A 288,358-nucleotide genomic window follows, 5' to 3' on the forward strand; every position below is an offset into this window, starting at 1 on the left:
TCTTTTTATTTGTGTTTGTGTTTCACTTTTTAAATTTCCTGCCCAGTTCCGCTCCCATGCGCTGCTGCTGCTCACGGAACAAGGAAGTCAGATGCCGGTGATCTCGCCGGCGATCCTGCCAGCAATCACAGCGGAGGACGTTGCTGTATCATCAGGAGAAGGTAAGGGGCTGCACTGGCAGTTCTGCAATGTTACCCCGAGCGTGACTCGGGGGTTACCGCTCCTGGCATAGAAAATCAACCCCGAGTCACGCTCAGGAATACCGCCAAGGAGGTTAATATGTTCAGATCTTCTTGCAAGGTTTCCACATCCTGCCGAGAAGCTATTTCCCTGCTTAGCATAGTGCTAAGCTCCTGTAGCCAGTTTTCAATCCAAGTATTCACCCTTTGTTCAATGCCAACAGACCTTAGCTTGTACAGTAAACGTTTGTGGGGAACTGTATCGAATGGATTTGCAAAGTCCAGATACACTACGTCTACGGACCTTCCTTCATCTAGATGGCAGCTCCCCTCCTCATAGAAGGTTAATAGATTTGTTTGGCAAGAATGATTTTTCATGAATCCATGCTGATTACTGCTAATGATACTGTTTTCATTACTAAAATCTTGCATATAGTCCCTTTTCATTCACTCCAAGAGCTTACATTCTATTGATGTTAGGCTAACTGGTCTGTAGTTCCTGATCTGTAGTTCCTATAGATATATCTTGGTCTTTTTTTAAAGATCGGTGCTGCATTGGCTTTTCTCCAATCAGCTGGTACCATACCAGTCAGTAGACTGTTTGTAAAAATTGTGGTCTGGCAATTACTTGACTGAGTTCCTTAAGAACCCTTGGGTGCAGGCCACCTGGTCCTGTTGACTTATTTATGTTAAGTTTTTCAAGTCTGTTTCTGATTTTATCCTCTGTTAACCATGGGGGTGCTTCCTGTAACGTGTCATGAGGATAAACATTGTGGTTTTGGTTACCGAAGCCCCTCGTTTCCCTTGTGAAGACTGAAGAGAAGAATACATTCAAAACCTTTGTCATCTTACCATCCTTTGTAACCAAAATCCCTTCATCATTCTTTATGGGGCCAATATTATCTGTCCTCCCTCTTTTACTATTTATGTACTTAAATCTTTGGATTTTTATTACTCTTCTCCGCTATGTGCCTTTCATGTTCTCTCTTAGCTGCCCTGATTACACCCATACATTTCTTCGTACAGTTGGATTGCTGATGATGATCCATCAGCCTTAAATTTTTTTAAGGCCTTCTCCTTTGCTTTTATATGATTTTTTTATGTTGGTGTTAAGCCACCCAGGGCTTTTATTAAGTCTTTTAATTTTATTATTATTTTGGGATGCACTGGCTAATACTTTTATTTAACATGCTCCTAAAGCACACCCATTTTTTTGTACAGAAACACAGTTTACTATGCTTCAGTTATGAATGGACACAGGAGTAATTGGTACCAATCACTCACTGTGTCCATTCAAAAAAAGAAAGGGGCTGGCAAATTATATATTTTCTGGCCCCTTCCCCTGCTTTCCATCCTGAAAAAAATCCCCCCGAGAAGCTGGCAGCGCTGCAAGGGCAGACGGGGACCACACAGGGGCCAGGGGCAGCAGGAAACAAATAACTTGGAGGGGAGAGGCGGTGGGCACTGCATGTAGAGGAACCAATGCCCTCTATTTTTCTCCTGCAGCCGCTGAATGCCGGCAGGAGGGAGAGGAGGAGAAGCTGTCTTTTAGCGGCTGCAGGAGGAAAATGGAGGGCATCCATTCCTCTATATGCCACCCCTTCTACCCAGCTGTAGAACCAGATATGACAGGGGAGCTGCACATGCCCTCTGAAGCATGGGGCTGGGTTGCAATTCTGACTTCTGCGACCCCTACGTTACGTCTCTGAAGGGAGGCTACCTGTGTCTCAAAAAATGTCACTTCTCCCTATAACACCTTTATAATAGATACATTTCTTATAACTTTTTGACTTTTTTACATCTCTGTAACTGTTCTACATCAGTCTGTGATTTTTTTTGTATTTACCCTTTAGCCTGGGTTCACAGATACCGCATGTCATTCACACAGGAATCGTACTGCATTCCTGTGCACATCACATGCGATGTCTGTGTGGTGCAGTTTGAACCATACATTTTGTGTGGCTCATATCGCATTGCATACACACCAAAATGGTGCAGGACCCTTTTTCTTACCCGCACCTGAATTGCATCGGTGTTCACACCCATGCAATGCGATTATGGCAGTCGCAGTGCATTTTGCAATCTATTTTGGTGTGTCGTTAATCAAACATTGACTCCTGAAGCAGATAACGAGGATGCTGTGCAATTGGTTTGCAGTGCGATGCAATGTGGGGAATCGCTTCAGGGCTCAATGATAGCTGCTGTCCTTTAAACAGTTTGTACTGGTCATACACTGTTTGAATATCATCTAGGTCTTGATGAACCTGACAAAATTTCCTTAGTGGGTGGCCCTGTCAGCCCCCTCCTGCTCAACATCCTTCGATCCTTTGATACAGTGTGTCTAGCACACTGATTTTCACTGCACATGTTCAGAACCAATGCGGTTTTTAAAGTATATGTAAACTCTAATGCCGCGTACACGCGGTTGGAATTTCGAACAAATGTTCGATGTGGGCTTGTTGTCAGAAATTCCGACCGTGTGTAGTCTCCATCGGACATTTTCCGTCAGAATCAATCAGAAGAGGTGTGTGCCAATATAATGATAGGGAGCATGCTGATAGGAGGAGGGGGGAGATTGGTGCTGGCTATAAAATATTCCCGGATACCTGCAGCAGGATTGCTGTTATCAGCGCACAATAGGTCAGTAGAGATCCGTGTCAGTGTCAGGATGGGGGATGTCGGTGTAATATTCCTGCTGGGTGGAGTATGGGTGTGATATTCCTGTTGGGGGGAGTCCGACGGACTTAAATCGGGAAAAACGATCATCTGTGTGCTGGTCCGACGGACCAAATACGACGCAAGGGAAGCTATTGGCTACTGGCTATTGAACCTCCTTGTTTAGTCCCGTTTACGTCATCACGTTCAAAACTAACGGACTTACGAACGGACTAAGTCCGTGTGTGGCCAAGTCTGTTCATTCTGAAAGTCTGTCGGAATTCCACCAAAAGTCCGTTGGGAAGACCATCGGACCTAGTTTGCCGGAAAGTCCGGTCATGTGTACGCGGTATTAGGCTCTGTTCACACCTAGGTGTTCCGGATTCCCGAATTGCTGCAAAGCGCGGGATGTGCTTGCAATCCTCTTACTTTCAATACCGACAAATTGCAACAAAACCGTGGGAGGGCTTTTGGCGATAGGTGTCCTGCGATTTTGCGCAATTTGTCAAGCAATAATTGCGCAAAATCGTCCCGTGATTGGGCGCCATTAAAAGTAACAGGATCACACGCGCGTTCTGCATTTTGTGGCGTTTCGGGAATTTTAGTAATTCCGCCCGTAATCCAGAACGCTTAGGTGTGAATGCAGCCTAAGTGTCTTCTATCAGTTGGTGCATTCACCTTCTATAGATTCTGGGGGAACATTTTCTTCCACAAGCACACCCCACATTCACATCATTCTTTATCCCACCACTAATATATACTCAGCATTGAACTTGTATAGAGATTTTCTCTCTGAGGACTCCAAGTACTTGAAGATAGCGTTGGCCGGGAATCGAACCCAGGTCAGCTGCTTGAAAGGCAGCTATGCTCACCACTGCACCACCAACGCAACGTAGCATGTCTTTGTAGTGTGGGAGGAAACTGGAGTACCTGGAGGAAACCCACAAAAGCACAGGGAGAACACGTAATTTCCATGCAGATAGTGTCCTGGTCAGGATTTGAACCATGGACCCCAGTGCTGCAAGGCTAACCCCTAAGCCTCTGTGCTGCTCATATGTGGAATCTGTTCTCTAAGGCCCGCCCCCGCTGAGCAGAGTACATCAGTTATGTCCACTCAAAGCGCCTCCAGAAGAAATCCAAACTTAACCTAAACTACAATCTATATATATATTATATATATATATAACACTCCAAAACACACCCAAAGAATAACACACACCTCCAAAACATATACAAACTTATCATAATCTACAATATATATAACACTCCTATAATAAAAGGCACCCATATAACAATAAAGAGTGCAGTGGTCCCCAAATTAGCAACACAATGGAGCTAATTATTCCATTCATACTTAGGTCTTATTCACATGGAGGGTATGAAGCCGTACCCCATGGGAGGGCCAAGTTTACCGGAATGGGGATGCACAGGTGTAGACAGTGACCTCTGTGTGGGTGCAGGTGCACGGCTCCGAACGCACACAGGGTGCGTCTGCACAACTGCACCCGCATGGATCTCCTTTTTGGGGTAAACACAGCCCCCACACAGAGTACAGATTCATACACCCCATGTGAGTGAGGCCTTGGACTTCTCCATAAAGGACCTCACTGGTGGGAATAGTTCTCATTTCTCCAGCAGAGAAAGCCTAATGCCGCGTACACACGATCAAACAAGCGGGTGGAAAAGTCCGGCAAACTCAAGTCCGCCAGACAATCCCCCCGTGTGTAGCCTCCGGCATATTTTTTGACCCGAAAGTACGGCGGACTTAGAAAGAAGTTTTGCACTCCAATCTTCCCGCCGGACTCGCATTTCGGCGGACATTCCGGCCGTGTGTGTGCCAGTCCGCCGTACTTTTGAAATGAGCGGACTTTTCCCGCCCAGAGAAAAGTCCGCTCATTTCGAGCGGGTCTGCAGGTAGGCGGGGCCCACGAAGGAGACGCCGCTGGTCCCGCCGCCTGGTATGGACTTAAAGGGGAACCCCAACGCCGAAAAAAATTCACATAGGGTGGGGGGCCGGTATCCGGGGGCCCCCTTATTAAGGGGGCTCCCAGATTCCGATAAGCCCCCCGCCCACAGACCCCGACAACCAACGGCCAGGGTTGTCGGGAAGAGGCCCTTGTCCTCATCAACATGGGGACAAGGTGCTTTGGGGTGGGGGGGCGTGCGGCCCCCCCTTCCCCAAGGCACCCCCCATGTTGAGGGCACGCGGCCTGGTACGGCTCAGGAGGGGGGGGGGCGTTCGCTCGCCCCTCCTTTCCTGGCCGGCCGGGTAGCGTGCTCGGACAAGGGTCTGTTGTGGACTTTGGGGGGACCCCCACGCCGATTTTTTTCGGCGTTGGGGTTCCCCTTTAAGTCCATACCAGGCGGCGGGGCCAGCGGCGTCTCCTTCGCGGGCCCCGCCTACCTGGAGACGCGCTCGAAATGAGCGGACTTTCCTCCGCGTCTGTGGGCGAGTCCGTTCATTTCAAAAGTAGGGCGGATAGTACGGCGGGCTTAGTACGCCGTATTAGTCCGCTGAAAAAGTGCCGTGTGTGGGCAAGTAGCCCGTTCGGAAAGTCCGACGGACAGTCTGGCGGGAAGTCCGCCAGACTAAGTACGTCGGACAAACGGCTACGTGTGTACGCGGCTTAAAGATAGCTGGAGACTCCTCCCACCTCTGAAGACAAAAAGAGTTCCAACCTCCCCTCATAACTGGTCCAACACACGCCTTAAAAACATACCGGCCTTTAGAATGTGATATTTTTGATTAACCTTAAAGCTTAATGTCTACATTTACACTCTTGGCAACTTTTGGATAGGAGGCAGATTTTGGAAGACTTGGTTCAGGTTCCCCCTGTGCCTAGCAGGCTGTTTTTTTTTTTTTTTTTTTTTCAAAAGATTTTATTAAAACAATTATGGTAACATACATATTCTTATACAAGTCAGTTTGTAAACATAAACCAACATCATGTTCAATGGTACAGAAATTGTACAAAACAGCAAAACTGTTATGATTAGGTACAGTAAGGTTTCACATGTATTAATAAAGGGGATTACCTAGGGCGGTGAAGACCTAATGTATGGATTGATATCAGTATGAATTGGTCTTCTGGCATCGTGATAATAAATCAGAGATGTGTTGGAGATAAACTCATGAACGTAGCAGAGTGGAATATATCCATAACATCCATAGCATGAACAGGGAAGAATAAGGGAATAAAGGAAAAGAACCATGTCTGCTATTTTGAGGTCTCCATTAATTACGAGTTTCGTATGAAATATATATCTAGCTAATCCAACAAGCATCAACCTAGAAACCATTTAACATATCGTCAGTACAGGGCGTTGGTTATAGTAGTAAAGAATATCCTTTTCAATTAAAATTCTAATACTCTTATGCATAGATCAAAGAGGGGAGGGGGGGGGGGAATGAAGGGTGGGATGGGGAACTAAGGCTGGGGTTACAGAAAAGGGAAAAGAGGGTGGGAAGAGGAAAGAAGGAGAAGGGAAGGGGACATGGGTATTTGCAAGTTAAAATCGCTCAATCTTTTCTCCATAGCTTTCTGAAGTGTACCTTTTTTGTTTCTTTGGAAAATCCACAACAGGGGCACCTATCCCGATCAATTATTGATCAGATTCTAGTACTGCAATGTTCAGAGGGGTTGAATCAGATCATTAGCATCAGGAAAGAGCTAAGTGGGGGGCTGTACTAGCAAGGGATGAGTTGTTACCGGAGAGAAGTCTCAAGGGGCTTTCAGGCATGTCCTTGAAGGATATCTCTACAGTCGGAAGTGGATTCGAAGTGCTTCCAACTAGCAGGCTGTTTACCACCAACATCTCAGGTACTTTTTTTTACAGGTGATTATGTTTGGGCGATGTATTGTTGAAACCTTAAAGCTTCTGCGGAAGCTGCAGAGAGGTAAATAGAGGGCTGATGGCAAGACCCTCCGGTTACTGGAGTGGCAGCCGCCACCAGTGTAGGGACCTGTGTTGGTACAGCCGTACCTGGTCCCTGGGAGGGTTCCTAAAACTTTTTGTTGAGTCTTCTTCTAGGAAAAAGCCAATTGTCTTGTTTGTTCAGCTACATTGCTAGTTGGTGATTCAGAAGCTCCAAAAACTAAAATGGAGGGCTGGTGAAAAGACCCTCAAGTTACTGGAGTGGTAGCCACCACCAGTGTAGGGACCTGTGTTGGTACAGCCGTACCTGGTCCCTAGGAGGGTTCCTCAGACTTTTTGTTGAGTCTTCTTCTAGGAAAAAGCCAATTGTCTTCTTTGTCCAACTACTTTGATAGTTGGTGATTCAGAAGCTGCAGAATGGGAAATAGAGGGTTGATGGGAAGACCATCCAGTTACTGGAGTGGCAGCCGCCACCAGTCTAGGAACCTGTGTCTGTACAGATGTACCTGGTCCCTGGGAGGGTTCCTCAGACTTTTTGTAAATGTTGTATAAAAATACATGAATAATATAGTCCAACAAAACTTTGTGAAGATAATACACTGCTGTTCCCCCCTGCCAATGTTGAGGGTCCCTCCACATCTGATGGAAGTGGTGTGGGGGGGGGGGGGGGCAGTGCATTTGATGCAGGGTAAGGGGTGGTGGGAAGCAATGACAATGTATCTGCTGCTGGCTCCCCACTCTTAACCCCCTTTTTAGATGTTTCTGTCCTCCACTCCTCACTTCTTCTTCTTTCTGTGCTCCTCCCTCTCCTTTCTTTTCTCTTCCTTCCACTCTGTGCATTCCTCCATGTACTTTCTTAGCACCTCCTCCTTGTTCTTTCTGCTCTTCTCCACCCTCTTATTTCTGTGCTCCTCCTTCCTCTGCTGGCGCTCCTCCATCTTTTTATTTATCTCCTCCTCCTTCTTTTTCTTTCTGTCCTCTTGCTTCATCTTTTTCTTCTCATCTATCTTCATCTTCTTTCTGTCCTGCTCTATCCTCTTCTGTGTGCACTCCTCTAGCCTCTTCTGTCTGTTCTCTTCAATTTGCTTCTTTGTCTTCCTCTCCTCCTCTGTCATTTGGCCAGGAATTATTTTAGCCTAAAAAGAAAAAAAAGAAGATAAGTGAAAGTACAGAATTTAAAGTGGAACGCCACTTAAAACTTGGCTATTTACTAAATGAATCAATAACGCAATTGTATGTAGTCCTGTATGTAACACCCTTCTAGTGTAGGGTGGTAGGCAATTGTAGCTTTGGCTCCTTCTGTAATCAGGCAGTAATTGATTGGTTTGGCCTGTTCAGGGTCTCACAGGCTGGGAGTTTGTTTCCCCCCATGTCCCTGAATGAAGCTTCCAGATCTTGGGGTGGGAGATTCAACCAGCCTGAATATTTATTGGTTTCCAGCCTAAACCTTAAGGGCTGTTCGATCCGGTCCGTCTGTCAGTTTTTCAGATGGACCCTATAGGACCCTCCATTCAACCCTATGGAGCGGCAGAAGCAAACACATCTCCGCTGACATTCGCCCTTATCCAATCCTGTCCGCAAAGACCAGATGGATGGAGGTCCTATTTTCCATCCGTCTGGCGGATATGATATGATCGGATGAAAACAGAGAATCCCCGATCTTCCTTGCTCCCATAACAAGCCACTTTCTATTACAGGGGTGTCCAAACTACGGCCCTCCAGTTGTTCAGGAACTACAATCCCCATCATGCCTAGTCATGTCTTTGAATGTCAGACTTTTACAATGCCTCATGGGATGTGTAGTTCTGCAACAGCTGGAGGGCCGTAGTTTGGACACCCCTGTTCTATTAGGACACTTGTACAGGCTCGCTCCCAAGCCTCGCTGTCTGCGATTGACGCAGACAGTGGGACTTGGCCCCGCTTCCTTGTCACGGGTTGTGATTGAGCCAATGAGGAGAGAGAGATTGGAGAAAGCCTCTAATCTCGTGCACATCGCTGGATGGAGATCAGGCTCAGGTAGGTATAAGGGGGACTACATGTAAAAGGTTTTTGAATGTTCAGAATGCATTAAGGTAAAAAACCATATAACCACTTTAAAAAGACATCCCCAGACAGATTACTGGAGCCAGTGTGAATGGAGTGTAGCTTGTGTGGACAAGCAGCCTCTGTACTTTTGGGTCGGAACCAGTTAAAATCAGCAGCCCTTGTGGAGGAAGTGCTACACACAATACAAAAGTAAATAAAAGGAGATACTTACCAAGTAATTCCAAACTCTGGTCGCCACTTCTCTTACTAAAACAGTAAGTAAGAGCATCTTTGCAATTCGTGTATGAGGAAATAAGAATTTCCACACAATGTATACAGCGATGAACGCGCTCAGCGATAAGCCTGAAAACTGGAATAGTATTCAGGAGTCACTTGGGATGAAAATCTCAGAAAACTATGAAAGTATTTCAGAAACAATCAACAATCTGCAAAGAGAAGAAAAAAATTATTACTTTATGGTTTTCGTTTCCTTAAAGTGGGAGTTTTGCTATAAACCTGGTGGTGCCTCCCGTGGCAGCCCCCGAGATCACCACTTCACCCCTATGGGCTCACACTGTGGAGTGGGAGAGCTCGGGGAGCTCCCGCTAAAAAGGCCCCCACCCGTTTCCCTCTGCTCCCCCCGGGGGTATTCAGAAGTTGTGGGCCCCGGGAGGGAGACAGAGGGACATACGCTGGAGCTCCCAGGCCCCCTCAGCTAAACCCATCCAGTACCAGTTAATTCCGGTCAGATCAACAAGGAATAACAGAAGGCGAAAGCTCTAGGGTGAAGAACACATCAGACCAGTATCTTATTGCTCTTTGCTAACGTGATCTTGGCTCCCAAGCACATGAAGAAAATTAGTTGTTGAGTGTGCTTCGGTGTGTTGTGTAACCTGCGGTTCAACAGAATATATGAAGGGTCCTGAGGGATTGGAGCCCCCGTGACCTTTCGCACTAGGTGCAGAAATCTGTTCCAGAAATTTCGTATGCGGGGGCATGTCCACCAGATATGGAGCATCGTGCCTAAATGACCACATCCTCTGAAACAGAGGGGTGAAGTCTCTGGGAACATCTTGTAAAGTCGAACAGGGACATAGTACCACTTTGTTAGAATTTTGATGTTAGCTTTGATCAATGAAATGTTCAGAATACCTTTAGATGATTGTCTGAAGACTGAAACCACGTCTCCGGATCCAGCTGGATGTCCAAATCCCTTTCCCAAGAGCGGGCGTAAGCCGGCTTGTCATTCCTATCTGCCAAGGACGAGTAAATGAGGGAAATTCCTCCCTTGCAGAGACCCTGGTTCGTGCACCATTGCTCGTATACCGTTGCCTGGTAGATATTTGGTTTGTCTGGTTCAAGAGAATGAAGGAAATGTCTAATCTGTGAAAGTCTGAATTGTTCTGAAGCAGGCATTTCCAGTTTAGAGCGGCAGTGGCCTACTGAAATGGGGCCGTTGGGCGAAAGGAAATGTCCGATTCTGAAAAGGCCTTTGTTCAGCCACCAGTGAAATGCCTGGATGTTCATGCCTGGAGGAAAAGCGGGATTGTGGAATAGGTGTGTGAGAGGTTTTAGTGGGGATATCAGGCGTTCATTTTTGTATAGTCGATCACATAGTGCTAGGGAGTGAGACAGTGTAGGGGCTAAGATAGCAGGTCTGTGCTTTGCAGGTCTCCATACCAGATAATCTAATGTATAGTTAGGTACGGCCTGTCTCTCGATGGAAACCCAGTCAGGCCTAGAGGTCTTAGTATATATTGCTGAGAATTGTGCCAGTTGTGCTGCTTGATAGTATAAACAAATGTTAGGTAGTCCTAAGCCACCTTGGTTTATCCGGCGGAACAGAATATCTCGTGTCAGTCTATGTCCCCGCTTTCCCCAGACAAATCCAACCACTTTTGATTGGAAGTTGGATAGGATCGATTTTTTTATAGGTATGGGGAGGGATCTAAATTAGAGGTCGACCGATATGGGTTTTTCTCTGGCCGATGCCGATGCCGATATTTAGAAATCATGGCGGCCGATAGCCGATATATGATGCCAATTGTTTTGGGCCGATATGTTAGGCCGATTTTATTTTATTTATTTATTTATTTTTAGTCCCCCTTGATCTAACACACCTTTCCCACTGGGGCGTTTTAAGGCGCTTTTGGGCTAAAAATAGCGCCTGTAAAGTGCCTGCAAAATGGCTCCCCTGCAGTCTGTGTGAAAGACAGAGTGCTTTCACACTGAGGCGATGCGCTGGCAGGATCTTAAAAAAAAGTCCTGCAAGCAGCACGTTTGGAGTGGTGTATACCGCTCCTCCACCACTCCTGCCCATTGATATGAATGGGCACCACTGCCGAAGCGCATGCAATGCGATTTGGCAGCGGTGCTTCATGGGCGCATTTAACCTCTTCCTTGGCCGCTAGCTGGGTTATATGTGCCCCACTAGCAGCCAAATAGCACCGCTAAAATGATGGTAAAGAGCCGCTAAAACTTGCGTTTTACCATCAACGCCTGCCCGCTCCAGTGTGAAAGCGGCCTTCATACGTGATACAGAAAATTTCTTACACTTAAACATTTATTAAACAAAACAAACCTCCAATCAGTTTACTTGTATGTATGATTTAGATAAAAAAAAAAAAATATATATATATATATATATATATATTAAATAAAAACAGGTAGTCAAAACTTTTGGACAAAAAAAAAAAATGGGCTAACTTTACTGTTTTTATTTTATTTTTATTTTTTAAATGGTGTATTTTTTTCCCAAAAAAATGCATTTGAAAGACCTCTGTGCAAATGCCGTGTGACATAAAATATTGCAACAACCGCTATTTTATTCCCCAGGATCTCTGCTAAAAAAATATATATCATTTTTGGGGGGGGTCTAAGTGATTTTCTGGCAGAAAATACAGGATTTTTACTTGTAAGCAACAAGTGTCAGAAAAGATTTAGTCTTTAAATGGTTAAACTGAGAACTTCTACACACTGAGATGACTTAATTCATTCAAGTGTAAACATTGTATCATTTTGTTCTTTTCTTGGCAGCCTGCCCAGAGTGGAGGAAAGTGTTGCTATGACGACTCAGTCAACTTAGACTGACTTCTATACAGAAGTCATTTCAAAGTCCCGCTGTAGTTCTAAATCGGCTTTTTATCAGCACAAATCGGCCGATGCCGATTATTTAAAAAACGGCAAATATCAGCCGATATATCGGCCGGCCGATATATCGGTCGACCTCTAATCTAAATAGGTACAATATGCGTGGTAGTAAGGTCATCTTGACTGCGTTGAGCCTGCCCAGCCAAGATAAGCCCTCCTTAGACCATTTAGCGAGTTCCGCCTCCAAAGATCGGAAAGCGGGGGGGTAATTGGCTTTGTACAGATTGCTGACACACTTGGTCAAAAAGACACCCAGATAGGGAATCTTATCTGTGGCCCAGGAAAAGGGAAAGAAAGGTGCAAGTCGGGAAGCGGTTGATGGGGGAACCGAGATGTTGAGGGCGACTGACTTCGATATGTTAACCTGGAGGCCTGAGATAGTGCCGAAGTCCCGTAGTAGTCGAAGTAGATTGGGGGTGGAGACTAGTGGCGAGGTCAGAAATATTAGCATGTCATCAGCGAATAGAGCGCACTTGTGCTCTTCTGAGCCGCAATGAACACCTTTAATGTTTATGTCCACTCTAATGGCGATGGCCAATGTCTCTATTGCTATGGCAAAAATTTAAAGGCGACAGGGGGCATCCCTGTCTAGTACCTTTACGGATGTCCAATGGCTTCGAAAGATGGCCTAAAAAAACGTACTTGAGCCGACGGGGTTGAGTACAGTGCGTGCAAAATCTTAAGAAAACTAGCCCCAAAGCCCCATTTAGTGAGAACTTCAAAAAGATATGGCCACAAAACAGAATCGAATGCCTTCTGCAGATCTAAAGAAAGCAAAAGGCCTTCTTGGGCCGCGCCCCCGTCCCATCGAGAATTCAACAGGGATATTAGGTCAATCGCCCTCCTCACCTGATCCGGTCCCTGTCTCCCCGGGATGAAGCCCACCTGGTCCTTATGAATGTAATTAGGTATAAAGCTGGACATTCTGTTTGCCAGTATCTTAGTCATAATTTTAAGATCATTGTTGATTAGCGATATGGGCCTGTAGTTTCCCACTTCGCAAGTGTCTTTACCAGGTTTCGGTATTACTGAAATAAATGCTGTGTTAGAGTCATTTGGGAGGGGGGCTCCATCCCTGAGAGAATTGAAAAATTTGGCCATATAGGGAGCTAACTTTGTTCCGAATGTCTTGTAATATCTGACTGGGAAGCCGTCAGGGCCCGGGGCTGAATCTGATTTCAGGGATTTTATAACGTCCAGTATCTCGGCAGAGGAGAAGGGCTCATCCATTAGTTCCTTCTGTGTTTGTTGTATGGAAGGTAGGTCGAGGTTCTCGAAGAACTTGGTCCTAGCTTTAGAGTGTGAATGGGGTGTCTCGGTGTAGAGGTTTTCGTAATAGTCATGAAATGATTTTAAAATCTCCACAGGGTTTTGTGTAAGAGTACCTGAAGACTGTCTGATTTTAGGAAAGACTAAAGTACGAGTCCGGGGACACAGTTTGCTCGCGAGCTTGGCACCTATTTTATCCTTGATAATATTATTTTGATAATAGCGAGCTCCCGTCCAGCGCAGATGTTTTTCTGCGGAGGTGGTGAGCAGCAGATTGAGTGCAATGCGTGCCCTATCGAGTTCAGCCAGGCTCTCTGGGGTGGGGTGTCGTTTGTGGTGTTTACTAAGCATACGGAACTCCTCTGTGAGCCGTATAAGGTCCGCGGAGTGTTCTTTTTTAAGCCGGGCGGAAAGTTGGATTATTTTGCCCCTCATGACCGCTTTGTGCACCGCCCACAGAGAGCCTGGTGAAATCGAATCTGTGCTATTGTCTGTGAAGTAGTCCATCAGGTCCGAGTCCAGTACTGCGCAGTGGGCCTGATTGTTCAATAGTGACTCATTAAGACGCCATTGAAACGGTCGCTTATCTCCGCCCCCCCCCCCCCCCCCCCGGAGAGTTATTGAGACGATGGAGTGATCGGACAAAGAAGAGTCATACATTTTGGAGGTTTCAACCAAAGGGATTGATCGTTGAGAAATAAAGATATGGTCTATCCTGGTTAGTGTATTATGCGGGACAGAGAAGTGTGTATAGTCTCTGGAACGGGGATTCATCTCCCGCCATATGTCTATCAGGCCCGCTGATTGGATGGATTGTGCCACACGAAGGCTGCATTTACTAGGTCGTTTGGGCATTGGTTTTGCAGGGTTGGATCTGTCTGATGAAAGGTCGAAAGGAATGTTCGAATCTCCAGCCAGGATCACAGTCCCCTTCAGATGAGGTTTCAATGCTGTGAGGGTCTTTGCAAAGAAGGAGTCCTGGCGGGAGTTTGGAGCATAGTAGGAAATGAACGTGTATGTTACTGCGTCAAGGGACCCAGAGACCAGAATGTAGCGGCCTTCTGGGTCTCTGATCGTTTTGGAGTGTGTAAAATGAACTTTGTTGGCAAAGCAGATCGCTACCCCTCTAGTTTTATTGGATGCATTAGCTAAGTAAAATTGAGTGAAGTTTTTGTGGATGAAGGTGGGGTTGTAAGAAACAGGGAAGTGCGTCTTCTGCAGCATTACAACATCTACCTTCTGGGTGTGAAATTTTTGCATGATTTTGCGCCGTTTTACTGGGGAGTTAAGGCCTTGGACATTATTGGACATTATGCGCAGATTAGATTTCGACTGCGTGGGGTTAGTCATGGGGAGATCGTGGAATGGTGTGTTCTATGTATAAAAGTAGTACCTGAATTTGAGGCAGTCCCTGGCAGATAGGAGAAGACGTCAGTTCCACCGGAGTATCTCTTGTGGGGTAGAGACTTGGATAACTCAACCAGACCCTGACCCTCTATAAGAGGAAAAGGAAGAGGAGGGAGGTGGGGCTGGGAAGGATGAGGTGAGGAGGAGGGGGGAAGGAAGGTGAAAGAAATAGAGAAAATAGAAATAGAGGAATAAAAAGAAGATACATCAGACCATGCATTGTATCAAATGACAATTCAAAACACAATAGAGTATACAATAAAGAAACTAGTAAAAAAAAAAAAAAACTTGAGGAAAAAATCCCCAAGAAAACCCGCAGCCCCGGGTCCGGGTAGAGATCCGTCTCCGCCTGTACCCTACCCAAGGAAAAAACAAGCGACCCTAAGGAGTCATTGCAATCAAACCCCAGTAGGAGAAGGAATTAGTGTTCTCCTATTGGGGTTAAAGGGAGGCGCAATGTGCCCACCCTGGTCAACCCCGCCGCAGAGGTTGTTGATCTCATAAGCTCTAACAGTAAAAAAAATTCTGAGCCCTGGCTAAGGGAGGCAAAGGGAACCTGTATATTGCGTGTGACTACCCTCCTGCTCCCCCACGGGGCGGATGACTATGACTCAATGGCAAAACCAGCGTAAAAAAGGCAGCAGTGAAAAGGCCACAAAGTCAGAAGACAAAAATTAACCAGTTATAGAGGGAGGGGAGGGTAGTACAGGCACTGTAGCGGTAATAAATGAGAGAAAAAAAATCGTATCGGAGGCAGAGGGAAGGAAATTTCCTCTAAGGATCAAGCCTGGAGACGCCTCCAGGTGAAACAGGACCTGGTATTAACTCAGTCTGAGGAAAGTTCGGCCCTGAGCCCAATCCTTGAGGAAGTCATTTTCAAGTAAAGCATGGACAGTCCAGTTGGAGGTTCATGTTGGTGGGGATTCCCTTGATCTCTTGGGCATCTGCTTCTGCCACATTTGCGTCAGGGGGCTTGTCGGTGAGGGACGTTTGGACGATGAGGTTCCTTTCAGTGTGGAAGTCTGTGGCAGCTCCTGGTTGATCAATCCCAATTGTAGCAGGATGCGTTCTCCATCTTGGAATGGTGAAAAGTGATAAGGTTTATTGTGATATGAGAAGTTCAAGCGTAGAGGAAAGGCCCATCTGTAGGGGATTTCTTTGCTCGCCAGGACTTGAAGTAGTGGTTTCAGTGCCCGACGCTTTTCTACTGTGTATGGTGACAGGTCGGTGAAAATTTGGATTAAATGACCCTGGAAAGTCAGGTTTTCTGAGGTTCTGGACACCCTCATTACTTCTTCTTTCACCGCGTAGTAGTGTGGTTTCACTATGATGTCTCTTGGTCGGCCGTCAGAGCGGGGAGGTTGCAGAGCCCTGTGTGCCCTGTCTAGTTCCAGACGATGCGGTGAGATGGTGGGGATTAAGCTTTTGATGAGGTCCTGGACTGCAAGATGGGTGTCCTTAATGGATTCAGGGATGCCTCTGACACGAAAATTATACCTCCTCGACCTGTTTTCGAGGTCGTCAATTTTGGCGGTGGCGGCCTCTAGATGGTCCTGTAGTTCTTGTATCCTGGCAGTGTTTTGGTTAATGCGCAGGCATGATTGATCAGATTTAAGTTCGATCGCTTCAATTCTGGTCCCTAATTGTTGCAGATCAGCATGAATGGAGGCTGTGATCTGTGTAGCTGTTTGAGACAGGCCTCTAGTCAGCATTTGGGAGAATGCAGCCATCATGGAGGAGAAGTCTGTAAGGGGGGAGGGAGAGTCTCTGGCATCTGTGTCCCATGGTCCAGGGCTGTGTGGGAACCTATGCTGTGGGGAGGGGGTACGTTCCCCCATAGTGCGTCTCAGGAGAGAATCTGTGGAGGCTGGTGAGGGGATTACTCACCGCGCTGTTCGAAGCTGCCAAGGGGTGTGGATCTGTGTGATCTTGGTCCGCTATGGATTCCTCAGGACAAGCTGTGCCTCATGAGGTAACGGCGGCCATCTTGGATCGGCCTGTCAGCACTGCCGCTGTATGGAGAGCGGGTGAGAGGCTTCGGCGGACTTGAGATGCGGACATCAGGGGGTAGCCTGAGGTGTCCCCAGCCAGATGGAGCCGTTCGCGGGGAAAAATTAGAGCTCAGTACGCTGGTGCGGCGGGCGTTAAGCCAGGGTGGCGTGGAGCTCCTGGTCTAAGCGGCCATCTTGGACGCTTCCGTGCATGCGCCCCCCGGCACATATTTCTCTAGTGTTTACTTGGTCCTCTTCAAAACTCTGGGTGTAATTTCTCTCTGGTGCTTTGTTCCTCTGTTATCAGTATGAGTCATATCTGACATGTTTTCCTGACACCGGAGATAAAATGGTGACGGGGGAGGAGAGCTCAGCACACAGCACGGCTCTGCTTGGTTCCTGTGTGCTGTGTGCAGTAAGGGGGGGGGTGTCCCTTTCCTTCAAACAGCTCTCACACAATGTACAATACCTCTACCTGCAGCCCCCCGCCCCCTGCTCTGTGCTACTGACAGATGAAGATGCATTTAATCTAATATTTGCACTTTGAATGGATCTAGAGAAAAGAGGACTGCAGATAAATATATACAACTTATGTTGGTGTTTCCTCTCTGTGTATCACCTGAGACCAGTCACTTCCCCAGGTAAACGAGAGGCTTTACAACCACTTTATATATCACACAAAATAGCTACAACTAATGTCAATGGGAGTATCATCATACTGAACACATCTACTGATTGGAGGGATTCACCAATACTGGAGCCGACAAAATCTGCAACAACTGTACAGATTAGCCAACCAGCATCCAGCTTCAGCTTGTTTGGCTAAGCTTTGAAAATGAAATGATTGGTTGGTGTAAACAACTGCGCCAGTCTTAGTAAATTCCCCTAATTAAGTGTTTTTGCATATTCTTGCATATATTATTATTCTAATTATAGCCAAATTTACCACCCTAACTCCTCCCACAGCTTTTACACTACATAGACAGTAATATACCGAAACATGCGGATTGTTCCCGATTGGTGTGCTATTACTTTGTGGAATGTTTCACCGAATGGTTCACAAAATATCATTGTTTTTGCGGCGAAATTGGTCCCATAGGAATAAATGTTGAAATGTTCAAAACTAGAGTGGGAGGTGACAAAAGCTGACAACCCCATGATCCGCCAAAACATTGTGTCCCCCCCATAATCAGCTAAAACATTTTGACCACTCCATGAAAAAAAAAAAAAAGAATTAAAAAAAAAATTTTTTGAAAAAAAAATGTTTGAAAAATATTTTTTTTTTGAAAAAGAAAAAACATTTTTGAAAAAAAAAATTTTTGGGGAAAAAAAAAACATTTTTTAAATGAATGCAGTTTCGTTTATAGGAGTTTTTCGTTTAAAAAAATAAATATATATATATATATATATATTTTTTTTTCTTTAAACGCTTCTAAACGCAAACACGGCTAAATGCGGCAAATGGAAATTTTAAACATGCGTTACTATCTGTCAAGTTAAATCGTTCAAGAGAGGTTGTAAAAACGTCCTGTGTACATGAAGCCTAAGTATTCATCAATCATCCTTCTATAAATGATTTTATATAAAAAAAAAAAAAAAATCAATAAACTCCATTAATAATAATCTAGGATGATCACAGATATGGATGGACTTTGTTTTTCATCAGATGAGACTAATAGGAGATCATAATAAATAGGAGAATTAGGAGTGATGGGCGGGGCTTACAAGCTTGTTTTTTTTAAAACTGTCACATGACAGGGAGTAAGGCACTGCCTGCTTGATGTTGAAGCTTTGTAAATTAATCCCAATATTGTCTGCAAAGTGCGAACACTTCTCATTTCTTTTAGAAAGCAAAACACAGCCTCTTCTTATTAACCTCCCTGGCGGTATGATTAGTTCTGGTTTTAGGTGCTGAAAGCGGTAGAATTATTTTGCATGGAAATTTGGCATTTTATATTGTAGTCCTGTAATTCTTAGGAATAACTCTCTTAAATCTGTTCAAACCAGAGTCTAGCAGACATCCCGGGTATGACAAAGGTTATAATATAACAAATGATAATAAAAAATGTTCAATAATGTAATCAAATCCAAAAACACTGAAATTTGCTCATTTGCAGAATTGTCGCTGTCATTAGATTTAGTGTTTGATGACGAATTTCCGCACAAATCGCTATCGCTCAATTTTGCAAGTGATTATAATTTATTATCGCTGTTTTCTAGTTGGTCTAAAATCATTTTTGACATAAAGGGACACTTTTTGGATGCTATGGACAATCTCCAAATTCCAGGCAGAAAAAAATGTATTTATAATATAAAAGTGCATGCAGGGCACTGGACAGACCACTAGGGACAAAGGGTGTGTAATTTTTTTATACGGTACTGTAATCTGTAAGATTACAGTACTGTGTGTGTTTTGTGTGGTTTTACTTTTTTGAATTTGGTGCCAATCTCCGCTCCCGTGCGCCGTAACGTCGCAGGGAACGGAGCTTGGCGGCATTCGGGCACTGTGTGAATCGAGCGGAGGACAGCTCGATCACACAGCATGGAGGACATCGCTGGATCCAGGGGACAAGGTAAGTAACTCTCCCTGTGTCCTCCCTGTATCCAGCGATGCGATCCCGAGTCTGACTCGGGATTACCACTAGGGTGGTTAATGACAAAATCTTCACAATAATGTAACAATTCATTTAAATGTAATGAGTTCATTCTCAATTCTGTGTCTGTTTAGAGAGAAATCTGTGTGACTGGCAGTAGACAGGAGATGTGAGCCAGAAATAAACCCATTGATTTAATAGTTTCAAAAAACAGTTACATTCTCGAAATGCCGAAAATGCTAACTGTCACATTGGTTGTGCTCTCAACAAACTGTCAAACCATCCAATGGCTGGTGTCATAACTGATCACATGTGCAGCATCATGGCAGTTGAAGATTAAACAGAGGCCAAGATGGCAGCTTCTTTGGCTGAAAATTATTGGAGGGTTTACTTCCACTGGGCCAGTTCACACCACATTCAGTCCAGTGCCTTTTTTTCTGCATAAAAAACGCACAGATAGTAGGTTATATGGTTTTTAATAGCATAGTTTACACCGGTACCAAAAACACACTGGAACACACTCAAACACACCTAAACGCACTAGAAAATGTACTGGTACACATATGTTCTTATTTAGGGCCAGTTCACAGTATATGCAGTCCAGTGCATTTTTTTTTCTGCATTGAAAATGCATGGAAAGTAGGTTAAATGGTTTTCAATGACAGTTCACACTAGAGCTGCACAATTAATTGTCAAGAATCGTTATCGCGATCTTGACTAAAGTGTTTCACAATTCTTTCTATGCAAAGAATTCTCTCTGCTCTTCTGAAGCCACAGCTGTCAAGAGAAAGGAAGAGAAAAACTGGGCAGTCTGCCAAGAATCACAACATTCTTTATCAGTTGAACTTAAGTATAAACATTGTAACAATTTGTCAATGGAATAGACTGTGTGTAAGGCTCGGGTCACACTGCTGCGCTGTGAATTTGTTCAGTTTTTTTGTCCTGTGCGAGGTGAGGAGTTGGACATGGCTGCCATTGATGTTCTAGCCAAGTGGTCTCCAAACTGTGACCCGAGGGCCAGATGCGGCCCTTAGCTTGCTTTCATCTGGCCCCATCCACTGGTACCAACAATTCCCCCGCACTGACAGCAATGAAGGAACATAATTCCTCTCACTAACACCGATGGGGCAGAGTTTCTCCAATGACACCAATAATGGGACACAATTTTTTCAAATGACACCAATAATGGGGCACGATTTCTCACGATGACACCATCAATGGAGCCCAATGACACAGATGATGGGACACAGTTCCTCCCAATAACACCAACGATGGGGCCCAAGGAAACCAATGGTGGGGCACAATTCCTCCCAATGATGGGGCACAATTTTTTCCAATGAAACAGCAATGGGGCCCAACGACACCAATGATGGTACCCAATTCCTCCCACTGACACCAAAGATGGGGCATTGTTTTTTTTAACACTGATGCTGGGACCTTCTGTACTCCCATTGGCCACAGTCTGGCCCTCCTAAAGTCTGAAGGGCAGTAAACTGGCCCTTTGTTTAGAAAGTTTGGAGACCCCTGTTCTAGCCAATGGAATCATAATGTAAAAAAAAAAGGTGTTACTTTCCTGTGTACTTCCTGTTTTTTGTGGAGATTAGTGTGGCGGAATTCGCACATATCTGAACCAACAATACGATTCCAGAACGGTTTACATTGATGTCTATGGAGACTAAATTCGCAACCTTGTAAACTCGCACAAGACCCTTTTTTTAATCGCATCTCATTCGTAGAGGTATTGCAATGCATGTATGTGAACGACCGTCATTGAAAACAACGACCTTATGGATGACATGCGAATTTAGAATGTGTTTGACGCATCACATTTGTTATGAACTCGCATCAGTGTGAACCGGGCCTAAGTGAAAAAAGTTTAACCACTTAAACACTAAACCTTTTTCTGACATTTGTTGGTTTCAAGTTAAAATAATTTTTTTTGATAGAAAATTACTTAGAACCCCCAAACATTATATATATTTATTTTAGTAGATAAATGGAACGCACGTGTCCTTATTTAAGGTTAAAGCGGAGGTCCACCCTAAAGTGGAGCTTCCGCTCATTGGAACCCTCCTCCCCTCCGGCACCACAATTGGCACCTTTCAGGGGGGAGGGGGGTGCAGGAACCTGTACAGTACAGGTATCTGCACCCACTTCCGGCATATATATCTGCAGAATATACGCCCCTTTCCGCAGATATCTACGCCCCTTTCCGAAGGTCCCCCGCTGTCTGCTGGGAAACACACGGATCCCAGAGACAGCGGGGACCATCCTTATTGCGCAGCGCGACTTGCACATGCGCAGTAGGGAACTGGGAAATGAAGCCGCAAGGCTCCACTTCCTGATTCCCATAGCCAAGATGGCGGCGGCAGCACCCGAGAGACCGGCTTCGGGTGCTGACATCGCGGGCACGCTGGGCGGGTAAGTGTCATTATTTTAAATGCAGTATTTGTAGCTGCTGGCTTTTTAAAAAAAAAAAAAAAAACAGCGGACTCCCGCTTTAAGAAAGAAAAGAGGGAGAAAGTGCACTGGACCACATTAAAAACACGCATGCAGAAAAGCATCTGGAATGCATCCGGACTGCACTTCTATGGTGTGAACTGGCCCTACACAATGCCGGTGTTGTGTCGTTCCCCCCCCCCCCCCCCACCTCCATTTTTAGTGGCAGTCCTATAGAATTCTGCAGCACATCAATGTGATCACAAAGGCTTGTACCCACTTGCAGCAGGCAATGCCACTCTACTGAAAAGTTATCTATTCTCAGGTCACTTTACAGAGTCATTGGACAGGCAATGAGGAGGGGGTAGCACACCTCTTCACTGCATGTTTTAAACCCCCCAAATGCTGATCCCTGCCTGCAATAGTATGGTTCGCTTTAAACTTCAGCTCATTTCCATAGATATTCCATGTGCTCTCATCTTATTTTCTACACATGCAATACATAAAGAGAGTGATGGAAATAAGGTGGAGTTAAAAAGTGAATTTCTTCACTTAAAGTACAGCTAAGGGCAAACCGTTTCGTTTTGGATAGGGTGGAGAGGAATTAGACCCTCTGTCAGGTTTTTTTGCTGTCTGCGCCCCCGTTGAGGAGATTCCCTCTCTTTATTTCTCCTTTTTACTATTAATTTCGACAGTGAAAGTGAAAGAAAATCCCAAATGTTGGGATGTGACCAGAACAGGAATAGAGGGGAAATCTTCCATTCCAAATGGGGATGGTCCAAACCCAGGGACTTCCTCACCTTGGAGAGATTTTCTCTCACTTCCTGTTTTGGATATGGAACAGGAAGTGAAGGGAAGTCTCCTCAATGGAACACAGATGGGGGAAACAAACTAACAAGGATTAATCTATTTAAATGCTGTTTTTCTTTTTTTTCCTTGTATCCTAGAGACTCAGTGGGAGGCGCCAGTGGGATTCCAGGAGAATGAGGACATTGAAGAGGTGAGAGGTGACACCGTTATTTTAAATAACATTAAATGGAGAATGGGCTTTAGTTCTTTAGACCAGTGCTTTAAAACCTTTTTCCAGTCGGGCACCCTTGAAAAGTATTTTTAGCCTCGAGGCACCCCAGTCCAAGGCTTGGTTACCGTTACTCCATGTCGCAGAAAGCACGCAAAATTGCGCTCCTTCCTCACACACAAACAAATGCTCTGCTCTCTAACTGCTTCCGGATCCCCCCACTGAACATTTACTGTGGCAGGGCTGCCCGGCTGCATGAAACAAAGTACCTGTATGCTGCTTCCGCCTCGAGGTATGGGGGTGGGGGGGCGCACATGTGTGCCTCCAGCACAAAAAAGAAACACTGCAGAGGTGATCAAATACCACCAAAAGAATGCTCTATTTGTGGGAAAGAAACAACATACATTTTTTTTGGATACAGCTTTGTACGACCGCACAATTGTCAGTTAAAGCAATGTAGTGCTGTATCGCAAAAAATGGCCTGGTCATTAAGGGGGTGAAACCTTCTGGGGCTGAAGTGGTTAAGGTTGCCATTAATTCTTAATGGGGTGCCATTACACATTGGCAAACACGGGTGGTGTTCTTGGTGCAGCGCAATTGAAAAAAAATGGGTAAGGAGCTTCTTTCCCTGCATTTCTGCAGATAGGGCAACCTATTGAAATGCATGGACTGCCCTACATGTGCTAAGTGCTGCAGGCAGCCACACAGTTGTGAACCAAGGGTTTGTTCACATGTGAGGTTGGAGGCAGTAAAAACATGCAGTTTAGCTGATTTTACTACCCCAACTGCTACCCATTTAGCTGCAAAGGCAGCAGCTGGGGGTGTATAAATGATGTGGGCACGGCTGGAATAGAGTGCTCACGTGTCCCGGATTGCCCGGGACATTCCCGCAATTGGCAGGTTTGTTTCGGTTCCCAGGCACCTTCATTCTGTGACAATACAGTGTCCGGAATGGAATTGACAGAATGAGCAAACCCCGCGATAGCGCTTGCTCTGCTTCCAGCGCCACCTGAGACTCTGGTCACTGGTTGCTATAGCCGCCTAGCGGATAGCAACCAGTGACCTCATAGGTGTGACTCACTCTGCCCAGCATGCAAAGCGGAGGAGAAGTTAACTTTCTCCTCCTCCACACCTAATGCTCTCCACCATGCCGGACAAAGCTGTCAGCGGGGGCAGCCTCAAATACACTCAATCACCAGCACTGCAGTCAGTCAGGGTAACCATCTCCGCAGCTCTGCCCCTGGATGTCTCCCTGCCTCAGACCGAAGCCGCCTCCCCCTCCTTGGCTAGTTACAAGTACACGGGGAGGGAAGAGGGACACCGCTGTGCATTCCTGGTGCTGATCTGATGTCTGTTGTAAGCTTATATTATGTGTATGTAGATGGACAGGGATAGTGATCGGGAAAAGGGTAAAAGTGCCCCCCAAACATTTCTGACACCCACCTCTCCAATAGCACAAGTGGAAGGGAGGTCTGTACTGTGGGGGGTTCTCTACTTAGGGGGGTCTATAATGAGGGAGAGGGGTCAGTACTGAAGGGGATCTATACTGAGGGAGGGCGGTCTGTATTTAGTGGGGGGGGAGTCTGTACTGATGGAGGGGAGTCTATACTTGGTGGAGGGGGGTCTTTACTGAGGGGGGTATATTCTTATATTCTTAGTGGAGAGGGGGTCCGTCCTGAGGGAGGGGGTCTACAGTTAGTGGGGGGGTCTGTACTGAGGGAGGGGGCCTGTAGTTAGTGGAGGGGGGTTCGTACTGAGGGAGGGGGCTTATAGAGGGGGCCGGACTGAGGGAGGGGGTCTATAGTTAGTAGAGGGGGGTCCGTACTGAGGGAGGGGAGTCTATACTGAGGAAAGGGGGTCTGTACTAAGGGAGGGGGTTTTATTATTACAATGTAATAATAGAAATACATTTCAAGCATGGTATTGGGATGATATAAGTGCTAAAACCAGCCATTCACCCAACAAATCACTCGCCGCCGAAATCCCGCCAACCCCGAAACTACATTCAACACAACCCCCCCACCCCCCCCCCCCCCCCCCCGTCCTTGGAAAAATTGTCCTTGAATGGCAGTTTGGAAATGTGGTCACCCTATGCAGAGGTCAGATGTGTAATGTATAGAGTTTGGGGGTCCAGAGAAGGTATTGTACAGAGTGTGGGGGTCCAGAGTGGGTATATACAGCCCAGCACATAGTACCCCCTGTGATTGTCTTCACCACACCACCCTCATACATAACACATACATACTGAATACAACATACACAGAGGCGGCTCTAGACTTTCTGAGGCCTTAGGCAAAACTTAGACATGAGGCCCCACTCACGCCCATAATGGGAAAAATATTATAAAAATGATAAAAATTAACTGTATGAATGCATATATTAACTTAATTCCTATGAACTATGAATTCACCGTTTCTATAAATTTCTCTAGCCAATTATTCTTTAATCAAATATCATTAAACATAGGGTGGGTGGGTATATATGTTACACGCACACAGATATAGATCAAATTGTGCAGCTGCCTACTCATTATCCTTTGTGCTGTCTCATAAATGTGAAATTAATTTGTCAACAAAGTATAAAACAAAAAAAAAAGTAATTTTACAACATATTCTAAAACATAACCTGTTTAATGCAACAAGTCCAATCCAGCTAAGGAGCAGTCCCAGCTGAGGGATATAGTCATAGTCCAACCCAGCTGATAGACATAGTCCGACCCATCCAATCCAGCTAAGGGACAGTCCCAGATAAGAGACAGCCCAGCTAAGAGACAGTCCAATCCAGCTAAAGGACAGTCACCGACCTCACATCCATGATACAAGAGATGGTCAGAGACTGTGTACGGGCAATAATACAGGAGATGGTCAGAGACTGTGTGTGGACAATGATACAGGAGATGGTCAGAGACTGTGTGTGGACAATGATACAGGAGATGGTCAGAGTCTATGCAGACAATTATACAGGAGACGGTCAGAGACTGTGCAGACAATGATACAGGCAAGGGTCAGAGACTGTGGACAATGATACAGGAGATGGTTTTATTATGGTAATGACAAGCAAACTCTTACCTGGCTAACATGGTATCAAACGTTGGAGCCACTGACAGGGTGCTGACAGACAATCATGCAGGAGATGGTCATAGACTGCGGAAAATTATACAGGAGATGGTCAGAGACTGTGTGTGGACAATGAATCAGGAGATGGTCAGAGACTGTGTGTGGACAATGAATAAGGAGATGGCCAGAGACTGTGTGTGGACAATGATACAGGAGACGGTCAGAGACTGTGTGTGGACAATGATACAGGAGACGGTCAGAGACTGTGTGTGGACAATGATACAGGAGACGGTCAGAGACTGTGTGTGGACAATGATACAGGAGACGGTCAGAGACTGTGTGTGGACAAGGATACAGGAGACGGTCAGAGACTGTGTGTGGACAAGGATACAGGAGACGGTCAGAGACTTGCAGAGACAATGATACAGGAGACGGTTTTATTATGGTAATAACAAGCAAACTCTTACCTGGCTAACACGGTATGAAAAGTTGGAGCCACTGACAGGGTGCTGACAGACAATCATGCCACAAAGATGCAGGAGATGGTCAGATACTGTGCGCAGATAATGATACAGGAAATGGTCAGAGACTGTGGGCGGACAATGATACAGGAGCCACTGTGCCATCAAAAGCAGCCACCGTGCCAGTAATCGCAGCCACTGTGTCATCAAACACAGCCACTGTGTCATCAAACGCAGCCACTGTGCCCTCAAACGCAGCCACTGTGCCAAAACGCAGCCACTGTGCCAAAACGCAGCCACTGTGCCCATCAATTGCAGCCACTGTGCCCATCAAACTCAGCCACTGTGCCCATCAAATGCAGCCACTGCGCCATCAAACGCAGCCACTGTGCCATCAAACGCAACCACTGTGCCATCAAACGCAGCCACTGTGCCCTCAAACGCAGCCACTGTGCCCTCAAACGCAGCGACTGTGCCCTCAAACGCAGCCACTGTGCTCATCAATTGCAGCCACTGTGCCCATCAAATGCAGCCACTGCGCCATCAAACACAGCCACTGTGCCATCAAACGCATCCACTGTGCCATCAAACGCAGCCACTGTGCCCATCAAACGCAGCCACTGCGACATCAAACGCAGCCACCGTGCCAACAAAAGCAGCCACCGTGCCATCAAACACAGCCACTGTGCCCATCAATTGCAGCCACTGTGCCATCAAACTCAGCCACTGTGCCCATCAAATGCAGCCACCGTGCCCATCAAATGCAGCCACTGCGCCATCAATTGCAGCCACCGTGCCATCAAACTCAGCCACTGTGCCCATCAAATGCAGTCACTGCGCCATCAAACGTAGCCACTGTGCCCATCAAACGCAGCCACTGTGCCATCAAATGCAGCCACTGTGCCATCAAACGCAGCCACTGTGCCATCAAACACAGCCACCGTGCCCATCAAATGCAGCCACTGTGCCCATCAATTGCAGCCACCGTGCCCATCAATTGCAGCCACCGTGCCATCAAACTCAGCCACTGTGCCCATCAATTGCAGCCACCGTGCCATCAAACTCAGCCACTGTGCCCATCAATTGCAGCCACCGTGCCATCAAACTCAGCCACTGTACCCATCAAATGCAGTCATTGCGCCATCAAACGCAGCCACTGTGCCATCAAACGCCGCCACTGTGCCATCAAACGCAGCCACTGTGCCCATCAATTGCAGCCACTGTGCCATCAAACACAGCCACCGTGCCCATCAAATGCAGCCACCGTGTCATCAAACTCAGCCACTGTGCCCATCAAATGCAGCCACTGTGCCATCAATTGCAGCCACCGTGCCATCAAACTCAGCCACTGTGCCCATCAAATGCAGTCACTGCGCCATCAAATGCAGCCACTGTGCCAGCAAACGCAGCCACTGTGCCCATCAAACGCAGCCACTGTGCCATCAAACGCAGCCACTGTGCCCATCAAACTCAGCCACTGTGCCATCAAACGCAGCCACTGTGCCATCAAACACAGCCACCGTGCCCATCAAATGCAGCCACTGTGCCATCAAACGCAGCCACTGTGCTCAATAATTGCAGCCACTGTGCCATTAAACCCAGCCACTGTGCCATCAATTGCAGCCACCATGCCATCAAACACAGCCACTGTAAAGCATCCTCAGTAAAGCAGATGAAAAGTTATTTTTAGAATGTGTGAAAATAAAACTGTCTTGTCAATGCAGAGTTAATATGGCCTTTGGACTCTTAGATTTGGTGGGGGTGCATTGTTGTTAGGTTTTTCATATATATATATATATATATATATATATATATATATATATATATATATATATATATATATATATATATATATATATATATATATATATATATATATATATATATGAAAAACCTATATATAAACTGTACCTGATGATCCTGCTCCTCGCCTTGGTGACAAATTGGTAAAGGCAGCAGGACTCAGTTGGAGAAGCAACACATGATGTTCTAGCTCTGCCCTGCAGTGCAATCTGGGAGTTGTAGTCTCTGCAGAGCACAGGCACCAGACGGCCATGTTAAAGTCTATGTGCCTGTGCTCTGTGGGAGAACTACAATTCCCGGCATGCAATGGGGCCGCCGTTAGGGGAAGGAAGGGCTAGGACTCGGAGGACAGCGCTGCTGCTATTGGACACACAGGCAGCCTAAGCCATGCATATTAGACAGTCGGACATACTCTTATCACCCCCCTCATCCACCGCCGCGGAGCTCACTCTGTCTGCAGCTGTGTGCAGCGCGCCCGCCGCTCGCTCACCCCGCCGTTTGAGAGACACTCCACACAGCAGCAGACAGTGCAGCACAACACCTCAGAGACAAATTAGGCAATCGCTCGATGGCGAGGCCCTTCCTGTGGGCGAGGCCTAAGGCAATCGCCTAATTTGCCTAATTAAAGAGCCGCCTCTGAACATACATACACATTTACAAACACCTCTTTGGAGATATTTTTGGCATCCTGCCAGTGGAAAAGCCTAGGGGCTGCAGATGGGGCAGCTTGCCCAGTCCACTTTGCTCCCGCACAGCTCCTCTCCCTCTCTCTTCCTCTCCTGGCAGTCGGTAGATACGGGGAGCAGCATAAGTTTTGCTTACATCTTCAGAATAGAAATTACAGAGATGTAATGACCCAGCAACCAGACAAAAATTGCGTTATTGCTGGGTCAAATGCAGTAAGTTCCCAGGTATGAACAGAACTGCTGACGGTTCCTCTGCATTCTGCTCCTATTTGAACATCGCCATCTGGGTCTGTGTTGTGGAGTTTTCCTGTCCTATCCCAGTCAGCATTTTTACAAGAATTAAAGCAGATCTTTCACCACTTCCACTAAAAATCACATCAAGCAAGCTCCACATACTGATTAGAAATCACCTTACATTCAGACAGTGGTGGCTGGTGCTCAAAATTTTTGGGGGGTGCAAACAAACTAAAAAATCCTGCCCCCCCCCCCATCAATTGCAGCCTCACTCTGCCCATCAAATTCAGCCATTGTACCCATTAAATGCAGCCATTGTACCCATCAAATGCAGCCATTGTGCCCATCATATGCAGCCACTTGTGCCAATCATATGAAGCGACTTGTGACCATCAAATGCAGCCACTTGTGCCCATCAAATGCAGCCACTTGTGCCAATCATATGCAGCCACTTGTGCCCATCAAATGCAGCCACTTGTGCCCATCAAATGCAGCCACTTGTGCCAATCATATGCAGCCACTTGTGCCCATCAAATGCAGCCACTTGTGCCCATCAAATGCAGCCACTTGTGCCTATCATATGCAGCCACTTGTGCCCATCATATGCAGCCACTTGTGCCTATCATATGCAGCCACTTGTGCCCCATCATATGCAGCCATTGTGCCCCATCCTATGCAGCCACTTGTGCTCATCATATGCAGCCACTTGTGCTAATCAAATGCAGCCACTTGTGCCCACCATATGCAGGTACTTGTGCCCGTCAAATGCAGCCACTTGTGCCCATCATATGCAGCCACCTGTGCCCATCAAATGCAGCCAGGTGTGTCTCCCGGCTCGGCTGTCACTTCACTACCCCCCCTGGCCGATTTCAAGGAACTGTCCCTGATTTGGAGCAATGTCCCTCTGTCCCTCTTTCCTCCTCATTTGTCCCTCATTTTGGTCTGATCTATATAGTTGTATATAAAATGCACTTCTTATCTTTCAAAAGGTGTTTCCCAGTGCTAAACCTTTCATCCAATTTCTAAATGGCTGCATTTGTACATGTCAAGGCCTATGTGGTAGATAGGTACCCCACCAGTGTTTGGAGAGAGGATTCTCAACCAGGCAGGTTGAGGGGCTCCAGTTTATTTGCTTATTTGGGAGGAAACTGGCTTTTCAGTTTCCTCATTGTTTACTAAAATCCGTTTTGGGATCTGAGAATCAGAGCTTGCTTATTGCTCTGGAGGCACTCTGGGATTCCATGGAACCCTGGTTGAGAAAAAGAAGGGGTCTAGAGCCCTGGTGTCCAACCTACTGCCTGATGGAAGAAAATATTCTGTAGACCAGCTTTTAGTAGTTGTTTTATTTTTCAGGCCCCTTTTTCTTTTTAAATGGAAGCTATTCGAACCAATATCCTCATTTTTTTTTGTTCATTGTTTTGTTATCTTTTAATAGATTTTGGTGGGTTTTCGCTTGACATAGCATTTGCAAATGCACAACAAAGCTGCCACTAGCAAGAACAGTATAGATTCTGATTGTATCTTTGTGTATAGTCCACAATTATCTCTGTAACTGCTTGTTATATCACGCCTTCTCCAGAACGCAAATATCCACACAAATGCCTATTACAAAATTTTCATATATCAAAACACAAGGATTTAAATATTTTCTCTGAGTCACATCTCAGTCACCATCCCAGCCTCTTATGTATACAGCGCAGCTTGCACTGAGCCTGGGCTGATCTCATATACACAGTGATAGTTGCTGATATGCCAAGAGTTCTTTATAGACATAAATAGTGACAGGTGAAGACACCAGTACTCTCAGGATGACAGGAACACACTAGAACACTGGCACAAAACCTGACTGATACCCACACTGACAAACGCCTCTCCCACGCACAAGTTATTTACAGAATAAAGCATCTCCATGGAGCCCAGAGCTTGCTGCATTAATAGATTTATTTCAAGACTCAGGCAAAATGAGTGGGGGTGGACGTGCTGCCATATATGCCCTCAGGGCAGCAGATTTCAGATTTAAAGGGCAGATACCAACATATAAAATATAGATAGATAGATAAAAAGTTGCTATACCAATAGTCTAACACAGGTACCCTCTTTGTGTAGCTTTGCCAGTTAGAACAGCCAAGCATTTGGTCTTGACAGGAGGGTTTGGGAGGGTGCTGCTGGTATGTGCTGGCACCCCATTTTATACTATGAGAGTCTTACATAGACGGATCAACTGTCCAGTGGGTGGCAGCCCTGGACACAAGGCAGCGGACCTGATGGTGGCTGGAGAAGCGGCGCTGCCTATCCTTCAACTGGCAGCACCACTCCTCCTGGCAGGCACTGGAGTTTATAGGTGCAGCTCTTGCAGGGAGCTGGACCTAAAATACCAGTTGATCCCCCTGAGTGCCTTACAAGCAGATGCTATGGAATCTTGCCTCCTGGACAGTTGATCCATCTAGGTAAGACTCTCAAATGAGGTAAAATGGGGTGCCAGCACATACCTGCAGCACTCTCCCAAGCCCTCTTGTCGAGACCAAATGCACGGCCGTTCTAACAGGCAAAGCTAAGGCATATCTCCCAACTTTTTGAGATGGGAACGAGAGACACCAATTAGCAAAAGTGTGTAGGTATATGACACACCCCCTGCCACACCCCCTTAAAGAAACATTATTTAAAAAAATTATTAGTTAAGTCCACAAGTGCTTTTTTACCACTACTATTCCTTATACTGGCCTTTGAAATTTACAAATGCAGCAATTTAGAAATTGGATGAAAGGGTTAGCACTGGGAAACATTTTTTGAAAGATAAAAAGTGCATTTTATATACAACTATATAAATCAGATCAAATTAGGAGGAATGAGGGATTTGTTTCAAACTGGGACAGTCCCTCAAAATCAGGGGCAGTTGGGAGCTATACTAACACGTCAGAAGCTTGCCCACTCATTCCTTTCCCCTGTCAGAGAACAGAGAAACGCACTGCACTTTAGCATATGCATAGGGGTGCAATCAGTTCTTAATGGCACCCTCACACATCGTGAACTGCGCTGCAGCACCATGCGGTTCAGTGAGGAGCAATTTTAAAAAGGGGTCAGGGACTTCTCTCCTTGCATGTCTCGCAGTTAGGGCACCCCATTGAAATGAATCAGCTGCCTTACCCGTGACATGCATGTGCAAACACTTACCCAAAGATGTAACATTCAATTGGACACGAAAGTACAGTGGGAGCGCAAAAAAGGCATGGCGGGCCTGAGCAGGGCTGGTGTTACCATAAGGCAGCTTAAGCAGTCGCTTTAGGGCGCTGGTAGGGGTAAAATGCACCTTCGCCTACCAATATTGTTTTCTTCGAGTTGTCTGCTTTCAAAAAAAAACACAACTTTTTTGGGGGGGTTGGGGGGGGGGTTTGTTAAGTAATCTTCAGGCCTAAAATGATTTTTAAAACATGCAACCTAAAAATTAAAAAACGGCTCCAAGCCTGTCTTTGTGGAGGGGGTGGCAGGAGGATGTTGGGGGGAGGGCGGCAAAATGCACCTTCGCCTTAGTACACAAAAGTCCTTGCACCGGCCCTTGTTAATGATACCCCAAATGGCCCAAGCCACCACCAATGTAAAGAACATTATTCTCACTGGCCACCAATGTAAGAAACATTCTTCCCACTGACCACCAATGTAAGGAACATTCTTTCTGCTGACCACCAATGTAAGGAGCATTCTTCCTGCTGATTACCAATGTAAGAAACATTCTTTCCACTGATCTTTCTTTCTGCCGAAGTGTACAGATATCAGTGTTGTATATAAGGAATAGCTCTCAGTATACAGATATCAGTGTTAGGGAAAAGCACCCAGTGTATAGATGTCAATTTAATACATAGAGAATATCACTAATGCCTCGTACACACAATCAAACTATCCTGTGGACCAGAGTCCGCCGGACAATCCGCCTGTGTGTGGGCTCCGGCGGACTTTTTTCTCCAAAAGTCCGGCGGACTTAGAAAGTAGTTTTGATTCAAAAATTGTCCGCAGGACAGAGGATGCTGGGACTGTGACATCATAATGTGCGGGGACATCACCCGGTGACCCCGCCCATTGTCCCTATATAAGTCGTTGAGTCAAAACTACTTTCTAAGTCCGCCGGAGCCCACACAGGGCGGATTGTCCGACGGACCAAGTCCGCCGGATAGTTTGATCATGTGTACAAGGCATCAGTCAGCCTGGCTGGTGATCATACTAAACTGCAGTGATTATACACTGACCTGCTGCTGCACACAAGGCAGGTCAGGTGGCTATCTCCAACATGACTCCACTCTGTCTTCACTCTGCAGCCTCCAGTGCTCTCACTAGCTTTCCCTTGTGGCATGGATGTATACTGTGGCCTTGCCCCTCTACTGAATTCCCCAGGAGGAGAGGTGGCCGGAGAACCTATCACTGCTATCATCCTCATTGCTCCATGACCGCTAATCCAGGCCAGAACACGAGTCTCATAGCCTCATCAACTACAGGCAGGGATGACATAGCTTACTGCCTCTGCGTGCATAAACTTCCTCTATCCTGCATGATAAGCTGTGGGCACATCCGGGGCAGACTGAGCCGCTCATGGGGCCCCCCTGACCCCGGGCCCTCAGTCAGTGGCTGAGTACCCGAATGGTCAGTCGGCCCCTGATAGTGGTGTGTTATCCTGACATTTGTATTCAGCCCCCTTTACTCTGATACCTCTAACTAAAATCTAAATAGCATCCACCTGTGTGTAATTTATTCTCAGTATGAATACAGCTGTTCTATGAGGCCCTCAGAGGTTTGTTAGAGAAACTTAGTGAACAAACAGCATCATGATGGTCAAGGAACACACCACACAGGTCACTGGTCAGGGATAAAGTTGCGGAGAAGTTTAAAGCCAGATTAGGTTATAAAAAAATATCCTAAGCTTTGAACATCTCATGGAGCACTGTTCAATCTATTATCCAAAAATGGAAAGAGTATGGCACAACTGCAAACCTACCAAGACTTGGCTGTCCACCTAAACTGACAGGCCGGGCAAGGAGAGCATTAATCAGAAAAGCAGCCAAAAGTCCCATGGTAACTCTGGAGGAGCTGCAGAGATCCACAGCTCAGGTGGGAGAATCTGTCTACATTAGTTGTGCACTCCACAAATCTGGCCTTTATGGAAGAGTGGCAAGAAGAAAACCACTGTTGAAAGAAAGACATAGGAAGTCCTGTTTGCAGTTTGCGAGAAGCCATGTGGGGAACACAGCAAACATGTGGAAGAAGGTGCTCTGGTCAGATGAGACCAAAATTGAACTTTTTGGCCTAAAAGCAAAATGCTATGTTTGGCAGAAAACTAACACTGCACATCAGCTGGCCTGAACACACCTTTTCTTCAGCAGGGACAGGGAAGCTGGTCAGAGCTGATGGGAAGATGGATGGAGCCAAATACAGGGCAATCTTAGAAGAAAACCTGTTGAGCCCCATACACACTATCAGATTTTCTGCTGATTTTGTTCCTTCAGATTTACCAAAACCATAGGGCAATCTTAGAAGAAAACCTGTTGAGCCCCACACACGCTATCAGATTTTCTGCTGATTTTTTCCTTCAGATTTACCAAAACCATATATCATGAGGTCAGACCTTAGGAGTTTCAATTCGTATGCAATCAGGCAGGCCCTTGCACTACACAAAAATCAGCAGAAAATCTGATCGTGTGTATGGGGCTTTAGAGTCTGCAAAAGACTTGAGACTGGGGTGGAGGGTCACCTTCCAGCAGGACAATGACCGTAAACATACAGCCAGAGCTACAATGGAATGGTTTAGATGAAAGCATATGCATGAGTTAGAATGTCACAGTCAAAGTCCAGACCTAAATCCAATTGAGAATCTATGGCAAGACTTGAAAATTGCTGTTCACAGATGCTCTCCATACAATCTGACAGAGCTTGAGCTATTTTGCAAAGAAGAATGGGCAAAAATTTCACTCTCTAGATGTGCAAAGCTGGTAGAGACATCCCCAAAAAGACTTGCAGCTGTAATTGTAGTGAAAGGTGGTTCTACAAAGTATTGACTCAGGGGGGCTGAATACAAATACACGGCACATTTTTCACATATTTATTTTTTAAAAATGTTGAAAACCATTTATCATTTTCCTTCCACTTCACAATTATGTGTCACTTTGTGTTGGTCTATCACGGAAAAAAATCCCAATAAAATACATTCATATTTTTGGTTGTAACATGACAAAATGTGGACAATTTGAAGGGGTCTTAATACTTTTTCAAGGTACTGTAGTTAATATGAACTTTTATTAAAAAATCTGCCAAAGTATGGGCAGCTTTAGAAGCTCCCTAAGCAGGGGCAGCATCAGGGGCGTAACTATAGGGGGTGCAGCAGTTGCGACCGCAACTGGGCCCTGTGATGCAGGGGGCCCATGCAGCCCCCCCTACATATGGCCGGCAGCAGCATAGACAGCTAGATGTACCAGTGCATCATGCACACGGGTGGCTGGAGGTGGAGGGTGACTAGCAGAGCTCCATGCTCGACTATCGCACTGGCTGCTCTTTAGTTCCCCGCATTCCCCGCATGACCTGTGTCCTCAGCCAGCTCCTCAGAGTACCCCTCTCTTGCTCCATGCATTGCCACTCAGTCCGATGTCTGTTCTCCCCAGCCAGAGTCCTGCCCCCCTGAGTCCGGCCCACACTGCACTGTATACTTCTCCCGGGTAAACAAACTTTAAGCACACAGATGCAGTGCAGCTCTATGAGAGCCGGCTCTCTGGATGACACTGCAGGCTTGTCTGCCAGCCCCCCTCCTCCCTTGTCATACACAGATGATGAAAGGTCTTTCTGGGAGATATGCTGATCGCCCGTCCAGCACACTGGATGGAGCCCAGGCCAACATGGATGAGTGCGCGGCCTACAGCTTGGTCATGGTGAGTGAGAGGACCCCATCCCCCACACACCATTACATACCCCCTCCATCTCCCCCTGGGGACAGGGACTCCTTTTCACGTGGGGCAGGAACCCACACCTCCCCTGGGGACAGGGACCCCTTCTCACCTGGGGGCAGTAACTTCATCTGCCCTGGAGAAAAGGACCTCATCTCTTCTGGGGACGGGGACCCCATCCCGCCTAGGGAGATTCCCCCAATGGGGCACATAAAAATAAAAATAAAAAATAATAAAAAAAACTACTGATACCAGTGGTGGAACTACAAGTCTCACAAAGGTCATACCTGTGACCACACCCTAGAGTTCCACCACCGGACTCGGAGGGAAGGGCCCTGGCTGGGGTTCAGGGGGGCCCTTCATGGTTTCTTGCATCGGGGCCCTGAAGGTTCTAGTTACGCCACTGGGCAGCATTGCCACCATAGGAATGCACACCCCCACTCTGCACTACAAACTGATGTGCTGGCCCACAGCGGCATTGTGTTCTGTTATCTGTTTATTTGCATTTAAATTTACGTTTGTTTGGTTGTAACATGACAAAATGTGGAAAATTTCAAGGAGTATGAATACTTTTTCAAGGCACTGTGGGGGGTATTTACTAAAGGAAAATCTACTTTGCACTGCAAGTGCACTTGAAAGTAAAGTTGCTGTAGATCCGAGGGGGACATGCAAGGAAAATAAAAAACAGCATTTTTAGCTTGCACACGATTGGATGATAAAATCAGCAGAGCTTCCACTCATTTCAGATCTACCCCTTAGATTTAGAGTGACTGCACTTCCAAGTGCACTTGTAGTGCAAAGTAGATTTTCCTTTAGTAAATTACCCCCACAGTGCCTTGAAAAATGATTCATACATATACTTTTGTAAATAATGTATGTATGTTTGGTAATATAGACAGGAGAGTTGAAAGGAACATAAAGAAATTTCAGGAGAAACACCTTTTAAACAAATTGATCCTTCCAAGGAGACTGAGACTCTGTTCACACTAGTGCAATTTCAGATGCGACTTGAGTCACACAGAATCGAATGGCAATGGAAATCCCACTATCATTGTTGCCCGTTCACATCAATGCAACTCAGCATGGCGTAATTTTGGAAAAGGTTCCTGCATTTGGTGCAATTCCAGCATGATTTTGGCCTTATAGAATAACCCCTTCCCGCTGAGCGTACGCAGATGTGCGTACTCGGCTTCCGGGGGGTATACCGGGATGATGCCCGCACCTGCAGGCATCATCCCGGTACCGTTTTTTTCAGCAGGCGATTGGCTATCCAGGCATAACAACCGATGCGGCTAAAAGCCGCTCGGCAGTTATGCCGGAGGAGCGGGAGGGGACGTCCCCCCCTCCCGCCGCCTCCCGCCGCTGTTACCGGTGCTCCCGCTCGATCGGGAGCACCGATTCAAATTCCGCTGCCTCCGGCTGCTGGGCAGGGACTGAAATGAAGCCGTAATCGGCTTCGTTCCAGTCTCCTCATCGTAAACACGGAAGCGACGTCATGATGTCACTTCCCGTTTACTCGGCTGCCAATGGCGCCGGTTTAAAAAAAATATCCGGTATTCAGAATCGCCGTTTTTGGCGATCTAAATACATTGAAGTGTAAAGGAGGGGTGGGGGGTCTTTTAGACCCCCGATCCCTCCATAAAGAGTACCTGTCACCACCTATTACTGTCACAAGGGATGTTTACATTCCTTGTGACAGCAATAAAAGTGATCAATTTTTTTTTTTTTTTTTAAACTATTTAGTCATTTGAAAATAAATAAAATAAATAAAAAAATAAAACATTTTTTTTAAAGCGCCCGCCGTCCCCGCGAGCTCGCGAAGCAAAGAAAACGCATATGGAAGTCGTGCCCGCGTATGTAAACGGTGTTCAAATCACACATGTGAGGTATCACCGCGATCGTCAGAGCGAGAGCAATAATTCTAGCACTAGACCTCCTCTGTAACCCTAACCTGGTAACCGTAAAAAATGTTTAAAGCGTCGCCTATTGAGATTTTTAAGTACCGTACTTTGTCGTCAATCCACAAGTGCGTGCAATTATAAAGTGTGACATGTGATTCGGTGTGGCCGGAAGCCGAAGACGACGGACGTGTCTGGGGAGAGCTCCGCCGAGGCCTAGCTCCATCTAACCCCATCCTCGTCCACCGCAGCCTTTTTCTGCCCGCCGGCCTCTTTATCCCGCCGGTGGGCCATCAGAGCTCCGGACGGAGCTGATATTTGTGCCGGATCCGCCGCCGTTTTTGCTCCGCGGCGGCGGGCGGCGAGACAGGCCGGACGCCGCCATCTTGCGGCCTACGGCGCTCCACGAAGCCTCCGGACGTCGCATCCTGGATCCAGTCCCGGCCGGGACTGCGGGAAACTCACGGCGCGGACCCCCCAGGACAGCCTCTCCTACACCGGACCCCCGCTGGTCGCCGCTCGGATGCCTGCAGGGAAGCCCAGACTTCAGCTGGAAAGGTGAGCTCCGGCTGCCATCTTGCTCCACCCAAGGCCTCTAGCAGCATATTTGCTCTCCCTCTTCTGTGGCCGGATTGCTGCCCCATCCATCACTGGCATTAATCCCTGCCTCAACTGAGCCTACCAACCCTCCTGAGTGACTACCTGCATACACCAGTCACACCCTCCTACCCTGCATCTACCCTCGGCCTGCTAAGCGGCCATCTTGGTTCACCCATCTCCTTCTCCTGCTCCCTGTGGCCTGCACCTGCTTGCTATTTTCCCTGATTTCTGTCCGAGCCGGTGCCCTCTCCCATTATACAACCCACTGGGGCAGTGGTATCTGGATCTCCCCCCCTGACTGTTTGGGACTGCTGTGGCCTGCTCTCCTGCTCCACCTCCCCCCCCTCACAGTTGGCTTGTGTTCTCTAACCGACAGCGTACTTTCTTGGGGTCTCATCTTGGGTCCCTCCCTGTTTGACAGCCATGTGATCATCCTACATAGGCCTTAGCCGCCTTCCAATGCTCCCGTGCTGCTCACAGTCGCAACACCTCTATGGGAAATACCACATGTAACTGAATATACGCCTAGTCCCAACGCCTCATGGTGAAATACGGGCCGAAACACCTTCCTCAGTCTTTGTCCCCGGATTTGCGGCCCTCACAGACTCTGGATCGATTTTTAAGCAGACCGGCCTCCCCAGCTCCTTCTCCAGGTTCTTTCACTTACGCACAAGTAGCCTCCCAAGTACCGGCTCAAGACAGTCCACATTCCTTGTCACATAGCCTCTCAGACGCGATGTCCGCCCCGGTCACAGTCGATGTACTTGATGATAAACTACGAGCTCTCCTGCGAGACTTGACAAGTAATGTTTCTAAGGAAATGGGTAAACTGGCCCATGAATTACGGGGGGAGCTCGCCCAGATTGGAGAACGGACTGATGTCCTGGAAACCAAATTTGATGACCTGATACAGTATGTCCACGTTTTGGAAGAAGACAACGCCGGTCTGAAACAATCTGTCTCTCAGCTCCAATCCCAACAGGAAGACCTGGAGAATAGGGAACGCCGCCAAAACCTTCGGATTAGAGGCGTCCCTGAGGCCGTTAGTGAGGGGGAGATCAAACCATACCTACTTAGTCTCTTTAATGTTGTTGCCCCTAAAATCCCAGAGAATGGATAGGGCCCACAGATCCCTGGCCCCAAAGCCTCCTGCCGGAGCCAACCCTAGAGACATTATCGTACGTTTTCACTACTACGATAGCAAGGAAGCTTTGACCATGGCCACCCGGAACAAATCCCGTTTGGAATTTAAAGGGGCCAAGATACAAATTTTTAGTGACTTATCCCCTATCACTCTTGCCAAGCGTCGTAGCTTCCGCCCTGTGACTGCCCATCTGCAAAGCCATCAGTTCCCGTATCGTTGGGGGTTCCCCTTCCGCCTCTCTGCTACTAAAGATGGGATTCAATACTCTATGAGAGATCTTCAGGAGAGTGAAGCTTTCATACGAAACCTGGGCCTACCACCACTTCCAGATGAGGATCCCATGCCGCTTCCGACGACGCCCAGACCCTCCTCCATTCCTGCTCGGATCTGGACCCCTGCTCGCCAGAAGTCGCAGAAACCCTTTTCTACCCCTCAGCGTAACTTGCATCCTAGACTCCCTCCCTGATGAAAGATTCCTTGTGTAGTGTTTGGCTGGCCTCGGCCTCGGCCCCTATCTCACCATGTTTCCTCTTTAACAAGGGGTGTTTGCAACTTTAGTTACAGGTTATAATTCTTACTGCCCCTGTTTTTTTCTGGTTGTTGGGACTACAGTGTTCTGCTCTTATTCCCTGTAACTATTGCTGGAAGGTGGCGGGGTCTCTCCAGATGAGCTGGAACCCCTGATGTGCCTCCTTTTGTTCCACGGCTACGGCTGTGGACTCCTGGGTGGTTTTCACCCCCCAGGCCTTTTTTCTAATAGTAATGTTTTTTTTTTTTTTTTTTTAGGCCTTTTTTTCTGCCTTTTTTTCATTTTTTGTTCAATTTGGATGCACTTTTCTACGCTTTGTAATCACAATGTTGTTATTATATGCCTTCATCTGCCTTTCACTTCTAGGACACACCACGGGTCCCAGTATCTTCCTGGTTGGTATGGTTATATCCGTTTTTTGTATGTATACTATGGGTATCTTAAGCTTTCACTGTTTTCTACACGATGACTTTGAGGGTACTTACTTACAATGTTAAGGGCCTGAACTCAATCCATAAGCGCTGGTTAGCTTTGAAGGAGTTCAAGTCCTCAAACGCAGATGTGGTCCTAGTCCAGGAGACCCACTTTCACCCAGGGGGATCTCTTAAATTTGCAGCCAAACATTTTCCGGTCTCTTTTATGGCCTCTGACCCCTCTGGTAAAGCAGGGGTGGCAATACTGATTAAAAAGACCTGCCCGCTACGGGTTAAGTCCTCATTTATTGATCCTCAGGGTAGATACATCCTCCTGGACTGTGATTACTTATCTCGTTCTCTTACTGTTATTAATGTCTATGCCCCCAACTCGGGCCAGATTCACTTCCTTACTGAGGTCTTGGATAACCTGGGCACCTATGCTCAGCCATTCATGATCCTTGGCGGGGACTTCAATATGGCCATGTCTGCTAGGAAAGATAGGCAGACCCTGTTTTCAGACAATCCCTCCTTAAAAACGGAACGCCAATCTACTGCGTTTCGCAAGCTCATTAGATCCCATAACTTCTTAGACATCTGGAGGATTAAACACCCTACACATCGGCAATTCTCCTTCTACTCTCCCCCACACAAGATGTATTCCAGATTGGACTACATCTTTGTTACGGCGCCTCTTCTAACGTCGGCAGTGGCCTCGGAGTTAAATCCCATAACGTGGTCTGATCATGCATCGGTCCAGCTTGACCTCGCCCTCACCCTCTCTACACCTAAGACCTGCCACTGGAGATTCAACGAGTTTCTCCTCCGTGATCCGGTTACCGAAACACATTTATCCCACGGTTTAGCCGAATTTTTTCAACTTAACGAAGGGTCGGTGCGGGACGTGTCCACTCTTTGGGAGGCCCACAAGGCCGTTTTTAGAGGATTGTGTATTTCGGCTGGCTCCCGCCTTAAACGAGACTCGGCTGCGCAGAGACTGGACCTCCTTTCGCAACTGCAAAAAGCTGAAGCTCTGCTTTTGTCCTCCCCATCGGTGCCACGTCTTCGCACAGTGACCTCTCTGCGCGAACGGTTAAAATCTTTAGATATGCATAAGTGCTCTAAAGCTCTGCTTTGGGCTAAACAGAGGTTCTATGAATTTGCCAACAAACCTCATAGGATGTTGGTGAACAAGCTAAAGCCCCGTCCATTTCACTCCTATCCTGACCTCCTGCTGCAGTCAGACGGCACTCCGACTTACTGCCCCTTGACGATGTCTAAAGTATTTGGTGCTTTCTACAAAAAATTATATAACTGCCTAGCTTCAGACCCTAACCATGTGTTCTCCCAAGACAGCTTTGATGATTTCTGCGCTTCCTTGAAATTGCCAGTGTTGTCTTCCCCACAAGTAGACACCCTGAATGCTCCCGTTACGCCGGAAGAATTGGCTGCGGTTGTGAAAGACCTTCCGTCCCATAAGTCCCCGGGCCCCGACGGGGTTCCTTATGTTTATTATAAAACTTTTCTCCCGACGCTGAGCCCTCATCTGCTTAATCTCTTTACCTCCCTACAGAAGGGCATTATACCGCATTCTCAATTTCTCCATGCACACATCACAGTTATCCCGAAACCGGGTAAATCCCCTACCCTACCAGATAATTACAGACCCATAGCCTCACTCAACTCCGACTATAAAATTTTCACCAAAATCTTGGCTAATAGGCTTTCCTTATTGATCCCCGCCCTGGTTCATAATGACCAGGTGGGATTTGTACTGGGCAGACGGGCTGGGGAAAACACCAGGCGTACCATTGACCTCATAGATTTACTCGATAAAACATCTCGCCTGGCCATCGTTTTGAGTTTAGACGCACAAAAAGCCTTTGACAGGCTGGGATGGCCTTACATGTTTGCTACGCTCCAGCGTTTTGGCTTTTCTGGTTCTTTCCTGTCAGCCCTGCAAGCCCTATACTCATGTCCCACATCCCAAGTCCAATTGGCATCTTACAGATCCCCACTCTTCACACATAGTAATGGTACCAGACAGGGATGCCCCCTATCCCCCTTGTTGTTTATACTATGCTTAGAACCCTTGGCCGCAGCTATACGGGAGGATTCGGACATATGTGGAATTTCCCTCAGACTGAAAGAATACAAGCTGTCTCTCTTTGCAGATGACATACTCCTCACCCTGACGAAACCTCTGACCTCCCTTCCCAAACTTCACACTCTTCTAGACTCATTCGGTAGACTCTCGGGTTATAGGGTTAATACGACTAAAACCGAAGCGCTCCCTATTCATATTCCCCCCACGCTTCGAGCTTCCTTGGAATCCACATACCCCTATCGTTGGTGCCCCGTTTCCCTTAAATACCTCGGCATTAACCTGACCGCCAAGTACAGCTCCCTCTATGAAGCTAACTATATATCTTTAATAGCGGAAACACACAGACTGCTCAGAAGTTGGTAGTCGTGTCCCCTATCTCTCCTGGGCAGGGTTAACGTATTGAAAATGGCCATACTCCCTAAGTTTTTATATCTTTTTGAAACATTACCAGTTGCTATCTCTATGCCTCAGCTTAGGAATATTCCGCGAGCCTTTGCTAAATTCATATGGGGGAATAAGTTGCATAGGATAGCCCAAACAGTGGTTTTTGCTCCACGGTCTCATGGAGGACTGGGAGCCCCCGATAGAGTGAAGTACTACTATGCAGCACACCTTCTGGCGGCTGTCTCCTGGTCGTCGTATTTTGCTACCAGTAGATGGTCAGTGCTAGAAATGAGTGTGGTCACTCCTGTCCATCCCTGCTCCATGCTGTGGTCTGATCTGACCTCCTCTATGGCTCAGCTTAGGCGCATATGCCTTGGACCGATGCTTTTTACTCTCTCCATATGGAAACAGTGTCACAAACGGTTCTCTCTCTCTTCTCCATGCTCACCCCTGTTGAATGTCATTTTTAATCCAGATATGCCTGACAGCCTCTCGGTGAAGAATATGTTTCCTTGGTATAGGTCTGGCATCTTCCAACTCCGCCATCTGGTGCATCCGGTATCTCGCAAACTCCTATCCTTTCCTGAGCTTTAGGATTAATATGACATTCCAGATCGACTCTTTTTTTCATACATTCAATTTAAACATTATTTCCACTCCAGATCCCCTGACCTGACTTTGACCAACCCTAACACCTTTGAAACTTTGTGCTCCCAAGGTCCATGCCAGGAAGGACTTATATCCTCTATATATAGTGTCCTCCACAATTCAACCTCGCCCACCACGGAAACACATCTTTACATGAGGAGATGGGCTACAATTTTACCGTCCCCTTTAACCATTTCTCAATGGCAGGACATTTGGACTTCTACTTCTAAAGTCTCCAGATGTGTGGAGCAGAGAGAGACGGCCTATAAGATACTAATGTTTTGGTACAAGACCCCTGAAATGTTACATAAATATGACCATTCCATATCTAAGCTGTGTTGGAGATGCCTAAGAGATGAGGGCACCCATTACCATATTTTCTGGAGCTGCCCTTTGATTATACCTTTTTGGTTTATGGTCCAATCTCTACTACAATCTGTTTTAGAGGTAGATATCCCGTTAGACCCTAAACACTACTTGTTAGGCCTACCTATCGCGGCGTTATCTAAGCACGCCAAGAAGCTGACAGCCTATATTCTCCTAGCTGCCAAGAGAGTGATCCCTGCTCTTTGGTTGTCCCCCTCCCCTCCGTCCCAGCCGCAGCTAATTTCTGCAATTGCATACATACGCAGGATGGAACGTATGACTGCGCTGGTACAAGACTCTCTACCTACGTTTTCAAAAATATGGGACAGGTGGGACAATTCCACGTTTAACCCGGAGACGACACCTTAATTTATGGCTCTTTACTCTCGGGAATGTTTTTCTCAGGTTTGAACTTGAGATTCATACTCCACGACCCCTCCCGCAAATACATATACATCTCTTGGTCTATTTACATATCCTTATTGGCAGATTCGTGGTGTGTCCTTTTCCCCTTACCTTTTGACATGCTGTATTAAACTGTTAACGTTTTATATCCCGCCTGCGGCGGTTTTCTGTGTTGCTGTTACATTGTCAATTTTGATTATTTGTATCGGAATGTACAAATTCATCTGTTGTACAAAAACCTTTTTCTCAATAAATATACATTTACAAAAAAAAAAAGTGTGACATGTTTGGTATCTATTTACTCGGCGTAACATTATCTTTCACATTACGCAAAAAAATTGGGCTAATTTTACTGTTTTTTTTTTTTTTATTCATGAAAGTGTCCCTTTTCCCAAAAAGTTGCGTTTAAAACACCGCTTCGCAAATACCGTGTGACATAAAATATTGCAACATCGCCGTTTTATTCTCTAGAGTCTCTGCTAAAAAAATATATATAATGTTTGGGGGTTCCAAGTAATTTTCTAGCAAAAAATATGGATTTTAACTTGTAAACACCAAATTCCAAAAATAGGCTTAGTCATGAAAGGGATAAAGTAGCAAATCCAAGTTGCACTAAATATAGGCACCAAAAGTTAGATTGAAATCGTATCACAGTAGTGTGAACCTATCCTAAGAAGGGGTCCTGTCCACACAGCTATTTTACCTATAAAGGCTTTAAAAATGGGAAGTATCTTGTTTTGAATATACTTTGATTTACTACCTGTAGATATCTAAACGTATTTGTAAATTTCATTGGAGAATCATTAAACCTTAAAGCGGAGCTCCACACAAAAGGAGAAGGTCCGCTTGTCAGCATACTCCCCCCCCCGCCACATTTGCCACCTGGATGTCTAACTGAGCTGCAAGTTCAGCCCCCCCTTTTCCCCGCAGTCTTCTGCGCAGTAGGGAACCGGCTGTGAAACCGCAAGGCTTAGTCAAGATGGCGGCGCCAGCACCCGATAGCCTACTAAATAATGAGCTTGAGTGAGGACACCACTGAATGCCTGGACAGGTAAGTGTTCTAATATTAAAAGTCAGCAGCTGCAGTACTTGTAGCTGCTTACTTTTAATTTATTCTGAAGGAGCCCGGAGCTCCGCTTTAAATCAGTCAAATTCTCTTTCAAGAAGACAATTGATTTTAACCTATCAACCTATTTCCCTATTAACTTTTAAACCAGAGTAGACCCCGCCGTTCTTGCAGAATCCTGCATATTGTGTTTTGCGGATCAGTTAGGTATATTACCATATCGTCTACATTTGTCTTAATACCTAGATCTAAGTACTTTGCCTTTCTTTTAAGAAATTGAGACAGTATACTACTTTTTCTGCATCATTATACCACAGATAAATAATTGATATGACAAAATTCAATATTGTTGTTTTATTATGAGAGATAATCTTCTAGAATAGATGCTAAAAAATTTTTAACCTTGTGTTCTATGCTTGTTTATTACATCATTGAATATACTTAGTGTACCAAGCATAACATTCAGTTCAGAACAGAGCAATACTGATTACTAATTATGCACAGTCTGCTGAAAATTTCTACTATTTTTGCATTTCAAAGAACATTAGACAAAACTCTGTGCTTATTACTAAGGATGGGCTGAACGGACCCCTGTTTGATTCGCACTAGAACTTTCGAAACACTGAGAAAGTTCGGACCCTAATAACGAACCCCATAAACCACTTCAGCCCTGGAAGATTTTACCCCCTTCCTGACCAGAGCACTTTTTGTGATTCGGCACTGCGTCGCTTTAACTGACAATTGCGTGGTTGTGCGATGTTGTGCCCAAGCAAAATTGATGTCCTTTTTTTCCCCACAAATAGAGCTTTCTTTTGGTGATATTTGATCAGCTCTGCGGTTTTTATTTTTTGCACTATAAAAAAAAAACAGGCAATATTTTTTACCTTTTGCTATAATAAATATCCCCCAAAAATATCGGTTTAGGCCGATATGTATTCTAATATTTTTGGTAAAAAAAATTGCAATAAGCGTATATTGATTGGTTTGCGCAAAAGTTATAGCGTCTACAAAATAGAGGACAGTTTTATGGCATTTTTATTATACATTTTTTTTATTAGTAATGGCAGCGATCTGCGATTTTTATCGTGACTGCGACATTATGGTGGACACATTGGACACAATTTTGGGACCATTGTCATTTATACAGCAATCAGTGTTATAAAAATGCACCGATTACTGTTTAAATGACACTGGCAGGGAAGGGGTTAACCACTAGTGGCGATGAAGGGGTTAAGTGTGTCCTAAGGAGTGCATAGCTCCCAATTGTCCCTAATTTTGAAGGACTGTCCCTGATTTAGAACAATGTCCCTCTGTCCCTCATTCCTCCTCATTTGTCCCTCATTTTGATCTGATCTTTTAAACTGGCAGTAACGCAATCAAATAGACGGTGTTCAACCGTCACTACACTGACGCTATCTGAACTGTCCCTACTCTAGCTTTACATTAATGTCGCACTACACTAGTTACACCACAGTGAAACTATCTGAGCTGTCCCTACTCTAGCTGCACACTATGCAAAGCTGAATGACGGTTCTCCTCACTACACTCACACTATCCCTAGACTGACACTAAACTAATATTCTGCACTGACAATTGAAGCAAAATAGCACAGAATAGCACACTAACTAATAGCCCTGAACAGAGGCCCGTTCTATCTCTCTCCACAACGAAATCACACTGAAAATGGCTGCCAATGAAAGAATACTTTTATACTGCGGAGCGGGGATGAGCCATGATTGGATATAGTCATGATGACAGTGTCCAATCATGACTCTGACAGTGCTCTGTGCCCTGATTGGTTGAAAGCTTTCACTGCTTCAGCCAATCAGGACTTGCAATGCACTGTTCAATGCCGCAATGCATTGTGGTCGGTTCGGGAGGCCGAACAAACGGTCGAACAATCCATTTGTTCGGCTGTTCGCTGAATGTCCAAACAGCGAAAGTTCGGCCATCCCTACTTATTACGACAGTTACACACCTGCAAAATAATTTGTTAAAAGAACTATATCCTATTCATGCTACTGTTGTCTGTAGTGGTTAAGTGTTCCTAGGGGTGTGTTACTAACTGTGGAGGGCTGGGCTTTCTTTTAGTGAATACTGATCTCTGCTGCAATCACATGGAGCAGAGATCAGCATCACTTGTTGCTAGGCAGAATGGGGAGATGCTGTTTACAACGGCATCTCCCAGTTCAGCCGCCCTGTGAGACGATCGCGGGTATGCCTAGTCCGCGGGACCCGCGATCGGACTCACGGGGGTCCCGACCAGCACGTGAGCGCGCCGGCGGCGGCACGCTCACGTACCTGTACGCCAATATGCCTGCCTGTGCATTCTCCCGACGTACATCGGTGTGCGCTGGTTGGGAAGTGATTAAATGTAGTTCCACTTTTGCTGAAAAACCCCCCCCCCCCAACAATCCTCTCTGGATGACCTATGCTAATTACAAGGATTTTAACAAATTTTACTGCAGGCTCCTACCTTTTTCTGTTCTGAAGACATTTATTTGACCATGTCCTTTGCAGACTGATTCTGAATGGGGGGTCTGATTCATTATAATCACCTGGTGAACTCGTAATGCTCTGAGAAAAGCTGCAGGGTCAGCATCTCTTGAGAAGTATTTCATTCTTGGAGTATGTCACCAAAATTCCTATTGCAGAGGATTCCTAAAATATTAATTGTATTAATCTTAGTACACACTTATTTTTTTATTTGCTATATATATATATATATATATATATATATATTTTTTTTTTTAACTAAGGTGGAGTTATCCTTGTTTCCAAGGCTTTGGTTCAGGCACGTAAAATGATTCCCCTCCACTGTTAAAACACTTCACCTCCATCCCTCAAGGAATGGCCAGACCACTTCAGTACTACTTTTAGATATGAATGGGGTCATTTACCAGCACCGTAGATGCCCCACTAAATTTGAGAGAGTTTGGGGAGGTTGGCTTAATGTACCAGGATTGGCTCCAGTAGTCCTGAATATTGAAAGGATATTGGGGTAGAAGGCCTTTGATTACTTAAAGTGTTTGTTACCCAACACATTTTCCTGATATGTGCCTGCTGTACCATGTACTTGTATGATAAAGTATCCTGTTCTCTTTGTATTGCTTCCTTTGTGTGAAACCACTGGTGTTCCTGCCAGTCATTCTGCGTTCCTATTAAAAACTGACCACATTCCTGGGAGGAGCCATGTGACGCCACGACCGGTCGCGGCCACGACTGGAAGTTCTGAATGAATCGCTGCTATTTGTCTCTAGAGTTACTATTTTTTTTTTTTTTAAAAACATTGCTTTTATGAAATACTACACCATGGAAATCTATTTTTTTTTATATGGTCCATGGATTGAGGAGAGGAGGAGTTTGACTACAGCTTGGTGTTTGATGGTTGTACCGCACATTATATTCCTGGTCTTATTGTTATAAGGAGAGGAGAGTGGAAATTGATCTCCCCTAAAAGGATCCATGTTACTAGACCCACTGTGGTCTTTGATTTGGGAGAGGAGAATGGAATATACTTTGCCGGGAAGGATTGTCATATCAAAGCGCTGCTAGACCCACTGGGCACATGAATAATTGATGTCCGTTGAGCACTTGAATCTTCACATTTCATCATACACAGGGCCGGTGCTACCACTAGGCAAACTAGGCAGCCGCCTAGGGCGCACTTCTGCCTAGGGGCGCCTGCCCACTGGTTTCCCTCCATGTCTGCATGCTCTGCAAACTTGTAATGTAACTCAGTCTCAGGCAGCTGCTCTGTCCGACTGGTAGTGTAATTAGAGGTGCACACTAGCGTAAGAAGATCCAATGCTTCCTGTATAGCGGCACCTTCTGTCACATGGACAAGGCAAAGGGGGTGGAGTCAGGAGTGGAGCCAGTGGGGGGAGGCAAAATGAGGTTTCGCCTAGGGTGTAAAAAATCCTTGCACCAGCCCTGATCATACATATGGGATTTAAAGCACATGCACTTTTTGTTTGATATGCTATCTCACCTAATGAACTTTTCATTTTTATAGCATATGGACATTTTATAACATAAGGACTTTATTTTTGTGGGATTGTTTTTTTTTGGGGTAGCATCACATTTTTTCTTTATTTAAATCATTTTTTTATGTGGGGACACATTTGAATGCTGGCTGCTGCAATTTGTCGCACTTTATTTATTGTGGTTTGCACATTTCAATTTCTTTATTACATGTACAGGATGATAACGGTTTATAGTCTTGATTGGCTAATAGGGATTTGTCCCCACATTGAGCAGTGTAGGGAAGAAGGATGGCAGAAAGAACACTATTACCGGTATTATTATTATACACGATTTATATAGCGCCAACAGTTTACGCAACGATTTACAATCTGGAAGGGGGACAGTACAATTACATACAGTACAGTTCAATACAGAAGGGACAGGAGGGCCCTGCTCATAGAGCTTACATTCTAAAGGGAGGGGTGGGGGTACAAAAGCTAATAGATGCGGGAAATGATTTGATGGGGGTGTCTCGGGGACAGTTGTTAGGTGGGTATAGGATAGGCTTCCCTGAATAAGTGAGTTTTCAAGGATCTCCTAAAGGTTAGAGGCTAATCGGATATGCCGGGGCAGGGAGTTCCAGAGGATGGGAGAGGCTCTGGAGAAGTCCTGAGCCTCGAGCATGAGAGGAGGTAACAAGGGAGCTAGAGAGCAGGAGGTCCTGGGAGGAGCGGAGGGGACGATTAGGGTGATATCTGCAGATTATGTTGGTGATGTAGCTGGGGGAGATGTTATGGATACCCTTGTATGTTGTGGTTAGCATTTTGAATTTTATACTGTGAGATAGGGGAAGCCAGTGAAGGGATCGGGAGAGAGGGGCAGCAGTCACGGATTGGTTAGTGAGGTGTATTAGTCTAGCAGCAGCAGCAGCAGCATTCATAATATACTGAAGGGGGGATAGCCTGCGTAAGGGTAGGCCATTAAGGAGAGAGTTGCAGTAGTCAAGGCGGGAAATAATCAAGGAGTGAATAAGTTGCTTTGTGGTGTCATTAGACGGGAAGGGTCGAATTTTGGAGATGTTGTGGAGGTTAAGGTGGCAGGAATTAGCCAGTAATTGGATGTGGGGGCTGAAGGAGAGCTCAGAGTCAAGGATTATACCCAGCACCCTGTGGAGGGACCAATGGTTGTGCTGTTGATCTTAATGGTAAAGTCATGGGGGGGGGGGGGGGGGGAAAGAAGGAAATATAATAAGCTCAGTTTTAGAACGATTGAGTTTTATAAAGTGGTGTGACATCCATACCGATATGTCATTCAGTAAGTTTGAGATCCGTGAGGAGATCGAGGGGGTGAGTTGGAGTGGAGAGATAGATTTGGGTGTCATCCGTGTAGAGGTGGTATTGGAAGCCATGGGAGGTTATCAACTGGCCCAGGGAAGAGTTATAGAGTGAGAATAGGAGGGGCCCAAGGACGGAGCCTTGGGGTACCCCAACAGAGAGAGTAAGAAGAGCGGAGGAGATGGAGTTGTAAGTGACACTAAAAGTGTGCTGAGATAGGTAGGAGGGGAACCAGGATAAAGCAAAATCACAGAGGCCAAAGGAGTGTAGTTTGCTGAGGAGGAGCAGGTGGTCAACTGTGTTCAAGGCAGCAGAGAGGTCTAAGTGTATGAGTATGGAGTAATGGCCATTGGTTTTAGCAGTTAGTAGGTCATTGGTGAGTTTTAGTAGGGCAGTTTCAGTGGAATGTTCTGGACAGAAGCCGGACTTGTAGGGGGTCAAGAAGGTTGTTGTCCGTGAGGTAGCGAATCATTCGGTCATGGACAAGGCGTTTGATGAGCTTGGAGGCAAATGGGAGCAGGGAGATGGGTCTTAAGTTATTCAAACAGGTGGGGTCTTATGAGGATTTTTTAAGTATAGGGGTAATCAGTGCATGTTTGAGTGGGGAAGGAAAGGTGCCGGAGGATAGGGAGAGGTGGACAATGTGGGTTAGGGAGTTTAGGATAGAGTGGGTAGGTGGTTGCAGTAATTGTGAGCGGACAGGGTCCAGGGGACAGGTGGTGAGGTGGGTCATGGAGAGGAGTTTATCAACTTCATTGGTGGTAACTGGACAGAAGGAGGAGAGTATTGAGTATGGTGTTGGACCTGATGTGTTGCGTAGGGGAGAAAGTTGAATGCTGGATATCTCCTTGTGAATTGTGTCCATTTTGCTTTTGAAAAATTTCAGTGTTATTACAATAGTAAGGCAAAGCACACTACTCTGCATTTTCTATGCAATAATTAAATCAAGGGAAAATTGGGGAAATTACTGCGCTAAACCCAAATGTGACAAATAAAGCTGCTGACACTGTGATACCCAGCCATACTCTGTAATACTCTGCGATACCCAGCCATACTCTGCAATACCCAGCCATACTCTGCAATACTCTGCCATATTCTGCCATACCCAGCCATACTCTGTAATACTCTGCGATACCCAGCCATACTCTGCAATACCCAGCCATACTCTGTAATACTCTGCGATACCCAGCCATACTCTGCAATACCCAGCCATACTCTGCAATACTCTGCCATATTCTGCCATACCCAGCCATACTCTGTAATACTCTGCAATACTCTGCAATACCCAGCCATACTCTGCGATACCCAGCCATAATCTGCGATACCCAGCCATACTCTGTAATACTCTACCATAACCAGCCATACTCTGTAATACTTGGTAATACCCAGCCATACTCTGCGATACCCAGCCATGCTCAGCCGTACCCAGCCATACTCAGCCAATATTACAGTGGGGGGAGATATCCATTACAGTGGGGGAGATTGTAGATATTACAGTGGGGACTATATGGTGATTGAATTTTCACAGGTTTTTGCAAATTCAATTATTATTTGCTGATCCGAAAAATTATCCAACCCGTGACTCTAATCCGAGGAACGATCCGATCCGTGAGTTTTTTGATCCGTTTCACCCCTAGTTACTAGACATCCCTATGGAACATGAGCCGCCCCAAAGATGTAATCTGTATTTTGTACCAGGGTGCAGAGGTGTGAAGGTAGACTAATTGCTAAATTCAGTCTTAGACATAGAGCAAAGAATTAGCAAGGTTCTTGTTCATAATATCCAGTCTGATTTTATTGTTCATTTAATAGTTTTCCCTAAAAGAATGCTGCTGGAATCTGATTGGTTAGCATGACACCAACCCCATGCATGACTTTTGCTGCATTATTATTTTTTGGAAAGGTGTTTATTTTAGTTTTCACCACAAAAGAGACATAGAAAACGGACTTGCATTACAGGCATGTAAGGCACTTATGGATATACACATATATAAGTCAGGTATCCATTAATGGACAGGAAGCAGGCAGTCCGTGGAGAAAACAGAGAAAACCGCAACAACATTCACTCACTGTCAGAAACTATGAATCAGACCGAGACAGAAGTACAATTAAATCACACTTGTTTATTAAATAAAAATAAAAAGGTAAATAGAAAAAGCGTAGTTAACCACTTGAGACCCGCGCTATAGCCAAATGACGGCTACAGCGCGGACCTCCTTTGCCGGGACCTCATCTATTGACCTCGTCCCGTGCACGAGCGGCCTGCGCGCCCTGTGTGTTGGCGAGTCTATGAGACTCGCCTGATCACGGATCCGAGCAAGGGGTCGATCCCGACCCCTTACCACGTGATCAGCTGTCAGCCAATGACAGCTGATCATGTGATACAACGGAGCCGGTAATCGGCTATTATTCCTCCTCGCGCTGTCAAAAAAAAGAGCTGATCACTGGCGGCCGTGATCGGGACATCAGTCCCGATCACGGCCAGCTTACCAGTGCCCACCTGCCCCCCTCAGGAATAAATAAGTGCCCCCCTAAGTGGCACCCAGCAGTGCCCACAGTGCCACCCAGCAATGCCCACAGTGCCACACATCAGTGCCACCCATCAGTGCCCACAGTGCCACCCACAATCTGCCTCAACAACGGTGATGCACCCAGTGCCACATATCTGTGCCCATCAGTGTCATCTACCAGTGCCTATCAGTGCTGCCCATCAGTGCCCAGCAGTGCCACCTATCAGAGCCACCTATCAGTGCCACCTATCAGTCCCATCTATCAGTGGTGCCTATCAGTGCCCCTTAGTGCCACCCATCCGTGCCACCCATCCGTGCCATCTTATCTGTGCCCATCTTTGCCCATCCGTGCCGCCTTATCTGTGCCCATCAGTACTGCCTTATCTGTGCCACCTTATCTGTGCCTATTAGTGCCGCCTTAACTATGCCTATCAGTGCCCACCAGTGCAGCCTATCAGTGCCCACCAGTGCAGCCTATCAGTGCCCACCAGTGCAGCCTATCAGTGCGCATCATCCGCGCACTTCAATGAAGGAGAAAAATGACCTGTTTGCAAAATTTTATAACAAACTATTAAACATGATTTTTTTATTTTTTTTATTTTGCATCTTTTTTTGTTTGTTTAGCAAAAAATAAAATTCCCAGCTGTAATTAAATACCATCAAAAGAAAGCTCTATTTGTGGGAAAAAAATGATAAAAATTTCATTTGGGTACAGTGTTGTATGCCCACGCAATTGTCATTCAAAGTGCATCAGCGCTGAAAGCTGAAAATTGGTCTGGGCAGGAGGGGGGTTTAAGTGCCCAGTAAGCAAGTGGTTAAGCATAGCCAGAGTCCAGTAACCGAATCGAGTAGTCAGCCAGGCCAGAGTTCAATAACCAGATCGGGTAATCGGCCAGTCCAGAAGTCAGGGATCCAAGTAGAGCAACAGCAGAGTGTAACCAAGCGTGGACTTAGGTGAGTTGGGAAGCAATAAAATAATTCCATAGGTTTGGACATGCTAGGCCTCCCATGGCCTTAGCCGCCTGCAATGAGGACTTGGCTATACGAGGCTGGGAACCAATACAGAGAAAGAAAGAAAGGTGGAGTCCACTTGTGCAAAAAATTTTGGGGCAGCACGAAAACAATAAAAAATAAAATAAAATTTTGGTAGGAAAATAATTTTGAAGATGTTTATGTGGCCAATTAAATTGAGGGGTAATGACGCCCAGGTATGAAGCCTGTCCATCATCTCTTTGACTATGGGAGTAATATTGAGTTCTTCATATTTAGAGAGATCACCATGTATTTGAATGCCTAGATATTTAAAGCATGACGTTAATTGCAGACATGATCTCTGTAGATATTCAGTAGGAATACAAGGGCCTATGGGAGATTTTTCTCAACCCACCTGAAGCCCTGAAGTCGCTCCAAATTCCTCCATCACATGCACCAGCTTAGTATATGAGCTCTCTCTACCGTCCAAGTATATAAGGGCATCGTCCGCATAGAGAGAGACCTTCTACTCTATTGGACCAGATCCGGTGCCCCCTATCTCTGACTTCTGCCGCACTGCCAGGGCCAAGGGCTCAATGGCCAGTGCAAACAGGATTGAAGAGAGAGGACATTCCTGTCTGGTACCCCCTCTGCAAGGAAAATGACCCAGAAATATCTTTGTTGGTGTGGACTCTCGCCCGTGGATCAGCATATAATAGCCAAACCCACTGGACAAAGTGCGAACCAAAACCCATCCGTGCCATCGTTCCCCAAAAGAAGGAACAACGCACAGTGTCAAAGGCTTTTAACACGTCTAAAGAGAGAACCAACGCACTACGTTTCACAAGTGATGCACTATGGATATGTAGGAATAGCCTACGGATCTTATCAAAGGTGCTTCTGCCAGGCATAAAACTGGATTGGTCCGGCAGTATGAGAGATACAAGTCTGAGAGCGAGAATCTTTGCTAGTATTTTTGCATCATTATTCAGGAGAGATATAGGACGATAAGACCCACATTGCAGCCTATCCTTGTCAGGTTTGGGTATGAGTGCTTCATTCATAGTCAGGAAGTTTCCCTTGCTTAAGAGAGTCCTGGAAGGTCTTAAGAAGTCTAGGAGCCAAATCCTCTATATGTGCCTGATACCATTCGGAGGGGAGGCCATCTAGACCCAGAGTTTTACTAGCTGGTAATAGACATATGGCCGTGGTTACATTCTCTAACGTGATAGGTTTATTTAAGAGGTACTAAGTGCTGGGAAGTCAAGTGATTCAAAGAAACCCATAAAGGCTTGCTCAGGAGGTGCCACCGTATCCTCATATAACCTGTGATAGAATTCTGCAAATATTTGGTTGATAGTCAATGCATCAGAGGTAGTTGACCCATCTGGGAGTTGAATTCCAGAAATCGAACTGTACTGAAAGTCCGTGTGGGTGAAATACGCAAGAAGCCTACCATTTTTTCCCCCCATGCTCATGAATACGAGCAGAGAGGTACAATTTTTGCTCCCTAGTCAAATCCACCAGATGAAGCTGCAGTGCCCAATGAGTGTCTGTCAGCATACCACGAGTCTCAGAAGACGGGTTACCCGTATGATGGGAGCACGCTTCATCCAGTACTTTTTGGAGAGCCTCCTTGTGGCCTGCCCAACGGATCTATAGTGCTTAACACATGATATACATGAACCCCTGACCAATGCCATAAAGGCATCCCAGATAAGGCCTCCAGCTGCAGAGTCAGAATTAAAGGACCAGTAATTTGTCATGTCAGTTGGAATGGACTCAAGTATTTCTGGCGTGGAGATCCAGAGAGGGCTGAGTCTCCAAGCCTGAAACAAGGGTCTATGGCCCAAAGTCAAACCCCCCTGTACTATCGAATGGTCAGACACCCTGTGGGACAGATACGCTATCAACTGAACACAGGACAAAAGATCGCCAGAGGCCAGTGCATAGTCTAATCTGGAGAGAGCAGCGTGAGATCTGGACTGGCATGCGAACACCCTGTCCCTGGGATACTTCCAGCGCCATAGATCCACATATTCATAGCTATCACACCACACCTGGAACAATTTAGTTTCAGATTGCAGAGGTTTCAACCTATCTAAGGCAGGCTGCAACACAGAATTAAAATCCCCAATAATGAGCATAGGGCAGCTAGGCAATGAGGCAAAATGTACACTTAGTTCAGCAAACACTGCAGCTGTGACCGGAGTGGGCAAGTAGACTGTGACCGACAGGAGAGACATTCCATATATCTTTACATGTAGAATAATATACTGCCCTTTAGGGTCCAAGATCAACTGATGACATGAGAATGGTACACCTTACGGATTATAATCGTGACACCGTGGGCATAGTTAGAATAGGTAGAGTGGTAGTTACCCAATGTTTTTGCAGCGCCAAAATCTTGGAACCCATGAGATGAGTTTCCTGCAGACACAGGACAGGTGGTTTATGCTGCTTTAGGGCCTCAACAGAGGCTCTTTTAAATTTGGAATTCAGTTTGCGCACATTTCACAAACAAATATTTACCGTGGACATAGGGTAGACTTTAAAACCCATAGGTGGGAGGGGAAGACACACATAAATCTACCCAACTCCGGTCACAGTTACAGAGGATCTAGAGGGTCACAGTGGCACACAAGCATGCATCCATACATACAACATACACACAAAAGCAAAACTATGCACAGTAACATAAACATTACCCAGTAAGGGTAGCATAACCCCTGCCCAGCTCCAAAAAGGGGGAGTGGGTCTATACCCTGAACTTGTACCATGGGGCGCATGGGCGATAACAGATAATAAAAATATCAGAAAAACAAAATAGTCAGTGTTCGTCAAAAGAATTGGGGATAGAGCAGTTCACCCCTCGGCAGCTTGGGCCGGCTCAGTAGGTGAGGACCAGTTGCTCTCCCACAGGAGAGGTGTATGGTCGATCAAACTTTGGATTAACAGAGCTCATGGAAGGAGTAACAAAAGGTCAAGGGGAAAGGGCAGAAAAAAGACAAAGAAATCACCTTTTCCAGCTTAGTGGGTGAACATCCATCAGGCAGGTGGCTTAGGGGGGGCCGAGGCAGGTAGTGATTACCACCAAGATAGGACATCCCGGGGGGAATGGGAGAAGTGAACCGTCCCTTGATGATTAATCTGGAGGGTAGCGGGGAACAGCATGGAGTATTGGATATCATGCTCCTGAAGTTTCTGCTTGACACGCTGATAACTGGCTCTTTGCAAACTGTTGAATAGTCAGGGAACAGGGACACCACAGCGTTTTTGATCCAGAGGGTTCCCTTCTTCCTGGCTGCCCCCAAAATGGATCCTTCTAATTAAGTAGACAAATCACCATCATACGTGGAGGGTGACCCCCAGGGGGAGGAGGCCCAGGGACTCGGTGGGCCCTCTCAATTGTGAAGCAAGTGGAGAGTTGATTGCTTCCAAATTCTTGTTCAAGTCAGCTTTCCAGGGAGGCTACAGGGTCAGATCCCTCCACCCACTCCGGGAGACCAGCCAGACGCAGGTTATTCCTGCGGAGACGGTTCTCTAGGTCATCCACTTTATCATCCAACGTTGCAGTCTTCCCCCCATAGGTATTTAGTTTGGGCAGGAGGGGATTAATGGTGTCCTCCTTATCACTAATACGTTGCTCAGTCTCAGTAACTCTGTCACGGATCTTTTGCATATCCTGCTGCATGATTGTTAAGTCTAGGTTTAGGCCATCCACCTTCTCCATAAGGTCTGTGTGGTTTACTTTAATGATGGCGAGGACCTCCGACAGTGTAGGCCCCTTGCCATCATCTGTGCCATCTGTGCCCGAGGCCGCAGGATCCGGGATCTCTGAGGAAGCTGGCGGGGAAGCATCCTGGCCATCCTCAAAGAGATTAGGAGTGGAGGCTGGCGATGCACTAGGCCCATGGAGGGTGTTGCGGTGGCCATCTTGGCAGGAGCGGGTGGTAATGCTCATCGTGGCCGGGGGTTGCTTTTTCCCCCCGCTGCTTTCCCATTCACCAAAAAGACTCCCTAGTAGACATGTGCGCCGTCAATAAATTTGTTTTGTTTTGTTCCGTATTAGCCCTTTAATTCATATTTCGTAATTCGTGTCCGAAATTCAATTTTTGTTAGGTTCGTTAACTTTTTGTAACAATTATGAATGTTCGTTATGATGAATTTATCATTATGGGGGCTCCCACCATCCCTGTGCTGTGCTCATTATGAGGTGCTCTCACCATCCCTGTGCTGTGCTGACTTCCTGGGTTTTTAACTTCATCATAACGAATAATCGTAATTAAGGAACAGTCTTATTTTGTCCGATTCTGAATCTCCCATCGACTACCAGTACCAGTCTCCCACTTCCATATTAAAGGTAAGGTAATTTTCCCAACCCTCACTCAGTAGCAGAAGAAAACCTCTGATTGGTTAACAAAACACCAGTCACGTTTCCGTTGTGACGGAATTTGGATCTGAAATTCATAAACAAATTTTGTATTTCGTACAAAATTCGGAAGCATAGCAATTCGTATTTCAGATCCTCCCGAATGTATGAATTTACGGAAATTCCTATGAATTTTCGATTTGTACGAAACTAATCGTACATGTCTACTCCCTAGGGCAGTGATGGCAAACCTTGGCACCCTAGATGTTTTGGAACTACATTTCCCATGATGCTCAATTACACTGCAGAGTGCATGAGCATCATGGGAAATGTAGTTCCAAAACATCTGGGGTGCCAAGGTTCGCCATCACTGCCCTAGGGTGTGGAAATCATTCTTGCCAGAGTAAACATGGTTAGTCAAGTTTCACACATGGACAACCAGGATGGTTCAGGGTGGTAGAAGGAGAGACCGAAGCTGCTCAGGAACACGTTTGATCACATCCCACGCTAGGCCATGCCCCCACTTTTGCTGCATTATTACTTTTTTTTCAGAACAGCGGCATGCTCTAGGAAACACACAGGGATTGGTTTATTAAAGGCAACTGGACAGTGCATTTTGCAATTGCAGTTACAAGGGCATTTGCCCCAGAGCTTAAGAGGTTGTAAACCCTCAAGATTTTTCACCTTAATGCATTAAGGTGAAAAACCTTCTGTAGTTCAGAAGCCCCCCTTTTACTTACCTGAACTCGATCGTTCTAGTGACAGGGACGAGCACAGCAGTTTGATCCGCTGCCTCGGGTCCTCATTGGATCGATTGATAGCAGCAATCTAGTGATGTAGGAGCCGGGGGCCAAGTCCTGCTGTCTGTGTCAGTGTCACTCGAGGAGGAGCCAGGAGCGTCACCGGGGGACCCCAGAAGAGGAGGATCAGGGCCGCTCTGTGCAAAACCCTTGCACAGAGCAGGTAAGTATAACATGTTTGTTTTTTAACCATTACAACCCCTTTAGTAAATAAGGTGAAGCTTCACCTTGCAAAGATTACCCAATCACATGCATTTTTTTCCACATTATTGGATGACGTAAGTCAGCAGAGCGACACTATTGGGTTGGTTTACTAAAACTAGAGAGTGCAAATCTGGTGTAGCTCTTCAAAGAAACCAATCAGCTTCCAGTTTTTTTTTGTCACAGTTCAATTGAACAAGCTGAGGTTAGACGCTGATTGGCTACCATGCACCTCTGCACCACATTTTGCACTTTCCAGTTTAGTTAATCAACCCCATATGTTTTCTAAGCTCTGCAGCAAATGCTCTTGCAAAGGGCACAGTCTGTTTGCCTTTATTAACCACTTCTGGACCACTGCATGCTGATATACGTCCTAACTTTGAAGTGGAATATTGTTGTTATGGCAACAGCTAGCTGCCATAACCCCAGTATCCTCTTCTTCAGCCAGCGGTCCGGTTTCCGATAATAGTTGTCTTTGTGGCAGATTTGGCCCCCACTCGTCTCCATACCATTGCAGGCAGAAGCGAAGTGAAAATGTCACTTCCGCCCATAGCTCTTAAAGGGCCATTCTTTTTTTTTTCTATTGCATTTTAGTGTAAATATGAGACCTGAGGTCTCTTTTTGACCCCAGATCTCATATTTAAGAGGTCCCGTCATGCTTTTTTTCTATTACAAGGGATGTTTACATTCCCTGTAATAGGAATAAAAATTACACAATTTTTTTTTTTAAACGCGCCCTGTCCCATCAAGCTCGCGTGCAAAAGCGAATGCATACGTGAGTAGCGCCTGCATATGAAAACTGTGTTCAAACCACACTTGAGGTTAGAGTGAGAGCAATTATTCTAGCCCTAGACCTCCTGTGAAACTCAAAACATGCAACCCGTAGAATTTTTTAAACATTGCCTATAGAGATTTTTAAGGATAAAAGTTTGTCGCCATTCCACGAGCGTGCGCTGTTGACATGTTGGGTATCAATTTACTCAGCGTAACATTATCTTTCACAATATATATATATACATATTTTAACTTTACTGTTGTCTTATTTTTTAATTTAAAAAAAGTGTATTTTTTCCAAAAAAGTGCGCTTGTAAGATCGCTGTGCAAATACGGGATGACAGAGTATTGCAACGACCACCATTTTATTCTCTAGGGCAGGCATGTCCAAAGTCCGGCCCGCGGGCCAGTTGCGGCCCGCGGTCCGGTTTTGAACGGCCCGCCTGCTCTTTCTCAATTTATTGTGCTGCGGGATCAGGGCTGTCAGATCAGCCGATCCCCGGCACTGTGAGAAGCTCCGTGAGCTTCAAAAGTGAAAGTAAAGTGCAGAGGATTGTGCTGTGCTCTCTGCTTCCCCCTACAGTGCAGTACCCGGCTGAATGAGGAAGCTGCAAAAGGTACTGTACTATAAGCTAGATTCATGTTAAAAAGGCCTTTATTCATGTGTGTGTATGTATGTATGTGTATGCATGTGTCTGTATTTGTGTGCATGTATGTCTGTATGTGTGTGTGTATGTGCACATGTGTCTGTATGTGTGTGTGCACATGTGTCTGTGTGTGTGCACATGTGTCTGTATGTGTGTGTGCACATGTGTCTGTATGTGTGTGTGCACATGTGTCTGTATGTGTGTGTGCACATGTGTCTGTGTGTGTGCACATGTGTCTGTATGTGTGTGTGCACATGTGTCTGTATGTGTGTGTGCACATGTGTCTGTATGTGTGTGTGCACATGTGTCTGTATGTGTGTGTGCACATGTGTCTGTGCACATGTGTCTGTATGTGTGTGTGTGTGCGCACATGTGTCTGTATGTGTGTGTGTGCGCACATGTGTCTGTATGTGTGTGCGCACATGTGTCTGTATGTGTGTGTGTGCGCACATGTCTGTATGTGTGTGCGCACATGTGTCTGTATGTGTGTGTGTGTGCACATGTGTCTGTATGTGTGTGTGTGCACATGTGTCTGTGTGTGTGCACATGTGTCTGTGCATATGTGTCTGTGTGTGTGTGCGCACATGTGTCTGTGTGTGTGTGTGTGTGTGTGCACATGTGTCTGTGTGTGTGTGCGCACATGTGTCTGTATGTGTGTGTGTGCACATGTGTCTGTGTGTGTGCACATGTGTCTGTATGTGTGTGTGCACATGTGTCTGTATGTGTGTGTGCACATGTGTCTGTATGTGTGTGTGTGCACATGTGTCTGTATGTGTGTGTGTGCACATGTGTCTATATTGTATGTGTGTGTGCACATGTGTCTGTATGTGTGTGTGCACATGTGTCTGTATGTGTGTGTGTGCACATGTGTGTGTGTGTGTGTGTGTGTGTACATGTGTCTGTATGTGTGTGTGCGTGTGCGCACATGTGTCTGTGTGTGTTTTTTTTTTTTTTTATTGCACTGCACCAAAAGCACCCTACATTTTCCAATGTGTGGGGTACCATTAAGAATTAACGGTGCCCCCTAAAGTGCAGAGCATTCGCCTGTGTGTTGGGAACGAGTGCGACAAAGGCAAGAGAATTCTTGTTGGGCTGTGTATTAGTGCTCGGATGGACACACTTAGACCGAATTTTCAATGGTTCAAAGAATGTCAGGCAAAATGGTCGGCCCTCACGCATGTTCACTTTATCAAATCCGGCCCACTTTGAAAAAAGTTTGGACATCCCTGCTCTAGGGTGTTAGAAAAAAATTGTATAATGTTTGGTGGTTCTAAGTAATTTTCTAGCAAAAAAAAATTTGTTTTTAACTTGTAAACAACAAATCTCAAAAAGAGGCTCGGTCCTTAAGTGGTTAAATCACACTCCTTGATGTCAGCTCTGTATTCTGGCTTGGAGTCAAGCTTACTACTTGCAGCATAGTCCCGAGGTGAGTAATCCAGTTCTGATATACAAACACTGAATTGGTCCATTTCCTGTGCTACTGGTCTCTCATCTCTTTTTTGTTCATAGGAACATGCCAGAATAATTGCATCCCCTTAAAAATAAAACAGTCACACATACTTATGAAAACGTGTGGTTTTTACTTGAAATTTTGCCATTGTGTAACAGAAAAGCTTTCTCACATACAGAATGCAATGTCTTCCTTCCCTCTGATTTGCTGACAAGTCAGCTTAGCATAAAACCTAAGAAAGTACAACGGCAGATGGGTTGAAATTGTCATATAAATAGCCACATAGTCTGATAAATTCAGATTTTACAAGGGCAAACTGGTCACACAACTTCCAAAGACTTGCAGCTCCCTCTGATGGAAACTGGCCTTTATAAAGCTCTTTCTCAATATTAGTTCCAGAATAGGTGCCGGTCTCAGTAATGATGAATAGGTACTTCATAGCCTCCAAACTGGGGATCAGACCAAGGCTACTTGCAGAGAATATCCGTTGGATGGAAGAAAGGAGATCAGGCGGGGGAGTCTGATACAATAAAGCATATCAGTCGGATATAAAGGGAGCAGGATTCAGAGAAAATTTCTGTTATAATGAAAATGTTTGATGGTTGGAAGCCCTAGTTATCTCTCTGAAGGGAAGCCCTGTTCATTGCACCATGTGCCTGAATGGAGGCAAACTTGTATCATCTGCTGCAACTCTAATGCCGTGCACACACGACCGGACTTTTCGACGGACTAGGTCCGACAGTCTTCCCGACGGACTTTCGGCAGAGTTCTGGCGGACTTTCTGAATGAACGGACTTGGACACACACAATCACACCAAAGTCCGACGGATTCGAATGTGATGACGTAAGACCAAACTAGAATAAGGAAGTTCATAGCCAGTAGCCAATAGTTGCCCTAGCAAAGTTTTTTTTCCTTCGGACTAGCATACACACAAACAGATTTCTCAGTCCGGAGTTCTGGCAGGAAAATCTGGCAGGATCGAATTTGTTGTCAAAAAGTCTGGTCGTGTGTACGTGGCATAAGAGGTCTGAAACGCTGGAAATGACATCTGACTTTTGATTTATGTGAACAGGCATACCCCACTTTTAAGTACGCAATGGGGTTTATTTACTAAAGCTAGAAAGTGCAAAATCAGGCTCACTTTTGCATAGAAACCAATGAGCTTCCAGATTTTTTTACCAAAGCTTAACCTTCCTGGCGGTAATCCCAAGTCTGTCTCGGGCTGCAATTTCAGTACCACGAGCCGTAACCCCGACCCAGACTCGGGATCGCATCGCTGGATACAGGGAGAGGTTACTTACCTTGTCCCCTGGATCCAGCGATGTCCTCCACGCTGTGTGTGAGCGAGCCGTCCTCCGCTCGATTCACACAGTGCCCGAGTGCCGCCGAGCTCTGTTCCCTGCAATGTTACGACGCACGGGAGCGGAGATCGGCACCAAATTCAAAAAAGTAAAAATAAACAAAACACATACAGTACTGTAATCTTACATTATACATTAATTATAAATACTTTTTTTTTCTGCCTGGAATTTGGAGATTGTCCATAGCAACCAAAAAGTGTCCCTTTATGTCAAAAGTGATTTTAGACCAACTAGAAAACAGCGATAATAGAATCACTTGCAGAATTGAGCGATAGCGATTTGTGGGGAAATTCGTCATCAAACACTAAATCTAATGACAGCGACAATTCTGCAAATGAGCAAATTTCAGTGTTTTTGATTACATTATTGAATAATTTTTATTATTATTTATTATCATTATTTATTATATTATAAACGTTATCATACCCGGGATGTCTACTAGACTCTTGTTTGAACATATTTAAGAGAGTTATTCCTAAGAATTGCCAAATTTCCATGCAAAATAATTGTACCGCTTTCAGCACCTAAAATCAGAAATAATCATACCGCCAGGGAGGTTAATTGAAGAAGCTGAGGTTAGAAGCTCATTGGTTTCTATGCAGAAGTGAGCCTGATTTTGCACTTTCTAGCTTTAGTAAATAAACCCCATTGTGTAATTAAAAGCAGGGTATGCCTGCACTGAATCCGGGTGAGCCACATTGTACTGCTTTATAGGCTATAATAGGCAGATCTCCCAATATGTACTGAATTTTGGATGTCTGTTTTTAGTACAGGCAATGGGAGCAATTCCATAAGGCAATGGAGACCCATTACTGGTGGTGTGTATGGTCAGAAGACTTGTGCCAAATCTATGAAAACCATGCAACATTTTTATTCTTAGTACCGACACGTGCAACAAATTTAAGTAGATCTTATTTGAAGACACTTCTTCTGTGTGGCGCTATTGTTGCAACAGATGTACGAAGGAATGCCGCCATATTGGTGACAGGGAGAAAGGAGGTAAATAGGACCTCCTACATGTTGAGGTAAACCATTAACTATTTCACAATGTGTTGCGTCTTTGAGACAATTCTGTGACAAAATGTGTCCTTTGATATTTGATGGGGGAGATTTACGAGAACGGGTGCACACAGAATCTGCTGCTGCTGTGCATAGTACCCAGTCAGCTTCTAACTTCAGCTTGTTCAATAAGGCTTTGACAATAAAAGCTAGAAGCTGATTGGTTAAGCCGGCCAGAGATGGTTCAGCAGGGACCAGCCAAGATTCTAACCATCTATTGGCAGGCCGAATGTACTCAATCGACTTGAGTATAACCAGTATGTCAGCTTTTCATCATGCAATTATAATGATCACTGTGTTCTTGCAGGAATGGCTCCCTGCACATCCCCCCTCTCCTTCTTCACCAGGAGAACACAACAGCTCCCCGGGAGGGATTTACTCATCAACACTGACTATGTTGGGGGGGGGGGGGGGGATTGAGCAACCTCAGGTTGCTGGAAAGAAAATCGCACCATCTATGGCTTGCCTTACTATGCAAAGTTGTACCTGTTTTAGTAAATCTCCCCCTCCTGACCTTGATTAAGTCAACCTATACCTATGGTGACCTTTACCTCTATGCCAATTGAATAACCTCACTCCTGTGAAATGCTGTGCATGATAGCCAATAAGCTTCTAACTTCAGCTTGTTTAATACAGTTTTGACAGTATAACCTAGAAACTGATTGGTTACATCAGATTCTGTGTGCAACAGTTTTAGTAAATCTCCCGCAATATGTTTCTAGTACTCTCCAAATAGCTTCCCTGCTTGTAATACACCTCTAATTTGCAGGAGAGATACTTGTGACAGTTCTGTCAGAGTTACGACAGATTCATATATACCAGTGATGGGGAACCTTGGCGCCCCAGATGTTTTGGAACTCCATTTCCCATGATGCTCAACTTCCAGTGCAGAGTGCATGAGCATCATGGGGAATGTTTTTCCAAACATCTGGGGTGCCAAGGTTCGCCATCACTGATATATACCTTACTGACACGTAATGGAGTTGATTTACTAAAACTGGAGAGTGTAAAAACTGGTGCAGCTCTACATAGAAACCAATAAGTTACCATAATTTTTGTCAAAGCTTAAGTGAACAAGCTGAAGTTAGAAGCTGATTTGCTGCCGTGAACAACTGCATCAGTTTCTGCACTCTCCAGTTTTAGTAAATCAACCCCAGTGTACATAGATTTGTCACCATTCTGCCATTTGTCACACCACCGTGAGACCAATTTCTAAAAAGGATCTACAAAACTCTTTATGGATTATCTTTAGAAGGAATGATTATTCATTTCTGAAAAATTAGATCCCTAAGGTTGCTTTATAGTGTCTGCTTTACATCAGGGCAACCAATCAGTTTCCGTTTAATGTCTTTAGTGGCAAAAATGACAGCAGAAATCTTACTGGTTGCTTGGAGTACTTCAGATCCTTTCTTTTTAGATCTGACCACTAAATCTTGTACGATGTGATTCTCCTAATCATGTATATTAAAAACTGTATTGGCCTTTATTAACTCTGCCACAAAGCTCTTTTGAAGTTTTGTGACCACATTACTCTTCGTATATAAAGATGTATGTTACACAGCTTCTGGTTTGAAATAGTACATACATTTTAGGACAAGCTTGTACATTTTCCATGTACTTATTGGCATATCTGATCGCGAGTGAGTAAAATATTGAAACACATCTGCAGTTTTACTAACTGTCCACAGAGGGGCAGTATAATCAAAGACAGAAAATTTACATTGACAAACACACAAAAAAAAATTCTTACACTAAAGAAATAAATGTACAGTGCCATTCATGAATATCGTCTAGAGGTATCTCCTTACAGTAAAGTACAGTGCTTTCACATACACTCATCCAAGGCTTTTATTACCCACTGATCATACTTTTTAAGGGCTCATTCATACCTGTATGAAAACAAATTAAAAGTCTGCAGCTACAAATAATCTAGATGCTCGCTTTTAATAAAAAGGACACTTACCTGTTCAAGGATCCAGCGCTGGCTTCACCCGGGGCCGGTTCTTCACCAGTCTTCAGGTCGCCGGCGCTGACATGTTTGCTAAGCAAAGCCAGCTGTGACTCTTTGCGGCTTCACACTGCGCATGTGAATGGTCCTGCAGTCTTCGGGGACGTGTGATGTGTCCCACAAGGCTTCAGGGAAAGGGGGTGTGCAAACTTTTGCTCTGAACTCCTAGGCAATGCGAGAGGAAGTGGGAGTGGGTACCTGCCAAAACTATGTACCCGCTCCAACCCACAAAGAAATATATAATATGGTGGTGGTGGGGGGCAGGAAGGGCGGAACTTTTTTCTGCTTCAAGCACTACTGATCTACATACATCAATGCAGGCTTAGCTCAATGGCACATAGTAAACTATTGTTTTCTAGGTGCCCTGTTTACACCATAAGGACTAATTCACACCAGTCTGCTAGCTGAAAAGAGCACATGCAGGCTGCCATCTGTCCTGGAAAATACACTGATATCTCCAACATAACATATACTGTATTTAAGGCACTTTTATTTTTGCTTTGTATAAATAAATGAGGCCACTTATTTTTATGTATGGAAGCAGATCATATGAAGAAGCATGCTTAGGCCCCATACACGCGATCAGATTTTCTGCTGATTTTTGTCTGGCTTTTTTATCGATACAGGGAGAGTAGGGGTGGGTAAACATCATTATCTCCTCTTCTCCAGTCTTGTATTCAATGAAAAGAATACATGTCTTTTTGTGAACAGATGAAGGAAGAGGAAAATAAATAGAACACTAGCCTAAAGAAGAACACCATGATATCCAGTAACAGTAAGCAGCAGCCATCCAGACCTAGCATACACTTGATTAGAGGTATTTTCTTCCAAAGGTACTATTTCCAATAAAAAATCATTATTTGCTGAACTGTACTTTAAAGCCCAACTCCAGTCAAACCTTTTTATTTTGTTTTGAATAGAGCAGGAAGGTTTTTTTTTTATTTTTTTATTGCTGTCTTTGTACCTACTGGAAAGGTTTCCCTGACATTCTTATCAGTCCATATCTCTCTTGCTAGAACATACACGATTGTTTACTGGGCCTTAATGGGCCATATATACAGGCAAACAAAAGTGATCCTCATTAAAGTGGGGTACCCCCTAAAAAAAAAAAATTAAAAGTCAGCAGCTACAAATACTGCAGCTGCTGGCTTTTAATAATCGGACACTTACCTGTCCCGGGTTCCAGCGATGCGGGGGAACGAAGCCCCCCCCTCGCTCCCCGCTCCGCTCGCGGCGCCGTCATGCATACTGTGGGCACCCGGCTGTGGCTTCACAGCCGGGCACCCACTGCGCATGCGCGAGCGGCGCAGGGCGCCGTGATACGCCGTACAGTCACCTGGGACACGTGACAGGTCCCAGGTGAATGTGCGGCGCGAGGGGAAGTGATGTCACCAGCCCGTGCAATGAAGAAGGCAGACTACGAGGGACCCCCTAGCAACCGGTATTTCGAGGTGAGTAAAAATTTTTTTTTTTGCCAATTATTTTTTTTTGATTTTTTTTAAGAATTTTAAGTAGTTTTATTTTTTGGGGGGCAACTCCACTTTAAGCAAGTTTTTCTTTTACCTTCCCTATAGGTGTCTTTGCAACAGTACCAAAAACAACTAAGTACTGTCTGTGATGCTATTTTATTTGCACAACATTAACATTTTCAGGACAATTGTCAGTACCTGGACTCAGACCGGGGACCTCTGCAGTGTCAAGCAGTAATTCCTCTCACTGAGCCATCTGAGATGCTGTACAGTTCCTTGCCTGGTTGCTTAGACTAGTGGTTGCCAACCTTTCAGAATTACAGATCACGAAATTCACAATTTTGAATCCCGTGGACAACTAACATACTCGAGCTCCATGCAGCCTCCCACAGTCTGTGATCAACACTGCCATTAGAAGTCCCCTCCTTCTTCACCTCCTGCACTCTGTACTACTCCCGGCGCCTACTCCTGAGTTCACAGGAGCCATAACCACAGAGGAGGAATCAGGGATCAATGCGCATTAAAGATGAAGTAAACCCTGGTGGGTTTACTTCCTCTTTGATTCCCTGCAAAGGTAAAGCATAATGGACTACTATGCATCGCATAGTAGTCCATTATGTGTCACTTACCTGACACAGGAGCCAGCGAAGTCACCGCTGTCCCCTGTAGTCTGCAGCATCCATCTTCTTGGTGGGTCTCGCTGCTCCGCCGCTGTCATTCGACGAAGCCGCGATGACGTCACTCGTGGCATATCGCCATTGACAGCGGCGCGCTCAGTACGCCTTCGTGCCGCTGTCTACGGCGCATTCACCGTAGACAGCGGTGCCTGTGTTTTGGTAAATATCTCCTAAACCGTGTAGGTTTAGGAGATATTTCTTGGACCTACAGGTAAGCCTTAATCTAGGCTTACCTGTAGGTCAATAACACTGGAAACAACATTGGGTGGTATATATCCACCACCATCACTCGTCCATGGACCACTGGTTGGCGACCGCTGGCTTAGGCAACCTTGCTTTGTGTCTTGCTTCCCGTGAACCTTTAACTTTTAGCTCCTCCCATGAACTTCCTGACTTAAGCCACATCTCTGCATTTCCTGTTTGCCAGATTATTGCGTTCTCTCCAGCCAATATCTCTCTCTTGCCACTTCTGCTGCTGTCCGTGTCTTTGGTACCACTCGTTACCGACCTTGTTCCTCGACAATGCCTCTGCTTGATCCCAAACTCCAACCACTTGTTACCAACCTTTGGCTTGTTTACTGACTACACTTCTACTTGATACCTACCAGCTATATTTAGACTCTGGCGTGCTCATCTCTTGGTGAGGCGAGCCTGAGGACCATGACCTGGTATTACCACGCAGCAAAACCCATCTCCGCTATCAGGAGCTCTGGTGAACTCCGGTTTGTACTTAGACCCAGCACCTTGTCATCCACCAGGGTGACCTGCTTGTTCACTTATCCAGCTAGTCAGTGGGAGCTTCTCTACTGCTATAGCTACTGGTCTCCAAGCCTGACTGTGATAGCAGGCTTTTGGAAAGTTCCCTTCTTTTTATTCAAAGCAGTACACCTGAAAATTTAAATATCAATACAAATAAAAAAGTATCATGGACAGCACTCAACTATTTAGTTGCAAGTCTACTAATTACAATTACTTCTCTCATCAGTAAGTAACACTTTTTGGTGAATAAAATACTTCTGGGATAGATGTAAAACGTTTCCTACTAGTATATAAAAAAAAAAAAAAAAATCAAGTTTTGTTTTACTTTGATCAGATTGAAAACAGATTGCATGGCAAATACTCTGGCACACAGTACATAAGATACGTAAAAAAAAAAATCGTACATAGAAAATATTGCTGGCAAGAAGTATTGAACACTTAAATCTTTAGAAAGCTGTGTGGAAAAGTTCAAAAATGTTTTCTTGTGCTTTAGTAAGCTACAGATCTTGCATTTAAAAAAATGTAGTATGTGACAAGGGTGTAGCTGCACAAGCTCAGTCCTGTACAGGGGTCTACTGAGTGTAATAGGGTGGAGTGAGCTATCACAACTGAGTATAGTGGAATTCCTGAGAATCTTTTTATGACAGCAGAAGTTCTGTTTTTCTGGCCATTCTGATGCATCCGAATGGCTGATGTATTCTCTGTGTTGAGTATCCACCATGCGTCCTCTTAGTCTGGGATTTAAAGGGTGGAAGTATTTAGTTCAGGCTTCAGTAGATAAAAGAGATCATTGGAAGGCCCTGAATAAATTTTTTTGCAAATCATTTTTAGATCAAAAACAGTCTCAGATGGCCACAGGGGCTTCACATCTTGCAGAGAGCGTTGCGCTATTAAAATAATGAGGATGCAAAACAGCAGAAATGACGTCACAAATTTCAGTTCTCCAAGATTGGGTTGTCCAATCACCGTATTCATTCCTTTCCACGATATGTTATGTTGGTGAAGGTTGAAGTGGCTCCTTTGTAGAGAGGGTTGTGAGCCTGAAATACAAATCGTATTAGAAGCGATTGTACATATACTATCTCACTGTAAAGCCACGGGCTCATTATGTGTTACTGTGGAGACCTTCATGCTTGTTACCTCCAGTCAGACTATATACACTGTTAGCAAAAAAAATTACACTTTAATAAAACCTTTTCCTAGCTTTCTTTCAAGTTTGATTTTACTCTAGAGAGCAGAAAAAGCATTAGCTTTGTATACTGTATTTATTATCTGTCATTTTACCTTAAGCCTTGTTCAGGTGAGCAGTGAGATGCATCCTGCAGATGCGACTTACTACTTTGGACCTAGGTTTTGCGTCACATGAAAAAGGCAACATAATTCCTGGTTTCTCTACCAGGCAAGAACATGAATCCATCCTTTTATCAAATGTGATTTTGTGCTACAGAGCAGAAGAATTATCAAATTGGTAATATTTTCCTTTTTCCTTTATGGCTTTTGTGGGCCGATTCCTCCTGAAGTCAAAAGCACAATTAGCAAATAGGCTAATAGCCTTTAACTTTACATACTTAAAGTGATTGTAAAGTCTTGTTTTTTTTTTCCCTTAAAAATAACAAACACGTTATACATATACACTATATTACCAAAAGTATTGGGATGCCGGCCTTTACACACACACACACATGAACGTTAATGGCATCCCAGTCTTAGTCCGTAAGGTTCAATATTGAGTTGGCCCTCCCTTTGCAGCTATACCGGCTTCAACTCTTCTGGGAAGGCTGTCCGCAAGGTTTAGGAGTGTGTCTATGGGAATGTTTGACCGTTTTTCCAGAAGTGCATTTGTAAGGTTAGGCACTGATGTAGGACGAGAATGCCTGCCTCGCAGTCTTCGCTCTAATTCATCCCAAAGGTGCTCTATTGAGTTGAAGCTGTTAAAAACTGCAAAGGGTGGACCAACTCAGTATTGAACCTTACGGACTAAGCCCTTGTACACACGGTCGGAGATTGCGTCGGAATGTGACCTATTGGACCGTTTTGTCGGATATTACGACTGTGTGTGGTATGCATCGGACTGTTTCCGTCGGAATATCCGTCGGACCAAATTTTCCAACTTGCTGGAAATATTTTCTGACAAAATGCTCCGATCTGACATACTCCGATCATGTGTAGAGAATTCCGATCGGACAAAGTGCCACGCATGCTCAGATCAAATTCCTACATCAAAGCTATTGGCTACTAACCTGAACGTAGTCCCATCGTAACGAAATTACGTCATCACGTTCTGAAAGACCAGATTTTCCGACAACTTTGTCCGACCGTGTATATGCAACAGTTTTGGACAAGATCCGTCGGACAAAATCCGACAGACAAAATCTGACGGATTTGGTTGTCAGAATGTCTGACCGTGTGTACAAGGGCTAAGACTGGGATACTAATAAAGTTCATGTGAGTATAAAGGCACGCATCCCAATACTTTTAGTAATATAGTGTATATACTTCTCTACATCTTTCTGTGGGACACTAATGCCCTGTACAGTCACACAGTCGGACTTTCAGATGGAAAATGTGTGATCGGATCGCGTTGTCGGAAAATCCGATTGTGTGTGGGCTCCATCCGACTTTTTTCCATCTGAATTTCCGACAGACAAAGTGTGAGAGCTGGATCTAAAATTTTCTGACAAAAAAATCTGATTGTTTAAATTCCGATTGTGTGTAGACAATTCTGACAGACAAAGTGCCAAGCATGCTCAGAATAAATTACAAGACGAAAGCTATTGGCTTCTGGCCTCTTTATAGTCCCGTCGTACGTAGTTTACGTCATCTCGTTCAAAACGATCGGATTTTCCGACAACTTTGTGTGACTGTGCGTATGCAAGACAAGTTTGGACCAAAATCCATCGGAAAAAATCAGACGGGTTTTGTCGTCGGAATGTCTGACCATGTGTACAGGGCATTACACATACAGTTATGTCTTTAATTTCATCATTGTAAATAAGTAAAATTTTAATAATTCCTCCTAGGCATGCATGCCTCCAAATCTTCTACAAGGACAAACAGTAAATGTGGTTTACACATTGTTTTTTTTCCTCTGGTTTTCCTAGATATTACATTTGTTAGAACAGTGGGGGAGTAGGACTTAGAAGTAAACAGTCAATTTAAAGTATGTACAGTATGTGATTGCATAAGCAGAGATTACCTCCAAGGTAATCTTTCTTCAGGGTATCTAGGTTAGCTTAGGCCAGGGGGCATAGGCAGGGTGGGCTAATAGGATTTTTACTAAGACATTATGTATGCGCTAACGTGTGTTAAAACATGTTTTCTTGTCCGCCAATGCAAGTTGTATTAAGGCAGTCCATTCATTGTAAATTGGCCCTTAACAAGCATTAGAAGATCAAAAACATACTTGCAATTTTTGTGGGCAATGCACATAGAATTTTCAGCTGTTCTAGTATGCTGATGTTAGAAGCATTCATTTATAAGGTATATGTGCATTATTTCGCAAAATACCGCTGACTTCCTATCCAGCGTCACCTTTGTATAAAAAAAGCCAGTTTGGGTGATTCCCTATTGGTATTACCAGTATATAGAAAATCAGACCTCTGATGCAGCATGTTCCCCCTCTAAGCTGCTTGGCAGGCACGGCTTCACGCTACAAAGACATGAATGGAAAAGCCCTACTCCTCTATCCCATTCTTCACTATGGAGCATGTAGTTGCACCTACACACCGAAGGACAGGTTGCTGGGCAAAAATCAAATGTAAAAACTTCCTGACACAGCAGAAACCTGGACAGTGTAAAGCGGGACAGTGCCATATCTCAGTTTTGGTATAATAGTTAAGCAGGGGTGTGGGAACCCATACTATTTTTTTTTTATGAAAAAGGTATAGTTTAGGAGAAGGCTAACCACTGACATTACCTATTTTTACCTACAATAGCAGCATACAGAAAGCAAGAGACAGTAAAACAATGTGAAAAATGATCAGATATTGGAGTTGCTGTACAGGTTCAGGGATTTTATCTGTAGCACATATACGTTCTGTTTTGGAGTAGAGCAGCATTTGAAGAAGACAAAGCAATGGAAATAATGGGATTAGCAGTCAGGAATGGAAGTATATGGGAGCCCTAGGATAGGATTTCACAAACATTCATATATGTAACCACTGACACAGAGCATCCAACTTAGTGTTGCTTTAGGGTGGGATGCCAAACATGTCCAGTGTGTAAGCTATTAGTGGATATTAACACTGGCATATTATTTTACAACCCCATGACTGTAATAAATATGAGGTCTGACATTTAACATATAATAAAAAATATGTGTGCCCCCCCAGGCACTTATTACAATGCTCCCCCTTTTAACAAATGAAACAGTACAACTAAAATTTGACCAAAGGATGTAAAATTAGTGCTTATACATGCCTGGGCTTTATAGCAATGTCTTCATTGTTCAAGCTCCTCTAGGGCAAGATATCCAACAGCCAGGATTTCTGCCTCTCTGTATTGTTTCCTACTCCAACTATTATTTATAGCTCCTCGTAAAGTAAACATGTCCTTTACCTATACATGGTAACGCAACAGGTTCACTTCTCTGCCCCTACAGCCTGTATTCATGTTCCTATCACTCTTCCACAGTCCACATTTGCCTACCAGATTGCAAAGTAGAAGTCCTGGGTAAAGCGTAGCTTGTCAAAGTGCCAGATACAGCATGTCCCCTACTTACGAACAAGCTCCATTCTGGGAGCTCATTCATAAGTTCAACTTGTTCGTAAGTCCAGCAAAGATCAGCACTTGCAGACAAAGGCTGTGAGCGCTGATCAGTGTGTTCTGGCGTAGGAGCCCCTCTGTCAGAACACAAAGGTACAGCATAGGCAATTGCTTCAACAACATTGTTTGTGTTGGTACAGCAATCTGTCAGGTTTTTATTTTTCGTTCAGCCCACTGTGTCGAACAAAAAAACTGAGTGTGTGTACCAAGCTTTTCAGGATTGGACATGCAAACACATGCTTGCATGTATACTTTACTGTATATACAGTTCCTTGAAAAAGTATTCATACCCCTTGAAATTTTCCACACTTTGTAATTTTACAACCAAAAATGTAAATGTATTTTATTGGGATTTTATGTGATAGACCAACACAAAGTGGCACATAATTGTGAAGTGAAAGGAAAGTGATAAATGGTTTTCCAAATATCTGAAAAGTGTGGCGTGCATTTGTATTCAGCCCCCTTTACTCTGATACCGCAAACTAAAATCTAGTGGAACCAATTGCTTTCAGAAGTCTCCTAATTAGTAAATATAATTCACCTGTGTGTAATTTAATCTCAGTATAAATATACCTGTTCCGGGAAGCCCTCAGAGGTTTGTTAAGAGAACCTTAGTGAACACACAGCATCATGAAGGCCAAGGAACACAGCAGACAGGTTAGGGATAAAGTTATAGAGAAGTTTAAAGCAGGGTTAGGTTATAAAAAAAAATATCCCAAGCTTTGAACAGCTCATGGAGTACTGTTCAATCCATCATCCAAAAATGGAAAGAGTACTGCTTACCTGCAAACCTACAAAGACATGGCTGTCCACCTAAACTGACAGACCGGGCAAGGAAGAGCATTAATCAGAGAATCAGCCAAGAGGCCCATGGTAACTCTGGAGGAGCTGCAGAGATCCACAGCTCAGGTGAGAGAATCTGTCCATAGGACAACTATAAGTCGTGCACGCCACAAATCTGGCCTTTATGGAAGAGTGGCAAGAAGAAAGCCATTGTTGAAAGAAAGAGGTAAGACGTTGGTATCATTAGCAGTAATCAGCATGGATTTGTGAAGAATCGTTCTTGCCAAACCAATCTATTAACCTTGAATTGCCATCTAGATATGGAAGGCCCGTAGACCTGATGTATCTGGATTTTGCAAAAGCATTTGACACAGTTCCCCATAAATGTTTACTGTACAAAATAAGGTCCATTGACATGGACCATAGAGTGAGTACATGGATTGAAAACTGGCTACAAGGGCAAGTTCAGAGGGTGGTGATAAATGGGAAATACTCAGAATGGTCAGAGGTGGTTAGTGGGGTCCCCCAGGGTTCTGTGCTGGGACCAATCCTATTCATTTTGTTCATAAACGACCTGGAGGATGGGGTAAACTGTTCAATCTCTGTATTTGCAGACAATACTAAGCTAAGCAGGGAAATAACTTCTCCGCAGAATACTAAGCTAAGATCTGAACAAATTAATGGGGTTGCCAACCACATGGCAAATGAGGTTTAATGTAGAAAAATGTAAAATAATACATTTGGGTGGCAAAAATATGAAGGCAATCTATACACTGTGGGGAGAACCACTGGGGGAATCTAGGATGGAAAAAGATCTGGGGGTCCTAGTAGATGATAGGCTCAGCAATGGCATGCAATGCCAAGCTGCTGCTAACAAAGCAAACAGAATATTGAAAAGCATTAAAAAGAGGATCAACTCCAGAGGTAAAACGATAATTCTCCCACTCTACAAGAGTCTGGTCTGGCCGCACCTAGAGTATGCTGTCCAGTTCTGGGCACCAGTCCTCAGGAAGGATATATTGGAAATGGAGCGAGTTAAAAAGAAGGGCAACTAAGCTAATAAAGGATCTGGAGGATATTAGTTATGAGGAAAGGTTGTGAACACTGAACTTATTCTCTCTGGAGAGAGACGCTTGAGAGGGGATATGATTTCAATTTATAAATACCGTACTGGTGACGCCACAATAGGCATAAAAAGGAGTTTAACAAGACACGTGGCCACTCATTAAAATTAGAAGAAAAGAAGTTTAACCTTAAACTACATAGAGGGCTCTTTACTGTAAGAGCGGCAAGGATGTGGAATTTACTTCCACAGGCAGTGGTATCAGGGGGGAGCATCGATAGTTTAAAAAAACTATTAGATAAGCACCTGAAAGACCGCAACATACAGGGTTATACAATGTAACACTGACATATAATCACACACATAGGTTGGACCCCCCAAGTCGGAAGAAGACCCCCGGACGGCGGCAACGACGAAGAAGAAAGCCAGACGAGAAGACCCCCGAAGACGGAAGAAGACCCCTGGAGCTGTCTAATAAACAACTTTAAAAACCTGTGTTGTGTTTTTTTTATTAACACATTTTCCCCCAGGTAAATGGGTAGGGGTACCATGTACCCCATACTCATTCACATAGGGTGGGGGGCCGGAATCTGGGGGCCCCCTTATTGAAGGGTGCTCACGGATTCTGATAAGCCCCCGCCCGCAGACCCCGACAACCAACGGCCAGGGTTGTTGGGAAGAGGCCCTTGTCCTCATCAACATGGGGACAAGGTGCTTTGGGATGGGGGCCCCCCTTCCCAAAAGCACCCCCCCATGTTGAGGGCACGCGGCCTGGTACGGCTCAGGGGGGGCAGCGAAAGGTGGCTCTACAAAGTAGGTGGTTCTACAAAATTGACTAAGGGGGGGCTGAATACAAATGCACGGCACACTTTTCACATTTATTTGTAAAAAAAAAAAAGTAAAAACATTTATTATTTTCCTTCCACTTCTATCACATAAAATCTCAATAAAATACATTTAATTTTTGGTTGTAACATGACAAAACGTGAAAAATGTCAAGGGGTATGAATACTTTTTCAAGGCACTGTATGTTCACTTTGATGAGGTAAATGTATCAGCAGGGAAATGAAGAGAAGGCAAGTACAATAAAATCATGTTAATGCGTGGCTGTGCACAAAATAAATTGCTAAACCACTTGTAAGATCAAAAACGGTATATAAAGCCTTCATGGCTGGTAGGGCCAAGTACAATGTCTTCCATAGCTGTTTATTCACTGCATTATGTTTCCTCCTAAGCTGGATGTCTGGTTTAAATTACCAACTTAATGAGAAGAGAGGAAAACTATTTTCCTTGGTACAGGAATATATCGGTGGAAGTTGCGAAACATTGCTTTACTTACCGTGTCCCACTTAGCTTTCGACCGCTCCTCTTCGAACTTGGCAAACTCACGCCGGTCATGGATGGAGATGAGCAGCTTCCAAATAAGCAGTGCTACTAAGCCCACTAGCAAGATGGCTCCCATCACAGACATTAAAACCACAAGGATATCAGGACCCTGAGGGCATTCTGTGTGGAATAAAGGAGAAGCAATGTCAAGTAGACAAAGTACAGGCAAACTATGAAAATATTGCTTGGTGTGCCTTTTATTATAATTGCCCACAAACCTCCTGCCTGCTTCCACCAGCAGTTGAATGATTTGTGCAGCCTCCAAAACTCTGATTTTGGGGGTGATACTCAGAACACTTGGTTGTCTACTGTAGACTGAAATCCAGGGCCATACAATAATTAAGGGCACAGGTGGCTCTCAGGATTTCATAAGCATGGTAGCCACCTTCAGAAGATGAATACCAGATAAAGCTTACAGTTCCTCACAAGTAGTAACATGTTCCCTACGTGAACATAAATGCCACAACTTGTTGGCTTTGGAAAAACTGGAAAAGGATAGAACTTTTTTTTAAAGCTATCTCCCTATTGGGGATGATTTCCCTCATATATTCTGTGAAGTCACGGGGACTGGGTCAGGATGTGATGTGAAATCTCCCCAGTGTGAACACGGATAGCAACATGCATGTAAGATAGGTTCCAGCCCCTTTCAATTATATCCAAAACTAAAATATATATATATTTTTAATTTAAAATCCAATTTAGCTATGTACAGAAACATTTACACGGCCCTTTTATTTTGCTGTTGCTAAATCACTGTGTAGCTAGACAATTTTGGGTCCTTTTTCTTCTGGCCCTATAACAGTGCCATGAGCTGCTATGGCTGTAGTTATGTCCTTGTCTCTGGGGACATTAACAGCAATAAAACGTGATAGAGAACCTTCCCCCATTTATCTAAAACAAAAAAAGACTTTGCCTGCTGTCTACTGAGCTACCTTTCTCTTTAATGGATATTTTTAATAAGTTTACTTTAGTTATATAGATTTTACGGTAGCTGTCGAGCTGGGAATTTTAGGTGTTCCTGCATTTCATCACCTCCTCTTGCATTCTTCACAATATGAAATAATAAATTCTAGAGATATAATAGGAGCCTCCCAATTGACCACAGCAGATGTGCAGCCCCAGGAACTCAAGTTTCTACAGCTCATCAATAAAGGTCTTAAGAGATATAACAAACTGTCAGGTTGGTAAACTGCGGAATCTACTAAAAACAAATTACTTTCCACTTCACTCACACAATGACCAAACCACTATGTTCAAAGGTTTGTACAAGAACTGTCCAAAGGTACATATGCCAACACTATACAAGAATTTAGATGCAATTTCAATCAAGCCTCAGATAAAAAAAAAAAATAACGCATTGGAAAGCACATACCAAAATAACTGGAATAAAATTTACAATAAGAATTCTAAAACTGGTTCAGGTTTAGAGGCTCAGATTCCACATAGCTTCCAGAGACTGACAGTGCTTGGTACACAAGAGTTAAGAATGAGGCACTGATGAGGAAATATATAACAGCTTGTTAGAGGGGGCTGGAAGAATTCTTGTAAAGTCTGTATTTTTATCACTTACCTCCCAGTTTCTGGGACATGTTACTAACAGTTAGCCCTTGTACATACGATCGGAGATTCCGTCAACCAAATCCGTCGGATTTTGTCCGAAACTGTTGTATACACACGTTCGGACGAAGTTGTCGGAAAATCCAATTGTTCAGAACGTGATGACGTTATTTAGTTACGACTGGACTACGTTCAGGCTAGTAGCCAATAGCTTTGATGTAGGAATTTGATCTGAGCATGCGTGACACTTTGTCCGATCGGAATTCTCTACACATGATCGGAGTATGTCCGATCGGAGCATTTTGTCGGAAAATATTTCCGGCAAGTTGGAAAATTTAGTCAGACGGAAACAGTCCGATGCATACCACAGACAGTCGGAATATCCGACAAAACGCTCCGATCGGACACATTCTGTCGGAATCTCCGATCGTGTGTACAAGGGCTTAGTGTCGCATGTACAGTATATGTTCGTAATTACTGATCAACGTCATGCAAAAACTTGAAGTGTAACGCTTTCTCTGTTAGAATTAGAAACATCCACCAGGTGGATCTTTACAAACTAGACTGTATACTTTGGCCGTACTTAATATTTTATGTTGGAGGCATGCCATGAATAGCACTGTTATTTTAAACATCCCAGATGAGGTTAGCGTTCCTGTGTACAACAACAAAAATCCCAGTTACCATGAATACATACAATATATATCATACGTGGAAGAAAGAAATGGGGGGGTGTTGCCCATTTCAAGCAGTCTTGATTTAAATCTGAGGTTTAGGTATGATTTTTATAGCATAGTTACATGGAAGTATTGTACAGGAAGCCGGAGATGGGTCTTTGATGGGAGATTTATTTCCCAACTGTTTGTGTTATGGTCCCTTTAAGGGAGAGCTAAAGGGAAATTTTTAGTATTCAGGGGTTCTCACCAATGCAGGGTGAGGGGTTCCAGTGTAGTCTGTTTGGAGAGGAGATGACTGATTTCAGTTTTCTCTGAATTGGTGAGTCATTTGGGACTCCAAATTTGGAGGCTCAAAGAAGATTTTGGTGGGAAAGAGCCTCCAAACCCTGAATACAAGGACTATGGTCTTGAAAGGTTTAACCCTTCTGGAAGGAAGGCTTAAAAAGATACAGGAAGGAGTCAGCAAGTGTCTAAGAAGTGGCCAGGAGTGGCTCACAGCTGTGAACAAGTGTGGACTGAGAGACTGAGACTCTGTTTTGCTGATCTCCAGTGGCTTTTCCGGTACCCCAAAGCAGATGGGAACCGTAATGCCCAGTATGGGACTGGTACATTGACAGTAAGCTGTTATGTTGTTTTGATTTTGCTAGGCTTATGGACCGTTTGCTTTATTTCTTCTGAAGAAAACTGATTGACTAAAGACTGTTACCTTTACAAACAGCTGGCTGGTGATTTCAGACTCTCCATCTGACAGTATACATATTTCATTGTGGTAATTGTCACTACTACACTGGAGTAGTTGTCTAGGTCCAGTGCTGAGCAGCTGCCCTTCTGCATAGTAACCACGGGGGTCACCCGCTCGGCATTGCCACCATTTAAAGAAAGCCTTATATTTTTTTCAATGAATACAAGGCATTTTCGGATTGGACGAGGTGGAAACTGTATGGTCTGCTGTGTCTGTAGCAACACTTTTGATTGCTTGAAATTCCTAACATACCTTAAAACAAAACTGTACATCCTAGACAAGGCTGGTTTATAATATGACAATATAATATTAAACAGCAGTCAACAGTCTGCAGGGTTACCTTCTTCACCGATGACATACAACACAGACTTCCCATTGGAGTCCTCGTGGTACTGGAACCTAACCACACAGTCATTCTCATCCTTATAAGTGCAGTTCACCGCGTCCTCCCCATTGTCAACTGAGAAGGAAATTCAGTGTATGAGATGCAAATTATTACATAAATAATATGAAGAGAAAAGCAAAAATGAAAAAAAATGTCACTGGTAATTTTGGTGACAGGATATCAGCAGTGCATCTTCCTATTGCAGGACTGTATTCTATCAGCAACACATGAGGTGTGTATGCAATAGAAAATAATAAGGTTTATTTAGTAATAGAACTAAATTTAGGGGTAGTGTTAAGTGTTGGGGGAAGGTTAACTGTGTTAGGGGCTGGTTTTTTTTGGATGGGTGTTTAAGTGTTAGGGACAGGTGAAGGGTCTTAAAAGGAACCTTACATTTTCCCCACCTTCCTTCTTCATGGGGTGGGGTTAAAATGTTAGGGCCTTGTTTTCGGAGGCGGTTGTGTGCTCAGAAGTGAACAGATCTCTAGTTGTGCCTATTGTGCTGGAATTGGCACCCCAAGCCATTTCCTGTTGAACACTTTAACCCCTTTTTTCCCATTTTTTATTTACCCATAGAGCACTGTGGAACTTCTTATAGTGTCTCTAATTTTGCCCACAGGTCCCTACCTTAGCTGGAGGTTTTCTCCCCTTAGTTTCATGGCACTATTGTTGACTCCTGTTTTGCATGGCTTCCCCTGGAGGCCCACTATGGGTTAATGACATAGAGGTTAATGTTCTATTGTTCATTGGGTATTTATGATTGATTTGCTAAACTACTGTTTTCCATATGTTTGCGCCAACCTAGATCGACCCTTGGGTCGGCCTCCGCGCCTCCATCGGACCCTTTCGTGCTGGCAGTGGTGTGAAAGCCTGCCCTTCTCTTTATGTTAATTTTTATATGCTTTATATGCTTTATCATACCTGCCTTCATGGTCTCTAGGGTCCTGCAGTGGACCTTGGGGGCTTGAGGACACGACACAGCGTTTGAGCTGTGTCTCCCCTCTGACTTCCCTCATAGAGTGTTTGTTGTTTGCATTTCTTGTCCATTTCAGGACTCCATTAGAGAAATCTGTAGCTCTAAATGTCTCCCTAGATCCTGACCTGGTCGCATGCCTGAAGTACCACTTACCTTTTCGTTGGACAACCACATGCATTGAATATCTGGGAGTCCAGCTGACCCCCACTTACTCCTCTCTATTCTATGTTAAATACTACCCCCTTCTTAGATCCTTGACCACTCTTCTGCAGACATGGCAATTTCCACACCTGTCCTGGTTGGGTCGAATCCACTCTGTAAAGATGACGGTCTTACCAAAATTCCTTTACTTTTTCCGCACCCTACCAGTACGGGTCCCTCCTCATTTTCTCCACCTCCTCCAGAGCAGGATCATGCGCTTTATCTGGGCTAATAAACACCCTAGAATTTCTAGGGCTACCCTTTTTATACATAGACTGCAAAGTGTTTTGGGGGTTCCCCATGTCTCTAAGTACTATCTGGCAGCTCAGATCTCCCAATTATCACTAATCCATGCTTCCTCCAATGTCCCTCTATGGGTGATTCTGAAACTCCCTAATTGCGCCTCTCTTTCTATACAAGTGCTTCTTTGGCTTCCCCAGAAACTTTGGCAAACGTCACTGAGCCCTCTCATGCTACATAGCTTAAGTTGTAAGATACTTGAACTCCCTTATGTTCCCCTTCCTGCTCCTGCTGCCTATTACTAATAACCTATTGTTCCCACCTGGTCTTGACCAGCCTCAGGCTTTCACGTGGTGGACTATATGTGGCCTAACTCCACCAACGTGGTCTGCATTCTGTGAATCCTATGATGCTCCCCAGGCAGAATTCTTTTGTTTTCTTGAGAACCATCACTGGATAACTACACTCAGATGTACCTCCTCCTACCCATTCCAGACATCCACTTTCAAACATATCTGTCTACATGCCTGGGTTCCCTGGACCTTATCTCCACCCTCTATGCAGCTTTTTGTGTCCCAGTGGGAAAGAGACTTGGAACATGGGATCAATCCGTCAGACTGGAGCAAGGCCTGGTTTTCTGTAGCTAAATGTTCCTTTAATACTGCCCTCTTAGAGGTGGCAAACAAAGTGCTGTTGCTGTGGTATTGGATCCCAGCACGTATTGCCCATGCCAAACTGACCTGTAGCGATCACTGTTTAAGGTGATGTGGCCATCGTGGGGATGTAATTCACACCTGGTGGGCCTGCCCACGCTTAGTGGGTTTCTGGTCCAGAGTGTTTAGTTTGTTTTCTCTGTTCCATTTGAATGTCCGTAAAGAGGACAAATTTGCACTATTACATTGCTCTATCCTTGGTTTGTTTGCTCTTCAACAGAAATTTTCAACCTATCTGTTTATAGCGGCCAAAAGGACGATCACTCAAGCATGGAAAAAAAACACAGTCCTCTTTCAGGAAGTGAAAAAGCACTTGACGTCCATGATGGTCAATGAACAAATGTCTAGTATACTCAAAGACAGCATTCCAATTCCTTAAAGTTTAGGAGTCATGGCTGGCATATGCCTTCCCTGAACTCCCATTGGCTAGTATGGATCGGCTCTGACTAGTTTCCTGGGTGATCCCGGGTCACCTTCTCCTTCTTTCCCATAACCCACTTTTTCTTATTTTCTTATTTCTGTCTCAGTTTTCCTTCTCTTACCAGGGCTCTTAGACCTTTTCGATTGCTACCAGATGCCCAAGATGATCTTAATGCAGAGTTAATGCATTTCTTTGTCCTGGTTATTCCTACACTTATGGGGGTTACCACAAATTTTGTATGTTGCACTTAGGATTTCTGTGACCATTTAAATAGGAGGCTGCCCTCCTCTGTTTATGTATTATTTTTTGTCTCTTATGCGTTACTTCTAGCCGCTGCGTAGGCAATCTAGGTACCTTTGACATTATTGTATGTTTAACACTATTTCTGCAATAAAAACATATTGAACCAAAAGGTGAACAGATCAGGGGCATATCTACCATGTGGCAAACAAGGCGTTTGCCTTGGCGGCATTTTTCAGGTGGGCAGCGCCAGGTGACTGTGCTATAGCCGAATAACAGCTACAGCGTGGTTGTCTAGTTCTGGAAGGCCGTCTTTTGCATGCCTCCTTTGGACACAGCTGATCAAATTATAGCTGATCATGATGTAAACACACTTGCCGGGTTATCGGCATTCTTTTCCTGAGAGGAGACCACCCAGTGAACCTGAACCCAGTGACCGCCCCCTCAAGAGAACCTGAGACAAGAATGGTATACTGTGGCTGGGGTGGGACAAATTTGGATGGGGAGGTGGGCACCCAATTTTAGTCTTGCCTAGGGCAGCACCAGGCTGCCAGAGCTGAAAATCAATACAAATCTATAGTTTTTTTTCTAGTATTACATTGGATACTCACCAAGTTTCTCTACAAGTACAATCTCATCTCGACAAATTCTCTTGCACAGGGATTCATTCTTCCAAGGGCCACGCTCAAACTTCTTGCACTCCACACACCCCCTTGAAATAAGAAAGGTGTATTTAATGTCAAGTGATAGGCTGTAGGCAGGAACACTGAGGGGTGTATTTATAAAACACAAAGCTATTTGTCTTGTGAAACTACATATACATTCATTCTGTGTGAAGAATTTACAGTTTTTAGGCTATTTTCTTCAGAATACTGTACTATGGCCACTTTATTTCCTATGATCCTCAGCTTCATCTAGTGGTCATAATCTGGCATTTTCTAGGTTCAAACTGTATGAAGGAATAGCATTCAACCTGGAAAGAAAATAGCCTAGTAACATTTCATATTGCCCCCATTCCTGCAAAATGAATATACATGCAGTTTTGCAGGATGAATAGCAAATATTCTATAACTATATCCCCAAGAGTGTTAGTGGCCATAGGTAAAATGTCCTCTTATAATAATACCATGCAATATAGCAATACGATGCACAGCAAAATCACATACTGTATATGGCAAATATCTGTTTCTGTACAGGTGTGGGAATGTTTCCTTACATGGATGTGAGGATATAAGTAATTCTATCACATATAGATAATGCACATAATACATACGATACAATGTAGGATTTATTAAACTGAAACAAAATCTGGAGCAGCTGTGCATAGTAACCTATCAGCTTCTAACTTCAGCTTGTTTAATTAGTGTTACTAAACAGTAAAATCAAGCTATATATGCAGTAAAGCATGCTTGTTATACTCACTGCGGAACCTAAGGGGTTAATCCTTTGCATTGTGTATAAAGACCATTTAATCCTGTCTTCTCTGATCCTCCTCTTCTTCCACTGTCTCCAAAAAATAACCTGATATTTACAGAGCCAGGGGACGGGCTGCACATGCTCAGTTTGGTGTGTATACCTAGAGAGTTTTTTTTTTTTTTATTGAGAGGGTGCATGTGATCAGCACAGAGCCAATCAGCACTGTGCAGATATGTCCAGACAGAGGATCAGGGGAGAATGAAAACTCCTCCTACAAACTTTACTAGGAACTGATAGAAGTCACAAGGCTGCTTTATACCCTGCATATGAGAAAAGGTATTTATCTGTTTATATTTACTAAAATAATTGCATTTCCTTGTGTACTGTGGGAGACTAGCTATAGTAGGCTTTGTATATTAAGCCTAGAAGCTGATTGGTCGCCATGTATATCTGCTAGATTCTGGCTGCTCCAGTCTTAGTAAATTCTCCTCATTGCTCTTCCCCCATATTATTTTTTCAATTTACAGTGATCTATGGAATGTACATGCATTTTTGCAGGATGAATAGCAAATCTTTTATAACTACATCCCCAAGAGTCTTAGTGACACTCACTTCTTAAAGGTGCAGGCGTCAGGACAGGTGGGGCATTTTTCACAGGTGTCCCCGTAGGAGCCTGGCTGGGTGCAGTCACACTTGCCACAGATGCACTCCCCCCTACCACTGCACAAGAGCCCACTGCTGGACATACAGGTGTCTGTCCGTGTGGTGCAGTTACAATTATCGCCAGACCAGTCAGATTCACAGATGCAATCACCGCAATTACACTGCCCGTGCCCTGTGGGATAATAGATAGAAGAGAGAGAGTTAAGTAACAATCTTTTTTTTATCTCTATAAATAAAACAGATGCCTTGTGTTCCCACATTAGATTTACATAAATTTACTCAGATGCAGTTTTAAAATAAGTTAATATATGATTATGCATCCAAATCTTTGATTCTGATACTAATATGAAAAATAGTCTTTAGATTCTCCATGTTTATTAACTGCTTGCCGACCGGCTCCTGTACTTTTATGTCAGCAGAATAGCACGGCTGGTCAAAGCAATGTACCCGTATGTTACTTTGAATTTCCTGCTGTGCACGCCTGCCGAGAGCTGTGACCGTGCCTGCGGGACCCGCAGACTTGATGTGTGATTATGGTTGGGGGGGGGGGGGGGGGATGTGATGTTACCCTAGGACATTGTTTCTCAACCTTATTTCAGTCAAAACTCCCTTTAAAATTGTGCTCAATTTCAAAGCACCCCATTCTAAATGATGGAAAACTAAACAAAGCATAACCCAGCAACAGCCACACGTGTAGGACACCCAACATTAGTGATGTATTCTTCTAAGCAAATAAACCTTTTCACACTGATTCTGACTTGTATTTCAACATTTCTCTTCTCCCTGAGTTTCTTGCCCTCACTCAGCTAATGTGCCCCCAGCGCTAATGGAGAGGGGCAGGAGAGAGGCAAACAAGGATGCACTATGCAAGTGCCTGACGTTCTTCTTATCAACCAATCAAATTGTAATGATGCACAATGAAAACCTGTGGCTTTGCATATCTAAAAAGTAGGCTTCATCCACCCGCTGGCTTGTATACAATTTTTGGGCAATTGTTAGACATTTTGCCAAAGCATCTCTGAAGAAACCTGAAGGCACCCAAGGTGACTGGATATCCTGGTTAAAAAAGGCTGCCCTCCACTTGAGGTAGGAGCCAAATTTTGCACTGTAACCAAACAACTTCAGAAGCAAGGCAATCCTATCTAGGCCAATGCCATCAAAACTGGTTCAAAATACATTTTTGTGGCATCCTGAAGCAGCTCAGCATTTGCACCATAACATATATCATTTTAATGTATCCAACTATTACACTGAACTACACTGTGCATAATGGATACCCATCAGGATTTTGCCATAAGCATAGAAAAGCTAGTAACTCATTTGAAAACTCTGGATCAAAGACCAGGTATGGTCAATTCTATGGTGCAGTATGCACATGCACATCCACCACTTTCAACTAGCACAGAAAAAGTCCCACACTAGACTTTCTTAGGCTGCGTACACACGCGGGGACTGTTCGCTCAACTTTGTCCGCTGAACAGTGTTTCGGCGGACAGTCCGCTCGTGTGTGGGCTTTCAGCGGACAGTTTCAGCGGACAGTCTGCTGAACAAAGTTTTTCGGAAATTCCGAAAAACTGTCCGCTGAAACTCTGTTTCAGCGAACAGTCCCCTCGTGTGTAGGCTTGTTCGTCAAACTAAGTTCCGCGCATGCTCAGAAAGGATTTACACGCCGAAGTTTGCATTGCAGTGTATAGGACGTCGTATTTTTCGTCCCGTCGTACGTGCCGTTCACGTCATCGCGCACGGTTTCAGCGGACTGTTCGTTCGTCGTGTGTGGCAAGTCCGTCCATGCTAATTTTGAGCGGACTGTCCGCTGAAACTGTTTGACGGACAAAGTTGAGCGAACAGTCCCCGCGTGTGTACGCGGCCTTAGTCTTTTTGTCCTGGAGAACCCTTGAAATAATCTTGAGATTTCCCCGGAGGAACTCTTTCTGCAAATTGTTATTTATGCAGCACAAGGTACATTGGCTGATCAGCACATCGCAGACATATTTAAAGAAAACAATGGACCAAGTAGCATATGTAGGAAATTTGACTTCCACAGCAGATACTTTTTTAACACTCTTCTAATCTTTAAGATAAAATAATTTTTAGTAATAATCCTGACATTTTATATATTACAGTTACTTATATAGCGCCAAAAATGTATGCAACTCTGGCACATGTTGGGAAGCACAACCCATTAAGACTATTATGGACTGTTCCATAGGAGCTGTTTCTTAAGGACCCATTGGAAAAACCTAACACATTAAGACAGTTATGAACTGTTCCATAGGATCCGTGTCTGGGCCCTTTAGGCGCCAAATTCAAAAAAGTAAAAACACACAATACACATACAGAACTGTAATCTTACAGATTGGATTACAGTACTGTATAAAAAAAATACACACCCCCTTTGTCCCTAGTGGTCTGTCCAGTGCCCTGCATGCACTTTTATATTATAAATACTGTTTTTTTTCTGCCTGGAATTTGGAGATTGTCCATAGCAACCAAAAAGTGTCCCTTTATGTCAAAAGTGATTTTAGACCAACTAGAAAACAGCAATAATAAATTAGAATCACTTGCAGAATTGAGCGATAGCGATTTGAGGGGAGATCCGTCATCAAACACTAAATCTAATGACAGCAACAATTCTGCAAATGAGCAAATTTCAGTGTTTTGGGATTTGATTACATTATTGAATAATTTTTATTATTATTTATTATCATTATTTATTATATTATACATTTTATCATACCCGGGATGTCTGCTAGACTCTGGTTTGAACAGATTTAAGAGAGTTATTCCTAAGAATTGCAGGCCTACAATATAAAACGTCAAATTTCCATGCAAAATAATTGTACCGCTTTCAGCACCTAAAATCAGAACTAATCATACCACCAGGGAGGTTAAGGATCAGTGGAAAAGTGTCCCCGTACATTGATGGTTGGTGTAGAAGTGAACCTTTACATTGGTTGTCAGTGGAAAATTCTGCATCTAACATTGGTGGTAAATATAGACGGGAAACTATGCAACTTCTCAAAGAACTTCTAAAAACCTCTGAAGGAAACCTCAGTTTCTACAGAACCCTGGTGGAGGAAGTACAGTGCCTTGCAAAAGTATTCGGCCCCCTTGAACTTTTCAACCTTTTGCCACATTTCAGGCTTCAAACATAAAGATATAACATTTTTATTTTTTGTGAAGAATCACCAACAAGTGGGACACAATTGTGAAGTGGAACGAAATCTATTGGATAAGTTAAACTTTTTTAGCAAATAAAAAACTGAAAAGTGGTGCGTGCAAAATTATTCGACCCCTTTCCTTTCAGTGCAGCAAACTCACTCCAGAAGTTCAGCGAGGATCTCTGAATGATCCAATGTTGTCCTAAATGACTGATGGTGATAAATAGAATCCACCTGTGTGTAATCAAGTCTCTGTATAAATGCACCTGCTCTGTGATAGTCTCAGGGTTCTGTTGAAAGCGCAGAGAGGATCATGAAGACCAAGGAACACATCAGGCAGGTCCGTAATACTGTTGTGGAGAAGTTTAAAGCCGGATTTGGATACAAAAAGATTTCCCAAGCTTTAAACATCCCAAGGAGCACTGTGCAAGCAATCATTTTGAAATGGAAGGAGTATCAGACCACTGCAAATCTACCAGGACCTGGCCGTCCCTCTAAACTTTCAGCTCAGACAAGGAGAAGACTGATCAGAGATGCAGCCAAGAGGCCCATGATCACTCTGGATGAACTGCAGAGAACTACAGCTGAGGTGGGAGAGTCTGTCCATAGGACAACAATCAGTCGTACACTGCACAAATCTGGCCTTTATGGAAGAGTGGCAAGAAGAAAGCCATTTCTCAAAGATATCCATAAAAAGTCTTCTCTAAAGTTTGCCACAAGCCACCTGGGAGACACACCAAACATGTGGAAGAAGGTGCTCTGGTCAGATGAAACCAAAATCGAACTTTTTGCCCACAATGCAAAACGATATGTTTGCCGTAAAAGCAACACAGCTCATCACCCTCAACACACCATCCCCACTGTCAAACATGGTGGTGGCAGCATCATGGTTTGGGCCTTCTTTTCTTCAGCAGGGACAGGGAAGATGGTTAAAATTGAGGGGAAGATGGATGCAGCCAAATACAGGACCATTCTGGATGAAAACCTGTTGGAGTCTGCAAAAGACCTGAAACTGGGACGGAGATTTATTTTCCAACAAGACAATGATCCCAAACATACAGCAAAATCTACAAAGGAATGGTTCACAAATAAACGTATCCAGGTGTTAGAATGGCCAAGTCAAAGTCCAGACCTGAATCCAATCGAGAATCTGTGCAAAGAGCTGAAAACTGCTGTTCACAAACGCTCTCCATCCAACCTCACTGAGCTCGAGCTGTTTTGCAAGGAAGAATGGGCAAGAATCTCAGTCTCTCGATGTGCAAAACTGATAGAGACATACCCCAAGCAACTTGCAGCTGTAATCGCAGCAAAAGGTGGCTCTACAAAGTATTAACGCAAGGGGGCCGAATAATTTTGCACGCCCCACTTTTCATTTTTTTATTAGTTAAAAAAGTTTCAAAAATCCAATAGATTTCGTTCCACTTCACAATTGTGTCCCACTTGTTGGTGATTCTTCACAAAAAATAAAAATTTTATATCTTTATTAGGGATGAGCCGAACACCCCCCGGTTCGGTTCGCACCAGAACTTGCGAACGATCCCCGCGTTCGGTACGAACGTTAGAACCCCATTGAAGTCTATGGGACTCGAACGTTCGAATTGGAAAGTGCTCATTTTAACGGCTAATATGCAAGATAGTGTCCTAAAAAGGGTTTGGCGACCTGCCTCCTGCCTCAGGGGACATGGGTCACTGCAAAAAAAAGTTTTAAAAACTACCGTTTTGGCGGGAGCACTGATTTTAATGACGATTAAAGTGAAAAAAAAAAAGTGAAATATTCCTTTAAATATGGTGCCTGCGGGGTGTCTGTAGTATGCCTGTGAAGTGCCACGTGTTTCCCGTGTTTAGAACAGTCCCTGCACAAAATGACATTAAACGGAAATAACACCATTTAAAACTGCTTGCGGTTTTAATGTTATATCTGGTTCCTGCAATATGGTTGAAAATCATTGAGAAACATGGCATGGGTAGCCCTCCCTGCCCATTACCAGCCTATTTGGGTCTTGTACGCATATTAAGGGGAACCCCGTACCCATATTAAAAAAAGGAAATGCGTGTGGCCCCCAGGCCCTATATACTCAGAACAGCAGTATACAGGCGGTGCAAACAAGACAGGGACTGTGTAGGTTTGTTGTGTTAAGTTGAATCTGTTTGTCATTTTCAACCGGTACATTTTTAAAGTGTAGCTCCAGTCAAAAAAACTATCTTTAAGCTTTTTGGAAAACATAGGGAAGGGTTATCACCCCTGTATAATTTGTTTTGTCGTCCATCTTTTTTCATCTCACTTGCTGCTGTCTCCTTGCGTTTACAAGTAGGAGATGTTTGTAAGTTGGATGTTTGAAAGTAGGGGCCTGCCCTATATTATAGCGGTATGTACTGGGTACAGAGCACGCAGACAGCACGCACTCCTAACACTACTGACTGCAAGCTCTATTATTAACCACTTGTTAGCCCAATGTTTGCATAAAGTGAAAGATGAAGTTATGCTGAGTAAATAGATATCAAACATGTCACTCTTCAAAATTGCACATGCCCGTGGAATGGCGCCAAACGTCGCTACTTAAAAAATCCCCATAGGCGACGCTTTAAATATTTTTTTACTGGTTACATGTTTTGAGTTGCAGAGGAGGTCTAGGACTAGAATTATTGCTCTCGCTCTAACATTCTCGGCGATACCTCACATGTGTGGCACATGCGAGCACATGGGGACATGGGCGCTTTAATTTTTATTTTATTTTTTTATTGTTCATTTTACTTTATTTATTTTAGTTTGACATTTTTTTTCCCAAAAATATATTTTTGATCACTTTTATTCCTATTACAAGAAATGTAAACATCCCTTGTAATATGAATATGGGGTGACAGGTCCTCTTTACAGTGAAATCTGGGGGGTCAATATGACCCCACATCTCACCTCTAGGCTGGGAAGCCTGAAATAAAAAATAAAAAAAAAGATTCTGGCTTTGATCGTACTGGCGAGTTGGTAGAAGCACCGGAGGGCGGTGAGGGGTGGGGGGCGTCTATGGCTGGGTATTTCAGGGTATCACCGAGTATGGCTGGGTATCTCTGAGTATGGCTGGGTATGGCAATTTATGGCAGGGTATTACAGAGTATTGGCGGGGTATTGGCGGGGTACTACAGAGTAATAGCAGGGTACTGCACTGCAGAGTAATGGCAGGGTACTGCACTGCAGAGTAATGGCGGGGTACTGCACTGCAGAGTAATGGCGGGGTACTGCACTGCAGAGTAATGGCGGGGTACTGAACTGCAGAGTAATGGCGGGGTACTGCAGAGTAATGGCGGGGTACTGCACTGCAGAGTAATGGCAGGGTACTGCAGAGTATGCACTGGTATTGCAGAGTATTGGCAGGGAATTGAGGGGTTAAATTCGGTGAGCAGCGATGTGGGCACTGCAGATGCAGCCCACATCGCTGCTGACACCAATCTCTTTCCCCTCCGCTGTACCGATCGGTACAGAAAGGGGAGGTAGGAACAGGCGTCATAACATGACGCCGGTTTGTTTCCAAGTGATCACTCCGTCATTTGACGGAGCAATCACGTGGTAAACGGCCGCTATGAGCGGCCGTTTACCGTGATGCGCCGGGTCCTATGGACCCAGCGGTCACGGATGCTCTCGAGTGCGCACACCTCGGGGCACGCGAGAGCAGAATTCTGGGAGGCCGTTAATTAACGGCCTCTCTGAGTTAAACAACCGCCCTGAAGCCGTTAATCGGCAATGGGCAGTTGTTAAGTGGTTAAAGCTAGATCACTAGCTATATAGGTGAGGTGAATATAGTGGTGTATACTGCAGTCAGGGCACAGACAACAACCACTACACAGCAGCAAGATAGGAAATCAGCCAAAAACGATTGGTGTGTACTGTGTTGAAGGTACACAGAACACCCACTGCTTCAGATGCAAAGTAACACACTACAGGAGGCCGCCTTAAAGGCGGCCTTATATAGTGTGGGGCGTGCACTACACAGCCTGAGCTATGATTGGCCACAGGCAGGATGCCTGTGGCCAATCATGGCTCTCCTCGCTGCCGGCGCTGCGATTGGCCAAGCATGCGGGGTCACAGTGCATGCTTGGCCAATCATCGGGCAGCAATGCACTGCGCCAACGCAGTGCATTGTGGTCCGCGTGCGCGTCACTCGAATTTTGACGCGAACGGCCAAAACGTTCGGAATTCGCCGAACGGCCGAACGGCCAATGTTCGAGTCGAACGTGCGTTCGACTCGAACACGAAGCTCATCCCTAATCTTTATGTTTGAAGCCTGAAATGTGGCAAAAGGTTGAAAAGTTCAAGCCGAATACTTTCGCAAGGCACTGTATGTGCTAGTTAGATGGTGGTGATTTTAAAGTTTTATTAGCTTTGGCAATCTTCAAAAAGCTTTAGTCAGTATATGCTGCTGCCTGTGACTATAGAGCTGTAAGGATGCTGGTGCCAGTCCTGAGAGACACTGAAATCCTGAGAGACCCCCCCAAGAATGAAGAGTCAGCCATTTGTTCCTGCTCCTTTTATATTATTGTACAAACCTGTACTCTGATAGCAAGGCTACTTACTACCTGAGTTGGCTCGTAATTATAAGACATGTCACTTATAACATTTCTAATCATGGCAAGTTTTGATGGAACAAGAAAAAACAATCTTTTCTTCACAGTGTAAAATGAACTTTGATGCATGCAAACTGTGTAGCATTATAGCCAAGATAACACATTTGTAATGTTTATAAATTACAAAAAATAACATTTTAATGGCTACTTATCCCACACAAACTGCCTCATATCCTGGTATTTAACCACAATTATATCTTCTTCCCATGGAATGGTTTACTGTTCCCTATAATTTAGTAAAAATAAACTCCCCAGTGTTGCACAATAGCAATTCTCTTAACATTATTAAATTGTTATTTCTAAAAAATCAGTTTATGCCTATTCATACATGTAACCTCTTGAGATATCTGTATTAATCTCTCTGTAAGCCATGGTTAGGATTATCAGCAGGGAAGACTGCTCCTGGGCCAGTGCCTTCCTTCCATGCTTGTTGTAGCATAAAATTATTAGTGAGCGGTGGCAGCAGGAGACAAGAGACATGTACTGAAACAACAATGGCATTTTGTTTTTAATTCTTGTTGTTGGACACTAGCGCCATTAATGTGTACAATTACAATCAAGTAATTATCAATGAAATGCGTTAAAGAGGGGAGACATCCAGGTCGGGACATCATGTTACCAGCTGTACATTTGTCAGCTCAATAAAAAGTATTTCAGAGAATGAGATGTTTGTGTGTGGTTCCCCATTCATCAATAACTTTCAATAGTAAGTGGAGACAAACTTTGGAGCCAGCCCCCAGGACATTCTTGGTGACTGCATGAGGCGTAGATCTGGAGTAATGCTACTTGTTTGAGAAGTTGAAGCTGTTGTAGGACACAAACGTCATTATTGTGGACAATGGGAACATGTCTACGATATGGTGGATATGAAGGAAATAATAATGTGGTCAGTATTTCAATAATTGTTATGATCAAAATGCATATGATGATATGATCAATATCCACAGATTAGCACTTGGTAGCTACACAATGAAGACTCTCGACAAAGTATTCAAATACAAAGAAATTACACCCAAAAAAAAAATCTGACTTGTCTATGCATTTACTTGTGAAAGCTGGACACTACAGAAACAGGATAGAGAGATCAACTAATTTAAACTTTGGTGGTGGAGAAGGATTGTATGCGTGCCGTGGACAGCCTATAGAATTAATAGATCGATTTTGAAAGAGATCAAACCGGCTATGTCACCAAAAGCCCAAATGATGGCGTTACGACTGTCATATTTTGGTCACACTGTCAGAAGAGACATATCACTGAAGAAGGAAATAATGTTTGGGAAGATCAAAAGAACCAGGTGTAGAGGCTTGTACTAAGTGGTTGGACACATTGACACTGGAGGATCTCGGCAGACTGGCACAAAGCTGATTTTTTTTTTTTGAGCTCTCATTTTTCAAGCCATTAGGACTTGAGTTGATGGAGCATAATCTTAATAATAGTGCCCAATTATCGCCATGCTAAGGGCACTGGAGAATTGAGGTATAGGACAGGTATGCATATGGCATAGGACAGGTATGCATTGCACAAACAAGGAATAGACTTACTTAAGAGTTGTGAATATTAGGCTTCTGATGCAACTTTTAATACCAGAATTGGTATATATATATATATATATATATATATATATATATATATATATATATATATATATATATATATATTTCTAGACAGTTGACTCAGCATAAAAGGGTGGTTCCACTAGCCACAGACTGAGGCATTGCAAGTCCAGAACTGAGACATCAGGCACTCCTACAGAAATTATTATCTTTGGTAATCCATGCTTTATCAGTCTGGTTGAAAAAAAGTTGTCCACAACTTTCCAATTCATTGAATCGCTTGAGATGTTGGTGAATTGAAGTCTATTCGGCAGTTTTTTTTCCTCTTTATACGAGGAATGTTGAATCATGTCACTGTAAACATTTATATTTTGTAATTATTTTGTCCAGTATATGGCCATTCCTGGCTAAAATAAGCTAATTCTTCAGTTGTGTAATTCCTTCTAACATTTGTTGCCTTCTAATTTTAGTCCATACAAGAAAACGAACAGAAAAAAGACAGCAATGTGTTAAATTAGGGATAATAGGGATTGAACTTTACACAATTTTGTTATCTTTGTTTGCTCCACCATGTGCAAACATTTAACGTGAAGTATCGCACACTGTGTATGTTTTAGCTGTGGTTGTACTCTCTTTCTAAAATTCTACGTTTTGCTTATGACATACTATTTATAGCTATTAGTGTTTTTAGAGCAGAACCATACGTTTTTCACACAGAGGCTTTTGAAAGCAGCAATGCGGACCCCTAGTTCCAAGACATCACTTTTTGTTGCATTTCTGGCATGTGAAATGGAAGGTAGTCTAGGTATATTTTACCTTAATGCATTCCCTGCATTAAGGTAAAAGACACCCCACTACTTGTTCACCCCCCCAACATTAAATTAAGTAAATATCTGACACCTCTCATAATCGAGCACTTTCACTGCAACCTTGCTCTCCTCTCTCCATAGATTCCTGCTTCTGTCAAATCCTGCGAGGAGGGAGCAGGGGGGCCTGGTTGAGCCACACTGTGTCTAAAGCCTTGTACACACAATCAGATTGTTGGCCAACAAAACCATGGACTTGTGTCAGAAGGGCATTGGCCCAAACTTGCATACAAATGGCAAGGAATTGTCGGCCAACAAATACGAACGTAGTGACCTACTACATTGTTTTTCAGCTCTTTAGTGCCATCCTTTGGGCACCTTCTGCTAATTTCATGTTAGTAGAAGTTTGGTGAGTGTTGATTTGCGCTTTTCATTTCGCACTTTTCATTTAGTTTCTGAACGGCGAAATCGGAGGAGATAAGGTGTTATTTATTATTGGCCTTGGAGTTATTGCTTTGACATTATTTTTTTGGCTGAATAATGATTTGATTTGGTATATTTTCTCTATTTTTGGATGCATAGAATGCACTTTATGGTTAAGTTCTATTGGCAGATAGCATGTCTAATTTTACTTGTTTTCTTTTTTGATGCACAATAAAAAATTGTGTAGAATAATACTCGGCTATGTGTTTGAATTCAAATGACAGTTTGGGAGTAGGCAGTTACATTAAAAAAAATACAATGTAAAATTGACAAGGGACACCAACATAGTTGTATCTTTGATTTTAAAACCTACGGGATAATGGTGTTGTGGTAACCTGCCAAAATAATAATAAAAAAAAAAAACATAATAATATTATTCTTGCTATCACAAAAAAAAAAAAAGCGCCTTTGAAAATGTATTTGCAATAACTCCATCAGTATCACCAGCAAAGCAGCTTCATTATTATCCCATTAAAGAAGAAGAGAATTGCACGCTGCATTTTGATATTTCATAATTTGCCACATCACGAATGTTAACTCTCCATTACAAACGTTAGTTTACAAGACCGACCGGTTCTGGCTCGTCCTTGCTTCCGAGCATGAGTGTCCAACGGACTTGTGTACACACGCTCGGGAAAATCCAACAACACACATTTGTTTGCGGAAAATTTTAAAAACTGCAATCCAACATTTGTCTGTGGAAAATCCGACAACAATTGTCCGATGGAGCATACACAAGGTAGGATTTTCCACCAACAGCCTGTCATCAAACATTTCCCGTCGGAAAGTCCGATCGTGTGTACGAGACTTATGAGCACACACAACCCGGCTCGGGAGTGCATCTGAACAGCTTGCTATGGGGGCAGTGGGAAGAAAGGAGGAGCGGAGAACGCTGGTGGAGAACTCCAGAAGGAGAAATGGAGGACTCCGTTTATCATGTTTTTATTTTAATAAAAAAAAAAAAATTGACTTTAACCACTTGCCGACCAGCCGCCACAGTTGTACTGTGGCAACATGGCTTGGCTGCACGAATCGCCGTCGTGTTACATCAACTACATCAATTCCAATTTTGGCCACTAGGGGCACGCACGCCTCCTGCTCGCCCACAGAGCCGATGCAAGTGCCCAGCAGTAGTGATCACCGCCAAGGCTTCTGCGATCCTTCTGGGCACACACCGAGAACCGGGATCTGTGTGTGTATACACACAGTTTTCAGTACTCTGAGGGGAGAACAGACAGATTGTCTGTTCATACAGAGTATGAACAGCGATCTGTCATCTCCCCTAGACAGTCCTCTCCCCTCTTCAGTTAGAACACACTAGGGAACACAATTAACCCCTTGATCGCCCCCTAGTGTCAACCCCTTCCCCTACCAGTGACATTTTTACAGTTATCAATGCATTTTTATAGCACTGATTGCGGTATAAATTGCAATGGTCCCAAAAATGTGTAAAATTTGTCCGATGTGTCTGCCATAATGTCGCAGTCCTGATAAAAATCGCAGATTGCCGCCATTACTATTAAAAAAAAAAATTCTAATAAAAATGCCATAAAACTATCCCCTATTTTGTAGACTCTATAACTTTTGCGCAAACCAATCAATATACGCTTATTGCGTTTTTTTTTACCAAGAATATGTAGAATACATATCAACCTAAACTGAGGAAAAAAATAGTTTTTTACATATTTTTGGGGGGATATTTATTATAGCAAAAAGTAAAAAAGAATGCGTTTTTTTCAAAATTTACGCTCTTTTTTTGTTTATAGCGGGGAAAAAAAGGGCCATCAATTTAGTTTGGGTACAACGTTGCATGACTGCGCAATTAAGTTAAAGAGACGCAGTGCCGAATCACAAAAAGTGCTCTGGTCAGGAAGGGGGGTAAAATCTTCGGGGGCTGAAGTGATTAATATCACTTTAATATCCCCAATAGAACACATACAGTAAAAAATAGATTTGTATTAATATGATTATATTTCTCTCAAGAAAAGTCTTTTTTTTTTTAAGGGCACAGCAGCTACAGAAGCAATGCCTTTAGAAAAATAATGCCTGTGGGAAAATGAATACAAAGCAATGCATATTTATGTAAAGGAAACAATTCTTGTTTTCCATTATAAAGAGAGTGCAATGTGATCTGACCTGGCCCGATAGGGCCACTTAGGAAGGGTCAAAGTGCAAATCCTCCAGTATTGTGTGTCATTGTGTGCATGTGCAAGTGAGAACAAGCTGGGGATTCCTTACATAGCTCAGGAGATGTATGCTTAATGTGATTGTAGCCTTATTAGTGCAATTGTGACAGAGAAAATTCAGTACTGTCCGTGATACTTTTTTTATTTGCACTAACATTTAAAATTTTTCAGGACAAGCTTTCGGGGTATGTCCACTTATTCAAGGTCCAAGCAGTACTGAGTACTAAGCTAGGACTCATATCTCTGGAGAGGTTGTATTTTAGTGCCTAAGTACTCGGTCTAAGTTACACACCAATCGGTATGCAATTGCACTGTGTGTTGGCAGATTGCATGCAGATTGTAAACGGATCTTCCAGACAGAGATCTGTGTGTGTGGTGGCTCAGCAGATCAGTCTGCGGACAAACTGTTGGGTGGTGGCAGGCTATCGTTTATTGTGTGTCTGGTGTGTGGGGAAGAGTGATTAACACCGGGTTTAAGCTTGCAGGATAGCTGGAGGAACCCTAGAAGTGTGTAGTAATTGCTAGACTGCTCCCCAACCCTTAGAGTGCACCAGATTTATGTAAGATTCGTATCTGCCTGTGTGTGGTCAGCCAGCTGGATTGGAGTGGAGTCTCCCTCTAGTGGTGGCCAAAGGTAGGGCCAGCTGTGAAAGTACCACAGCCAGGCTTACATGCTCAGTATAAATTCCCCCTTATTCCCTTAGTTCCTCATATACCCCAGTCACGGAACGCACGTCACAGTTAGCTAGCTGCCGTGGGCAGGCGTGATCCGTGCCAGATTGGAAAGGAGATGTATGGAAAGGGAAAGCTGCCAAAACCCCTTGCTGAACTAGAGTATGACATGGAAAAGATTATTACTCTGCAAAAAACATTTAATACTTTATATCTTTTGACACATGTTTTTATATAACTAAATTCTAAAAGTACCTTCACAAGTAGGTGACAAATGGATAGTTTATGTTGTTCTAGATTGAGTGAGTTGATTATTCAGCTATCTATGGGCTGCACCAATCTTCTGAGCCTGTCAGCGCACAGATATTGATCTTCTTTGATCGAACATGTGATCATGTTGGGGGGTCCATATAGAACCCTTTTATGCCTAAGTCTATATCTGACATTCGTTGTTTACAAGTTCAAATCCATATTTTTTGCTAGAAAATTACTTAAAACCCCAAACATTATAATTTAGATACCTAACATGTCATGCTTTGAAATTGCGCACACTCGTGGTATGGCGACAAACTATGGTACCTAAAATCTCCATAGGCGACGCTTTAAAATAAATTAACAATTACCAGGTTAAAGTTACAGAGGAGGTCTAGTGCTAGAATTATTGCTCTCACTCTGTTGATGACGGCGATACCTCACATTTGAACACTGTTTACATACTTATGTGTGAGTTTTCTTTGCTGCAGGGATGGGGGCACTTTTATTGTAAACATCCCCTGTGACAGTAATAAGTGGAGACAAGTACTCTTTATGGAGAGATTGGGGGTCTAAAAGACCCCCGATCTCTCCATTGCACTTCAAAGTATTCAGATATCCAAAAACAGTGATTCTGAATACTGTCATTTTTTTTTTTAAATCGCCGCCATTGGCAGCCAAGTGAACCGGAAGTGACTTTGTGACGTAGATTCCGTGTTTATGCATAAGAGACTCGATCAAACCCGTTTTTGGCTTCCTTCCAGTCTCACTGGAAGTGCTGGTTCGTGGCTTGGGTCTCCCGTGGGACGGGAGGCCGGGGAAGAGCGGTGGGAAGGAGGTGGGAGGGGCAGGGGCGGACTGACCATTTGGCCACTCAGGCACTGCCTGAGGGCCCCCGGGCCACTAGGTGGCCCCATCAGGGTTGCCAGCCTCAGTAAAACCAGGGACAGTATGTAAAAATCTATGTTTTTTTTTTTTACATCTGTCTCTGAAATGTCGCTTACTGACATCCCTTTGGTCTAAAAATCCTGAGATTATAGCTGCCCCACCTCTCCAGTACCTTCTCAGCCAATAGAAACATGTCTGTGTATACTCTGTGTACATGCATGTGTATACTGTGTAATTGTATACTGTGTGTGTGTGTATACTGTGTGGCCCCTTAATCTCTGAATGCCTGGGGGCCCCATAATCTCCTATTGCCCAGGGGTCCCATGAGTTGTCAGTCTGCCCCTGGGGAAGGGGGAAGTCCCCCCCGCTCTGTCGGGAAAACAGCAAAGCGGCTTTTAGACACATCGGTTGTTATCCCTAAAGAGCCGACCACCTGCTCTAAAAAAACGGTATGGGTTGATGCATGCAGCTGCATCACCCCGGTATAACCCCTTAAAGCCGAGGACGCATGGGTGCGTACGGTCGGCGCTAAGGGTATAAAGGAGAAGGGCTGTAGTACCTGTAGAGAGGGTTCAGGGAGGAGTTTACAGCCCACTAATATAAGGGGCTTTCTCAGAATGTAACCCATTGGTGATTAGTAAAATAAACAGTATCCCTATGAACCTGCACAACAATTACTATCCTTTTAATCTGTAGCTTAAAGTGATCATAAACTCTCGGTTTGTTAAGTACTTTTAGCGGCTGATTTATTAACTTGAGTGAGTAAGCAGCTTCTTCATCATTTTACCCATGCCTGTTTTCCAGTTTAAACTGGTGCCATGACCTCTGCCCCAGGTTTCTTATTTCAGGGTAATACCTGGTACACGCAGTGAGATTATCGGACGAATTATCTTCTGTTTTTTGTTCTTTTGTTTTGCATGCTACTCTCAAATCGAAAATGAAGAAGTTACTAAAGTTACAAAAATTCTCGTACGACAGAATAAAAATTCAGAAGTAATGTAATGCACTGCATTTTTATGTGAAAATTGTATTGATTAAATGAAAATCGTACGATCTGGCATCGTACGAAAAACATTTTTGTGTTTGTTCCATCTGATAATATCGGATGAACTGTCGTGATTGGCTCTCAAAAGTGTGTACTAACGATCAGATTATCGTTTCGAAAGCTGTAATTTTCATATGACTTTCTGATCGTTTGTACGGCCCTTAAAGTGTTACTAACCCAGGGCCTGCATTCACTATATCTGACCTCCCACAGTACACCGAACATGGACATGCCATAGTTCTGGTAAATATAAATGGCTAAATACCTTTTCTCATCAGCAGTATATAGCAGTTTTGTGACTTCTATCAGTGTCTGGCTAAAGCATGTAGGAGGAGTTTTCATTCTGCTCTCACTGTCCTATAAGACTGCAGGACCCCTGACCCTCTGTCTGGACAGTGCTGATTGGCCCTGTGCTGATCACATGTGCTCTCCCAAGAAAAAAACAACACTCTAGCAATACACACCAAACTGAGCATGTGCAGTCTGTCCCCTGGCCTCTATATAATATCCAGAGATAATTTGAAGACACTGGAAGAAGGGGAGGATCAGAGAAGACAGGATCAAACAGCCTTTTTACGCAATGCAGAGGATTAACCCCTTAGGTTCCACAGTGAGTATAACAAGCATGCTTTACTGCATATACAGACTGATTTTACTTTTGTGGGTTTAGTAACACTTTAAGACCTTTTTCTTGCAGTATCCTATGGGACTGCTTTTGCATGCAGGGACTAGAGTTAGGTCTTCCTACACTGTGTGCATTAAAGTGGTAGTAAACCCTGGAATTGAATTTTTACCTACGGGTTGGCTTATAATAAAACGTACCTGTGTGTAAAGTGACTATCTCCTGAACGTGCACTGTTTAGGAGATATTCTTGCGAGCAGCAGCTGGTGATATCACCGGCGCATGCACTCTGAAGGGAGGGCACACCTGTGTCATTCTTTCAGAGCTGTGTGCCATGGCTATGAATACAGCATGCATGCACGGGGTGATGTCATAGCGGCTCGGCCAGTCAAACTCCCGAAGTCCCCGAACCTGGAAGGAAGAAATGGTAAAGATGGAAGCCTCTGCAGCATTGACAGAGCGCCACTGGAGGGCTTTGTTTTAAGGCAACTCTTTCATGACTCTTTTGTATGCGGTGCATACTAGCACATTATAATATTGCCTTGCAGGTGGAAACCTTTAAAAACATTTTTTAACAGAGATGACTACTGCTTTAATAGAAAGCCCCAAAACCAAAGGCTAAGGCATGATTAATTCTCTTCCGTGCAACCAGCGGGCTGAACAAAAGAAAGTGAATCGACTTCCCCCATCCATAAAATCGAGGTGGATGAGGGAATTCCTCCTGCAGAGCTATTGTATTCTGACAGTGTGGAGACTTTCAGAATACACTCATTCGCACCACCGGTTATAGTCGCCGTTTGAGAAGTTGACTTCTGTACAACCAGCCTGCCCAATAGATGGGTCGAAATTTGGCTGGTCTGAACTGGGTGCATTTTGATCCATCTATGGCCGGCTTAAGATGGCAAGGCACTCCTCTGCTCCTCCTACCCCCACCACCACCTTCAGACCCCCATCGTTATCAGACTGACTGGAAACTGCACTGTCCACTGTTAATTCTTCCCTGTAAAGACTAAAAACTAAGGCCTCATATGCACTGCTGCTAGTAAACGGCCGTTTAGGAGAAGTTGGGCATTTTTTTGAACTGCTCCTGAACTCTTCCCTATGTTATCTTATCAGTACATGTACACAGGTTAGTTCATAGTGGTTTCTAGGCAGTTATGTTGAGAGGCTTTTTTTGGAACCCCAAAAAAAAGCCTTCAGAAGCTGTGTTTAGAGGCATTTCAAACGCCAAACATGGCTATCAGCATTTAAGCGCTTTTTCGTCTAGTAGTGTTTTTAAAGGGAAACATTTTATTTATTACCTTTGAGCCTGGAAAATGATAAAAACACACCAAAAACTCAATTATCACTGTATGCAAGCTTGATATACCATGTGATATTCCCCTCATCAGCCAATTTTGCTGTACAATACACAACTTGCATTACTTGATGCTGAAGTTGAATAGGAATTTCACTCATCTTTCTAACTTTTTCCAAGAGAACGTCAAAGGTGGCAATTGACATGCGTGTAAAATTAAAAAAATTCTCTGGGGAATTACACAGCTGAACATACATATTAGAAAAGTATCCTGAGCCATCAATGGATGTGTCCAGTGGCGATGAACTCTGCTCCTCTCAAGCAATTTTCTACATCTTTGGAGCCTCAGCAAAAGCAACATCAGGAGCATTTCCTCACACATGCTCATCATGGGATCCAGTGGTGGCTGGTGCTCAAAATTTTTTTGGGGGGCGCAAACAAACTGAAAAATACTGAACCCCCCTCCATCAATTGCAGCCTCGCTGTGCCCATCAATTGCAGCCTCGCTGTGCCCATCAAATGCAGCCATTGTGCACAACAAATGCAGCCACTGTGCCCATCATATGCAGCCACTTGTGCCCATCATATGCAGCCACTTGTGCCCATCAAACGCAGCCACTTGTGCCCATCAAATGCAGCCACTTGTGCCCATCCAATGCAGCCACTTGTGCCCATCATATTCAGCCACTGAGCCCACCGACCCCCCACTTGTGGCTCTGGAAGCACCCAACCCCGCTCTCTCTGGTGGCAGAACTCCCCCGTGCACGTGGCTCTGGTAGGACCCCCCATTCCCCCCTGCGTGGCTCTAGCAGCACTAAACCGACCCCCTGCCCCCCCCGCGCGCGCAAGCGCGGCTCTGGCAGCACCGGAAATCCCCGCACATACGTGGCTCTGGCAGAGGGGACTTACTGCAGCAGCTTCTCCAGCGTGTCTTCTCTGCTCCTCTTCCTAAGTGCCAGGCATCCAATAGGTTGGCCTAGTACTTTGGCCAATCAGAAAACAGATCTGCCACCCTGCCTCCTGATTGGCAGTGAGGAAGGTTCATGTGAAAATAGCAAAAATGAATTCACTATTGTCATACAATTGGGTTGGACCAGGGCGCACTCGCTGAGCCCCGAGCCCACCCTATTTTGAAGCCTATTAGAGCCTCTGGCTCTAATCAGGTGCTTCAAAAAGTACCACCCCCTCCCACCTCTGCCATGGGAATCCATTTGTCCAGTGTCCTGAAAGGGGCCGGGCGCATTGGATGAGGGCCGCCACTGATGGGATCCATATTAACAAACCAACCAAAAAATAGCAGCTAGCTACAAGCACACTGCTTTCTCAGCTGTTACTCACACTGTTCTCTCACAGAATGGCTGAAATAGTTAATAAGTACTTGTTTCTACTGCTTTCTAGTCAGTGAGGTTATCTTTATTAAACTCTCCTGAACGCAAACGCTGCTAAACCCACGTGGATTTCTAGCTGTGATGTTCCATCGTTCAGGAGAGGTTGAGAAACGTCCCGTGAACATGAAGCCTAAAAAGGAAAGCAGCACTGAGAGCGCAGAAGCAACCCGCATTGAAAACCGTGAACTGCAAAGTGCTAGGGTTAGGAATTTTAGCAAATAGTTTACTGAGGAATGTTTATTTTTATTGTGGTTAATGTGTTAAGCTAAAAAATGCTGAGAATTTAATACTACTTTAATGTAATTTGCAGATAAAAATAGCCATAATTTTCACCTCCTGATGTTGTAACTTTACCAGATATTGAAACCACGAGTTGGGGATTAGCCATGGCTAGGCAGCTAATCTGTCATCTAATGCTTTGTTGACGATAACAGATTGCGTGTTCTAAAACAGGAAGGTGAGCAGCGATTTAGTAGACACAAAATCCCAGCCCTGGAGGCAGTAATTAATGGTCACACCAATGATTAGGAGAAGGTAAGCTGTAATGGTTACAACTTTGCCAGTGAATCAGTAACCATCTCATAATGAAGTGTGACACACAACTTCACTGGTCTTAGACGGGAGGTATTATATATTTACCAATGTCTAATAAACAGCTCACCGTAGTGAGACGTCCACATTTCACAACATTTGTCTACTACACCTCATGTATTACAACTTCCTATGTACTATACTTTAATGTAAACACATCATCTGTAGGCCACTCCTTTCACTGTTTCCTTTGCAGGCATAGGCATGTGACTGTGTATGTAACAAGCACATCTGACAAAGCATCCCCATATACGGTTTTGACACTTTGAGGTGCCTGTTATCAGTATGCAGTCATACGCTATATGATTCAAAAGGAAGCATCCAAGAGGAATTTGGACATCAGTGCTTATTAATCTACAGTAGGGTAGTAAAGAGAAAAAAGAGTCTCACATGCAACTGGGGCTACCCTTAGGGTTGCCACCTGTTCGGCAATTCATCTAGACAGTCCGGGTTTTGAATCATATGTCCGGGTTTCAGCTGGACTCAAATGCAGACACATGATTCAAAACCCGGATTGTCAGACATTATTCAGACAAGACTGTGGCTCAGAACAGGGCCTGACAGGAAGGTGAGGGGGCACTATGCACACCGCATTACTGTTCTCTTGGAGTGCCCAAAGGTATCCCAGGTCTTTTACAATCCTATAGTGTATACTAAAAAAAAAACTATTGCTGCGCGCCGCTAAAGTGTTCAGGTTTGGCTTGAAGAAAATTTGCCAACCCTGGTTACCCTCCTGGGTCGACAGGAATGTTACTGTCATTTAATGACTTGTGAGCAGCATTCAGTCCACAATACGTATATACACTATATTGTCAAAAGTACTGGGGTGCCTTGCATTTACATGCACGTTAACTTTAGTGGCATCCCAGCCTTAGTCTGTAGTTATTGAGTTGGTCCACCCTTTGCAGCTATAACAGCTTTAATTCTTCTGGGAAGGCTGTCCACAAGGTTTAGGAGTGTGTCTATGGGAATGCTTGACCATTCTTCCAGAATCACATTTGTGAGGTCAGGCACTAATGTGGACAAGAAGGTCTCCACTCTAATTCATCCCAAAGGTGTTCTATCGGGTTGAGGTGAAGACTCTGTGCAGGCCAGTCAAGTTCCTCCACCTCAAACTCGCTCATCCATGTCTTTATGGACCTTGTTTATGCACTTTTAAGCAGTCATGTTGGAACAGGAAGTGGCCATCCCCAAACTGTTCTCACCAAGTAAGATGGCAGCATGAAAATGTCCAAAATGTGTTGGTATGCTGACGCCTTAAGAGTTCCCTTCACTGGAACTAGGGGGCCAAGCTCAACCCCTGAAAAACAACCCCACACCATAATCCCCCCTCCACCAAATGATTTGGACCAGTGCACAAAGCAAGGTCCATAAAGACACGGATGAGCGAGTTTGGGGTGAAGGAACATGACTGGTCTGCAGTCCTGACCTCAACCCAATAGAATACTTGTCTGTGACTGACTGTGAGCCAGGCCTTCTCGCCCATCATCAGTGCCTGACCTCACAAATATGCTTCTGGAAGAATGGTCAAACATTCCCATAGACCAGTGGTTCTCAACTCCCATCCTCAGGACCCGCTAACAGGCCAGGTTTGCAAGATAACAAATACATCTCAGGTGACATAATTTGCTGCTCAGTGATTGCAGTATTCTAGTCTGCATCTCTCCAAGGTAATACTTAAATTCTGGCCTATTAGTGGGTCCTGAGGACAGGAGTTGAGAACCACTGCCATAGACACACTCCTAAACCTTGTAGACGGCCTGCCCAGAAGAGTTGAAGCTGTTATAGCTGCAAAGTGTGGGCCAACTCAATATTGAACCCTGCGGACTACGACTGGGATGCCATTAAAGTTCATGTGCGTGTAAAGGCAGGCGCCCCAATACGTTTGACAATATAGAGTATACGTGACGGATTTGAAGTGGTTTACCAGGGGTATGGCTGAAGCTGTCAACCATAACCCCACCAGCCGACGGTGCTCTCTTTCTGATAAATGCAATCCGAGCAGCTGATTAGCCGTGGATTCCTTTTAGAAGGGACGCCGCTCACCGCTGTTTCTCGTGCCTACTGTTTTCACTGATCCAGCAGTTCTCGGAGTTGGCCATAAAGGTGAGGAGCGACTAGACCGTCTCTCCTCCTCTCTATGATCTAAGAGACCAGGAGCGATGTCATGACATCACTTCCAGTTTAGGGCGGGTGTAAACAATGTGTTTTTTAAAGTATCAGATCAATGTTTTTTCTTTTGTTTTTTTGATCTGATGCTTTTAAAGGGTAGAGGAGAGATCTGGGGTCTTATATACCCCAGATGTCTCCATAAAGAGAACTTGTCATCCCTTATTTCTATCACATGGGATGTTTACATTCCTTGTGATAGGAATAAATATGATTAAGGCTCGTTTCACACTGCAGCGATGTGGGAACCCTGCAAATCCACTGCGGGTTCCGTATCGCATGTCTCCCGGCGGCAGTTCACACTGCCCTACACAACCTGCTGGGAGCGTCAATTAAAAGTTAATGCCACCCCTAAATCAGTTTGCATATCGCTGTGCAATCTGAAAATTCGGGCAGGAACCGGATTGCATGGGTGTGAACACCCATGCGATCTGGTTCTGCTGCGAACCAAAAAAAGGGTCCTATGCTAGTTTGGTCCAAATGCGATGCGAATTCAGCCATACTATCTGTATGGCTGAAATCGCATTGCACAGAGATCACATGTGATTTGCAGTGCAGTGCGACTCACATCCGATCTCGGACATCGCACCAGTGGGAACTAGCCCTAAAGGGACAGTGTGAAAAAAAAAAAATAATGAAAAAAATTGAAAGCGTCCCCATCTCTTTGTGCCCGTTCATATGTAGGTTCCACATGCATGTTTATTCACACCACACATGTGAGGTATCACCATAAATGTTATAGCGAGAGCAATAATTTTAGCTCTGGACCTTCTTTGTAACTCTAAACTGGTAACCTGTAAAAGAATTTAATGTCTATGGTGATTTTTAAGTATTGAACTTTGTCACCATTCCACAAGTGTTCGCCATTTTAAAGCGTGACATGTTAGGTATCTATTTACTCAGTGTAACATCATCTTTTAGATTTTACCATTATTATAATTAATATAATATATATTTATATATAATTATAATATAATTCGGGTTATATATTGTGTTTTTTTGCATTAAAATATATTTTTTCCCCAAAAATCCTGCTTGAAAAACCGCTGCGCAAATACCATGTGACATAAAACGTTGCAGCATGATGGCAGTTGAAGATCAAATAGAGACCAAGCTGGTCGCTTCCTTGGCTGAAAATGATATGGGGGGATTAGTTCCACTTTAAGCTCTCAGAACCCCCATATGTGATGACAGTTTATCTTTAAAGTGGATTGAATGGTGCTCACAAGTCACTACATGAGCACCCCTCGGTCCAGGAGAGGGAAGTTACCATCACCACCACCGAAGGAAAAGAGGGCTCTCTGGTCAATCAAGTGATTGGCCAGTGGGCCTTTGGAAAGAAGGTATGTATAGATGGGAATAAAAGCCAGAGTTCAGCTTCAACATTTTTTTGATTTCCTGTTACTTTCTGCTGTACCATTGACTACCTATCACCAGAACAGGAAGCCAGAGCAAATCTCTCCAACTGGAGCACAGCCAGGAATAAAAACCCAACAGCAGTTCTAAGCCTTCATTTCTCCATCTAAAAATAGAAAACATATTTGGCTGGGGTTCTACTTTAGGACTTTGCTTTTTCAGTAAACTCACAGATTTCCTATTCACTTTTGAATGACGTGGGCCTTGTTAAATCCCAGGGAAGTTTGCAAACAATTTTTTTGGTTGGTATATACGAGGATTCCAAGAAATGTTTGGCAGTAACCCATATTAATCATGTTAGTTACAGACAATGCTGTGCGGTTTATAGAGGATGTTATGCGATTGTTTTTCAGACAGAACATTTTGTGATGTCACCGACACTCCCACATTTACTACTGTCTGATTGAATTCCTCTGCACCATGCCTACATTAGAGATAAGGGTGTCGAATCCGCCCTATAGTTCTTCTAATCATGTACAGTACCTGGTTCTATGAGCATGGAAATATGAGTCTCATAGAAGAATATACACTCCGTAATTTACTGTACAAAGAATCTAGCTTGATGTCGAAAGACCCTGCTACTATGCTATGAGAATTTCAACTTTTGTTTTCCACTTTACCAAAATGTATGCATGCTAAAGTGTACTTTATTAACCACTTGCCTACTGGGCACTTAAACCCCCTCATGACCAGACCAATTTTCAGCTTTCATTGCTCTTACACTTTGAATGACAATTACTCATCGTCATAATGCTGTACCCAAATTAATTTTTTGTCCTTTTTTCATACAAATAGAGCTTTCTTTTGGTAGTATTTGATCACCTCTGGGTTTTTTATTTTTTGCGCTATAAATGAAAAAAGAGCAAAAAAAAAAAAAAAAAAAAAAACACGTTTTCTTTGTTTCTGTGATACAATTTTGCAAATTATTAATTTTTCTACATAAATTTTGGCCACAATTTATACTACTACATATCTTTGGTAAAAATAACCCAAATTACACGTGTACATTATTTGGTCTTTGTGAAAGTTAGAGAGTCAACAAGCTGTGGTGCAAATCATAAAAAATTGATTACACCTGATATACTGATTTCTTGCGACCCGAACAAGCCAGCAAAGTACAAATAACCCCCAAATGACCCTTTGAAGTACAAATACCCCCCCCCCCCCCCATGACATTTTTGAAATTAGACATTCCACGGTATTTAGTAAGATGCATGGTGAAGTTTTTGATGTTGTAATTTTTTCCCACAATTCTTTGCAAAATTAAGATTTTTTTTTCACAAAATTGTCATTGTAATAGGTTATTTCTCTCGCATTGCATGTGTGCACTGGGGACAGATGGCACTGACAGCTAGCACTGGGGACAGATGGCACTGACAGGTGGCACTGGGGACAGATGGTACTAGGGACAGATGGCATTGACAGGTACTGTAGGCACTATATTTTCTATTTTTGTGTACACTCAAGCAGCAGCAGGAAGCTCTTCCTCCTCGGTGTGAGGAGGGAGAGCCGGCAATGAGAGATGATCTCATATGTTTACATATGAGATCATCTCTCATTGGACACTCCGATCGAGTGCTAAATGGCCACTGTGATTGGCCATTTAGAACAATCTGTGATTCGCTGTGTCCAAGGGACACGACCGACACAGAATTTCCCTGATGCACGCCGGCGGCGGAGAGCAGAGGGGAAGTAAACAGAAGGACATCCAGGAACGCCCTCCCGGTAATTGGGCGCCACGCTGTAGCCATCTTTCGGCTATAGCACGGACGCCTAGTGGTTAAAAAATGAAGCTGTGAGAAAGGGAAATATGATTTACGCAAACTAACCTGTTTGTTCACATTATTTATAGATTTAAAGTTTATCTAAACCCAAAACTTTTTTTTAGTTCTTTTAAGGACTAAAAGTGAAGGAAATTTCACAATTTTGACTTTGACTGTCACCAGAACAGGAGTAGAGGGGAGACCTACCAATGGGGCCACCTGTTCGAGTGACATCTTTCTCATAGGAGGTGTCCTCCCATTTCCTGTTGTCCCTACAGGTAGTGGTTTCAACCATCCGCTACGCTATTCAAAAGTGAAAAAAGTATTTTTGCTTTGGATATACACTATGTTATCAAAAGTATTGGGACATGTGCTTTTACATGCACATGAATTTTAATGGCATCCCAGTCTTAGTCCATAGGGTTCAATATTGAGTTGGCCCACCCTTTGCAGATATAACAGCTTCAACTCTTCTGGGAAGGCTGTCCACAAGCTTTAGCCCTTGTACACACGGTCGGACATTTCCGAGGGAAAATGTCCGATCGGACCATGTTGTCGGATAGTCCGACCGTGTGTGGGCTTCATCTGACTTTTTCCGTCGGAATGTCTGACCAACAAAGTTTGAGAGCTGGATATAAACATTTTCCGACAACATGATCCGATCGGACTTTGTCCAATCGTTTGTAGAGAATTCCGATCGGACAAAGTGCCACGCATGCTCAGATCAAATTCCTAGGCCAAAGCTATTGGCTACTAGCCTGAATGTAGTCCTGTCATAACTAATTAATGTCATCAAGTTACGAACGATTGGATTTTCCGACAACTTTGTCCGACCGTGTGTATGCAACACCAGTTTCTGAAAAAATCAGACGGATTTTGTTGTCGGATTGTCCGACCGTGTGCACAAGGGCTTAGGAGTATGTCTATGGGAATGTTTGACCATTCTTCCAAAAGCACTTTTGTGAGGTCAGGCACTGATGTGGACGAGAAAGCCTGGCTCACAGTCTCCGATCTAATTCATCCAAAAGGTGTTTTATTGGAACATTGTTCAACCACTTTTTACTACAGGCAAGCCTATAATTAGGCTTACCTGTAGTTCCACTGAATATCTCCTAAACCTGCATGGTTTAGGAGATTTCCCTGTATTTGCATGTGCCGATGTCATCGGCACATGTGCACTTAAGCAAACTGAAGCAGCTTCAGTTTGCCTGTGCCGTTACCGGTGGCTCCCGCGCGCATGCGCAGGAGTGACGCCATCGTCATACCCGGGAGTGATGTCAGCCATCGGAGTGGTTAACGAGGACCGTTGCAGGGGCTTCGATCTCAGGTAAGTAATTCATAATGAGCTAGTATGCTATGCCTTTGTCTTGCAGGTTTTTTTTTAGGGTTTACAACCACTTTAAGTAATATAACCCATGGATCATTGAACACTTCAGAACCTCGGATCTCTTTGTTCCAGTGTAGTATGGTCAGCCAATATGGGCGAATGCACAGGCATGACCACCACATGTGCGTGGGTTGCCCGCTCTCCACATCGATGCCAACATAGACCCGAAATGGATGTAAATACTTTATAGTGCCACCTCGTCAGCAATTTGTAGTTTACTTCTGCAGTTTTAGAGGACATAAAGGATGTGTGTGTCAATTGGAGATTTGTAGATCATCCGATAGTGATTTTTGTAGGGTTTGTTACCAGTTGGTTAAGAAGGGGGCCAGACCTTTGTGGATGTTGGCAGTAAAGCTTGATAGAAGTAGGAGATGGGTTTCTCTGGTGGTCGATCGTCCACAAGGAGACCATGCGACTTCCCTGTGATTCCTGCACCTGTAAATTCACTGCGTTTTTACATGAGTGTGGGGTGCCATTCATTCTGAATGGCAGCTCGCCATGTTTTTACACAGCGATTTCCGTAGCCACAAACATAGGTGTGAACCAAGCCTTATGCTAGCCATACACCAGTCAAAAAATAATTTGGCCTTGTTTTCAAGAAATGAACACACGGTCGTGAGAGCCAACGATATTGCCATCATGTAATGACCCAATTTTAAATGATAAATTGTTCAACGGACATAAATTGGTTTCTGGTTCGTTTTCTGACTCTGGGTCACATATGCACAGTACCAACAGTTCAAAATGTGAAACGGGCGGGAAACACATTGACCTTTCAATTTATCGTCCGTTCAGCAGAAGTTTTCCAAACTTTTTTTTTCGATTATATGGCTCACAACCGATTTTAGATTTGTGCCCATTGGCTGGACGAAAAATGAATGAACTGTCCAAATGATATATTTTCAAACAATATTTTGTCTAGTATATGGGTACCATTAAACTGAACCTTTCAGTTCGCCAAGCATATAAACATATTGGTGTCTTCATCACATGCTCCAGCAGCAGTTTCAAATGCACAATTGTATAGTTTGTTCTGTATTCATTAAATTTTTTGCCTTACCTGAGCATATTTCGCCCTTGTACCGCATACAGGACATGTCATCGCATTCACAGTATTTCCCCCACACTTTGCCAAAGTCACCGGTGTGACAAATGCACTGGCCACACACACACTCTCCTCTCCCGGAACAGAGAACACCTTTTTCCTTTTGGCTGCAGCGGTCTTGTTTTGAGGAGTCATAATCCTCCTCGGAGCACTCACAATGTGGTCCTAACCAGCCAGGGTGACAGTCACAGATTCCACAGCTGAGGGTCCCATTTCCTTTATTACATGAGTTGCTGTTTGGCTCATCATACTTCTGACAGTCACATTCACACTGGAAGTGTATAGTCACAGTCAGGGAATCTTTAAATCCCACAGGTTTGATGGAAAATGTCTTCACCTTCTCTGCAGGGCAACCTCGAACTTTTGCTTCAATGGAAAAACTCACCTGCAAGATTAAAAGTGATTGGTAAGTGAGCACGCTGACATTTTTGCAATACTATCAAAAGCCACAAGAACCTAGTGCAAACATATAATTGGTGTCACGTTGCATTTCGTGGAATATTATTATTATTATTATACTGGATTTATATAGCACCAACAGTTTACGCAGTGCTTTACAATATAAAAGGAGACAATATAGTTACAATACAATAAAATACAAGAGGATTAAGAGGGCACTGCTCAGAAGAGCTTATAATCTAATAGGGTGGGGCAGGTGGTACAAAAGGTTGTAACTGCGGAGAATGAGCTGATGGAAGTGGTAGGAGATTAGTTGGAGACATGGTGGGCTTCCCTGAAGTGATGAGTTTTCAGGGATCGCCTGAAGGTAGCGAGAGAAGGGGATAGCCGGACCAGTGGAGGTAGTGAGTTCCAGAGGATGGGAGAGGCTCTGGAGAAATCCTGGAGATGAGCATGGGAGGAGGAGATGAGAGAGCTGGAGAGTAGGAGGTCTTGAGAAGAGCGGAGAGGACAGTTTGGGTGATATTTGGAGACAAGATTGGTGATATAGCTCGGGGCAGAGTTGTGAATGGCTTTGTATGTTGTGGTTAGTATTTTGAATTTAATTCGCTGGGTGATTGGGAGCCAGTGTAGGGATTGGAGGAGAGGGTTGACAGACACTGAGCAGTTGGTAAGGTGGATAAGTCTGGCAGCAGCATTCATGATAGACTGAAGAGGGGATAGCCTATGGAAAGGTAGGCCAATGAGAAGAGAGTTGCAATAGTCAAGATGAGAGATAACGAGGGAGTGAATGAGAAGCTTGGTGGTTTCATTTGTTAAAAAGGGGTGAATTTTAGAAATGTTACAGAGGTGAATTCTACAAACTTTTGACAATGATTGGACTTGGGGCTGAAATGACAAGTCAGAGTCTAGGATTACACCAAGTACCCTGGCCTGAGGGGAGGGCCTGATGGTTGCATTGTTGATTTTGATGGAAAAGTCATTTAGGGGGGCATGTGCAGGGGGGAATATTAATAGCTCAGTTTTAGAGAAATTTGTTTAAAATGGTTGTAAACCCTTACAACCAACTTTGAACTACAGGTAAGCCTAGATTAAGGCTTACCTGTAGGTCCAAGAAATATCACCTAAACCTACACGGTTTAGGAGATATGTGCCGAAAGACAGGCACCGCTGTCTACGGTCAGTGCACCACCGCGGTCAACGGCGATATGCCGTGAGTGGCGGCTCCCGGGCGCATGCGCGGGAGTGACGTCATTGCGGAGCAGCGAGACCCACCAAGAAGATGGATGCTCCGGACTACACGGGACAACGGTGACTTCGCTGGCTCCTGTGTCAGGTAAGTGAGTGCGATGCATAGTAGTCCATTATGCTTTACCTTTGCAGGGAATGAAAGAGGAAGTAAACCCAGGGTTTACTTCCTCTTTAAGGAAGTGGTGGGACATCCATGCTGATATGTCAGTTAGTAAGTTAGTAATGCGAGAGGAGACTTTAACTATCTTCTTCACCTCTTGAGTTTCATGAAAGGTAAAACTGCACTTTTTTTAATGGTTTTAAAGACCACTCTCAAACAACAATCAACACAATGAGAGTTGGGACATAAAAAAAGAGAAATGTTGTTTTTTTATGTATAGAATTCTGAGTGCACAGGTATTTATTAAAATACATTTATCAATTCAAGTGAAACCACACAAATGGAATAAACCCTAAGTGAGCTGCAGCAAGTAAATGTATCAGATAACATACATGTAAAGTAATTAATAAACCACACGATGCGCTATTAATTTAAATAAATTAGTTATCAAGGTTTGGCCTTCTGATTTAAGAGACCCAGGAGAAATTGTATCTTTTTATCACTGCAATTAATGTATGCTTTAACCACTTGAGACCCGCACTATAGCCGAATGACGGCTACAGCGCGGATCTCCTTTGCCGGGACGACGTCTATTGACGTCGTCCCGTGTACGAGCGGCCTGTGTGCCCCCTGAGGGGCGCGCGCGGCGCGCTCTGTGATCGGCGAGTCTATGAGACTCGCCTGATCACTGATCCGAGCAAGGGGTCGATCCCGACCCCTTATCACGTGATCAGCTGTCAGCCAATGACAGCTGATCATGTGATACAACGGAGCCGGTAATCGGCTATTATTCCTCCTCGCGCTGACATCAGTCCCGATCACGGCCAGCCCTGCCAGTGCCCACCTGCCCCCTGCCAGTGCCCATCAATAAAAAATGTGTCCCCCCCTGTCAGTGCCACCCAGCAGTGCCCATAGTGCCACCCACCAGTGCCCACAGTGCCACCCAGCAGTGCCCACAGTGCCACCCAGCAGTGCCCACAATCTGCCCCAACAAAGGTGCTGCACCCCAGTGCCACATATCTGTGCCCATCAGTGTCATCTACCAGTGCCCAGCAGTGCCGCCCATCAGTGCCCAGCAGTGCCACCTATCAGAGCCACCTATCAGTGCCACCTATCAGTGCCCATCAGTCCCATCTATCAGTGGTACCTATCAGTGCCCCTTAGTGCTACCCATCCGTGCCACCCATCTGTGCCACCCATCCGTGCCATCTTATCTGTGCCCATCTTTGCCCATCAGTGCCGCCTTATCTGTGCCCATCGGTGCCGCCTTATCTGTGCCTATTAGTGCCGCCTTAACTATGCCTATCAGTGCCCACCAGTGCAGCCTATCAGTGCCCACCAATGCAGCCTATCAGTGCCCACCAATGCAGCCTATCAGTGCCCACCAGTGCAGCCTATCAGTGCCGCCTCATCAGCACACTTCAATGAAGGAGAAAAATTACCTGTTTGCAAAATTTTATAACAAACTATTAAACATGATTTTTTTTTTTTTGCATCTTTTTTTGTTTGTTTAGCAAAAAATAAAACTCCCAGCTGTAATTAAATACCACCAAAAGAAAGCTCTATTTGTAGGAAAAAAAAGATAAAAATTTCATTTGGGTACAGTGTTGTATGCCCGCGCAATTGTCATTCAAAGTGCATCAGTGCTGAAAGCTGAAAATTGGTCTGGGCATGAGGGGGGTTTAAGTGCCCAGTAAGCAAGTGGTTAAGCAGTCATACATGGATCGATATTCGGCTGATTCAGCAGTGACCATACGAATTTCAATCCATCGATGGACAACCAGCCTGTCAGATTTTTCTGCATGCAATTATTGCCTGCAGCCATAGCTGCTAGCTGTAATGATTGTATTCTGCTAGCTGGTAAGGCTCCCTGCACCTTCCTTGCTGGCAGAATACAGTAGCGCTGCAGGAGGCATTTCCCCTGTGTTGAGAAGGAAATCAAGCTATTTTTCACCTGCGGTGGAAAGAAAAAATGTATTAGTCTATGGCTTGCCTTAGACTATGACTATAACCATTTACACCCAAATTCCTACATCTACTATACCTAGAAATACAAAAATCACTAAGGTCTGCTCACTGATTTGCCCGTTTACAAGTTTATATGTTGCTTTCCAAGTTCAGCAGACAGTGACATTATTGAAACCTTCTATGCATCAAAAAGTCACTGTTAGGCATAAATAATTAGTTACATCTACCAAGAGGCCTCTTTTTCAACTGGTGGTCTTGGGAATATCTGAATGCACTGTCTGGGACATGGGACCTGGGTGAAGCAGATTTTTCCCCATTACTCATCTCTGTATCCACCATACACACAAATGCTTCTCACAGCATGACAAACATATTGTATAAGCATAAACTACAGCATAAAAAAATAAACATCACAATGGCATTCCTACTTAACTCTCTGGGTTTGGCTTGTGAGTTTTATACAAGTTGCATCCCCATAATTGCCAAGAATCCTTGTCTTTGGCAAATCATGTGCATAGAGGTTGCCAATATTTCATTTATCCCTAGAAGACATCTTTCTGTTTTAGGAGATCAGTTTGTGGTTTTGAACACTGTAGTGTTGCAGTCTGTTTATAGTATCCTGGCTTTGTCAGTATAAACTGGAGTATTTAGCTGCAGTACGTGATTTATAAGCCAGTTCAAACTATAACAAATCCGGACAGTTGAAAGTAACCAGTAAATACAGATATATTGTCAGCTAATTTTTAATTTTTTTTGCAAATCTATAATTTTTCCATAAAAGTGGAGCTTCACATGTTTGCCCATTACTGTAATAGCTGGCTTTAAGGTTCAAGTCCACCTTACATATTCTAGCCCCCAGTACAGCCTGAAAAAAAAAAAAACAGCTCCAGCTAGTAGAACTTACCTGCTCTCTGTCCCCCACAGACTCACTGCTTCAGCTCCAGGATCTTGCTCCTTTTTCAGATTAAAAGAAAGAACCCTAGCTGAGCAGGAACGCAGTCAGCGAAGGAGAGACATGACAGGGTGATAAGAGTATACAGGAATGAGTGGGTTAACAAAAGTTAATGGAAGCTAAGATGTTACCCCATTGGCAGGGCCATCTTTAATATTGGTTGGACCCTGGGCAAAAATTTTCTTTTGGCCCCCCCCATGCAATTCCCCTCTCCATCTGCTCTGAGACATACAAATAGCAGCTAGACTTAAAATCATTTTACTGTATCAGATCAGGCAGCAATTGTGATTGGTTGCCAGCAGTTACAGCATTTCATTACTGCTTACTGACTGGTTGCTAGAGGTTACAGCACACATTACGGCTCACTAATTAGTTGCTAGAGGTTACAGCACATCATCTCCTCACAGCAGGGGAGAATGATATACATATGAATGCCACCTTTATTTACATATCAATTACATATCAATTACTTAGAATTGTTGCCGCTATTTACATGGGTGAGTCATCTGCACACAACAATAGGGAAGAGCTGGGCAGCAATAGTAGCAGCACTTCACACTGACATATCGGGGAAACACCACAGGACTAAAACTTCAAGGGACAAGGGAATTTAAACCTGGATAGTTGCCAAGTATAAGGCAGCTGTTTTGGGCCCCACAATAATGGCAGGGCCCAGGGCAGCTGTCCCTTTTGCCCTACCTTAAAGACGGCCCTGCCCATTGATTGTGGAGGAAGGGAGCTGGGGGGAGCTTAAGGATAGTAACTGCAGGGTAGGGGTGGAGCCTCAACAGTAGGTGAATCAAGGAGTGGAAGAACGTCCCTCTCGCCCATCCCCTATTTATATGTTTCATGTGTTATTGTGTTTGTGTTCTATGTTGGCATTTTTTGGGGTCCTTGATGGGGATATAGTTCGTTGCACTGGGTAAAATGGTGGGAAACCATCTCAGGTATGGTATCCTCAAGTGGGAACGGTTCACTGCTGAGTGACCGGTTAGCGGTAAGAACCCTGGGTGGATGAGGTCAGCTGGGTTTTAGGCCCTGAGTCAATAGGTCGCGGCTGGGGTGGCAACTCAGCTAGCTGGTGCCTCTGACACAATAATGACATGGGTATATCGGTACTGTCAAGGAATTCAAAATAATTATATCTGGTTTTGAGTTGCTATCACTACTTATTAATGGAAATGGCTGGGTTGACAAGTTTTATTTTTTGTTTCTTACCTAATGTAAAAGCCGCATTCCTTAAATAAAGATAAAAAAAAAAAAAACACGCTCAAGAAAAGTCTAGGTTTACATATAATTTCCTTTGCCCTACCGATCATTTTGACCTGGGTTTATGCAGAAGGCAACCTCTGCATTTTTCGTCATATCACTGTCAGTTGTCCAAAGATTGTGCCCAAGATTGTGAAACGTTTACAGTTTGCCTTTAGTGCACCATAGCATTTAGCAAGAAATTATCATATAAAATACATGGCAGATGTAGCATTCCTTGAAAACATTACCTATTAAATAGGACTTGAACTGTGGAAGCTGTGCCCAAAAAGGCGAGCAGAGGAGAAAAGACGTAACCAGCCTCATATCAGAGTTGCCCTCTGATGACCGGTGATTTGATGAGCAGTGGTGCAATATTCAAAACAGCAGCATGAAAGTTGAAGGAAGTGCAGTCTTGCAGAAGCAGGGGGATCTTTGCACTGCACGTAATCAGGTGCAGCTTCCTCTCTAACAAGAAGAACAGTAAGCAGCACAGTAATGCCAACACCAAATCTCTCTCCAAATCTGTTAAGACTAGCAGTCAAAAGAACAGTGTCTTAGATGATCTCACACTGTAGGTATACAGCTATGAGTTTCAAGGCACAAGTGTGTCTAGGGACAGGAAGCGCACTGCTATTTTCCAGGAAGAATTCAAAACAAAAGTTAAATCTTTCAGGGTTCTGCTTATGCACAATTACCATTTCTGGTTGTTCCCGGTTACATAGCAAATCCTTATTTATTTTTTGGCCATTGAGTGACGCAGGACAGTCTAAGAACTGTCAGGTTATACTGCCGCCTACAGGAGGAATCGACACAAAGAAATTAAACGTTGGCCCAGTTTAACCCAGCACACAAGTACCAAGTTTCAGCTTTTTGATAGAAGAGAATTTTTTTTCTTCTGTAGGCGGCAGTGTAACCTGATGGCCTAAGAATTCCTGTGTCCCTCAATGGACTACCATACACAGCTGCAACAGATTTTGCACTCTGCAGTTTTAGTAAATCAACCCCAGTGAGAACAAAAGTCAAATTTTTTAGTCCAAGTCCATTTTGAACTACGTGGTTAGTGCTTTCTTACTGGAGACAGGGGTCAGTAAAGTGGTTGGGGGGGATGTGGGGGGAAGTCATGCCAGAATTCTAGAAAGCGCTGTTGAGAATGCATGCAAAGGTAATCCAAGACTTTACATAATGGTGCAAATAGACTTTAGATGTTTGCAAACAACCTCTACAAATTAGTGTTGTTGCTCTATCCACCAGTCAGATATTAGCTTTTATCATCTGCCCTGCTCTAGCAATCAGGATTTTGAATACAGATGTTTTCCCTCTGTTGCTATGGTTTACCCATCCCTTTACTCTGCTCAGGGTAAATTTCTCATTATAAGTGATCAGCTCTGGAAATAGAACGGTCTGAATCATTTAGCCACAAACAGAACATTTTATTGTTGTCAGTGCCTCAGATAAATCAGATCTGACACCATGTGCTTGTTTTGAAAGAAAGATGTGGCAGGCCTGTCATTAGCAGGATGTAGATAACAAGAAACATGTGTACATGCGTGTAAGCTGCACTCATGTGGAAACAGCTACAGAAATACATAAAGAGAGTTAAAATACACATGTAACCATCTCCTGCTACTCTCAAGAAAAGAACTACAAGCTATTGTCCAGATGGTACAGAGACCCTGCTACTTTACACAAAATCTTCCCGTCTACACCAGCCACCTGCTGGCGCTGTGAAGCTTCAGTCGGAACTTATATACATTAAATCGCAGAGACAAAGATTGCTCCGTTTTTTTATGTCCTCTGCTAGGCATACCTGCTTATTGGAAGACAAAGAATACTCCCCCATTGTCACGGTGGGTGTCAATTATGAATGACACCATGAGAATGGAGGAGATGTTGGCACTGGACAATGACACTTATACCAAATTTATATCTCAATGGTCGATCTGGCTCCGCTTCTCTTCCTCTGACACCTTAATGAACCAAATCTCAAACGCATAGGGACACTATGGGCTCTCTCTTACCCTATCCCCCTTACCCATATCCCTTCCCCTTCCCCCCCCTTACCTCTCCTCTCTTCTTGCTATTCAGCTTTCCCCTCTACCACTTTGTTCCTCTTTATTTTGCTCTTCTCTTCCCTTTCCTCTTCTCTCTCTCTTTCTGTCTTCTTTATGCTATTGATTAAACATTGTCTCATGTAGTAACCCATGAGTATTTCTCACTACTGTGGCCACGTGGATCAGAGAACAGGCCGTCTTCCCTACTCTCCAAGCCTCCCGACAGGGACAGGCTGTGGCCGATAGTCATTAGCCGGCCCCCCGTAACTGTACTCCTGTTACTGTTCCTGCTTGCATTTGCCTCATGATGGTTACTGTTTTATTGTTTTCACTTGAAATGTTTCAATAAAAATATTTTCAACACTAAAATACACATGTAACCGCAAGCAATTGTGTGCAAATATAGCAGAATTTGGGAAAAGGGCATGTGTGCTTAAAGGGAAACTCTTCCTTTTTGATGATTGATATATAAAAAGTTAACATAAATCTATTTGCAAAGGAGATTTTCTTCTGCTATCTGTCCTGTAGCCACAACATGAATTTAGAGAGAATTGGGGGAATCCCTGGTTGTCACCAGAATTAGTGTCTTTATTGGAAGGCTTCCCCTCTGTTCCTGGTGACAACCCAAAACCTGGCATTTTCTGTCACTTTCGTGGATAATGGTAAACAGAACAAATAGAGAGGGTGATTCTCTCCAATGGGGGCACAGTCCACAATAAAAACCTGACAGGTGTTCTAATCCCTCTCCACACTATCCAAAACTAAAGAACGTGGAAAAAAAAAGTCTTCTGTGTGCTGCAGCCCCCCTCAGCCCCCTAATACTTACCTGAGCCCAGCTCGATCCAGCAAAGTTGCAGGAGTGTCTTGGATGCCCAGGACTCCCCTCCTCATTGGCTGCGACAGACAGGTGTGCGGCGCTACCAACGAAGTCAGTGAGCCAGTGAGGAGAGGGGGTGGGGCCGGGCAGTGTCTCTACATATCTGAATGGACACACAGAGTTGTGGCTCAAATTGGGTGTCCCCCAGAGCAAGCTGCTTGCTGTGGGGGCACTCGGCCAGAGGGAGGGGCCAGGAGAGAGTCGATGAGGGACTTGAGAAGAGGAGGATTTGGGCTGCTCTGTGCAAAACCAATACGTATAACATGTTTGTTATTTTTTAACAAAAAAAACCCAAGACTTTAGTATCACTTTAAATATAATTCTCTCCAATTAATTCTTTCCCAAATTTCTCCACAGAGCTTGAGCTCAAATTGCAGGCATCCCTAGTAACATTCTGCACCAAACCCAGATGCAAAGATTACACTCTCCATTGGATTTGGCAACAGCTATAGTGTAAGGGGATATAATTTGAATCTTATTGTTTTTTCAGGTTTGGAAATCACACTATATAGTAATTAATAAAATAAAGTTGTATAAAATGTACAAAGATTGCTATGCTGACCATGTAGGTAGAAATAAACAAACAATAGATAACAGATTCAGTTGTTTCAAAAGGTATTTTGCTTAAAGGAGAAGTCCAGCCTGAGCTTTTTAGGCTGGGCCTCTCCTATGGGTCACAGGAGTGCAATTAGTTTTGCACTCTTGTGACCCGTTTTCAGAGGAGATCGGTTTCAAGTCCGCTCTCCGCTGATGTCACTGCCATCAGTGGTGGCAGTGCGTCATCCCGACTTCCTAAGTTTGGATCAGCCAGCTGCCTTGATTGATGGCAGTCTCAGCGAGCCACTGAGACGGCCGTTCCCCGCCCCTCCACAGCTCATCGCTCCAATGAGCATAGAGGATCAAAGCAGGAGAGATGCTGACTGACAGGCAGCATCTCTCCGCTCAGTGATGTTTGATGGCTCAGTGCAGAGACACCGGGGGACAGCTGCAGCATCCACCTAGGTAAGTATGAAACCAAAAAAAAACAAAAAAACTGACTTCTCTTTTAAACCTGATCATTTAACTCAACAAAACGAAGAGCACTTTTGTGGAATTTAAATGGATTTTACACTAGGACAAAAAATCCTGTGTTTGCTAAAAACAATTCTTCACAAATCGTAATGCACATTTTGTAGCTTCAATTTCTGGCAGACATGATCCTTAAAGTGGACCTTCAGTCATTTTTTTCAATTTTCCATCTATGAAATCCTCTACTCTTGTTGTTTTAACTTTGGATAGTAAATTTTTTTTTTCCGATAGTAAATACCTTATACAGCCCACTTCCTGTTTCTTGTCTTGTAATTAGCCTAGGCTTATGACATTATGCACAGCGCTCTCTCTCTAACTCTTGTGAGAGTTTGCCAAGAAGGAAGGCGGGATGAGCCATAAGAGGGCCAATGAGAGCTACAGGACTGCAGAGCTGGAGGTGTGCCTTGGTGTGTATGTGTAAATCTAGGAAGTGAACTTTTCATTCAACCCGAAAAAAGACTGACTAACTATCTGAAGTTAGTACAGTAATCTCCCCTGCTGAGCTGTTGTGTTTTGACAAGGGGACCCCCCCCCCCCCCAACCAGAACACTCTGATCAGCACTCTCCACTATTGGCTTAGAGCACTGATCGGAAGTTGGTTGGCTGCTGGCTTTCCAACATGCTCATCCAACAGAAGCCGGCCAAAAAACGGCTTCTGCTGGACAAGGTGCCATACACACGGGCTGAATGTTGGGCATTTATTTTCTAACAACTTGATGTAGGTATTTGGCCTGTGTGTACAGTGCTTTAGAATCCTGGGACAACCCTAAGGCCTCTTTCACACGGACGATCCATTCAGGTCCGCTTGTCAGTTTTTTAGGTGGACCTGAACGGATGCTCCATAGACCTCTATGGAGCGTTGGATGTCAGCGGTGACATGTCCGCTGACATCCGATCCGCTCCGATCCGAAAAAGTGTGACAGAGGAAAAACCTACTTTTCCATCCATCTGCAGATCGTGTGACGACGGACTTTGCTGTCCGTCATCATCCGATCTCCCATAGGGAGAGCGGCGCTCTGACAGGTCTGTCCCTGCACAGTGTGCAGAGATGGACCTGTCATCTTCCTGCTCAGCGGGGATCGTAGGAGCAATCCCTGCTGAGCAAGCGGATGTTAACGGGGCGGATCATCACGGATCCGTCCCATGTGAAAGAGGCCTAACTGATCTTAAAAATACTCCCTCCCCCTTGCAAACACCTATGCTTAATAACCTGTGTAAGAAAGATGTATATACGGACCTATTTTCATGCCGCTCCGGTTCGGCCACATGATTTGGCTCCGTGTCAGCCAGCACCGCTGCAGGGGAGAGGAGGGAGAGCCAACAATGGATGGGCCATAGTAAGCCTATTGGTGACATCAGCGCTCAGTCTTTACCAGCCGTTGTTGAGCGCTCTCCCCTGTAGAGGTGCTGGCTGACACAGGGGACATCACTTGACTGAACCAGAGTGACATGCAAATTGGTAAGTATACGCGTCTTTCTTACACAGGTTAGCAAACATAGGTGTTAGGAGGGATAGGGAGCATTTTTTTAACATTAGTTAGGGTTGCTCAGAATCCTACTTTAAATCAAAAGGAAAAATATCAAACAATCTTATTGTTACTTTTAAAGCCTTAATAACATTTATGACCAACATAAGAGTTTCATGTCTGGGGAGATAGTTGCAAAGGACGCCGTATATATACAGAAATGGGGGGGGGGGTGCAATGTGTCTTCTATGTGCACTGGGGTTGATCATGTGATTACATGAGGTGGAGGGGAGTCTTAAAGCGGAGGTCCACCCTAAAGTGGACGTTCCGCTCATTGGAAGCCTCCCCCCCTCCGGCGCCACAATTGGCACCTTTCAGGGGGGAGGGGGGTGCAGGTACCTGTACAGTACACATAGATTCTGCAGAAGGTACGCCACTTTCCGCAGAATCTACGCCCCTGCTGGGAAACACGAGGATCCCAGAGACAGCGGGACCATCCTTATTGCGCAGCGCGACTCGCGCATGCACAGTAGGGAACTGGGAAATGAAGCCGAAAGGCTCCTCTTCCTGATTCCCATACCCAAGATGGCGGCGGCAGCACCCGAGAGATGATCGAGAGATCGGCTTCGGGTGCCGACATCGTGGGCGTGCTGGGCGGGTAAGTGCCATTATTTTAAAAGTCAGCAGCTGCAGTATTTGTAGCTGCTGGCTTTTAAAATAAAAAAACGGCGGACTCCCGCTTTAAGCCCCATACACACTATCAGATTTTCTGCTGATTTTTGTCTTCAGATTTACCAAAACCATGTAGTGCAAGGGCCTGCCTGATTGCATACGCATTGAAATTCCTAAGGTTTGACCTCATATTATATGGTTTTGGTAAATCTGAAGACAAAAATCAGCAGAAAATCTGATAGTGTGTATGGGGCTTTAGGATCATCAGTTGCTACATTTTGTTTTTGGATATGGATGGTCTTGAAGGGGGCAATGTTTTTCTTCTTGTTCTTAGACAAACTAGATTTTCAGTTCAATCTTACATTAACGGGAGAGAATTAAAAAAAAAAAACGGCTTAAAGGAAAAATGCCATGACACATATGGACTAAATTTGTGTAAGTGGAAAACACGTGTTCAGTGCATATTTTTTTATTTACTTGTGTCCTAAGCAAGCAGAATTATGGAGAAGAGTTCTAGATGATTTAATAAGAGTGGTATGTGGCTAAACGTAAGCAAGGTAGGAACAGCACAAAATATCACAGAACTCTGTGAAGGAAAAAAAAGAAGACAAATAAAAAAAAAAAAATGGAAGAACTATTAAAAGTAGGCTAAAAAGCAGGCATACTTGTGTTTCAGCCAGCTCAGATTTTATACCAATAAAAAGGTAAAACAAAAATGATAACTGTAAAGGCAAACATGCATGTAAAAACTTGCGGCAAGTGCAAGTGAGGCACCTGGCAGGATGTGAGAACATGTATAGTACACAACTATGCCTAAAGCAACTACTGAGCAATAGCGGCGTGCCTGTCCCTGATTTTTACCGGAAGAAAGGTCACTAGGTTTCCAGGTAATTGTAGTTCAGCAGCATCCATATACGTTGGTTAATTTGACTATAATAATGAATAAATTACCTACACAGATTTTTTATGACATATGGCTATATTTGGTACATGGAGGTTATTTACTACAGTGCACTTGGAAGTGCAGTCGCTGTATATCTGAGGGGAAGATCTGAAATTAGGGGAAGCTCTGCTGATTTTATCATGTAATCATGTGCCAGATAAAATGCTGTTTTTTATTTTCCTTGCATCTACAATCTACAAATCTACAGTGAATGCACTTCCAAGTACACTTGCAGTGCAAAGTGGATTTGCCTTTAGTAGATAACCCCCATTGTTTTCTAAATACTCCGCTCATATTTTTTATCTTTTTTACAGCTTATATTAATCTTTTATAAACTTTTATTGCTTCTGTCAAAATACCTCTCTCGCTGTGCAAGGCGCATTGACTGTTTCATCAGATTTGGCAAACCGTCAGAATGTGCAACGGAAGTGGCGTTTCATCACCGCCATCTTGCTACACCCCAAACTCGCCCACAGTAAGTATACACTGAGAAGGGGAAAAGCGGACATCTTGTTACACCCACCGGATTTTTGCATCTTACACCTATTTTTAACTATAAACTGAGGTTATATAGTGAAATACAGTACTTAGAATTCTGTCTGACAGTTTAGATGTCAAATTTTAAAAGCAGAGAACTTCTGTTAGATTTGCAAGCCTGTGAGATTAGCAGGCTTGACGCTGCTTTTAAAATTCGACATCTAAACAGTCAAACGGAATGCTTTGTTCTGTATTTTACTATATAAACTCAGTTTACAGTTAAAGATGAGTGTAAAATGCAAAACTACGGTCGGTGTAACAAGATGTCCACTTGCCCCCTTTCCACTCCATCCTTACTGTGGGAGAGTGCAGGGTGTAGCAAGATGGTGGCGACCTAACGTCGCTTCCGTTACACATTCTGACGGGTCGCCAAACCTAATGAAACACAGGCAGTCATTACCAGACGGTTTGTAAACAAAGCCATGTGATCACATGCCATGATATCATAGTGATCACATAATCAGGAACCATGCTGACTAGTTTCTGGTCACTGTATCCAGCAAGATCTCTATTATACAATATAATTCTGACAAAGAACTCGGCTTTCGCTGGCTGCTATATTTACTTAGCAAGTCCTGGCTTTTATTGTTGGTAAAAGTGGCAGGGGGAGCAGAAGCGAGGGTAGGCTAAAGCCCCATACACACTATCAGTTTTTCTGCTGAGTTTTTCCTTCAGATTTACCAAAACCATATAATATGAGGTCAAACCTTAGGAGCTTCAATGAAATTAAAGTGTCCTTACACGTAATAAAAGAAAGCAATGTGGGTGCAAAGGGATTAATACCAGCACACAGCCCTCCACCCTTGAAGGATTTTGTCATAGCATTCTGAGCTTTAATCAGCGAAGGAAATTAGTTTGGTTTATTTGCAATGTGGGTGCAGATAGATTGGCCAGTAAAGCATTTTGGAATACAATATGTAGCAGAGGGTTGCCTGCATCCTGGTTTTGTATTTATAAGTGGTTGGGAGGTGTTTGACTGTAATGTGAGCAGACATGGTGCTTTGCATAATCCTAAAGGCATGACCACCATTTTATTTGATTTTGGAATCTACAGTATATTGATAGTGGAATAGTGGCATGGTTGTAAATAAGCTGAATTTGAGGCATTTTTTTTGTACTTTTGGACAAAAGGGGGTATTTAATTGTTACCCCACAGGAGAGGTTTTCATCACTACCTTTCCCTGTGACACTTGGTCCGGCGGACCGGAATCCGTTCGATCGTGTGTGGGCTCCAGCTGACTTTTTTTCCCCAAAAGTCTCACAGACCTAGAAATAAAACATGTTTCAAATCTATCCAATGGACTAAAAATTGGGAAAACCGCTCATCTGTGTGCTAGTCAGACGGACCAAATATGATGCAAGGGCAGCTATTGGCTACTGGCTATTGAACTTCCTTATAGGAAAAATGTAAACCGCGCTAGGAAAAATAGTGTAAAATTAACAAACTAACAAAATAGGCAGCAGCAATAAATGCGATATGGCATTCGACAGTAGTAAGGTATATATAAAGCTGCGCCAACCCTCTAATAGATACAATGTGAAATAAATAATAAATAATAAAATAAGACTGATACAATTATGCAAAAAAAAAAAAAAAAAAAACCTCAAATAATGTGTAAATAACAAAAAGGGCCAACAAAATGGCAAAAAAGAGAGAAAAAAGTCCAATCTAAGAAGAGTTCATAAGTGAATCCAAATAACGGACGTTAGTGTTCTTAAATGACAGCACCACAGTGGTTCAACACTTTCCAAAGCGCGTGAAGTGCCCGTCACCATATGTTGAATGCGCTTACCAGAAAATATATGAAATGAAGCATATATGAATGGTCGGTGGATAACATCCAGGTTAACCTTCCTCAGCTGGGTCAGCACTCCATCTCTTAGCGATATTTCCAAGATAGTAATCTGTTCAGTGGTCTCGATAAAAAGCACTCAGAGGCCCACGGAAAAGAAAGGGACTGACATAGCATAATAACGTAGGAACAGTTTAATAAATAAAAGTATTGCACTTACAAGTACGTAGATAAAACACAGCATATAGGAGCAATGTAAAAAGCCGGCCGGCAAACAGGAGCTCCTGTCCTCCTCTCCTACAACGTGGTGGCGTCACTGCGTGCCTTCCCAGACGCGTTTCGTCATACCTGACGTTGTCAATGGGGAACGGGCAGCGCAGTGACGCTCCGCCTAATAAAGTTAACGAAGGGAACCAAGCCTCGTATTGAGATACGAGACTCAGTGACGCTCCGCCTAATAAAACTAACGAAGGGAACCAAGCCTCGTTCTGAGATGCAAGACTTAGTCATCAAAACGCCATTGTGGATAATGGCAAATAGCCCTAATACGAGCGTTGTCTATCCAGAATTGAACTATTATATCAACCCGTAACGAACACGCTTATCATTTGTTGAATAGAACATCATAGATGAAAATCATATCCAACAGATATATTATGTGTTTAAAAAGAAAAGGAACATTAAAATAATACATGTATGTGTTCGTGTAAAGCAAATAGAAAGCTGGCAATATATAAATCGCATAACAGTTCACAATTGCATATCGCTTCGCGATGCGCGAAAAAAACCAGTTAAATCGTGAAAGGAAGGAATTACACCCAGTCCTTCTAACGGGATTGGCGCAAAAAAAGTATGCATATATGGTGCCATATGCCTAACATATGCTGGCGACATAAAATAATCGCATATCCCTTCGCGATATACGAAAGAAATAAACAATTAAATTATGAAACGAAGAGGTTATATTCAATCCTTCTGAGGGGATTGGCGCAAAAAACATATGCAAGTATGGTGCCAAATGTATGACATGTGTGTATTAATGAACATCAAAAAAAAGGGGAATAAATGAATAAAAAAGGATTATTGGGGAAAATTATTCCACACAAATCCATAGATATAATGTCAATCTAGATGGAAAGAGGAAATGAAATAGATGTTTATGAAAAATACGGAGTGGTCAATGTGCATAGATCCAACCATAAATAATATAAGTTGGATCCTTGCACATGGGCCAAACCCCATAATAACACAAAAATAAATTAACCTAATCTGTACGATCTATAGATCGTCTATAATGAAAAGGATCAATATATATACATATAAAATAATACATGTGCCTAAAACATATATCTAGAAATGGCGCACATATCCAGAATGTATGGACCAGTCTAGCATCTCACAACAAGCAAGGCCAAAAAGGTATTACATATATAAAACTAGTGTGACATTCAAAATGCAAAAAATACATAAAATAAATATATAAAAAATATATGAATAGAGAGTCAAAACCAAACAAAAAAGAGAAAAAAGTTTAACTAAGAATTGTCAATGAAGGCGTTGACATCGGTGTCAATATTAAGCCCAAAAGGGGTATAAGTTTTGAGACGGTGGACCCAAGACATTTCAAGTTTGGAAATTTCTCTTACTAAAGAGCTACCCCGCCAGTGAGGCTTATATTTGTCAATCCCCAAGAAAAGGGTCTTAGAGGGGTCTTTATTATGAAATTTCAAATAGTGTTTAGACACAGAGTGGTTGGGGAAACCAATGATAATATTGCTTATATGTTCATTGAGTCTCACCTGTAGGGGGCGCTTCGTGCGTCCCACATATTGCAGCCCACAAGGGCACTGCCACATGTACACCACTCCCAAGGTGGCACATGTGATGCACGGTTTAATACTATGATTTAATCCAGTAGCCGTACTGCGAAAAGTGGTGGTCCGTCTCTGAAGGCAAGAGTTCAAGGAACAGACCCTACACTTACCACATTTGTAAAATCCCGTGAGCTGGTCAAAAAAACCCCTACCTCTAGCTGGAGGGTCTATGACATTTGGTGCCAAGCGATGACGGACTGACGATGCCCCTCTAAACACTATTTGAGGCCTCTCACTAACCACATTTTTCAAGGTAGCATCGCTGCTAACAATGTGCCAGTGTTTGTTTATCAATTTTTTTATACTCTTCTGTTGGAGAGAGTAAGTGGTAATGAAGGGGACTTTTCCCTGAGTGTCATTAACACGTGCGGAGCGTCACTGCGCTGCCCGTTCCCCATTGACAACGTCAGGTATGACAAAACGCGTCTGGGAAGGCACGCAGTGACGCCACCACGTTGTAGGAGAGGAGGACGGGCTCCTGTTTGCCGGCCGGCTTTTTACATTGCTCCTATATGCTGTGTTTTATTTACGTACTTGTAAGTGCAATACTTTTATTTATTAAACTGTTCCTACGTTATTACGCTATGTCAGTCCCTTTCTTTTCCGTGGGCCTCTGAGTGCTTTTTATCGAGACCACTGAACAGATTACTATCTTGGAAATATCGCTAAGAGATGGAGTGCTGACCCAGCTGAGGAAGGTTAACCTGGATGTTATCCACCGACCATTCATATATGCTTCATTTCATATATTTTCTGGTAAGCGCATTCAACATATGGTGACGGGCACTTCACGCGCTTTGGAAAGTGTTGAACCACTGTGGTGCTGTCATTTAAGAACACTAACGTCTGTTATTTGGATTCACTTATGAACTCTTCTTAGATTGGACTTTTTTCTCTCTTTTTTGCCATTTTGTTGGCCCTTTTTGTTATTTACACATTATTTGAGGTTTTTTTTTTGCATAATTGTATCAGTCTTTTTTTATTATTTATTATTTATTTCACATTGTATCTATTAGAGGGTTGGCGCAGCTTTATATATACCTTATTGAACTTCCTTGTTTAGCCCAGTTTACGCCTTCACGTTCAAAACTAACAGACATTCGAATGTCCGGTCGTGTGTGGCCAAGTCCGCTCTTTCATAAAGTCCATCCGACCTCTGCTGAAAGTCCGTCAGGAAGACCGTCGGACCTAGTCCATCGAAAAAGTCCGGTCGTGTGTACTCGGCATTAGACAAGTAATGGGGCAACGGTTGTTGCAGGAACCAGGAGGCACAGAATCTTCCTAATTCAACTAAAATTTGCCACACTTCCTGACTTGAGAATGATTAAAATGTGGAGCAATGAAGTATAAAGAGTGGATCATAAAAGAAAGTACAGTGAGATACTAAGTAGACATGACAATAAATCATACAGCTCCTGTGTCTGTATCCCTCTCTGAGGCCTCCTTCACACGGGTGAATTTGTGCAAACGTTGGACTTCAGCATCAAGAGTCAGCAGATTTCTCCAGCTATGCGAACACCAGTGGCTGCTCAGCCTGTTTAAGTAATGATGGAGCCATGACAGTACAGACACTAAAAATGGGGCAGATAATGTTCTGCTCAGTTTGTTTCTTTTTCTTTTTTTTTTCGTGAACAATGCTTAACATCAGTGGATAAAACTGGAATGCTACAAACATTTTGTCAAGAATCTTTCTTAAAGAAAAATGTAGGGAGAAAATATAACTCACAGTATCCCCAATCTTGAGCCCTGAGCAGGATTTTAGGCCTGGTGTGACCTCATTGTTGGTGCAAGTGGCATTGAATGAGAGCGACAGCTCCTCAGGAACATCACGGACTTCGAGTTCCACCCTAGATCGGATCTTCTGTGCTCACAAAATGAAGAAAAAAAAAAACACAAAGTAAATTAGAAAGTGAAGAAAAAAAAAATGTTGGCAGGTGAGAAAACATTAAGCCGAATGATGACCAAAGTAAGACCTCTCTCCACACCACTCTTTCCACTCTACTGCCTTAAAGTCATAAATTTGGTCCTGAAATAAATAGTTTCAGAAACCACAGCTCTGGAATCTACTGCAAATTTGGCCACATGATCCTTGTTGAAGGAGAAATACAACCATTAAAGGTTAATCCCACCTGGAGATGAGTGTGGTGACACCTTGCTCTCCATTGAAATCTTCAAGTCCCTTTGGCACAATGGAAGAAGGAACTTGTAGTCTCTCCATTTACAGATCTCTGTAAATGGATGGTGCGGGCAGAGCCATGCACAGCCATACTAATAAAAAAATAAAAAAAAGACAGGAGTCTGCAGGGATAAGAAGAAGAATCCTTGGATTCAGTACATGGGAAGCAGTTTGGGGATGAGGAGGGGAGGGCCTGCTGTGGACTGTGACTGTTTCACGTTGCACCTTAAATATGGGGGTAGTATGAAACATGGTCGGAGAGGTGGACTTGGCCTTTAAGAATGCTGACCTTCCACTTTATCAGAGGTCATGTGACCAAGTTCCATGATTTTCGGAATGATCCTAGTGACTGTAACCCATAGAAGGAAGTGCAGACTAAACAGCAGACAGAAAAGACAAGCTGAACTAAATAGGCAGTGCAGGTTCATGTAGTTTGTGGAAAAAGGAAAGGCTTTGGGAAGTCATACCTCATAGGAATCTATGATCAGCTGAATCACGTTTCCGGAATCTTTGGATAATGTACCCACTGTTGTCCCAGGAATTAACTCACTATATTCCTGTGAGGAATACATTTACATTAAAAATGACAGCGTGCAGAAACAAATGTCAGATAAAATCATTTTTTGCAAAGCAGATTTGAAATGTTTTATTCTTATCTGATTAACGCCTACACTCAAATCTATTAACTGTTGATGTGGGCAGAGTGTGGGCAACTTTATTTCAGTAAGTCAGAAAGCATTGAAGCGTTGGAATCAGCAGGACAGCCAAATAACTGACATTAGAAGATTAGTTCAGCAATGGCAGCCTCCCTATTATTTTCAATACGGACTTCCTTTAACCACCTCAATACAGGGAACTTTCACCCCCTTCCTGCCCAGGCCATTTTTCAGCTTTCAGCGCTCTCACACTTTGAATGACAATTGTGCGGTCATTTTCTTTTTTTGTTTTCTTCAGACAAATAGAGCTTTCTTTTGGTGGAATTTAAAGTGGTCTTCCACCCGCAATTTTTTTTTGCTGTTGACTTTCTAGTACATTATGGCTTAAACTGCTCAGGGCACGATTTTTTTATTTTTTTGTGTGGATGTGGTTTACTACCTAAATGTGCTGGCAGTGTTTTTTATTCTACCTCTAAATTCCCCCATGTTAGCCCATATGTCCTTGCACACATAGGCGTTTACAGGCATTTAGAAGCAGAAAAAAAAAACACTGCCAGCACATTTAGGAGCAGCAGCATTTTGGCAGAAAAAAATGCTTGACAATCCTAAATTTGTATAAATGCATTGTGGTATTGAGCAGATTATACTGATGTGGTAGGTGCTTTTCCAATGAGTTGGACGAGTCCAAACTGTATTTTAGGGCATGGCAGCCCACTTTTATTTTATAAAAAGGAAGTCCACATAGATATCAGTTGCCCATGCAAGAGTTCTTCCATATAAATATGAACAGTCATATGAAAATACCAAGCCACCTGGCTCCCATGCTGGCAGCATTGCTGCTCTTCTTACCAGTCCCTCTGACTGTCTTGTCCAGTTCTACTGGTTCACTTGGCTCTCTTAACCATTAGTCGCAGCACCCTGCTGCATGGCCCAATCCTGACCTTTGGATGGGGGTTCTCCTAATGCCCCGTATACACGATCGGACTTTCCGAACAACAAAACCGTGGAATTTTGTTCAAAGGTTGTTGGCTCCAACTTGTCTTGCATACAAATGGTCACACAAATGTAGGCCAACAATTACGAATGTGGTTACGTACAAGACGTATGTGATGTCTCCATTATGAACGCTAGTTTTACAAGACCGCACGCTTCTGGCTTGTGCTTGATTCTGAGCGTGGACTTTTGTGCGAAGGACTTGTGTACACATGATCGAATTTTCTGACAACAAACATTTGTTGGGGGAAAATTTGAGAACCTGCTAGCCAACATTTGTTCGATGGAGCATACACACGGTCCGACTTTCCGCCAACAAGCTCATATCCAACATTTGTTGTCGGAAAATCCGATCGTGTGCATTACACTTCGATAGGAGCCAACCTCACTCGTAGAACAAGACCTCCTGTCCCCTTGCCACACACCTCTGAGCCCTGGATGAGACTCTCTGTTTCTTGGATGCTGGCTTGGTTTCTCTGACCCCCTGGGTGAGACCTCCTGGCTGGGGCTCCTCTGACTCCTGGGTGAGACCTACTATCCACATTATGGGAGCTGTCTCTAAACTGGGAGCTCTGAGCTATCCTCAACTTCAGTATATAACGACCCTGCACAGAGACAGGCTGCAGGCACCTGGTAAAATCCAGACAGCAGATTTAAAGTTCCAGAAAACCAAAAACACAGCTTTCACTGCTTAGAAATGATAACCCTATATGTGAATCCTGTGTCATATTCTCCTCCGTTTTCACAGTGACAGGGTCTCAGTTTGTTCCAGCGTCTAAACGCGCCTGAACGCTAAGCACATTTAGTGCTTAGACGCTAATTTATTTCAGAATAAATGGTTATTCTGGGCAATGAAAATAATTAACTCCTAAGCACATGAAACACCTGAACGTGGCTAAACGTGTTTACAAAAATGCGGCTTTAGGTGTGTTTTCGACAATGCTTTTCTCCTGCCAGGAGAAAGGCATTTGCCCAGCTCTCACCAATGCCTAACAGAGGGGTCACAAAGAAAAGTATTGTTTTTTTCCACAGCCTGCCTTCCCTAGCAATCCTCCCAAGATAAAATGAATAGTTTTGATAGGAGGGACTTTTGTGCTCTAAAGTACAGTGTGGAAAAAGTTGGATCAGAATACCAATAATCCATATATTTTTTCTTCTAATTCAAACAGATGTAAATATACAACCATTGCTGAAACTTTAAAGAACTTTAAAAGAGAAGTATGGGAATTGTGGTTACTGCAGATTCATACTTACCTAGGTGGATGCTCCATCTGTCCCCCGGCGCCTCTTCATTAAGAACCGAGGGATCGAACATCTCTAAGTTCCCCAAGCAGGGAGTTGCTGTCTGTCAATCATCACTTCTACGCTGTGCTCCCACCTCGCTCACTGGAGCGCTGAGCTGTGGAGGGGTGGGGAGTGCATGTCTCAGCGGCTCACTGAGAGGCTGAGACGGCTATCAGTCCAGGCACCTGACGGATCCAGACTCTCAGAGTCGGGATGACGGTGTGCCTGGACTGATATTGGTGACGTCAGAGGAGTGCAAAACAAATTGCACTCCTGTGACCTATAAGAGACCTATAGGAGAAGCCCAGCCAAACGAGCTCAGGCTGGATTTTTCCTTCAATATATTTCCTTAAGGGGTTGGAAAAGCGGTGAAGGGTTGGAATAGCAGCGAGTGTGTGTTGGAGCCCTGCAGAATTTGCAGCCCCCAAAGCTAACATACATCTCCTAAGCAGGAACACATCACTATCTCCCCAAGCATTCTGTCCAGATAATGTGCAGTTAATTTATGACCTTTCCGTTTAACCATGGGTTATCCAAACTCTGTTCAATGAAAAGTATAAACTCACCACATAAACACTCTATATACAAAATAACATTCCCCAATAAAGATCAGAACATGATGTTCACATTTGCATGGAAGCACAATTGAATGAATGCTGATTATTCAGAGAATTACCGTATTTCTGTTTATTGAGGATTGTTTTTTTATGTACTAACAGTTAACCACTTCAATACAGGGCACTTAAACACCTTCCTGCCCAGACCAATTTTGAGCTTTCAGCGCTGTCGCACTTTGAATGACAATTGCGCGGTCATGCTACACTGTACCCAAATGAAATTTTTATCATTTTTTTCCCACAAATAGAGCTTTCTTTTGGTGGTATTTGATCACCTCTACGGTTTTTATTTTTTGCGCTACAAATAAAAAAATACCGAAAATTTTGAAAAAAATATGTTTTTTTTTGTTTCAGTTTCAAAACTTTGTAAATAAGTACGTTTTCTCCTTCAGTGATGGGCACTGATGGGGCTACACTGATGGGCACTGATAAGGTGGCACTGATGGGCACCAATGTGGCACCAATGAAGTGGCACTGATAGGCGACACGGATGGGCGACACGGATGGGCAACACGGACGGACACTGATAGGTGGCACAAATTGGCACTGATAGCTGGCACGGATGGGCGGCACGGATGGGCGACACGGATGGGCATGGATAGGCGGCACAGGTGGGCATGGATAGGCGGCACAGGTGGGCATAGATAGGCGGCACAGGTGGGCATGGATAGGCGGCACAGGTGGGCACTCATAGGCGGCACAGGTGGGCACTCAGGCGGCACAGGTGGGCACTCAGGCGGCACAGGTGGGCACTCATAGGCGGCACAGGTGGGCACTCATAGGCGGCATCGGTGTTATAGTAATGGATGCCAATCAGTGCCAAACAATAATGCATGCCAATCAGTGATGCCCATTGTGGGCACTGATTGGCATCCATTATGGGCACTGATTGGCACCCATTGTGCTGACTGGCATCCCTGGTGGTCTAGGGAGGATTATGGATTTTATTACCTTTTCCCTGGTGGTCTAGTGGTGTCCCTGGTGGTCCAGTGTGGGCATCCTCGGGGGGGTTGTGCTGATAATCGATCAGCACAGACCCCCCCTGTCAGAGGAGCAGCCGATCGGCTCTCCTCTACTCGCGTCTGACAGACGCGAGTGAGGGAAAGCCGATCACCGGCTCTTCCCATTTACACTGTGATCAGCCGTGATTGGACACGGCTGATCACATGGTAAAGAGTCTCCGTCGGAGACTCTTTACCGAGATCGTAGTTGCCGGGTGTCAGACTGACACCCCGCAACAACGATCGCCGCGATGCGCGCCCCCGGGGGCGCGCAGCGGCTCATAATCCTAATCACGTCATATGGCGTCCGGTTAGGATTATGAAACCACTTTGCCGCCGTCAATTCCCTATAGGGCGGGCGGCAAGTGGTTAAGCTTCATACACACAATACGAATATTGGATGAAAAATACCACTTTTGAAGCGTTTGTGCATATGAGCGTATCATTTTTTTTTTGGTGGGGGAGTGGGATCTTAGGTGGGAGTTCCCACACTTTTTTCCCCAGGACTTGACCCCTGATGTATGCATATTGACTTGTGTACGTGTGGACACAAGTCAAATAGAGCGTATATTAACCACTTGCCGACCGCCGCACGACGATATACGTCGGCAGAATGGCACGGGCAGGCATATGGGCGTATATATAAGTCCCTGCCTGCCCGCGGGTGGGGGGCCCGATCGGGCCCCCCCCCCGGTGCCTGCGGCGGTCGGCATTCCTTCGAGAGCGATCCGGGATGAGGGGGCGGCCATTCATTCATGGCCACCCCCTCGCGATCGCTCTCGACGAATGGAAATCCTCCGTGACATCACTTCCTCTCCTGTAATGTAAACACAGGAGAGGAAGTGATGTATTCTCTCCTCCGTGTCGGTATTTTTCGTTCCGGCACCGAGGAGAGAGGTTCGGTGAGTTGCACCAACACACCACACATACAGTAGAACATGCCAGGCACACTCACACCCCCCCTTTACCCCCCGATCACCCCCCCAATTACCCCTGCCCCCCCAGTCACAGTGACACCAATTGCTTTTTTTTTTTTTTTGCATTGGTGTCATTTGTGACTGTAATAACTGTTAGGGCAGTTAGGGTTAGCCCCCTTTAGTTCTAATGTACCCCCCTAACCCCCCCAATAAAGGTTTAACCCCGTGATCACCCCCCGTCGCCAGTGTCACTAAGGCTGGGTTCACATTGCAGCGGTTTGAGAACGGATGTGATTCGCACCGCACTGCAGTGCAAATCACATCCGATCTCTGTGCGATTCGAGTTCAGCCATACAGATAGTATGGCTGAATTCGTGTCGCACCCGCCGCACCCGCCGCAAACTCGCACGGGACCCTTTTTTTGGTCCGCAGCAGAATCGGATCGCATGGGTGTTCACACCATGCGATCCGAGTTTGCAGATCGCACTGCGATATGCGAACTGATCTGGGGGTGTCATTATTTCACTGACACTCCCAGCAGTTCGCATAGGGCAGTGTGAACTGCCGCCGGGAGGCATGCGATGCGGGAACCTGCCGCGGATTCGTGGCGTTCCCGCATCGCTCCAGTGTGAACCCAGCCTAATAAGCGATCATTTTTCTGATCGCTGTATTAGTGTCACAGGTGACGCTAGTTAGGCAGGTAGGTATTTAGGTTCGCCGCAACTTTTTATAGCGCCAGGGACCCCCATATACTACCGCATAAAGCCCCCTGATTGCCCCCTAGTTAACCCTTTCACCAGTGATCACCATATAACTGTTACAGGTGACGCTGGTTGGTTAGTTATTTTTTTATAGTTTCAGGGCACCCGCCATTTATTACCTAATAAAGGTTTAACCCCCTGATCACCCGGCGGGTGTCATTTGTGACTGTAATAACTGTTAGGGCAGTTAGGGTTAGCCTCCTTTAGTTCTAAGGTACCCCTCTAACCCCCCCAATAAAGGTTTAACCCCGTGATCACCCCCCGTCGCCAGTGTCACTAAGGCTGGGTTCACATTGCAGCGGTTTATGAGAACGGATGTGATTCGCACCGCACTGCAGTGCAAATCACATCCGATCTCTGTGCGATTCGAGTTCAGCCATACAGATAGTATGGCTGAATTCGTGTCGCACCCGCCGCACCCGCCGCAAACTCGCACGGGACCCTTTTTTTGGTCCGCAGCAGAATCGGATCGCATGGGTGTTCACACCATGAGATCCGAGTTTGCAGATCGCACTGCGATATGCGAACTGATCTGGGGGTGTCATTAACATTTCACTGACACTCCCAGCAGTTCGCATAGGGCAGTGTGAACTGCTGCCGGGAGGCATGTGATGCGGGAACCCGCCGCGCATTCGTGGCGTTCCCACATCGCTCCAGTGTGAACCCAGCCTAATAAGCGATCGTTTTTCTGATCACTGTATTAGTGTCACAGGTGACGCTAGTTAGGCAGGTAGGTATTTAGGTTCGCCGCAGCTTTTTATAGCGCCAGGGACCCCCATATACTACCGCATAAAGCCCCCTGATTGCCCCCTAGTTAACCCTTTCACCAGTGATCACCATATAACTGTTACAGGTGACGCTGGTTGGTTAGTTATTTTTTTTATAGTTTCAGGGCACCCGCCATTTATTACCTAGTCTCACTAGTGTACCCCTAAATTTAGGGGTGTCTACTTTCCAAAATGGGGTCATTTGGGGGGGGTTTGTGCCATCTTGGCATTTTATGGCTTTCAAAACTGTAACGCCCTTAGAAAGCCTGAAGGCGGTGCTTGGTTTTCGGGGCCCCGTACGCGGCTAGGCTCCCAAAAAGTCCCACATATGTGGTATCCCCGTACTCAGGAGAAGCAGCAGAATTTATTTTGGGGTGTCATTTCACATATGCCCATGGCATGCGTGAGCAATATATCATTTAGTGACAACTTTGTGACAAAAAAAAAAAAAAAAAAAAAGTTTGTAATTTTCCCGCAACTTGTGGCAAAATATAAAATATTCCATGGACTCAAAATGCCTCTCAGTAAATAGCTTGGGGTGTCTACTTTCTAAAATGGGGTCATTTGTGGGGGTTTTGTGCCATCTTGGCATTTTATGGCCTTCAAAACTGTAATAGGTAGTGAGGAGTGAAGTCAAATATTTACGCCCTTAGAAAACCTGAAGGCGGTTCTTGGTTTTCGGGGCCCCGTACGTGGCTAGGCTCCCAAAAAGTCCCACATATGTGGTATCCCCGTACTCAGGAGAAGCAGCAGAATTTATTTTGGGGTGTCATTTCACATATGCCCATAGCATGTGTGAGCAATATATCATTTAGTGACAACTTTGTGTAAAAAAAAAAAAAAAATTATTTTTTTGTCATTATTCAATCGCTTGAGGCAAAAAAATAAAATATTCTATGGGCTCAACATGCCACTTATCAATTTCCTTAGGGGGTCTACTTTCCAAAATGGGGTCATTTGGGGGGGTTTTGTACTGCCCTGCCATTTTAGCACCTCAAGAACTGAGATAGGCAGTCGTAAACTAAAAGCTGCGTAAATTCCAGAAAACGTACCTTAGTTTGTAGATGTGACAACTTTTGCGCAAACCAATAAATATACAGTTATTGACTTTTTTTTTACCAAAGACATGTGGCTGAATACATTTTGGCCTAAATGTATGACTAAAATTGAATTTATTGGATTTTTCTAATAACAAAAAGTAGAAAATATCATTTTTTTTCAAAATTTGCGGTCTTTTTCCATTTATATCGCAAAAAATAAAAATCGCAGAGGCAATCAAATACCATCAAAAGAAAGCTCTATTTGTGGGAAGAAAAGGACGCAAATTTTGTTTGGGTACAACATTGCATGACCGCGCAATTACCAGTTAAAGCAGCGCAGTGCCAAATTGTAAAAAGACCTCTGGTCATTTACCAGCAAAATGGTCCGGTCTGAAAGTGGTTAAACTAATCTCATCTGTTGGATTCACCAAAAGAAAATCAAAGCCCACATTATTCTGGGTCCTGCCAACCTGAATTTAAATCTTCACAAAATATGGGACCACTTGATGTATTATAGTACATTTCTGACACACAGGGAGACTTAGCCACTGGCCCCAAGCCAGGAAGACAGAATGATGTGGCAGAATGAGGAATCGAGATATAATTAATACATTGCATTTACCAAAAGTACTGTATGTGTCTAGTATACCCTTGTACCTGTGAGACTAGATCTGATGGAGATACCTCTTTCTAAGCACCCCAACCTGCTACAATATGGCTACTGAACAACTTTAGACATAAAAAGAGTTCAAATGCACATTACCTTGTAGAGGTCTGAGACCTCTTTAGTGACGGCAAAAACAAGATTGATGTTTTTTTGGGAAAGTTTTTCAGTCATGAGTCCAATGGATGGGTAGTCCTGAAGAAAAATAGATAAAAGGAATATAATTGGAAAGTAGGACAAAGGGGATATCAGTAGGATATACACTATATATCCTGCATAAAACATTTAAGTGTCATTTCATGAGATAATTTATGAGGACATGTTTAGGGGTGGCATTAGGGGCAGGGCAGGGGAAAGGGTTGGGTGGGGAAACTGGTGGTGGGTAACCCCTGAGGCCTGGCTAGTAGCTAGTAGCTCAGGATTTGAAATTTTGAGCCCTGCACTATATCATCATAAGTATTGGCACACCTGCCTTATCACACACACACTAGAACTTTAATGGAATCCCAGTCTTAGTCCGTAGGGTTCAATATTGAGTTGGCCCACCCTTTGCAGCTATAACAGCTTCAACTCTTCTGGGAAGGCTGACCACAAGGTTTAGGAGTGTGTCTATGGGAACGTTTGACCATTCTTCCAGAAGCGTATTTGTGAGGTCAGGCACTGATGTTGGATGAGAAGGCCTGGTTTACAGTCTCCGCTTGAATTCATCCCAAAGATATTATATCGGGTTGAGGTCAGGACTCTGAGTAGGCCAGTCAATTTCCTCCACCCTAAACCCGCTCATCCAAGACTTTATGGACCTTGCTTTGTGAACCCCTCCAAATCATTTGGTGGAGGGGGGATTATGGTGCGGGATTGTTTTCATGGGTTGGGCTTGGCTCCCTAGTTCCAGTGAAGGGAACTCTTAAGGTGTCAGCATACCAAGATATTTTATACAATTTCATGCTCCCAGCTTTGTGGGAACAGTTTGAGGATGGCCCCTTCCTGTTCCAACATGACTGCGCACCAGTGCACAAATCAAGGTCCATAAAGATATGGATGAGCGAGTTTGGGGTGGAGGAACTTTACGGACCTTCACAGAGTCCTGACCTCAACCCAATAGAACACCTTTGGGATGAATTAGAGTGGAGACTGTGTGCCAGGCCTTCACATCCACATCAGTGCCTGATCTCACAAATGCGCATCTGGAAGAATGGCCAAACATTCCCACAGGATGCCATTAAAGTTCATGTCCGTGTAAAGGCAGGTGTCCCAACACATCTGGTAATATAGTGTATAGCCACTTGCCGCAATCCGCCGTAGCTGTTCGTTGGTACTTTGACGTAGAATGCCAGGGTTATAGCAGCAGATTTTCTTCAACGATGGGCCCTGTCATGCTTTTTTTCTATTACAAGGGATGTTTACATTCCTTGTAATAGGAATAAAAGTGACCCAAAAATGTATTTTTAAAGGACAGTGTAAAAATAAAAACATATAAAAACAAAATAAAAAAAAATAAAAAAAGTAAAATAAATAATAATAAAAAAAATGAAAGCGCTTGCGTGCAGAAGCAAACGCATATGTAAGTCGCATTGCATATGACAATGGTATTCAAACCACATATGTGAGGTATCGCTTCGAACTGAAGACCTGTAGAAATTTTTAAACGTCACCAATGGAGATTTTTAAGCGCCAATGCTTGTCGCCGTTCCACAAGCTGGCGCAATTTTGAAGCATGACATGATGGGTACCAATTTACTCAGCGTAACATTATCTTTCACAATTTAAAAAAAAATTGGGCTAACTTTACTGTTTTCTTATTAAAAAAAAGTGTATTTTTTCCCACAAAATTGCGCTTGTAAGACCTCTGCGCAAATACTGTGTGACATAAAGTATTGCAATGACCGCTATTTTATTCTCTAGGGTGTCTGAAAAAAAAAAAAAAAAAATATATATATATATATATATATATATATATATATATATATAATGTTTGGGGGTTCTAAGTAATTTTCTAGCAAAAAAATTTTTTTTAACAAATCTCAAGAAAAGGCTCGATCCAGAAGTGGATAATGTTTGATCTGTTAACAGGATACTAAAATGTCAGTTGAGTTCTCTGTTCTATTTTGTTTTAAAATTATTTATTATAGATAGCTGCAAAACAATTAGTGCTTAAAGTGACATTAAACTTTGGTTTAAAAAACAACAATCTATTCAATCACCTTCTGTTGCCCCCAGTCTCCTAAAATCGCAGAATTTCTTCGTTTTTTTGCTGCTGTGATCTGACATCCTGTTAGATGGTGGCTATTTTCATTCTCCATGGCACAACTGTACATAGGAGGGCAGCCACCTTCTCCTGCTTGCTCTTGAGATGGACTATTGACTATGGAATGTGTAATGTGCATAGAGATATGCACTGCTAATTCCAAACAAACAGAACAGAAGCAAAGGGTTTGTGTGTGTGTGGGGGGGGTGGTGGCCTTCAGGTAGCAAGAAAATGGAACATTGTATACTCACCTTTCCGCGGACGCATCTTCATGGCAGCACACACAGGGTTGTGACTCCGCCCCCAAAACAGGATTGGTTACCTATAAATTTGAAAGAGAGACACCCCACTTCATTCTCTGTATCTATTTTCTAAAAAAAATGCGGGATGCTGTATTCTGCCATGAAGATGCGTCAGGAAAGGAAAATTAGGGAAAGGTGAGTATACAATTTTCTGTTTTCCTGACGCATGATGGGAGCACACACTAGGAAATAACTCACCAGTCGGGTGGGTGCAAAAAAAAAAAAAAAGTATTTTTTTTAATATGTAGCTGTAGAATTGGCCAGAATAACGGATCTTCCGATATCTACCTTTGATAATTTGGCCGAATCCACCCTATAGTGGGACATGAATGTCTGGATGACCAGGTCGTTGCCTTGCAGATTGTCTCCGGAGAAACCCTGCAATATGCTGCCCATGAAGTTGCCACTGCCCTGGTTGAGTGAGCTTTAATACCTTCTGGTACCTGTAGTTGTTGAATTGCATAGGTTTTTCTGATGGACTTGACTAGCCACGATGCAATAGTGCGAGGTGATGCCATGTGACCTTTTCTGTTCCCATGAGGAATTACCATTACATTGTCCGTTATTCTAAAAGAGGCTGTAGCTGTCAAGTAGCTGTTAATAGCGGATTTTATATCTAAGGCATGTTGTTCCCCCTGGTCGGAAGATCAGAAGACTGATGTCCTGATTGTAATGAAAAGATGTTGCCACCATTGGAATATGGTCTGAAGGTCTCAGTACCACCCTGTCTGGGTAAAAGACCATGTAGGGTTTCTGCAATCATTAATGCTTGCATCACCGAAACTCTTTTCGCTGAAGTGATGGCGATGAGAAAGGTTAGCTTTAATGTTAAGTCTCACAGTGAGATAGAGTCAGCCAGATGAAAAGGGGAATTTGAAAGTGCATTAAGGACTACTGACAAATCCCATGCTGGGAACGTTGGTCTTCTTGGAGGCCTGATCTTTAAACACGCCCCCATAAACTGAATCAGAAGAGGAAGTGAGGCACATCAGAAGCCTGTTTTTGCAGAAAATGCTGAAACTTCCACCTTTAGAGTACTTGAGTTTAGCCCTTTGGCTAGGCCTGCTTGGAGAAATTCCAGAATTTGTGGCGCTTCTCGCGATAGTGGGTTCCAACTAAACTGCTGAGCCATAGATGAGAACTTTTCCCATATCCTATGGTAGGTGGTGTTAGTGGTACATTTCCTAGCCTGGAGTAATGTTGATACTACCTCCTGGGGACATCCTTGTTCCAGTAACCTATTCCTCTCAATCTCCATGCCATTAGGTGCAGTTTCTCTGGAGCCGGGTGAAGGAACTGCCCCTGCTAAAGAAGATCCTGAGTCACCAGGATAGGTACTGAATCTTCCAGACTGAGCTGCATAGGGGTCGTGAACCAGGGTCTCCTCAGCCAAAAGGGGATTACTACTATTACTGAAGATGATGACCTTCTGAGCCTGGAGAGGAACCTCACAATTAGTGGTGTAGGTGGAAATATGTATCCTAGTCAAAACTTTCACAGATGGAGAAGGCAGTTTACTACCTCAGCTGATGGGTATGCTGCTCTCGAGAGAAACCTCTGGCACTTGGCATTTGTAGGTGTCACTGCCAGATTGATATCTGGAATTCCCCAAGTTTTGGTCAGGAGACTGAAAGCTTGGTGGTTTAGAGACCATTCGTTGTTTGACCTGAACTCCCTTTTCAAACAGTTGGCCAGTATGTTCTGTGCTGCTGAAACGTACACAGCTCTCAGATCCATTAGGTACAGTTGGGCCCATTCCAAGATAGGACAAACTTCCTCCAGTAATGTATTGCTTCTGGTTCTTCCCCATCTCTGAGTGTATGCCACCGCCACCTTGTTCTCCATCCGAATTAAGATATTCTTCCCCTTCAAGGATGATCCAAAGGGAAGGCTTGAAAAGCTGCTCTGAGCTCGAGAATATTCTACACTACCCCCTGCATGTGGAACTGCCATTGTCCCTGAGCTGCTTGATCTTGGTAGTGAGTCCCCCACCCCTCCTGGCTGGCATCTGATGTGATTACTTCCAGTTCTGGAGGGACTATAGGCCTGTGTTTCCTGAGGTTGACGGCATACATCCACCACCATATCGTCTGTTTCACGTACCAGTGAATGGAAATTGTCTGAAGCATTGATGCTCTATTCCGTTGACTGAGAAATGATGTTTTCAGCATTCTCATATGCCATTGTGCCCATTAGGTTATTGGTAGAGTGGCAGACATGGAGCCCAGGATGCTCAGACAAGCTTTGCTGTCATTCATTTCTTTATCTTCTGGATTAAGGGAATTACCCTTTCCTGAGGTAGCTGTGCTTTGTTCGACTGGGTATTTAGTTCCGCCCCTAGAAAGATTATGTTTTGTATAGGCTGAAGGTTGCTCTTTTCCTAGTTGATTAACCAACGGAAGCTCTGAAGTGTCGAGAGTAATATACTCCAATGATGTATCAACGCTTCTCGGCTGTCTGCTGAAAGCAGAATATCGTCCAGATAATGATGCAATGTCAGGCCGTTTTTCCTTAGAAAAGAAATTACAGGAAGCAGAATCTTGGTAAAGGTCCTGGGGGCAGAAGAGATGCCAAATGATAGGCACTGAAACTGGAAATGCAGGTGGTTGACTGAGAAACAAGGGTCTCTTTGAAAGGCAGGGTGTATAGGTACAGGTAGGTATACGTCCAATAAATCTACGAATAGCATCCAATCTCCTATGTTTATCACTAACAGTATTCACTGGAGGCATTCCATTTTGAAGGCTTCGATCTGAATTCTCTTGTTGAGACTTTTTAAATCCAAAACTGGGCGCAGATCCCCTGTTTTCTTTTTTACTAGGAATAGAGGGCAATAATACCCCCTCCCTCCCTCTCCATCACCTCCAGGATTGCCCCTTTTTGTTTTAACTCTACCACATACTTGAGCAGTACTCTTCTCTTGTCTGGTGATGATGGTAGTCTGGTTGACTGAAAGTGATTTCCAGCTAAACTCTTTATAAATCTCCATTTGTGACCATACTTTATTGTGGAGAGTGTCCATGCATCTTCTATGTGCTCCGTCCAAACCTGTATGAACTCCTTGAGCCTGGCTCCCACTTTCACAAGAAGGACGGACGCACCTTCAAAAAGATTTCTGATGTTCACCTGTCGGGGTGATCTTAGATTTTTGGAGTCTCGAAAAGGATGACTGTGTGTTTCTCCAGTTTCTCTTAAAATCTCTTATCTCGGGCTAATATGTCTTTGCCTCTCTGTACCTTTCTGGGAAGTTACGCTTATAGGAAGGACCCTTCTGCAGTATTGGTCTCCTGCCGGAAAGGGATCAGTCCTGATATCCCTCCTGTAATTTGTGAAATTGCTGAATCCAATTTTGATCCGAAAAGGTTAACTCTGTCATTTGAAAAATTTGCACCAGTTCGTTTTTAATGCTGCATCCACCACCCATGGCTTAAGCCACAAGGCTCTTCTTGCCATGACCGATGCCAACATTGCTCTGGCGGAAGATCTGATGACATCCACTGAGGCTTCTGCGACAAAATCGCCTGCCAGCTTTAGTTCCTGAAGGGAGCTAATTATCTTCTCCTGGTCAGCCCCTTGCGTAGAGACTTAGCTGTTATAGCAACCACTGTCCAACAGGCCCGCGTGCCGTGAAGTATGCTTTTTTCAGATCGAAATACATTATTCGGTCCAGCGCATCACGGAAGGTTACTGCATCCTTGATTGGTAAGGTGACGTGTCCCGTTAGTCGCATTAAGTTATCGACAACAGGTGAGTGGATCAGGTGATTTACATTAGGCTCCTTTAAAGGATACAGTTTTGCTAGTCTGTTTTTAAGGTTGGAGCTCTTGTGTGATCTTTCCCACTTATCTTTAATGAGGTCTTCCAATTCCTCTATTAAAGGAAAGGACCCTGGTTCCTTCTTCAAACTGGGGAAATATTTGCAGACTTTGGGGGGAACTTCTTTAGTTTCTTCCCACCCTATGGCCTCTTTTTTACTGCTCTTACGAAAGATTCAACCAAGGTAAAGTCGAAACCTGTTGGCATTTCTGGATCTTCATTTTCTGAAGATGACTCCGGTTCTGCGGAAGGAATAGGAGCTGTGGATGACATGCTTTGACCTGCCCTGTCTGCTTCAGGGGCTGATGTCTTGAGGATAGACTCTCACAAAGACTCCCTGATGAGATCTGTTTCTTCCCTTGCATCTGACTCTTACTCCTTGGTTGTTCATTGAAGCATGCAGGGCAGGCTAATTTGTCTGTCAAAGCTGGAGAGCCACACACCCAGCAAGCATTTGCTGCAGGGCGGGTGTTATAGCTACTGCTGTGACGAGATGACGGTGACCTCCTATGGCATGAGCGACTATGACATGAGCAGCTGTAATGTGAGTGACAATGCCAAAAAAAAAACACAGCGTTAGTGGTCGTGCTCTCTTTTTCCTCTTCAATACTTACACATAAATGGAGGACACTTCTTACCTTACATGTTGAGGGTGGTCTTCTTGGGCTGTGGCCTCCATGAGCAGTTAACAGGGAATAGCACTTGAAAAAGACAGGGAATGAGCAGGGAACAGGGAATAGCACTTGAAAAAGAAGGTATTATATAGTAGACAGCGCTCACTGACAGGAATCTAGGGTTTTTTTAATCCGGCGCCGCCGCCGTGGCGGAAGTGACATCATCGCGCATCATGGAAAAGGGCAAAAAGACCTGTTTGGCTACCTCACTTCCACCAGCGCATAGAACGCAGCAGAGAACGTGACCGCCATGTTGGAGAGGTAAGAGGTGCGTTATCCATCCAATCTTGTCAGGTGAGGATAAAAAAAGAGAATGAAGTGAAGTGTCTCTCTCTTTCAAATTTATAGTTAACCAATCCTGTCAGGTTGTGGGGGTGGAGTCACAACCCAGTGTGTGCTGCCATGATGCATCAGGAAAAATAGATTGCAGGGCTATTAGTGGAAGTGTATGTATTATTTTTGAAAAAAGGGTTATGGTTTTCTGTCACTTTAAAGTGGAGTTCCACCCACTTTTGAAAGATGGTCTTAAACGAAAGACCACCTCTCCACCCCTCGTTTTGGATATTGAATTTTTTTTTCCAATAGTACTTTTTTGGAAGTACAAGGGTACCTCCGATTCGGCCTGGCCATGGCCCAGGATGTCACATCCTCTTCGTCGGTGATCACCCCCGTTGTCTTCTGGGACCTGTGTGTGTCCCAATAGACAAGCTGGCCATTGAAACTGGCAGTGAAGCTGCAAGGCCCCACTGCCAGTTTCCCTTAGTTGGAATGGTGGCGCCTGCACCCGATCCGATGGACGGAACGGCCCCGTTGCCAACATCGCGGGCTCCCTGGACAGGTAAGTGCCCTTATTACAAGTCAGCAGCTACAGTGTTTGTAGCTGCTGACTTTAAAAATAATATATTTTTTTGCTGAGGGACACCGCTTGAAAGTCAATCTCCTGACAGAATTGTTTAGTTTTGAATAGAGTAGGGAAGAGTTAACATTCCGGTCAGGTGTTAATTTTCTGTCCATGACCACATTAAGGAGATATTTCCCCACTTCCTGACCTTATGGGACCTGTATTAGAAATTGGTGGGTGGGTGGGGGGATCCCTGTCAACAGGGATCAGGGTCCAGGAAGGACTGGAACAAAAGAGCATTGTTCTAACTCTCCCCCACTCTACTAGAATGTGTTTGGTCTGTATTCCCATTAAAAGGATTTACCATCACTTCCTGTGCTGATCTGGAACCATTAAAATCAGGTGTACTGACCGAACTGGTGGTATATACTCCATATACCAAACTTATATATAATGAAAAAAAGATAAAAAAAGTCCAATATTAAGGTCCAAAGAGACTGTGATAAAGTGCTTCTTCCTAAATTCCACATCAAAAGTGTCACCAACAGCCACCATCATCCAAGGTGAGATACGGGTGCTTGCTTTTATGTCAATGTGAGTGTATTTTTTTACATAATATATATTTTTACGTTTTTATTATACTATGGAGAGGCATCTTTATGCTTACTTTTCATGAATACCTATTTTGGAGCCTTGGTATACTTGTTTAACTTGTGGAATCCCAGGCGATGAGAGAGCGTTCTGGTGAAATGAATTGGCGGTGCAAGGTGACTACATGACTTCTCTTGAATAAGGGGGGCCATGGAAAGTTGATAAGCAAACACCCTTATCTCGCTGGGTGAGGATGGCTGTTGGTGATACTTTTGATGTGGAATTTAAGAAGAGGCACTTTATCATCCCATTGGACCTTTATATTAAACTTTTATTGTGACCTTTATTTGTTATTTTTATTATATATATGTGATATACAGATTTTTTTTCACTTATCACTGATTTATCATTGAGACTGAGCATTACTTACCAGAATAGTAGACAGTGTGTAAGAATTGCTATCTCCAAGATGGCACTGTCCATCATTGGGGCGAACGATTCCTGCAAGACGTCCATCCAAGGCAATGTGTGTTCTGGCATCTGTAGTAAAAACCAGCAGATGGGATGACTCATTCCTCCAGCCAATCCTCTCCTGGTGAAATCAATAGGGGAAAGCAGGCTCACTAATGATAGACATTTAGAGTTTTATTATCCTAATCTCATGTCTCTCCACTCACATCGCATACTGCAGCCTGCATGATGGCATCAAATCCACCTTCTGGGGCATCACGGTTTCGGGAAACATCCTGCTTTGCAACTTCCTGATTGAATCTCTCAACCTGGTCTGTGAGGGCCAAAATGTGCTGATAACCAAAAGTGGGCTTACAGGTGGTTTGAATTCTGTGGAGAAAGAAGACAATGTAGTAAAAAAAAAAAACATTTATTGGTAGTCTATGTTCATTAGAGTAAAGTTCACTCTATTTTTAACATACTTAGAGTCACAAATGGAACACCGCAATGAAGGCATCTCTTACACGCTAGGTGGATAAGTTACGGGTAAGGGAAACAGACATAGAGCTGGTTTTCTACACTTGCTGATAAGTGTACTCTCAACTCAAAACTGAACCCATCTTCTCGATAGAACTTCTAATTTGAAAAAATGCAACTAGTTCATTTGGTAATGATTCATACATTTTATGAATATACAGTTAACACTAACAGGGTTTACTTTATACGAGAGTACACTGGGGTAGTCAAGGTCCAGACTGGTCATCAACAAGTCACATAACATCTAAAACCTATAAAAACACCAAAGAAGTCAGGTGTTATAATACGGAACTGGATGATGAAACAGTCAGGTTTTCTTAATAATTTTCAGGCAAGAAGGGTGTAGACAGGAAGTGGTTGTATCAGCAAAAAAGTTAGAAGCTGACAGAATCTTGAAAGAACAGTATGGATAAGCCTGGAGGAACGCAGGCATGACACACAGTACAGAAAGATTGTCTATCATTATATTTATATACTGTGGGAGGAAACCAGATCAACCATAGGAAACTAGCATGAGCACAGGAAGAATACCCATACAGATAATGGCCTCAAAGTCATCAAACCTCTCCAAAACAGCAATGATGACCGCAGTATATAAAAAAAAAAATTCTATATTTTCAGCTGCTACTGAATGAACTGAATAGCAACTTCAATCAGCAATTTAAAGCATTCCATAAGTCATAAATACTGTCTAGGAAAAATAACCACCATGGTAAGGCCAACAAATCCAAAAACCTTTAGATGAGGTGGGATTAAACCTTTTTGGCAATCATTTTGTGATATGTGTAGCCTGAAGATATTTATACTATCCTGCTGATAGTTCTAAAGAAATCATAGACATTAAATATGAACAAAGCATATCCCTCTATAGTAGGGTTGCCACCTTTTCTTCAAGCCAAACCCGAACACTTTTTTTTGGGGGGGGGGGGGGGGGTATACACTATAAAATTGTAAAGGATCTGGGACACTTTTAGTGGTCCGAAAGAGAGTAGTAATGTGGCACATAGCTCGCCGCAGAAAGTGGGCGTGGCTAAATTGTGAGTGTTCTGCACGGAATGCATGATATATCCTGGGGAGAGGGCTAGTGCTAGCAGGGGGTGGGGAGAGCTAGATATGTGCTGGGGGCAGTGGCGGCTGGTGCTCCAAATTTTTTTGGGGGGGGGGGGGGCGCAAACAAACAGAAAAATTCTGAAACAAAAACTGCAGCCTCGCTGTGCACCATAAAATGCAGCCATTGTGCCCATCAAATGCAGCCATTGTGCCCATCATATGCAGCCACTGTGCCCATAAAATGCAGCCTCTGTGCCCACCATATGCAGCCTATGCCCATCATATGCAGCCTATGCCCGTCATATGCAGCCTCTGTGCCCGTCATACAGCCTCTGTGCCAATCATGCAGCCTCTGTGCCCATCATATGCAGCCTGTGCCCATCATACAGCCACTGCGCCAATCATATGCAGCCTCTGTGCCAATCATACAGCCACTGTGCCCATCATATGCAGCCTCTGTGCCAATCATACAACCTTTGTGCCCATCATATGCAGCCTCTGTGCCCATCATACAGCCACTGCGTCCATCAAATGCAGTCTCTGTGCCATTCATACAGCCACTGTACCCATCATATGCAGCCTCTGTGCCAATCATACAGCCACTGTGCCCATCATAGGCAGCCTCTGTGCCAATCATCCAACCTCTGTGCCCATCATATGCAGCCTCTGTGCCCATCATACAGCCACTGTGCCCATCATACAGCCACTGTGCCCATCACATGCAGCCTGTGCCCATATGTGCTAGGGGCGCTTGGGGGGGGTCAGATATGTGATGGGGGGTGGGCGCTTTGTGAGAGAAGAGGGCCAGTGCAGGGGGGAGGGGTGGGGGGGTAGGATATGTGCTGGAGAGATCCTTTGGGAAGGAAGAGAGATAGTGCAAGGAGAAGTTGCCAGATTTCAAATACAATCACCACTTCTAGCATATCTTCCCCCTGCCAAAGCCCCCACAGCACATATCCTCCAGTCCTAACCCCTTGATCACTCCACATATTTTCTACCTTGTCCTTTCCAGCCACTCTCCCACTCCCCCACCCTCCTCCATCTACAGAGCATAATAAAAAAAAATCTACAGATGTGATATAAGTGAGTCCCTACTCCCAGTGGCGTAACTAGACCCTTCAGGGCCCCGATGCAAGAAACCATGAAGGGTCCCCCTGAACCCCAGCTAGGGCCCTTCCCTCCGAGTCCGGCGGTGGAACTCCAGGGCGTGGTCACAGGTATGACCTTTGTGAGCCCTGTAGTTCCACCACTGGCATCAGTATTTTTTTATTATTTTTTTTTAATTTTTAGGTGCCCCATTAGAGGACTGTCCCTAGGCAGGATAGAGTCCCTGTCCCCAGAAGAGATGAGGTCCTTTTCTCCAGGGCAGATGAAGTTACTGGGTTTGGTTTTCCCCTTTATTTCTTTTTCTCTGACAATGGTCACTAGGATAAATAAAGGGAATTAATCTACCCAGCGAGGAGGTAGACAACAATAAAAACTTGGCATGGGTTCTAAAGCCTCAAGCCTATCCAAAATTAAAATAATATATGTTTTGCCTGTAAATACACTATAAATCATTTTCCTTCCAGTGAAAACACACTATATGGCCGCATGACCATCACACATTCACTCTAGGGGCAACCTTGTGGGAACAGTTTAAGGAAGATTTTTTTCTGTTCCAGAATGGCTGTGACCCTACACACAAATCCAGCTCCAAAAAGGCATGGTATGAGGAGTTTGGTATGGATTAACCTGCATGACCTCAACCCTTCTAAACACCATTGGGGTAAATTGGAATGTTGATTGCAAGCTAGGTCTTCCTGTCCAACATCAGTACCTGACCTTACAAATGCTTTTCTTGCCAAATGGAAATTAATTCACCCACACACAGCATTCACAGAAAAATGGAGGTTGTTGAAGCCACAAAAGGGAGTGGGGGGTTTAAATTGGAATGTCCAACAAACTCATATACATAGGTGTGGTAATCACAGTCCTTAATCAAAGTCCTTAACCTTTTGGCCATATAGTGTACCTTTATTGCCACCTAAGATGGAATAGGTTGCCTTCCAGTCAAAGGCTAAAGAAAGTCTTATTACTTACTCTGCACAGGGGTTTGTGATGACCTCTGGTGGAGACATATACATGTAAGGCGACATAGGCTTATCAACAAAAGCCCCAAAGCCAATACGGAGATTGCTGGTTACTTTGTGCATCCTGTCAGCCAATTGAGTTCCTAAGGTCTGGATGGTTACCAAATCATCCTTCATAGAGTAAGATAGATCCATAAGATAGTAGATGTCCAGTGGATAGTCTTCTACCTGCCGTACTTGTATTGTGAAGATCTTGGAATCATCTGAGAGATAAATGATAATGGACCTTTTAGAAAAGAACTTCAGAGCATCATACAAATAAAATTATTTATAAACAGACCTGTCTTCAATGATGTAGCCCTTCTTTACATCAAATGCAATGCATAGTGACTTATTTTATGTATTTTCTTTATTATAGTTGAAAAGTATAAATACAACTTTTTAAAAATATTTTATTTATTTTCGAAGCAACTCTTTGGCACTAACTCAGTTGTCTTCAATTGCTTAGAGTGATATTAAAGTCTTGATTGAAGACAATGAAGTTAGTGCCAAAGAGTTGCTTTGAAAATAAATAAAACATTTTTAAAAAGTTGTATTTATACTTTTCGACTATAATAAAGAAAATGCATAATACAGTGGTTTTGCACAGAGCAGCCCATATCCCCCTCTGCTTGGGGGTCCCTCGCTGCCACTTCTGGCCCCGCTCTTCTGCTGGGTGCCCCCCATAGCAAGCTGCTTGCACCGGAGCTGATCCTCTGCTCTGTGTGTCCATTCAGACACAAAGCCATAGCTTGGCCCCGCCCCCTCTCTCTCCTCATTGGCTCACTGAGTTTGATTGGCAGCAGCAGGAGCCAATGGCGAAAGCTGCTGTCTCAGCCAATCAGGAGAGAGAGTCCTGGATAGCCGAGGCTCTCGTGCAACATCGCTGGATTGAGATGGCTCAGTTAAATATTAAGGAGACTGCTGCACACAGAAGGTTTTTCATCTTATTGCATAGAATTCATTAAGAACCCGTTTAAAAGTGGTTGCAAAGGCCCTTTGTTTGCCTAATGGAATCCCCTTTGTTCCATTAAGTTATGCTCACCAGTGTATGTGCTTTATAAAAAATAAGTAGCTGTATACCTTATTTCAGTGTGCTGCTCGGTGCTCATTTGAACGCCCATGGCTGTCTTCTCCAATCTAAGAACTACAGCGGGAGGGGCTGAGAATTCCCCGCTGATGTCAGCTGGGAGGAGGGGAGGAGAGTGGTGGGCAGTCACGTGCGCACCGGGTGGTCACGTGAGCATGGATCGGTGCTCTGAAACAAGGTATACAGCTACATATTTTTTATAAAGCACATACACTAGGGCACATAACATAATGGAACAAAGGGGATTCCATTAACAAAACACAGTTATTATAGTAGCAGGCAGGGAGGGGCGGGCACTGACACTAGCTGACAGGCAGGAAGGGGGGGAGAGGAAGACAGAGTGAGACAGATGATGGAGGCACAAAAACTGAGCACGGTATCAGGGCTCAGCAGCCATGATAAACCTGGTCCGTTTACAGAGGGGAGGGCAGCATCAGGCAGGATTAGCCAGGTATTTTAGAATAAATAAAAGGCCAAATTACACAGGACAAGGACTGCCGCTCCATACAGAAGAATGGAGGTTCTGATCGGGTCCCCCTGAAAAACAGACAGGCGGACCTGGTCGGAACGTCTATATGAAAGAGGCCTCAAGCTGGTGTAGTCATCTGAAATGCATACAAGTCTACAGATAAAATCAGGTTTGTAGGGCATTTCCTGTGAATTGGACAGGTAAAACTTCCATGCCAATGACATTTATACAATAATCAGTGGCTATTTTTAGCTCTGATCTCTGCGTAAATGTCAGTGGTGCCAAAATAGAGTCAAACGTGTCCGATGCATCCACCACAATGTCGCAGTCCTGATAAAAATTGCAGATCGCCATTACTAGTAAAAAAAAAAAAATTATAATAAAAATTACATAAACCTATCCCCTATTTTGTACATGCTATAACTTTTGCGCAAACCAATCAATATACGCTTATTGCTTAAAAAGAAGATATAAGAAAATATATATCGGCCTAAACTGATAAACTGATGAAGAAATTTTTTTGGGGGGGGGGGATATTTATTATAGTACAAAAAGTACAAAATATTGTGTTTTTTTCTCGAAATTTTCGCTATTTTTTGTTTATACCGCAAAAAATAAAAACCACAGAGGTGATCAAATACCACCAAAAGAAAAAAGGACATAAATTGTGTTTGTGTACAACGTTGCACGACTGCGCAATTGTCAGTTAAATCGACGCAGTGCCGTATAGCAAAAAAATGGCCTGGTCAGGAAGTGGGCAAAACCTTCTGGGGCTGAAGTGATATAAAACATAAACATAAGTTACTATGCATGATATTACACTTGTTGTGCAACTGCTTTTACTCTATCTCAATGTATCACTTTGTACATAATACTTTTAGTACACTATGACCTTTATAAGTATATGTACCTTTGCTAACTTGCACAATAAAAATAAATAAAAATTCTGATAAAAAAAAACAAACACTGCACTCTGCATGTAAGGCACCTCTAAACACTGGACTCTGGGCATAGGGAACCCCTTAAACTGCACTATGTACATAGCACACCCCTGAATCTGCACTCTATCTAGCACACCCCCGAAAGTGCACTCTGTACATGGCATACCTCTTAACTCTGTGCATAGCGCATCCCTGAACTCCACACATAATGCACTCCTAGTATTTATTGCTCCTTTAAGATCCTCCCACTGATGAATTTTGGCCACACCCAGCAATCAATGTCATTTGGTGGAGACGTGGTTGAGTTCCTGCACCTATTCTCTGAGAAAAAAAGCTCTGAATACATTTTTATAGACTCACAGATACAACCCTTTGAGGGCAACCATAATGCTGATGCAGCCCATGGTGAAAGTGAGTTTGACACCCCTGCCTCAAAGAATTCCTTGAGAACTGTTCATCAGGAGTCTTTTTCAGTGTTACCTGGTCTCAGGTGCAGTTCTAACTTTTGTGGTGTCATCTGGGTGATGTCCCCTTCTGAGCCCTTGTCACTCAGCGGTCTGTTTGCCAGGGTCTTGACCTCACTAACAGGGTATTCAATATTGCTTTGTTTGCAGTTATTCTCTCGCAGTGCTGACACTACGTCACAGCGAGGAGCTCCTTTTGTAAAATCCTGAAGGGTAGCAAAAGACACACCAATTAGAAATTTAGGTATTAACCGGGAAGTATAATACTTCTCAACACTTCATTTATTTACAGTGTAAAGAGCTTGGCTTTATCATTTAAAAAACATCTTAACCACTTCAATACTTACACACCTTCCCCAGCGCTGTCGCAAATTGAATGACAATTGCGTCGTCATGCTAAACTGTACCCAAACAAATTTTTTATCATTTTGTTCCTACAAATAGAGCTTTGTTTTGGTATTATTTGATCACCTCTGTGATTTTTATTTTTTGCTCAACAAATAAAAAAAGACCTAAAAATGTGAAAAAAAACTTTTTTCTTGGTTTCTGTTACAAATCTTTGTAAATAAGTATGTTTTCATCTTCAATGACGGGCACTAATATGGTTGTACTGACACTGAGGTGGCATCAATGAGGTGGCACTGATGATGGGCACTAATAGGCAGCACTGATGGGCACTGATAGGTGGTACTGATGGGCACTGATAGGTGGCACTGGTATGCCGCACTGATGGGCACTCATAGGCAGTGTTGATGGGCACTCATAGGTGGCACTGATGGGTACTTATGGGTGGCACTGATGGGTACTTATAGGTGGCACTGATAGGTGGCACGGATGGAAACTTTTGGGCACTAATAGGTGGGCACTGATGGGCATGGATGGGCACTGATAGGTGGCCCTGATGGGTAGCACTGATGACACTGATGGGTGGCACTGCTGGGCATCACTGTTTTTTATTGTGCCACAGAGGTGCCAGTCAGTGCCCAATTGTGGGCACTGATTGGCATATGTTGGGCATCAATTTTCAAATGTGGATGGTCATGGGGGATGTACCTGGCCATCCACATGCTGGGGGCTTCCCTGGTGGTCCAGTGTGGGCATCCGAGGGGGGGCTGCGCTGACAAACAATCAGCACAGACCCCCCCTGACACACCGCACCACCAATTGCCGCAATACGCCCCCCATGGGTGCCCGGCGACTGTTATCCTGCAGGATGTCCTATGACGCCCAGTCAGGAAAACTGAACCACCGCCCTGCTATAGGAAGTGGAAGTGGTTAAATGTGAGTTAATGTTTTAATGCTTTGTTTCTATGTATATTTTAGGGCTGCAACTGACGATTATTTTCGATTAGTTGACCGATTATTGTTTCGATTAATCGGTTAATCGGATGCATTAAGGTGAAAAAAACACAAACCTTTACAACCCCTGGACCCTAAAGCCTAGTACACGCAATCAGGAAATCGTACCAAAAATACCACTTTCGAAAAGATGGTACAATAATCTGATCGTTAGTACACAGCTTTCGAGAGCCGATCACGACAGTTCATCCGAAATTATCCAAAGCGACAAACACATTTTTACTCGTATGATACCAGATCGTACGATTTTCATTTAATCAGTACAGTTTTTGTCCGAAAATACAATACAATACATTACATCACTTCCCAAGTTGTATTATGTTATACAAGAATTTTTGTAAATTGAGTAACCTCTTCATTTTCGATATGGAGACCAGCATGCAAAAATTAAAACGGACGATCATTCATCCGATATTCTCCTCGCGTGTACAACACTCAATGCCTCCACAAAGAGATACAGTCTGGAATAAGACTTGGTAAGTCAGTAACAAGAAAAGCATCGGCTACGGGGAGTGCTTTGCACTTATTCACAAATCACACCGTACAAGTTCTCTAACACAATGGAAAAATGTCTAATGCCCCGTACAAACGTCGGAAAAAACTTGGATGGTTGGATGGTTTTTCTGACGGAATTCCACTCAAGCTTGTCTTGCATACACACGGTCACACAAAAGTTCTCTGAACTTTTGACCGTCAAGAACGCGGTGACGTACAACACTACGACGAGCCGAAAAAATTAAGTCCAAGCATGCATCTAATTGTTTCCGAGCATGCGTAGGAATTTTGCGCGTCGGAATTTGTACAGACGATTGGAATTTCCGATCAGAGCTTTTTCCGACCGGAAAATAGAGAACCTGCTCTCAATCTTTTGCTGGCTGGAATTCTGCCATCTAAAGTCCGATGGAGCATACACACGGTCAGAATTTCTGACCAAAAGCTCTCATCTGACTTTTGCTGGCAGAATTTCTGATCGTGTGTACGCGGCATTATACATATTAACACAATACAGGCATATTGTGTTATCCACTTTTAAGTACACAATGGGGTTTATTTACTAAAGCTGGGAAGTGCAAAATCAGGCTCACTTCTGCATAGAAACCAATGAGCTTTCAGGTTTTATTACCAAAGCTTAATTGAACAGGCTGAAGTTAGAAGCTCATTGGTTTCTCTGCAGAAGTGAGCCTGATTTTGCACTTTCCAGCCTTAGTAAATAAACCCCATTGTGTACTTAAAAGCGGGGTATGCCTGTAAGGTGTCTCTTCTAATTTCAATGTCAAGGAAAATGGAGCTCACCCATTGGATACAGTAAACTATGGCTTTCATAAGTGGTACATTGACTATGAGGCTTTTATAAGACATATATTACTATGCTGAGAAACATGTTCCAGCTGCACAATAGTAAATAAATTGCCCTACAGGCATTGAAATTCCCCACACCCTTCCTCTGGCTCAGGATTCTTATCTCTCACATCTCTGAACAGCCACAGGCCTGTAAAGTAAATAGCATGCAGAAACAGCAAGATTTAAGCAGGAAAGGATGAAACTATTCTCTGTTCTAGGGTGCCATAATGCCGCGTACACACGACCAGACTTTTCGAGGGACTAATTCCGACAGACTTTTGACGGAGTTCTGACGGAGTTCTGACAGAGTTCTGACGGACTTTCCAAATGAACGGACTTGGCCACACACAATCACACCAAAGTCCGACGGATTCGAACGTGATGACGTAAGACTGGACTAGAATAAGGAAGTTCATAGCCAGTAGCCAATAGCTGCCCTAGCGTCGGTTTTTGTCTGTCGGACTAGCACACACATGAGCGGATTTCTCAGTAGGAACTGGGTCCGGCAGAGTTCTGTCGGAAAAATTTGAAACATGTTCCATTTCTAAAGTCTGTCAGACTTTTGCAAATCAAAAGTCCGCTGCAGCCCACACACGTTCGAATGGTCTGCCGGAATCATTACGTCTGACTTTTGATGTTGAAAAGTCCGGTCGTGTGTACGGGGCATAAGGAGTACCTCTGACCATTGAAGGATCTTATCTCATATAGGGAGATTTTCTATGGACAAAATACTTCATTATTGAAGATACATTTGATTGAAAAGCAGTGATAGAGGAAAGTATAACACCTGTGCTGGTGTCCTATTTGCGAATCAGATCTCGGCACTCCGATAACTTTCTTCATGGCCCTGATAATGATATCACAATGAGATTATTGGAAAATGATCGTCCGTTTTTTTTTTTTGCATTCTAGTTTCCATATCGAAAACGAATAGGTTACTAAAGTGTTAAAAAAAAAAGAAGTATGAAAATTCCCATACGACAGAATAAAAATGTGTAAGTGATGTAATGTATTTGCACTGTATTTTCAAAAGAAAAGTGTATTGGATAAACAAAAATCGTACAATCTGGTATCATAAGAGAACAATTTTCATGTTTGTGCCTTTGGAACATTTTGGACAAAAGCTGTGTACTAACAATCAGATGATCGTACGATCGATTCGAAAGTGGTATTTTTTGTTCAATATTCTTACTGTATGTACAGGGCTTTACTATTCTCTTCATGTCTGTCTCTACTCAATGCTAGATTAACAATTAGATACTTTTGTTTAAAAAAGAGCAGAATGTCTATAGCTTGGCAAGTTGAATAGGTTCAGCAAATAGATCAACAAAAATGTGGTGTTTTTCTTAAGTTTTGATTGGAATAGGGCATGTGTAAGAACTCTGTCAGGTTTTTACTGCTCTTTTTGTCCTATCTTTGTCTCGTTGGGGAGATGTCCTAAAGACATAGAAGGAAGTAGGAAGATACACCATATTTCCAAAAGTATTGGGAGCCTGCTTTTACATGCACATGAACTTCAATGTCATCCCAATCTAAGTCCATAGGGTTCAATATTGAGATGTCCCACCCTTTGCAGCTATAACAGCTTCAACTCTTCTGATTAAAACAGATGTCCACAAGGATTAGGAGTGTGTCTATGGGAATGTTCAACCATTCTTCCAGAAGCGCATTTGTGAGTTCAGGCACTGATGTGGACAAGAAGGCCTGGCTCGCAGTCTCCACTCTAATTCATCCCAAAGGTCTTCTATTGGGTTGAGGTCGGGACGCTGTGCAGGCCAGTCAAGTTCCTATACCTCAAACTCACTCATCCGTGTCTTTAAGGACCTTGCTTTGTGCACTGGTGCGCAGTCATGTTGGAACAGGAAGGGGCCATCCCCAAACTGTTCCCAGAGTTGGGAGCATGGCATTGTCCAAAATGTCTTGGTATGCTGACAACTTAAGAGTTCCCTTCACTGGAACTACAGGGCCAAACCCAACCCCTGAAAAACAACCCCACACCATAACCCCCCCTCCACCAAATGATTTGGACTAGTGCACAAAGCAAGGTACGTAAATAAATGGATGAGCGAGTTAGGGTTGGATGAAATTGATTGGACTGCACCTCAACCCAATAGAACATATTTGGGATGAATTAAAGCAGAGACTAATAGCCAGCCCTTCTCGTCCACATCAGTGCCTGACCTCACAAATGTGCTTCTGGAAGAATGGTCAAACATTCCCATAGACACACTCCTAAACCTTGTGGACAGCCTTCCCAGATGAGTTGAAGCTGTTATAGCTGCAAAGGGTGGTCTTGATGGGATCACCTGTGTGAAAGTAGTCCACAGGTTTCCCCATTGGAAACTTTCTACTCATCTCTTGTTGCTGTGACAAATCTAAAATGTTTGTTTTCTCATCATTTCTTGTACCCAATTATTTAATAAAGATGAATTTGCCCAGTGGAAGCAAAGGCTGCAATAGAAACCAGAGGCTATAACCCTTCAGTGTTCTATCCAAAAATAAAAGAAACTTGGAAACTCGACAAAAACAGCAAAAACTAAATATGGCTTTGCATACATAACAAGATGTTTTTATAATTCCCCACGCCTAAGAAACACTGGACGGTATATTTCACTTACAAGCTCTGTGGTCCTACCATATGGTGCAATAGAAGTGTCCATTGATTTGCAAGGACCATGGAGCTCATACTCTCGAAACTTCCAATAGCATGTTTGTAAACTGTCAGACAGTACAATTGCTCCATACTTATGCTTGTCGACAGACATTATATAACCTTCCTTACATAACTTGCTTTTTGCATCTGTGTTCTGGTTCTGTATTTAATGTATTTTTAGACTGCTGCAGTGCATTATCAGGCAGCCCACCCAAACAGCGCTGCTAGAGCTGCACAATTAATCGTTAAAAAATTGTGATCTCGATTCAACCCCTCTGAGATCTCTATTGCAGAGTTTGCCTATTCTTTCATATAACAAGTGGAGAGACTTATCTGCTCACTCAGCTGCCAAAAGAAATCATCAGGGCGGTCTGCCAAGTTTTTAAAATGAAACATTGTAACTAACCCTTCCTTCTTAGATCAAAGGGAAACTTCTGTGTGTAAAGAAAAAAATCCAGGCAGTCTGCCAAGTTTTTAAACAAGTCTAAATCTTTGTTTAACCTCCCTGGCGGTATGATTATTTCAGATTTTAGGTGCAAAAAAACGGTACCATTATTTTGCATGGAAATTTGGCGTTTTATATTGTAGGCCTGTAATTCTTAGAAATAATTCACTTAAGTCGGTCCAAAACAAGAGTCTAATAGACATCCCGGGTATGATAAAATTTGAAATATGAAATCATAAATTATAATATATATATATATATATATATATATATATATATAATAACTATAAATAATTATAACAAATAATAATAAAAAATATTCAATAATGTAATCAAATCAAAAACACTGAAATATGCTGAGTTGCAGAATTGTCGCTGTCATTACTTTTAGTGTTTGATGACGAATTTCCCCACAAATTACTATCGCTCAATTCTGCGAGTGATTCTAATTTATTATGACTGTTTTCTAGCTGGTCTATAACCACTTTTGATGTAAACCGACATTTTTTGGTTGCTGTGGACAATCTCCAGTTTCCTGGCATAAAGAACAGTATTTATAATATAAAACTGCATGCAGGACACTGGACAAACCACTAGGGACAAAAGGGATGTGTAATTATTTGATACAGTAATGTAATCTGTAAGATTATAGTATAATGTATCTATACTGTGTTTTTTACTTTTTGAATTTGGCGCCGAACTCCGTCCCCGTGCGTCGCAACGCTCGCAGGGAACGGAGCTCTGTGCTGTCGCAGATCGAGCGAGACGCGGCGGCTCGCTTATCACAGCGGGAGACATCGCTGGATCCAGGGGAAAGGTAAGTAAACTCCCTACATGGATCCAGCGATGCGATACCGCTTATGGTAATTAAATCTCACCCCGAGCCTGACTCGGGAATACCGCCAGGGAGGCTAAGTTAAAATCAATATTTTTTGCTAGAAAATTACTTGGAACCCCCAAACATTATATATATTTTAGCAGAGACACTAGGAAATAAAATGTCAATAGGTGCAATATTTTATGTCACACTGTATTTGCCCAACAGTCTTTCAAACGCAATTTTTTGGGAAAAAATACACTTAAATTAATTTTTTTTTAAAACGAAACAGTAAAGTTAACCAAATTTTTTTTGTTTTAATGTGAAAAAAATGTTACGCTGTGAGAATTTAGGAATAGAAATCTATCTTCTAAGCAAAAAAATTGTGATTCTCATTTTAGCCAGAATCGTGCAGCTCTAAGCGCTGCACCATAATTCAAGTTTCAACAGATCTGTGCCATTTTCCTTGACACAACTTTGGCTCAGCAATGGCATGCAATGCCAAGCTGCTGCTAACAAAGCAAAAAGAATATTGGCATGCATTAAAAAGGACATTAATTCTATAGATAAAACGATAATACGCTCTACAAGACTCTGATCCGGTCGCACCTAGAGTATTCTGTCCAGTTCTGGGCACCAGTCCTCAGGAAGGATGTACTGGAAATGGAGCGAGTACAAAGAAGGGCAACAAAGCTAATAAAGTGTCTGGAGGGTCTTACGGTAGTTATGAGGAAAGGTTGGGAGCACTGAACTTATTCCCTCTGGAGAAGAGACGCTTGAGAGGGGATGTGATTTCCATTTTTCAAATACCATACTGGCGACCCCACAATAGGGATAAAACCTTTTTGTGGAAGGGAGTTAACAAGACTCGCAGCCACTCATTAAAATTAGAAAAAAAGAGGCTTAAAGTGGGGTACCCCCTAAAAAAAAAAAATTTAAAGTCAGCAGCTACAAATACTGCAGCTGCTGGCTTTTAATAATCGGACACTTACCTGCCCCAGGGTCCAGCGATGCAGGGGAACGAAGCCCCCCCCTCGCTCCCCGCTCCGCTCGCGGCGCCGTCATGCATACTGTGGGCACCCGGCTGTGGCTTCACAGCCGGGCACCCACTGCGCATGCGCGAGCGGCGCAGGGCGCCGTGATACGCCGTACAGTCACCTGGGACACATGACAGGTCCCAGGTGAATGTGCGGCGCGAGGGGAAGTGATGTCACCAGCCCGGGCAATGAAGAAGGCAGACTACGAGGGACCCCCTAGCAACCGGTATTTAGATGTGAGTAAAAAAATTTTTTTTTTGCCAATTATTTTTTTTTGATTTTTTTTACGAATTTTAAGTAGTTTTATTTTTTTGGTGGCAACACCACTTTAAGGTTAAACTACGTAGAGGGTTCTTTACTGTAAGAGCGGCAAGGATGTGGAATTCCCTTCCATGGGCAGTGGTTTCAGCAGGGGGCATCGATAATTTCAAGAAACTATTAGATAAGCACCTGAACGACAGCAACATACAGGGATATACAATGTAATACTGACATATAATCACATACATAGGTTGGACTTGATGGACTTGTGTCTTTTTTCAACCTCACCTACTATGTAACTATGTAACTCACCCCAATGGAGAGGTGATTCACATCAGTACATTGTGACACACTAAGGTGCAGGCATCATGGCGCAACACATTTAGATCTTTGTGCATAGTGGTAATGTCTGGCTTATTGTGCGTTACCATCACACACAGATCCAGATAGACAAGGGAATGTATAGTCTTTGCTGTTTGTTAGATAAACATGTAAAAAAGGTCTGCATGATGCAAACACATTGCTGCAACTGTTCTTAATAGCTCCTTAGCAGTATGTTACGTCTTTAAATTTAGATTTATTGGTACAGTTTCAGTAATATTTAACTAGCAGCCTTCCCATGCCTACCCCACAGCATAATTCAAAACATACTGCTTAGTCAACATGACAGCCTACAGCGATTCTAGCAACATCTTCTGTAAAACCTGATTCTTCTGACAAGTGTGTTGGTGGAATTATCAGCACACACCGTAAATACTTTCTTTTAAAGAGGACTAGTCACTGGGCATTTATAGTACAGAATAAGCAGCGCATACGTCACTGTCCACAAGTACTGCTCCAACGTGCGTATACTGGCATAAGCCATTGTTTGTTTGTTTTTTACGAAAGGCAAATATACTTTGTACTACAAGTGCATTTTCAAGTGCAGTTGCTGTAGATCTGAAGGGGACATGCAAGGAAAATAAAAAACAGCATTTTAGCTTGCACATGATTGGATGATAAAATCAGCAGAGCTTCCCCTCATTTCAGATCTACCCCTCAGATCTACAGCGATTGCACTTCCAAGTGCACTTGTAGTGCAAAGTGGATTTGCCTTTTTGTAAATAAACCACATTGTGTGTTTCAGCCTATCATTGATTTTGACAAGCTGCTGGCAGTAGGCTGTATGCGGCCCCTGTGAGCCTTAGGTAGAGACTTACACCCACATTTATGTAAACTAGAGAAGAGGTGCCCCAGGGATTATACGGGTGGGGGTCTAATGGTGTACACATTTAGACCCCCACCCGCATAATCCTTAGGCACCTTTTCTCTATTTTTCTTTATTATTTGGGATGAGGTGGGTGGTCTTGTATGCTACACTTTATTGCTAGATTTTTTCCTTTTTCCACATTTATGTTGCATGGCCCTCTTGTGTCCTTGTGAATAGACCATAATGCCTCTTGCTCATGGCAGTAAAGTACAGTGCATAAGTGCAAAGTGTAAAATACATCTGCTTTTGTGCCGCCCAAGAGCCACAACTGCAGCAGATTTTTAAACCAATATATACAGTGTATTGAAAAAGTATTCATACCCCTTGACATTTTCCGCATTTTGTCATTTTACAAATGTATTTTATTGGGATTTTATGTGATAGACCAACACAGAGATGCACATAATTGTGAAGTGGAAAGGAAAATGATAAATGGTTTTCCAATTTCTTTACAAATAAATATCTGAAAGTGTGGCGTGCCTTTGTATTCAGCTCCGATACCCCTAACTAAAATCTAGTGGAACCAATTGCCTTCAGAAGTCACCTAATTAGTAAATAGAGCCCGCCTGTGTATAAATTGTTCCCAGTATAAATACAGCAGTTCCGCAAAGCCCTCAGAGGTTTGTTAGGGAACCTTAGTGAACAAACAGCATCATGAAGGCCAAGAAACACACCAGATAGGTCAGATAAAGTTGTGGAGAAGTTTAAAGAAGGGTTAGGTTATGTAAAAATTTCCCAAGCTTTGAACATCTCACAGAGCACTGTTCAATCCATCATCTGAAAATAGAAAGAGTATGGCACAACTGCAAACCTACCAAGACATGGCCGTCCACCTAAACTGACAGGCCAGGCAAGGAGAGCATTCATCAGAAAAGCAGCCAAGAGGCCCATGGTAACTCTGGAGGAGCTGCAGAGATCCACAGCTCAGGTGGGAGAATCTGTCCACAGGACAACTATTAGTTCTATGGACAAATCTGGCCTTTATGAAGGAGTGGCAAGAAGAAAGACATTGTTGAAATTAAGCCATAAGAAGTCCCGTTTGTAGTTTGCGAGAAGCCATGTGGGGGGGGCACAACCAACATGTGGCAGAAGGTGCTCTGATCAGATGAGACCGAATTGAACTTTTTGGCCTAAAAGCAAAACGCTATGTGTGGTGGAAAACGAACACAGGACATCATCGTGAACACACCACCCCTACCGTGAAACATGGAGGTGGCAGCAAGTAGTGTATTTAGGTTTTTTCCTGCTCTAGGCCTGACTAAACTCGTGCCGCCCCTAGTTTAAATATGACCCACCCCTTCCTGTCAAGGCCACACCCAGCTATAACCATGTCAATGTTGCAGCAGAAAACATATAACACAGTGAGGAGGGTTTGTGGTCCAGGATGATAGAACAGTCAAAATTTGAAGCAGCGCCCCCTACCCACAGTTGCGGAATGCCAGCCGCCCGCATACCAGAAGCAGTGTGGCCACTTAATGGGGACACTGGACTAATTTGCCTCTCAGCCCAGTCCGCCACATAAGACTGGCGCTACACTAACAGTGTAGTGGAAGCCAGCAGGGACTCTTTCCGTGCTGCCCCCCTGCAAAGTGCTGCCCTAGGCCTGGGCCTTATTGGCCTAGACCGATATTACCGCGGTGGTGGCAGCATAATGTTGTGAGGATGCTTTTCTCCAGCAGGGACAGGGAAGCTGGTCAGAGTTGACGGGAATATGGATGGAGCCAAATACGGGGCAATCTTAGAAGAAAACCAGTTAGAGTCTGCAAAAGACTGGGGAGGAGGTTCACCTTCCAGCAGGACAACGACTCAAAAACATACAGCCAGAGCTGCAATGGAATGGTTTAGTTCAAAGCATATTTCTGTGTTAGAATGGCTCAGTCAAAGTCCAGACCTAAATCCAATTGAGAATCTGTGGCAAGACTTGAAAATTGCTGTTCACAAACGCTCGCCATCCAATCTGACAGAGCTTGAGTTATTTTGCAAAGAAGAATGGGAAAAAATGTCACTCTGCCGGCAATGCGCCGCAATAGCGGCGTTTTGCCGGAGGTATAGCCGCACTGCCCCATTGATTTCAATGGGGAGCAGCGATGAACACATCGCTCCTTCATCGCTCCAAAGAAGCTGCTGGCAGGACTTTTCCTGATGTCCTGCCAGCGTACCTCTTGGCTTTCACACTGGAGAAAATGGAGCAGCTGTTTGAGGGCGGATTGCAGGTGCTATTTTTAATGCTATAGCGCCTGCAAAACGCCCTCGGTGTGAAAGGGGTCTAATTGCAGTGAAAGGCGGTTCTACAAAGTATTGACTCAGGGGGGCTCAATACAAATGCACACCACACTTTTCAGATATTTATTTTGGAAAAATGTTGATAACCATTTATCATTTTCCTTCCACTTGACAATTATGTGCCACTTTGTGTTGGTCTATCACATAAAATACCAATAAAATAAATTTATGTTTTTCGTTGTAACTTGACAAAATTTGGAAAATGTCAAGGGGTATGAATGCTTTCTGAATGCACTGTAATTCAAACCTCACACTTATTAAAAATATGGGACTGCTGCGCCTTAAAAATTCTGAATACTGCATCCAAAAAGTTATTACAAAAGAAAAAAAGTCTCAAATGTCCACAAAATCACAAGCGCTCATACTGAACAAATTACATATCTGTGAGAAAAAATACACAAACATGTAAAAATATTTAATATCCTGTGCACAAGCAAAATAATGTGCAAAACAGCAATATTATTAAATAGTGTGAGAATACAGATTAAAGAGGAAGTAAACCCTGATGGGTTTACTTCCTCTTTCATTCCCTGCAAAGGCAAAGCATAATGGACTACTATGCATCGCATAGTAGCCCATTATGTGTCACTTACCTGACACAGGAGCCAGCGAAGTCGCCGCTGTCCCCTGTAGTCCGCCGCATCCATCTTGCTGGTGGCGTCTCGCAGCTCCGCCGCTGTCATTCGGCGAAGCCGCGATGACATCACTCCCGCGCATGCGCACGGGAGTCGACACGCGCGGCAGCTCCATTCTTGGAAATGCCGCGCTCAGTGCGCCTGCGCGCCGCTGTCTATTTTCGGGCAAATATCTCCTAAACCATATAGGTTTAGGAGATATTGCTTGGACCTACAGGTAAGCCTTAATCTGGGCTTACCTGTAGGTCAAAGTGGTTTGTAAGGGTTTACAACCACTTTAAGACAAAATCAATTTATGAACTGCTCTTAAATATAGAATACAAGTTCATTTTCAGTTACATAAAGTCAATCCAAGTGCTTTTAAAAGTGCTCAGTGCTTAAAAAAGTGTTTGAGTGCTCAAATGGGTTGATTTGCTAAAGACAAATAGACTGTGCACTTTGCAAAGTGCAGTTGCTCCAGAGCTTGGTAAATGAGTAGAAGCTCTGCTGACTTCCATCACCCAATCGTGTGCAAGTAAAAATGCTACTTTTTAAATTTTCCTTGCACGTGATTGGGTGTTCTTTGCAAAGTGAAGCTTCACCTCATTTAATAAGCTCTGGAGCAACTGTGCTTTGGAAAGTGCACAGTCTATTTGCCTTTAGTAAATCAATCCCAAAGTGCTTCTCAAACAGCGAGGCCTGTTACCAGACAGAATTGATCTCAGAAAATTGAGGACGCTCGCCCTTCGTCCCACAGTGGAGAGCCGATGCTCTCACCATCGGACCTCAAAGCCGCACGGTGACCCCGTCAGCAAGATTCAGCGGCAGTGTCCCACCACAGAAACATATGCCTCAGCCTATACTCTACCAGCAGTACCTTGACATGACAACTCAAACGTTGTAAACGTAAGCGGTCCAGCGACCAGATTAAGTTTGCATCTGATAAAGGATATAATTTGATTATATCGAAATAATTCACTGGTAGGTATCTGCAGGTTATCTTTTAAAATGCTGTAAAGAGTATACCTGATTGCCATCAAGCTAGTCGCCTATTCTCAGCAAGCCTTTATTAAGCCACCATTGGAATGACTGCGGTGTCAACCCAGGTGGGAACTGTGGATTACAGAAGACAGGAGCTAAGGGAGTATGTGGAGATGATAGGGGCACCCGGTGACGTATTCTGTCCCAGACTGCCAACGAATGTGATAGGGATGGACATAATATAGGAGGGCGTAATCGGCTAGGGAGCCACATCATTGCTCCTACGGCCAAGGGGTGACAGGAAAGTGCTTCCAGAGAAACCCATAGAGGTGCAGAGCCTGTAGCTGTAGTTTGGGTGAGTTGGGAGATTTGGGCAGCTTGATAATAGTTTAGTAAATTGGGGAGCCCAAGGCCAGCTTTGGTGTGTACAATACAATATCTGTTTGTTCATGCGAGATCTTTTATTGCTCCAAATGAAGCAGAGAATTTCAGCCAGTAGACACTGCAGGTTTCCTCTTGGGACTGTTACTGGTAGGGTCCTAAAGTAGTAAAGTATCCTGGGTAAGAATGTCATCTTGATTGAATTGATTCTACCAAACCATGATAAGGAATAATCTGCCCAACTACGAAGGTCTTCCCTTAGTTTCCTAAACAGTGGGGGGTAGTTAGCTTTATAAAGAGTCTCTATAGTAGGTGTTAGTTGGATCCCTAGATATGAAAGGGAATGTGATGCCCATTGAAAATCGTACTTTTCCCTAAGACTCCGTACTATTGAGGGGGAAAGTGACACATTAAGAGCTGTTGTTTTACGAGGGTTCAAAGAGAGGCCAGAGAGCTGGGAGAACTGCTCCAGTAGAGATAGCAAATGGGGACCTGAGGGTTTGTAATATACATAAGGACATCGTCGGCAAAACAATGTGCATTTATGCACTTGTTGACTACAATTGATGCCAGATATACTAGGGTGGTTCCTAATTGCCATGGCCAAAGGCTCAATAGCTAGTACAAAAAGTAATGGAGATAAAGGGCATCCTTGTCTTGTGCCACGCTTGATAGTGAATGCCGACGATTTGTAACCCTGTATGGAGACCTGAGCTGACGGGAATCCATATAGAGTTTTCAGTAGGGACAGAAAGCTGGGGCCAAATCTGAAAGCCTCTAGCGTAATGAATAAGTAATTCCAATTTACACTATCAAACATATGTGAAGGTCCAATGATAGTAGAAGAAGCTCCCGAGAAGCAGAGGCATCCCAGTTAGTACATACAGCTGAGATCAGGCTGGCACCCAGTGATGAATCCCGACTGGTCCCCATGTATAGTTTCTGCCAGAAATGAGCTAAGCCGTAGGGCCATAAGTTTTGTACGAATTTTCAGGTCACAATTAATTAGCGAGATCGGACGATAATTAAGGACATCAGTATTATCCTTATTAGGTTTGGGGATAACACTAATATAGACCCTATTCTCGTCTGGGGGAAGTTCCACTTTTGGGTGAAACTCCGCTTTAAAGTAAATGCTGTCATGGAGGCTGTCATTGCTGACCTCTCCTGAATATGCTAGATGCCTGACTATCATGATGACCCAATGGCTTCATTACTCTCCTAGGCCCGAGTCACACTTCACATAGCAGGAACATACTTTCCCACTGTTTTTAGTGCGTTTCTGCATGCCACAAATAGGGCAGCCCATTCACCTTTTTGGGTAACAAACCCCCTATTCATGCGATCGGGCCCTTTCGGGTCACCGGGCACATGAATTACTGCCATAGGCTCTAATACTTTTCAAAATAAGGTGGGCTCAGGACACTGAGGATGCGTCCGGAGCCCACCCAGATGTGTTGCAACAGTGAATGAATATTTGCTGTTGCAACACTGATTCTCATCCAGGCCAATCGGGAAGTGGGATTGATAACTGTCACCCGACTGGCTGAAAGGACAGGCGGGGAGGAGATGCAGAGCGAAAGTGAGAAGTAGAAGAGCCGCCCGATCCCTGTCAATGCCTGGATGCCCGGATGCCTGGTCCCTGCTGCTGCTCCATGGATGCCTGACCCCACCACCGATCCATGGATGTCCAATCCCCGCTGCCACTCCATGGATGTCCGATCCCCACTGCCACTCCATGGATGTCCAATCCCTGCCACCTCGATTGGGTAAGTTCCAGTGGACTGACTGGCGAATAGTGTGTGGGGGGGTGGCGGGGGGGTTTGAGTTGCCGCCGGGTAACATATGAGGTGGGGGCACCACAGGGAGGTTGAGGGAAGGGGATTTGAGGGGATTTATGTTGGGAGGGGGTTTGGGGAAGATTTGTGCTAGGAGGGGGAATTTTGGGGGGTTTGTGCCAAGATGGGGGATTGAGGAGAATTTGTGCTGGGAGGGAGGATTGGGAGAGGGTTTCCGCTTAGAGGGGAAATTTAAGGGGTAGAGGATTTGTACTAGGAGAGGGGATTTTTTTGGGGTATGGATTGATTTGTGCTGGGGGCATATTGGGGAATGAGACGATTAGAGCTTGGGGGTTGGGGAGACAAAGCTTTGTGCTGCTGCGAAGGTGATTTCAGCAGGGGGGCAGATTTGTACTGGGAGGAGGGGGATTTATGTTTAGAGGGTAAGCATGCAGATTAGTGCTTTATTTTTTAGGGGGGGGGGGGGTTTACTGATACCTAATGCTGCTACATCATGGAGGGGGCGCAATTTGGCATATTAGCCCTGGACTCTAGATGACCTTGTTCCAGCACCGCTTGTGTTGCCCATCTTTCTGATTCTGCCTGCGATTCTGGATACGTGGAGTGTGAACGGGGCCTTAGCCATTCAGTATGCAGTCCAGGCTTTATTCGCTGAGTACTTATTCCAGGTCTCTGACTCCCAAATTGAAACTAGACGCATCCAGGCAACTAGCATTTTCAGAAGAGGGCCAGCAAATGGCAAAGTATTTCTCTCCACCCAATTTTTCTTTCATTACAAGGGATATGTGTATTTCTGAGAGAAGAGACTACTGCATTGGTATAAGAATTTAAAAATTGAGAATCAAATAATAAAAATAGGCATTCTTGACCGATTGCTTCTCTTAAAAGCACAGCAATTGTCTGTTCAAAAAAAAAAAGATTGGTTAAAACATACACCCTTTCTTCGTTCGATTTCCTATTGTAATTAGGAGTCAGCTCTGGTAGAAGGAGCTCCAAAGAGAAGATTGCCAGATGTGAGCTGGCCTGGAGCGATGGAGGGTGGGGACATTGCATGCAGTCAGAATTTTTGCTGTTACATCTGTCTGGGAGTCACCACACCACGTGGAGTACAAGCCCAGGGAAACATTGCCTTTTTAGGAGACTGACGGGAGCCACTGACCTCTTCTGTGTTCACAAGGGAGTGTGGGAGACATGCTAATGAATAAGTGAAAAAGAATTAATCAAATGTTGCGGGATGTGCTAGGCAGGCCTTGAGCTGCTGAGGGACTAAAAGTCCCAGCATGTTTTTATCTTTTTAACAGCTAAAGAACAGCTTGTAGCATATATCTTGCAAATAAGGTTCATGGCTGCATAACTATGCAGGGGAATTTGGATTATAGTCATAAATCCAGTAAAAAAAAGTTTATTTTTATTTTTGTTTCACTGGGGAAGGGTAAGAACCTCTGGCATGTTTTTATTAAGGTCCTTGGCACCACTATCATCAGGCACCCAGAGCACATACCTCGGATCTCTTGTGGGGCGCCCCAGGCTGCCTACTATTTTTTATTTTTATTTCAAAGTTCTGCCACTTCAGTGCCATTCGCATTGAGAAACAGCAAACCGACTGTCTGACCTCACATACCATGGTAGGGAGGCTTCTTCTTGGCTCTGATGTGTCACCGAGCTGAGGGGAGGACTTTACCTCACTCTGAACACTGTGAACATGTTATCTGAGGTCTGGTGAGTGTACTGGGGGGGAGCTGTGTTCTGGGGGAGGGAGAGACATGTACTGATGTACTGATGAATGTACTTGGAGAGGAGGAGGGGAGAGAGATATGTGCTTGGGGGGGAGGGAAATATTTAACCTGAACTCTATGTAATGCATGCTGGTCTGTGCACAATACACACTCCTGACCCCTGCACCCTGTGTGTTATGTACCCTAACCACTGCACTCTGTGCATTATACACTCCTAACCCCTGCACTCTGCATGCTAGGCACTCCTGACCCCTGCACTTTGCGTGCTAGGCACTCCTGACCCCTGCACTCTGCGTGCTAGGCACTCTTGACCCCTGCACTCTGCATGCTAGGCACTCTTGACCCCTGCACTCTGCGTGTTATGCACTCCTGACCCCTGTTTGTTATGTGCTCTTGACCCCTGCACGCTGCGTGTTATGCACCCCCGAGCACTGCACTCTGCTTGTTATGCGCTCCTGACCTCTACACCCTGCGTGTTATATGCTCCTTACCCCTGCACTCTGCATGCTAGGCACCCCTGACCCCTGCAGTCTGTGTGCTAGCCACCCCTGACCCCTGCACTCTGCGTGCTAGGCACCTCTAACCCCTGCACTCTGTGTGCTAGGCACCCCTCCACTCTTCGTGCTAGGCACCCCTGCACTCTGTGTGCTAGGCACCCCTGCACTCTGCGTGCTAGGCACCCCTGACCCCTGCAGTCTGCGTGCTAGGCACCCCTTACCCCTGCATGCTAGGCACCCCTGACCCTTGCATGCTAGGCACCCCTGACCCCTGCACTCTTCGTGCTAGGCACCCCTGCACTCTGCGTGCTAGGCACCCCTGCACACTGCATGCTAGGCACCCTTGACCCCTGCACTCTGCATGCTATGTACTCCTGACCCCACATTCTTTGCATTACCTACTCCTGACCCTGGCACTGTGTTTCACCTACTCCTACTCCCTGCACCCTGTGTATTACGCTCTTGATCCCTGCAATCTCTTCTTTACACACTCTTAAACCCCTGACCCTTGCACTATACACACTGTACATTACATTCTCGTGTTATATTGTACATTACATTCTCATGACCAAAGTGTATATTGTATTAATAGGTACTAATTGCTAAGTAGTCACTGGCTGTTTTAATAAAGTTATTTTTTAAAGGTAGGCTGAGACAGAGCTCTCTGCGTATACTTTGCAAGCAGAGAAGCATCTGTAATGGAAGAGATTCATTTTTTGAAATAGATTGTGCTGAAGTTTATAAGTGTCAGTGTGAGACACGTGCGCCGTGTTTATAGTGTGGCTTAGGTTTTATTTAAAGTGGTTCTGTAATGTAAAGTCAAGACATTTTTTATTTTCCTACATTCCTTGTAGTTGTATCACCCCCCCCCCCCCCCCCCCACCTCCCTACATACTTACCTGAGTCCTATCTGGATCCAGCAGTGTGTCCATCTGCAGCAGTGCTAATCTCTGTACCTCTTCTCAGAGGACACAGTGGCAGCAGTGGGAGCCATTGGCTCCTGCTGCTGACAATCAAATCCTGTGTGAGGAGGGAGCAGGAGCATGGCCGTGTGTTTCTATGGACTTGCACTTGGCGGCACACCCACATACATGCCCCTAAATCAGAGAGCTTGATATGGGGGCTCATTCAGAAGAATACTAATGGAGAGCCCTCGCAGAATACACCGAAATAGGAGGTTTGGGGCTGCTCTGTACAATACCATTGCACACAGCAGGGAAGTATAACATGTTTATTATTTTAGGAAAACAAAATAAGCCTTTACAACTGCTTTAACCATGTCCCTTCAAGCCCCTTTCACTAATAGCCAGTCATCATTCATCACACCATGTGTACTGCCTTCTCTCCCTCCTCTAGGTGCCCCAGGTCTTTTTCTATTCTAGCAACACCCCTATTTGCCATCTGTGACCCTGTTTGGGAGATCTGCCCTTACATCCAGTGCTGGTTGATATCCGCCCCAGTCAGAACAGAGGCAGGTATTTTATTACAGAGGTTCTAAAACTTCCCCATTCATTTCAAATCTACCAGTTACTGTACATTGCTGACTGAAAATGCTTGTTGCCTGACTGTCTTTGGCTTCAGTAATGACATAGAGAACATTCAACCACACCAATTTGTGGTTGCCAACATCCCTTATACAGTTAATTTTAGAAAAGGAGATACCCCCATAAAAAACTGGGACTTTAACGGCAACAAAATACAATAATACAATATACTTTATTCAACAAAATATACATATATATATACAGATATGAATTATCAAACCACTAAAAATTAATAACAATAATGATGAATTCCCATAGAGGTCCAGACAGCCCGACACATTTCAGGACACAAAACGTCCCTTCGTCAGGGGCAGTAGTCAGGAAGAAATTAGTCACTGACCTGGAACAAGCATAAAGCCAGCAGAAGGCCAGAGTACTTAATCTACAAGCTTGTTACAGATCACTTTTTCAGCAAGTTTGAAGCCATACTGTAAATACAACATACCACCCAGCCTTATAGCATTTTAAGAATGGGGTCAACAATAGCAATTGGCATTGACAGTTCTACACTTGCGGACTGTTATGGTGATTTTTACCTACCTCACTTAATGATAAATAACATAAGTGATTAAAACCTTTTATCTATATATGAATCAACCAATGCGGTTGCAGCTATAAACTATGAAATCAATAAGGAATGATAATGGTGCTAAAATACAAAGATCTAATTTATTTATACAGAAAAGAAACAATAGAATAATCTGATATTACCAAATATAACATAGTGATGTTACAAATACAGTGTTGCCAGTCTACAAAGATTATTAATGCAAAAAGGAGATATGGTTACAATTGATATACACATGCTATTAAGGCTATTAACCACTTCCCGACCAGCGCACGACGATGTACGTCGACAGAATGGCACGGGCAGGCATATTGGCGTACAGGTACGTCCAATATTCAATGCCGCCCTGCCATCGGGAGCGCACCGCCGGCGGCGCGCTCCCGCGGTGGTCGGGACCCCCGTAAGTCCGGTCGCGGGACCCGCGGCGATCGTCTCACGGAGCGGCCGAATGGAGCAAATGCTGTGTAAACAACATTTCTCCATTCTGCCTAGCAACTAGTGACGCTGATCTCTGCTCCATGTGATTGGAGCAGAGATCAGTGTTCACTAAATGAAAGCCCAACCCCCCCACAGTTAGTAACACACCCCTAGGAACACTTAACCCCTACACTGCCACCCACTGTTTAACCCTTTCACTGCCAGTGTCATTTACACAGGAATCACTGCATTTATATAGCAGTGATTACTGTATAAATGACAATGGTCCCAAAAATGTGTCAAAAATGTCCGATGGGTCCCCCACAATGTCGCAGTCACAATAAAAATCGCTGATCGCCGCCATTACTAGTAAAAAAAATAATAATAAAAAATTATTAATAAAAATGCTATAAAACTATCCCTATTTTGTAAACGCTATAACTTTTGCGCAAACCAATCAATAAACGCTTATTGCGATTTTTTTTACCAAAAATATGTAGAAGAGTACGTATCGGCCTAAACTGAGGGAAAAAAATGTTTTTTTATATATTTTTGGGGGATATTTATTATAACAAAAAGTAAAAAATAATGCGTTTTTTTCAAAATTGTCGCTCTATTTTTGTTTATAGCGCAAAAAATAAAAACCGCAGGGGTGATCAAATACCACCAAAAGAAAGCTCTATTTGTGGGAAAAAAAGGACGTCAATTTTGTTTGGGAGCCACGTCGCACGACCGCGCAATTGCCAGTTAAAGCGACGCAGTGCCGAATCGCAAAAAGTGGTCTGGTCTTTGACCAGCAAAATGGTCCGGTCTGCAAGTGGTTAAGAGAAATAAGATAATACAGATTCATTACATAGACAGCCATTACGTGACCATGTTTCATGTAGACCGTGAGCCTAAGAGAGAGTGCATCCCTGGCAGCTTTGATTTTTTTATGTTCCCTCTGTACCCATCCCCACCAATCACACAACTTGACTAATTTAACTGGTTCAGAGTTGGCAGTGAATCCTGATTGGCTGAAATTCAAGTCTAGTTGGTCATCATGCTTCTCACCTAAGCATTAGAATCTCTTCTGTGCCTCTCTGTCTGAAACATGATTACCTTTGTTAAGTCTATCTCTTGATTTAAAAGAGTCAGCCCACTTTAATTTTGCCTAAATTAGCATTTAAAGGACCTATGATCAGGTGGAGAGACAATGTCTGCTTCTCACCCCATGACAATAGTGTAACTTATTTACTATGCAGACAACAGACAAAAGACGTTGATCTTTTGAGATACAGAAAACAGTAACTAGTCTCACCTCTCATGATTAAACCCAAAAATATATTAAGTACACACGTTCCTTTAACAATATATATATATATATATATATATACACATATACATACATAAAACGGGGCATGGTAATTTAATTAGAAAGCCCTCACAACCGTTCCCTTGAAGGTCCTTGATATAAATATTAATTTCAATATTTCCATATCAGGATATTTCCATACCAGGCTCGGGGGGTTGGATCCCTCTAAGGATGCTATCTGTGTGTGGAGTTTGTTCCTTCTCTGTATGTTTGTATGGATTTCCCCTCAGTGCTCCAGTTATCTCCCACAATCCAAAGACATTGTGGTTTGTTAACTGACTTCCTGCCATATTGCTTATGGTGCGTGTCATGGGGAGATTAGAGTGCAAGCTTGGTCAGGAGACTGTCATGGATGGTTTTATGTACCCTAAAGCACTGCATAATATGTATTTTCTATATACAAATGGGAAATTCAATGTTACATGAACATTGGATGTTTCCTAAAGGAGATAGAAACTATGAAGTGAAGGTACCACTTCTGGTGTTCCCAAATTATAAAAGATCAGATGACTTAAGCCGCGTACACACGTAGCCGTCTGTCCGACGTACTTAGTCTGGCGGACGTCCGCCAAACTGTCCGTCGGAATTTTCGAACGGGCTACTTGCCCACACACGGCACTTTTTCAGCGGACTAATACGGCGTACTAAGTCCGCCGTACTAAGTCCGCCGTACTTTCGAAATGAACGGACTCGCCCACACACGCGGAGGAAAGTACACTTATTTCGAGCGCGTCTCCAGGTACGCGGGGCCCGCGAAGGAGACGTCGCTGGCCCCGCCGCCTGGTATGGACTTAAAAGGGAACCCCCAACGCTGAAAAAAATCGGCGTGGGTGTCCCCCCCAAGTCCACAACAGACCCTTGTCCGAGCACGCTACCCGGCCGGCCAGGAAAGGGGGACGAGCAAGCGCCCCCCCCCCTTCCTGAGCCGTACCAGGCCGCGTGCCCTCAACATGGGGGGTGCCTTGGGGAAGGGGGGGGCGCGCGGCCCCCCCACCCCAAAGCACCTTGTCCCCATGTTGATGAGGACAAGGGCCTCTTCCCGACAACCCTGGCCGTTGGTTGTCGGGGTCTGCGGGCGGGGGGCTTATCGGAATCCGGGAGCCCCCTTTAATAAGGGGGCCCCCGGATACCGGCCCCCCACCCTTCGCGGGCCCCGCCTACCTGGAGACCCGCTCGAAATGAAATGCGAGTACGGCGGGCAGATTGATGTGCAACACGGAATTCTAAGTCCGCCGTACTGTCGGGTCAAAAAAGTATGCCGGAGGCTACACATGGGGGGATTGTTTGGCGGACTTGAGTTTGCCGGACTTTTCCACCGGATTGTTTGATCGTGTGTACGCGGCATTAGTCCACCGCACTCTTCCTGTATCTAAAGCCATTTATTTTATTTTTTTTACGTTTCAGATACAGGGCCGTCTTTAAGGCAGGGCAAAAGGGGCAGTTGCCCTGGGCCCTGTCATTGTTGTGGGGCCCAGAGCAGCTGCCAACTTGCCAACTATCCCAGTTTAAATTCCCTTGTCCCTTGAAGTTTTAGTCCTGTGCTGTGTCCCGATATCTCAGTGTGAAGCACTGCTACTAATGCTGCTCAGCTCTGCCTTATTGTTGTGTACAGATGACTCACCTGCAGAGCCTGTGTTTACATGTAAATAACCGACATTCATATGTAAATAGCCACGGCATTACTAACTAAATAGCTGCGGCTGGCAGCATTGATATGTAAATAAAGTTGGCACTCATATGTGTATCATGCTCCCCTGCGATGAGGAGATGATGTACTGTAACCTCTAGCAACCAATCAGTGAGCAGTATTACTGTACAGTAAACTCTAGCAGCCAATTAACAAGCAGAAATAATTTGTTGTAACCTCTAGCAACTAATCAGTGAGCCGTAATGTGTGCTGTAACCTCTAGCGACCAGTCATTAAGCAGTAATGATATGCTGTAACCACTGGTAACCAATCACAATCGCTGCCTGATCTGATACAGTAAACTGATTTTAAGTCTAGCTGATATATATTGTATGTCTCAGAGCATGTGGAGAGTGAAATTGCATGGGGGGGCCCCAAGAAAATGTTTGCCCAGGGTCCAATCAATATTAAAGATGGACCTGTTCGGATAGAGTGAACGTGTTTGGGGAGGATAGGCAGGGGTACGGGATTGAACCACTGTCAAGTTTTTATTGGTCTCTGTGTCCCCCTGTTAGGGAGATACCCTCTCTCTCTTTTTGTTCTAGCAAAGATTATTGCCAGAACAGAAAGTTTTGGAAAATCCAAAATACTGAGATGAGTCACCAGAACATGGGGGGCTTTTGGAGAAGATTGTCACTTTGCCTAACCAGGACTCTTTAATCTGACCACGCTCACTTAAATATCTAAAAAAAGAAAGTAAAAAGATGAAAGTTTTCCTTGACAGAGCACCACTGAAATGCATGCACAGAAAAGGAAGGTGGCACAATATCATTAGACCTTGTGCACATTAGGTGTTTAGCAATATAAGTGCCAGACTGCTTATGTTCCAGGCATTCGTCCCTGGGCACATACTGCTCTAAAGATTAGTACTTTCAGCTTCTCATAGAGATGAACAGACTGCTGGCAGCAGGGCTGGATGGTGCAACTGCACCTAAATGCTGGAGTCTCATGCACCCATCTAAACGCCCAGTAAGCTGGCCATATATGGGACCCATGTGTAGCCACTGTAGTTGAACAGAAGTCGATCTACCAAATGACTTCTGGTCAGCTGCCCTGTTGGTATATCTTTGCTCCATCAGTGCGGCAGGCTTCAGGCTGCCGCACTGATCTATGTATTCTGATGGCAGGACATCAAATGTGTGGATGGGGGAGTTGGGTCTGGGTTTTTTTTCATCCAACTTGTTGGTTGAAAGAAAAATCTGACCAATGCATGGCCAACGTTATATTTGGAGGGTTAAGTGACTCATTGCAATCTGGTCTCCCTAACCCTTTCATTTCTGCTCCTAGATTTATCCGCAACTGTGTACAGTTGGCCAGAAAAGGCAACACTTTGGTTTCAGAGTAACTTGGTTTGAGAGCGTTTTGCAAGACAAGCAAAATTTTTTAATACATTTTTGACTTGATATACAAGGGATGTCTTGATATACAAGTAGCACCATGTTGCAACTGAGTATAAAAGAGAAGAGAGGCGCCTCTAAGTGTAGCGATATGGTTACATTTAATGAAGGTACAACATTTAGCAACATATGCTACACTTAGAGGCGCCTCTCTTCTCTTTTATACTCTGGAGCTCCTGCTGGATTTTGCTTCTAATTCCCTTGTGGAGGCTTCCATTTGTGGATGGACATTTTTTGGTTACACAACCTATCACATTGCTATAATCTTTTTATATGGATTATAAACTGAAAGACCTATGAATAAATGGTTGTGGAACAAAGCATTTGAGTTTCCATTATTTCTTATGGAGAAATTTGCTTTGATATACAAGTGCTTTGTATTACAAGCATGTTTCTGGAATGAACTCTGCTCGCAATCCAAGGTTTTACTCTATGAAAGAAAAAAATAAACCCAAAGAATACATACTGTCCTTTTTTTCCTCCAGCTCCTGCTTACCCTGCATGCCTATAGCCCCACCAGAGTATTGTAGTGCAGCCCTGGGTTCACAGAAATATATCACTTGCAGCAGTCCTGTATACTCTGAATCCACCAAAACACACTTTATTTGCCATCCACAATATGTAGCAAAAATAACAGTGTATGCATGAAGCTCTATATTCTTAGAAGTGATCAGAGATGATGAATGCCCTTACCGTTTGAGAGCACCAGGCACATGATGGACTGACAGCGAGACATTGCTGGCAGGAGCTGACTCCTCTGGTAGCGCAGATAGAGGCTGAAACACACAGATACTTTAATGTTAGGAAAAGAACTGTCAGTCCTATACATAATTACAAGATTGAGCCCTGGTTCACATTTATGCGATTTGGCATGCGATTTGACAGCCAAATCGTCGGCAATTGCCGGCAATGGCACCGTCTGAATCGGTGCAATGCCACATCACACCAATTCCCAAAAGTAGTTTCTGTACGACTTTTGGGGATTTTGAGTGCGATTTCCATTGACATCTGTGCAGAAACCTCTCTGAAATCCCCCCGAAGTCGGGACTGACATGTGGGAATGAAATCGTGCGAGTTCAGCTGTACTCGCACGATTTCATTCCCGCAGTGAGTGTGAACCTAGGCAGAAACTGAGAATTAAAAAAATTTAACCCTTGAAGGTAAGTTATACTATTGAATTATATATTTAGTACTTTAGTAAATGTCATTGCAGATTGTTACCTGTTTTCTATTGTATAGATACTAAGACAGATCATTTCACTGCAAATGCTGTAAGTTCACACAGGCAGCCCAGGGGCTGTAAAAACAGGGACAACTATAAAAATATTTTTATTTTTTTCAAATATTAAATCTGCTGCCCTTGTTGTTTTAACTTTGGATAGTAAAACGTTTTTTTTTTCTGCAGGTAAATACCTTATAAAGCCCACTTCCTGTTTCTTGTCTGGTCATTAGCCAAGACTTATGACATCATGCACAGCTCTCTCTCTCTAACTTTTGTGAGAGTTTGTCAGGAAGGAAGGGGGGATGAGCCATAAGAGGGACAATGAGAGCTGCAGAGCTGGATGTGTGCCTCTGTGTGTCTGTGTAAATCCAGGAAGTGAACAGGCAGCCACTTCAACTGCCCACAGTTAAAATAGTTGCAGCCAGACTCATTGGAGGGAGCTTTCTGCAGCATATTTGGCAAGTACAGAATCACAGTATATATAAAATAATATGCAAAGTGGTTGGAGGGAAGCTTCAGAATGGCAAAGATGTTTTTATTACAAATTATGTGAGGGAGACTGCAGTACCTCTTTAACCACTTTCAGACCGGACCATTTTGCTGGTCAATGACCAGAGGTCTTTTTACAATTTGGCACTGCGCTGCTTTAACTGGTAATTGCGTGGTCATGCAATGTTGTACCCAAACAAAATTTGCGTCCTTTTTTTCCCACAAATAGAGCTTTCTTTTAAAGGTATTTGACTGACTCTGCGATTTTTCTTTTTTGCGATATAAACGTAAAAAGACCGCAAATTTTGAAAAAAAATGATATTTTCTACTTTTTGTTATTAGAAAAATCCAATAAACTCAATTTTAGTCATACATTTAGGCCAAAATGTATTCAGCCACATGTCTTTGGTAAAAAAAAAAGTCAATAATTGTATATTTATTGGTTTGCGCAAAAGTTGTCACATCTACAAACTAAGGTACGTTTTCTGGAATTTACGCAGCTTTTAGTTTACGACTGCCTATCTCATTTCTTGAGGTGCTAAAATGGCAGGGCAGTACAAAACCCCCCCAAATGACCCAATTTTGGAAAGTAGACACCCTAAGGAAATTGATAAGTGGCATGTTGAGCCCATTGAATATTTTATTTTTTTGCCTCAAGCGATTGAATAATGACAAAAAAAAATTATTTTTTTTTTTACAAAGTTGTCACTAAATGATATATTGCTCACACATGCTATGGGCATATGTGAAATGACACCCCAAAATAAATTCTGCTGCTTCTCCTGAGTACGGGGCCCCGAAAACCAAGCACTGCCTTCAGGCTTTCTAAGGGCGTCAATTTTTGATTTCACTTCTCACTACCTATTACAGTTTTGAAGGCCATAAAATGCCAAGATGGCACAAAACCCCCACAAATGACCCCATTTTAGAAAGTAGACACCCCAAGCTATTTGCTGAGAGGCATGTTGAGTCCATGGAATATTTTATATTTTGCCACAAGTTGCGGGAAAATTACAAACTTTATTTTTTTTCACAAAGTTGTCACTAAATGATATATTGCTCACGCATGCCATGGGCATATGTGAAATGACACCCCAAAATAAATTCTGCTGCTTCTCCTGAGTACGGGGATACCACATATGTGGGACTTTTTGGGAGCCTAGCCGCGTACGGGGCCCCGAAAACCAAGCACCGCCTTCAGGCTTTCTAAGGGCGTTACAGTTTTGAAGGCCATAAAATGCCAAGATGGCACAACCCCCCCCCCCCCAAATGACCCCATTTTGGAAAGTAGACACCCCTAAATTTAGGGGTACACTAGTGAGACTAGGTAATAAATGGCGGGTGCCCTGAAACTATAAAAAAATAACTAACCAACCAGCGTCACCTGTAACAGTTATATGGTGATCACTGGTGAAAGGGTTAACTAGGGGGCAATCAGGGGGCTTTATGCGGTAGTATATGGGGGTCCCTGGCGCTATAAAAAGCTGCGGCGAACCTAAATACCTACCTGCCTAACTAGCGTCACCTGTGACACTAATACAGTGATCAGAAAAACGATCGCTTATTAGGCTGGGTTCACACTGGAGCGATGCGGGAACGCCACGAATCTGCGGCGGGTTCCCGCATCGCATGCCTCCCGGCGGCAGTTCACACTGTCCTATGCGAACTGCTGGGAGTGTCAGTGAAATGTTAATGACACCCCCAGATCAGTTCGCATATCGCAGTGCGATCTGCAAACTTGGATCGCATGGTGTGAACACCCATGCGATCCGATTCTGCTGCGGACCAAAAAAAGTGTCCCGTGCGAGTTTGCGGCGGGTGCGGCGGGTGCGGCGCGAATTCAGCCATACTATCTGTATAGCTGAACTCGAATCGCACAGAGATCGGATGTGATTTGCACTGCAGTGCGGTGCGAATCACATCCGTTCTCATAAACCGCTGCAATGTGAACCCAGCCTTAGTGACACTGGCGACGGGGGGTGATCACGGGGTTAAACCTTTATTGGGGGGGTTAGGGGGGTACATTAGAACTAAAGGGGGCTAACCCTAACTGCCCTAACAGTTATTACAGTCACAAATGACACCAATGCAAAAAAAAAAAAAATGCAATCGGTGTCACTGTGACTGGGGGGGCAGGGGTAATTGGGGGGGTGATCGGGGGGTGAAGGGGGGGTGTGAGTGTGCCTGGCATGTTCTACTGTGTAGTGTCGTGTTGGTGCAACTCACAGATCCTCTCTCGGTGCCGGAACGAAAAATACCGACACGGAGGAGAGATTACATCACTTCCTCTGCCTGTGTTTACATTACAGGAGAGGAAGTGATGTCACGGAGCATTTCCATTCGTCGGGAGCGATCGCGAGAGGGTGGCCATGAATGAATGGCCGCCCCCTCATCCCAGATCGCTCCCGAACGAATACCGACCGCCGCAGGCACCGGGGGGCGATCGGGCCCCCCACCCGCGGGAAGGCAGGGACGTACAGGTACGCCCATATGCCTGCCCGTGCCATTCTGTCGACGTATATCGTCGCGCGGCGGTCGGCAAGTGGTTAATTATGAGTATTATATAATCAGCAGGTGGAGCTTTAGGCTCATCTTCACGTTTTTTAGTATCTCCTTAAAGAGGAACTGAACATGAATAAGGCACTGCTAGTGTCATGAGATTTGGAGTCAGATTTGGTGATGTCACCACAGTGCTGCTCGCTGGTCTACTTACTGGCGCTCTCTGACACGGAGAATCAAAATCCTGCCTCTACCAAGATGGCCGCCCCAACACACAGACACAGTGTAGAACTAGGCATTGTAAGTCTTTATTGGGGAAAGATCAGATGCAGGAAGACCACAGGCAATGCTGGTGACTAGTCCTTTGTCATCTGCCAGCCTTTTATGGGCACAGCTTCTACTCTTCGCTTCCAATTTAACAGATCTGTTATGAATAGTCTGCTGTTTGCAGAGCTCAATCTGAAATGTACACACACCAGTAAATGAGTCAGAGTACAATTTTTCATTATTGCATAGTTTAGTCTACATTTTCAGGCTGAGTCAAAGGGCAAGCATAGGCTGTTATGCTTTCTCTTTAGAGGACCCACGGTGCTCTGGTAGTCCTTTGTCATGTGTTAACTGCTTACTAGTAAAACAATAATTGAGCAAGTGTATATATATATATATATATATATATATATTTATATATATATATATATATATATATATATATATATATATATATATATACACAAACACACATTGGATATAAAAAGTCTACACACCCCTATTAAAATGTCAGGTTTCTGCAGTGGAGGCTGGTGCTCAAAATTTTTGGGAGGGCGCAAACCAACTGAAAAATTCTGAAAAGAAAACCCATCAATTGCAGCCTCACTATACCATCAATCGCAGCCACTGTGCCCATCAATTGCTGCCACTGTACCATCAATTGTCACCACTGTACCATTAAACACAGCCACTGTGCCATCAAATGCAGCCACTGTGCCCATCAATTACCGCCACTGTACCATCAAACACAGCCACTGTGCCATCAATTGCCGCCACTGTGCCATCAATTGCCGCCACTGTGTCATCAAACACAACCACTGTGCCCCATCAAACGCAGCCACTGTGCCCCATCCAACGTAGCCACTGTGCCCATAAAATGCTGCCACTGTGCCATCAAATGCTGCCACTGTGCCCCATCAAATACAACTACTGTGCCCATCTTATGCAACCACTGTGCCCATCTTATGCAGCCACTGTGTACCATCAAATGCAGCCACTGTGCCCATCAAATGCAGCAACTGTGCAGCATTGAATGCAGCCACTGTGCCCATCATATGCAGCCTTACTGTGCCCCCTCATATGCAGCCTCACTGTGCCCCATCAAATGTAGCCTCACTGTGCCCCATCAAATGCAGCCTCACTGAGCCCCATCAAATGCAGCCTCACCGTGCCACATCAAATGCAGCCTCAATGTGCCCCATCAAATGCAGCCTCACTGTGCCCCATCAAATCCACGGAGCTGCCTGTGTCAACTAGAATAACAATACTACGGGCGGAAGCTGTTCATTGCTTTGGAATGCACCACAAAGCAGGTCAAAAGCCTGCAAATGAAGCACTTCGTCTGCAATCTCGTGACTGCATTGATGTGGCGCTTCCCATAGTGCACTGTGTCTTTTTTTAAAGGGGCCTTTTAAAAAAAAAAATTGTGACTTCTGGGTGGGGTGGCGCCGGTGCGCCCCCTATGGACTGGCCGCCACTGGGTTTCTGTGATGTAAAAAAATTAGACAAAGATAAATGATTTCAAAACTTTTTCCACCTTTAATGTGACCTATAAACTGTACATCTCAGTTGAGCAACAAACTGAAATCTTTTAGGTGGAGGGAAGTAGAAATAAAAAAACTAAAATAATATGATTGCATAAGGCTTTATGTGCACGGGACATTTTTACAACCTCTCCTGAACGATTTAACTTGACAGATAGTAATCCACGTTTAAAACGCCCGTTTTGCCACGTCTACATGCAGTGTTTGCGTTTTGAAGCGTTTGAAATTTTATTTTTTTATATATAGGTGACACAAACAATTATCGTTTCCTTTTAAGGAAACAAGCTTAATTTACACCAGTGAAGATTCTGGGAAATCCTGTCTACGAACTGAATACTGTTGCCATGGTGAAGGAAGAAAAATTAGACACTTTGTAGCAAATTTAGAAAATTTATTGCGGCAGAATGAGATGCAAAGGCATTTTATTAACAATATGGCTTTTGTGGCAATTAGATACTTCACTTTTTCAAGTATGTGAACCTTCACCTTGTAAAACAACCCATTAAGTTTAAAATAGAAATGAAAGGCAAACCATTTTGCATGCATATATATATATACAGTGCCTTGCGAAAGTATTCGGCCCCCTTGAACTTTTCAACCTTTTGCCACATTTCAGGCTTCAAACATAAAGATATACAATTTTTATTTTTTGTGAAGAATCACCAACAAGTGGGACACAATTGTGAAGTGGAACGAAATCTATTGGATTTTTGAAACTTTTTTAGCAAATAAAAAACTGAAAAGTGGTGCGTGCAAAATTATTCGGCCCCTTTACTTTCAGTGCAGCAAACTCACTTCAAAAGTTCAGCGAGGATCTCTGAATGATCCAATGTCGTCCTAAATGACTGATGGTGATAAATAGAATCCACCTGTGTGTAATCAAGTCTCTGTATAAATGCACCTGCTCTGTGATAGTCTCAGGGTTCTGTTGAAAGCGCAGAGAGCATCATGAAGACCAAGGAACACACCAGGCAGGTCCGTAATACTGTTGTGGAGAAGTTTAAAGCTGGATTTGGATACAAAAAGATTTCCCAAGCTTTAAACATCCCAAGGAGCACTGTGCAAGCGATCATTTTGAAATGGAAGGAGTATCAGACCACTGCAAATCTACCAAGACCTGGCCGTCCCTCTAAACTTTCAGCTCAGACAAGAAGACTGATCAGATATGCAGCCAAGAGGCCCATGATCACTCTGGATGAACTGCAGAGAACTACAGCTGAGGTGGGAGAGTCTGTCCATAGGACAACAATCAGTCGTACACTGCACAAATCTGGCCTTTATGGAAGAGTGGCAAGAAGAAAGCCATTTCTCAAAGATATCCATAAAAAGTCTTGTCTAAAGTTTGCCACAAGCCACCTGGGAGACATACCAAACATGTGGAAGAAGGTGCTCTGGTCAGATGAAACCAAAATCAAACTTTTTGCCCACAATGCAAAACGATATGTTTGGCGTAAAAGCAACACAGCTCATCACCCTCAACACACCATCCCCACTGTCAAACATGGTGGTGGCAGCATCATGGTTTGGGCCTGCTTTTCTTCAGCAGGGACAGGGAAGATGGTTAAAATTGAGGGGAAGATGGATGCAGCCAAATACAGGACCATTCTGGATGAAAACCTGTTGGAGTCTGCAAAAGACCTGAAACTGGGACGGAGATTTATCTTCCAACAAGACAATGATCCCAAACATACAGAAAAATTTACAAAGGAATGGTTCACAAATAAACGTATCCAGGTGTTAGAATGGTCAGTCAAAGTCCAGACCTGAATCCAATCGAGAATCTGTGGAAAGAGCTGAAAACTGCTGTTCACAAACGCTCTCCATCCAACCTCACTGAGCTCGAGCTGTTTTGCAAGGAAGAATGGGCAAGAATTTCAGTCTCTCGATGTGCAAAACTGATAGAGACATACCCCAAGTGACTTGCAGCTGTAATCGCAGCAAAAGGTGGCTCTACAAAGTATTAACGCAAGGGGGCCGAATAATTTTGCACACTCCACTTTTCATTTTTTTATTAGTTAAAAAAGTTTCAAAAATCCAATAAATTTTGTTCTACTTCACAATTGTTGGTGATTCTTCACAAAAAATAAAAATTTTATATCTTTATGTTTGAAGCCTGAAATGTGGCAAAAGGTTGAAAAGTTCAAGGGGGCCGAATACTTTCGCAAGGCAATATATATATATATATATATATATATATATATATATATATATATATATATATATATATATATATATATCTTTGTTTCTATTTTTTATAAGTGATCAAAGTATTTCTGTTCTCAGCTGCATAAGGGGCTTGGATAAGTGGGGGTGGAGAGGCAATAGTATAATGATCTTCTAAGTGATTTGCCGTGCAGGGGGATGTGTCAGCACAAGTCTTGTCATTGGAGGAGAGGCAGGGAGAACTGACCATGCTGGGAAGGATGTGCTCCTCCTTTGCATAGAGTGGTCAGTTTGAAATAGGAGAGCGGGGGGACTGACTGAATCACCAGATATTTCACATAAAGGAAACAATACAAAGAGGATACTTTTAACACATGTACATTGTACAACAGGCACATATCAGGAATACAAAATGTGAGGGTAACTCTTTAAAAATTTAATGGATTTGATTTCTGCAGTTGGTGTTAGTATGGTGATTCATCTCAATACTTTTATTGTATATCATGAAAGCATCACAGAACAGGTAAATGAAAGGAAACGTATCTTCTGATTGGCTCAACTAACTTATTAATGGCAGCCAGAGAGCCTGGAAGGTTATGCAGCTATATTGGTGTAATTTAATGCCACGTACAGACCCAGGTGAGCCATTCTTACTGCTGACATTGAAAATGAAGAATTCTGAGAATGGGCTATAAATCAGATTAAAAATCAGTAACAGTGTAGTGAAAAAGGCAGATCACTCGATATTTATCATTATATAATGATTTAAAGTGAGCCTGTTGGATATTTTAAACTAAAAATAATGTTTCTCAAGCTTTTTCCAGTCAAGGCACCCTTTAAGCCCTTCAGCCCCCGGAAGGATTTACCCCCTTCCTGACCAGAGCACTTTTTGTGATACAGCACTGCGTCAGTTTAACTGACAATTGCGCGGTTGTGCGATGTTGCACCCAAACACAATTAACGTCCTTTTTTTTCCCACAAATAGAGCTTTCTTTTGGTGATAGAGCCTCTGTGGTTTTTATTTTTTGCGCTATAAACAAAAAAAGAGTAACAATTTTGAAAAAAAAGCAATATTTTTAACTTTTTGCTAAATATCCCCATAAAATATATATATATAAAAATGTCTTTCTCAGTTTAGGCCCACGTGTATGCTTCTACATATTTTTGGTAAAAATTATCGCAATAACCGTATATTTATTGGTTTGTGCAAAAGTTATATCGTCTACAAAATAGGGGATAGATTTATGCCATTTTTATTATTATTTTCTTTTTATTAGTGAGGGCGGCGATCTGTGATTTTTATTGTGACTGTGACATTATGGCGGAAACATCAGACACTTTTGACACTATTTTGGAACCATTGTCATTTATACAGTGATCAGTGCTATAAAAATGCACTGATTACTATGTAAATGACACTGGCAGGGAAGGGGTTAAACACTAGGGGCGATCAAGGGGTTAAGTGTGTCCTAGGGAGTGATTCTAACTGTGGGGAGATTGCCTCACTAGAACATGACAGAGATCACTGCTCCTGATGACAGGGAGCAGTAGATCTCTGTCATGTTGCTAGGCAGAACAGGGAAATGCCTTGTTTACATAGGCATCTCCCCGTTCTGCCGCTCCATGACATGATTGCGCCCCCCAGCAGACATAGATTCCGCGGGACCCATAGGCACGATCACAGAGTACGCAGCGGGCGCGGGCGTGGTCTAACGGCAGCGCACCTGTGCCCATAATGCCGTGAAGGGTACGTACCTGTACGCCCATTTTCCCAGCCGTGCCATTGTACTGATGTATATCGTCGTGCGCTGGTTGGCATGTGGTTAAAATTCTCAAGGTATCCCATTGTAAAATGTAAAAAAACAAAACGAATAGTTTTACATAATGCAGCAACATCCACATATGTAGGACACCCCACACTAGAGATGATTTATTCTTCTACAGCAGGGGTCTCCAAGCTTTTGAAACAAAGGGCCAGTTCACTGCCCTTCAAATATTAGGGGGGGGGGGGCAGAACTGTGGCCAGCGGGAGTAGAAAATGCCCTGGAATTGGTGGGAGTAAACAATGTCATAGGCTTGGCAGTCAGTGGGAGCAAAAAAATTACATCGTTGGTGTCAGATGGAGGAATGGTGCCCCATCTTTGGTGTCAGTGAAAGGACTAATGCCTTGTATCAGTGGAAGGGCATAACTGAAAACAAAGGGCCAACAGGCTGCAGTCTGGAGGTCACTTTTCTAAAGCAAACACTCCTTTGCACACTGGTATTGACTAGTATTCCAATGTTTCTTTTCCCTGTCAGTTTCTCTGCCTCACAAGGCTAATGTGACCCCAGTGTTGAGGGGGGCAGAAGGGGAGGAACAAACAAGGATGCTGCGCAGGTGCCCGTTGACCTCCTTATCAACTGATGACATCATTAGTTATTAGAATGCTGGCAGCTTGAAGGTTGTTACGGTGCACAATGAAAGCCTATGACTTTGTGTAACTAAAAGGAAGGCTTCATCCATTCATCTTCTGCTGGCTTGTATACTATTTTGAAAATTTTTTAGGCATTTTGCCAAGGCACCTCTAAAGAAATCTGAAGGCACCTTGGTTGAAATAGGCTGAATTGAAAGCCCTGAGAACAGACACCCTGTACCTTTCTAAGCCTGAATATTCTCTTTCATATTTCAAATTGTTTGTTTAAAGTATCCGGCATACACAGAGCAGCAAAATACATTAGAAGAATACAAGCATGAAGTGACCCCAGAGAGGTCCAGAACAACAGAAGATACAATACCAGCTTTGGTTAACATGAAGTGATGGGGTGATCTTCGGGAGCACCCATCAGCAAGAAACTCAACAGGGTGTAAATTGGAATACGAGGGATTGTCTCTCTTGAATCAGATTTTTGTTGCCCCCATGAATGCTCAGGATAAAATACTTTACATATTAAATAAGGCAAAAGTATAAGATACGAACTAGAAAAAGGAAGAGGTGAGAAAGGGACAGTTGGGGTGGGGAGTAGGAATGGTGGGGTTGCCAGCAAAGGGATGAAGGGCACCAAAGGAGGGGCATTAGTATACAGTGTCTTAATGCACTCAGGATGCAAAGAGGGCTTTCCCTTCCTCTGAGAATGTGAATATGTTCCAGTGAACCTAGGTTTTGGAGTAAGCCTCATGCCTATTTTGACCAGAAAGAATCAGGTTTTCCATCTTGTTCACCTCCTCAACTTTTGAAAGCCAAAGTCAGACCGAGGGAAGCCGTGAGTCTCTCCAACATAGTGCAATGCACGATTTAGCCTGAATATTCTCTTAATCTAGTTACACCTTGTGGCCAAGGGCTTGGCTTCCCTTGTCTACCAGCCATTACTGTGGTCCCTTATGCTGGCTCCTACATACGTCCTGTAGTGACATTATACAAGCTGGTGGAAGGAACCACAGCAGCTGGTGGGAGCAAGAATTCCACTCATTCGATGGTCAAATACTTGCAGCAGTTGGAGACGCTGTGACTTTTCAATACACCAGCTACTAGCTAGGTACGTATTTTCAGGCTCCTATTCTGTAAAAGTTACATTGGGGTGTTAGGGTCACTTTAACTTAACAGACATCACACCAATAAAGGTAGGCTATGAGACACGTGAGTGTCCTTGAATGACTAACCCCTGTGGACTTGTCACAGTCTTCATGGAAAAGGGAACAATCAAAACTAGCTGGCACAGAGAATTTCCAACATCTTTGAAATATCTTTGATGTTTCCTCCCAATCAGTGTAAAGGGAAAACTTTTTCTACTGACTTCTGCACTGAGCAAATTAAGAAATTTTTGATTTTTTACAAGAGGATTCTCAATTTAAAAATACATGCCAGAAGAAGTATAATGTAAAATCACCCCATGGGTGGCCATACAGAGGCAGATGAGTCACCAGTGGCGAGACATCTGCTCAGAATTAAATAAGTCGTGTGCTGCCAGGAGCTTCTGCAACCTTCTTCCCATAAGGGTCCTTTAAATCAGTCTGAAATGTGCCAAATACATATGTGATAATGTGTCTTAGAAACGTCTATATCTATTCCAAATGTGACCTGGCAGAGCCAAAGCCACTATCCCATCATTTCTATGTATAGACAACTGTATTTTCCAATCCAACACGAAATGTGCCAAACACACTGAGGCTGACTTATTAAAAGGAGTTGGGAATCTTCACACAAGAAATGATGTGAATTTTCACTTTATTCATCCAATCATGTAAAAAGCTCATTTCTGTTTACTCTTTTGCTTTGCACATGATAGGGTACTCAAAGTGAACAGGAATTGGCTTTTCACATGAGCTGATAAGCAAATTGAATATTCAGACACTTTATTTTGTGAAGATTCGCTAACTCTTTAGTAAATCAGCCCAAATAATTACACATGCAACACAATCAGTAATTTTACTCCAACGTGGTATTATTTACCTCCACTTTCCTTATCACCATTATTGCGGTATTTCTTCAGACAGAACTACCTGAATTTCAGTGGGCTTCCCTACCCCCTACAAAAATGCAGGGAATAAAGTCCCTATCTGTTTTTTATTAAAACCGCACCAAAGAATATGGTGCTACTGCACTATGCAATTTGATGCTCCCGCAAATGTGCTGTGTTTTCCGATGTGGGTGATGCCATTCAGAATTAATGGCACCCTCACTTGTACTAAAGGGCAGCATGTTTTGCCTGCAGGTCGGGAACGTGTGCAATTTTGCGAGCATTCTTGACCCGTGGAAGTGTGAACCTAGGCTAAGTTCCTCTGGAAAAGATATTCGATATCTTTCCATTACTCTCCTAACTTCTCCAAATTGGTTCTCTGCCTATAAACTCTCTGCCTATAAACTCCACCGCTTGTCATGAGAGATGCTTGTGTTAGTTCTGTCAAAGTTGTGACAGATTTATTTGCACCCCGCAAACACACACATGAATCCGTTGCAAGATTCAACATTTGTCGCACTAGCGCAAGTATCTACACATAGCTCCCAACTGTCCATGATTTCGAGGGACTGTCCCTGATTTGGAGCAATGTCCCTCTGTCCCTCATTCCTCCTCATTTGTCCCTCATTTTGGTCTGATCTATATCGATGTATATAAAATGCACTTTTTATCTATAAAAAAAGTGTTTTCCAGTGCTAAACCTTTCATCCAATTTCTAAATTGCTACATTTGTACATTTCAAAAGCCAATATAAAGGAATAGTAGTGGTAAAAAAGCACTTGTGAGTTCAACCAATCTTGTTTTTTTCGTACAATTCTCCTTGAGGGGGTGTGCCAGGGGGTGTGCCCTATGCCTGCATACTTTTGCTGATAGGTGTCCCTCATTCCCATCTCAAAAGGTTGGGAGGTATGTCTACACCACTCTTTATGAATTCTAGGGCATAGAAAGCAACATTGAAACTCTCTAAACTTAGTAGTGCACTCTGCATCAGAGTGTTGTAGGAGGTAAAGGAGAAGAAAATGGGGCAGACAGTACTATAGCTTTAAGACACCAGTCACGAGGAACTGGTATAAAACCTTCAGCAGCTACCATACAAAATACTAGATAAATAGTCTCAGAGAAGATTGAGGTTAATAATATTGGTGGTGAGAAGGTTAGACTTTATAACCATAACTGTGGATGAAGTCTGACCCTCTCACTACCCGTATTATTAACACTGCTGCTAATCTTCTCTGAGGCTGTTCCTGTGCTAGAATCTTTCATATGGTAGATGCTGAAACTCTTATGAATTCCAAGGGGTGTGTATAGGCAACTGTAGGTTTTGAATCCAATGAGTGAGAGGACCCTTCAAGCAGAATACAAGCACCTTTACCCCAAGAAAGTTAATTTGGTGGAGAAGTGCAAAGAGCACTAATAAAGTTCAGTAGACAGGAGTAATTTCATTTTGCTGTGGATTACTGAACAATTGTTTTTCTTTTTACATGTGTATGGGGCCAACTACGATTTCCCGCAGGAGCTCTGCAGTTGGGAAGCCCCATTCAAAGCAAGTTAGAGCTTGAGAGGGCAAAATTAGTCACAACTCTGCATATAAACCAATCAGCTTCTAACCTTAGCTTGTTTAACCACTTCCCGACCAGCGCACGACGATGTACGTCGACAGAATGGCACGGGCAGGCATATTGGCGTACAGGTACGTCCAATATTCGATGCCGCCCTGCCATCGGGAGCGCGCCGCTGGCGGCGCGCTCCCGCGCTGGTCGGGACCCCCGTGAGTCCGGTCGCGGGACCCGCGGACTCGATCGCCGCGGGCATCCCCGCGATCGTCTCACGGAGCGGCCGAATAGAGCAAATGCTGTGTAAACAACATTTGTCTATTCTGCCTAGCAACTAGTGACGCTGATCTCTGCTCCATGTGATTGGAGCAGAGATCAGTGTACACTAAATGAAAGCCCAACCCCCCCACAGTTAGTAACACTCCCCTAGGAACACTTAACCCCTACACTGCCACCCACTGGTTAACCCTTTCACTGCCAGTGTCATTTACACAGGAATCACTGCATTTATATAGCAGTGATTACTGTATAAATGACAATGGTCCCAAAAATGTGTCAAAAATGTCCGATGGGTCCCCCACAATGTCGCAGTCACAATAAAAATCGCTGATCGCCGCCATTACTAGTAAAAAAAAAAAAGAATAAAAAATTATTAATAAAAATGCTATAAAACTATCCCTATTTTGTAAACGCTATAACTTTTGCGCAAACCAATCAATAATCGCTTATTGCGATTTTTTTTACCAAAAATATATAGAAGAATACGTATCGGCCTAAACTGAGGGAAAAAATTTTTTTTTATATATTTTTGGGGGATATTTATTATAACAAAAAGTAAAAAATAATGCGTTTTTTTCAAAATTGTCGCTCTATTTTTGTTTATAGCGCAAAAAATAAAAACCGCAGGGGTGATCAAATACCACCAAAAGAAAGCTCTATTTGTGGGAAAAAAAGAACGTCAATTTTGTTTGGGAGCCACGTCGCACGACCGGGCAATTGTCAGTTAAAGCGACGCAGTGCCGAATCGCAAAAAGTGGTCTGGTCTTTGACCAGCAAATTGGTCCGGTCTGAAAGTGGTTAATTAAGCTTTGGCAATAAAACCTGGAAGCTGATTGATTTCTATGAAGAATTTTGACTAATTTTTCCAACTCTAGCTTTAGTAAATAAACCCCCTTGTGTCATCTACAAGTAATCGCTGCATATTCGATTACATGCAAATGGCCACAAGCAGTCAGCCTCCCAATTCTTTGAATGGGCCATTTCAAATGGGGAATTGCTACTTTTCACAAGTGTCTCCTGAGGCAAATCGTAGTTGGACCCATACGCAAGTGTGAAAGAAGCCTAAAAAACCCTAAGTACCTTTACATAAACGCCACACCTGCATATATCATCATTACACCTCCTAGGCCCCTTTCAGACGGCCATTCCGAGATTGACCCAATCAGAAGTTTGTTTGTTTACACCCGCTTACCTCCGGGTTCTCTCCAGTCTGAAAAAAAAAACACAGAATAGGACGCCAACCTTTTTCATTTTTTCGGTCCAGATCAGAGGCAGCTTGATGTAAACAGACAGTGGAGTCCATTTACACCCAGCCGCTCATAGAGCTGACATGGGTCCACCGGGAAAGAAACTGAACGGGCATGAGTGTTAACACACTGATATCTTTCCCATTCGTAGGACTCTACTACAGATCCCCTGCTGATGGGAGTTCACTTTGCTCCAGGTGAAATGGGCCTTATCCTTAGATGCGTACAATCACCATCTCACATGTTTCCATTTATTCATATTTACATGTAGTACTTTTTTTTTGTACTTTTGTTTTTTGTTTTTGTCTTGTAGCTTTGAAATTGGAACTCTACACAACATATAAATGTAGTTGGGGTTGGGCTAGAGAGCATACCTCCCAACGTTTTGAGATGGGAACAAAGGACACCTACTAGCAAAATTATGTAGGCATAGGACATTGGACATGCTCCCTTTACGATACATTAACGCTTAGCTGTGTATTTTCAGGCTTTTTTTCAGGCACTGTTCACACCTGAGCAATCTCTTGCAAAAAGCTTAACAAGGCAAATTCCATTCATATCAATGGCCCCTGTTCACCTCCGAGCGATCTGTCAGCTGAAGCAAAATGCCCGTCGCTCAAAAAAGTACATGAGCTTCTTTTTGCCAGATTACAAGCGTTTTTGGCCCCATAGACTTCAATAGAAACACCTGACTTGAGTGTTTTTTGAGCGACAAAACTGCAGCTCTCCATCCCTAATTTCCTCTCCCCCTCCCCCCCACCAGTGCTTTCTATTGGCTAAACAAACATGCCTGAAGCTGTAAAAGGCTTATAATACACTTCTAAAACACTTAAAAAATGCTTGTAAAAAGGTGCAAAAACGCTCAAAAAACACCTGAAAAACACCAGGAAATTGCTACGCTCATGTGTGAATAGAGCCCCAAGCTTTTTTTTTTCAGGCGTTTTTTTGAGCAGATTTGCAAATATTATGGGTATTTTTTTCAACTAGTGCTGCTGAAAAAGGGGCAGAGAGCTGCTGTTTGAGCAGAAAATAGCGCAAAAAATACTCATGTATTTTGTATTATGTATTAACGTATTAATCAAAAATGATTAGTTAGACCCACAAGTGCCTTTTATTAACCACTACTATTTATTTATACTATACTGGCTTTTGAAATTTACAAATGCAGAAATTTAGAAATTGGATGAAAGGTTTAGCACTGGGAAACACTTTTTGATAGATAAAAAGTAAATTTTATATATAACTATATAAATCACACGAAAATGAAGGATAAATGAGGAGGACAGAGGGACAGAGTTTCAAATTAGGGACAGTCCCTCCAAATCAGGGATAGTTCCTCCAAATCAGGGACAGTTTGGAGTTGTGCTGGAGAGGAGTCAGGACCTTTGTCACATTTTTATTGCTGTTTGGGATCTCATTAGGGAGATTCACTCTCACTTTCTATAATCACCAGGACAGAAAGTTAAAGGAGTTGTAAAACTTTAAGGTTTTTCACCTCAATGCATTCTATGCATTGAAGTGAAAAACATCCTGTAATGCTGCAGCCCCCCACGAGCTCCCGTTTTACTTACCTGTACCCCCTCTATCTCATCCCGGGGACAAGCACATCATCAAAAACCAGTGTATCGGGTCCTGATTGGATGGATTGATAGCAGTGCAGCCTTTGGCTCCTGCTGCTGTCAATCAAATCCAATGACCCGGGCGGGGCCGAATCATACATTCGGCTTCTATGGACACCAAATGAATGACTCAGGAGAAAGCCCGCAAGGTAACCCCCTCGGGAGAGCGCTTCTCCTAGGGGGTTATCTAAGCCGCCGAGGGACCCCAGAAGAGGAAGTTCGGGGCCACTCTATGCAAAACGAGCTGCACAGTGGAGGTAAGTATGACATGTTTGTTAATTTAAAAAAAAGAAAAACAAGGCTTTAGTGTCACTTTAATGGGAATCTAAAATGTGTTCAAAACTGTAGCAGAGGAAAACTCCAAAATGAGAACACTTATTCTGACTGCTACTGCCAAAGATGGGATTTCACTTCACTTTGGAGAGGCTTCTTGTTGTGTCCCTGGGGCAGGAAATATAGTAACATCTTCTCTGTGGGGACAGCCATAGGAACATTACAGAGGTTCTAACCCTTCCCTGCTCTATTTTTAGCTTTTGGCTGGAGCTACTTTTCAGCTTTTTCTTTTCGTTTTCTGCCCTTCTGGTCCATGATCTCAGATGTTTAAATGACCATTTAAGGGAAAACAAATGTAACATGTCAATAGGCATGATTGCACTCTATTTTCTTAAACATACTCGCCTTACAGTAAACTGTTCCCTAAACTAAACCCAAGTCATAGACAGACATGGCCCATCGCCAAACAAGTATGCATACTGTTCAGAATGTACACAACTGAGATGTTAGAGAGTCCATCAAAAGCCCCATCAAAGTAGAAACAATATATGAATAGTACATAACAGGCTCATCTAAGAAGGCAAAAAAAAAAAAATAAAAAAAAAAAAGCAAAATGCTTACTAAATCTGGCCACGCACCGCTTGAGTTTTTTTGGGTCGACAAACTTGGATTTAGAAATTAAAGAGCTGGGCAGAAAAAAGTCAGCCAAACAGTGACAGCAGCCAATCAGCTGCAGTTGTTGTTCGGGTATTCATACAGGATCAGCGGCTGTCAGAATACAATAGTCGGCAGTGGGAGATCCCTCCAACCATGCTGTTTAGTGTGAATGAGGGAATCTATGGATTTCTCTCTCTAAATCATTACTCGTATGGCCAGCTCAAAGTAGCTCACAGACTGAACCAGTAGCAGAAATTTAAAGTAAAAGGTCCTATACTTTTCTTACTAAGGTATAATAAAAACACTTTTACTTACCTGATCCTTCACTACCCCTGCAAACATAACTCCCCTACGCTCCAGCAGTGGACTGTCCCTCAGCGTCCTCACATCCAGTGCAGGGCTATGGTCCCCACATTGGTCTTGACAATGTCAGGGACATCCAGCTAGTGGAGTGCAGGGGAGAAGAAGCTACAGGGACTGATCTAGCAGCATGGAGGATCCTGCAGGAGCGGAGGCTTAGATAAGTAAAATTGTTTTACCTGGTCGCCTAGACATAAATGAGCAGCTAACCCTTGCAGTGCGAGCACAGCCTCAATGCCAGGGAGGACTTTTACTTTTCTCTGAATTCCCCATGAAAAACTTGTCTATACACCAATTTCATGGACATAAGAATGTTACATACATACATTCAGCATTGCAGCAGTGTGACATCAAACCCTCTCGCTGAATGACATTTTCATTGTACAATATATGTCCCTGCAAAGTTCATACATTCATAGAACACTGCTAACAAGTTTACATCTAACTTACCACAACTTGCAGTAGTGAATAGAAAGAAAAACAGAAATCCTTTGAATGTGACAGCCATCATTGTCCCCAGCTGTGCCAAGATCCCTGATGACTGGAGTTGGAGTACTCTATCAAATACCCCCCAGCAGCTCTTGTCCCAGCAAAAGAGATGTACTGGATTGTTCGTACTAAGTACATTCAGATCTCCTCCCATGACTTGTTCACACCCTGCAACTACAGACATTCCTCCTATTAAAACCCTTGTATTTAAGTCATCACACTGCTGCCCCCCTCTGGTTAACCCCTTTAAAACCTTGCGAAATAAAGTAACACACATCACTGTGAACTTTTTCTGCTGGAACAGACAACAGTTTTCATTGCACATTTATTTTCTTTAATTCCCCGGTGACACCTCTGTGAGAAAAAAAAAAAAAGATATATATATATTTATGGTCGTGGCCCTGAGGCCGAGACAGATGTGGATCACATAAACACACAACAAGACTTACAATATAAATAGACCTAAGGTGTGGCTTTTGGTCATCTGGTAGGTAAGCCAAGAAAAGGGGCCATACCCAAGATAAGTAATGGATAATTGTGGAGGAGAATGTGCTGAAAAATGCTGTAAAAAGGGGAATGGGAGGGAGGGCATCACTCACTGGAACCGTCAGAGAGCCAGGGCGAGCGGCCAGCTTAAATACCCACCGCGCTCCTCCCATAAATTCAGGCCACCATACTGGCCTTCTAATTTATGGTCATGGCCCTGAGACCGAGACAGAATTGGACCATATACGCGACAAGACTTGGGGCGCGATCTCACAAACAGCCGTGACCGCCAGGTCCAGAAAACCCAGCACATCACGCTGGTAGTGGCCGTTTATCGCGTGATTGCTCCGTCAAATGACTTGTAAACAAACCGGCGTCATGTCATACAGTGCAAGGGGAGAGGGGGAGAGATTGCAGCAGCACTGTGGGCTGGATCTGTAGTGCCCACAGGGCTGCTCTGTGACAGTACTCTGCCAATACACTGCAACACTGTGCAATACTCTGCCAATACTCTGCCAATACTCGCCAATACGCAAAAAAAAAAAACTGTGGTCATTAAATACCACCAATGCCACCAAAAGAAAGCTCTATTTGTGTGAAAAAAAAGGACAACATTTTCATATGGGTACAGCATTGCATGACTGAGTAATTGTCATTCAAAGTGTGAGAGCACCAAAAAACTGAAAATTTGCCTGGTTAGGAAGGGGGTTTAAGTGCCCAGTGGTCAATGGGTTAAGGGGGTGTGGCAGTGGGCATATCCTATGCCTAAATACATTTGCTAGTACCGTATATACTCGAGTATAGGCCGACCCGAATATAAGCCGAGGCCCCCAATTTACCCCCAAAAAAACTGGCAAACTTATTGACTCGTGTATAAGCCGAGGGTGAGACATGCCTGTCCATCCCTGTGTGTGTGTCCGTCCATCCCTGTGTGTCCGTCCATCCCTGTGTGTCCGTCCATCCCTGTGTGTCCGTCCATCCCTGTGTGTCCGTCCATCCATCCCTGTGTGTGTGTGTGTCCATCCATCCATCCATCCCTGTGTGTGTGTGTCTCCATCCATCCATCCATCCATCCCTGTGTGTGTGTGTCTCCATCCATCCATCCATCCATCCCTGTGTGTGTGTGTCTCCATCCATCCATCCATCCCTGTGTGTGTCTCCATCCATCCGTGTGTGTGTGTGTGTGTGTGTGTGTGTGTGTGTGTGTGTGTGTGTATGTGTGTGTGTGTGTGTATGTATGTGTGTGTGTGTATGTGTGTGTGTGTGTGTGTGTGTGTGTGTGTCCAGCCTACCTTTGTCCCGAGCCTCCTAATAACCAGCAATTTGTTTCATGGAGTTGGGCTTTAAAGGGACTACAGATCCCTATTTGGGATGATCCTACTTTCTTTATGGTGTTATGATGCCCTATAGGGTGAGCCATAGTGCCGGTGAAGAATAATGAATCTTTATGTACACAGGGTTATGGAAGGCATTCGAGGGCACAATAAACACATGTAATCAGGGATTGTTCTGGCCAGAATTATCTGCTGATAAGAGCAAGCAGCCGCATTCTGTAGGCATATGAATTATTAATGTTCCTCTGAAACTCTCTGGCTTGTTCTGAAAAGATCATTTCTTTGTGAGCAAAGGACTGAAAAACACACAGCACACAAGGAAGGGGGGATTTACCTTGCCTCCTTGCCTCCGTCCCGTGCCGTGTCGTGCCTTGCCTTGCCTTGCCCCCGTCCCGTCCCGTCCCGTGCCCTCTTCGTCGGCGGCCATTGTAAAATTCAAAAGCTGCGCCGCCGCCTTCGCCTGTGATAGGCGGAACACTGAATTTCCCAGCAGCCTGTGTTCCGCCTATCACAGACGTCGTATCATCCTCGTCCGTAGTACGAGGATGATACGATGTCCGTGATAGGCGGAACACAGGCTGCTGGGAAATTCAGTGTTCCGCCTATCACAGGCGAAGGCGGAGCCGGAGGCGCGGCTTTTGAATAGAATGGCCGCTGTCTGTCTGCTCGACACGCTGTTCGAGCGGGCAGACAGCGATGACTCGAGTATAAGCCGAGGGGGGCACTTTCAGCCTCAAAAAAGAGGCTGAAAATCTCGGCTTATACTCGAGTATATACGGTAGGTGTCTCTCATTCCCATCTCAAAATTTTGGGAGATATGGTATATCTTTTATTTAATATATATTATATTTTTGCCTCCCAAATGCGATATTTTAAATTTTTCTACATTGAACCTCATTTGCCATGTCGTTGCCCACACCATTAATTTGTTCAGATCTTTTTGCAAGGTTTCCACATCCTGCGGAGAAGTTATTGCTCTGCTTAGCTTAATATCGTCCGCAAATACAGAGATTGAACTGTTTATCCCATACTCCAGGTCGTTTATGAACAAATTAAATAGGATTGGTCGCAGCCCAGAACCCTGGGGGACCCCACTACCCACCCCTGATCATTTTGAGTACTCCCCATTTATCACCATCCTCTGGACCTGCCCTTGTAGCCAGTTTTCAATCCATGCACTTACCCTATGGTCCATGCCAACGGACCTTGTTTTGTACAGTAAACGTTTATGGGGAACTGTGTCAAATGCTTTTGCAAAATCCAGATACACCGCGTCTACTGGCCTTCCTTAATCTGAATGGCAACTCACCTCCTCATAGAAGGTTAATAGATTGGTTTGGCAAGAACGATTCTTCATGAATCCATGCTGATTACTGCTAATGATACTGTTTTCATGACTAAAATCTTGTATATAGTCCCTTATCATCCCCTCCAAGAGTTTACATACTATTCATGTTAGGCTAACTGGTCTGCAATTCCCAGGGATGTATTTTGGGCCCTTTTTAAATATCAATGGCTTGATGAAGGGCTTAAATGTGTTCCCTCTGTAGGGGGATGGGCTACCTAGGACATGACAGAGATCACTGCTCCTGATGACAGGGAGCAATAGATCCCTATCATGTCACTAGGCAGACCAGGGTAACAGGTCCCTGTTCTGCCTCTCCTCGTCACGATCGCGGGCCACCGGGATTACAAAGGGACGTACGGGTACGCCCTTTTGCGCTCATGTGCCATTGTACGGCGTGCGTCGGTCGGGAAGTGATTAATGACCAGGCCATTTTTGTGATACGGCACTGCGTTACTTTAGCTGACATACTCTGCTTGCCTTGTGTGTAATGCAGTTCAGGAAGCCCTGGACTTTACCTTCAGCAGTGATGCTTTTCACATTTGCTAGGAAAACGTTGTCTTTTCCAATGTAATCAATGTTTGTGAAGAAGGTCTTATCGCTAGTCATGTGGCTTGTCACACCTGAGTCTATGCACCAGCCATGTGGCTTGCCGCTCTATGTCACCTTAAAGGTGCCACTCCATGATGTGTCTTTAGTTTCCTTTGTGGATGCTCTAGCTTTTGCTGCTCGGATTTCCAGATAGAACAGTCCTTTTTTAAGTGACCGGTCCTTTTACAGTGAAAACGGGTTTTGCTTTCCTTGGTTGTGCTTTGTGCCTTTGTACATCTTAAGAGCTTTTTCATCATGGTGCGTATTTTCTTTCCTTCTATCATATTCATGAATTACTTTGCCTTTGACATATTCCAGTGTCAGCTCCTGCTCGGGCCTGGTTTCTAAAGCATTAATAAGAGCAGTATATTTGTTTGGAAGGCTGCAGAGAAGCAGGGCAGCAATACGGTTATCTTTGATGTCCTCTCCAATGGCACGCAGCTGCTCTATGATCTCTAGCATAGCTTTCACATGGTCACACATTTGCTGGCCTTCTTCTAGTCTTATCTAATGTAGCTTTCTTAACAGAAATAACTTGCTGTTTGGATTTGAACACTCGTGCAGTTTCTGTAATTAAGTCCACATACCTTTGGCCGTTTTCTCTGATCTTATGTGGATAAGCCAGTCATCTTCCACTAGCAATTATATAATCGCTTTTGCTTGTCTATCTTTTCTATCCCAGTCCTCCATCTTTCCGTTTGTGGGTCTGTCTGTATAAAGCACTTGCCACAAGTCATCCTTATTCAGAAGCACTTCTAGTTTAACCTTCCACAGCTGGTAAATGGCATTGTTCAGCTTTACAATTGCAAACTTCACATCTGAACAACTTGCCATCTTTCAGTAGCTTGTATACAGTACTCACTGACTCACTGTAGAATTCTCTCCAGTCCTGGGCTTGTAGTGTCCTCTCCAATGCCTTGGTGTGCCTGGGCCCATAACATAGCAGCTTATAGAATCATTTGCTGGAAGCTTCTTGTATACAGAAAAACACCTTTACTTTTATGGAGGATATCTTTAGCATGGCTTTACATCATGTAGACAGAAACAGGAAGTAGGAATGTATAAGAACATATATTGAGGAAAGACAAGCACTTCCTCTAAAGAGTAGATTACCATAGAGTACACATTATAACACTGCAGTGCCACCTGCTGGATAGAAAGGTATAATGTGTATATATATTAGTTAACAATATAAAATGCTACTTGCTGTTTATTTTCCAACAATTTCTTCATCAATTTAGGCCAATATGTATTCTTTTACATATTTTTGGTAAAATAAAAAACAATAAGCGTATATTGATTGGTTTGCGCATAAGTTATAGGGTCTACAAAATAGGGGATAGATTTATGGCATTTTTATTATTTATTTATTTGTTTATTACTAATAATGGTGGCGATCAGTTATTTTTAGCAGGACTGCGACATTGCAGCGGACAGATCAGACACCTAACTGACATTTTTGACACTTTTTTGGGGAAACAGTGACATTATTACAGTGATCAGTGCTGAACAATATGCACTGATATTGTACTAATGACACTGACAGGGAAGGGGTTAACTGTGTTCCTTGTGTGTGTTTACTAACTGTATGGGGGATGGGCTGCCTGGGATAACACAGCAGCGATGTCTGCTGGCCGCCATCGGGGGGCGGTCAGCGGACATCGAGTCCTTCGGACCCACTGATTGGCTCCCCCGCTAGCCAATTGGCACAGGGGCTAGTGCACGAATCGCCATACTGGTACAGCGATTCACGCAGCCGAGCCACTTTGCCGCAATATAACTGCAGCGAGTGCTCGGCAAGAGGTTAAAGTCATTGTAAAAGCAGATTTTTTTTTTTTAAATAACAAACATGTCATACTTACCTGCTCTGTGCAATGCCCTGCGGATGGGGGTGCAGCAGCAGATGGAGCAGAGACGCTGCTAAATGCATGCCGCAGTGATGGTGGGTGTGGCTTAAAAGTTGAGCCTAGGTACAGAGTGCAGAAGCCAGAAATATGTAACGTACACAGCGCAGGGGTCTGGGTTGGGTAATGTACATAATGCAGAGGTCTGTGTTGGGTAATGTACATGGATAACCTTCATTAGTGCTCACCTAAGTGAATACAAAATTATTTTAAATTGCAGATCAGTGAAAAGGTTGCCTTCATGCTCATTTGTGTCTGTGTCCACCCAACCCTGCATGTGATGCAATTTAGTGTTGAAATTGTGAATACAGCTCTCATAAAGTAAAATGCATACATTCACTGTTACATGAAAGTCACCCCAATAATGATATCATCTTAATCAACAGTATTGTTGGTTATATTTTGGGGTAAATATATGGGTGTGTGCAAAATAACAATTGGAGAAAATGACAGGATAATTTAGGGAGAAACCCTTACATATACCCAGTGAAGGGACTATCCTCATGTGAGATATAAGAGATATAACAAATCCTCCTACATAAGTCGCACCTGTTTATCTGCCGTCTTCTCTCCTCAACATCCCTTCAAAGTGCAGAAATGATAAAGCCTGTATGAGCTGTCAAAAGAAATGGGGCGGGGAGCTGATGTTGCACTCGATGAGGAGAAGTCTGAGAGATGATTGGAGGGAAGAGACCCTCTCCCCCTCTTCACACAGCAACACAGCTGAGGCTGTCAATCTGATGGAGCTCCCTGCCCTGTCACCTTTTTTTTACTTGGTGTCAGGAAAACTTGTCCTAAGTGATTTATCTGGATAGCAGAGGAAGGAAGCAGCAGACAGAAATGATACTTAGTGCTGTTAATTGAGATACGTACACACTATAGAAGGATGCGCTTTGTTCATATTTCATGTCTGAGGTTTATGTAGCACTGACCCCCAAAGGAGCGGCTGATTCAATTGTGCCCACTCTTACCTTCCCGCCCTCGTGTCTGTCTAGGGCATTGATGGCCAACCTTGGCACCCCAGATGTTTTGGAACTACATTTCCCAGGATGCTCTGGCACTTTGCAGTGTAGTGGAGCATCATGGGAAATGTAGTTCCAAAACATCAGGGGTGCCAAGGTTCGCCATCACTGGTCTAGGGGTTTCCCGAGGTAGATGGCCCAAGAACCGTAGAGACTGACGCCAGATCTGCTTAAAAGGGTTGTAAAGCTTTGTTTTTTATTTTTTAAATAGGTTTCTTTAAGCTAGTGCATTGTTGGTTCACTTACCTTTTCCTTTGATTTCCCTTCTAAATGTTTTTTTTCTTTGTCTGAATTTCTCACTTCATGCTTCTCCTCAGTAAACTTCACACCATCATCCGAGCGGTGTTTAGTCAGCCAGAGCAGCTTACTGAGGAGGAACAGGAAGTGAGAAATTCAGACAAAGAAAGCAAAGAAAAAAAACATTTAGAAGGGAAATCGAAGAAAAACCAACAATGCACTAGCTTAAAGGAACCTATTTAGAAAATAAAAAAAACAAACCTTTACAACCCCTTTAAGGGATTTTTATTTGCAAAACAATAAACGAAACACAGTCTCTCAAAGTAGGGTTAGAGGGTTTTAGGTATGAAAGTCCAGGTACTCTTGAACTAAATCGAACAGACAAAAGAGTCTCTCACATTATAAAAAAACAGAGAATAGCCATTCACAGCTGGCTCTTTACCCTTATCGGATAGTCCTTCTCTCACTAGGCCCAACAGCCAATAGAGTGCTTAAATCAAACAAAGTCTCTGCCACAGACTTGCTGTAGAACACTTGAATGAAGTCTCTACCACAGACTTGTTGTAGAACACTTGAATAAAACTGAAAGATGTAGACAACTCAGAGAACCCTTGTATGGTACCAGTATCTTGCAGCCGGTCCAGGGATACCACACAAGACTAGATTCGCTTGAGGTCTTTCAACTTAGCTTCCAGGCTCCTGCTGAGAAGCTAACCTTTGCATAGCCTTCTCCCGAAGAGTCCTCCCCTGGATGCTTTCACAGTTGCTGGGCCTCTCCACAAACCGATGCGGCACTGGACCACCATAGAATCCTTCTTTCAGTTACTTTGCCTCGGGCTAGCCAGCCCTGAGACTTGGAGTTGGGTGAATCCACACCCCAGGCCATGAGAGACCTCGGGGCTGGTCAGGAGGACCAGGACCAAACAGCCAGAACGCATCTCTGGATCAGAACCCCAACCCACGTGACGTCAGCACCTTAAGTACCCTCTCCCAGAATGCACAGCAAGAGTGACACTCCCACTGGGCTGGTTCCAAAAGAGAACTGGCACCTAATGCACCCAACTGGATTACATTCCAGCACCTGGAAGGGATGGCAACGCCACCTATGGTCAAGCAGAACGCAAAGCAATCCAGCCAGACTGATACTGAGGCCAAAATTTAGAGTAATTAAACCCATAACCAAACTGCGGTTCCAGGAATTTTAAATTCCAAAAACACATAGCGTGTGCTCTTCAGGAGCCGGCGCTACATTTACAACCACTTTAAGTGGTTGCTGACCCAGAAAAAGTATGCAAGACAAGGTCTTTGGACTTTTCTCTGACTTTCCTGATCTGCAACTTGTTCCGGTCCAGTGCTTCAGGTCAGCAGGTCAGAAAGTCAGCAATGGCAGCTCCAGCAAACAACCATCTGACCTCGCCCTTTTTCTCTATAAGAGCCACTAAGAAATTATAAAGCAACTCTTATGCCGCGTACACACGAGCGGACTTTTCAACATTCAAAGTCCGACGGACTGATTCCGTCAGACTATTCGATCGTGTGTGGGCTGCAACGGACTTTTGATTCACCAAAGTCTGACGGACTTTAGAATATGGAACATGCTTCAAATTTTTCAGACGGAACTCCGCCGGACCCGGTCCCTTCGAAAAATTCGCTCGTGTGTATGCTATTCCGACGGACTAAAACCGACGCTAGGGCAGCTATTGGCTACTGGCTATGAACTTCCTTATTCGAGTCCAGTCGTACGTCATCACGTTCGAATCCGTCGGAGTTTAGTGTGATTGTGTGTGGCCAAGTCCGCTCAGTCGAAAAGTCCGTCAGAACTCTGTCGGAACTCCGGCAGAACTCCGGCAGAACTCTGTCGGACATAAGTCCTCTCGTGTGTACGGGGCTTTACATAGAAAAGTTAGTCAGCAAACCTAAGAAGCAAATATTGTGGTCGGGATACTACAGTTTGACAGATATTTGACAAGAAGGAAGTCTGGACAGGGCTGACATCTGCAGGGATGCAACTGAAATGCAATTGTATAATCACACTGCTCTCACAGACCACAATGTGAGCTTTTTCTGACTTTTCACATTAAACAATGGTACCATAAGATGGATGATCATTTTTTAAGAGATGCTCTCTATTTCAAATATTTCTTTTGGGGGAGGTTCTGACCATCTAGGTAGCAACAACAAGCAATCAAATGTACCGTACTCATTGTTACACAGAAAGATTGTTTAAACTTTTGGAGATTCTCTCTGGGACAGAGTGAGACAAGTAAAGTGACAGGGTTCCTGTTTTGAAAAGGGGATAAGTGTATCAATACACCATGTGGTGTAGTGGATACACAAATAGTAAGTGAGCGTACCGCGTCCTCAATTAAAGTCAAGAGAAAAATAAAAAAAAACTGTTGTTTAAAGGTATCATTTTATTTACAAAAATAGCAATAAATTTATAAACCTCTTAAAAAGCCATAAGCAATCATAGGTTCAACACAGAAGATGTTACCGCTATAGTACCGCAGCCATAATGTAATTAATAGTGGGAAGAAAACATTCTCTTCGATATTGAACAGTCCGAGACCTTGGTATAATAAACAAAATTGCGGAACATCAAGGATGATTGAATGCTGATGCTGGATTCATGCTCGACATGTTTCGCATACCTTTGCGCTTCTTCTGGAGCAAATTTATGATGATTCTGACAAGAAGATAATGAAAATTTATGGTGGTATAGTGTTACCATCTAGGGCAGCCTTTCTAAACCTTTTCAACACAGAGGAACCCTCGAAATAGTTCTCTGGTCTTGGGGAACCCCTGCTAAAAATTCGAAGTCTACAACTCATGATACAATAGTGTGATGGTCAGTGGGAAGAATGGTCCTTACACTTGGGGTCATTGGGAATAATTACCTCCTTACAGATAGCTAAAAAGATCAATGGTGTGAGTGGGAATTTATCTGAGAGGCAGAAATTGCCCAATGCTGAAGGAACCCCTAGCCACCTTTGGAGGAACCCTAGGGTTCCACGGAACCCTGGTAGAGAATCACTGATCTAGGGTATAAATCTGCAATATCACAGCAGAGAGGAGAGAGTCAAATATATATTATGTTTCTCCAGCCAAGGGGGAGCTTAAAAAGAAGGTGACTTAGGGGGTTATTTACTAAAGGAAAGTCCACTTTGCACTGCAAGTGCACTTTGAAGTAAAGTCACTGTAGATCCAAGAGGGACATGCAAGAAAAAAAAAACAGCATTTTAGCTTGCACATGATTGGATGATAAAATCAGCAGAGCTTCCACTCATTTTAGAGTTACCCCTTAGATTTAGAGTGACTGTGCTTTCAAGTGCACTTGCAGTGCAAAGTGGATTTGCCTTTCGTAAATTACCCCCTTAGTATGGAGAGCACTGGTAGTTATAATAGGTTGGAGCCAGCAAGGAAGGGGTTAAAAAAATTCTGCAAGAGCACAGTCAGAAAGGTGGAAAACCAAAGTTTTAATTATCTTCCGGTGAACAGCAGCTTAATAAAAAAGAAAGTCTGTGCTGTTCAAACAGGGAGTAGGAACGGTAAAGCCGATTAGCCTGAGTATGATAGTCTGGAGATACTTTTTCAAATATTTTGTAACATTTGCAGGAAGCTGTGTGAAGTTGTTTGAAGAGCACTGCCTGTTAGGCATGGAACGAAGTGGGTGCCACTGGAGGGAAGCTGGACACAGACTGCTGACGGAGAGTGTAGCTGGCCAGGAAGGGTCCAGAACACCCGGCAGAGCCAACCGAGGGTTCCGGTTGTGCAGCGGGGCACAGGGAGTCAAGCTCCAATGGGAAGCAGCTAAGAAAAGGTTAAATGTTCATCTGAACAGTAAGACATGTCCCAATATCCCCAGCATATATTATGGTCCTCCGTCATATCCCTGAGGGCAGCCATTAGGCATTCCATCTGTTGGGTATCGTTCACCCTGGCCAGGGCTGTCTTTAACGCAGGACAAAAGGGGCAATTGCCACGGGCACAGTCATTGTTGTGGGGCCTAAAGCAGCTGCCCCTTGAGCCCGCACTGCCCGCAAATAGTTGATAAGTGGATTTGGGAAGGTCCAAGAAAATGTTTGCCCAGGGTCCAAACCATATTAAAGATGGCCCTGACCCTGGGAAACTATTGCAACATGGTGGGCAGGAGCACAGCATCTGGTTCGATCTTTGGGCAATCCCAGAAGATGTACAGCAGCCAGCCAGGCTGGGTGTTGCAGTGCCAACACAACGGGCAGTGTCAGGGGTACATTAATGCTAACACGGATAGGGTCTGGTACCAGCGTATCAAACTTTTAAAAGTGGTCTCCTGGTATCTGCACAATACAACACAATCACCTGCGCTCGGGAGCTTAGTCCATGTAAAAATGATGTAGCCAGGCCTTCGGATAAAATATGGAATGTCAACGGTCTTGCTGCCCTCCTCAGAACAATGAGTATCCTTAGAGCTGAAACATATAGTAAGAGAAGGAGGGCGCACCGACCCTGTGCATTACCAAAGATAACATTTATTTAAGTAGTAAAAACAAGAGTAATACTCACAAACATTTTTGTTCAGCCTTTTTTAAACGTTTGTATTAGTATGAGTATGAGTATTATGCCGTGTACACACGGTCGGATTTTCCAACGGGAAATGTGGATGTGAGCTTGTCATCGGAAAGTCCAACTGTGTGTATGCTCCATCGAACATTTGCTGTCGGACTTTCCACCAACAAATGTTTTCTAGCAGGTTCTCAAATTTTCTGCCAACAAAACTTTGTTGCTGGAAAGTCCGATCGTGTGTACACAAGCACAAAAGTTCACGTGTGCTCGGAATCAAGCAGAAGGAGCCGCACTGGCGATTGAACTTCCTTTTTCTTGGCTCGTTGTACGCCTTGTACGTCACCACGTTTCCACGTTCGTAATTGTTGACCAACATTTGTGTGACCGTGTGTATGCAAGACAAGTTTGAGCCAACAACCTTCGAACAAAAATCCATGGTTTTGTTGGCGGAAAGTCTGATCGTGTGTATGGGGCATAACTCTTGTTTTTACTATTTAAATAAATAAAATGCATCTTTGGTAATGCAAAAGGTCGGTGCTCCCTCCTTCTCTTTCTATATGTTTCAGCTCCTGGTATCTGCTACATAGGGCATCCCATCTTACTGAAGATAGGTGCGAGGTGCTGGACCTTGAACCTGGAAGTTTTTTGGTAGATACTAGAAGATCTTGGTTCAGCAGTTCAACACAAAACAAAGATCCTCCCAATCAGTGGGGTCACCAGGCATGAACAGTCTATGTATATTAAACTCTGAAGGAGCTCCCAACACACGTGAGTGTAGGTATTTGTTCTATTGATTCACAAATGGCAAAAGTACAATCACAGTTCCCATTTTAAAGCGGAGTTACAGCCTTTTCTGTGTTTATTAAAAGTCAGCAGCTACAAAAAGTGTAGCTGCTGACTTTTAATAAACACAAACACACTCACCTGTCCCACGGTCCAACGATGTAGCCGCCTGAAGCCTCACATCTCTCCTTCTCCTCTCTGCGGTGCCGGCATTGCAAGTGTGGGCAGCCAGCTGGTATAGCTTGTGGCTTCACAGCCAGGTGCACGCTGCGCATGCAGGAGTCGCGCTGCACATCCTTAATGGCTGGGCAATCTTCTGGGATGTGTCCCAGAAGATTGCAGGGAGGCAGAGGAGAGGAGAACCAGCGCCACAAGCAGAATTGGGAGCTGGGTACCTGTCAAAACTAGGTACCCACCCCCCAACACAAAAACATTCCAAACGTGGCATGTCAGTGTGTCAAGAGTCCTTAAAGCAGAAGTTCCACTTTTGGGTGGGACTCCGCTTAAAGCTTGGTACACACCTCTAGTTGAACAAAGAAAAATGGACAGCTCTGATCAGAGCCTTTGTAATAACGATCCGATGTTAGTGCAGCAAGCTGCCTGCAGTTCTTTTGTGTTCTGACAGGGGGAAGCCCCCTGACAAAACACTCCAGTCAGCGCAGTCAGCTATTGGCTAAAAGTGCTGATTGGGTAGTTGGTCGTCTGCTGTTTTTCCAGCATGCTCGGTTGCCATACACACAGGCCAAATGTCAACTGTTTTTTATTGAACCGGCTTATGTTGCCCGACATTGGGCCCATGTGTACTAGGGGGGGGGGCACCCCTCTGTAAGAATACAAAAGAACAGCAGGGGAGTGTGTACCAGCTTTAAACCCGCCCAACTCTATACAAAACTAAAATAAAAAAGTTTGCCTTTACATACTCTTTGATATTCTGTTTCAAAACGAATACTCTAGTACACTTTCAGACTCCAGGGCCAAAATTTCCATGAAAAAAAAATAAAAATGACATAGTATGTACCAATACCTGGAAAATATGGGCAGCTGACAACTATGCCCCAAGGTCTTAGAACTTGTAGTTCTAAGTTCTAACAGTCCCACAACTGTTACAGACACAGAAGCCGACTGCCCCTAAGTAACTGAATTTCATAAGGAAGTGGATTAATGTAATGACAAGCTGTGCTAGCGAAGGAAGGTCAGGTAGACAGCTATGGCTTAGTTGCTCGGCCCAGACATTTAGTCTGAGGTGGAAGAAATGAGCCTGTTGTCTGGAGGAAATTATACATTGTGTGGCATTGTGTGCACTTTTCCTTGTCCTTTGCGTGATTCATTCCCATGATGAGACAGGGCAGTGCGGCTAAACCCAGGAGGACTATGATGTCAAGCAGATTACTAGATGGGATGTTCTCCATCTAATTTTCTACTCATTTATAGTAAATGCCCTCCTTGTTCTTAATTAGTGGTTTTAGTTTAATAATAATTTCTGAATGCTGATGTGTTAAAAGGTTTTAGTCTGACTACACTAATCTGTAAGATTTCATTGTGTGCGAAGCATTTAATGTGTACCTGTACTGAACATTGTCATACAAATCTGACTCCAAGACAGCAGGAGCAATGAGAGTCTACACATTCTTTCATTTTTCTTCTAGAGCACCCCGGGAGCCCCATAGCTTGGGTTAAATGGGGTTGATTTATTAAGGCTAGGTTAACACTAGTGCAGCCGTGACTTGATCCAATTTTCAGTGCGATTTTGTAGTGTGCTTCTGATGCATTTTTAACGATTCATGCTTTTACTGTAGAAGGGAAAACTGGATTCTATACACAAAACTCTGGGTTTCATTTACTAAACGCAAATCCACTTTGCACTACAAGTGCAATGCAAGTGCACTTGGAAGTGCAGTCTCTGTAGATCCGAGGGGGACATGCAAGGAAAATAAAAAACAGCATTTTAGCTTGCACATGATTGGATGATAAAATCAGCAGAGCTTCCCCTCATTTCAGATCCTCCCCTCAGATCTACAGCGACTGCCCTTCCAAGTGCACTTGTAGTGCAAAGTGGATTTGCCTTTAGTAAATCAACCCCACTGTCATGAAATATGTTTTACATGCATTTTTGATGTATTTCCTTTGAGGGCTGTTGCTTTGAATTGTGCTGTGTCGCACCTGTACCTTCCTCAGTTGCATCACAGTTGCATTCACAGATGTGAACAGGCAACATTAAAATCCATGTGATTTCCATTGTCATGCGATTCTGTGCAACACCAGCCACATCTAAAATCACACCAGTGTGCACCAAGACTAAAGAAATATGAACTGTTCACTAAACAAAGTGAATGTTCTCTTAGCTTTATGAATACCGATAATTTAAAGCTGTGTTCTTGTACAAGCAAAAATCTTGTTCGTATCCCCTACACATGATTAGATATTTAAAGCTGGCCTTCAGGAAAAATTGATCTTTGGACATCAGATTGGGCCAGCGTGGCTTTCTCTAATAATTTCTGTATAATATCCAGAGGTCTACTGGGAATGCTGAAACTGTAAATAGTAGTCCATGCCACATACAATCTGAGCTGTGATCTTCCACTTCCTGACTGGTACATGGATGGCAAGGGGTTCATCACTCTGCACTTCTTTTCACTGCATATATGATGTTCTGTAATTGGCCAAGGTGTAGACAAGGTGCAGAAGAACTTCTACCCTTGTCCATTCACAGAATATCTTGTATTGAATGAAAGGAATAAATGGAGGAGGTATTCATCGAACAACCTGCTATAGTCATAGTAAAGCTTGCCATAGATGGATCCAATCTACTCCGGTTCAGCAATGACAGGCCGAGATTTGATCCATGTATGGGGTGGCTTAGTACAATCAGCTTGTCAGATTTTTTTGCATGCAATTACTGCCGCTGCCTATAGCTGCTAGCAGTAATCATTTGATTCTGCCGGCCAGGAGGGCTCCATGCCCAGAGGAACACAATAGCATTGCTCGAGGGATTCCTCCATCAACACTGACTGTGCTGGTGGGGGAATCGAGCGACGGGGGCATTGAGCAATTTTCAACCACGGTTGCAGGAAAGAAAATTGCATCATCTATGGCTTGCCTATGCCATGGGAAGTCGCAGCAGCACCACCAAGATCACAGCTCAGATTGTATGTGACACAGACTACCACTGACAATTTCAGCATCCTCAGCAGCCCTCTGATTTTATCAATCATTAGAGGTAACCATGCTGGTCCAATCTAATTTTTTAAAATCATCTTCTCCTCCTACCATGTACCTCTTCACAGCCACAGTGTGAAGGAAGCCTTGTACACAAAAAGATATATATGTACAATATAATGCAAATAAAAAAAAGAATAAAAAATGCATTTTCAGAAGGAAAGAAGAAATAAACATACCCTATTTTCTGGAATGTGATTGAGAACATTATTCAACAAATAAATAACCTGTATGTTAAAGTATAAAAGATTATAAACAGTATTGTACATGCAGGTATATACAGTGCCTTGTAAAAGTATTCACCCCTCTTGGCATTTTTCGTGTTTTGTTGCCTCACAACCTGGAATAACATGGATTGTTTGAGAATCTGTATCATTTAATTTACAGAACATGCCCACAACTTTGAAGATTTTTTTTTTTTATTACGAAGTGAACAAAAAATTGGACAAAATGACAGAAAAAGTCAATGCGCATAACTATTCACCCCCCTAAAGTCAATACTTTGTAGAGCCACCTTTTGCGACTATCACAGCTCCAAGTTGGATAAGTCTCTATGAACTTGCCACATCTTACCACTGGGATTTTTGCCCATTCCACCTTCCAAAACTGCTCCAGCTCCTTCAGGTTGGATGGTTCGCTCTTGTGAACAGCAATCTTTAAGTCTGATCACAGATTTTCTATTGGATTGAGGTCTGGGCTTTGACTAGGCCATTCCAACACATTTACATGTTTCCCCTTAAACCACTCAAGTGTTGCTTTAGCAGTGTGTTTGGGGTCATTGTCCTGCTGCAAGGTGAACCTCCGTCCTAGCCTCAAATCACACATAGAGCGGTACAGGTTGTGCTCAAGAATATCCCTGTACTTAGCAGAATCCATCTTTCCCTCAACTCTGACCAGTTTCCCAGTCCCGACTGCTGAAAAACATCCCCACAGCATGATGCTGCCACCGCCATGTTTCATTGTGGGGATGGTGTTCTTTAGGGGATGTGATGTGTTGGGTTTGCGCCAGACATAGCGTTTTCTTTGATGGCCAAAAAGTAAAATTTTAGTCTCATCAGACCAGAGCACCTTCCTCCATACAATTTTGGGAGTCTCGCGTGCCATTTTGTTTTCTGCTGAAAGTAATGGCTTTCTTCTGGCTACTCTGCCATAAAGCCCAACTATATGGAGCATACGGCTTATTGTCGTCCTATGTACAGATACTCCAGTCTCTGCTGTGGAACTCTGCAGCTCCTCCAGGGTTACCTTAGGTCTTTGTGCTGCCTCTCTGATTAATGCCCTCCTTACCTGGTCTGTGAGTTTTGGTGTGCGGTCGTCTCTTGGCGGGTTTGCTGTTGTGCCATGTTCTTTCCATTTGGTTATGATAGATTTGATGGTGCTCCTAGGGATCATCAAAGATTTGGATATTTTTTTATAACCTAACCCTGACTTATACTTCTCAACAACATTGTCCCTTCCTTGTTTGGATAGTTCCTTGGTCTTCATGGCAGTTTTTGGTTAGTGATGCCTCTTGCTTAGGTGTTGCAGCCTCTGGGGCCTTTCAAAAAGGTGTGTATATGTAATGACAGATCATTGCACACAGGTGGACATCATTTCACTAATTATGTGACTTCTGAAGGTAATTGGTTGCACCAGAGCTTTTTATGGGCTTCATAACAAAGGGGGGGAATACATACGCACACGCCAATTATCATTTTTTTTTATTTCTGAAAAATTGTTTTATGTATATATTTTTCTAATTTTACATTTATCAACTTAGACTATTGTGTTCTGATCCATCACATATAATTCCAATTAAAAAAACATTGAACTAAAGGCTATAATGTAACAAAATAGCTAAAAAGCAAAGGGGGTGAATACTTTTGCAAGGCACTGTAAAACACCTTTTCCTGTGATGTATTATGTTTCAGAAATTGGAGAATATACTAAAAAAAAATTCTTCTTTCTGTTCTTTTTCGTTCACTGCCGACAGCAATGGAAGATTATCCAAAAGAAAGATAATATACTTATGGTTAAGGGTCAGGGGCATGCATCTGATGGGAATGGAGTGGACTATTATGAGACATATACTAGTACAACATAAAACAACAAGGTCTTGTTCATTTCTGTGGATTTCATAGCATACAGTATGATTTGCAGATTTGAAGCCCTCTTTTTGCTCTCACACCACTGCCATTCCTTCTATGATGCATCTTTGCGTGCGCTGAGGCGTGTTATTTCAGGCAATACATACAGTATCGTTTGATTGGGCTCCCAACAAGCCTCAGCACTCTATTTGTGGAAACGCAACAAACCACAACATATACAGCATTCACAACTGTGCATTGTGGTGGACTATAGCACACATTTTTTTATTTTTTTATTAATGTATACTGTATGTGAGCTGGGTTGCCTCAGGAAGAATGGCAACACACACACAAACATTTGAATACGTGGATTTTAATGCATATTATGGCAAGCGCTAGGTGTGGGGCCAGCCTGAAGCTGGTTCATTTGAATTTGAGAGATTTACAGTGTAACTCCACCAACCGGGGCAGAGCTCATGAACAGGTCCAGCCGGGAGAGCTTGACAAGCGACTCTGCAAACTTTCTGGATCAGGACTTAGACCCCTTTCACACCGGGGCGGTTTTCAGGCACTTTAGCGCTACAAAAAGCCTCTGCTAAGCGCCTGAAAACCCCCTCCCATTCATTGAAGTGTGTCTTTCCACACTGGGGTGGTGCGCTTGCGGGACGTTATGAAAAGACCTGCAAGCAGCATCTTTGGGGAGGGACGGATCGCTGTATTTAGCGCTCCCAAAACGCCGTGCCCATTGCAATGAATGGTCAGTGCTTTCAAAGGGCCTTAAAAGCATTTTGAAAGCACCACAAAACAGGAGTTTTTAAGCCTTTTTTTGGGTTAAAAACCGCCCAGCTAGTGACCAAAAAGCGCTGCAAAAGCGCCACTAAAACAGAGCTCACGTGCTGCTAAAACGAGCGGAGCTTTAATGCTAACGGCAGGCGCTGTTAGTGTGAAAGTAGCAGTTCCATTGTCGAAAACATTCGCCCTGCTAAACAATGACATACTGAAAATAATAATAGGATGTTTTTGACCTTTGTAAACAAGCTTTTAGAACTGCTTTAGAACTGTAATTGTAAATGTGAAAGCAGCTTAACAGCAGGTCAGAAGCAGGTCATATAAAGTCACCTGCAAATCAATTGCATTTTTTAAAATTAGCTATGAATGGTATCAGAAGTGTCTTAAATGCATCTCAAATGCAAGCAGGATACATACTACATTTTCCCCATCATCATAATTCCATACTGTAATGTTTTTTCAGCTGTCATACATATATTATTATTATTTATTATTATTGATGTTTAGTGGGAAAACCAATGAAACGAAAAAAGGCTGCAGTGCGTACTTTGATTTCATATGCTGCTCTTTGGAAATGCCTATTGTAATTAAAAAAGCACACACCGGCTGATCACACACTATATAAACAGATTGTACAATCTCCCTTAGATCTACCATACTATATGCTGCAAGGGCGTGTCAGATTTGATACTTATTACATGGACTGTTTAGGTTTTCCCTCATATTACATTGTTTTGATAATGCTAAAAGAGATTGTACAGAGATTGTACATTCAGATTGTACAGTGTATTGCCAGCTGTAAAAGTCAGTTAACCTCATAGCATTTTTCCTTGTTCATGTCTTTTTAATACATCACCAATGTATTTATAGAGCATATATATACATTGAATATATGTATTCGGACCATTGGCATAGGCAGAATCCTCCATTCTAAATCATGGCCCTCTGATGAAACATTGTAGAAAAATCATTAATACTCTAATGCCGCGTACACACGATCGGAATTTCAGCCAGCAAAAGACCGATAAGAGCTTTTCATCGGAAAATGCGACCGTGTGTAGGCTCCATCTGAATTTTGCTAGCCGAATTCCCGTCAGCAAATATTCGAGAGCATATTCTCAATTTTTCCAACAGAAAAACTTTCTATGGGAAATTCCAATCGTGTGTATGCAATTACGACATGCAAAAAATCACGCATGCTCAGAATCAAGTACGAGACGGAAGCTATTGGCTACTGGCTACTGAACTTGCTTTTTATAGTCCCGTCGTACGTGGTGTACATAACCGCGTTCTTGACGGTCAGAATTTGGTGTGATCGTGTGTAGGCAAGACAGTTTGAGCTGAATTCCATTGGAATTCCGACGGGAAAACCATCAGAGCTTTTTCTGACGAGAATTCCGATCGTGTGTACGCGGCATTAGATCTAAAGGGGAAAGTAGAACATGAGCCAAACCCTTTGTTTTATTTTTTATTTCTAATTTCAAATTTAACATATATATATTTGAAAAAAAGGAGTTGTATTTATTCCAACAGACAGGTAATTTAGATATCCCTCAATGTTTTCTATGGGTTCCTCTGTAAAGAATTTTTTTCTCCACTTTCAAGATTGTATTCATTTCCAGAAATGTATAATATATACATTCATACACAAGGTGTAACAACAAGGTCTGGGGAATGCCCAGGGAAAAAACCAAAGCCTACATTCATACACAAGTCTATATTTTTGTTGCATAAAATCATTTTCAAGCATTAATAAAATATTATTTTAGCTAAAACTGCTATTCTTTGCTGACTTAAAGGGAATTTGAATGGAGCTCAAAATCCTTTATAACTCTCTAAAGAACCCTACCGTAAAAAAAAAAAAAAAAAAAAAAAAGCAGAAGAATTAGGATCCAGAGGCGATATGTTTAGAAACTTTTTTTTTTTTCAAGCACTTTTGGTCTAATTATGTGTGCAGATGTTTGCTGAGTCCAAATTTCAGTGAGATCATTCTTTAAACCTCTGGTGACTTAAATGTGCCTCCTTATCTTCAATGCTTGGCACAAATGGACATGCAAAAATAAAGGCCAAAGGAAGTGATTTTCTATATTCCCATAACATAAAACATCCGCCTTCTAGGAGCTATGGGTAAAAAAAAAAAAGAAAAAGTGAAACTAGAGGAATAAGAAGTCAAATGCAGACTGAATAGAAGGATGGTTAATGAAAAACTGACAGCAATCCTGAGCAATAACCACCCGTAGCAAAGTTCTGAAAATACCGAACACATCATGTTTTCTACAAGGCCTTGTTAGAGCTTTGCAGACATTATACAGTAAAATTGATCTTACCATCATAAGGATTGCACCGGCATTTGCTTGTGGCTTCAGCTTCAAGTCCCCCTCATTTTTGTTTTTCTTCTCTTTCTTAAAGGGGTTGTAAAGGTAAATGTTTTTTCACCTTAATGCATTCTATGCATTAAGGTGAAAAAACATCTGACAGTACCAGCCCCCCCCCAGCCCCCCGTTTTACTTTCCTGACCCCTCGAAAATCCTGCGCACGTCCCCTGACATCCTTTCCACTGTTCAGCCTGGCCGCTGATTGGCTGGAGTGGATGGATGGAAAGCAGCGCAGCCATTGGCTCGCGCTGCTGTCAATCACATCCACTGACGCGGAGCGCCGGGGGCAGGGCCGTGTGATAAAGCGAGCGGCTATAGCCACCGGCTGTATCACGGGAGTGCGCCCGCATATGCTTCTCACCATGCGAGGGAGCTCGCATGAACGTGAGAAGCATCTGAGGGAGGAAGCTGAGACAGCCACCGAGGGACCCCAGAAGAGCAGGTTTGGGGCCACTCTGTGCAAAACGAGCTGCACAGTGGAGGTAAGTATAACATGTTTGTTATTTAAAAAAAAAAAAAATTCTCCTTACAATCCCTTTAAGTCTTGAGGTAACAATAAAGTATGGAACATTTTGTAACATCTGTCAACCACGATTGTTCATAGTTTGGTGCTATTACAGAATGTTGGCTTTTGTCTTGTTACCCGATCTTTTGTTGCTCCTCTAGTTAGAAACATGGATAAGTGATGAAAGAAAAAAGACTGAGTGGTCCATCAAGTCTTCCCCATTTTACTTTTATTTATATATATGTTTTTTTACTTTTTTGTCCGAATATAAATTTAGAACAGTTTAATACCACTTCACTGTTGTCTGACTCACTACTTCTGCCAGAAGTCTACTCCCGGCATCAACTGCTCTTTTGGTAAAATATTACTTTCTAATGCCCTGTACACACAATCGGAAATTCCGCCAGCAAAAGTCCAATGTGAGCTTTTGGTCAGAAAATTCCGACCGTGTGTATACTCCATCAGAATTTTGCTGGCGGAATTCCCGCTAGCAAAAGATTGAGAGCAGGTTCTCAATTTTTCGTTCGAAAAAAGTTTCGATAGGAAATTCGGATCGTCTATAGCAACGCCGACGTGCAAATTTCCTACGCATGCTCGGAAACAATTTGACGCATGCTCTGAAGCATTGAACTTAATTTTCTCGGCTCATCGTTTTGTTGTACGTCACTGCATTCTTGATGGTGTGTATACAAGCCAAGCTTGAGCGGGATTCCGTTGGAAAAACCAGCCACGTTTTTTCCCGACAGAAAATCCGATCATGTGTACGCGGCATAAGGCTCAATTCACACCTATGCATTTTTAGTGCTTTTTGCATCTTGCAGATTTGCACTACAGAACGTGTTCCATAAGAAACCATGTTAAATGGACTGTAGTGCAAATCTGCAAAATGCAAAAAACACTAAAGATGCATAGGTGTGAATCCAGCCTAAAGGCCCGTACACACGATCGGACTTTAGGAGGGGAAATGTTCGATATCAGGTTGTTGGTGGTAAATCCGACCATGTGTATGCTCCATCGGACAATTGTTGTCTGACTTTCTGCCAACAAATGTTGGATAGCAGGTTTTCAAATTTTACGCTGACAAATGTCTGTTGTCGGATTTTCCAAGCGTGTGTACAAAAGTCCGTCGGACAAAAGTCCAAAGTACAAACATGCATGCTCGGAAGCAAAGATGAGCCAGAAGCGGTCGGTCTTGTAAATTAACGTTTGTAATGGATTAATTAACATTCGTGATGTGGCAAATTATGAAATCTCAACATGCAGCGCACATTCTCTTCTTCTTTAATGGGATTTTTTTTTTTTTTTTTCTAGTGATATCAAGAATAATATTATTATGCTTTTTTTTTTCTTTTTTTTTGTGCAAGTTACCACAAGACCATTATCCCATAATTTTTAAGATCAAAGATACAACTATGTTGGTGTCCCTTGTCAATTTTACATTGTATTTTTTTAAATGTACCTGCCTACTACCTAACTGTCATTTGAAGAAAAACACATATCCAAGTATTATTCTCCACAATGTTTTTTATTGTGCATTAAAAAAAGAAAACAAAAAAAACTAGACATGCAATCTGCCAATAGAACTTAACTAAAAAGTGCATTCTATGCATTCAAAAATATAGAAAATAACCCAAATTAAATCATTATTCAACCAAAAAAATAATGTCAAATAATGACAATAACTCCAAGGCCAATAATAAATAACACGTCATCTCCTGCGATTCCGCAACATGGCTGATTGACGAACGGCTGTTCAGAAACGAACCGAAAAGTGTGAAATGAAAAGTGCGAAATGAAAAGCACAAATCAACACTCACCAAACTTCTACTAACACGAAATTAACAGAAGGAGCCCAAAAGGTGGCGCTTAAAGAGCTGAAAAACAACGTAGTACATCACTACGTTCATATCTGTTGGCCAACAATTGTGTGCCATGTGTATGCAAGACAAGTTTGGGCCAACGCCCTTTGGACAAAAGTCCACGGTTTTGTTGGCCAACAATCTGATCGTGTGTACGAGGCTTAAGATTAGTTTTGCACCTCCCTTCTGCCTCCCCTTTCACCCTTTTTATCGCCAGTCTCCAGACTCATTCTGTCTTTTATCTTTTTGTTACTGAGGTCTCCAGAACGGAACACGGTACTCTAAATGAGGTCTAACTAAAGATTTATATAGGGGAATCAGGACCTCCTTCCTCCTGCTGGTGACCACTCCAGTTCAATGTTGATATTCCCTGGGCAAAGATAGGGGAAAGCACACAGTGACTACTTTCCTGTTTTCAGGTGCTGGTCACACTGCACTTCAGCAACTTGTAGCTGTAGTTCCAGCAGCCACCAGCAACAGGTCTCTCTCTAACTTTTAACACATGGACATACTGTAGGTCCAATCGCCTTTCCTACCTGGCCACTGGAAGATTTTATATCTTTTTTATATTTGGTGCCCTTTTCTGCCGATTGATCATCTACTCATTCATGTGGAAGAGGACTGGGGGCACAGGGAGGGTGGCTGCTACAGGGGAGTATTGTAAAACTGGAGTTCCACTTTAAATACATCAGGCTTTAAGTATGCGAGAGGCAGCATTGTATTAAAAAGCAGGAAAGAAAAACGGGGTTCCCAGATCACTAGATTACCTACAAAGGAGTGGAGTAGACTGGTGCACTGTAGCTATGCCTACATGAAATACAGAACCCTTAACTAAGTAGGCTTCATTCCCTCTGTGGCTTTCAAAGCTTAATTTATGAGGTCTCGGCTCGGTTCACACTAGATGGGGTGCAAATTTACAGCAAATCCGCACCGCATGAAAATCGCAACCTGTACATGCAAACCGATTGCGGAGTATATGCAAAGTTAACGACACCCCAAAATCAGTTTGCAAAACGCAGTACAATTTGCAGAATCGGATCCTGGTGCGGACAAAAAAGGGTACTGCACGAGTTTGGCACGAATGTGGTTCGATTTCAGCCATCAAATCACACCCCGGAGACACCGCATGTAATTCGCACAGGAATGCACTGCGATTCCTGTGCGTATTACATGCAGTGTCCCGCATTGCAGCAGTGTGAACCCTGGCCTTAAAGTGATTGTAAACTATCACCGTATAAAATAACCCATTCAGCTTAAAATAGAAATGAAAGGCAAACACTTTTGTATAGATCAAAAAAAAAAATACCTTTTTTCCCTTTTTTTTATTATAAGTGATCACACGGAGCTCCCAGCATAGCTAGAGAACTGACCATGGTGTGTTCCCCTGCCTTCTGTGGTCAGTTTTTAATAGGAAAGCAGCGGGACTGGTAGGAACACCAGGGATATTCACAGAAAGGAAGCAATACAAAGAGAACAGGAAACTTTTTCATACAAGTACATGGTACAGCAGGCACATATCTGGAAAATGACGTGTTGGCGTAACAAATGCTTTAACCTGTCAAGCTCCACTAAAAACCCAACACTAATTTTTGTTCATCAATTCTTTAACAATATCCAATACATTCACACATTTAACAACTTAGCAAACATGTATTTAAATTCTGTTATGCCGCATACACATGATCGGAATTCTTGGCGGAAAAAGCTCTGATGGTTTTCCCGACGGAATTCCCACGGAATTTGGCTCAAGCTGTCATGCCTACACACGGTCACACCAAATTCCGATCGTTTATAACGTGGTGACATACAACACGTACAACGGGACTAGAAAAAGGAAGTTCAATAGCCAGTAGCCAATAGCTTCTGTCTCGTAGTTCAATCTGAGCATGCGTGAGTTTTGGCGCGTCGGAATTGCATACACACAATTGGAATTACCGATGAAAGGCTCTCATCTGTCTTTTTCTGCCCGGAATTCCGATCGCGTGTAATCGGCATAAGAGGTAGGTCAGTGAAGTGTTGTGGAGATGGACATTTTCGGAACATGTTTGCAGTTTCAATTTATAAACAACACCTTTCCCAGAAATGAGAATGAATTCACAATTATCCACTTCCGGACCAGCGCATGCCGATATACGTCTTAACTTAGACGAGGGATATCTTTGTTATGACAGCAGCCAGCTGCCATAACCCCAGTATCTTCTTCTTCAGTGGGTGGTCTGGTTTCCAATAATAGTGGTCTCTGCGGCGGGATCACTTTTATCGTGGCGGGAGAGGGCCACCGCTCTCCGGTGCCCTCCACCGCTTACGAGAGCCGTCAGTAGCGGCGGAGGCAATTGGATCCTTCTCCTTCCTGGGAAGATGCCCCCCACTCATCTCCATACCATTGCAGGGCAGAAGCAATGTCAAAACGCCATTTCCACCCATAGCTCTTAAATGGGCATTTTTTTTTTTCAAATGCCCAATTTTTTTAATTTTTTTATTTAATTGCATTTCAATGTAAATATGAGATCTGAGGTCTTTTTGACCCCAGATCTCATATTTAGGAGGTCCTTTCATGCTTTTTTTCTATTACAAGGGATGTTTACATTCCTTGTAATAGGAATAAAAGTGACACAATTATTTTATTTTTTTAAAGAACAGCGTATAAAAAAAAATGTTTTAAACGTGCCCCGTCCTGCCGAGCTTGCGTGCAGAATTGAACGCATAAGTGAATAGCGCCCGCATATGAAAACGGTGTTCAAACCACACATGTGAGGTATCGCCGCAATTGGTAGAGCAAGAGCAATAATTCTAGCAGTAGACTTCCTCTGTAACTCAAACATGCAACCTGTAGAATTTTTTTAATGTTGCCTATGGAGATTTTTAAGGGTAAAAGTTTGTCGCCATTCCAGGAGCGGGCGTAATTTTGAAGCATGACATGTTGGGTATCAATTTACTCGGTGTAACATTATCTTTCACAATATAAAAAACATTGGGCTAACTTTACTGTTGTCTTATTTTATAATTCAAAAAAGTGTATTTTAGCCCAAAAAAAGTGTATTTTTTTCCCAAAAAAGTGCGCTTGTAAGACAGCTGCGCAAATACAGTGTGAGAGAAAGTATTGCAACAACCACCATTTTATTCTCTAGGGTGTTAGAAAAAAAAATGTATAATATTTGGGGGTTCTAATTTTCTAGCACAAAAAAAACCCCTGTTTTTAACTTGTAAACAACAAATCTCAGAAAGAGGCTCGGTCCTTAAGTGGTTAAAACATTTATACTCAATGTATGAAGTGTTTTTTGTCTTATTACAATAAAGGTGTATTGTGTTTTTTGTCCGTAGCAACTCTGTCTGCATAAGGAGGGGGTTTTGGGTCATTTATAATACAAAATACCATTTGAAGAATGGCGTGGGGACACCAATAAGTAAGTCTTTGTTTAATGTTTGTGTTGAGCAATATATGTGATACTAGTAGTGCAAGTGCCAAAGGAATTATTTTAATCACCATCACCCTTTTAACTAAGCACTGCTCACATACCACATTAGACCAGTTGGAACTGACTGTCGCTTGTGTGCAATAACATGATTAGTCACCTAACGCCAACTCCAGACAATACTTATTCTTACTTCTGAATAGTGTGGTGAAGGGTTAGGTCCGTTGTGAGGTTTTTATTGCTGTCTGTGTCCCTGCTGGGCAGGTTTTCCCCCACTTTCTGCCTCTGTGACACCAGGTTAAGAAAATTAGGAAATTGGGGTCACAGGACAGGTTCTAACTTTTCCACACTTTACTGGAAAAAGTATTTTTGTAGCTGTCCCTACCCTCATTTGAAAGATTTCCATCACTTCTGTACCTGAGTCGTCACTAAAACAGGAAGTGTGAGGAGATTTCCCCTCGTATTTAGGATGTTCTATTCCTTCCCCATTCTATCCAAAAAATAAAGTTTGGGCTTTCTAAATGGTGCTTGTGTGAACCTTTTAAGTAAAGAATACAAGACTGCTTCTTTGGGATGTTATTTGTGGATTGGCAAGGAGTAAGGTAAAGCCTGAGTGGTAAAAGAAAAATTGAGAGAGACTCAGGGGTTTATTTACTAAAGGCAAATCCACTTTGCACTACAAGTGCCCTTCAAGTGCACGCGGACGTGCACATGGAATTGCAGTCCCTGTAGATCTGAGGGGGACATGCAAGGAAAATAAAAAACAAAATTTTTGCTTGCACATGATTGTATGATAATTTCGATCTTCCCCTCAGCTCTACAACGACTGCACTTCCAAGTGCACTTGTAGTGCAAAGTAGATTTGCCTTTAGTAAATCAAACCCTTAGTTCAGTAGTAATTAGGAGCTGTCGAAGAGGTAAACAAGATATTGCATATAGATGGCATCACTAAATGGTGGACCACGGTCCAGACCAGGATCAAGTGACAGTTATATCCGGACTGCCAACCAGCCAGTCCCCAACATAGGTTCCCCCTCCTCTGCAGTGATTGGTGGTTAGCAAACAGGCATTGACATCAAACTTATGTGGGTATCACCGTCTCCACAGGATTGGTCACCCCCATACTTCCCTTCCACTGGGCGCAGTACTCTGCAAATGTGCTCACAAACCAACGCCAAACACCACAAATAAAATATTCATCATAGTGCAATATTTATTATTATGGCTTCTGCAAGTATCAGAGTACCATATAAAATAGTGCAGTTAAAAATAACCCAAAGCTGGGTGTTAAAATCACCATACAAAGCCACTGTAACTTACATCAAACACCACCACAGCGAAAGCCAATGTAGCGATGTAATTTTACGACCATAGCTCCCTCCAACGCATTTCACACAAATGCACGTCCTCAGGGGCCTCTGGTGCCTAACTATGCAGCCATTATTATGTAGCCTACGATCAGACGTTCATCATCCCGGGTCACTTCCCATTTAGGCGCCATCTTACCGAAGTCGAAAATTCATAGAGTGCGGCAGCCATTTTCTCATCTCCCAAAATGTGACTTAAGTTGTATTACAAAATACTATTTAGAAGAATTTACAAATGTGTCAGCATAGTATTTAGATTATGAAGTTGGCTACAAATGAATTCCATGCTTTAAAAAATCTCTCTACCTGTCACGTATCAGATAAGACCAGAACTGTGTGGACTGCAACAGAGGAAACCCAAACGTGTATAAGTGAAATATGATTTATTAAAGAAAGTGAATAATATGAATACAACCACACAGTGCAATAAACCAACAAAGACCCCCAAACAACAACAGACAGATATGTACAATAAATGGGAAATGCAAGTACCGTAAACGATAGGCAGGCCAGGGTCATACACAGAGGATCAGCAAATAAACAAGGGCAGTCCAGAATCAGAGTCACAAGCCAGGCCAAGGTCATACACGGGGAGATCAGCAAATGGGGTAAGGAACACAGGACAGGGAGAGGATGGATGGATCAGACTTCAGGACAGGAATAATGGTAACAGGTGGGACAGGGTTGGGACCAGGACAGGGAAACAGGATCAGAGCCACGGGTCACAGGTTCAGGGTACAGGAACAGGTTCAGGATCGCAAGCAGCAGGTCAGGGCACAAGGAACAATACCGAGGCAAACATATGACTGCTTGCCAGCTATTTATAGGCCTGTGATTGGCCTCAAGTGACACCTGATTGCAGGAGGTGCTGCCTGCTCCATACTGCCAGGATCCATCCGCTGGTGGACGCCAGTAGTGCGGCCCAAAGATGATCTAGCATCAGCAGGGAAAAGCTCTCCTGACAGCTCAAAACTGACAGGAGACACCTGCTGGTGGACCTCAGTACTGCACGCCAAGAGACAGATATTATCAGCGGATGGAACATTTCCTGACAGTACCCCCCCTCAAAGGAGCGGCCTCCGGACGCTCCAACTAGCTGCTGCTGGGACAAGTCCATGGCATCAAGCTGGGCAACAGGCAGAGTCATAACAGGTTTAGCAGCAGGCACATCAAACGATGCAGCGGGTACATCAAGCTGGGCAGAGGGCACAGGCACTTCAAGCTGGTGAAATGGGCACCGCAGGCTGGACAGCGGGCACCGGCACTTCAGGCTGGACAGCGGGCAGAAACACCTCAGGCCGGGAGGCAGGTACATCAGACCGGGAGGCTGCAGGGCAGGCACCGGGACGGCAGGCTGGAAGGCATCGGACTGGCAGGCCGGGACATCAGACTGGAAGGCATCGGACTGGCAGGCCGGGACATCAGACTGGAAGGCATCAGACTGGCAGGCCGGGACATCAGACTGGAAGGCATCAGACTGGCAGGCCGGGACATCAGACTGGAAGGCATCAGACTGGCAGGCCGGGACATCAGACTGGAAGGCATCAGACTGGCAGGCCGGGACATCAGACTGGAAGGCATCAGACTGGCAGGCCGGGACATCAGACTGGAAGGCATCAGACTGGCAGGCCGGGACATCAGACTGGAAGGCATCAGACTGGCAGGCCGGGACATCAGACTGGAAGGCATCAGACTGGCAGGCCGGGACATCAGACTGGAAGGCATCAGACTGGCAGGCCGGGACATCAGACTGGAAGGCATCAGACTGGCAGGCCGGGACATCAGACTGGAAGGCATCAGACTGGCAGGCCGGGACATCAGACTGGAAGGCATCAGACTGGCAGGCCGGGACATCAGACTGGAAGGCATCAGACTGGCAGGCCGGGACATCAGACTGGAAGGCATCAGACTGGCAGGCCGGGACATCAGACTGGAAGGCATCAGACTGGCAGGCCGGGACATCAGACTGGAAGGCATCAGACTGGCAGGCCGGGACATCAGACTGGAAGGCATCAGACTGGCAGGCCGGGACATCAGACTGGAAGGCATCAGACTGGCAGGCCGGGACATCAGACTGGAAGGCATCAGACTGGCAGGCCGGGACATCAGACTGGAAGGCATCAGACTGGCAGGCCGGGACATCAGACTGGAAGGCATCAGACTGGCAGGCCGGGACATCAGACTGGAAGGCATCAGACTGGCAGGCCGGGACATCAGACTGGAAGGCATCAGACTGGCCGGCCGGGACATCAGACTGGAAGGCATCAGACTGGCAGGCCGGGACATCAGACTGGAAGGCATCAGACTGGCAGGCCGGGACATCAGACTGGAAGGCATCAGACTGGCAGGCCGGGACATCAGACTGGCAGGCCGGGACATCAGACTGGAAGGCATCAGACTGGCAGGCCGGGACATCAGACTGGAAGGCATCAGACTGGCAGGCCGGGACATCAGACTGGAAGGCATCAGACTGGAAGGCCAGGACATCAGACTGGAAGGCATCAGACTGGAAGGCCGGGACATCAGACTGGAAGGCATCAGACTGGCAGGCCGGGACATCAGACTGGAAGGCATCAGACTGGAAGGCCAGGACATCAGACTGGAAGGCATCGGACTGGAAGGCATCAGACTGGAAGGCCGGGACATCAGACTGCAAGACTTCAGACTAGAAGGCCGGGACATCAGACTGGAAGGCCGGGACATCAGACTGCAAGACATCAGACTGGAAGGCCGGGACATCAGACTGCAAGACATCAGACTGGAAGGCCGGGACATCAGACTGCAAGACATCAGACTGGAAGGCCGGGACATCAGACTGCAAGACATCAGACTGGAAGGCCGGGACATCAGACTGCAAGGCATCAGACTGGAAGGCCGGGACATCAGACTGCAAGGCATCAGACTGGAAGGCCGGGACATCAGACTGCAAGGCGTCAGGCTGGAAGTCGTCAGGCTGGAAGGCCGGGACATCAGGCTGGAAGTTGTCAGGCTGGAAGGCCGGGACATCAGGCTGGAAGTCGTCAGGCTGGAAGGCCGGGACATCAGGCTGGAAGTCGTCAGGCTGGAAGGCCGGGACATCAGGCTGGAAGTCGTCAGGCTGGAAGGCCGGGACATCAGACTGCAAGGCATCAGACTGGAAGGCCGGGACATCAGACTGCAAGGCGTCAGGGTGTCAGGCTGGAAGGCGTCAGGCTGGAAGGCGTCAGGCTGGAAGGCCGGGACATCAGGCTGGAAGGCGTCAGGCTGGAAGGCCGGGACATCAGGCTGGAAGTCGTCAGGCTGGAAGGCCGGGACATCAGGCTGGAAGTCGTCAGGCTGGAAGGCCGGGACATCAGGCTGGAAGTCGTCAGGCTGGATAGCAGGCAGATGATTGGCAGAATCAGGAGGGTGATCAGGTTCGGCTGGCATGCAGGCAGACTGGAGCAGGTTGGTTGGTGCGGAGGCAGGTTGCGTTACTGGCAGGATCAAATGGGTAGGAAAGAACTTCCGTTTCTTTTTAGATTTAGCTACTGAAGGCCTGTAGGTAGCTGCAGATCTATAGGTAGGGGATGAAGAAGACTGGAGAGAAGGGTTGGAATATGGCAGGGAAGAGGTAACAGTGGCTGGGGGAAGTTCTTGAGGGATAGTGGGCCGTAGTAAAGAGGCCGTTGGATTAAAGGCAGGATATGTGCAGCAGGAAGAAACAGGGTATTGATATTTGGTGGGAAGTAGAGTATATTGGGCTGAAACTGAGGTTGCCATAGGTGATGGAGGAAGAGACTCTTGGGCAGGCGGGTGTTTGGTAGCAGAGAGGGTAAGTTGTGGGCTGGCTGTGGCCGATTGCAAAATACCAGACCATGCTAAAAGTAGTGGTTGTACAAACTGCGGGTTACAGACTGCCTGTCTAACAAGGGATTGTACGGAATCAACACATTCTATTATCATCTGTTGGGAACAGGCTGTGTAATGCTCAAAAAAGTAAGGGGAATCATCTTCCAGAAGCCATACCAGTGATGCGACTTGATTAATACTGAAGGGGGGAGAAAAATCATCCTGGCCCTCTGGGATGCAGGGCAGGGCCAGCTCTGTGCAGATTTTAATTAACGGCTGAACATCCCCAAACAACATACAGCCCTGATCAACCCAGGAGTGAGCTAAACGAATGGTTTCCAACAGCTGATCACTGGTCCACCCTTTCAGTGTCTGGCGGAGATAGTCACCACTCTCAGACGCTAACAAAGCATAATAACGGATTACCTCTAAATTCATTTCAGTAAGCAACCTGAACCAAGATGGTTCCTCTGTGTAGCCACTTCTGGTCAGGGATGGCCTCGGTATTCTGTCACGTATCAGATAAGACCAGAACTGTGTGGACTGCAACAGAGGAAACCCAAACGTGTATAAGTGAAATATGATTTATTAAAGAAAGTGAATAATATGAATACAACCACACAGTGCAATAAACCAACAAAGACCCCCAAACAACAACAGACAGATATGTACAATAAATGGGAAATGCAAGTACCGTAAACGATAGGCAGGCCAGGGTCATACACAGAGGATCAGCAAATAAACAAGGGCAGTCCAGAATCAGAGTCACAAGCCAGGCCAAGGTCATACACGGGGAGATCAGCAAATGGGATAAGGAACACAGGACAGGGAGAGGATGGATGGATCAGACTTCAGGACAGGAATAATGGTAACAGGTGGGACAGGGTTGGGACCAGGACAGGGAAACAGGATCAGAGCCACGGGTCACAGGTTCAGGGTACAGGAACAGGTTCAGGATCACAAGCAGCAGGTCAGGGCACAAGGAACAATACCGAGGCAAACATATGACTGCTTGCCAGCTATTTATAGGCCTGTGATTGGCCTCAAGTGACACCTGATTGCAGGAGGTTCTGCCTGCTCCATACTGCCAGGATCCATCCGCTGGTGGACGCCAGTACTGCGGCCCAAAGATGATCTAGCATCAGCAGGGAAAAGCTCTCCTGACAGCTCAAAACTGACAGGAGACACCTGCTGGTGGACCTCAGTACTGCACGCCAAGAGACAGATATTATCAGCGGATGGAACATTTCCTGACACTACCTATCATAATGGGCGCCCCATGGTAAGTTTCAATAAACATACATAAAATGATGACAAAATCTGGATAAGCTACGCATTATAAAAAACACAATCCTAAAAAAAGTTAAATTATTCTAAAAAACAATCCCATGGAAGAAATGTTAAACATATAATCATTCAAAAAATGATTTAGTCTAAGAGAGCACACTAAAAATTGACAAGAAATATTTTCAAAATGTTATGGAACTTGTACAATGCTTATGTTCTGATTTTTCTGCGGTCTGCTTACAGTCCCAGCAAAAAAGAACAGGATGAGAGATGAAGCAGATGATCTAAAAACACAAAAAAACGGAAAATTGTATACTCACCTTTCCGTAATTTTCCTTTCCTGACGCATCCCATGGCAGCACACACACACTGGGTTGTGACTCCGCCTCCACAACCTGATAGGACTGGTTAGCTATAAGATTTGAAGAGGAGTCCACCGTTGCATTCTCAGCAACTATCACCTTAGAGGGGTGGGATCTGTGTGCTGCCATGGGATGCGTCAGGAAAGGAAAATTACGGAAAGGTGAGTATACAATTTTCCATTTTCCTGACGCATCATGGCAGCACACACACTGGGAAATAACTCGCTACATGGGAGGGTGCCTTTCAGAAGTTTTTTTATTTACTCAAGTACAAGATATGGATGAATTTGATTGAATAATTAATCTCCCGAACTCAACCGTAGTTAATTGAGCAGGGTCTATTCTATAGTGTGACATGAATGTGGTTTTTGATGACCAAGTTGCTGCCTTGCAAATAGTCTCTGATGATACTCTACTGTACGCTGCCCTTGAGGCCGCCATCGCCCTCGTTGAATGCGCTTTCAGGTTTTCCGGTATTGGAAGGTGTTGAACTAAATATGCTTTCTTGATGACTTTAATCAACCATGAAGATATTGTCCTTGAAGTAGCCGCTTGACCTTTTTTGGCGCCATGCGGAATGACCAGGAGGTTTTCTGACTTCCTGAATGGAGCGGTAGCCTCCAGGTAGGCAGATATTGCAGACTTCACATCCAGAGCGTGCGGATTTCCATCTGTGTTGAGAAAAACAGGAAGATTGATCTCTGGATTAAAGTGGAAGCTAGATGCTACCTTTGGCACGAACTGTTCCGAAGGTCTGAGTACGACCCTGTCTGGGAAAAAAAACTAGGTGTGGTTCTTTGATTAATAGAGCTTGCAGCTCGGAGACCCTCTTGGCTGATGTGATTTCAACTAGAAATTATAGTTTTAATGTCAAGTCCCATAGGGATACTGATCCCCCGGCGAGAAAGTTTCTTTTGTTAAAGCTTCCAGAACGATCGACAGGTCCCAGGTCGGAAAAGTTGGTTTTCTGGGAGGCCTTATTTTTAGGCATGCCTTCTGAAACTGAATGATGAGGGGGTTTAAAGCCCACTTGATTCCTGTCATTGCGGATATGGCAGAGACGTGAACTTTTAAGGTGCTTGACCTTAATCCTTTCTCTAGACCTAGTTGTAGAAATTCTAACACCTGAGAGACTGATGGAGAAAAGGGGGTTGCAGGACTGTAGTTGGGCTATTGCGGAAAATTTCTTCCAAATCTTATTATATATGTTGTTTGTCGATTTCTTCCTTGCTTGTTCAAGGTGGATATTACTCTTAATGAACAACCCTGATCTAGCAACCTTTCCCTTTCAGTTTCCAAGCCGTCAGGTGTAATCGCTCTGGTGACGAAAGTAGGAATTTTCCTTGTGAGAGCAAGTCTGGGAACAGCGGAAGTGGGAAAGGCTCCTCTGTGTTCAATTGCAGGATGGTCGGAAACCATGGTCTTCTGGGCCAGAAGGGCAACACTGCTATTACTGTGGAAGACGAAATCCTCAGTCTGGCCAGAAACCTGGCTATTAGGGGCACCGGAGGGAATATGTAACCTAGGCGAAATTCCCAAGGATGGTGGAGACAGTCCATCCCTGTTGCTGCTGGATAGGCGGTCCTTGCTAAGAAGCGAGTTCGTTTGCGGTTCGCTGGAGTTGCTGCCAGATCCATATCGGGAACGCTCCATTTGCGTGTCAGAAGAGTAAAGGCCTTGTGACTGAGAGACCACTCGTTGTTTGAAATAAATATTCGACTTAGGTCGTCCGCGAGTTGTGAATCGCGGGTACGCATACTGCCTTCAAATCCGTCAGGTAGACTTGGGCGCACTCGATTATAGGTCGAACCGCCTGCATTAGGACCTTGCTTGTGGTGCCCCCTTGCCTGTGGACATAATTCACAGCCACTGTATTGTCCATGCGCAGGAGGACACTCTTCCCTGAAAGAAGGGGACTGAAAATTAGAAGTGCTTGCCATGCAGCCCTGAGTTCCAGAACGTTTGAGACTATCCCTTGTGGACAAAAGGGCCAGCGGCCCTGTGCTCCCCGGTCTAGATGATACGCTCCGCACCCAAGATAACTGGCGTCCGACGTTACTATTTCTGGGAGTGGATGAACGATAGGACGACGGCGTGCTAAATTGCTGGTTTGAGTCCACCATCGTACTGACTCCTTGACTGTCCTGATGATTGTTATTTGTTGTGACATTGACACCCCGTTCCATTGTTTTAGGAACGAATTCTGGAATACCCTCGAGTTCCATTGGGACCACTGAACCATTAGAAAGGTTGATGACATTGAGCCCAGAATGCTTAAGCATTTTCTTGCAGACAGGTGGTCTACTGACAGTAGCTTTTTTACTTTGCGGATAAGAGGATAAAGTTTTTCCTGGGGGAAGCCCTACTGTGTTGGATCTGGTGTCCAATTCGGCTCCTAGGAAGACCATTTTCTGTACTGGGACCAGGCTGCTCTTCCTCCAGTTCACTATCCACCCGAATTGCTGGAGTGTGGAAATTAGAATTGAACGATGTCGTAGAAGTGTTTCTCGATTGTCTGCTAGAAGAAGAATATCGTCGAGATAGTGTAGGACTCTTAGACCCCTCTCTCTCAATAGTGCTATAACCGGAAGTAACACCTTTGTGAAGGTCCTGGGTGCCGTCGATATCCCGAATGGGAGGCTTTTGAATTGAAAGTGTTGCCTGCCTATCGCAAAGCGCAGGTACTTTTGAAAGATTTGATGCACTGGAATGTGTAGATAAGCGTCGGACAAATCGACCGAGAGCATCCAATCTTTTTCTCCTATTGTTAGTAATATTGATTGGAGACTCTCCCTCCTGAACGATTCGACTAGAATCATTTGGTTTAACTTTTTTAAGTTCAACACAGGCCTCAGGTCTCCTGTTTTCTTTAACACCAAGAAAAGGGGAGAGTAAAAAGCCTCTCCTCTCTGCTCCTGTGGAACTTCTATGATTGCTTGCTTTTGGAGCAACTCCATAATGTATCTGACCCAAAGCTTTCGTTTCAGGCGCGAAAAAGGTAGTTTGGTAGGACTGTAGTGGTTTTTTGGCGGTTTTCGCTTGAACTTCCACCTGTGACCTTGCTGAACGGTGGATATCGTCCAGGGTTCCTTTATTTTGTCTATCCATACTTGGGCAAATAGCCTCAGCCTCGCACCTACTATTGCGGGCTGGGCATGCGTGGCATCAAAAAGATTTTTGTTGGTCTCCCGGAACGGTTGTCTTTGATTTTTGGACTCTCACAAAAGAGGGTTGTGTGCTTCGCCAATTCCGTTTGAATTCTTTCCCGGGTCTATAAGATCTTACGTCCCGGTACCTTTCTGGCAAATGTCGTCTGAAGGGCGGATTTTTCTGTTGTTTGGATCTTCTGTCCGACAGTATTAGACCCGATTTTCCCCCCGTGACCTTTGATATTGCGGAATCTAATTTTGAACCAAAAAAGGTTAGTGCCATCATAAGGGATCTTACACCAGCTGGATTTGGAAGTTGCGTCAGCAACCCAAGGTTTTAGCCAGAGAAGTTACTGAGGCTAGCATCGCTCTTGCTGAGGACCGTATAACGTCCACTGCCGCCTCTGCTACGAAATCACCCGCAAGGCTGAGTTCCTGCAGTGCTGAAATAATCTTGTCTTGGTCTGCTGCTTCTACAATTAATTTTTCAACGCCAAACGTCCAGGAGGTAATGGCTCTACCGATCGCTGCTAGAGCAATTGCTGGCCTACAGGCCCCCCCCGCTACTGAATAGGCTTTCTTAAGGTCGAGGACGATCTTGCGATCCATCACATCCTTAAAGGTTACGGCGTCTTCTATTGGTAGGGTTACATAGCGCGCTAAACGCATTAGTGAGGAGTCTACCACGGGAGCGGAGATAAGAGGGTTCGCTGCTGGCTCTTTTAGGGGATAGAGCTTTGCTAATCTGTTATTCAAGCCGGACTTCTTAGGTGGGACGTCTCTCTCTTCTTCCCAACCGATCGCCTCCTTAACTGATTTCGCAAATGGGTTTATTAATGCAAAGTCGAAAACTATAGGGGCCAGGGGTTCCTCATCCTCTGGGGAGTCATCTGGATCCTGAGGGGTGTGAGAAGTTGAGGCTGAGTTAGACGACCTGATTGGATCGTATGCTGTCACCTGCAAGATTGTTTCTTTAACCGAGTCTCTTATAATATTGGAAGCTTCTCTAGCGTCAGCTTCCTTGTCTCGAGTTGCTATCTCCAGACAGATTTGGAAAACAAGCTTACTAGGTAATGCTTGCGCTCCACAGACCCAGCAGGTATTAACCGCAGGACGGGAATGGTGCTCCTCTCGGTGTAAGGATGACGCTTCTCTGCGATGATGGGAAGACCTTGACCGACTACGCCGAGAGTGAGAGTGTCTTGAGGGGGAACGTTCCTTTCTTTTAGAATGGGATGACCCCGATGACCTGCCAGAGCTACCAAAATGAAAGGTATTAATGGCAGTGCTCTCTTTTTCTCCTCTTCATTACTTACCAATCCATACGTCCCCTTACCTTGTAGTTCTAGGATGGTCTACTAAGGCAGCGGTCTCCATAGGGAAGAATAGAGTACACCTGTGACCAGAGGTTTTCAGTGTAAGAGCCAATGCAGAGTATGGGCAGAAGGTGCTGACACAGAAATAAATGGTAAAGCACATAGAGATGATAGAAAAAGGGCTTACCAGAGATCAGGAGGACTTGTCTTGCAAGGCAGCAGGCTGTGTGCAGAGATCAGGATGGTAGATGTTGTAGAAAGCACAAGCAGCACTTCAAAACGAAAATGACAGTTTTTAAATAGCCCGCCGTCGCCGGAGGAGTGACGTCACCGCCGCGCATGCGCACTGGCCGGCCGCGCCGCCCTGCGCCATCTTGGATGCTGGCAAATGCAGAGGACAAGGGGAAAATCACTTCCTGAGCGCCGAGCGTCCGAACGCGGCCGCCATGATGGAGAGGTCACAGCGCTGTGGAACTACAGGGCTCAGCGTGCCCAGAGCGAAAGGAAAGGGAAAAAAAAGGAAGAAAAGAGAAAAACGAAAAACAAGCAGAAAGGGAGGCATGCCTGGGAAGTAAGTGGGAACCAAAACAGATAGGGGGGGAGACCGCTGCAAACTATTAAAACCTTTTTAAGGTTTTGTCTTTTAAAGGTCTGTTATGTTGATTTTGTTGTCTTGCCCCTGAGACCACCAGGGTGGGGCCCCCTGCGTTATAGCCCATTTAGAGACCTACGGACAGGGGCTTCCAGGTAGGAGAGGCTGAACCTAGCTGGGGTAGAGCGGTAAGGGGCTCCATTGCTAACCGATCGCAAACGTGATGTCCCATTCAGGTGAGGAAAAAAAGGAGAATGCAACGGTGGACTCCTCTTCAAATCTTATAGCTAACCAGTCCTATCAGGTTGTGGAGGCGGAGTCACAACCCAGTGTGTGTGTGCTGCCATGATGCGTCAGGAAATGGTGTTTATGAATATTTTAAAAGTGTATACAGTTTGCTAATGCAGAACTTGCACTGCAATAGCATATATAGTTTAGGTAGACTTGACCTCACCATTAACAGTTGAAGCCTTGCCTAAAATGTCTTTCCTTCAAAGGTTCAAGGTTACCCTTACAATTAAAAATTCAAATCTAAAACTGTTGCAAGCAAAGCATTATTTTTCCCAGGTCTATAAGATCCTTACCACAATGGCTGAGCCAGTGGTCCCGCCTTTTGTGGATGAATGGGAAAGGTAACTTGGTGCTCCCTAGTGTGAGCAAGAGAAAGAAAAAATTCTGAAATTGGCAAGTGGTATAGCAATAGACACTATTGAAATGAATTATAAATGAAAGATGGTATGTAACACCTACCAAAGCACCTAAATATCAACCGGGAGTAATCATTGCTTTGTTGGAGAGGTTGTGGAAGAAGAGGGACAATGGTCCATATATGGTGGGAGCATCAAAAATGCAGACATTTTGGCAGAAGGTTATACAACAGATACAAGAAATTATGGGAATAAGTATGCCTAAAGACCCAGGAACTTACATACTTCATAATACTAAATTTACAATAAAGCAATATAAGAAATTGGTTATAACTCACCTAATAGATACAGAAAAATATCTGATTCCAAAATGTTGGCAATTGCCAGAGAGCCCAATGCTATGAGAGTGGGTTAAGAGAGTAGAATTTATTTACAATATGGAAGAATTGTATCATTACAGAGAAGATTGCAGATCCTGCCCTCCTTCCAGGGCTGTCCTGTTTCCGATGTCAGCTTCCTGTCTCCTGCCATCCATACAGAGCTGTCCCGTTGTCAGCTCTAGACAGATGTGCCTCTCGCCTTGTGTAGGTAGGACATTAAAGACAGCTGTTACTGCTGTGAAGGGTGTGGAGGAAGTCAAGGATAATGTGAAGGGGGCCGAGGACAAGAATCTGGAGGAGGCAGGTGAAATAAAGGATGGGGAGCTAAGGGCAGAAATGTAAAGGGGGAGCAGGTGAGGACAGGAATGTGATGGGGGGGCTGAGGACAGGTGTGTACAGGGGTGTGGGGGATATAGTGCCTTGAAAAAGTATTCAAACCCCTTGAAGTTTTCCATATTTTGTCATGTTGCAACTATAGCGCCCTGGGGTTTAGTCAGGGAGCTCCTCACCTAATTCCTTGTCAGGAGTAACTACTGTAGATAGTTGTTAGAGATCCATTGATTTCTCCCTAGGTTTGGCCTTGTTGTATTTTTCTCTTCTGCCACTAGGTCGGCACTTGGTGGCATTAGATGTGAGAAGAACATTTCAAGGTCAAGTTATGGATATATGGTATATCTCAGCCAATAGGCAGGGGTTTTCTTGAATCCCTTAGTTTGCTGGGAGAACCTATATATTCGGGTGGAGTCAGGTGATCTATGTTCTGTGTCACCCGGACTGCCGTCTGGGTGGATATATGTCATCTGCCCTGGGCTGCTAGGCCGGATATTGGTCCTATCCCAGGGGTATCTAGCTGCCAGTCTGTGTGAGGGCCTATCCAGAAGTAAGAGGGCAGTGCAGGGTTGGGACTGCGGCCTGTCGTGGTCGGAGGTAGAAGGGAAGCTGTCGCCACTAAGGGACTAACCACCTTTACCAGGGACCACAGTGAGTAACTGAAGCAAGTACCGGAGTAACATTATCACCGAACGGGTACGGTGGAGAATCAGGAAACTTCAGGGGATGATCAAGTAAGGGACCCAACCAGCGGAGTTGACACTTACAGAGCAGCCTTGTGCCAGTCAGCGGGGGTGAAGCTTAATAGGTATCCGGAGTGCCAAGCTAGGGACCGAGCAGGGAAGCGTGGGTGACACTAGAGGGAGATACCACCACAAAAGCCTTGAGGAACTCACGGGACTCAGAGTAAGTGAATCAGAGAGTCCAGTGAGAGACTAGGAGCTGAAGGGGCTGAAGAATTACAAGTGGACATTGTAGTGAATCTGAGGGAACTGTTGAACTTTGCGTTAGGAACTGTTAAATACTGTTGCCATAGGAGACAGCAAACCTGCACGTGCAGAAGTGGCACCTTGCTGGGGCCTTTCCCTGTACGGCTGTCTTCCTATTGAAGTCTCTGAGTCTGCCTATTTAAATTGCAGCCACCTAAGGGTGTCCTGACCCTAACCCTCTCTCCCTTGCAAAATATAAAAAGGACTGTTAAAAGAAATAAAACCCCTTTTGCATCCAAGAAGTGTCTGGCGTCCAATGACTTTCGCCATCTTTACTCCCACTATGCCTAACAACCCACTACATATTGAAGGATATCAGCGGTCTGTGGCCTTGAAGGTTCTCAATAGACTGGAAGAGGTTAGAGAGTCTGCTACACAACCAAAAATGTAATTTATTGGGATTTTATGTGATAGACCAACACAAAGTGGCACATAATTGTGAAGTGGACGGAGAATGATAAAAGGTTTTCAAAATCTTTTACAAATAAATATCTGAAAAGTATGGCATGTATTTGTATTCAGCCCCCTCAGTCAATACTTTGTAGAATCACCTTCAGCTACAGCTGCAGGTCTTTTGGGGATGTCTCTATCAGCTTTGCACATCTAGAGAGTGAAATTTTTGCCCATTCTTCTTTGAAAAATAGCTCAAGCTCTGTCAGATTGGATGGACAGTGTCTGTGAACAGCAATTTTCAAGTCTTGCCACAGATTCTCAATTGGATTTAGCTCAGGACTTTGACTGGGCCATTCTAACACATGAATATGCTTTTGAACTAAACCATTCCATTGTAGCTCCGGCTGTATGTTTAGAGTCGTTGTCCTGCTGGAAGGTGAACCTCCACCCCAGCCTCAAAGTCTTTTATAGACTCTCATGCTGTGTACACACGACCGGACTTCCTGATGGACTTTCGGCGGACTTTTCCCAACGAACGGACTTGGACACACACAATCACACCAAAGTCCAATGGATTAGACCGTGATGACATAGAACCGAACTAGAATAAGGAAGTTCATAGCCAGTAGCCAATAGCTGCCCTAGCGTCAGTTTTCATCCGCCGGACTAGTATACAGAGGAATGTCTGTCGAAAAGATGTGAAACATGTTCTAAATCTAAAGTCCATCTGATTTTTCGACAGCAAAGGTCCGATGAAGCCCACACACAATCGAATTGTCAGACAGATTCGTTCCATCGGACCTTTGCTGTCAAAGTCCAGCCGTGTGTACACAGCATAACAGGTTTTCTTCTAAGATTGCCCTGTATTTGGCTCAATCCATCTTCCCATCAACTCTGACCAGCTTCACTGTCCCTGCTGAAGAAACGCATCCCCACAACATGATGCTGCCACCACCATGTTTCACAGTGGTGATGATGTGTTAAGGGTGTTTGTTTTCCGCCACACATACCGTTTTTGCTTTTAGACCAAAAAGTTCAAAATGGAAAGATTTTTGTGAAAGAGACTCAAAATAAAAAAAAATTACATAAAACCGTTGCAAGGAGTGGGCTATCTCAAAGGCACCCAATCAGATTTGAGCTGTCATTTTTCTTGTGCAGCTTAAGAAACCATATGCACAGTGTCACAAAGAGAGCCTCCATTTTTGTTTGTACCCTTTTTTTTTTTTTTGAAAACTGACATTTTATTGAAATTTCAAGGGAAACAAAGAAATCAAAGAAGGAACAATAAGGCACAGGTAATAAAAGTAAACGGTCACAGACCACAGTAAGCAAAGGCATAGAATACAGCATTGCATCAACTCAAGCAGTACATTACAATGACACTCCGTTACCGGGAGAGTTAGATTCCTGCAGCCTGCTACTGGTCAATTTAACAAACCTTTCAGAGACCAAAAAAAAGGAAAAAGAAGGGAGCTTAAGGAGAAAGAAGGAAAATAGGAAAGGTGAACAAAAACACGAAGAGTCGTGCGAACAGCCCTAGAATGGGAGAGAAAAGGTGCAGATTAGAAAAAGAACAAGAAAGAAAAGAAAAGGGAAGTAAAAGAAAGGAAAGTAAAGTAAAGGACGCCCCTCCGACCCACCGACCCCACGCCCCCCCCCCTTTACACGCAGAAGGCGGGTGCCTCCATCCTATCCCAAAGATCCCATACCTTGTTATGTTTGTCAAGCGTGTTATTAAGAGAAACTGTAAAATATTCCATACGCCTGACGTCCCTAATTCTAGTGTGTAACTCAACTAGTGAAGGGATCTCCCGTTTCTTCCATTTTAGAGCAATTAGGCAGCGCCCAGCCGTCAACACGTGGGCTAATAGGGATTGGGAGGATCGGGAGAATGTGGCAGGAGGGAGGCCCAGGAGAAACAGCTTGGGGTCTAACGGCACTTGTGCCTCAAAAATGGTACATAATAAGGCCCTAACCATTTCCCAAAAGGGGATAACTCGTGGACATGTCCAATAAATATGGAACAGTGTCCCAACTGCACTATGGCAGCGCCAACAGTGGGAGTCCGCGGAGGGGTGAATAGAATGGAGCAGGGACGGAGTTTGATACCAATGCAGCATAACCTTGTATTGATTTTCCTTATATAAAGTGCAAACAGAGCTTTTGGCTGCACGTGACCAGACCCGCTGCCAGGTCTCCAAAGGCACGGCCTCCCCCAAGTCCCTGTCCCATTTATCCATATACGCGTGCCGCGGTCCCGTCATAGAGGAATCCGCTATTAGAATTTGGTAGGTACGTGAGATCATACCCTTCGGAGACGAGCCCTCCAGGCATACCTTTTCAAACTCAGTTAAAGGGGAGAATTGTAGGGTCGTTGTAAAAGATTGCGCAAAATGGCGGATCTGCAGGTAGCTATAGAATGCTTGTTTAGGTAAATCATATAAATCCTTTAATTCCTGGAATGATCTAAGTAACTTAGTCCTAGCGTCCACCAGCTGACCAAAACGAAAGAGACCTCTACTAAACCAGGGTTGGGACATTCGAGATGTCAGACTATCCGGAACACTGGGAGTAAACAAAAAAGAGGTGGCCAGGGAGGTTGGGGAGGACAGCGGATACACTTTTTTGGAGCGGAGCCATAGAGTGCGAACCAGCGCTATTGGTCCCAATGATTGATATTTACTAAGGCTAATGTCCGTGCTCCACAACATGGAGTTAGGATGCGTAGGGGCCAACCACAACTTCTCGATTTGGGTGTACCCTTTTTTTATGAATAAGTTCCAGAGTCAGGCTGTTCCAGTATTCAAAGAAGAGTAGAACAATTCACTTTGCTCTCTATCATACCTTTCAAGTTTGACATCATCTCAACACAGTGTGTTTCAAATGCTCCTGTTGAATCCACTTTAAGTTTTTCCTTTTCATTTTTTCATGTTGGTGTAGATGACCTTTCGGTATTTGACAGACATTTTACTCTTTGTTCCCAGGAGATGAAAAGAAAGGATTGCAATATGGAGAAGAATTCAAGCCACAAAAAGCACAACTGTCATGGCCTATAGAATATACTAAACTATCTGCAGTGCTTTGGTTTGCTTGTTCCCAGTGGAATAGAAAACACAAAATGTACTACACTCAGATATTGAGGGTAAGATATTGTGTATTTGAGTGCATTCACCTATTACAAGCACAAAGGTTTTAAAAACAAAACAAAGGTGAATATAACATTACTTGCTCATTTTAACCACTTTCAGACCGGACCATTTTGCTGGTAAATGACCAGAGGTCTTTTTACAATTTGGCACTGCGCTGCTTTAACTGGTAATTGCGCGGTCATGCAATGTTGTACCCAAACAAAATTTGCGTCCTTTTCTTCCCACAAATAGAGCTTTCTTTTGATGGTATTTGATTGCCTCTGCGATTTTTATTTTTTGCGATATAAACGTAAAAAGACCGCAAATTTTGAAAAAAAATGATATTTTCTATTTTTGTTATTAGAAAAATCCAATAAACTCAATTTTAGTCATACATTTAGGCCAAAATGTATTCAGCCACATGTCTTTGGTAAAAAAAAGTCAATAATTGTATATTTATTGGTTTGCGCAAAAGTTGTCACATCTACAAACTAAGGTACGTTTTCTGGAATTTACGCAGCTTTTAGTTTACGACTGCCTATCTCATTTCTTGAGGTGCTAAAATGGCAGGGCAGTACAAAACCCCCCCAAATGACCCCATTTTGGAAAGTAGACCCTCTAAGGAAATTGATAAGTGGCATGTTGAGCCCATTGAATATTTTATTTTTTTGCCTCAAGCGATTGAATAATGACAAAAAAAAAAATTTTTTTTTTTTTTTACACAAAGTTGTCACTAAATGATATATTGCTCACGCATGCCATGGGCATATGTGAAATGACACCCCAAAATAAATTCTGCTGCTTCTCCTGAGTACGGGGATACCACATATGTGGGACTTTTTGGGAGCCTAGCCGCGTACGGGGCCCCGAAAACCAAGCACCGCCTTCAGGCTTTCTAAGGGCGTAAATTTTTGATTTCACTTCTCACTACCTAATACATTTTTGAAGGCCATAAAATGCCAAGATGGCACAAAACCCCCACAAATGACCCCATTTTAGAAAGTAGACACCCCAAGCTATTTGCTGAGAGGCATGTTGAGTCCATGGAATATTTTATATTTTGCCACAAGTTGCGGAAAAATTACAAACTTTAATTTTTTTTTATTTTTTTTTCACAAAGTTGTCACTAAATGATATATTGCTCACACATGCTATGGGCATATGTGAAATGACACCCCAAAATAAATTCTGCTGCTTCTCCTGAGTACGGGGATACCACATGTGTGGGATTTTTTGGGAGCCTAGCCGCGTACGGGGCCCCCGAAAACCAAGAACCGCCTTCAGGTTTTCTAAGGGCGTAAATATTTGACTTCACTCCTCACTACCTATTACAGTTTTGAAGGCCATAAAATGCCAAGATGGCACAAAACCCCCACAAATGACCCCATTTTAGAAAGTAGACACCCCAAGCTATGTGCTGAGAGGCATGTTGAGTCCATGGAATATTTTATATTTTGCCACAAGTTGCGGGAAAATTACAAACTTTTTTTTTTTTTCACAAAGTTGTCACTAAATGATATATTGCTCACGCATGCCATGGGCATATGTGAAATGACACCCCAAAATAAATTCTGCTGCTTCTCCTGAGTACGGGGATACCACATATGTGGGACTTTTTGGGAGCCTAGCCGCGTACGGGGCCCCGAAAACCAAGCACCGCCCTCAGGCTTTCTAAGGGCGTTACAGTTTTGAAGGCCATAAAATGCCAAGATGGCACAAACCCCCCCCAAATGACCCCATTTTGGAAAGTAGACACCCCTAAATTTAGGGGTACACTAGTGAGACTAGGTAATAAATGGCGGGTGCCCTGAAACTATAAAAAAATAACTAACCAACCAGTGTCACCTGTAACAGTTATATGGTGATCACTGGTGAAAGGGTTAACTAGGGGGCAATCAGGGGGCTTTATGCGGTAGTATATTGGGGTCCCTGGCGCTATAAAAAGCTGCGGCGAACCTAAATACCTACCTGCCTAACTAGCGTCACCTGTGACACTAATACAGCGATCAGAAAAATGATCGCTTATTAGGCTGGGTTCACACTGGAGCGATGTGGGAACGCCACGAATGCGCGGCGGGTTCCCGCATCGCATGCCTCCCGGCGGCAGTTCACACTGCCCTATGCGAACTGCTGGGAGGCTCAGTGAAATGTTAATGACACCCCCAGATCAGTTCGCATATCGCAGTGCGATCTGCAAACTCGGATCGCATGGTGTGAACACCCATGCGATCCGATTCTGCTGCGGACCAAAAAAAGGGTCCCGTGCGAGTTTGCGGCGGGTGCGACACGAATTCAGCCATACTATCTGTATGGCTGAACTCGAATCGCACAGAGATCGGATGTGATTTGCACTGCAGTGCGGTGCGAATCACATCCGTTCTCATAAACCGCTGCAATGTGAACCCAGCCTTAGTGACACTGGCGACGGGGGGTGATCACGGGGTTAAACCTTTATTGGGGGGGTTAGGGGGGTACCTTAGAACTAAAGGGGGCTAACCCTAACTGCCCTAACAGTTATTACAGTCACAAATGACACCCGCCGGGTGATCAGGGGGTTAAACCTTTATTAGGTAATAAATGGCGGGTGCCCTGAAACTATAAAAAAATAACTAACCAACCAGCGTCACCTGTAACAGTTATATGGTGATCACTGGTGAAAGGGTTAACTAGGGGGCAATCAGGGGGCTTTATGCGGTAGTATATGGGGGTCCCTGGCGCTATAAAAAGCTGCGGCGAACCTAAATACCTACCTGCCTAACTAGCGTCACCTGTGACACTAATACAGCGATCAGAAAAACGATCGCTTATTAGGCTGGGTTCACACTGGAGTGATGCGGGAATGCCACGAATCCGCGGCGGGTTCCCGCATCGCATGCCTCCCGGCGGCAGTTCACACTGCCCTATGCGAACTGCTGGGAGTGTCAGTGAAATGTTAATGACACCCCCAGATCAGTTCGCATATCGCAGTGCGATCTGCAAACTCGGATCGCATGGTGTGAACACCCATGCGATCCGATTCTGTTGCGGACCAAAAAAAGGGTCCCGTGCGAATTTGCGGCGGGTGCGGCGGGTGTGGCGGGTGCGGCGAATGGCTGAACTCGAATCGCACAGAGATCGGATGTGATTTGCACTGCAGTGCGGTGCGAATCACATTCGTTCTCATAAACCGCTGCAATGTGAACCCAGCCTTAGTGACACTGGCGACGGGGGGTGATCACGGGGTTAAACCTTTATTGGGGGGGTTAGGGGGGTACATTAGAACTAAAGGGGGCTAACCCTAACTGCCCTAACAGTTATTACAGTCACAAATGACACCAATGCAAAAAAAAAAAAAATGACATTGGTGTCACTGTGACTGGGGGGCAGGGGTAATTGGGGGGGTGATCGGGGGGGGTGTGAGTGTGCCTGGCATGTTCTACTGTGTAGTGTCGTGTTGGTGCAACTCACCGATCCTCTCTCCTCGGTGTCGGAACGAAAAATACCGACACGGAGGAGAGATTACATCACTTCCTCTCCTGTGTTTACATTACAGGAGAGGAAGTGATGTCACGGAGCATTTTCATTCGTCGGGAGCGATCGCGAGGGGGTGGCCATGAATGAATGGCCGTCCCCTCGTCCGGGATCGCTCCCGAACGAATACCGACCGCCGCGGGCACCGGGCGGGGGCCCGATCGTGCCCCCGACCCGCGGGAAGGCAGGGACGTACATGTACGCCAATATGCCTGCCCGTGCCATTCTGTCGACGTACATCGTCGTGCGGCGGTCGGCAAGTGGTTAATGCATTAGCCCTGGTGCATGAGATTCCGATAACTGCAGCCTGTAAAACTAAGAGGCTGAAAGCTGATGCCACTAGATGGTGCATCGAGTGGTACGAATGCACAGAATGTAGACTGCTTTCCTTCTGGCATTCATCCCTGGGCTCATACTGTCCTAAACATTAGTACATTCGTGTGTATGTGAATCAATCTACGCTCACCCAATCACTCATATAAAATATCTGAATAAAAAGGGTGAAAAATAAATAAAAAAATTATATATATATATATATATATATATATATATATATATATATATATATATATATATATATATGACCAAACACTTGTAAGCATAAGTGAATGCTGCTATCTCCTAACAAAATTAAATACTTCATTTCAACATACATTTTAAATCATAGAAAGAGATGCACAAACTATATAAGCACAATGTGAAAAAAAATTGTGTACCATAAATTAATATAGACAATAAATGAATCTGTGCAATAAGTGAATAGATGAATCACTAAAACATTGCTAATGTGAAAATATATATATATATACATCCCAAATGAATTCTGATGGGATTTTGAAAAAGGTGTTTCACAAAAATATTTGTATTTTACACGGTCGGATTTGCCGACGGAAAATGTTAGAAGGAAGCTTTTTGTCTGAAATTTTGACCATGTGTAGGCTCCATTGGACATTTTTCATCGGAATTTCCAACACACAAAATTTGAGATCTGGATCTCAAATTTTTCGACAACAAAATCTGTTGTCGGAAATTCCAATCGTGTGTAGACACTTCCGAAGCACAAAGTTCTATGCATCTTTGGAATCAAGCAGAAGAGGCTGAAGCAGAACTGGCTATTGAACTTCAATTTTCTCGGCTCGTCGTATGTCACCGTGTACTTGACATTCAGAATTTCCGACAACATTGTGTGACTGTGTGTGTGTGCAAGACAAGTTTGTGCCAACATCCGTCGGAAAATATCCCATGGATTTTATTGTCGAAATGTCCGATCGTGTGTATGCTGCATTAGTGTATCAAAGAATCGTCCAACCTGCAACAAAGTAGCAAAGTGAAAAAATAGCAGAAATAATAATGCCGCCTTTCACACTCAGCAAAACTTGACTGGATACTTCAAATCTGAAGGGGAGATATACATAAAAAGAGCCAGATGGCCTCTTATCAAATCTAATGGACCCCAAAATTGTAAGGGTCAAGATCACCTTATATCAGCCATACACTGTGATGATTTCCAGCTGATCCGCTCCAAACGATCGCTCAGCAGCTCTCCCACAATAGAGGCACCAAGATGGGATAATCATTCAGCATGCTCCGGCAACAGCAGCGATCAGCTGTGATATTTCAACTTGAGCTCCTTAATGAGGATGACGGCTCTCTTCCTTAGTAAATGGCAGGGTGAATTTTTTATGCATATAACACTTGCCTTTTATCTTCAAATAAGGACTCCTCCGATGATTGTTTTTAAACAATATGTTGGAAAAGAAAGATGAAGAACTTCATGGTGCAGTAAATCAAGTTATTTATTCCGAAGATTTTCTCATGCACAGCACAGAAATATAAAACAGCACACAGCACTTGAGCTATCAGGCTACCAGGTGTGTGGTGATGTCATGGGGTTCTCTCCAACTGGCACGTTTCCCTGTAACAAACATCAACTGAAGCGCAAAAAAAGTACATGAGCTTCTTCTTTTTGGGCAGATTACAGGCGTTTTTCTGCTTTTTACATTGGTGACCTTTTGACCTGTGCAAGAAGATTGTAAAAATGACGGTAAAATCGTGCGACTTTCTGCCTGAAGATAAAATGCTTAGGTGTGAATACAGCCTTATGCCCTGTACACACAAGTGGATTTTCTGTTGGAAAAAACTTAGCTCTTTTTTTCCGACGGAATTCCACTCAAGCTTGGCTTGCACACACATGGTCACACAAAAGTTCTCTGAACTTTTGTTAAAAATGCGGTGACATACAACACTATGACGAGCCGAGAAAATGAAGTTCAATGCTTCCGAGCATGCGTCGAATTGTTTCTGAGCATGCGTAGGAATTTTGCACGTCGGAATTTGTGCAGATGGTCGGAACTTTTTCTGACCGAAAAATAGAGAACCTGCTCTCATCTGAGTTTTGCTGGGCGAATTTCTGATCGTGTGTACCGGGCATCAGGCTTTGTTCACATCTAGGTGTTGCTATTTTACAGGTGTTTTTCTGTGTTTTTTCCGGCATTTTTGCAGAGTTTTGCAGCATTTTTGTACAGGCATTTTCAAGGTTAAAAGGTCACCAATGTAAAATCAGTAAAACGCCTGTAATCTGCCAAAAAAGAAGCTCCTGTACTTTTTTTGAGCAAAGGGGGTTTTACTTCAGGCGACAGAACCCTCAGATGTGAACAGGGGCCATTGAAGTTAAAGCGGTGTTTAAGCCCTAAAAATTTTTTTTTTAAAGTCAGCAAAGTCAGCAGCTGAAACAAAAGTAGCTGCTGACTTTTAATATGGAGACTTACCGGGGGGGCGTGGCTAGCGCGCAGCGGTATGGACGCGCAGTGAGAGAGCTCCGCTCCAGCACCGAGATCTATAGCAGACGGAGGCAGCAGATCTTCACTACCGATACACCGATTTGCTCCTAAGTGTATGCTCACCCACCGGAGATGACTCGCAAACGGAGCAATCCCTCCCAACCGAAAAAACTTCTGGATTTTTTCACTCCTAAAGGCCGCGAGGCCCAAGATGGCGCCGGAGGCGGCTCCTCTTCCCCACCTGCCGGACCTCTCTCTCCGTCTTCTTCGGCGTCACCGAGCCCAGGATCAGACAGGGGGTCACAGCGACGTTCTCCGGATGCATCGACACCGCTGTCCTGTAGCCCGGTCAAATCACGGCCTCGCCTGACGACAGATCCACCGGGAACTGAGGTTAGTGCGCATATAAGCTCCATGGACGACACCAGAGACTTGGCTGACACCATTAACTCTTTCCCTACAATGAACCAACCCATATCTGACACTACTCTTAAAGACATGCTGGTCTCCCTGCGGAGCTCATTACACTCTGATATGATGGAATGCATGCGAAACTTTAAATCAGAAGTGACTGAATTGGGTGGTAGAGTCGACCATGTTGAGAAAAAAATGGGGGAATATGCCACTTCATATAACACACTTGTAGACTCTCATAATGACCAGGCGGATGAAGTGGCCTGGCTTAAAGCCAAAATGGCGGACCTCGAGGATAGGTCCCGCCGTAATAATATTAAACTACGCGGGGTACCTGAGAACGTGCTCCCTGCACAGCTACATCAATACGCCAAAGATCTAATCGTGGCATTTCTACCCTCACTCCCAACCACTGAACTGGTCATTGACCGTATACACCGCCTCCCCAAGCCGTCACACCTTTCTGACAACATACCTCGGGACGTGTTGATGAGGGTGCACTTTTACCATGTGAAAGAAAACCTGATGGCTGCCTACCGTAAGAATTCTGATCCACCGGAACCATACTCAAATCTGCCTTAGTACGCAGACCTCTCACAATACACTATGCAAAAGCGTAGGTCCCTCCTATCAATCACCAAAGCATTGAGGAACCACAATATCCTATATAGGTGGGGATACCCGACCAAACTTATTGTCACCCGGGACGGTAAAACATCCATAATTTCTGACCTGGACGAAGGCTTGAATATGCTCCGCTTATGGGACATTTTACCAGCCCAAGTCCCTGACGACCGAGCTCCTAACTCCCCACCGACAGTAAGGGCCGACTGGCAAGTTGTATCCCGCAAGCGGCATAGTAAGAGGTCGGACAAAGGAACATTCCGGTCGGATGGTAATTAGCACAACAAGATCTCAGGTGCTCTGGAACTCTCAGCCCGTTTTTCTCCCCAGTTTGCAATATGTGCAGTATGTCTGCCATCGGATTCCCGCAAGAATCCAACTTTTTACTTCTTTACATGTTGATGTTCTACCCTTACTTGACTTTTCTTTTTTCTTTATGTCTCTTATTTTTTTATTTTCTTTATGAACTCGGTCATGGATGCACTGAATCACACAAGGAGAAGATTTTTTCGACATCCTCATCACTGGACCTCTCCACCGGACTTCCAAGAGACGTATTCAGTCACTAAGGTACCTTTCTGCGCAGCTCTCTTTCCCTACGATTTATAATTCAAAGTAACCTCCTTTAACGTTCGGGGATTAAACCACCCTGCCAAGCGAGCCTCACTGTGGAAAGAAACCCTACAGTTGGACTCGGAAGTCCTGTGTGTACAGGAAACACACTGGTCATCTTCTAGCGAACCTGTTTTTAAACACTCCAGATTTCCACATATTTTCCGAGCCTCCGCCCCTGCTAAGAAAAGAGGAGTCCTTATTGCTGTAAGAGATTCACTCGCTTTCACTCTCCAAGATTCCCTCATTGACCCTGAGGGACGGTACATTGTACTGGTTGGCAGCTTTGACAACAAACTTGTCACCTTGATTAACCTTTACGCACCTAATACCCATCAGATACGCTTTCTAAAAAAGCTTTTGCATAAGGTAGAACCAATGAAACGAGGCGAACTGTTAATTTGCGGAGACTTTAATATCACGCCTAATTATGAAGTGGACACAACTTCTAAAGCGTGACGTCCCTTACCTAACCTGCAACCTTTACTACATGCTGAAGCCCTATACGATGTCTGGAGATGCCAACATTCCACTGAACGAGACTATTCCTTCCACTCCTCCAGGCATAACTCATACTCACGTATTGACTTATTCTTAACTGACAAATTTTTACTTCAAAACATTTCATCCTCAACTATCCACGACATTACTTGGTCGGACCATGCCCCCGTGTCCATTACGGTGGATGGGGGGCGTGGTCGGACACCTGCTAGTGTCTGGCGTGTTAATCCTCATATTCTTCAGCAACCGCAACATGCTACTTTTATTTCCGGAAAACTGAAAGAATATTTCTCTTTTAATACTTCTTCTGTAATTAACCCGTTTACTGTATGGTGTGCCCATAAGGCTTTTATTAGGGGTATTCTTATTCAGCTTGGCTCACGGGTGAGGAGGCAGAGGACACAAAAACTAGACTCCATCCTTACTGAAATTAAACAATTAGAAAGCCAAAACAAATCTCCAAGCAAATCCAATCCCACTATATCACATCGTCTAACCAAATTACGTTCGGATCTCAGGCTCCTCCTATTAGAGCAATACGACAAGCATGTCCACTCTTTGAAAGTATCACATTACGTGGCTGGCAACCGAGCTGGTAAACTACTAGCTCAGAGACTGAAAAGTAGTAATATGGAGACTTACCTTTCCAGGGCGCCTGCGATGTCGGCCGCCGAGGCTGACATGTCCCTCGGCTCTTGGGTCACAGCACTGCCATTCCAACTAAGGGAAACAGGCAGTGAAACCTTGCGGCTTCACTTCCCGTTTCCTACATGCACGAGTCGCACGGCGCTTTGTGAATGGGACACGCTGTGTTAGGCAACACACAGTTCCCAGAACACAGCGCGCCCCATTACCCAGAAGACAGCGCGGAGGAGGGGAGAAGACCGAAGATCACCAAGGAGCAGGAAGAAGGCAGATTAGGAAGTCTGCCTAGCAACAGGGATTTCTGGACAGGTATATATTTTATATTTTTAAGAATATTAATGCTTTTTTTTTAGGGTGGCCCTCCACTTTAATGGGATTCATTATTTCTGCTATTTTTTCAAATTTTTTTCACTTTGCTGCTTTGTTGCAGTTTGGACGATTCTTTGATCCACTTAGGCTGGGTTCACACATGTGCGGTGCAAATTCCAACTCCGTTTTCCCTGCAAAGACTGAGAAAAAACAGCTGTTCAGCGGTTCCTTTCCATTGTAGCTGCGGATCAGTGAGCAGGGAGAGGGGGGAGATGTAGTGAGGAGAAGGAGAGAATTTGTGTTCAGAACGGAATGCATTTGCGAATCAGATGCGTTCCCATAGAAGATAATGTGCTTGTAATTCTCACCGCAATGCCCAGAAAACGCACACGTTTTTTGGGCAATGCGCAGTGCAAATGCAATTCACATATGTGAACCAGATGCATTGAAATGAATTTATTTTAAAATGTCCTGTGAATTGGATGCAGTGTAAGCCGCATCTAATTTGCATAGGTGTGAACGGGGCCTAATACAAATATTTTTCTGAAACATCTTTTTCACAGTCCCTTCAGAATTCACTTGGTATGTTTATATATATTTTCACTTAGCAATGTTTTAGTGATTAATTTATTCCCTTATTGTACAGATTCATTTATTGTTTGTATCTATTTATGGTAGACAATTTTTTTCAAATTGTGTTAAAGCGGGAGTCCACCGGGACTCCGCGTTTTTTTTTTTTTTTAAAAGCCAGCAGCTACAAATACTGCAGCTGCTGACTTTTAAAATAGTGACACTTACCTGTCCAGCGCGCCCGCGATGTCGGCACCCGAAGCCGATCTCTAGATCGACACTCGAGTGCTGCCACCGCCATCTTGGGTATGGGAATCAGGAAATGGAGCCTTTCGGCTTCATTTCCCAGTTCCCTACTGCGCATGCGCGAGCCGCGCTGCGCAATGAGGACGGTCCCCGCTGCCTCTGGGATCTGTGTGTTTCCCAGCAGGCAGCGGGGCACTTGTGGGAAGGGGCGGGCACTTGCGGAAAGGGGCGTAAGTTACGCCCCTTTCCGCAGAGAGCTATCCCGGAAGTGGGTGCAGTTACCTGGATTATCCAGGTAACTGCACCCCCCTCCCCCCTGAAAGGTGCCAATTGTGGCACCGGAGGGGGGGAGGGTTCCGATGAGCGGAAGGTCCACTTTAGGGTGGACCTCCGCTTTAATATAGTTTGTGCATCTCTTTCTGTGTTTAAAAATAAAAAAATAGTACATTACTGCAGCATCCAGGCTCTCAGAGTTTTTAGTTGGGCTGAACGGTGTGTCTATGTCTACCACCCACACCTAAACGCTGGGATTTCATGCACCAGGGCTAAACACCCAGTGTGCAGGACGCCTAAATATCTCTAGTTTGCCATTGAAGTTTGAGTGATGTAAATATACTGTAAGCAGTGGATTACCACAACCCCACCCAAGGAACATATAGAAACTGCACTCGAGGGAAGTTCAACTCACAGTACCGCCCTGGGAGACTGCAGGACAGGAAGTGAGAAAAAAATCTCCCCAATGGGCACCACTGAAAAACCTTGGAAGATCAAAAACAGAATGTTTGTACCTAGTGAATTTTGCACCTTAGCAACAGAAACCCACAAAAAAAACAAAACCCCCATTATTTGAAAGATTTCATTACAATGGAAATACAGTATATTCACCTCCACTCCAGTGCTGCTGTGTCCTGGGGCTCCCTTACTGGCCACCAAACATCTTTGGGTGTTTGTTTTCCGGGTACTGATCTTCTGCTACTTTCATTGGCTGGGCCAAGAAGGTGCTATTCCTGCGCATGCGTGGGAGTTCGGGTGCCAAAATTGTGTGCAAAGACAGTTAAGAAGTTTTAATGCAGAAGAGACAAATGGGGTTATTTACAAAAACTGTAGAGTCTGTAGAATCTGGTGCAGCTGTGCATGGTATCCAATCAGCTTCTAACCTAAGTTTGTTTAATTAACCACTTGGCCAACCGATATACGGCTACAGTGTGGTCCTCCAGTTCTGGGAGGGCGTCCCTGGACGTCCTCCAGAAAATTGAATTGAAGTGTCTGTGATCGGATCACAAATCAGTGAAAAGGGCCAATCACAGCGACCCTTTACCATGTGATCAGCTATGTCCAGTCACAGCTGGTCACATGTAAACAGTCTTGCTGGTTATCAGCATTCCCTGATGATCAGTGCAGCTTTTCAGTGCCTATCAGTGCCCATCAGTGGCACCTCATCAGTGCAGCCTCATCAGTGACTCTTTATCAGTGCAGGTTATCAGTGCCACCTCATCAGTCCCCATTAGTGCCACCTCATCAGTGCCACCTCATCAGTGCAGGCTGTCAGTGCCACCTCATCAGTGCACATCAGTGCAGATTCATCAGTGTACATCAGTGGGGCCTCATCAGTGCAGCCTCATCAGTGCCACCTCATCAGTGCAGGCTATCAGTGCCACCTCATCAGTGCATATCAGTGCAGCCTCATCAGTGCTAAATGTTATAACAGAAACTAAGAAAAACATATTTTTTCCAAAATGTGTGTTTTTTTTTGTTTATTTAGTAAAAAAAACAAACAGTGGTGATTAAATCCTACCAAAAGAAAGCTCTATCTGTCTCAAAAAAATGATACAAATTTCATATGGATACAGTGTTGCATGACTGTGCAATTGTCATTCAAAGTGTGACAGCACTTAACCCCCCTGGCGGTGTTCCCGAGTCTGGCTCGGGGTGGAATTTTCATACCAAAAGCGGTATCCCTGAGCCAGACTCGGGACTGCATCGCTGGATCCAGGAGGAGGTTTACTTACCTTCTCCCTCGGATCCAGCGTTGTCTCCCCGCTGTACGAGCGAGCCGTGTCTCGCTCAATCTATCACGGACCCGATCTCCGTGCCCTGCGAGCGTTGCGACGCACGGGGACGGAGATCGGCGCCAAATTCAAAAAGTGAAACAAACAGTAAACATACAGTATAATGTAATCTTACAGATTACATTGCTGTATGTAAATATTTCACATCCCCTTTGTCCCTAGTGGTCTGCCCAGTGTCCTGCATGCAGTTTTATGTAATAAAAACTGTTCTTTATGCCTGGAAACTGGAGATTGTCCATAGCAACCAAACTGTCCCTTTACATCAAAAATGGTTTTAGACCAGCTAGAAAACAGCGATAATAAATTAGAATCACTCGCAGAATTGAGTGATAGCGATTTGTGGGGAGATCCGTCATCAAATACTGAAAAGTAATGACAGTGACAATTCTGCAACTGAGCAGATTTCAGTGTTTTTGATTTGATTACATTATTGAATAATTTTTATTATTGTTATATTATTATTTGGTACAATTATTTATAATTATTTATTATATTATAATTTATGATTTCATTTTTCAAACTTTATTATACCCGGGATGTCTGCTAGACTCTGGTTTGGACAGATTTAAGTGAGTTATTCCTAAGAATTGCAGGACTACAATATAAAACGCCAAATTTTCATGCAAAATAATGGTACCGCTTTTAGCACCTAAAATCCGAAATAATCGTACCGCCAGGGAGGTTAAAGCAGAAAATTGGCCTGGGCAGGAAGGGGGTCAAAGTACCGGTATCGATGTGGTTAAAGAGGGATTTCACTGTAAAAAAAAATGATTAAAAGCCAGCAGCTACAAATACTGCAGCTGCTGACTTTTAATAAATGGACACTCACCTGTCCCAGGATCCAGCGATGTTGGCAGCCAAGGCCGATCGATCGTTCGGCTCTCGCGTGCTGCCACCGCCATTCTAGGTGAGGGAATCAGGAAGTAAAGCGTTGCGGCTCCACTTCCCGGTTCCCTACTACGCATGCGCGAGTCACGCAGCACAATAGGAATGGTCCGCGCTGTCTCTGAGACCCGTGTGTGTCCCAGCAGACAGCGTGCCGGGACAGGAAGAGGCATAGACTCCCGTGGGAGTTTATGCCCCGAAGTGGGTGCAAATACCTGTTTTAGACAGGTATCTGCACCCCCCTCCCCCCTGAAAGGTGCCAACTGTGACACCGGAGGGGGGGGGGTTCCAATGAGCGGAAGTTCCACTTTAGGGTGGAACGCCGCTTTAAGCTTTGACAAAAAAAACCTGATTGGTTTCTATGCAGAGCTGCACCAGATTTTGCACTATCCAGTTAGTAAATCAGCACCATAATATGTGTCCTCTGTATTAAAAAAAAATACAAGTTCACAATTTTTCTTATTTTTAACTTTAATTAATACAAAATCCACACTCTTTTCATGTGTTACTTTTTTCCTAAAGCTTAATGTACATGGTATATTTTACAACCTCCCCTGAACAATTTAAATTGACAGATAGTAAGGCTGCATTCACACCTGAGCGTTTTCAGCTCGTAAAAAACGCTCGTAAAATGCTTGTGAAACTCTCACCTCAAAAGTTCCAAAATGCCCAACAAGCAAAATTCCATTCATTTAAATGGCCCCTGTTCACATCTGAGCATTTTCTAGCCTGAAGCAAAACACCTGAAAATCAAAAAAGTACATGAGCTTTTTTTTGGGCAGATTACAGGCGTTTTTCTGCTTTTTACATTGGTGACCTTTTGACCTGTGCAAAAACGTGGTAAAAATCACAGTAAAATCATGCGACTTTCTGCCTGAAAACAAAATGCTCAGGTGTTAATGCAGCCTTATGCTCTGTTCACATCTAGGTGTTGCTATTTTACAGGGGTTTTTCGGGTGTTTTTTGCAGCGTTTTTGCAGAGTTTTGCAGCATTTTTGTACAGGCAACAGAATGCTCAGATGTGAACAGGGGCCATTGAAATCAATGGGATTTGTCTTGTTGGGCATTTTTAGAGCTAAGGCTTAGAGCAGAAAAATGGCCAAAAATGTCTAGGTGTGAACAGAGCCTTAACAACGTTTAAAAACGTTCACTTTATTTATTTTTTATAATTTTATAATTTTTTTTGCAAATAGTCAAAAATGAAAAATGCCTGTAAACGAAACGCAGCTAAATGTGAGTTACCACATTTACACGCGTTTACAAGCTGGCATTTGGTGTTTCAAATGCCTCTGAGCATCCGTTCTGAAGGCATTTTTGTGCTTTACAAAAATGGCTTCCAAACTCAACTGCCTATAAACGACCTTGTGTACATGTACTGATGAGATAGCATAGAGGAGAGTTCAGGGACAGCTGAAAAAAATGGCCAACTGCTCCTAAACATCCCTTTACCAGTAGCAGTGTACATGAGGCCCAACAATGCCTTTCTGGTTACAAAAAACAAACAAAAGAAACACTATCCAATTAAGTTGTCAGAGTTATACATAGATAAAAACCGTTGTTTCTCAGGCTGATATTGTGCTGCTGTTTTGCTGTGGCCTGGTCCAGCTGTCTTTAGGGCCATCCCCTAAAACCAAGAAATAACATTTTGGACTTGCTGAGTTATAATAATCATTATGACTTGAATTTCCTCAATTTATAGCTGAGAAATAACACACATACACCTGAAAATAACAAGCATTATAGCAAATAACACAAGCATCATATCCTATTGCATTAAGCCCTATGCCTGCTATACTCCTCTGCTCCAGGGCTGCTGTGTCCTGGGACTTCCTTACTAGCCACCGGACACCTTCGGGTGGTTTTCTTCCGGGTACCCATCCTCAGCCACTTTCATTGGCTGGACCAAGAAGATGTTATCCCACGCATGTGCGGGAGTTTAGATGCCAAAGTTGTGTGGAAAGACAGGTAAGAAGCTTTAGCGCAGAAGAGGCATATGGGGTTATCTTAATAAAACTGGAGAGAGCAAAATCTGGTGCAGCTGTGCATGGTATCCAAACAGCTTCTAACTTCATGCTTGTTTAATTAAAGTGGTTGTAAAAAAAAAAAAAACCTGCAAGACAAAGGCATAATGAGCTAGTATACATAGCATACTAGCTCATTATGAATTACTTACCTGAGATCGAAGCCCCTGCACCGCTCCAGCGGCCGACATCTCTCCAGGGGGTTACTTCCGGGTGTCACAGCACTGGCACTGTGATTGGCCAAAGCCGCGATGACGTAACTCCCATGCATGCACGCGGGAGCCGCTGGTAGTGGCACAGTGCAACTGAAGCAACGGCTTGTATGTGCCATTGCTTCAGTTTGCTTAAGTGCGCATGTAACTGATGACGTCGGCACATGCAAATACAGGGATATCTCCTAAACCGTGTAGGTTTAGGAGATATACAGTGTAGCTACAGGTAAGCCTAATTATAGGCTTGCCTGTAGTATAAAGTGGTTGTAAAGGATTTACAACCACTTTAACCACTTGCCAAACCGCACCATAGCCGATATACAGCTACAGCATGGTTCTCTAGTGTCCCTGGACATCCTCCAGAGGATTTGAGTGTCTGTGGGACACAGCGGATCACAAATCGGGGAAAAGGGCCAATCACAGTGGCCCTTTACTTTGTAATCAGCTGTGTTCAATCACAGTTGGTCAAATGTAAACAGTCTTGCTGGTTATCAGCATTGTTTTCCTCATATAGAGACAACATGTGAGGAAAGGAGAATCAATCTGACAGGGCACAGTGAGTACACAATTTACACTGAGAATCAGGGCACTGATCATCAGTGCAGCCCCATCAGTGCAGCTTTTAAGTGCCCATCAGTGCAGCCTCATCAGTGCAGCCTTGTCACTGCCTCCTTATCAGTGCAGATTATCAGTGCCACTTCATTAGTGCCCATCAGTGTAGTTTTATCAGTGCCCATCAGTGCAGCCTCATCAGTGCCCATCAGTGCAGCCTCATCAGTGCACATCAGTATAGCCTTATCAGTGCTAAATGTTATAACAGAAACTAAGAAATTTGTGTGTTTTTTCATTTATTTAGCAAAAAATAAAAAACCCAGTGGTGATTAAATCCCACCAAAAGAAAGCTCTGTCTGACTCAAAAAAAGTTAATTTGGGTACAGTTTTGCATGGCCGCACAATTGTAATTCAAAGTGTGACAGTGTTGAATGCTGAAGATTGGCCTGGGCAATCCAATCAGCTTCTAACCTTAGCTTGTTCAATTGACCACTTGCCCAACAGCACTATAGCCAATATACGGCTGCAGTGTGGTTCTCCAGTTCTGGGAGGATATCCCTGGACGTCATCCAGAGAACTGGAGTGTCTGTGATCTCTATGTCCCCTAGACACACCACATCACAAATCAGTGAAAAGGGCCAAACACGGGGGCTCTTTACCATGTGATCAGCTATGTCCAATCACAGCTGGTCACATGTGAACAGTCTACCTTTTTCCTAACAATGCCTTTCTGGTTACAAAAAAGAGTTCTACACAGATATAAAACCTTTTTTTCTCAGGGTGATATTGTGCCCATGTTTTGTAGTGTCCTGGTCAACTGTCTTTAGTGCCATCCACTGAAACCAAGAAATAGCATTTCAGACTTGCTGAGTTATAATAATCCTTATGACTTTTATTGCCACAATTTATAGCTGAGAAATAACACACATACACCTGAAAATACCAAACATTATGACAAATAACGCAAGCATTATATCCTAGTGCATTCAGCCCTATGCCTGCAATGGTATGGGTGCAATGCTTTGACTGACATGCACTTTAGCCTTTATTTGTCTCCAATAAGTAAATACTTTAAAAAAATTCTGTTTACTGATTGTAGATGTCAACCCCAAGTTATTGTTACTTGGCCTCTCCCTGCCTTTAAAAGCTGATAACTAGGGATGGTCCGACCAACCACAGATTCAGTTTGCACCAGAACACAGCAAACAGGCAAAAAGTTCTAGCCAACCTGTGAACCCTATTAAAGTCTATGGGACATGAACATGAAAAATCAAAAGTGCTAATTTTAAAGGCTTATATGCAAGTTATTGCCATAAAAGGTGTATGGGGACCCAGTTACTACCTTAGGGGACATGTATCAATGCAAAAATAAGTTTTTAAAACAACTGTTTTTTCAACAGCAGTGATTTTAATAATGCTTAAAGTGAAAAAATAAAAATGAAATATTCCTTTAAATATCGTGCCTGGGGGTCCCCTTAGTCTGCCTGTAAAGTGACACATCTGTGCGATGTGTAGAACAGTGTCGCAGCAAAATTAAATTTCTAAAGAAAAAAATTTGAACATGCTCGCGGCTGTATTGTAGTGCTGGCTCCTGGCAATATAGATGAAAAATCAATTAAAAAAACTGTGTAGGGTCCACCCCGTCCACACCAGTCCATTCCAGGCCAGCAAAATTAAAAAAAATATTGGTGTGGGGGTCCCCCCCAAAATCCATACCAAACCCTTATCCGAGCATGAAGCCTGGAGGTCAGGATAGGGTGTTTTATGTTGATGGGGACATGAGCCTCTTCCCAATAACCCCGGCCATTGGTTGTTGGGGTCTACGGGCGAGGGCTTATCAGAATCTGGACGCTCCCTTTAACAAGGGTGCCGCCAGATCCCGCCCCCCATGTGAATGGGTATCGGGTATGGGGTACATTGTACCCCTACCCATTCACCAAAAAAGTGTCAAAAATTAAAAACCACAACACACATTTTTTTGACAATTCCTTTATTAAAAAAGAAAAAAGTGTCCTGTGATGTACAGCCATCGTCAATCACGCCGCTGATGGACCCCAAAAATAGAAAAAAACAAAACGCAAAAAACTCTGACCTGCTGACGTAACTGCATGACCCTGCCCCTCTGACAGCTCTTAAATAGGCAAGGGCAGGGCCCCCCACTGATGTAACCGCATGACCCTGGCCCTCTGACATTAAATGCATCAGAAGGGGGCGAGGTCACTCAGTTACATCATCGGGTGGCCCTGCCCTTGCCTATATAACAGCTGTCAAAGCTAAGACAGCTTGTCCCCCTGGCCTGCCAGGCAGCTTGTTCGGATAAGGGTCTGGCCCCACACCAATTTATTTTAAACTTTTGGAGTGGAGTTTCCCTTAAAATATATGCCAGACCCAAAGAGCCTGGTATGGATTGGGGGGGGGGACCCCCACGCTGTTTAAAAAAAAAAAAAAATTGGTGTGGAGTTCCCCTTAAAATCTATACCAGACCCAACTTGCCTGGTTGTCAGAAACCATGAACCAGACCGATACAGAAGTACAATTAAATCACACTTGTTTATTAATAAAAAACAAAAAGATAAATAGAGTAAGGCCGCGTACACACGGGCGGACTGTTCGCCCAACTTAGTTTGTCAAACAATCCGACAAACAGTCCGCTGAAAATTTGCATGAGCGGACTTGACCACACACGATGAACGAACAGTCCGCTGAAACCGTGCGCGATGACGTGAACGGCACGTACGACGGGTCGAAAAATACGACGTCCAATACACTGCAATGCAACCTTCGCCGTGTAAATCCTTTCTGAGCATGCGCGACACTTAGTTTGTCGAACAAGCCTACACACGAGCGGACTGTCCGCTCAAACCAAGTTTCAGCGGACTGTCTTACGGGAATTCCGAAAAACTTTGTTCGTCAGACTGTCCGCTGAAACTGTCCGCTGAAGCCCACACACGAGCGGACAAAGTTGGGCGAACAGTCCGCCCGTGTGTACGCGGCCTAAGCGTAGTCAAAGCATAGCCAGAGTCCAGTAACAGGATTGAGTAGTCAGCCAGTCCAGAGTTCAATAACCAGATCAGGTAATCAGCCAGGACAGAAGTCAGGGATCCAAGTGGAGCAACAGCAAGCAGGATAAGGAGCCAGAAGGGATGTCAGCAATCCAGTCTTTATGCAGAACTGTAGGAGATGGTTTCTTGTGATGTGACCAAGGCGAAGGCAGAGATGAAGTGAGCTGGACAGCTTTAAGTAGGCAGGTCAGACGAGCATTATCAGGAAAAGCTGGTAACTGTAGAGAGAGATGGGAGCTGGCAATTAGCCGACAGCTGAGCAGCCAGCCCAGAGAAGGAAGGGCTAAGCCAGCCTTGGCACTGTTATGGATTGGGGGGGGGGGCATGCAGTTTTTTTCCTAATTCTGTCATAGGGTTCCCATTAACCACTTCTGTACACTGTATTATATACTCTGTACTGCACTATATACCCTGCACTATATTATATATACCACACTGACTGCACTATATAGTCTCCACTGTATTATATATACTACATTGACTGCAGTATATACTCTGCAATGTATTATATATACAACACTGATGGCACTATATGCTCTCCACTGTAATGTGTGTATATATATATATATATATATATATATATATACCCGTAGGGGCTGATGAGTGTTGTGGCCCACGTGTCACCCTGCCCAGCCTGGCATTCAATCCTCAGTCACTCCAAGGCAATGAACAGTCCATTAGCTTTGTTTTTATTTTTATTGAGGGGATTGACCTTGGATAGGGTATAGGAAGTATGGGGTGCCCAGTGAATTTTAGAACAATCAGTTGATAAGTTTTAGAACAATCAATTGGTGAATGTTAAAACAACCAATTGGTGAATTTTAGAACAATCAATTGGGACAACTTATATACTCTCATGTATAACAGGCCTCTCTTCCTCCAGCACAACTCTTACTGTAGACTAATTTAGGAATACTTCTGCACTACTACATGTGTAAAACTTTGTGAATAGTTGCTGCTTAACACAAAACTGTGTTCCCACAAATTGTATGACAAAATGATTTAAATAGTGAAGCGCAACCACATCCAGCTAATAAGAATCCACTATTTTTTAGATTGGACATTTATTTTGCTCATTGCTAAAGTGTCTTGTGCACTAATTCACCTATAACACTTACTAATACATCCTGCTTATTAGCTGGGTGTGGTTGCGCTTCACTATTTAAATATTTTTGTCTTACTGCAGACTATTACTCCTCAGCTCCTCCAGCACTCTACTTGCATGAGCTTCCAGGCACAGCTAGCTCTGCGTGGTTAGGCCTGACACTGGCTCAGCCAGGCCTTAGCAATTGCCCACTGCGGGCCCCTATAGTGTAGCAAAATAGAAACCTCTGGTGCTAGCTGTCCTACATGCAGCTACTGAGCCCAGTAAGCCCTGTCCTTTTCCACTGCCCATGACACCACAGTCCATTCCTCTGGTTCTGCACCCATCCCAGACTGCATTCTCCCAGTCCTCTCAGGCATGCCTCTGAACTCTGAACTATATTATATATACTACAAGGACTGCACTATATACGCTGAACTGTATTATATATACTATATGTCACAATGCTATGGGTGTGAGCCCACAGGCGAGCAGGTGACACAGGATCCCCCAAGGTATGGCATCTAAGGGCCAGCCGGTTTTCTGCCAGGGACCCCCTCATGATATTTAAACTTAGCTGCGTGCTGACCCCAGGTCACGACCCCCAGGTTCACCCTGCTCGCTAGAAGAGTACACGAAGACACAATGCAGGCAGGGATGGATGGATGGAGCAAAAGGAGAGATGGTGTCACCCCCTCCTGCCTGTAGCAAACCACAGAGTAGTGTGAGACACTGAACCCAGCTTGATTTCTGAAGCCTAAGGGCTCCTTCACACGGACGTGTCTGTATACGGAACATGCTCTGCTCAGCGGGGGATCACTCCGTCGATCCCCGCTGAACAGGCAGATGACAGGTCTGTCTCTACATACTGTGCAGGGATGGACCTGTCAGAGCGCCACTCTCCCCTATGGGGGATCGGATGAAGACGGACCGTAGAGTCCGTCGTCACCCGATCCGATCCACAGATGGGTGGAAAAATAGGTTTTTCCTCCGTCACACTTTTTCGGATCGGAGCAGGTCGGATGTCAGCGGACATGTCACCGCTGACACCCGTCCCTCCATAGACCTCTATGGAGTGTCCGTTCAGGTCCGCCTAAAAAACAGACAGGCGGACCTGAATGGATCATCCGTGTGAAAGGGGCCTAACACAGGTGAAGGAGGTTATATTATAACCTTCATTCTACCCCCAGACTGATCACTCATCATCTCTTTTTTCTCTCTATACCTGTGGTTACATACACTGCGAGTCAGGATTGAGGTGACCTGGAAGAGGCGGAGAACCATTTCCTTTATTTTTGGTCCTGGTTTACCCCCTTTATGGAGTGGGACGTGCATTGTTGGGGGTGCTCTTTGTGGAACTGCTGTGACAGCTGTGGCCCACTGCCCATCTGGGGGACCTAGGGTCTATCTCTGGGGCTTTCTTCTGCCTCTTGGTCTTTTTTCCCCCCTTACTTCCACCTCCCTGTGGAGCTGTGGCAGATCGATCTCCCCCTGGATGCTACAGATGTCTTGGAGAGTCTATAACATACATGACACACACTTTTACGTGATTAAACCCACTACCCCGAAGAAGAGGTTTACTGTCAAAACACCTCGAAACGTTGGGTTATTTCTATTGTGTATTATTATTTTCTGATATAATTGGTTTAAAGTCTCATGTATATTTCCAACATCCTCAATGTGCATCCATTTTAGATGTTTTTGGTATATGTCATAGTTAGTAATTTTATAGCTTTCAACAATAAATAAATATATTTTTTAAGAAATTCGTTCTTTACTTTCGTACTAATATTGAGTGGCAGCAACCCAATGTAAAGTCCCATAGAGGACACACACTCTTTTGAGTGATTTTTTTTCGATGGAGCAAAATGAAAGCCGGAAAACAAGCCAAGGTCAGGATGGGCAGCAAACAAACGTAATCAGGAGAACTAGCCAAGTCGGTACACAAGAGATTAGTTCGCGAGAAGTCAGGTTAGGACAGATTGCTCAGAAGGGGCTCAGGAACAAGTTTTGCTCAAGCAACCAGAAACTAGTCTGAATGAAATTGAAAGAGGCTGGACAGGAAGTAGCAATGAGGAAGGTACATTAAACATCAGCTGAAGCCGGTGACACCCATAGCTGCTAAGTCAGTGCAGCAAGAGCAGAGCACAAGCTTGTGGAACCACAGGTGTCAGCAGACCTACAGCAGCAAAAAGTAAGAAACATATGCAACCAGTAAGACACAATCCAGCTCCGGCTTATGAGGTCCCCCCACACACCTAGGGGCTGGCTTGGAGGGAAGTTTCTGATGAAAATTGGCCACCAAGCGTGGGGCTGAGACATCTGCAGCAGGAAACCAAGACCTCTCCTTCAGGCCATAGCCCTTCCATCAATCAGAGTAACCTCCCCCGGGAGTATTTGGAGTCCAATATTTCTTTAATCTCATACTGATCCATGGTATCTGCAAAAGGAGCAGGGTGAGAAGAAGGGCAAGAGAAGCAATTGAGGATCAGTGGCCTGAGCAGGGAGGTATGAAGAGCAGGCGAAGCTTAAAAGCAACTGGATTGATCTGACAGAGAATTGGAAAGGGACCAATGAAGCGAGGGGCAAATTTCATTGAGGGCACCCAGAGTTGGATGTGCTTGGTAGAGAGCCAAACTCTATCAGCAGGTAGGAACTTAGGACCAGCACGACGATCTTTGCCGTCTTATGCCTGGAAGCAGCCAGATGAAGATTCTTAGAAACTTCTTCCCAGATTGAGTTGAAGGTCCCTTGGGTTTCAGCTGCTGCTGGTACAAGAGAAGAGATTGGAACAGGAAAGGGAACGGATGGATGCTGCCCGTAAACAGTGAAGAAGGAAGACTTTCCAGTACTGGCATTGGAGTGGTGGTTTAAGGCAAATTCTGCCCAGTGCAAAAGGTCCACCCAGTCATCTTGGTGGGCTGAGATGAAGGTCTGGAGATAATGTTCTACATTTTAAATGACATGTTCTAAAATCCCAAAGGAGCTGGCCAAGGCTCTCCAAAACTGTGCTGTAAATTGAACTCCCCAATGTGCGAAGGCATCCCATGGAGACAAAAGATCTCCTTGATGAAAGTCATGGCAAGACTGGTAGCTATAGGTCAGGGGTGCCCAACCTTTTAAAGAGCGAGGGCCACTTAAGCAACCGGTCACTGGCCACAATGATGATTTTTTAGAGGATCGGAGACAGGCAGGAGTAAACGGACAAAAGTTTGTTTACATCTGCTGCTCTGTAGAAGTGAATTGATTGGTCCGATTGGGTAGGGCCGATCATGTGAGAATGACCCAAGACTTTCCTACTGTGCTGCGGTTTACCCACACCACGGGTGCAGCGTAATGCACCTGTGTCTATCCTGAGGGTTAACTGAACTTTGCCATAGACATGGCTTATGGGGCTCTGAAGCCACTTTCTTCCTCTACCACCAGCTTCATTCACAACACTGACGATGTGGTATGACGGGTCGGCTACCTGCGATCTGGGCTTGCTAACCCGCCATTCCAGAGCAGAAGGTCGTGGGCCACATCAGAGGGCTCCGCAGGCCACATGTGGCCCCCGGGCCACTGGTTGGCCACCCCTGCTGTAGGTAGACCTGGGAGAACACATTTTGGAGAACCAATCCACCACTACCCAGATGACCGTAGAACCTGCTGAGGGGGCACATCTGGGATAAAAATAATGGATATACAATGCCAAGGTATATCAGAAACTGGTAAGAATAGAAGCAGCCCAGCTGGGGCGGACATGGAAGACTTGGACAGTACAAAAACTGTACAAGCTTGAATGTACTCTTTAACCAGTAGTGACACTGAAAAAGCTCACAGGTACGATGTATACCAGGATGTCCAGAGAACTTGGCCACGGAAGGAGTTTGCGACGAAGTGTGGGCACCACAAATGTTTTACCTGGAAGGTATAGGGGGTGCCCTCTAGTAGATGTCACCATTCTTGAGGAGCTAGTTTAATAGCCAATAGCTCATGGTCCCCAATGGCATAGTTCTTTTCTGCTTCCGAAAACTTCTTGGAAAAGAATGTCCAAGGCTGAGACTTGCCCTTCTGAGCTTACAGTAGAATGGCACTAACTCCTACTAAAGAGGCATCAACCTCCATGGAAAAGGGTTTCGTAATGTCCGGATGTAGGAGAATTGGAGCGGAGAGGAAGGCTGCCTTGAGTTTGTGGAATGCATCAATGCCTTCAGGGGACCAGAGCCTGGCACTGACACTCTTACGGGTAAGAGATGTCATAGGAGTCACCAAACTGGAATAGTTACGAATGAATTGGAGATAATAATTGGTGAAGCCCAAAAAGCGTTGGATGGCTTTAAGACCAGAGGGTTGAGGCCACTCAGAGATGGCCCGAAGTTTGGCTGGATCCAAGAGGAGACCTTGATATGTGATTATATAGCCCAAGAATGGAACTTATGTTTGTTCAAACAGGTACTTCTCGTATGCCACGTACACACGACCAGACTATCCTGTGGACAACCCGCCGGACTTTGCAGCGGAAGTCCGCCGGACTTTCCGAATGAGGGGACCTGCCCACACACAACCGGACTTTTCTGCCGGACTATGGAAGGAGTCCGCCGGACTTTTGAAATGAACGGACTTGCCCACACATGGAGTAAAGTCCGTTCATTTTGAACGTGGCTCCAGGTAGACGGAACTAGCGAAGGAAGTGAATGTCACCGCCTTCATCGGTGAGATTGACACCTCGCTAGGCCCATCACTTGGTATGGATTTAAAGGGGAAGGCCTACGGCGAAAAAATGGCGCGGGGTCCCCCCAAAGTCCATAGCAGCCCCTTATCCGAGCACACAGCCTGGCCGATCAGGAAAGGGGTGGGGACGAGCGAGCGCCCCCCTCCTGAGCCATACCAGGCCGCGTGCCCTCAACATGGGGTTGTGCTTTGGGGAAGGGGGGCCCTGCGGCCCCCCCACCCCAAAGCACCTTGTCCCCATGTTGAAGAGGACAACATCCTCTTCCCGACAACTATGGCCGTTGGTTGTCGGGGTCTGCGGGCGGGGGGCTTATCAGAATCCGGGAGCCCCCTTTAATAAGGGGGCCTCCAGTTTCCGGCCCCCTACCCTATGTGAATGAGTATGGGGTAAGATGTACCCCTACCCATTCACCTGGGGAAAAAATGTGTACATAAAAAAAACACAACACAGGTTTTTAAAATACTTTATTAGACAGCTCCGGGGGTTTTCTTCCATCTTTGGGGGTCTTCTTGCCGGACTCCTCCGCTATCTTCTGCTCTTTTGCTAGCTCTTTTACTAGCGGAGGAGCCCGATTTTCTCCTTCGTCGCCGCCGCCGTCCGGGGATCTTCTTCTGACTTCGGGGGTCTTGTCCCGCTCTTCAGGGGTCTTGTCCCGCTCTTCGGTTCTTCTTGCCGGGCCTCCACTTTCTTCTTCCAGCTCTTTTACTAGCATTGGCCTGGTCTTCTGTCGCTGTTGCCGCCACCGCCTTCTACTTCTTCTGCTTCTTCTCTTCTTCTTCTGCTTCCTTTTTCCGATGTTGACGTGACGCTCTCTCCAGCCGTATTGGCAGGGACACGTTGTGCGGTGACTTATATAGGGATAAGGGGCGGGGTCTCCGTGAGATGTCACATGGTGACCCCGCCCCTTTCAATGTCACAGTCCCATCACCCGAGATTTGACCTATTTTGTTACATTACAGCCTTTAGTTCAATGTTTTTTTAATCTGAATTATATGTGGTGGGACAGAACACAATAGTCTAAGTTGGTGAAGTAAAATTAGAAAAATATATACATAAAACTATTTTTCAGAAATAAAAAACGGATAATTGGCATGTGCGTATGTATTTAACCCCTTTGTTATGAAGCCCATAAAAATCTGAATACTTTTGCAAAGCACTGTATATGCACACCAAAAAAGAGGGTTAGTCTGGCTGTAGTGCCCACAGAAAACTGCAGTGATCTCGGGCCTGTGGCCTGTGGGGAAGGGGGAGGAAATGTCCCGCCAATGAGGTCCCTACTATGGGATAGGGGACAATGCTCACCACCAAGAGGTCTGGTTAATGACCACAGCCACAGTTACTAGACACTGCCCTAGGAAGCACAAGGGTATAATCCTGCACTCTGACACTAGCCTGCACAAGGGTATTAGCTACGATACATCCTCAGATTGGATAGAGAAGGCCCCCCCACACACGCCCACTACTCCTGAAATCCTCTGAATAGAGAATTTATGCTACCTAGTAACAACTCACAGGAGCCGGGTTAGTGAACGGGCACACTGGCACATCCAGCACACAGGTTGCAATGCATCATAATTTAGAAGGGCATAGCATTACTTAAGCCCCCTCACCTAACCACAGTCACATAGCCTAATGCAGCAACAAATGTGAGTCTTAGAGGTACTTATGTTCATTACGTTCATAATGTTTTTAATGTTTACTGTTTAACATCTGCACCACCCTGTTGAGAAAATTGCCATTGGCATAACCCTTATATAAAATACAAAAAACTTGTTAAGTTGATCGTTTGTATTTAAAGGAATTTTTAAATGCTGATACTGACTTCAGTAAGCACCCTTACGGTTAATACTGCAATACAATATAAGCCTTGACACCAGTCGGACCAAAAATGATCCAATCGCACTTTCAAAGAACACCCTCTCATTATACAACTCCACTTTCTCACTTCACCAATCCGTGGCGGCGGGTGGACCCAAGTTAATCTGCCTCGCTAGGACTTCACCAACCCCCACACAGTGGTATAGTACAGTTTATGCCGTCCTAGGATTGGCATTCACTAGCTATACATTGTACCTTATCGGTACTACCCTCCTGGAGAATAGTGGGCAGGTTCTTAGGTTTCCTACTAGGGAGAGATCCTCTCCTACTCCCCCCCCCCAGTTCTACTACCCCCCTCTTACCAGTCTTTAATAACCCTCCACTTCCACCCCCTCCTGTATACTGCTACCCCCTGCGCCGACCATGACACAGCGCAATAACACACACCCCCACCCCCAGGTCAAGCTATATTTACTAGATGTACAAGGACTAAACACCCCCGAAAAAAGGTCTCAACTATTTCTAACCCTACAAAAAACTAAAGTTTTTTCAAGAGACACACTTCTGCTCCAATAACATCCCCAAACTTTATAATCGCTTATACCTCACAGCCTATCACGCGTCTAACAATGAATGGAAATCCAAGGGTGTATCCGTTTTAATCTCCAAAAACTGCCCTATTCAGATTATGGACACCATAAAAGATGCCCATGGCGATTTATATTTTTGAAGGGGACACTATACAACAAACCCATTACGCCAGAAAATCTATACGCCCATAATAAGCAACGTGTGCAGTTCTTTCGTAACACCCTACAGACTGTCACAGCATTCCAAGCAGATATGCTTATTGTAGGGGAAGATTTCAAACTGGCACTCACCCCCTCCCAAGATACCTCATCGGGCTCCTCAACACTAATGTACAGGGCTCTTCGAGCAATCAAGACACAACTGGGGACCTTGTCCCTACACAATGCCTGGTGCACACTGCACCCCAACACCAAAGATTTTACATTTTCTCCCCACCACATAATAAGTACACTAGGATCGACTATTTCTTCATCACGCAAGCTGATTTAACATCCCTCCTAAACACAAATATCGAACATATGCTTCTCTCAGATCATAATCCCATCATAATGACAATAGCCTTCCCGACAGGGCCCAAACGATTGTCAATCTGGAGACTCGACAACGCCCTCTTGAGTGACCCCGAAGCAGTGCAACTGCTTAACTCACGATTATCTCAATATTTTCGAGAGAATGAATCTGAGGAGATAACCCCAATGTTGCTCTGGGCCGCACACAAATGTGTCATCAGAGGGGAACGCATATCTCTAGCCACTAAGCGGAAAAAACTCAGGCAAGCACGTATTACAGAATTATCAGGACGCATTCATTCTCTGGAAAAACAACATAAACACTCGCTGACGGCACATGTACTAACTGAACTATTACAAGCTAGGGAAACTCTACTTGAGGAATTGGGTGAAAAAAAATAGGATGCAAATGGTAACAAATCTCCAAACTAAAAAAGTGGCGTCAACAATACATTCTACCACAGATACCTTGGGTAACACAATTGCCACATCAGAAGGCATAGCGCACCAATTCAAACAATTATACACTAAATTATACAATTTATCAACCCCCAACTCACCTGAAGGGATTATAGACAGAAAAAAGATGATCAATTAATACAGCCCCAACCCTATCACACCTTCGGAAGCAGAAGCACTAGACAGACCACTCGCCATGGAAGAAACTTCTGAGGCCTAAAACAGCTAAACATGGGCAAGAGCCCTGGCCCAGATGGCTTGACTGTTGGCTACTATAAATCCTTCTCAGATGCAACACTTCCTAAAAGCGTTTAACTCAGTAGCTGCCATGTCCCACACTAACAGAGACTTCCTTGAAGCACACAAAACCATGATACCAAAACCAGGTAAAGATCCTAATATAGTATCAAATTACAGGCCCATCTCACATCTATACGTTGATGTGAAACTTTACACTAAAATACTTGCAAACAGAATGCTCCTTCTACTCCCCTCACTGGTATCATTGGACCAAGTAGGATTCATCCCCGGACGCGAGGCAAGGGACAATACCCTGAAAGCCATAAACATACACCACTGATATTCATCCTCTTCCAAACTAGGCTTCTTCCTATCCCTTGATGCGGAAAAGGCATTGGACAGAGTGGCCTGGGACTCCATGACAGAAGCTATAAAAGCGATGGGGTTTCGAGACTGCATACTCCAGTACATCCCTGTCCTTTGCTCGTCCCCAACAGCAAGAATTAAAGTCTCCATATCTAACAGCATGCACCAGGGATGACCCCTATCCTCCCTCATATTTGTACTAACACTAGAACCCTTACTTTGCAGAAGTAACCCAGACATTAAGGGAGTAGACATAGGAGAGAAACAATATAAACTAGCTGCCTATTTGGATGACATCCTACTGTTCCTCACAGACCCCGTTACCACAATTCCCAATTTACTAAAAGACTTTTCCTTATTAAAATCACTCTCCAATCTCCAAATACATTTTGGGAAATCCAGGGCCCTTAATATATTCCTACCCACAGCTGTGGTGACACAATGCCAAGCTAATTTCCCCTTTGGCTGGGATCCCCACGCCATCACATATCTAGGAATCCAGCTCCCGGCAAAACTAGCAGACCTATACTCCAGAAATGTTCTCCTTATCCTTAAAGCCATCCAGCAAGATCTCCACAAATAGGAGCTAGGCACCTTCTCCTTGTTTTTCGGGAGAGCAGCAATCGTAAAAATTAACATCCTACCCAGACCTCTGCAGACCTTACCGATTAAACTTCCCCCGTACTTTTTTTCTACTTATAAGCACATATGCTCAAACTTCATATGGGCATCCAAACACCCTCGCATAGGTTGGGATAGATTAGTACTTCTCAAAATGAAGGGAAGAATTGGGCTTGCGGACATTTTTAAGGGTTACTTGTCTTGTCAGTTTACCAGAGTGGTCGACTGGCAGCTCCACACAAACATTAAAGCTTGGGTCAAACTCGAGGACTCATTTTCCCAATTGCCAATTCACCACCTTCCATGGATCAGACCTACCTCGATCCCTAAGGAAATTGCTACCCATCCTCTAATTGGCCCTACACTGCAGAATTTTCGGGCAGTATGCAAAAAGTTGAACCTGGTCTCTTCACCCAGACCGCTGACCCCCATAGACAGGAGCCCTGATTTCCCACAGGGGCTCACAGAGCCCACTACACATGACCCACAAGCAGCTCAATCATTAAGGGCTGATACATTCTTTGATAAAGGGAAGCTCTTACATCTTCAAGCCTTCACAGCCCGCTACCCAGAACAATTAATCCCCTTTTACAAATACTTGTAGATCAGAAACTTCCTAAGTAGCTCCAAACCACTCTCCAATTGGTGTAGGGAACGCAGTCCATTTGAAGTTAACTGTACTCAATCGGAGGCCTAAAGATGCTTAATATCAGATATATACTCATTACTGTTCACAGGTAACAACCCCGAAGACAACATAACCAGTAGACAATGGGAAAGGGAATAAGCCAAAGATATCTCAAACGAAAACTGTGAGCGAGCACTTTCCCATATACACAAAGGGTCCACAAACGTTTCCACACAGGAGAACGGGTTCAAAATCTATTTGAAATGGTACAGGACACCGGATACACTATGTTGGAGATGCAACACAACCCACGATACATTGCTTCATATTTGGTGGGAATGCCCAGGGATACAACCCTACTGGAAGGTAATACACTGTTTGATATCTCAGATAAAGACCTACACCCCTGACTTTACACCAGCCCAATACCTACTTCACCATACATCCTTGCCCCAATCGGCCTGCAAAAGATCCCTCACCCTACACCTCATCAAAGCAGCCAAAATGTGTATTCCCTTACACTGGACAGATAGCTCCCCTCCTACTATCGCAGAATGGATCAAACATATAGAAAGAATAGTGGAAATGGAAGATCTAATCCAACAGGCTAGAGATACCCCAATAAAGTTTAGCAAAACCTGGGCTTGTTGGACTTACTTCACGGGAACCACAGAATTCCACAACCTTTCAAAAATAAACCTATAGCTTGGCCTGGGGGCACCTACAAAGAATTTGATGACTAAGAGCAACAATTAACTGTGTTTTTCCACTCCACCCCCTGTTCCCCACTCTACCCACTCTCTCCCCTCCTCAAAAATAAAAATAAAATAAAAACTTCTCAATACCACATAAAGTAGGCTTCACTTTAATCCAATATACGACTAGGGGATTCTCCCCAGAAACTCCCCCCAGAAGATTACCATGATACATACATACATACTTAGATACTACCAGAGACATAGAGCAATTCAAATATACTACCCGGAAATCCGGCAAATTTATTTGATTAAACCCGACTATAATCACCTCCACCCATCCACAGTATGCTCCCAATAGGGGTGAATGGGTGCTTTGGTGGCTAGAGCAGCTTTCCCAAATACTCTTTCTATAGTATCTCATAGGTCTTATGTCTAATCTTAACATCCATTGAGCTCGAGCCTCAGGGTCTTTATGTTCAGATACTTTGACATGCCTAAATTGATGCTGACTACCACTATGACTATCGTTATTTTGGATGTACTTAAATTGTACTGTGTTTGTACTTATACAGTATATTTTGCTTTATATCTCGTTTTATTGTACAATGAAAATCCTTAATAAAAATAAAGGTAATGTAATAGCTTTGAAGGACATGTATAATTCATAAAGCAGTGCACATTCAATTTATCGCCTATTAACCACCAGACATTCCTTAGAAGTTTTATGACATCTCCAAAGTTCTTTTGCCCCCTGTGACTGAGCCTCCCATGACCTTTGGCACTGGTCATCGAAAGTCTGGATGTCACATTTTTTACTAGAAGTCTAGGTCTAAAGTACATTCACTCTATTTTATAATATGCTCGGTATTACATCCGCCAGAGCTGATTGTTAGTAAACATTAGCAGTTTTCAATGGTGAATCATTGGTTTCATTACAATTGGTTTGATTCTCTGTTTATTCCTGTGGAAGATGTAACATGATTGATGCCTTTTGCTTGTGCCACACAAATTCCCCACACATTCAATAAATAAAATGTAGGGGTTTAGCCAAGGATTCTCATTTGCATTTTTTAAAATAGCATAAGGCTACATTCACACAATTAAGGCCAGTGCCAATTGTATTGACAGGAATCTTCTGATTCCTGCTGCGGCTCTGAGTGGCTATGTGTGTCAAGCAACGATTACTGCAGGTAATCACTGGCTGTGCCGAGAGCCATGAATGCCTGCAGCCACCAGCAACCTGTTATTATAGTGAATGGGTTCAGCAGCCGCATCTAGCCATGCAAGGAATTAGAAGATTCCTGTCACTACAAATCACACTAGCCTTAATCGCTGGTGTCAATGTAGCCTTAGGCGACTGGTCTAAACTAGGGGTCTGCAAACTTTGGCCCGGGGGCCAGATGCGGCCCTTTGCATGTTTTTATCCGGTCCTTGGGGCACTATTTCATCCACTGATACCAATAATAGGGCATACTTCCCCTCACTGACACCAATGAAGGGTGTACATTTCCTCCCAATGACACCAATGATGGGGCACAATTCCTCCCACTGACACCAACAATGGGGCCCAATTACATCAACAATGGGGCACAATTCCTCCCACTTATACTAACAATGGGGCCCAATGATATCAACGATGGGGCACAATTCCTCTGACTGACACCAACAATAAGGCCCAATGACATTAACGGTGGGGCACAATTCCTCCCACTTACACCAATAATAGGGCGCAATTACTTTCACTGAAACAAACAATGGGACCTAATTTTTTCCCACTGACGTTGGGACCTTTTCTACTATGGCTACAGTCCAGCCCTCCTAAAGTCCTTGACCCTTTGTTCAGAATGTTTGGAGATGCCTGGTCTAAATCATAGGGTTCTGTGTGCCTTACACTAAAGTGTCTTCTTTCGGTATAATGAAACAGTGGCTCCATCTTGTGGCATTTCTTTATTGCTGCAACGTTTTTTCTGACTCTTTCGGGCACAGTAGAAAGCATTCAGAAAGAAGACAGTATATTGCAGCCATTCTCAACCAGGTTTCCTCCAGCTTTGTCTAAAGTAATGGTCTCCAAACTGTGGCCTGGGCACTATTCCTCCCACTACTGATATGAGACACTATTGCTCCCACTGACGTCAATAATAGGACATACTTCCTACAGTTGACACTGAAATGGGGCACTATTCCCCCCCCCCCCTCTCCAGTTTCAAAGATTGGGCACTGTTTACTCCCACTGATGCCAAGACTTATTCTACCCCCACCAGCCACAGTCTGCCCCCCCCCCCCCCCCCCCAGGCTGAAGCACAGTAAACTGTGCCTTTGTTTAGAAAGTTTAGAAACTCCTGATCTAGGGGTTCCATGAGCTGTGACTTACTGACCTCCAATTTGAGGGTGCCTGCACAGTTCTGGGACAACACAACTTAACAGAGCCAGAGTCTTTACACCAATTATTTTTTAGCTGTCCTTAAGGGTGACATTCCGACCACCACTGTAAGGGAGGCATCCTTACCCCTGCCCTGAAAATTATTTTAAACATTCCTCTAAGGCAAAACGGTTGAGAAAAGCTGTTATATTTTAATGTTTGCAATATATAAATATATTACATTTACACTTCAGGCAGGAATTGTGGAGGTGGGAGCAGGTACCTGTAAAAAAATATTAAAAAAAAAAAAAAAATAGTAAAACTATAGACAATTGTTTTTTTCATTTTGGATAGAGTAAGGGAGGGTTATAACCCCTGTTGTTTCATTTTTTTTGTCACCCTTGCCCCACTGAGTAGATTTACCTTACCTTAGTGAGAGGAAATCCCTGCAAATTAAGGGAATCCCTTGGGGACTCTCAGACCATAAGAACTATTACTTTTCTGGGGACAACCCAAAATTTAGGGGTTTCTTTTACTTTCAGTTTGAATGATAGTGGTAAACAGGACAAATAGAGAGAGTGAATCTCCCTAATGGCAGCACAGACAGCAATAAAAAATGACAGGTGTTGTAATCCCTCCCCACTCTATCCAAAACTAAAAATAACAAACATGGTATACGTACCTGCTCTGTGCAATAGCTTTACACAGCCCAGATCCTTCTCTTTTTGGATCCCTGCCGGCGCTCCTGTAACTCCTTACTGCCAAACACCCCCACAGCAAGCCGCTTGCTATGGGGGGCACTCATGCGTGCACGCTCCCAAGACCCTTTCTTTGTGTCCATAGGGCACCACCCCGCCCCCCGCTCCCTCGTCACTGACTGTGACTGACAGCAGCCAGAGGCAGTTATGTATTTAGGGGGGTTGTGGGGGGAGCTAACTGCAGAATGTTTTTCACCTTACTGCATAGAATGCTGTAAGGTAATAAACCTTCTGCCTTTACAACCACTTTAAATGAAGGTCTTCTTTATGGGCTGGTTCACACCAGAATGCAGTACAGTAAAGGCACGTTTCATGAGTGTTTTCCACCACCACGTTTAAAATGCACTGCCTTTTTAATCCACTGCGGGTTCCAATACATTGTTAATGGCACGTGCTAGTATTGCTAGTATTCTCTTCTCCTGCCTTCTTGCCAGGACACAACATATGGTGGGTACTCACACCCAGCAACACAGGAGCAAGTGCTCTCTTTCCCCCTGTTGCACCAATGCTTAGTTCAGCTGCTGCTGCTACATGTCTACTTTACATGAACAGCTTTTGAAAAAGGAAGAGGGCTTGCTGAACGGATGCTGAGGGTGAGTCCTTAACATATGGTCAAATGTGCATCCTAGCAATTTTTATGGGTAAATAAATGTGCATTTATAATTTTTTTTATTGGGAGCCTGCAAAGCTCTGCACCCAGGATCAGCAGATCATGGGTGCTTTGCAGGGCTTATGCCCACTCACATTGAAAGGAACTTTCAATGAACTACCACGGCGCTCAACATGTTAGAAAAAGTGGCCAGATGCACATCTAGAAACACTGGAGTATAGTGTCAATCAGTGGCGGCTAGTGCTCAATATTTTGAGGGGGGTGGCAAACAAATACGCCCCCCTCACTTGCACCGCTAACACGCGCGGGAGACAGACATTGGTGATCAGTGCCCCCCCCCCCCCGGGAGATGGATGGCGGCGATCAGTGGCCTTACCTTAGGAGGCCGATGCTGAGGGAAGAGCCAGAGCCCTTGCTTTGATCAGGAAGTGGGTCCTGAGACCCAATTGACCAGGCGTCCTAAGACTCCCTGGCCAATTGAGTCTCAGGACCTGCTTCCTGATTGGTCAGGAGGAGAAGCAGGAAGACATTAGCGAATATTATTATTTTTTAAAGCCAATGATAGCCTCAGGCTCTTATCATGTGCTTCATAAAAATAAAAAAACATTGTAATCCATGCGTCCGATGCCCTGCATGTGGATTAGGGGACAGGAGCATGGATTAGGGGGGTAATAATGGAGCGGCCACCACTGGTGTCAATATAGCCTAATATTATAGAGCCATTACTTCCAAACTGCATAAAGCTGTTTTCAGATATTTGGCCATCACCACTGCAGTGTATGGAAACAGTGAGGTTGATTTACTAAAACTGGAGAGTGCAAAATCTGGTTCAACTGTACATGGTAGCCAATCAGCTTCCAACTTCAGCTTGTTCAATTAAGCTTGGACCAAAAAAAATGGAAGCTGATTGGTTTCTATGCAGAGCTGTACCAAATATTGCACTCTCCACTTTTAATAAATCAACCCCAGTGTTTCTATGGAGCCCCTAAGACTCCTTTCACACTGGAGGTGTTTTACATGTGCTTTAGCCCTAAAAATAGTGCCTGTAAAGCGCCTGAAAAATGCCTAATCTGCAGTCCCAGTGTGAATGCCCGAGTGCGTTGATCTGCTGCGCTGGCAGGATGTTAAAAAAAAGTCCTGCAAGCAGCGTATTCGGGGCAGTGGAGGAGTGGTGTATATGTCGCTGTTCCACTGCTCCTGCCCGAAGAAATGAATGGGCACCAGTGTCGAATTTTGGCAGCGGTGCTACATGGGCGCTCTTAACTCTATCCTCGGCCGCTAGCGGGGGTTAAAAGCCTTTTGTAATGAAAAACTGAACTAGGCAGTGGTGTCCGTTGTCACCACGTTTGTTTGTGTTGACTCTGGAGCCCTTGTTGGCTTCAATTCAAAGTAACCCAGATATTAAAGGGATCGAGATAGGGGAGGAAGAGCACAAATTGGCAGCGTATGCCAACGACGTGCTGTTCTATATCTCAAACCCAAGGATTACAATCCCAAATCTGATAAGGACATTGAAACAGTATGGAGAAATTTCAAACTTTAAAATAAACCTTGGTAAGTCTCAAATCCTAAATATAAATATAAGCAGACAGGAAGAATCAAGATTGCAAAAAGAATTACATTTTCCATGGTGAAATTATATAAAATATTTGGGAATCAGACTTAGAAATTATTTAAGGAAATTATACCTAACAAATTATATCCCTCTGTTAGATGAAACCGAGAAGGAATAAAAAATAAAATAATTCAATACGACCTCTCTCATGGATAGGTCGTATCCAGGGGCGGACTGACCATTCAGCCACTCAGGCACTGCCCGAGTGCCCTGGGCCACTAGGGGGCCCCATCGGGGTTGCCAGCCTCAGTAAAACCAGGGACAGTATGTAAAAATCCTCTCCAGTACCTTCTCAGCCAATAGAAACATGTCTGTGTATACTATGTGTACATGTATGTGTATACTGAGTGATTGTATACTGTGTGTGTGTGTTTTTGTATAGTGTGTAGCCGCATAATCTCTGATTGCCTGGGGGCCCCATGGGAGTTGTCAGTCCGCCCCTGGTCGTATCAATATGGTCAAGATGGTGGTGGTTCCGAAAATCTTATATAATTTTCAAATGTTGCCTTTAACACTTCCACAAACATATTTTAGAACTTTAAAAAGTTTAATATCAAAGTTTATATGGCAAAACAAAAAAACAAGAATAGCATTCACTGTACTTGGAAGGGGAAAAAAACAGGGGGGGGGGGGGGGGGTTAGCAGCACCAGATCTTAAAAAGTATTATAATGCAGTGGCACTTGCACAGGTGGTGGAATGAGCAAAAGAGGTATATGAAAAGAGATAGGTAAATATAGAAAATGTAACGAGTTGCACAAAATTAAGGTGTATAATATGGAATCCCCCACAGCACAGGGTTTTGGGAGTAAACACTCACGAAATGACATGCAATTCACAAAAAATATGGGATATGATTAATATACAAAATAAATGGGTATATAATTCACCTTTGATTTTTTTAAAGGATAATAATGGAAATGGTCAGTGGGGGGGAACTGGATAAAAAAAGAAAATGCACAGTTGAAAGACATAATAAAGAGGGGTGACATAAGCACTTATCAAGAATTAAAATCAAACACGGATTTAATGATGAAAGATGAATGATGGTACCTCCAGTTAAGGCATTTCGTGGAGAAATTGCCCCAACCAATAAGATATGGAGAAGATTACAGGCCGCTAGAGCGGCTATGTATGAGAGAAAAATCAAAGAACAACATAGCCCGTATATATATAAAATAATATCAGCCAGAGAGGATCTAGAGGTTCTGCCATACATCAAAAAATGGGTAAATGAATTGGGATCAGAAATTAATAAAGAGACTATCGACAAGATCGTGACATTAACACACAGCTCCGCTGTGGATCTAAAGATGGTGGAGATGAATTATAAGTGTCTGGCAAGGTGGTATGCGACCCCAGACAAAACAAGTAAATTCCAACTGGAGACATCTTCAGAGTGTTGGGGAGGGTGTAAGGCAACGGGAACAATGGCCCACTTATGGTGGGAATGTCCCACTACTAAAAAAATATTGGAAGGAGGTTTTACAACTTATAAAGGAAATTACTAATATGGAAATACCGGAAGACCCTTGGATATGCCTGTTCCATGGAGTAGAAAACATAAAACATCAGTAATTCCCATTCTGATCAAAGTAGTAAAAAGCTTAATTCCAAAAAAATGCCAGGAAGTTAATAGCCCTAAAATCCGGGACTGGATATCAGGTATAAATGAAATATACCTTCTGGATAGCCTAGATGATAGGGGGGAGGAAGAAGAAGAAGGGCAGGATCAAAAAGACAAATGGAAAAGGTGAAAAGTATTTAAAAAAACGCGGAGATATGTTGAGGTACTAAGTTAATAATAGCAGGGGGTAACGTCCAAAAAAAATGACAATGAGAGGTAAAACAAATAGCCCCCGGAGTTCGCTGCAGGGTGCGAGGAGGGAAGGAGGGGTGGGAATAAAGAAAATGTTTAAGTTTATGTCAAGATGTAAGTAAATCCGGTCTTTGTCTGATGAATGACATTTTTATAAAATAAAATAAAGAGTAAAAAAAAAAAAGCTCCCCGCTAGAAGCCAAAAAGCGTCGCTAAAACGACAGTAAAGCGACAATAAAACTAGCGGTGCTTTACCGCTAACATAGCTGCAACTGCAATTCTTGGACGTATACAGGCTGGCCAAAACATGCTGCTTTGTCTAATTAGCGATATGTCCACATGCTCTTTTATAGGTGACTTAACCCCCCTTATAGTTACCCCCCCCCCTTTTCCTCTATAAAAAAAACATCATTTATTTTTCATTTTCTATGAAACACACTGAATAATTAAACTATTCTCTGCTCTGACATGTGTCTTTAAAAAACGTACCTTTCTAAAGGCGCCCACTAAATTATCCCAATGTGCCTTTCTACAGTTGTGAACCTACCATGTTTTCTTGTGTTCTATTACTAATTATTATCCTCGATTACCATATTTCCTCTGGGCAGTCCTTTTCTTTTTCTCCAACATCTGTCCTCGGCAGGACTTTTTTCTATCCTTCACCGGATCCAGCTGGTGGTTCATACAGCATTAATATAACATTGTGCTTTTTTATAATTAGATGTAGCTAGTCCTTAGTAATAAAAAATCATTTGTTTGTCATATCGTACTTCTTCCCTGTCTTTTAGATCGTCAGCTTAGGTACAACATTGTTACATTATGTTCATTTTGTGATTTCTCCAAGCTGTAGAGGGCTATGAAATATGTTGATGATATATAAAAATATAAAAGATAATATACTGAAGCACAGCTTATACATCTTCCCAAATCTTAGGCTACAAAGTACTTTGGAAAAGAAATATGCAAGGAGATGTACTACTGACTACTGGGAGCACAAATGGTTGCTTAGCTGCACTACATGCATAATAATGGACTGCATCTGTCTACACAAGGCTGTATTTTATGCATCATGCATATTCCTGTTCCACTGTTTTGATCCATATTTCATCCAATGTTAAATATCAGGTTGCTTTCAGTCGTGGGGAACATATTGTGGTTTCATTGTGATGGTGGTGGCAATGCTGTATCTTGGCCTAGGCTGACAAGGCCCAGGCCTAGGGCGGCACTTTCCCCAAGACTTGCGCTACACATTTAGTGTAGCTCCAGTCTGGACTGGGCTGAGAGGCGATTCGGTCTAGCGCCCCCATATATCAGCCGCACTGCTACCGGTATAATAATACTGGCAGGGCCACCATAGGGGGGGGGGGAACAGCCCATACACATGTAGGAGGCTCGGGCGGCGGACCAACCAATGAGTTATTGTGTGGGCGGGAGGCGTTCCGCAACTGGGGGGGGCTCTGCTTCTAGTTTTGACTGTCCTATCATAACAGCGATCCTCTGACCTGAGTTCTCAGCTACAGAGAGACAAATGCCATGTTGGGAGGCTAAAAACTGTCAGAAAGTCAGCTGACGGGCTCCATAGCCAAACAAGAAGTGGGAGGAAATACTGCAAATTTAGGAACTTCACTGCCCCCCCCCCCCCCCCCCAAGGCCCTCAGAACTAGTGTCCCCACTTTAACCTCCTTGGCAGTATTCCTGAGTCTGGATCAGGGTGAGATTTCAATACCAAAAGTGGTAACCCCGAGCATCGCAGGATCCATGTAGAGGTTACTTACCTTGTCCCTTGGATCCTGTGATGTCTCCCTGCTGTGATCTGCAAGCTGCCATGTCTCGCTCGATCTATCACAGTGCCGGGCTCAGTTCCCTGCGAGCGTTGCGACACATGGGGATGGAGTTCGGCTCCAAATTCAAAAAGTAAAAAACACAGTATAGATACAGTATACTGTAATCTTACAGATTACAGTACTGTATCAAATAATTACACAACCCCTTTGTGCCTAGTAGTTTGTCCAGTGTCCTGCATGCAGTTTTATATTATAAATACTGTTCTTTCTGCCTGGAAACTTGAGATTGTCCATAGCAACCAAAAAATGTCCGTTTACATCAAAAGTGCTTTTAGACCGGCTAGAAAACAGTGATAATAAATTAGAATCACTTGAAGAATTGAGTGATAGTCATTTTTATTATATTATTATTTGTTATAATTATTTATAGTTATTTATTATATTATAATATATGATTTTGAAACTTCATCATACCCAGGATGTCTACTAGACTCTTGTTTGGACAGATTTAAGTGAGTTACCGTATATACTCGAGTATAAGCCGAGATTTTCAGCCTCTTTTTTGAGGCTGAAAGTGCCCCCCTCGGCTTATACTCGAGTCATCGCCGTCTGACTGCTCGATCAGCGTATCGAGCAGACAGACGGCGGACATACTACAATTTGAAAGCCGCGCCTCCGCCTCCGCCTCCGCCTGTGATAGGCGGAACACTGAATTTCCCAGCAGCCTGTGTTCCGCCTATCACTGACATCGTCTCATCCTCGTCCGTAGTACGAGGATGAGACGATGTCCGTGATAGGCGGAACACAGGCTGCTGGGAAATTCAGTGTTCCGCCTATCACAGGCGAAGGCGGAGGCGGAGGCGCGGCTTTCGAATTGTAGTATGTCCGCCGAGGCGCCGACGAAGAGCGGCGATCCTGGCAAGGCACGGGACGGAGGCAAGGCAAGGCAAGGCACGGCACGGGACGGGACGGAGGCAAGGCACGACACGGGACGGAGGCAAGGAGGCAAGGCACGGCACGGGACGGAGGCAAGGAGGCAAGGCACGGCACGGGACGGAGGCAAGGAGGCAAGGCACGGGACGGAGGCTCGGGACACAGGTAGGCTGGACACACACACACACACACACACACACACACACACACACACACACACACACACATGGACACACACACACAGGGATGGATGGATGGAGACACACACACACACAGGGATGGATGGATGGATGGAGACACACACACACAGGGATGGATGGATGGATGGAGACACACACACACAGGGATGGATGGATGGATGGAGACACACACACACAGGGATGGATGGATGGATGGAGACACACACACACAGGGATGGATGGATGGATGGACACACACACACACAGGGATGGATGGATGGATGGACACACACACACACAGGGATGGATGGATGGATGGACACACACACACACACACAGGGATGGACGGACACACAGGGATGGACGGACACACAGGGACGGACACACACACAGGGATGGACAGGCATGTCTCACCCTCGGCTTATACACGAGTCAATAAGTTTGCCAGTTTTTTTGGGGGTAAATTGGGGGCCTCGGCTTATATTCGGGTCGGCCTATACTCGAGTATATACGGTATTTCTAAGAATTATGCCGCGTACACACGATCAAACAATCGGGTGGAAAAGTCCGGCAAACTCAAGTCCGCCGGACAATCCCCCCGTGTGTAGCCTCCGGCATACTTTTTTGACCCGAAAGTACGGCGGACTTAGAAAGTAGTTTTGCACTCCATTGTCACCATTTACAGTTAATGAAGAAACTACAAGCCCCCCCATCTTCCATCGCGGCAGACAGCTTGTACTCCTCTCTGGACTCTGAGGGCTTGAGTGTTCATGAGGCATGCCACATGGCACTGCACAGGTTAATGCATGACGTGCATAACAGAGTAAATAGTGAGGCATGGACTGGACACCTTGTTTAATGGAACAAGAAGTTGCCTGTCCCTATAGTAAATAGGGACAAGCTAGGTGTATGAATACGTGGACAGCCATTACACAACAAACTGCAGCCAAAACCTGCAAGCCCATCGTAACAAGGTATAGAAAGCAAAAACACATGGAACAGAACTACACTAATATCTAGTTAAAATAACAAAAATATTTGAAATTGTTCAATACCTTTAGCCCCTCCATTCACATTAGTGGGATTTCTGATATAGCACCACATGGCAAAAGAAATCACATTATTCTCACTATTCTTCTATTGTGCTTGTTCACATCAATGCAGCGCGGCTTCAGTGCATTTTTGCAAAGGGTACAGGTGCAACTTTGGTACTGGTGCAGTTTGATTTTGGCTCCATAGACATCAATAGAAGTGCACCAAAAATGCATATAAAAAGCATGTACATGCGTTTTCGTGTGTTTTTGGCTCCTTCGCCTACAAAATATGTATAAAGCATGAAAAATGCATCAAAAACATGTAAAAAATTAACAATGTCGCACTGCTAATTCGCATTGAAAATCAGATCATGCTGCACCTTAATATGAACCTTGGCTCAAATTAAATCCAGCCCAATTACTAAAATGTAATATAAGCTTTAAAGTTATAGTAAAGTCTTGTTTTGTTTTAAAATAACAAACATGTTATACCTGCTGCTCCTCCCTCCTGCTGGGTGCCCCCAGAGCAAGCAGCTTGCTCTCGGGGCACCTAAGCAGGCACGCTCCCGACCCGCGGATTGGCCCCAACCCCTCCATCTCTTTAGCCTATTAGAAGTGTGAGTCCCTGGAGAGACAAGGCTCTCGTGGATATCATTGTATCGAGAGGGGGCTCTTTAACATGGTTGTTTTCTGTCTTTTAAAATTTGCAGCTTTCTTTCTAAAATAATTCCTGGGGATCTTGCATTGAATTAGGTACTTCTTGTTATGGTGTGTCTACCAATTATGCCCCTACATTGCCACCCTGCTAAGCCATTGTTCGCTGTTGTCACTAACTGGAAACCGGAATATGCGCATCTGTCATTGGAATGAGTAGACAGGATATGGCTAAAAGAGGCTGGAATAGATAAGTAGTACTAAGAGGCTAAACGAGATTAAAAACATTGAAAGCTCTATTTAAAAAAAAAAAAAAATAAGCCCCCACTTGATTATGACACACAATACTTTAACAAACTAAATTTAGTCCAACTCGGGTTCCAATTTATCTGTGCACAAGACAACCTTTATTACAAGAAGTATAGATATTGTTACTGACGATTTCTCCCCATTGCTCAGGCTATGTCAGTTGAATTGCTGTAATACTGATCTGGATCAGGAGTTATGAACTCATTCTGACTTCATTCTCTGCATGCTTGATCCAGGTCAGTGACCAAGAAAGCATTAAAGGTCATCCTAACTGCCAACCAACTAATATCTTCAGAAGCAAACCAAAAATGGTTCTCTCAAGGCCATCATTTTAACATGCCAATGAAATTCCCTGTTTGCATACAAGATAAGTGCCAGGTTCTGAGGCTCCTAAAATTTGCACTACCACTTACAAAATCAAAGGTACGCAAGGTACAGGCACCTCATGGTTGCTGATATTAAAGCCCCATCCGGGGGGCTGCTGTTAAAAGTAGACATGTGCAGAATGGAAAATTTTGTTTAGTTTTGGATAGATTAGTTATGTTACTAATTTTGTTTCGTTGATTCGTTTCATCATTCATTTAGTTTAGTTTCCTTTTAATTTTCGAATGAATTCCAAATTTTCAGAATGATATAAATTCAGATCGGTCTAAAAATTGTCGTGCTCCCCCCAAAATCCATACCAGACCCTTATCTGAGCATGCAGTCCCCTGCACCCCCATGTGAATGAGTATGGCCTACCCATTCTCCAAAAAAGTGAATAAAGACAGTACACAAGTTTTTGTTAAAAATAAGAAATAAAGTCCCCCGATGTAGATCCATCTTCAATAATGCCACCCGCCGAACCCCCGGACCCGAAAAAATAA

General features: G+C 44.1%; 1 protein-coding gene and 1 non-coding gene across 2 annotated transcripts; both read right to left on the reverse strand.

The window, feature by feature from the left end:
• Positions 1-3,651: 3,651 nt before the first annotated feature.
• Positions 3,652-3,723, reverse strand: TRNAE-UUC (transfer RNA glutamic acid (anticodon UUC)). The gene has a single exon. It is a non-coding gene; the product is annotated as a tRNA-Glu (tRNA).
• Positions 3,724-62,456: 58,733 nt separating this feature from the next.
• On the reverse strand, positions 62,457-200,608 carry ITGB3 (integrin subunit beta 3). Its single transcript, XM_077460147.1, has 15 exons — positions 200,442-200,608; positions 182,079-182,161; positions 156,982-157,171; positions 153,973-154,225; positions 150,531-150,693; positions 150,284-150,445; positions 141,484-141,579; positions 133,152-133,241; positions 132,235-132,369; positions 113,262-113,691; positions 85,857-86,079; positions 84,440-84,540; positions 80,993-81,112; positions 77,630-77,796; positions 62,457-70,720 (listed from the first exon to the last, which is right to left on the reverse strand). The coding sequence occupies exons 1-15, from the start codon at positions 200,500-200,502 to the stop codon at positions 70,652-70,654; spliced, it is 2,343 nt and encodes a 780-aa protein (XP_077316273.1). The 5' UTR covers positions 200,503-200,608; the 3' UTR covers positions 62,457-70,651.
• Between the last annotated feature and the right edge of the window lie 87,750 nt (positions 200,609-288,358).

Source organism: Lithobates pipiens, unplaced genomic scaffold (genome assembly GCF_037356315.1).
Source record: "Lithobates pipiens isolate NorthernLeopardFrog02 unplaced genomic scaffold, aLitPip1_a1.2 Scaffold_28, whole genome shotgun sequence".
Classification (NCBI taxonomy): Eukaryota; Metazoa; Chordata; class Amphibia; order Anura; family Ranidae; genus Lithobates; species Lithobates pipiens.

Coding starts and splice junctions, on each gene's coding strand:
- ITGB3 (XM_077460147.1), bottom strand. CDS start 200,502: ATGATGGCTGTCACATTCAAAGGATTTCTGTTTTTCTTTCTATTCACT. Junction 81,113..84,439: donor TGTACTTGTAGAGAAACTTG/GTGAGTATCCAA, acceptor TTTCCTTCTCAG/TTGACAATGGGGAGGACGCG. Junction 70,721..77,629: donor CGAAAGCTAAGTGGGACACG/GTAAGTAAAGCA, acceptor TTTGTATTTCAG/GCTCACAACCCTCTCTACAA.